At 45.1% G+C, this 288,358-nt stretch overlaps 3 protein-coding genes across 5 annotated transcripts; all 3 read right to left on the reverse strand.

The window, feature by feature from the left end:
- Nucleotides 1-725: 725 nt before the first annotated feature.
- LOC136632276 (sialic acid-binding Ig-like lectin 14) lies at nt 726-34,333 on the reverse strand. Of its 3 annotated transcripts, XM_066607051.1 has the most exons (12): nt 34,325-34,333; nt 33,518-33,602; nt 26,774-26,879; nt 15,289-15,654; nt 11,939-12,205; nt 10,253-10,288; nt 8,690-8,938; nt 7,383-7,418; nt 6,209-6,262; nt 5,574-5,696; nt 3,916-3,971; nt 726-1,889 (listed from the first exon to the last, which is right to left on the reverse strand). In XM_066607051.1, exons 2-12 carry the CDS (start codon nt 33,596-33,598, stop codon nt 1,875-1,877), a joined length of 1,389 nt encoding a protein of 462 aa, XP_066463148.1. In that variant the 5' UTR covers nt 33,599-33,602; nt 34,325-34,333; the 3' UTR covers nt 726-1,874. The 3 variants fall into 3 exon arrangements, with proteins under 3 accessions (XP_066463148.1, XP_066463149.1, XP_066463150.1); XM_066607052.1 differs by lacking the exon at nt 3,916-3,971; XM_066607053.1 differs by lacking the exons at nt 33,518-33,602; nt 34,325-34,333 and adding an exon at nt 32,839-32,887.
- A 10,325-nt stretch (nt 34,334-44,658) lies between these two features.
- Nucleotides 44,659-166,831, reverse strand: LOC136632278 (sialic acid-binding Ig-like lectin 13). The gene is made up of 11 exons (XM_066607054.1): nt 166,752-166,831; nt 142,063-142,250; nt 82,111-82,274; nt 79,074-79,451; nt 75,921-76,184; nt 65,803-65,838; nt 63,435-63,701; nt 58,607-58,645; nt 54,404-54,491; nt 53,159-53,282; nt 44,659-45,119 (listed from the first exon to the last, which is right to left on the reverse strand). Exons 2-11 carry the CDS (start codon nt 142,068-142,070, stop codon nt 44,967-44,969), a joined length of 1,521 nt encoding a protein of 506 aa, XP_066463151.1. The 5' UTR covers nt 142,071-142,250; nt 166,752-166,831; the 3' UTR covers nt 44,659-44,966.
- An 18,766-nt stretch (nt 166,832-185,597) lies between these two features.
- LOC136633614 (myeloid cell surface antigen CD33-like) lies at nt 185,598-237,224 on the reverse strand. Its single transcript, XM_066609372.1, has 7 exons — nt 237,185-237,224; nt 235,270-235,650; nt 214,870-215,133; nt 209,160-209,195; nt 205,652-205,724; nt 196,212-196,326; nt 185,598-186,773 (listed from the first exon to the last, which is right to left on the reverse strand). The coding sequence occupies exons 1-7, from the start codon at nt 237,222-237,224 to the stop codon at nt 186,621-186,623; spliced, it is 1,062 nt and encodes a 353-aa protein (XP_066465469.1). The 3' UTR covers nt 185,598-186,620.
- Between the last annotated feature and the right edge of the window lie 51,134 nt (nt 237,225-288,358).

A 288,358-nucleotide genomic window follows, 5' to 3' on the forward strand; every position in this document is an offset into this window, starting at 1 on the left:
AGCGGGAGCAGTTTTATTATTTTACTATGGTTGACAATGCGGCTACTATTGCAGGGGACATTATGACTACAACAGGGGACTACTATTACATTGGACAATATGGCAATAAGGAATATTTTGGCTACTACTATAGAGGGCATTGTATACCACTATTTTTCCCTTAGTATGAGAGGGCAATATTATATGTGGGCTGGTGAGGTTTATGTACCAGTGCTGCTTTTTAATCCTAATCCCAGTCCGGGCTTGGCCTGCATACAGTAGGCAGCTGAGCATCAAGGAACATGCTCAGCTTCCAGCTGTAAATTGGGCCCCAGATGCGAAGCCACACTGCAAAGCTAGGATATAGGCTACCGAGTATATATACGCAAAGAAAAAAAGTGTATATGTGAAGTAATGCTTTTTTTTGGGGGGGGGGGGAGGGGGGAGAATGCCAATTTGCTTTTCACTTCAGGCAACAGAAAGGCTGGGGGCACCCCTGCTCCCATCCAACTTTTTGGGAGTGCAGGAGTGTGTGTGCACATCCTTCTGTATAGAGTCAATCTGGCCATGTGCATGCTGACTTTGTCAGGGGACACCCCAGGAATGGGGACCAGGTCAGTATGGTGCTTAGAATTGGTGAAGGAGAAGCTATAGAAGGTGCCAAGGTTGAGGTTGAACTCAGGTCCTGCAGTCTGAGTCGTCCAAGAAGAAACGAGTAATATAAATGACACATATACACACAAGAATGAACCAGTGTTAATTTTATTACTTGCAAAGGTGTAAATATTACAAAAATAACTTATGTGCTATATATTAGGATTACTGGCAACATCAGAAAATAGGTTTGTCAGAACACCAACACCGTTCACATCAGTCCCTGTCCCCATGAGCTGACACTCTAATTCCCCTGTCATACACTAGGGCAAATTCAATAGTTTAATTTTAGGACTACAAACAAAAAAAGCTAATCCCTCCCCAACCCCCAGTATTTTTTTATGCTAGGACAGGCAATTGTAGCACTGATAGGGTTATGCGCCGAGTTTGTAGTATTTTCTGATCCCAGCGGTTGCGACCAGTGCAGCGCAAGCGTCCTCCCACCACTGATCTCGTAGGTACAATAGCCCAGAAGATCATTATGCTGGATACATCCGGCATTGGTTGTCAGGGGGATAACCTATTAGTGTGGGAGAAGTACCTCGTAAAATGTGGGACTGTAGTGTCCTGTGATACCACAACCACAGTGAGGAGGAGATTGACTATAGCAGCCTTCAGTTACATGTGCTACCACTTTGTGCATACTATATCGGAAGTAGGTCTATACACCATATATATTTATGGCTAAAACATCTCTTTAAAGAGTTTGCCATCTCCAAAAATGGCTGCCCTAGCAATCAGCTGCAGGTCAAATGGTAAATACCAGGGTAATTTACTGTAGTTTTATATCTGACCATTCAATCAAATGGATGGGTCGGGTCAGCTAGAGAGGCATTGCCCTTCCCACCCTTCACTCTCGCTCATTCATTAGGTCACGTATTGCAGCTCAGTCCCATTTATTCAATTCTCAAGTGATTGCTTTTCAAAGACCTCTTAGATGTTGGCGATATTCCACCTGTTTGAAACAAATGCTCTCCGACCGGTGGTGAAAAGCGGTACTGCAACCGAAAAAAGTCATTTTAATTTACAAATTTAATTTTCAACACTTTTGAAGATATTTTTCTAGAAATAAAAGACAACAAATTCTAATCTAGCAGTTATCAGCAGAGAACCCAGTTCTCCTTTAAGTGGTGGTCTCAGCGGTGGTACATAGAGCATCAGATGTCCCAGAACTCATATCATTGTCCTGCAGGACTATCACACTTCACTATTGTAAAGCGTTCATGTTGTGGACAGTTCATCTATTCAGTGAGATTCTGCAAAGAAAAATGATAATGAAGAAGTATAATGAGTTCCCTGTTCACACGGATGTTGTAATAACAAGAAGCTACAGTGTAAAGATATAATGCTGTATGATCTGGTTATGTGTCGGTATTGTAGTGGTCTGCAGGCTGTGGTTGTCCAGTAGTGTGACTCTACAACTCTCAGCGTACTATAGGCTGTCAGGGTATGCTGGTAATCTCAGTGTAGATGTAGTTGGCTCTGCCTACTGCTTACAAACCAGTCACTAATAGGAAGCAGAGGCGAATGTATCAAGCTATTTGTTAATATAAAAAAGTAGCACATTTTGCCACACATCATATTTGAGCTAAAATTTGCAACTTTTCAGGCCGCTCAGCAGTCCTGCAAAGTAGCAAGAAAAGTGTGTGAGGTTAGATGGGGAATTGACTAGTGCCATATGAACTGCTTAATTATTCCTAAAGACAGAGCACGTCCCAAATTTTAGTGCAAATGCAAGTGTCACAAAATTTGGCATATATTTAATTTTTTGTCTTTCAGAGGTGTCATATTCATTAAAAGGGATGTGTCTAACTAAATTTGGTTCACTTTACTCCAATAAACTTTGGCTTAAGGGGGTTTTCCGTGGAAAATACTATTGATGACCTATCCTGAGGATAGGTCATCATCATCCATAGTTGATCGGCTAGGGTCCATTGCTTAGGATCCCGACCGATCAGCTGAGCGACTTCATGCTGTTAGCGCTGGATCCAAATCTCCTGATTCAATCCCCCAACCCCCACCTCCCAACAACATGCCCCTCCCTATGACTCCCCACACTTTCCACTATACCTACCGTGTACATCGTTTGCCCCTGTACCACTCTATCACCCCCTTCTTGTTTGTTTCCTAATTACTAAATACCACATGTCATTTTCGTACTGTTTGTGTTCCCGTGCCTCATCTCTTTCCGATGTACCTCCTGTATCACCCCCACCCCGTCTGTCTCCAAATAATTGTATACCACATGTAATTATCGCGTTTAGTGTTCCCCTGTGTTTTGAAAGCGCTGCAGAATAAGTTGGCGCTATACAAATAAAGGTAGTATTTCCCAAGGAAAACTCTTATAAAACGCCAATCTTAAAGGGGTTTTCCCACAGTAAACTATTATAGGTCATCAATAGTTGATCACTAGGGATCTGCTGCTCTGAATCTGCTGATTAAAGTGACAGAGGGATTTGGCTGAGCAGCACTGTCACCTCAGTCTATACCAGACACAGCTTCATATAGTGGCTGTGCCTGCTATTGCAGCTCAGTCCCATCACGTGAACGGGACTGAGCTGCTGTTAGGCCACATGACCAATGGACATGTCACATGTTTAAGAGGAAGTGGCACTCACCCAAACACCATGACCTCTTCAATCAGCTGGGGTCCTGAGTGGTGGACCCCTGCCAATCACCTACTGATGACCCATCCTGAGTGTAGGTCATCAATAGTAAAAGTTCTGGACAACTCCTTTAATAAATCTCCCCTTATGATTTTATTTTTCCATTGGCTACATTATATGATGTACGTAACCAAAAGAGATCATAGTAAAACTCAAAATACCCCTACCCACCCCTATTGAGGATTTTGCTAATTTTAACATTTTTTTCTGTGTTTAGGTCAAAAATGTTAGGTTGATTGATGTCATAATATATTTAATAATTGATAAAACTGAGCTGTTCTGTTACGTAGTTCTAAGTCTTCTCCTTCCCTCTATACAAACCCACCACTAGGAGGAGCGTTCTGTTTCTTCTCTAGTTCTCTAGTTCCACTAGTGGCAGCTGTATGCAAACGCTATGACTGTGTGATGGGAAGCAGTGTATGGCTAGACCCTTATCACCCAACACTTGTACTAAGTATAACGGTCAAATATTAAAATAAAAATATGCAAATTCGATGTTAGTGATGTGAATTCATGGTGATTGTGTCTGGTACATGCTGTAGAAAACCAGCAGATTAGTTCCAGCAGAACATACAGTGTCTAGTATGTGTATATAAGTAAATATATCATTTCCTACCTTGTACACAGAGGCTGTCCCCTGAGCACTGAGCTCTTCGCCATTGTTTATGATTGCTAAAAACATACAGTATTGGAAGCATGAACTTTATTTAGAGGTGGATTTGACATCACAATCTTCCTGCAGTAATGTATCAGGTTCCTATTCTGTCCCGCTGCTCCTTCCTTCTACTACTATTTTCCCAACAGCTCCCACTTATCTCCATCCCCTCATCATCCTCTCACATGCAGTAACATCACCATATAAAAGAGCAGGTCACTGACCGCCACAAGGCCAACACACTCCTATCCTAAATACCCACTGCTGCTGTCATTATCCTGTTCTTTCCATTACCGAACTTTTAGCCTATGACCTGTCATATGTCTCCATTACCCTAACGAGGATACTTTCCTTGCCAATTGGCTTTAATAATATCATCACTACTGGACAAGTCACTGCCCCCTACAATATCATCACATTCTTCTCTTGCTGCAGTAATCATTTCCATTTTCAGATTGTTCTGTACTCTTTCATTCCCGCTGCGTGTCCTCTACACATCCAGGGGTATCATTGTGCTTCACATCTAAAATCCTGAAAATGGCATCAGAACAGCACAGCTGGATGGAATCTATCTCACCATTGCTGACAGTTGCTGAAATGGAGATTGATAGGTCTCCATTTTGGCGGGTTCATGTTAGTTTCTGGCATGGTCAACCAAACTATTATTGAATACTGAAAACAATATAAACCTGTTGAAACAGATACCTATTGGTCTGCATACCTACAGCTGTCAGTGATGGCTGAGATAGATTACAACCCTGTTCTGATCCCATTTTAGGCATTTTGGACGTAAGAGAGGATGGGACTCCTGAGCATAAGTAGAAAATGCAGTGTAAATGAAGACAACCTCTCAATTTAATAAACTTTCCTCTGTCATGGATGACCCTCTCCTCCACCACATCCTTATGAGTGGATAGATCACTTCATCCAGATAAAACACTGTCATCACACCCATTAAATAAAAGGCTGTAGAGCATCCCACCCACTAGAAGGCAGGGACACACAGACACATAGTAGAAATTCAGTGGCAATTTCTGTGGCATAAACTGTGCCAAAATCTGCACCATTGGTGTAGATTTTAACAAAAATTTACAGCAGTCTTCTCCCTTTCAATTGAAAGGATGAAATCTGCTGCGGATGCCCAGCAAAATCCAAGGGTGTGTATTTGGACACAGATTTTGGTGTAGATCTGCACCAAAACACACTACATGTGTAGGTACTAGAGATGAGCGAACGTGCTCGGCCCCGCCCCTTTTTCGCCCGAGTACCGCGATTTTCGAGTACTTCCGTACTCGGGCGAAAAAACTCGGGGGGCGCCGTGGCGGCGCGGGGGGTTGCGGCGGGGAGTGGGGGGGAGAGGGAGAGAGAGAGGGCTCCCCCCTGTTCCCCGCTGCTCCCCCCCGCACCGCCGCGCCTCTCCCCGCCCCCCGGCGCCCCCCGAATCTTTACGCGCGAGTACTGAAGTACTCGAAAATGGCGGTACTCGGGTGCGTAAGTACTCATTACGAGTACGTTCGCTCATCTCTAGTAGGTACCCTTTAACTGAATTTGCTATTTAGTACTATACAGGAAAAGGTGATTGGTTGTGATATAATAGGCACACATGTCTCAGGTTCTACCTTCTTGTCTTTTCTTCATGTTTCTTCTAACACAGCATAAAAGAGCCAAGGCAATCAATGAGAGGATCAAGATGTTCCCAGCTATGAAGGCGCCAAGAATTATGAAGTCAATTTCCCTGGGACCTAAGAAAATAAATAATCTGGATTTGCATCTGTCTCACAATATGCAGCAAGTAAGTGTGAACATACCAATAAGAAGCCCCCGTGGTATCTGTGAGGGCCACTGAGAGAGAGGAACTCCATTCCAGGCTGTTCCCATTAGCTCCAGGCTTAGGATCAATTACTCCAGCTCAGTCCCAGGCTGTTATACGTTCCCTTCTTCTGTCCATCCCATATACTTTACATTATAGCTTTCATCATTTTAATTATGCTCTATGTACAGTACATTAGCACTATCCGAAAACTCCAAATACACCCAACACACTTGGACATTAGTCAGTTTATAGGATATAAATGCCCATTACACAGCAATGACTAATAATTAGTAAGCAAAGAATACACTGGCTAATTATCCCGCAGTATTGCGGTATTGGACACGGCAGATGACAACAAGGGGCAGGACTGCAGCTACGTAAGTCATCCACGTTTTAGGGACACGATATATTAAAATAAGGAAATAGTGAGCAATTATTTACCACACTGCGGGGAAGACACCGTCGCAATTTCTGGAGCCGGTGTTGGAGATGTTTCTGTAATGCAAATACATGAATGTACAATGTTATGTGCATGATAAAAGACATTGTTACTTAAAGGGGTTCTTTCTTTGCACAATCCCATTTTGTTAGGAGCGTCCACCAACTATAAGATGATCTCAGGGTGTGTCACTGCTGGAACGTCCTGTGATTAGTTGTAATTTCTAAGGAAGAAATTTCTAAGGGTTTAATTTCCTTACAGCTCCCCTGCAGGCCATAAGAAGTATCACACAGTTTTCATTGTAATCAATGAGCTATGTAATACATGAATAGATGAGCCCTATTCTCATTTGTACAAGGAAACTCTAGGAGCAATGGGATGAAACTGAAAGGGAGGAGACACAAATTAGATATTAGAAAAAAACTTTCTGACAGTGAGGGTGATCAATGAGTGGAACAGGTTACCACGGGAGGTGGTGAGTTCTCTTTCAATGGAAGTGTTCAAACAAAGGCTGGACAAATATCTGTCTGGGGTGATTTAGTGAGCCTACATTAAGCAAGGGGTTGGACCCGATGACCCTGGAGGTCCCTTCCAACTCTACCAGTCTAGGATTCTAAGTGCAGGATGAACATCTCCTCAAAGTACTGAGTACCATAAACCAATTCCTAGCACTGTGTTTGATGTCTGGAGCAGCATTGTAGGTACTCAGGAGCATTTTATTCCACAGTTGGTGGAGTCCGAGCTCACATACGACCACTGATGTTATTTACAGTATAAGGGCTCCCACCCACTGGCGTTTTTTTACCTGCGTTTTGCGTTTTGCATTTTTCCTGCACAGGCATAGAGATAACATGTGTTCCTGTCCACTGGCGTTTTTTTTGCGTTGCGTTTGCGTTTTTAACATAGGAACTGTCAGTTGCATATGTGTCCTTATTTTTCTCCTAATGCACCCATGAATGTCAATGGAAATTAACGGAAAAGCCGCGAAAACGTTGCAAAAAACGCGTGGAAAAATCGCGGGAAACGCGGCGAAAACGCTGCATTTTTTTCCCGCGGAAAACGCAAACGCCAGTGGGTGGGCGCCCTAACAGCTGAAACTTTTTGGAAATTTTGTTTTGTGTAAGCCATGTTCTATAAACCCCCCCAAAACCCAAATATAATCAAAACCCATCTTACCAAAGGAGAGCTTGGTGACTGGAACTTCATTCTTGGCTGCAATAACAGCAATAAAATAATGAGACGAAATCCCAACATGATTTTAAACAAGCAGTATTCCCCTATCAGGCTTATTAACAGCAACCATAAAAAAACTAGTGTGTGAGAGAATTGTGGTGCTAATACACTACTCCAGAAAGCAGTGGCATCAGTGAGGTCTGAAGAAAGGTGGATCAAGGAGACATGTGGGTAGATACTGCTACCTAGGTACAACCAGTTACCTAGTGGGCCACCGGTGATGTCTTCTGCTCCACCAGGACAGTCAGTGGTCCATCACATCACCAGGGTTGTCTAACAGGATCTTCAAGAATGGAGATTAAACTGCTGATTCACAAAATGTTAATACCTACTCATGAGGGATGAAATATACCCCTTGGGCGCCTAGCATACTGTATTATAGCACTGAGTTACCAAAATGAGTGTTAAGTTATTGGATTACCCGAGTAAAGGATACTGTAGCATTCAGTCTCCATGAATTGGCATTGTAGCAATAAGTCAACTGGGAATGGTGTTTGTACAAAAGATTTTTTGGTTGGGTCAACAGCAGGAAGCCAAAGGAAATCGTGAAACACACGCTGTGGTATTTTGTTTGCATTACTGTATGGACAGCAGACTTTCCATGTACTCCCCAACCCAAGCCTAACAACTGCAGACCCAACCACTGCAACCCTTTCTGATTAGAGATGAGCGAGAATGCTCGGATAATGCAGTTACTCGAGCGAGCATCACTCTTCTCGAGTAACTGCATTCTCGTCCGAGCAGGCTCGAGGGGGCGGCGGGGGTGGGGGGTAGTGGGTGAGAGCGGGGGGAGAGTGAGAAAGATATCTCTCTTTCTCTCCCCCCCCCCCCCACCGCCCCCCTGAACCTGCTTGGACGAGAATGCAGTTACTCGAGAAGAGTGATGCTCGCTCGAGTAACTGCATTATCCGAGCGTGCTCGCTCATCTCTTATTCTGATCTCTCAATTTGAGGTGTTGGGTCAACCTTTCTGGTAGAGATGTGTGTGACAGATAATAAAGTGAAGGGGTGAGGCTGTTTCTGAATCTTCATTGGGAACTGTAGTACCAATGGGCGGACCGACAACTATCTGACTATTTCAGCATACAGCATCTAGATGAAATATGTGCACATATGCTGTATGATATATGTGACAGTTTTGAAGCAGCTTAGTTCTTATAGGTGCAGTATTTAAATAGTTACTGAGTCCCTACCATCGCTCTGTGACATAAAATTCCCATGAATGTTGTTACACTATCACCCACCACTTACGTTGCAAAAGGATATCAACAAAGTCACTGGTGTCCCCATGTTGATTCCATGCAGAGCAGCTGTATGTATTAATATCTCTAGATGTTATGTCCATGAGATACAGCTCCAGCCCCTGTCCAGTCACACTGCTGACCACGGTATTTTCTCCCTTCGTCCAAGTCACGTAAGCTGCTGGGTTACTGATAACTGAGCAGTTGAGGATGACAGAATCCCCTTCATTCAGCACCATGGTGTGGTTTGCTATCATTCCTGGTAAAACATAGAAAAATAGGAATGGAACTAATATCTGTACTGTTTATAGAAAGGAAATATACATGGCATATGCTAGGTGTATAATGTGTCAAAAAAAGCAAAAAAGTCCATGCATCCAGGAAACGTCACCCCTGTGCAGGTCCCTGAGCTATAATTTCCTGTAACACTAATTGATATAGTAGGGGTTACAGTGAAGTGGTAATTGGTTTATTTAATTATTAAACTAGGACATTTTCCATATTACACTACACCTCAGTAATCCCACACACCGAGTATCGGGCGTTTTGTTAGAAATCTGAATGCGGCCGCAGTATATATGTATCTATTTTACTTTTTATGTGGACAGACAGAACTGCTTCCAGGACTTTTGTTAGGATAGGTAATGACTGATTAGTGGGGATCTGATCACTGCAACCGCCTCTATTCACTAGAATAATGGGACCACGGTCGTAACTTGACGCTCCTGGGCTTCAATATAACATCTGTAACTGGGCTTCCATCACCATGTGTCATTTATCATACTAGTGCCTTCTTATTTTGTTTGGGCTCTCGGTACCATTGGGGCATCGGGGCCCAGGTAATCTTTACATTACTTTCAATTGCAGAATTAATACTAATGGGCTTTGTTTATAAGGTTCCTTTCTGACGACATGATTGTCATGAACGAACTGGGAACGTCATCAACAGCTCATTCGCTCTTGTGCAGCCTGTTGACTTGTTCAACGAGAACCATTGAGTATCATTCAGTGTTTCACATGAAGAATGTGAAAGACTGAACAATTGGCATTTAAACATAACGACAAGTTAACGAGCCAACAATGGCTTTTATGCCTGCAGTAAATAGACAACAAGCTAGAAGTGACCATTCTTATTTGTCATTCAGTCGTTGGCTTATGTTTAGACTAAACAATTACTGTTCACTTTTGGTCTTTTGATTGTTTTTTTGATAATCATTCCACTAACAGCAGCTGATGGTGGTCTCTGCCTTCAGACTTCCATGATCAGTTTTTTCAGCAGAAAGACCATTAGCCAAAGAATGTTTTCAGAGTGTGGCTTTATACATATGCAATCACAGGAGGAGTATTCAAACTTCACATAGATGTTGCTCTGGTTGTATTATAGCCCCTCACATTTTTGCAACGCAGCAGAAGCCCCCATTAGGCCATCATGGCAATCACTACAGGATTATAGGGATTAAAAAGTATACTTTAGCCCCATGAGATAATGGAGCAAAAACACTGCAATAACATGCATGACAAGTGAGTGCACTCGGTAAGAAGACCATGCACAAAGGAGTAAACAAATTATTACCTGAGGGGCCAATAAAAATATTTATGGATGGTGGATCTGAAAATAATGCAGGAACTTAATACCAATATAAAGGATGCAAGGCAAAATACAAAGATATAACGCACATACTGTAATCCCTGGCTGGAACAATGGGAACAAAACTACCCAATCAAAGTGATGAGCGACCTGTAAAGCCCCATTTACATGCAACAATTACTGCTCAAAATTTGTTCAAACATTAGCATATGAGAGATAATCGTTGCAATGAAACGATGCCATTGTTTAGTTTTCGGCTGAACAATGATTTTAAGCTGAGCTTAAAATCCATCGTTCAGCTGGAGAGTAGATAACAGGGACCGCATGCTGTGTTCTCCACAGCTGTAAGAGATTACATTGTATTCTGCCGACAGCTTATTTACACGCAAATGAAGATTATAAAGTGCTAATAGACATTAGTGTCCATTAGCACTTTATGCAAAATGATCGCTAAAACTGTCAATCTTTCAATCGTTTGAAAGACTATCTCTATGTGTAAATGGGCCTTAAAAAGTCACAATAAGGAGTGAAAATAAAATAATGTGGATTAGTGCGAAAACAGAAAAGAAGGAGAAAACGAAAATGCAAAAAATGTAAAGCCTTGAAAAGTGTCTATTGGAGGTTAAAGATTCATCATGCTACTATTGTTCAGATCCCCATGTCCAGATTTTCATGGTGGTATTTGCGATTTTTAAACAACCCACAATTAGGGCTTTATGACCTCTGCTGTGAAAAACTCTGACAAGACTGATACCCTGAATTACCAACTCATCAAGTTGTGCTGCAGTTCTGTAAATGATAGACAACTAAGCACCCCCAACGAAAAAAATATATAACTAAGAAACAGCTAAATAGGATATATAAAGCCAATGTCCACCGGGTAGCACTGTACCAAAACTCTGTGCGTGGGTGCATATGCGAAATGGGATAAACATGTTCCATCCCATTAAATGTGATTGTTCTCAGCAAGAGAAACCACATAATCTTGTAGATCTGATAACTTTTAATGGCTAACAAAAATACATGATGTTATAGTGAGCTTCTGAATCTACGCAGGGTTCTTCTTCAGACTAAAATGGAATGGATCCAATTAAGACATTGGTGCAATATTTAGGGTTGTAAAAACTCTTTATAGGGACCCTGTAGTAGAACAGCCTTGCCAGTGCGTTACCACTGACTACACCGTTTTACTACAACACACGGCTGATGAAGGGTTTCCACAACCCTAAACGTTCTACCAGATGCCCCACACATCTGAAGATTTACCTTTAGATGACCCGCATGTATTAGACTTTATGTCATTGCAATGAAAAATGGCTGACTGCCCAGGAAAGGTACTGATCTTGGGATTTGAAGAGACAAGGAACAGAGCCAAGTTTGTCCAGAACATTTCAAGCTCTCTAAAAATGAGATCGGTAAATTCTGATTCATGTGCCGTCAGAACAGCTGGGAGCAAAAAAAGGTATCAAAAGTATGATGATCAGCAAGATAGCGGATAGTTTTCTCAGATTGAATTCTCAAGAACATTGGATGATCCCCACTATAACCCTGGTCTCCAAAGCGTGATTCTATAGCCGGTGGGAATCTATACCTTCCAGCAACAACCAAAGAAGCTGTAGTTCTCCAAACGTTGGAGGTCACAGGTTGACCTAACCTGAACCTAATACTTACACTGTACATCCAGGACAATTGTCTTCTGGGTCGAGGACCGCACAGCTGGGTAGTTTGCTTCGCAGGTTATAGATGTCTTGTGATCACTCAGTAACGGGGTAAATGTTACAGTTGATGATTTTCCCCAAATTCCGGCCAAGTTGTCCTTCCACCATGTGATTGTGGGATGTATTCCATCACAATTCCTGGGAGGAAAACACGTCAGTGTCACCTCTTCACCAACTCTCAGATGCCCCAGATTTGAAATTTCAGGTTTCTGTGTGAGATCTGTGAGATACAAAACCCAAAAATATTCATAATGGAGTCCTATTTCTGCATATGATACGGGATGTCAGATGAGGAACAACTCCTGCCAGCATAACATACCCTGTAAATCATTACACAGGACTGTGGCATAGCAGGAGCTAAGATCAGAACTGTTGCACTGCAGTCCCGCAATACTCAGACAATCATCAGGGCGGCTTCAAACGACTGTATTTGCGCATGTTTTTGTGTGCGCAAAATTTGCGAGCACATTACGCGGAGAATAGAATCAATGGTTTTTAATAGGTTCATTCACACTTTTGCGCATGCATTTCACGTGTTCAAAAAAAACTGCGACATGCTCTATTTTTGTGTGCATTTGCTCGCCTAAAGCAACATAGGAGTCTATGGGGGTGTGCACCCGATTGTTGAGAAATTGCGTAATGAACATCGCAATTTTACATGGAAATTGATAACACCGGGGACTAATTAGGCTGTGCGGCCTTTTCAATCACACCTGTACCGATGTGAACAGTTCTTAGCAGTGCAGAACATACAGTAAAATTAGCTAAAACGCGTGCAATAGCGTGAGTTCTTCCACTGTGAAGGTTGCACAATCGTGAGCGTTTTTGCGCATATGGTCTTCTAAAGCTGCTTTCAGGGTAATATTGTAATATACTGGAGGATATACTGTATATGTCACAACAAAACAATTTCCTAAATTAGTGTATTGTAACACATGTGTAATGCAGATGAGTATAAGGCTGATTTCACACGGGAGTAAGTGTAATTACGAACACATTTGCACTGCATATTTGCATGATGAGTGCATGTGCGCATTTTACTGTATTTTTAGCATATGCATGCCCTGCATATTTGTGCGAGCAAAAACACACATTTCCATTGATTTCAATGGCCATTTAAGTACAATATATGTTATTTACGCACAAAAACAGAACATTGTGTGCATTTTTTTGCGGAAACGAAATGCGCACACAAAATATGTTCATTTGAATGAACAGATTGAAATCAATGGGTTATATTCACTGCGTATAGCGCACACAAATATTACACGCGTAATACGCAGCGCAAATGCGTTTATGTGAATAAGCCCTTACAGATGTCTTGTCATCGTACGTATTTCACCACTAATTCATCAGTATTCGCCTCTGTATATTTTACTTTCTACTGGGAATATACTGATCCGTATTTGTCTAATAGAAAAGGATATAAATCTGGAAGCAAATGTTAAAATATAGCTAATGTTACGTTTTTTAAAACAGTTGTGAAAAATACCACCATGTAAATAGTCGTTTTGATTTACATGAGCTCCGTATTACGGTCCGCAAAATAAGGACCAAATACAAAGGTGAAATACGCTGGTCTGAAAGCGGCCTGTATGTTTAGCATTGGAGATCTGTTCTTTATGTGTTAATAGAACATATCCAGCTGTCTAAACAATAATTTTGCGCAGTGAGGTTCAGGTGTTATGTACATGGAGGAGTGCGATTTCAGTAAGTCATAAACTAACCAACTTCATCGAAAGTGTATGTGTGTTTTGCATCAGTTCTTTTTGCATTTTTAACATGAGTGTCATCCGAGCGCAATCCATTTAAGTCACAACCCACAGAAAACACCCAGAAAAGGTCCCATAGGTGCGTGATAACAGATGGAGCGGACATGCCTGCTATGCAAGTGCAGTCTATTCTTTTCACACATCCATTGACTTTTGGAGCTTTTTCACATGAGTGTATTTACGGAAGTTTGTGTGTGCAGAAAGATCCTGCGTGCAAAATGTGAAAAATAGAACCCATTGATTTCAATGGGTTCATTCTCATTTCTTTTCTTTGCGTGTGTGGTTCTCGCAGGCGCAAAAAGTAGGACATGGTCTATGTTGTGGGCACTTACACACCGAAGAAGCCCATAGAGGTCTATGCGAGGTGCACAAATATGCAGATACGTATGTGCGCATAGGCGTAAAAACTGGCACCTCGTATGGCTCAGTGTGAACTTGTGGTGCACGTGCAAAATATCTTTGTTCACTGCACAAAAACGTTGCACAGGAGCGAGTGTATTTTGCAATACACGTGTCAGGCCGCCCTTATGGACCACTTTGTGAGTGAAAAAATACCAAATACGGGTGCAGATTTTGACAGTAGAATTCACTTATTGCATTGCAGGGAATGAATTCCAGTGAGAAATTTTGTGCCATTTCTGCAGCAAGAAGAGAATGCTGCAGATTCCAAAATCTGCTGTAAGTGAATGACTTTGTTAAAACCCCATTCACTTATACTGTGCTGTTCATTGCTGTGGGACTTCAGCATGAAACCCATAGCTGAAATTTTGCATCACACCCTGCATGTGGAAACTCACTTCTATTTCCCTAGAAATGTCTGAATATATCAACAGCTAACAGTTGTCGGTGTGTCTGATACAATATGTATCAAATAGTGCCAATAAAAGCAATGCACCTCAGGGGACTTACATACGGACTGGTAAAAAGTTGCACTCAAGTTTCTTAGGCACAACTCATATCAGACAGCACATGGATAATCATGGGACATGCTGCAATTTTTTTACTTGGAGTAAGTTAAAAAAAAAACATGTGAATACACCCAGTCAAAGTTTTTTGGACTGCTTTTTCAGTCCAAAATTCTGATGAAAAAAAAGACCGTATACATGTATCCTCATCCTGAGAAAAAAAAAGAAGTCTTCTGTATGACAAATATGATACATTATGGCAAAAAATAAAAGTTATGACTTTTAACACTTTCCAGTCCAATTTGTATCCTGGTTTTCCTAGGGGGCTTACTCTTTTTCTGCCGTTATACGACAGCGCTATCTGCTGGCTAAAGCCAGTACTGCATTAGGTGACATGTTGGATAGGCTCAGAGAGAAAGGAGGTTGGCAATATATAGTAAGAGAACCCCAATGGACATCCTCCAACATCGGAGCTGTACAGCCTTAAATCATAATGTCTTCAGACATCAGACAGTGGATTGGAAAGTGAAAGAAATGAAAATGCAGAGATGAAGAAAAGAGAGAAATAAAAATAACTTATTATATACTAAATAAGCTGGTGTCACCAGGGGTCAGGCTGCACTCACCTGTCACAAGAAGGGTCACTTTGTGTGCTAAGAAATTATACTTAATATTACTTTCTTTACTCCCTTCAAATCTGAAGAAGTATGACCCCGTGTCCTGTTTCCTGGCGTCGGTGACTTTCAGGCTGCAGTCCCCATTATCTGGATTCCCCGTCACATGGAAATTCTCTTTGACTATCGGCACCGATGTATTGCTGGAGGCTATGTTGGTCTCAAAATCACTCTTCCAGTATCCAGTGGAATTGGTGAAGGTTGTCTTGTAGTCCGCAGTGAAAGCACAAGGAATTATTACACAGAGACCCTCCTGTACGGTGATACTTGGCTGCACCTGGATGGAAAAACCTGCGGGTACGCTCTGACACCAGACATCTGCAGGGAGAAGGAGACTAAGTTGGAATAAAGCGGCACAGTAACCATTGCTGGCGCTTACTAGCATATTATTGTGCAGTATATGTCATACAATTTCTGTCCGCTTGGGCGCGTCTTTTCTCCCACCAAAAGTTACAATGAAGGCCGTACTGTCTCTGCTATATGTACCTGTTACATGGACATCCATGGTGACTGCTTGAAAAAGAAGAGGATGGCTTAGGCCCCCTGTCTATGGCCAAGGCAGAATATCACTAGCGATATTCCGCCGCGGGGGAGAAGGGGGGAAAGCTGACAGGATAGGCTCACCGCGGAGAATCGTGGCAATCACAGCATGCTGTGATTTAAATCCTGCGAGCGGAGAATCGCTATGATTCTCTGCTCATGGACGCTGGTGCTGCACTTTCCATAGTGACGCTATGGAAAGCTGTGCAGAGCGTGATCCCCGCGGATCATGGCCCGTGGACAGGCAGCCTTAGCTCTAACTCCTGAAACACATTGCAGAATACTGCTTGATTTTAAATTACCCATTTTATTTATCTATATTTTATTTTTATCTTATTTTATATTTGTTGTCATTAGTTTATTAATTGATTGTGTTTTATAGGTTTAGCCCCCAATATACGTGTTGTAGGCATTTCGCCACAGAACTGGTTGTTTCCTGCTACTTTGAACAAACATGGCCAGGCTCACATGAACGGGTCAGATTCCGTATATGGGAGGCCCGCTGTGGATTCTGGCTGTATCACGCTGTGTACCTCTGATAACTGTGCTGTCGTTGACCACAGCAGCTCGCTGGCGGTCATGTGTAGTACAATTTTTTTTTTGTTTGTTTGTATGTCCCATGCTGGGTACCCGCAGCCTTTATACAATGTTAATTGCGTGTGGGCTGCGGGTTCAACGCCTCCATTGAATAGAGGCCGTCCGTGCGAATTTCACAGCAAAATAGAGCATGCTGCGATTTTTCTTCCACTCGCAGAATACACAATTCGTATCCGCAAGTGTGAAGGAAAAATCGAAAGTGCATGGCGTTCGGTGTTCGCGTTTTATTATGCTGTTTAAAAATGTATACTTTAACATATAAATGGAGTATTATACGAAAACCGTACACAAGCGTAGACAAATGCATGTTCTACGATGTCTGTGTTTCGTATGTTTGCACGTCATCTTGTATTCTCTGCAGTACATTGTAGCGTAGTCGGCTACGTTTTTGTGCATAAACAGTATAGATTTGTTTCCAGTTATTTCCAATGGCTTCCTGTGGGCTGACATATTGTGCAGCACGCAATACTGCGCAAGACGCGTCTCCCCGTAAAAACAGATACGTCATTTGGCAGAGGCGATCAAGTAGCAGACAAAAGAAAACAACAAGTTTAAACCTCCCTTTTGGCACATCCTGAGGCCGTGGACAGCGGGGACGCTACATATACTCTCACAGAGGGCAGTTTGTTTGTGTCGTATACAAACCCACACTTCTGAGTGACCTTTTGCATGAGCGTTCTGAGACATACACTGGCGTAATTAAAAAACGAAAACTCACCGACTTCCCTGTAATTTTGTTGCCAATAGCAACCAATCACAGCTCAGCTTTTATTTCTTATACTGCTGAGGTCACATGAAAGCTGTGCTGTGATTGGTTACTATTTTTTTATACTGCTGAGGTAAAATGAAAGCTGTGCTGTGATTGGTTGCTATTTCTTATACTGCTGAGGTAAAATGAAAGCTGTGCTGTGATTGGTTACTATTTTTTTATACTGCTGAGGTAAAATGAAAGCTGCACTGTGATTGGTTGCTATTTCTTATACTGCTGAGGTAAAATGAAAGCTGTGCTGTGATTGGTTACTATTTTTTATACTGCTGAGGTAACATGAAGGTGCGCTGTGATTGGTTGCTATTTCTTATACTACTGAGGTAAAATGAAAGCTGCGCTGTGATTGGTTGCTATTTCTTATACTACTGAGGTAAAATGAAAGCTACGCTGTGATTGGTTGCTATTTCTTATACTGCTGAGGTAAAATGAAAGCTGCGCTGTGATTGGTTGCTATTTCTTATACTACTGAGGTAAAATGAAAGCTGCGCTGTGATTGGTTGCTGTGGACAACACAGGTTTTCCTTTGGACAAGTTTCATAACAGTGCGGTGCAGGGGTCATTTTTGTGGCCCATCCTGTATATTCCAGGACTGCTAGTCATAAAATCGCAGTCCGGCGCAGGGTATATCACCTAGTATTTCACATCAGTGGGGAAGGCAGCGTCGGGGCAGCAACAGACAAGGGGCATCAGCCAACCACCTACAAACTACTCCCTTCTTTTTATGTGAAAACGTATACAAATATATATGTTTTTTACAGGATACATTTTTATAAAACATACTCCAAATGGGGTACACGGCTCCATTCACTTCTATTATGAGGTGGACGGCTCTTTGGTGGCCATTTTTATAAGGTTTCCATTACATTAGCAATACATAATAACGTAGCTGACTGCTCTATTCTATACTACAAATAAAGCGGAAATAACCGGGAACCTTGTATAACGGACACCCAAGAGGCTTCACAATAGAAGTGAATGTCCCCATTTGTTCCCGTTCAGGTAATCCGTCACAGCGCTGTCCTCAGCAGCTGTCTCAGGTCACCCGAGCGCAGTCACAGTGCGAGTACAATAACGCCGTGGGCACGCTCCCTTAGGGCTCCCACACACTTGCGATTGCATTTTTTGTTAACACGCTTGTCAATGGGACTTTCTATTGTAAAAAAACGCAACGCACGCAACTGCGTTTTTGGTGCATTGCGTTGCGTTTTTAATAGAGATGAGCGAGCACCAAAATGCTCGGGTGCTCGTTACTCGGGACGAAAATTATCGCGATGCTCGAGGGTTCGTTTCGAGTAACGAACCCCGTTGAAGTCAATGGGCGACCCGAGCATTTTTGTATATCGCCGATGCTCGCTAAGGTTTCCATTTGTGAAAATCTGGGCAATTCAAGAAAGTGATGGGAACGACACAGCAACGGATAGGGCAGGCGAGGGGCTACATGTTGGGCTGCATCTCAAGGTCCCAGGTCCCACTATTAAGCCACAATAGCGGCAAGAGTTGGCCCCCCCCTCCCAACAATTTTTACTTCTGAAAAGCCCTCATTAGCAATGCATACCTTAGCTAAGCACCCCACTACCTCCAACAAAGCACAATCACTGCCTGCATGACACTCTGCTGCCACTTCTCCTGGGTTACATGCTGCCCAACCCCCCGCCCACCCCCGCACGACCCAGTGTCCACAGCGCACACCAAATTGTCCCTACGCAGCCTTCAGCTGCCCTCATGCCACACACTGGCCTCATGCCACACCACCCTCATGTCTATTTATAAGTGTGTCTGCCATGAGGAGGAACCGCAGGCACACACTGCAGAGGGTTGGCACGGCTAGGCAGCGACCCTCTTTAAAAGGGGCAGGGCGATAGCCCACAATGCTGTACAGAAGCAATGAGAAATATAATCCTGTGCCACCGCCATCAGGAGCTGCACACGTGGGCATAGCAATGGGGAACCTATGTGCCACACACTATTCATTCTGTCAAGGTGTCTGCATGCCCCAGTCAGACCGCGTTTTTTTATAAATAGTCACAGGCAGGTACAATTGGGAATCCCCAACTCCGCAATGGGAATTCCGTGTGCACCCACAGCATGGGTGGCTCCCTGGAACCCACCGGCTGTACATAAATGTATCCCATTGCAGTGCCCTGGACAGCAGAGCTAACGTCAGATAAAATGCAGGTGGGCTTCGGCCCACACTGCATGCCCCAACCTGACCGGGCTTTTTAATTCATAGACACAGCAGGTACAACTCCCTATTGTGAAGTCCCTGTGGACCGGCAGCATGGGTGGGTGCCAGGAAGCCACCAGCGGCACATAAATATATCCCATAGCATTGCCCATCACAGCTGAGGTAATGTCATGTTTAATGCAGGTGGGCTTCGGCCCACACTGCATGCCCCAGTCAGACTGGGGTTCTTTAGAAGTGGACACATGTAGTTACAACTCCGTGTGGACCGACAGCATGGGTGGCTCCCTGGAACCCACCGGCGGTACATAAATATATCCCATTGCATTGCCCATCACAGCTGAGGTAATGTCATGTTTAATGCAGGTGGGCTTCGGCCCACAGTGCATGCCCCAGTCAGACTGGGGTTCTTTAAAAGTGGACACATGTAGTTCCAACTCCGTGTGGACCGACAGCATGGGTGGGTGCCAGGAAGCCACCGGCGGTACATAAATAAATCCCATTGCAGTGCCCAGCACAGCTGATGTAAAGTCAGCTGTAATGCAGGTGGGCAAAAAATTAATTGGATTACACTGTAGGCGGGGGCCCCAAAAAATTGGTGTACCAACAGTACTAATGTACCTCAGAAAAATTGCCCATGCCCAACCAAAAGGGCAGGTGAAACCCATTAATCGCTTTGGTTAATGTGGCTTAATTGGTAACCAGGCCTGGAGGCAGCCCAGTTAAAATAAAAATTGGTTCAGGTGCAAGTTTCAACGCTTTAATGAGCATTGAAATGTATAAAGATTGTTTAAAAAAATTATATGACTGAGCCTTGTGGGCCTAAGAAAAATTGCCCGTTCGGCGTGATTATGTGAGGTTTCAGGAGGAGGAGCAGGAGGAGGAGGAATATTATACACAGATTGATGAAGCAAAAATGTCCCCGTTTTTGATGGTGATAGAGAACGATGCTTCCATCCGCGGGTGCAGCCTACGTATTGCTTAGGTATCGCTGCTGTCCGCTGGTGGAGAAGAGAAGTCTGGGGAAATCCAGGCTTTGTTCATCTTGATGAGTGTAAGCCTGTCGGCACTGTCGGTTGATAGGCGGGTACGCTTATCCGTGATGATTCCCCCAGCCGCACTAAACACCCTCTCTGACAAGACGCTAGCCGCAGGACAAGCAAGCAGCTCCAGGGCATACAGCGCGAGTTCAGGCCACGTGTCCAGCTTCGACACCCAGTAGTTGTAGGGGGCAGAGGCGTCACGGAGGACGGTCGTGCAATCGGCTACGTACTCCCTCACCATCCTTTTACAGTGCTCCCGCCGACTCAGCCTTGACTGGGGAACGGTGACACAGTCTTGCTGGGGAGCCATAAAGCTGTCAAAGGCCTTAGAGAGTGTTCCCCTGCCTGTGCTGTACATGCTGCCTGATCTCTGCACCTCCCCTGCTACCTGGCCCTCGGAACTGCGCCTTCTGCCACTGGCGCTGTCGGATGGGAATTTTACCATCAACTTGTCCGCCAGGGTCCTGTGGTATAGCATCACTCTCGAACCCCTTTCCTCTTCAGGAATCAGAGTGGAAAAGTTCTCCTTATACCGTGGGTCGAGCAATGTGTACACCCAGTAATCCGTAGTGGCCAGAATGCTTGTAACGCAAGGGTCACGAGAAAGGCATCCTAACATGAAGTCCGCCATGTGTGCCAGAGTACCTGTACGCAACACATGGCTGTCCTCACTAGGAAGATCACTTTCAGGATCCTCCTCCTCCTCTTCCTCAGGCCATACACGCTGAAAGGATGACAGGCAAGCAGCATGGGTACCCTCAGCAGTGGGCCAAGCTGTCTCTTCCCCCTCCTCCTCATCCTCCTCATGCTCCTCCTCCTCCTCCTCAACACGCTGAGATATAGACAGGAGGGTGCTCTGACTATGCAGCGACATAGTGTCTTCCCCCGGCTCTGTTTCCGAGCGCAAAGCGTCTGCCTTTATGCTTTGCAGGGAACTTCTCAAGAGGCATAGCAGAGGAATGGTCACGTTAATGATTGCAGCATCGCCACTCACCATCTGGGTAGACTCCTCAAAGTTTTCAAGGACCTGGCAGATGTCTGCCAACCAGGCCCACTCTTCTGTAAAGAATTGAGGAGGCTGACTCCCACTGCGCCGCCCATGTTGGAGTTGGTATTCCACTATAGCTCTACGCTGCTCATAGAGCCTGGCCAACATGTGGAGCGTAGAGTTCCACCGTGTGGGCACGTCGCACAGCAGTCGGTGCACTGGCAGATGAAACCGATGTTGCAGGATGCGCAGGGTGGCAGCGTCCGTGTGGGACTTGCGGAAATGTGCGCAGAGCCGGCGCACCTTTCCGAGCAGGTCTGACAAGTGTGGGTAGCTTTTCTGAAAGCGCTGAACCACCAAAGACATGGGCCAGGCATGGCACGTGCGTGAGGCTGCCGAGCTGCAGAGCCGCCACCATGTTACGCCCGTTGTCACACACGACTATGCCCGGTTGGAGGCTGAGCAGCGCAAGCCAGCGGTCGGTCTGCTCTGTCAGACCCTGCAGCAGTTCGTGGGCCGTGTGCCTCTTATCTCCTAAGCTGAGTAGTTTCAGCACGGCCTGCTGACCCTTGCCCACCGCTGTGCTGCCACGCCGCGCGACACCGACTGCTGCAGACGTGCTGCTGACACATCTTGATTGCGAGACAGAGGTTGCGGAGGAGGAGGGTGGTTTAGTGGAGGAAGCATACACCGCCGCAGATACCACCACCGAGCTGGGGCCCGCAATTCTGGGGGTGGGTAGGACGTGAGCGGTCCCAGGCTCTGACTCTGTCCCAGGCTCCACTAAATTCACCCAATGTGCCGTCAGGGAGATATAGTGGCCCTGCCCGCCTGTGCTTGTCCACGTGTCCATTGTTAAGTGGACCTTGGCAGTAACCGCGTTGGTGAGGGCGCGTACAATGTTGCGGGAGACGTGGTCGTGTAGGGCTGGGACGGCACATCGGGAAAAGTAGTGGCGACTGGGAACCGAGTAGCGCGGGGCCGCGGCCCCATCATACTTTTGAAAGCCTCCGTTTCCACAACCCTATACGGCAGCATCTCCAGGCTGATAAATTTGGCTATGTGCACGTTTAACGCTTGAGCGTGCGGGTGCGTGGCGGAGTACTTGCGCTTGCGCTCCAACACTTGCGCTAGTGACGGCTGGATGGTGCGCTGAGAGACATTGGTGGATGGGGCCGAGGACAGCGGAGGTGAGGGTGTGGGTGCAGGCCAGGAGACGGTAGTGCCTGTGTCCTGAGAGGGGGGTTGGATCTCAGTGGCAGGTTGGGGCACAGGGGGAGAGGCAGCGGTGCAAACCGGAGGCGGTGAACGGCCTTCGTCCCACCCAGTGGGGTGCTTGGCCATCATATGTCTGCGCATGCTGGTGGTGGTGAGGCTGGTGGTGGTGGCTCCCCGGCTGATCTTGGCGCGACACAGGTTGCACACCACTGTTCGTCGGTCGTCTGCACTCTCAGTGAAAAACTGCCAGACCTTTGAGCACCTCGGCCTCTGCAGGGTGGCATGGCGTGAGGGGGCGCTTTGGGAAACAGTTGGTGGATTATTCGGTCTGGCCCTGCCTCTACCCCTGGACACCGCACTGCCTCTTCCAACCTGCCCTGCTGCTGCCCTTGCCTCCCCCTCTGAAGACCTGTCCTCAGTAGGCGTAGCAAACCAGGTGGGGTCAGTCACCTCATCGTCCTGCTGCTCTTCCTCCGAATCCTCTGTGCGCTCCTCCCTCGGACTTACTGCCCTTACTACTACCTCACTGATAGACAACTGTGTCTCATCGTCATCGTCCTCCTCACCCACTGAAAGGTCTTGAGACAGTTGCCGGAAGTCCCCAGCCTCATCCCCCGGACCCCGGGAACTTTCCAAAGGTTGGGCATCGCTCACGACAAACTCCTCCAGTGGGAGAGGATTCGGAACCATTGCTGCTCATTCTGGGCAGGGGCCCGAGAACAGTTCCTGGGAGTCTGCCTGCTCCTCAGAATGTGTCATTGTAATGGAGTGAGGAGGCTGGGAGGAAGGAGGAGCAGCAGCCAGAGGATTCAGAGTTGCAGCAGTGGACGACGCAGAACTCTGGGTGGTCGATAGATTGCTGGATGCACTTTCTGCCATCCACGACAGGACCTGCTCACACTGCTCATTTTCTAATAAAGGTCTACCGCGTGGACCCATTAATTGTGAGATGAATGTGGGGACGCCAGAAGCGTGCCTCTCTCCTAATCCCGCAGCAGTCGGCTGCGATACACCTGGATCAGGAGCTCGGCCTGTGCCCACACCCTGACTTGGGCCTCCGCGTCCTCGCTCGCGTCCACGTCCTCTAGGCCTACCCCTACCCCTCAGCATGGTGTATTAGCAGTAGTGCAGAAACAGAATGCTGTAATTAAATGTGCCGCTTATTGGCCTGTGGTTGGAGGCTGACTTCGCTTACGGAACGCACAGCAGAGCCAGGAAATAATTTTGCACAAGCCTGCTGTAACACTTAGCTGGCTGCGTATGAATTAGGACATCTACCCCCAGCAGAGACCCAGTACAGTGAGGACGGTCACAGGCAGCCCAAATAGATGTTTTTTCCCAAATGTTTTTGGAAAAGCCCACTGCCTATATTCTATAAATATGTCTTCTGTCCCTGCCTCACCACTACTGGCCCTGGAGTATGTAAAATAACTGCAAACTGTTGCTCTGTGGACTGGAATACAGCGGTAATGTAACAGCCAACACAGAGCCAGGAAATAATTTTGCGCAAGCCTGCTGTAACACTTAGCTGGCTGCGTATGAATTAGGACAACTACCCCCAGCAGAGACCCAGTACACAGAGGACGGTCACAGGCAGCCCAAATAGATGTTTTTTCCCAAATGTTTTTGGAAAGGCCCACTGCCTATATTCTATAAATATGTCTTCTGTCCCTGCCTCACCACTACTGGCCCTGGAGTATGTAAAATAACTGCAAACTGTTGCACTGTGGACTGGAATACAGCGGTGATGTAACAGCCAACACAGAGCCAGGAAATAATTTTGCGCAAGCCTGCTGTAACACTTAGCTGGCTGCGTATGAATTAGGACAACTACCCCCAGCAGAGACCCAGTACACAGAGGACGGTCACAGGCAGCCCAAATAGATGTTTTTTCCCAAATGTTTTTGGAAAGGCCTACTGCCTATATTCTATAAATATGTCTTCTGTCCCTGCCTCACCACCACTACTGGCCCTGGACTATGTATAATTACTGCAGGGCGCAATGCTCTGCACGGCCGATATACAAAAAAAAAAAAAATGTGCAACACTGCAAAAAGCAGCCTCCACACTACTGTACACGGTTAGATGTGGCCCTAAGAAGGACCGTTGGGGTTCTTGAAGCCTAAAATACTCCTAACGCTCTCCCTATAGCAACTCCAGCAAGACAGCACTTTCCCTGATCTCTGTCACCATGCATCTGTGGCGAGCCGCGGGAGGGGCCGATTTTTATACTCGGGTGACACCTGATCTCCCCAGCCACTCACTGCAGGGGGGTGGTATAGGGCTTGAACGTCGCAGGGGGAAGTTGTAATGCCTTCCCTGTCTTTCTATTGGCCAAAAAAGCGCGCTAACGTCTCAGAGATGAAAGTGAAAGTAACTCGAACATTGCGTGGTGCTCGTTTCGAATAACGAGCATCTCGAACACGCTAATACTCGAACGAGCATCAAGCTCGGACGAGTACGTTCGCTCATCTCTAGTTTTTAACATTAGAAAGTCCCATTGACAATCACATTAACAAAAAACGCAATCGCAAGTGTGTGGGAGCCCTTATAGATATTTCTATGCTGAGCCAGAAGGGTTTGAACTTAGTGGCCCAGAGCCTGAGGCTGCACTACTGAGACATTGTAGCGTCCCTTCTGATTTCTGCCCGCTGCACCATTATCATGGCGACCTTGTCAATTTAAATCACTATTCACATCAATCTTCCTTCTATAATCAGTCATGGTTGGCCTTAGCTACATGCAACCTACCGTATGTGGTCGCACAGGGCGCCAGACGCCGGCTTGTGGGGTTGTATTTATGTACTGAGGTTGGGTCTGGTGTTGTATATATGTACTGAGGTTGGTTCGGGTGCTGTATATTTGTACTGAGGTTGGTTCTGGGGTTGTATATATGTACTGAGGTTGGTTCGGGTGCTGTATATTTGTACTGAGGTTGGTTCTGGGGTTGTATATATGTACTGAGGTTGGTTCGGGTGCTGTATATATGTACTGAGGTTGGTTCTGGGGTTGTATTTATGTAATGAGGTTGGTTCTGGGGTTGTATATATGTACTGAGGTTGGTTTGGGTGCTGTATTTATGTAATGAGGTTGGTTCTGGGGTTGTATATATGTACTGAGGTTCGTTGTGGTGCTGTATATATGTAATGAGGTTGGTTCTGGGGTTGTATATATGTACTGAGGTTGGTTCGGGTGCTGTATATATGTACTGAGGTTGGGTCTGGTGTTGTATATATGTACTGAGGTTGGGTCTGGTGTTGTATATATGTACTGAGGTTGGTTCGGGTGCTGTATATATGTACTGAGGTTGGGTCTGGTGTTGTATATATGTACTGAGGTTGGGTCTGGTGTTGTATATATGTACTGAGGTTGGTTCGGGTGCTGTATATTTGTACTGAGGTTGGTTCTGGGGTTGTATATATGTACTGAGGTTGGTTCGGGTGCTGTATATATGTACTGAGGTTGGTTCTGGGGTTGTATTTATGTAATGAGGTTGGTTCTGGGGTTGTATATATGTACTGAGGTTGGTTTGGGTGCTGTATTTATGTAATGAGGTTGGTTCTGGGGTTGTATATATGTACTGAGGTTGGTTGTGGTGCTGTATATATGTAATGAGGTTGGTTCTGGGGTTGTATATATGTACTGAGGTTGGTTCGGGTGCTGTATATATGTACTGAGGTTGGTTTGGGTGCTGTATATATGTACTGAGGTTGGTTCGGGTGCTGTATATATGTACTGAGGTTGGTTTGGGTGCTGTATTTATGTACTGAGGTTGGTTCGGGTGCTGTATATATGTACTGAGGTTGGCTCGGGTGCTGTATATATGTACTGAGGTTGGCTCGGGTGCTGTATATATGTACTGAGGTTGGTTCGGGTGCTGTATATATGTACTGAGGTTGGTTTGGGTGCTGTTTATAAGTACTAAAGTTGGTTTATTGTGAATATATGTACTAAGGTAGGTTCATGCTGTATATATATATATGCTTTCTGCATGATCAGGATATAGACAGACTGCCTATCAATCTTTCTATATTCTAATGTCTAATACCCAAAAACAGCCAACCAAGTTTTGTACATAAGCAGTGTATTCTTCTACTTACACATCCAGAGCTGAGAAAGAACGACAATTGCAAAATACACCTTGTTCCTGTCAAAGCTTTCCAGCCTCATCTTGACACCGATGATTGCAGTTCTCCTATTTAGGATCTGATAATCAACAAAGATAACATCCAAATATCATTTAGTACCATTTTTGAATTACAGATAAGCATCATTGATTGTAGGCATTAAACGGCTTACGTTTTACTAAGTTCAGCATTATCTGTACATTTGCCTACACAGTGACACCAGAGTGACTAGATGTCACATAGCAATAAATAAGATTTTTGTAAAGTTCTGTTCTCAAAAGTTTAACCCCTTAACGACCAGCCCATAGTGTTTTTACGTCCTCCCGAAGTGGACTCTATTCTCTGAGGACGTAAAAACATGCTTCCTGCAGAGAATAGTGCCCCTCGGGCTGTGGACGTGACAGCTCCATGCTGTCGGTGTCCGCAGGTAGCTGACAGCATGGAGCTGTCATCCCGGGCTGTTCGGAGCCCCCCCCCCGGCATTGCGATCGGCGCTATGCAATGGATAGCGCCGATCGCAAAAAAAGTAAATAAAAGTACATAAAAGTTAAAGATTCAGCTGCTCTGATGGATCGGATCCATCGGAGCAGCTGAAATTACTCACCCAGGTCCTGCACGCTGCTCCCCGCTCTCCTGCCGCTCCGGGGCCCGAAGCCGGTCTTCTGCGCATGCGCGCCAGGCGGCATTACGTCAGCCGCATGCGCAGAAGGCCCGGCGGCGCGGGAGATTTAAAATCTCCTGGCTCCCGGCTCCTGTAGGTAGCCGGGAGGCAGGAGATGTCAGCGGGGACTGCGGTGAGCGGTCCCCGGTACCGCGATCGCCGTTATCCAATGGTTAGCGGCGATCGCGAAAAAGTTAAAAAAAAGTTTTAAAAAAGTCAGTTTCACCTCCCCTCATGGATCGGATCCATGAGGGGAGGTGAAAATACTCACCCCCAGTCCTCAGCGGTGTCCCGATGTCCCGGGACCCGAATCCCCGTCTGCGCATGCGCGCCCGATGATTGACATCGGGCGCGTGCACAGACGGGCTCGAGCCCCGGGGAATTTAAAATCCCTCTGCTTCTGGCTGCCATGTGTAGCTAGGAGCAGAGAGATTATACCGGGGACATGATCACTGTCATCCAATGGATGACAGTGATCATGTAAAGTGAAAAAAAAGTGTAAAAAAGTAAAAAAAAAAAAAAAGTAAAAAAAAGTTTTTAAAAGTTTAAAAAGCGTACGTTTCATCTCCCCTCATGGATCATATCCGTGAGGGAGGATGAAAGTACGTACCTAAGGCCCCCAGATTTATCCGCGGACCTTACCACAGCTTCTGCACACGCGCCCGTCGCCAAAATGGCGGGCGCATGCGCAAAAGCTGTGGATTGCCAGGATAATTTAAATTCTCCCTGCTCCTGGCTACAAAACGTAGCCAAGAGCATGGAGATTTAATGGGGGTCCGCGGTGAGCGGTTCCTGGTCACGTGTTCGCCATTATCCAATAATGGCGATCACGTAAAAGTAAAAAAAAAAAAGTGAAGTTTCATCTCCCCTCACTGATGCGATCGGTGAGAGGAGATGAATCTTTTTACCGGAGGCCTGCGTATTTGAATCCCGACGCGATCTTCCTCCGTGGACCTTCCAGGATTCTGCACATGCGATTGCCGGCAAAAAGCCGGACACATGCGCAGGAGTCAGGGAGCCCAGGAAACTTAAAATCTCCTTGCTCCCAGCGACCAACGGTCACAGAGAGCCTGGAGCAGTGACCAGGGGCCTCGTTGAGCGGTCCCCGGTCACGTGATAAAAAGGTAGCGATCTACCATAGGCCGGTCTCACATGACCGGATAGGAATGACGGATTCCGCATGCGTCTGATCCGCGGTAATACGCAGATCAATCGCATTGGATTACACAATTCCGCTCACATTAGCGGGTCAGAATTGCGTAATCCACTCGCAGAAAAGAGAACGCAGCAGGTTCTATTTTACTGCGGAATCGGCAACATAGAGCCCATTGTGCTCCATGGTCGCGGATATACCCGCAGTCCATACGCAACTACATTGTATACGGGCTGCGGGTACCCGCGTCATCGCTAAGCGATGGTGCGGGAAATACAAACAAAGGTGTACTGTGCATGACCGCCTGTGTGAGTAGGCAGTTATGCGCAGTACATTACGCGGCCGTACGCAGGGTCACAGCTGGGCTCACAGATGGGATCCGCTGCGGGCCTCTGCAAGCGGATTCCGCCTACGGCTGTGTGAGCCCGGCGTTATTCAGACCGCTACCAGTAATACGTAATTTACAAGAAGCCCCGGGAACGCTCGCCTTCCTGCAGTTCCAGGAGCACCTTGTTGAGCGTCTTCTGTGCGAGACCGCCGCACCTCATCAAGCTTACGAAGACTCACAGAGCGCCACTTTTTACACCCCATACCCGCTACTGAGGTCACTAAATACCCCCAAAAAGCATGAGAGGAGGGGGGATACCCGGTTTTATTGCCCCATGGGCCCATTCCAACCAGCCTCCGTAATTACCCCTGTCTTCGGAAATACTACACAGTTCACATTTTTACTTTTATCTAAGATTTGCGAACGCCAAAAAGGGCGTGGAGGGGGAGGGGGGGAATTTTTAGGGAGTCAATCTTTATTCTGTACAAATAAGCAATGGGGCCTGGAATTTATTCAGTTGTGCCCTAAAATCCAACAGGTGTTCCGTCCTTTATAGGCCTTGCCATGCGTTCTGTAAGTAGATTAGGGCCACAATGGGTATGTTTCTGAACTCGGGACAAACGGGGGTATCCATTTTGGGGTGAACGTCTTCATTCCTATGTGCACTGTACAAAAAAACTGTTTTTAAATTGAAAAAATTGCCAAAAAAATTGAAAATCGTAACTTTTTCCTTCTGCTTTGCTTAGATTCATTCAAATACTGTGGGGTCAAAATACGCAGTACACCCCTAGATGAATTCGTTAAGGGGTCTAGTTTTCAAAATGGGGTCATTTGAGGGGGTTCTTTATAGTTTTGGCCGCTCAGTGGCTCGATAAGTGGGCAATGGGGCCTGAAATTTATTCAGTGGTACCCTGAAATCCAACGGGTATTCCTTTCATTGTAGGCCTAGCCATGGGTCCTGTAAGTCTATTAGGGCCACAATGGGTATGTTTCTGAACACGGGACAAACAGGGGTATCCATTTTGGGGTGAAAGCCTTCATTTATATGTGTGCTGTACAAAAAAAACTGTTTTTAAATTGACACAATAGCCCAAAAAATGAAAATCCTATTTTTTTCCTTTTGCTTTGCTTGAATTTATTCAAAAACTGTGGGGTCAAAATATGCAGTACATCCCTAGATAAATTCGTTAAGGGGTCTACTTTTCAAAATGGGGTCATTTGTGGGGGTTCTATATGGTTTTGGGCGCTCAAGAACTCTACAAGTGGGCAATGGGGCCTAAAAGGACTTCAAGCAAAATCTATGTTCTGAAAGCCACCGATTGCTCCTTTTATTTTGGGCCCCGTTGTGCATGCGGACATAAGATTAGGGCCACAATGGGTATATTTCTGAAAACAGCACAAACAGGGGTATCCATTTTGGGGTGTAAGTCTTCCTTCATATGTGTGCTGTACAAAAAAAGCTGTTTTTAAAATGACAAAATTGCCAAAAAAACAAAAATCCAAATTTTTTCCTTTTGCTTTGCTTGAATTTATTCAAAAACTGTGGGGTCAAAATGCGCAGTACACCCCTAGATAAATTCGTTAAGGAGTCTAGTTTTCAAAATGGGGTCATTTGTGGGGGTTCTCTATGGTTTTGGGCGCTCAAGAACTCTACAAGTGGGCAATGGGGCCTAAAAGGACTTCAAGCAAAATTTGTGTTCCGAAAGCCACCGGTCGCTCCTTTCATTTTGGGCTCCGTTGTGTATCCAGACATAAGATTAGGGCCACAATGGGTATGTCTCTGAACACGGGACAAACAGGGGTATCCATTTTTGGGTGCAAGTCTTCCTTCATATGTGTGCTGTACAAAAAAAGCTGTTTTTAAAATGACAGAATTGCCGAAAAAACGAAAATCACAATTTTTTCCTTTTGCTTGGTTTGAATTCATTCAAAAACTGTGGGGTCAAAATATGCAGTACACCCCTAGATAAATTCCTTAAGGGGTCTAGTTTTCAAAATGGGGTCATTTGTGGGGGTTTTCTATGGTTTTGGGCGCTCAAGAACTCTACATGTGTGCTATGGGGCCTAAAAGGACTTCAAGCAAAATTTCTGTTTTGAAAGACACTGACTACTCCTTTCATTTTGGGCCCCGTTGTGGACTCAGATATAACAATAGGGCCACAATGGGTATATTTCTGAACACGGGAGAAATAGGGGTATCCATTTTGGGGTGTAAATCCTGATTTTCATGTAAACTATAGGAAAAAAATATGTCTTTAAAATGACAGATTTGCAAAAATATGAAATTTTACTTTTTCTCCTCTAAATTGAATTAATTCCTGAAAAAAAACTGTGGGGTCAAAATACTCATGACACCCCTCAGTGAATACATTAAGGGGTGTAGTTTTTAAAATGAGGTCATTTGGGGGGGTATCTATTATTCTGACACTCATGAGCCTTTCCAATCTCGGCTTGGTATAGGAAAACAAAGTGTTCCTCAAAATGCTAAAAAGTAATGTTAAATTTGTACGTCTCCTAAATAGTTAAAAAAAAACGAAAGTTTTTCCAATGTGCGCCCAAAATAAAGTAAACGGGTGGAAATATAAATCTTAGCAAAAATTTCTATATTATGTTTGCACATATTTAAGATATTGCAGTTGGAAATGTGAAAAAATGACGATTTTTTCAAAATTTTCCCAATTTTGGCGCTTTTAATAAATAAACACAATTTCTATCGGTCTATTTTTTCCGCCTAAATGAAGCACAACATGTGGCGAAAAAACAATGTCAGAATCGCTTGGATATGCAAAACCTTTCTGGTGTTTTTCCATGTTAAAGTGACACATGTCAGATTTGCAAAATTTGGCCTGGTCATTAAGGCGCAAACAGGCTTGGTCACTAAGGGGTTAAAATCCAAGCCAGCTTGGTGATCAGTGAAAGAAAGCTTCAACCAGCCATAGATTTCCCCATACAGCACCTACTACAGGTAAGGTGCAGAATTACATGTCAATTATTTATTGTTTCACACATGGCAACAATCAAAAACTGCGGTAGAGGATAGATAGCAATACTATAATGGACACTAGTAATACAGAAAGCTTTAACATCGCCATTCCAATAGGCTGTGAATATCTCTGGCACACAGACTAAGAACACTTATATGGTGCCTAATAAGTTACATTTCTCAAAACAGATAATTGAATTTTTTTTTATATTTTGGAAATTTTGGAATTTGAGCATTTCAGCCTCCATGAACTTCCTTCAGCTTTGAAAAATTCCAGTGATGCTTATGCATGTATTATGTATGGCCAGAGCTTGAAACAGAAAGCCAGGTATGTAATAATGAATCAGAACATCCAAATTTCACCAGTTTTACTCAAAACATATTGAAGGTGCAAATTTTTTAAAATATTCTGTATATTTCAGAGTGAAGAGTCGTAGCCTGACTTTCCTTTACCAGGAGCTATTATGCCCACTAGTTCTGTATTACAAATACTCAGGCCATAGCAGAGTAGCTTGGTAATGCCCATTTGGCACCCAGAATGCAGGGAACATACCTCTTAGCCCTTTAGCTATGCAACAGCTAACTGTAACACACTTATGAGACTATAACCCAGCATACTGTACAATAGTGGACCCCAATATGTGGCACCCAGCTGTAGTAAAATTACAGCTTTCAGCATGTTGATATAGTCACATGTTGGTAGTTGTAGTTGTACAGCAGCAAGTGTCCTACAAGTGACCACTCCTGTGTAGCATAAGAAGTGCATGTTCTATCAGTAATGAAACTTTGCATTAAGATGTTATAACAGATATTAGAAATTCTTAGATGACAAAAAACGGTCACTGAAGTCTAAACATATGAAAATAACAACTTCTATCCATAGAGAGAGAATACGGAAGAAGAACTAACTTACCCGCAGTCAGTTCCAGTTTGTGGAAAGTTCAAAAGCCAAAAATAAGAACATGAACACTGCGGTAAACACGTACAGGAGAGTGACAACTGCCATCTAGTGGTGAGTCATAAAATGACGTGGTGCCTATAAATGTAGCTACTATTTAGTCAACCCACCAAAGTGAGATTTTCCCTTCATTTGATTGTGATGAATTTCAGTTAGGTATTTGCACAGTCATTGGGATAAATTGGATGTAATTTGCTGTATTATCTACTAAACACAAAGAATCTATGTAAGAAAAAGTTAAAGGGGTCTTCCCATGACTTAAAACTGCTATACAACCACTCTGCACTTCCTGGTTGCTATTGACCAGGACATGTGACTATTGCAGCCAATTCTTGACCCAATCCCTAGCAGTGACCTTCTATAGTCAGTGATTGGCAGTGAGTGGTCAGCAGCAACCAGGAAGTACAGAGTGGCTGTGAAGCAGTTTGAAGTCATGGAAAGACTCCTTTAAAGAAAAAGTTCAACACTGTGTCCTTTTTTGTCCAATCTTCTGATCAATTTCTTATATAGTTGTATTTTTATATAGATTGGAGCTTGGGTTTTCTGATACATGGGGGCTTATTAAAATAATGGAAATGCCTAGATGTCTCAAATGTAACTATGGCAGCTTTGGCAGGGGATAACGTGTTCTCACTCTTGTTTTCAGAACAGACCAGAATGGCTTGATGATGGTCCCGTGACTGCTGGCCGGGGAAGATGCTGAACCTATCTTCATGTTCCTGAAACCAAACCTGGACATAGTGAACTGCATGGATAGGGGCATTATACTGGTAAACATAATCTCTTTCAGGAAACAATGTCTGCATCTTTAATAGGATTTGATTGGCCGAAATGTCAGTATTCATTGGCAGTCACTCTCCCAATTAGATGAAACAGAAAGGGAGGTGACACAGATTACATATTAGAAAACACTTTCTAAGGGTGCATTCACACGAGCGCATAAACGGCGCGTTTTTGCGCCCAATCGTATAAACGTGACCATCTGAGGCATTAGTTTCCAATGTATTAGTTCGCACGGGCGATTTTACGGCGCGTAAAAACGGCAACCCGGAAAAAAACAGAAACATATGCGACCGAAATACGCGCCAACGCATATTCGATGGCCGAAAAGATAGTTTGCAAAGTAGGAACAAACGATAATACGCTTTCTAGCTCTGGTCGTGATCGCCGAAAAACGTTCTTTCCGGCGATTAAACGCTGCGCACGAGCGAACGTAAATACGCCTACGCTCGTGTGACCGCGCCCTAACAGTGAGGCTTCTTTCCCATGAGCGTATATCAGCCGGCTGCTTTCACGGCCGGCGGATATACGCTATGATGGGAGAGAGAAAATTGGTGAACAGGTGCACAAACGTTTGACTTGTGCGCCTGCATGGGTCCCGGCAGATATGCGACGAGACTACCATGCCATTGCCCCTTTTCCCTCCCTATCGCAGGCTCACCTCTCTTCTCCTCCCTGTTCGTTCTTTGCAATGGGGCGGAGCTAAGTGCCGGCCCATCTCGCTTCCCCCCATTGATGGCTATGGACAAGGGGCAGAGAGAGGGCGGGAGCTTAGCTCAGCCCACATGTCCTGCCTCTTGTCTGTACATCATGAGCCAAAAAGACGAATGGCTAGGATGTGCAGAGATACAAATGAATACACAACCTGGATCCTTCCCACAAAACTTTATGCTCCTCCGGCTCTACAACATGCTGCTTGCTTTTTCGACAGCTGACAGTCTCCCTTAAAAGCCCATTTTTATGTCAGTAATCACTCTCCATGACATGGGCCACCTAGCTGACATTTGTGTATGCAAATGTCACCCACGTGGCAGATCTGATGAAGGCTCGCGAAACATGTTTTAAGGAACCATTTTATCTGAGCTGATCGATCCATACTGTTATGAGGAAGTTGTAATGTATTGATTGATGCTTAATGCGTACAAACACACAACCGCAGTCTGTTTCACGGTAAAAAATGTTTACAACTTAAAAAAAATAAAAAAGATACAAGACTGAACAACAAGGTAACTGGGACGCCAGGAAACACTACATAGTAGCCCAGCTAATGGACCAGCAGAAGAATACTATACGGGCCCCAACTGCACCTGACTGCATAGAAGCAACAGATCCTGAGTTTTCTGCAGATGCTGGAGAGAAGAGATGGCACCGTCCATGAGTCGGAGTGACTTAAATCTCGCGGTTTGGTAGCAGGCCTCTCCCCACTGTAGGAGGGAGGAAATGTCTTCGGTGAAACCTCCGGTTACAGACAGCAGTGCTGCAACCTGTATAGCAATGCGCCGGAGTGCCTCAAAGAAATACACCTCCTCCTGAGCAGGGGGAAAGTCTTGCAATGCGTAAAGAAAAGAATATCAGTGACACAGCCCATTTTTAAAAGCTATACTTAATAAAGAACAATTATAGTAATCAGTGTGCGAAAGGGCATGCGACAAGTATGAAACAGTGCTTTCCGCTCCCTGACCTTTGAGGCCCAGAAGGTATTGGTTATTGGGCCAGGAAAGTCACTGAACGGGAAGTGCGGCTACCTACTCACTGCAACCCCTGTTCCTGTACCCCAGTTATACAACATTAACACTGGACAGGCTGTAGGGCAATCGATGCCCAACAACTCATCCCCCTGATGCTCGATATAGTGGTATTACATAGGAAGCATTTTCCCCCGCCCACCTCCATTCTCTTTAGGCCACTTTCACACGTCCGGAAAAAAAATGTAGGAGATTTGTGCGTTGCGAGAAACAAATATCACACTAGTATAAACCCATTCTTTTAAATGGGCTTAAATAGATAAGTGATTTTTTTCCTCGCATAGCAGAGTGGGTAAAGATTGCAGCAAGTTTTAACTGTGGGCGTTTCCTCAGAATGCCTAGCCCATTGTTCTAAAAGGGTCTGGAAAACACATCGCATGACGTTGGATGTGCACGCAAGCCCAATGCAAGCTGTTACGCGTATCCTGGACTGCAACAAAACTCTGTGAAGATTCGGTACCGGAGCATTCAGGACAGACATGTAGGCTTTCTATACAGGTAGCTAGATGCAGGAAAAGAAAGACACAAGAGGTAGCGATGAGAGTAGGGCACCCTGAACCCCCCTGACATAACCCACCTCACAGCGGAGCACCTGTCCTGAAAGGGACAACCCCACTACTTCATCGGGGAAAGGTCCAGGGTTAGAGAGGAACCAGAATACAGTAACCAGGGACAAACAGGAACTGACAGTAAATAAACGACTACTGCAAAACACAGAATACAGACAGGCACACATACTTGACAATGAATACTGGAAAAAAAAGAAAAAAAACAAAAAAAAGAACCTGCAACTCCCAGCCAGGAAGAGCTAGGTTATATAGGGGGCAGACAGAAATTGATTGGCTGACAGAGCTGTCAATCAGGAGCCACTACCTCAGCTAACAGCTGCAGGACTAATGAACTAGTAAGCACAGGAGATATTAACCCTAGCTAATCAGAATAGGACCCACAGTAGCAAAGGTGTGCTGGCAGAAACTTGATAGTGTGCTGGCTCAATGTGACACAGGATGTTTTCTTTAAATTATTTTTAACAATTTTTTTTAAAGAGGGAAACAAGAACTTGTGATGGTTGGATCGCTCCTCCAGTATGATGTACTACTGATCTGACTTGCAATCTATCAGGCCACGCCACAGGCATGGTTTGTTATGGAGGCTGCAGGACTCAAGGAGAGTCGTGCAATCTGCACTCGTTGCCCGAGTGTGAATAAGCTGCTGTAAACAATTACGAGACACAGGGCAGGGGTCTACCACCACGACATCAGGCTCCTCCACCATTGGTGAAGCATCCGGCTTAGGGGTAAAAAAGTGTGTTAACCCCAAAATTCAGGACAGGGAAAACATTAGCAATGTCATAAGAGAGAAATGTTCTCCCTAAGTACAGAAAACAGAGCGTGGACAGCGCCCACATCTTATTCCGCGCAGCTGCACTGTCTGTATAGCAATGGATAGATATTTGTCAAGACAAATGGGAAAACTGCAATCCGACACTAAAAACCATTCCACCCCCCCACCCCCACCCCCACCATTAACCCCTTCCCACTCCATGACGTAGCGGTACATCATGGAGCTGCGGGGTATGTATGAAGAGAGGTTGCGTGGCTGCGTTTTTTGTTAGCGTGATTGTCAATGGGACTTTCTAATGTTAAAAACGCAACGCAACTTGCGTTTTTGGTGCATTGCATTGCTTTTTTAACATTAGAAGTCCCATTGACAATTGCGCTAACAAAAACCGCAGCGTTACAAAAACGCAGTGTGTGGGAGCCCTTAAATATGAACACAAAATTGCATTCCAAGATCCTGATATCTCGATTGGTACCTGTGATACCCTCTTCGATCCATAAAGAACAAGTAGGCTTCATTCCAGGACGCGAAGCTAGAGATAATACTTTAATATCACTCTCGCTGATTTTGCGGGTTCACATCTCTGGGGATCCTCTATGTATTTTGTTGATAGATGCAGAGAAAGCTTTTGATAGAGTTCACTAGGGGTTCCTAGAGGCGACCCTGCAAAAGATAGGTATGGGTCCCCGATTTCGAAACTGGATTATAGCCCTATACAACCATTCAACAGCAGAGGTTCGACTTAATGGATCGCTATCATCACCATTAGGAATTAAAAATGGTACCAGACAGGGATGACCTCTGTTCCCCTATATATATATATATTCTAAAAATGGAGGCTCTGGCGAACGCACTTAGAAAAATCCTAATATACAGGGAATCCAAATCGTATAGCATGAACATAAATTAGCTCTACTTGCCGATGATCTACTAATGTACGTAACAAACTCTAGAATTGCTCTTCCAACCATCCTAAAAGAATTTTTAAAATTTGGAAAAGTCAACAACTTCAATGTCAATATTCACAAATCAGAAATTCTCAATATAACCCACCCAACCAAAGAAGCATCTCAATTAAAATGCATAATACCACTTCGCTGAAATTAAGACACCATTAAATAGCTGGAGATATACTTTTCGGCTGATCCGACCCAGCTATTCAAGTGAAACTATAAACCTACGCTTGCGTCACTAGAGACAGATTTACAGAAATGGTGACCCCATACGCTTTCCAGGTCTGGCAAGATTAACGTACTAAAAATGGACTTTTTCTCTAAATTCCTGTACACATGCTAAACTCTCCCCATCAAATTACCCAGATACTACTTGTCCCAAATCCGTAGAGTCACAATTTGTCTGGGGTATCACCAGACCACGGCTCAGTTTCAGAACACTTATACAAAAAAAGAGACGAGAGGGGCGGTCCTGCAAAACTTCGCCTTATACCACGGTGCTGCCATATGTATTTTGGGCCTCAATCATAATCGCTGTTCCAAATTATGGGAAGAGATGGAGCAAGACTCCATTCAAAGCACAGGGTATCTTTTGGCTACCTTGCTGAGCATTTCGACAAATACCCAATTTAACACCACTCTTGAGCAATCTGTTAGATACATGGAATAGACTAGCGATGCGCTTAAAGGGGTTGTCCGGCCATAAACATTAGGTCTCATTACTTCTGTTTGCCCAATACAATGCACTTTGTAATATACATTGTGCATTGTAAATTAGGCAAACAGAAGTTATTCACTTACCTTTTGGGGTGCCCCCCCCGTGTTGCTCCTCGGTTGCCATTGGTTCTGACAAGTCTCTTGTCCTCTTCTTGTCGGGCCAGCTCCAGGTGTTCTCTGCACGAGGACGCGCTTCTTCTACTCCGCGCATGTGCAGTAGATCTTCTTCTGCCGGCTGCTTCAGGAAGCTCTGGTCTGCCTGCAGGGGACGCGCGGCCGCGGGATCTTCAGCTGACAGGTAAGGGGAGTGGAGGAGGGGGAGTGGAGTGCCGGTCTCTCACGGGGGAGGGGTGCTGCGAGCTGTCAGTAGTCAGGGGTGGGGGTGGGGAGGTGTAGGGGTGACAGACCTGTCAGTCTGTAGTCCCGGGATGGTGGTGAGGGGAAGGTGGGGGAGCTGCTGGTCGGAGCTGTCAGCCAGGGGGGGGGGGGGGGGGGGGTTAGGAGGAGGATGCTGGTCGGAGCTGTCAGCAGGTGGCTTGCGGGGGGCGGGGGCTGCTGGTCGGAGCTGTCAGCTAGTGGCTTGGGGGGGGGGGCACTGGAGGGGGACACTGTGGGGTGCATGTGTGTGGGGGCAGTGTGGAGGGGGCGCTGTGTGTGGGCACTGTGAGGGCGGGGGCATGTGTGTGTCATGCTTGGTGCTACTTTCACTTTCAATAGCAGAGGATCGCGATTCTCTGCTATTGAAAGTGCTGCTAGAGATCACGATCTGCTCCTACAGCTCTGACAGGTGTAGCAGGAGATTCCTTCATCTCCTCATCATGTCCCCTTATTACTGGACACTCTGACACTGTTGTCAGTGCTGAGGGGACATGCCGGGGAGATGAAGGAATCTCCTGCTAACAGCTGTCACAGCTCTAGCAGGAGATCTCACTGCTCTCCCTGCCCTCTCATTGCTCTGAATGGGGTCGGACGGCTGCCGGCTCCATTCAAAGCAGTGAAGCGTGCGTCTGCATTATGACGCCGGTCCTCCAGTCATGTGACCGGTGTCATCAGGAGCGCGCACTGAGGAGAGAGAGGCAGCAGTGCATCATGGGAACTACCCAGCAGCGCCATCTTTGGAAAATTCTTCAGGCAAACTTTATAAAGGGAAGAAAAGGAATAAAAAGGTGAGCAGAATATCGATTTTTATGGGAAAGGCTGTTGTGTGTGATGCTTCTACTCCACAGGGCATTAATGGGGAAAAAAAAATCAGTTTGGGCGGCGGACAACCCCTTTAAGTCTGGTATCCCGATCCGGCCCACTCACACCCCTCCCGGGCAACCAAAACTTTCACTGCAGCAGTCACATGTCACGGTCAGCAGCAACCAATAAGTAGAAAGTGGCTGTGAAGCAGTTTGAAGTCATGGGAATAGCACTCTAAAGAAAAACGTTCAACACCATGTCCTTTTTTGTCCAATCTTCTGATCAATTTCTTATATAGTTGTATTTTTACATAGATTGGAGCTTGGGTTTTCTGATACATGGGGGCTTATTAAAATAATGGAAATGCCTAGATGCCTCAAATGTAACTTGTAGAACCAACTTTGGCAGGGGATAACATCTTCTCACTCTTGTTTTCAGAACAGACCAGAATGGCTGGATGATGTTCAGGTCCTGTGACTGCTGGCGGGGAAGATGCTGAACCTATCTTCATGTTCCTGAAACCAAACCAGGACATAGTGAACTGCATGGATAGGGGCATTATACTGGTAAACATCATCTCTTTCAGGAAACAATGTCTGCATCTTTAATAGGATTTGATTGGCCAAAAAGTCAGTATTCATTGGCAGTTACTCTCCCAATTAGATGAAACAGAAAGGGAGGTGACACAGATTACATATTAGAAAACACTTTCTAACAGTGAGGCTTCTTTCCCATGAGCGTATATCCGCCGGCTATTTTCATGGCTGGCGGTTATACGCTATGTTGGGAGAGATAAAATTGGTGAACAGGCGCACAAGTCAAACGTTTGTGCGCCTGTTTAGACGGCATCGGTCCCGGCAGATATGCGCCAAGACTACCATGCCATTGCCCCTTTTCCCTTCCTCCCCATAACAGGCTCACCTCTTTTCTCCTTCCTGGTCGTTCTTTGCAATGGGAGGGTGATGGGATAGGGCGTAGCTAAGTGCCGGCCCATCCCACTTCCTCCCATTGATGGCTATGGACAATGGGCGGGAAGAGGGCGGGAGCTTAGCTCAGCCCACGTGTCCCGCCTCTTGTCAGTACATCACGAACCAAAAAGACGGATGGCTAGGATGTGCAGAGATACAAATGAATACAGAACCTGGATCCTTCCCACAAAACTTTGTGCTCCTCCAGTTCTACAACATGCTGCTTGCTTTTTGGACAGCTGACAGTCTCCCTTAAAAGCCCATTTTTATGTCAGTAATCACTCTACATGACATGTGCCATCTAGCGGACATTTGTGTATGCAAATGTGACCCACGTGGCAGATGTGATGAAGGCTCGTGAAACATGTTTTAAGGAACCATTTTTTCTGAGCTGATCGATCCATACTGTTATGAGGAAGTCCAAAGAATAGAGATAAAGGCAGCAGTAGCGGTGCAAATAAAGAGTTCCTTTTATTCCTTCCAACACAAACAGACGACGTTTCGGCTCAGTGAGCCTTGACAAAGGCTCACTGAGCCGAAACGTCGTCTGTTTGTGTTGGAAGGAATAAAAGGAACTCTTTATTTGAACCGCTACTGCTGCCTTCATCTCTATTCTTTGGACTGTTTGTACTTTGGGCTGCTTTGGATCCAGACCACATTGGGCGCTGCAGGATTTCTGTCCAGCCCTGGTTGGTCATAAGAAGTACTGCTGACAACTCAACATGTTATGAGGAAGTTGTAATGTATTGATTTATGCTTAATGAGTACAAACACACAAACGTAGTCTGTTTCACAGTAAAAAAGTTTTATAACTTAAAAAAAATAAAAAAAGGTACAAACCTGAACAACATGGTAACTGGGACACCAGGAAACACTACATAGTAGCCCATCTAATGGACCAGCAGAAGAATGCTATACTGGCCCCAACTGCACCTGACTGCATAGAAGCAACAGATCCTGAGTTTTCTGCAGATGCTGGAGAGAAGAGATGGCACCGTCCATGAGTCGGAGTGACTTAAATCTCGCGGTTTGGTAGCAGGCCTCTCCCCACTGCAGGCGGGAGGAAATGTCTTCGGTGAAACCTCCGGTTACAGACAGCAGTGCTGCAACCTGTATAGCAATGCGCCGGAGTGCCTCGAAGAAATACACCTCCTCCTGAGCAGGGGGAAAGTCTTGCAATGCTGTAAAGAAAAGAATGTCAGTGACACAGCCCATTTTTAAAAACTATGCTTAATAAAGAACAATTATAGTATTCAGTGTGCGAAAGGGCATGCGACAAGTATGAAACAGTGCTTTACGCTCCCTGACCTTTGAGGCCCAGAAGGTATGGGTTATTGGGCCTCCCACACACTTGTGTTTTTGTAACGCTGCATTTTTTCTTAACGCGATTGAGATTTAACATTAGAAAGTCCCATTGACAATCGCGTTAACAAAAAACTCAGCGTTACATAAACCCAAGTGTGTGGGAGCTCTTAAATATGAACACAAAATTGCATTCCTAGATCCTGGTAACTCGATTGGTACCTGTAATACCTTCTTCGATCCATAAAGAACAAGTAGGCTTCATTCCAGGATGCGAAGCTAGAGATAATACTTTAAAATCGCTATCGCTGATTTTGCAAGTTGACTTCTCTGGGGATCCTCTATGTCTTTTGTTGATAGATGCAGAGAAAGCTTTTGATAGAGTTCACTAGGGGTTCTTAGAGGCGACCCTGCAAAAGATAGGTATGGGTCCCCGATTTTGAAACTGGATTATAGCCCTATACAACCATTCAACAGCAGAGGTTCGAATTAATGGATTGCTATCATCACCATTAGAAATTAAAAATGGTACCAGACAAGGATGCCCTCTGTTCCCCTATATATATATATATATATATATATATATATATATATATATATATATATATATATATATATATATATATATATATATATTCTAACAATGGAGGCTCTGGTGAACGCACTTAGAAAAATCCTAAAATACAGGGAACCAAAATCGGATAGCATGAACATAAATTAGCTCTACTTGCCGATGATCTACTAATGTACGTAACAAACTCTAGAATTGCTCTTCCAATCATCCTAAAAGAATTTTTAAAATTTGGAAAAGTCAACAACTTCAATATCAATATTCACAAATCAGAAATTCTCAATATAACCCTCCCAACCAAAGAAGCATTTCAATTAAAATCCATAATACCCCTTCGCTGAAATTAAGACACCATAAAATAGCTGGAGATATACTTATCACAGTCCTAGTACACAATTCATACCTCCCTTATCTCAATTTGATGAATTATGCCAGTCATCCACTCCACTGATAAAGGAGATCTCTCAGGTATACCATATTTTGCTGCCGAGGAGACAGGGAAAGACCCATTGGTATTTAAGCAAGGTTAGGAAAAAGACATAGGTAAAACTTTCACAAAGCAACAATGGGCCAAAATCTTTATCCCGAAACACAAATCTTCTAGGCCGAGCAAGTTCCAAGAACTCAACTATAAACTTCAACCCAATGGTACAGAACTCCATCACGATTGGCCAAAATGTTTCCCCACTCCCTAAACATTTGCAGGAGATGCTCCTCAGGTGTAGGCTCCTTCTTACATATATGGTGGACCTGCCCCTTACTCCTGCCTATGTCGAACGACATAAATAACCTATATGTTGCAGCTTTTAACTCCTCCCTGACCTTCTCACCAGAAATGTCTCTCCATACATTGCTTCCAGGCTCTCTGGCAAGGACCAAAGCAAGTCCACTCAGATTCTTTCTCCTAGCCATGCATCAACTTATCCCTAAGGAAATCAACATCACCCCCACACGACTGCTATGGCTAGAAGCATTAGATAATATAATGCATATGGAAGAGCTTGGAGCTGATGACGACAACAAGCACACCAGTTTCTACAACACATGAGCAGCGTGAATAATGTTCCGTTCTTCACCCCGCTTGGACGTGTGGTTGGCATCTGGTGTTGTAACTCTAAAACCATGAAATCTACTCTATTCTCCACTTAATAAAATCATCATTAAAGGTAGAATAGGGCCTTTTGGCTGTAGGGCATACCCCTCCCCCCTCACTTCTCATTATCCCTTCCCCGTTACATAGTTGAGGTCTGAGTGTGCCTTGTGAGAGCACAGACGTAGTTTCCCTATGACTGTTTATATAGATTAAAACACAAGAATGAATCAGTTTGAGTTAGAAAAAGGGAATGGATCATTCTGCTGTAAAACAGATTTTGAATGTAAAACCATTTCCCATTGCATTCTACAGTTCTTTAATAAAATACCTATAAACCATAAAAAAACAAAAACAAGCCCTCACACCCCTGTCGATGGAAAAAAGATGGTGACACAAAATATATATTTTTCAAAAACATATATTTTATTTTTTTAAAGTAGTGCATGAAAATTAAATAAACTTGGTATCACCATAATCGTACTCACTCACAGAATAAAGTTATCATGACATTTTTGCCATAGTGTGTACACTGTAAAAATGGAAAAAATAACTTAAACATCCCCTTTAAGGGACACAGAGAGACCAATATTACTTTGTGAGCATAGAGGGGTATTATTACTTTTCTGAGGCACAAAGTAGGCAATAACACTTGCTTATGTCCCTCAAAGTAATAATTTCCTTCTGTGTCCACCACAAAGTATTATTGCAGTGTGAGGTCACTATTTCCTATGGTGATCAAGTAGGGGGAATTATTAATGTGAGCAAGCAGTATTAGTTTGTGGAGCACAAGATGGGGCACTTTTACTGTGGAAGGCACTGAGAGAGACATTTGGGGTAGCAGCAGGATGGAAAGAGTATGCAGTTGAGTCGCAATGTTAAGAAATCTTCATGGCAGTCTGGGCTGGATGGAGAAGAAAAGAGAAAGTGGATGACACCAGTCAGTGAAGATGTCGACTGGTATTTATTATGTGACTTTTGAGTTATATATTATGCCATGTGATATATATATATATATATATATATATATATATATATATATATCATCATTGCCATATAAGGGCGCCCACCCACTGGCCTTTTTTGTTTTCCCTGCGAAATTCGCAGCATTTTTTTTCTCCTGGGGTCTATGGGACTTGTAATGTTAAAATCGCGATCGCGCAAAATCGCAATTTACCGCGATTCGCCCTAAAACAGCAATGATCAGTTATATTTTTGAATGTATATTTTCTCTCCCTCAGGGTCTCCTATAGGCAAGTGTCCTACACGCAAATACATTTAATAAGCCGGTTGTATGGATCATCAAACAGTGGAAAATACTGGCTTTTTAGCTTATCATTGTATATCAATCCTGTACAAACAGCATAAATAATTGCATAGAATGATTACACTTAAGATGATGGGACTACACATTATCATCATCCTTAGTTCAGTCTATTTTCCTTTTACTTCTGCGTATTCTGTCTCTGGTTGAGATGAAGGCCCTTTGGAGGATTTAGCAGAGAAAAGGATTGTGGAATAATGCAGGTTGTCTTCATCCTTTGTGACCCCACTTGAATCCAATTGCATATTGTTGTCTGTGGCTTCCTGTGCAACAAATGAACAACTTAGGTATAAAATATTGAATCATTGTTTTTCTCTTACATGAATACGTCCTAATAGAGAACCTAGCAGTTGCAAGAAAAAGTAAGCAAACCCTTTGGAATTACCTAGATTTCTGCATTGAACACTAATAAAAAATATAGTCTGTTTGTTATTCAATTCACAATTATAGACAATTTCACAGGGGCAGTATAATCTAAAAGCCCTTCACAGAGTAGACATATAACTAAAACGTAATACTTTATTGATTAGCGTTAAAAGTAGTGGGCTACAACAACTTCCTGCGGACTAACAGTCACAAAAGTTCGCAGCTAGAGAGCAGTTACTTATCTAGCTGGCACTCTCAGGTTCACACTGTGAGTTCCTGGTTGCCAATTAAATCTGCATCCATGAGCAAGCTGGATTATTTTTCATAGATGTATATTGGATTCAATCAGGTATTCAATTCAGATAGATGTTTATTCGGTTCTATTCGGTTCAGCACGTTTCCCTACCAATATGGTAGTTTCTCAGGAACCGTTACTTCTTTATCTTATCACTCAAGTTAGCATGTGTAAATCAGATAGCTTACTCAATAAGCAGCCCTACATAGGGAGTTACACACATCCCATATATGCCTATATAGACAATTGGGAAAAGGAGCCACTCCTAGTGATACCACAGACCACGCATGGTTAGCAAGTAAAGTTCAAGGCTCACTTTATGAATAATCACCATAAGAGTTCAATTGTATATAGGTCTGTAGTAGCTCCAGTTACTATCTCTTGCCACCCCCAATATCTGCAGATTATTGGTTTGCAGCATATAATGTTGTTTTGGAACTGGCGTCGGTGCTCAAGTTGTTCTCTCTAGGATCTCTCCCTAGACCTAATATCCTGCCTGCCTAGTAATTGCTCATAGAAAGAAAAAATAAATGATTAATCAAAGATGAAAAATGGCCCATAGCCCAGATGGTAGGCTAGAGGCATTAATGAGCATAAGGTATCTGCCCAACTTATATATGGTGGATAGTGCCACCCAAAGGAGTGGACATGGCTCCCATATCCAATGCATGAGGAGGGAGCCGAGAGTCTCAGGCCAATCACTTTCATCCACCGTCCAAACTCTCTCTGTGATTCAGATCATGTATATATTATTTATCTCTATTTAGAATCAATAAATATTTACCTCTCCTTCCTGTAGGTTAAATAAAGACCTATACATATTGTCCCGATCATCTGTTCCTAATTAGGGATAACATTCCAAATACCGCCCCTCGTCTCTCATTGGAGGTTTTGAGGAGGCTCGTCCAATGACATGGAGTCATATGGGGCCATAGCATAGCGACCGCTGGCCCTGTCTCCACGCTGGTCTCCGGGGGTGTGTATTGGTGTCTGGTGATTCGGGGGTCACATGGGGCCGTTACTTAGCAACAGCTGGCCCACTTCCCACGCTGGACTCCTCGGGCATATGATGGTGACTTCATCGAATCACATGATCCGGAGTGTCGGGGATCAAGTCATTAACGCATATCGCGCCAAGCAGCACCCCGCAACCAGCTCGGTCACTGATATAAAAGAGGATGATTTGACCAGCGTTGATCGTGTCAAGGTAATTGCCTGGTAGCCCACTGATGTAATAGCGGATTGATGAACTAATCATTTGCTCAACATCAGTTGCAGTTAGGGTCTCAATATTCCCACTATTTATACTTGTAGATTAAAGGATCTATTTAGGTAGCTTGGAGGTAAAGTTAAATTCGATGCCACCCCCCCCCCCCCCCCACAGGGGCTGTCTGACATTTTATCATAAGAAACTTGATTTTACTTCTTATTATGAGGTAATAATAGTCAAATTACCGAGTTAGATATACATGACTACAAGTACTTAAAACACATAATATTCAATGGGTACACTTTAGAGAAGCCATTACTGAGGAAGTTTCTTATTAACCCATGATGCGTCTATGCAAAGCTTTTGAATACACACGCAGTTTATCTCTTAGGTGTTATTAGATATTAGGATATTTGTTTGATCAAGTGAAGGACACAAATGAGAGGTTTTCATTGAGTCCAACTGGAGTAATGGAGTTCAGCCTAAAAATCCGTGATGATTCTTTTGCAGGATTCTTCTCTCAATGTTCCCGTCTCTCATATTGGTTCTTGTTGTCTTAATCCCTTGGAACCTCACAAGTTCCATATTGTCATCATTGGCCCACATGTGATTGGCAAGAGGTGTATCTTCCTTCCCCTGGATATTCCCAATATGGGCTAGTATGCGGCGCCGAAATTGTTGTGTCGTCTTACCCGCATAATTTAGTGGGCGAGGGCAGGTCACAAGATATATCACATTTGATGTTAGGCAATTAATAAAATCTCTGTTCTTATATTAAATACCAGTAGCTGCTCCAACAAAGGTATTACTCTTATTGATGTGTTTACAAGCCGCACGTTTGGCACAGGGATAGGTGCCAACTGGGCGTGTCGTATTTAACCAAGTACTTGGTATCATAGACAGTTCAAGATGACTTTTGACCAGTCTATCACGAATGTTCCTCCCACATCTGTAGGTGATGGCGGGGGTATCTGGTACCAGACTGGCCAAATCAGCATCTTTCTTCAGGATGTCCGAATATCGAGAGAGCACCCCACAGACTTGATGCATCCTGATATCATAAGTACCAACAATACGTAGTTGGGATTAATGTTGTCTAATCCGGGGTGTTAGAAGATTGCATCTCTCCTGTTGAGTGGTGAATCACGGTGCCTGTTCCACAATGTCCGCTGGATACTTCCTAGCTAGGAAGCGATTAGTTAATTTTGTGCATTCCTCTTTGTATGTGGAAGCATCCGTGCAGTTTCGCCTCACCCTAAGAAATTGCCCTTTCGGGATACCTTTCCTGAGGGCATAAGGATGGAAACTATCCCATCTCAGGAGGCTGTTGGTAGCAGTTAATTTTCTAAAGAGTGTCGATGAGAGAGTGCAATTTGGATTTTTTGAAATGAGAATATCCAGGAATGCTACTGACTTCCCACTAATTTCATATGTGAACTTAAGGTTCAGATCGTTGATGTTTAAATGATTAATGAATTGTTCAAACAGGGATTTACTGCCGGTCCAAAGGAGAAAGATATCGTCAATAAAACAAAGCCAAAGTAAAGCATGATCTGACCAATGGATGTTTTCGGAGGCAAAGATGTGTTGTTCCTCCCGCGAGCCCAGGTGTAGGTTGGCAAACATTGGGGCACATTGAGTCCCCATCGCCGTACCCCTGAGCTTGTGGAAGTACTTGAATTCAAATAAAAAATGATTGTATGTTAGGATGAACCAAAGGAGGCGACTCATCCCCTTTAAGGGACACAAAGGGACCAATGTTACTTTGTGAGTATAGAGGGATATTATTACTTTTCTGAGGCACAAAGTGGGCATTAACACTTGCTTATGTCCCTCATAGTAATAATTTCCCTCTGCGTCCGCCACAAAGTATTATTACAGTGTGAGGGCATTATTTCCTATGGTGATCAACTAGGAGGAATTATTAATGTGTGCAAGCAGTATTAGTTTGTGGAGTACAAGATGGGGCACTTTTACTGTGGAAGGCACTGGAAGGGACATTTGGGGTAGCAGCAGGATGGAAAGAGTATGCAGTTGAGTCGCAATCTTAAAGGGGTTGTCTCGCGGGGGCAAGTGGGGTTATACACTTCTGTATGGCCATATTAATGCACTTTGTAATATACATCGTGCATTAAAAATGAGCCATACAGAAGTTATACACTTACCTGCTCCGTTGCTGGCGTCCTCGTCTCCATGGTGCCGTCTAACGCTGTCTTCTCCTTCCATTTAGACGTGCTTGCGCTGTGCGGTCTTCTGCTGTTTCAATGGAGCCGCTCCGGTGTGCTCGCGCCGCCGAGGTCTTCTGCGCATGCGCAGACCAGCTCTCCGGCGAGAGCACGCCGGAGCGGCTCCATTGAACACAGCAGAAGACCGCACAGCGCAAGCGCGTCTAAATGGAAGGAGAAGACAGCGTTAAACGGCGCCATGGAGACGAGGACGCCAGCAACGGAGCAGGTAAGTGTATAACTTCTGTATGGCTCATATTTAATGCACGATGTATATTACAAAGTGCATTAATATGGCCATACAGAAGTGTATAACCCCACTTGCTCCCGCGAGACAACCCCTTTAAGAAATTTTAATGGCAGTCTGGGCTGGATGGAGAAGAAAACAGAAAAGGAAGACAGCATTCAATGAAGATGTCAACTGGTATTTATTATGTGACTTTTGAGTTATGAATGATGCCATGTGATATATATATCATCATTGACATGTAAAACAACAATGATCAGTTATATTTTTGAATGTATATTTTCTCTCCCTCAGGGTCTACTATAGGCAAATGTCCTACACGCAAATAGATTTAATAAGCTGGTAGTATGGATCATCAAACAGTGGACATTTTTAGGAATTGCAATTGGGGGGGGGGTCTAAAATGTATAGAAGTTTAGAAAGTGTCATCATTTTATAGATTGCAATTTCTCAGCCAGGATAAATACTGAGACTTATATGAATTTACTTCTTGTTGCAAAGAAATGAATAGGGGGTTAACATTTTTTTCTAATATAAGTTTTAAGGGGTGGTAAGAACAATACCCTAATAAGGAACAGTATCTTTCTGCCAGTCAAAAGGTAACTCCTTCTGCAAGGCCTCTCGTGACTGGGTGTAATATTAATTCCTAGGATTTGAGATTTAGTGATATTTAATGGGAGACTTTGCTAGAATTTTGAATATTCTGCCAGACGTCTCGTAAGGACTGAAGGGGTTTGGTTAGAATAATATCGTCGGCAAACAAATCTAATTTATGATGACGTAGTCCAGCACTGATTCCTTGCACATTTGTGTTGATGCAGACCGATTCTGCCAAAGGTTCAATAGCCAGGGTAAAGAGAAGCGGGGATAATGGGAAACCCTGTCTGACGCCATTAGTGATATTGAAGGGCCTTCAAAATCCCGTCAACTAGAACTCTAGCTGCTGGATTGGTATAAAGCTCTTTAATTTTCTTGATTGCATTTCTTCCCAAACAAAACTATTTTAGGGCCGTAAAAGCAAAGTCCCAGTGGACCCTATCTAAAGCCTTTACGGCATCAAATGCTAATAATACTGTAGGGCTATGGGATTGTTCTGCATTGTGAATTAAATTTATAACTCTGTGTGCTGTCTGAAGCTTGTCTGCCTTTCGTAAATCATACTTGGTGAGAATGTATTTTAGCCTCCGTGTTTAATAAGGAAATTGACTGGAAATTACCAGGGGAACTAGGATCTTTGCTTGGCTTTGGAAGAGTTACTATGGTAGCCTGTGAAGTGGCTCAGAGGGTCCTCCAGAATAGCCACACATTCATAGTCCTGTTACACTTTGATATGTGCTTCCAGGAGACATAGAAAGTGCCATACGTCAGAGAAACCTTGTTTCCCTCTTCTTCCTAAGCTTAAAGCTTGGCAACAGCTGGCTATTTATTGGCTGTATGTCATGCCCTCACTGATTGGACAAGGGGTGTTGTGAGAGCTCAGAGCAGGAAACTACACAGTGACTTTCTATGCTGAGGGGGAGGAGTAGAGGAGAAAGTATGGCAACAAGACAGGAAGTGAAGGAGGAATTAGAGCGGAGTCTGCTTAGGAGGTCTTCAGAGGAGGACATGTGCAAAAATGTTAAAATATTCACCGGCAAACCTGTCGGGTCCTGGGGCTTTCAGGGGTTTTAAAGTTTTTATTACTGTTTCCAATTCCAATAAGGAAAAATGGGCTTTCGATATTTCATTGTCTTCTTTAGAGAAGGTTGGGAGGGGGATCTGGTGGGAAAAATCCTCCATGTTTTCTATTGTGGGGTGCAAAACACCGGAATCGTTTTTTAAATTACAAAGTTTATCATAAGCCCTGAAGGTTTCTGCTATTTGCTCAGGGTGGGTTATTTTAAAACCTTGCCCCCCAGGGCCCCACTCGAAGGGAATCTTACTTTTGGCCTCTCTCCTTTTAACCCATCTAGCTAAAAATTTAGATGGTTTACTCACAGCTGAGTACGTTTGCCTTGGTCTTGGTAATTCTCTGTCGTAGTCACTGAAAAGAGACTGACACAGTTTTTCTTTGAGTCGGAAAAGCTGCTTGTGGGCTACATTTGTGGGCCTCCTTTTCAGATCAATTTCCACCGTTTAAATTTTATTAATAAGGTTGACCACTTCTATTGTCTTCCCCTTCTTATATCTAGCCCCAAGTTTAATAAAAACACCCCTCATGTAGGCCTTATGTGCCAACCAAACCCACATAAGGTTTGACCCCTGAACGATATTCCAACTAAAATAATTTTTCAACTCTTCCAGTATAATTTCCTTGTATTGTGGCATTTTTAGAAAAAAGATGTTAATTCTCCATGTTTTAGGGGGGTGATTGGAAAGTTCCCAGGGAGAATAAGGTGATGTAGGGAGCGTGGTAAGACCACGTTGTTGTACCTAACTTGGAGGCTGACACAGCCGGTAGTAAGGATCTATTGACCAGGCACAAATCTATTCTGGAGAAAGATCCATGGTGAGCCAAAAAGAAAAAAAACTGGCATTATTAGGCATTTTTGCAACAGAAAGCGTTGTATAGTGCCTCATTTTGTAGCCATTGTCCTAGACAGGAACTATATCTACTGCTAATGCCTGTATTGTCCAAATCCCTATCAGGAGTTATATTGAAATCACCGACAAAATCATGCCACCTTTAGAAAGCCTTACCCATCACTTTATTTAAAAAATGAATTTGCGTAGAATTTGGGGCATAAATATTTGCTATTGTCACAGAGACAGAATTAATGGTGCAAGCTAAAATAATATAGCGGCCTTTTGGTTCTCGACAAAAACTTCATTGAATCCCTTATAGCTATGATCACCCCAGCCCTTTTTTTGTCCACACTAGCTGTAAAAATAGTGGGAAATTTTGTGTGAACCATAGAGGGGGGTGCAGAGGCCTTAAAGTGCGACACCTGTAAACAAACTATTTCTGCTCCAAATCTTTATGCTTCTCTCTATGTGGCTCTTCTTCTGAAAGGCGAATTCAAGCCTTGTGCTTTAAAGGAGGAAATATTTACTGACATTAGGGGTTTATATATAAAACACTGAAACATGGAGCAGGTTTGTTGACAATAATGAGAGCATAGCACAGTAATATACAACTGAACAGACAACAAGTAACAAATAGTCAGGGAAACCGCCCCACCACCATCCAAGAACCCGAGGCCGAGGACTGGGCACTCCAATGGCAGGCCAGCAAGCCCTTGCATTTTTGCAATTCTCAATGTTTAAGTTTAGTAATGAAGATATTATCATCCCAGTTCACGTCCACAGGTTATCTTAAAGGAGACATCCTGTTATTTCAACAACTTGGCCGAGCAATTTAAGGAGTTGGCCACTTTGGTTATTTGTACAGTAATGAATCATAACGCTAATTAAGTACCAAATACTAATACATCTTTTTCCTGCTTCTGTGCGGTTCTGAATCCCCCCCCCCCCCCCCCCCCTCTCACTCAGACAGCCTTCTGTCTTGCCCTACAATGCTCTCGCTCATAAGATGGAGTCACATGTGACCAGAAACGTCACTCAGCCGGCTCAACCACACCTGCACTAGTTTACGTAACTCCCATTCTCTTTTATGGCAGTTATGGGCACACTGTAGAACAACCAGCCACCTGTAACCACAACACACAGGTTGTTGTTCAGTGAGATAGGAATAACCCTTTAAAGCAACCATCTGGGCCTGGAACAAGCAAAGATGGCCACACCACTTCTCTGACCACCTGATGCACATTGCGTATCAGTATGCACTGGTAGTATAAGACACTACATGCTGCTCTGACTGGCCAGCACTGCTCATTTTTCATTTAATTCAAATTATAACTATAATGCAAAATAAAGCTCAAAAAAGAACCTACAGTGTAGGGTTAGGGGACAGGTAGGTGGATGTCACAGTTACACATGTTATAGGTATAGTATAGAAATCTACTGTAGATTCTCATTACCTCATGTACCTCAAGTTTTTCTTTGGGCTTCTTGATGTTCATATATATGTCTTCTTTTGGTCGTTCCGTGCTGGCAGATGGTTCTTCTGCTGTCAGGTAAATTACCTCTTTGGTCATTTTTTTCCTGTAAATAAGTGATCAAAAAATGATATATATATATATATATATATATATATATATATATATATATATATATATAAAGGTGAAAGCCCTCACTGACTGACTCACTGACTCGCTACTAATTCTCTAACTTCCTGGTGTCGTACAAACATGAAATTTGGCACGAGCATTCTTTAGGTCCTAAATAGGAAACGTAAAGGTGTCACAACTTGATTATTTAATGCTACGTGCAAAAGTATTGGCACCCCTACGTAATGTACCTAATCTAATTCTCTAACTTCCCGGTGCCGTACAAACATGAAATTTGGCACAAGCATTCTTACTAGCGTGAAATTTGGCACGAGCATTCTTTAGGTCCTAAATTAGAAAAGTAAAGGGGTCATAACTCAATTATTTAATGCTAATTGCAAAAGTAGGTGCACCCCTATGTAATGTAACTTCCCAGTGTCATACAAGCGTGAAATTTGGCACGAGCATTCTTTTGGTACTAAATTGGATAAGTAATGTCCTAAATAGGAAAAGTAAAGGGGTCGCAACTCGATTATTCAATGCTAATTGCAAAAGTAAGTGCACCCCTATGTAATGTAACTTCCTGGTGTTGTACAAGCGTGAAATTTGGCACGAGCATTCTTTAGATCCAAAGGGAGGAGAGTGGAAGGGGTGGCACATTCTTCAGAGGGACATGCAGCCTGAGAAGAATCTAACGCTCCTCTATGTGTATACATATTTTATTCCTTGGTTTCTCTAAAGTAACCATGACTTCATAAAATTTTCCGTATGAACAACACGTAAACACCTGTATCCAATTAACTCAGGTGAAGCTGGGTATATCATCTTGTACTGTATATGTTCCAGTCATTTAAGAAAAAAATATAAATTGTTTCACATATTTGGACCACTAGGAGTACCATATTAAAATTGACGTGTTTAGAGTACATCATGTGGTCAATACGGCTATTGCAAGTTACTAAAATTTTGATTGTTTAAAATGTGCTCTGTACGCTTCATTTACACTGCATAGTGGTGTTCATGATACCTATATATGTCATGTTGCTATAGTTTTGTATAATGGAACTATAGGCAGTGTGTGGATTCGGAGGACTATTACAGCCAATCAATTCTTACCTTGTAATTAGTTTGTACAACAGAAAGATTAAAATAGGGGTACTCATTCCACATATGAATGCAATTGCTATATCCCGGTATGTTGTATCTATAGAAAAATACAATTATCAAAGGTTTATTCTGGTTCAGTTTATTCTGCTACTTAACACTATGTGAGAGAGTTACTAAGATCAAGACATAGGTGATATACCCCAGTACACCCATAATAGTGGGCACAGTTACACCCACTAAAGAGGTCACAAAGTGCCAATCGTTAGCTGAAAAGAAAGTGCTCCTTTATTCTGTGGAATCTGCGGACTATCACACGATCATGATCCTCCTCAGCCATTTAGCAGATAAAAAAAAACATGTGATAGTCTGTGACTGATTTTTCTAAGGAGTTGTGGAGCATACCGGATGTGATTTGAGATATTCTAACTGGCTTAGAGGGATCAGTGGAGAAACGGAAGAGAAAGGGTGAAACCGGAAAGAGACAAATAGGAAGCAGAAGAGAAGAAGAAAGAGGAGGAGAGAAATAAAGGAGAATAGAGGGGGAGAGAGAAGGAGAATGTTGAGGAGAAGAAGGGAAGAGGATTGAAGAAAGCAAGAGAAAAAAAATAACGAGAATGAAGAGGAAGATGGGGAAGAGAGTGAAAGAGAATAAAGAGAAAGAGGGGAGGAGTTTTATTGTCTCCAATGAGTACAAAAGCAGCAAGGACATACTGTAAGTTACGGCAATATAAAATGTGCGTATCACAATAAGAAATAAGAGACAAGTGGGGCAAAAGTCACAGTAATGAAAATGAAGACCCATATCAAGATATGCCGTAGCAAAAATAAGCATCAGTCCACAGACAAGTGTAGGTAAATCGTTAGTTTCACTTCTGCTTTGGGATTTCCAGTCGGAGGTTCCATCGCAGATTCGTCTCAAAATACTGTGAAAAAAAAACGCTGCATGCAGTGCTTTCTCTTGCGTCCAAAAGCCGGGCAGCTGAGCGTAAACCAAATGGACTCCATTATAGTCAATGGGGTCCGTTCAGTGCTTTTTGGTTCCGTCCTGAGACGGAGCCGTTCAGCCATGGGGATTCCTCTTTCTTGCTTTCTGAATGGAACAGGAAAGTGGGACCCCGGTTGCAGGTGTGATAATACCCTTATAACATGAAAATGAAGGAAGGGGATAAAGAGAAAAAAATAGTAGGAGAGGGGAGAAGTGGGGCTATGGCCCAGTCAATGTGACATATAAAAACCTCAATATAATAAATCAATGGGAGAGGAGCAGTAAAGCATACACAGGTCAAGGTTCCTAGGATTTGCTAAAAATTAGTAAAGTATCCTTGTAGACCTCATACAAACTATCTAAAAGAAAAACAGTTTTTGTTACCCATAACAACCAATCACAGTTGTGCTCATAGTGCTCTTGCAAAATAAAATTTGCTCTGTGATTGGTTGTTTTGGCTCATACAGACAGTTTTTTTTCTTTTAGATAGTTTTCAAAACTCTGCCCTCAAATGTCTAAAGAAGAAATAAAGCATTACACAGTTATCACTGACATCATTATGTGGTCCATGGAATGAATAGACATGCAGGGTCCAACGGAGAGAAAGATAGTCTTTGCAGCAGCTCTCTGGCTAATGGATGAGGGTCCTAAATGACCCTGCCCTCTCTACCTCCTATAACTACTATGGAGACTATGGGGAAAAATGGAGACTATGGAATGCATTTCAAGCGCTGGTCCTAACCCCTTAACCCCAAAATAGGACATGGCCTATTATGAGCTTGAGGGCGCAACGATTTTTGGGGAATTTTCAGTTCCACTTTTCAAGAGCCATAACTTTTTTATTTTTTTCATCTACACGGCCGTATAAGGGCTTATTTTTTGCGTGGCGAACTGTATGAACACTTATACAGCATAAATGACACAATACAGTTTTGTTTGGGATGGTACCGTACTATTATAATGATACCAAAAACATTCTTTTTTAAAATTATAATTATTTTTGCACCGTCGCATTCAAAGTCACATAATTATTATTATTTTTTCCATGGACGGAGCTCTGTGGGGGCTAGTTTTTTGTGTGACGAGCTGTAGTTTTTATTTGAACCATTTTGGGGTACATATGGTCTTTTCGATCATTTTTATTGTTTTTTTGGGAGGTAAAATTAATAAAATAAGTTTTTTGCTGTGCAGGATAATTAGTGTGTTCTAATTATAGTAAGGTCATTACAGACATGATGATATCACATATGTGGGGTTTTTCTTACATTTTTTATTTTTTTCATACAAATAGGGGAAAATGAGCAAAAATGTCTTTTTTTAAATTATGTTTTTAAATGTTTTTTTTTACACTATTTCTTTTTTTTTTTTACACTGTTTATGTACCTGAAGGGGACCTGAATCATAGCAGCTATGATCGTTATGATAAGGCATTGCAGGACTTCTGTTCTGCAATGTCTTATTGCTTGTAATAGCGATCATAGGCAAAGCAGGTCGCTTGTATCATGTATCATGTTGCCATGGCAACCCATTAACCCTCTGCAATTACATCGCGGGGGTCCAATGACATCACAGATGTCTACATGGATTGCAGCATGTAAGGGGTTAACAGTGGGGGTCGCTATCTCTTCGCAGCGGGAGGCCAGCTATTAGTTACAGTAAGCTCCCGCTACCAGATTATGATGCTCCCGCGTCATACACATGATGTAAGGTTACGTCATGTTGTGTTTAGTACCCCACTGCCATGATGTAATTTTACGTCATGTGGTGTTAAGGGATTAATATTATTTCCGCCAGCGCGCAATGCACCTAATAAATGAAAAGGTGCACGCTTATTCATATATTAAGCACATCTCGGCTGCTCTGTGCATTAACAAAAATGTACACTAGGTCTGATCTGGGGCATATTTCCAGTATAATTTATGCCAGTTTCAAGCATAAATTATGCATAAATGTGATACTCTGTGGTGGTCACGTCCCCTCTTGATAAATTACGACCCCTTTTTGGGAATTTGTGGACAAAGGCACAGACTGCCAAAAATTGCGCAAAAGCAAGACTTCGGGCTTTTACCCACAAGCCTTTTTTTAACGCTGCGATATCGCTGCATTTATTTACTCTAGATGTCAATGGGACTCTCTAATGTTATTGCATCACGCAAAAATTGCAAGTTTGCGCTTCTGCGATTTTTGTGCAATGTGATTTTAACATCAGAAAGTCCCATTGACATTTGCAGTAAAAAAACACAGCAATATTGCAGCGTTAAAAAAACGCAGGTGGGTAAAAGCTAGAGATGAGCGAACGTACTCGGTAAAGCACTACTCGTCCGAGTAATGTGCTTTATCCGAGTACCTCCCCGCTCGTCCTGAAAGATTCTGGGAGCGCCGCGGAGCGGGGAGCGGCGGGGGAGAGCGGGGAGGAACGGTCGCTCATCTCTAGTAAAAGCCCTTACACAAAATTTTGCAACTTTTTAATGCAAGAAAAATGTCCCTTATGGGCTTTGGGGCATGTCCACTAGGTGGGCAACATAATGGTAGAAGTGGAGCAGTCGGGTAAATAATTAGGGAGATATTCTGGGACTGGATGAACACTCTCCACACGGAGCATCTCCACAGCCACACCTGTTAATATAACGAAAGATTTTGGGTTTCGAGCATCTGTCTCTTTGGAAGACCCAGCATGACTGTGCATTACATGGCGGCTAGAGATGAGCGAGCGTACTTGGAAAAGCACTACTCGCTCGAGTAATTTGCTTTATCCGAGTATCGCTGTGCTCGTCCCTGAAGATTCGGGTGCCGCTGCGGCTGACAGGTGAGTCGCAGCGGGGAGCAGGGGAGAGCGGGCGGGAGAGAGGGAGAGAAAGATCTCCCCTCCGTTCCTCCCCGCTCTCCCCTGCAGCTCCCCGCTCCGTGCCGGCACCCCAATCTTCAGGGACGAGCACAGCGATACTCGGATAAAGCAAATTACTCGAGCGAGTAGTGCTTTTCCGAGTACGCTCGCTCATCTCTAATGGCGGCCCATTGTCCACTGGGCAAATTACTAAATATGTTTGTGCCATTTTGGAAAATATTTGAGTCAACCTTTATAAAATGCTGTCCATGGACTGGGCAGGACAGCATAATGACACTAGTAGGATGGACCATGTTGGGTTGCAGTGCCAAATAGCAAATTCAGCTGTATTGCAAAAAACTCATAACTCATATAAAATATGCATTAACATGTGTAAATATACCTTCGGATGAATCGGTCATTTCTGGATTTGTAGATTGGCCTGTAAGAGAATAATGTTTTTGAAAGAACATTCCCATGTTTGCAGTAATTTTCTCATGATGACATATATGTTATTAATTGGTGCACAATTCTACATGGATCTACATGAAAAAAATCCTACAAATAAATAAAGATCTTGTGAAGGCAGTCCCTTTTCTTATGCTCTATTATGGCATATTGTATGTATGTCGCGAGGGTGGGGTAAAGGGTTTCCCACTTGTGTCCCCTCTATAAGCCAAAATGAAGAGATGCTCTCTATGATCAGCTCCCATTCCTGCAGTAATACTTCACTCCCTCTGCAGCAGCTGTAGGTGAAGCAAGTCAAGTTATTACAGTGCGGCGATGACAGATGGAGGTAGCATTTTTTTTTTCAGTTAAAAAAAAACTTTTCTGAACAGCAACCAGATGAAAAATATTTTCCCTCCATATGAACATTGCATAATAACACTTAGCGTTACTTCTCTTAAAGTGACAGTAACCGATTTCTTGTTATAATCCCAAAATGACATTTGTAGCACCTGGTATTTCACAATGGTATTTACATCTTGTGATCTCAATCTGCTGTCAGCGAGGCACAGGATTCTTAGGCCTTCTCTCATTATGCTAGACATTGGTTACACTATCTTTATACTGACCATTTACACTCCAATGTCATTGACATCATTAGCACCAAGGTTACTAGCACAAATCATTACGTTGTGCTGCCTCACACATAGTGCCAACCTGTCACCCCCAGACAGGCACCAAGGCTGTTTTGATGACCTTCTCATGTGCTACTCCCCCACTGTCAATGGTCACTGCCACATTTCTGTGCCCTCTCTGTTACACACTATATCTGCTGATGAACAATACACATTGTTGCTTGCTCTGCCACTGCTGCTCACAGACTGCACAAGACTCTCTAAGTCGCAGGATGGCTGCTGGCCCTTCTCCACGGTGTCACATGAGGTTGCACTGCCAACTAGAGCCCTGTTCTGAAAGTTTCTAGCATATCTCAATTGAGTTCTATTAGCAATAACCTTTGATTGTATTGGAGCTCTATCTTGTGACCATTGTTAATAGTGCAATCTGCAAGATTGTTGCACAGTCCTGGATGCCACAGAGTCAGTGAATGGGACTTTACTCCGGGGCTCAGTACATGGTGGCAGAACTGCTGTAATCTGAAAGAGGGAAGCAGAACATGGCTTTTCCCTCTTACAAAGATAAAGTTCCGGGCTGGTCACAGTGGTTCAAAACCAAAAGTGGTTATCTCTGTTGAGACTGAGTATAATAACATTATTCATTATTAGAGATGAGCGAACGTACTCAGTAAAGGCGATTTCGCAATCGAGCACCGCGATTTTCGAGTACTTCACTACTCGGGTGAAAAGTACTCGGGTGCGCCGGGGGTGAGCGGGTGGTTGCAGAGAGGAGTGGGGGGGAGAGGGAGAGAGAGGGCTCCCCCCTGTTCCCCGCTGCTACCCCCCGCTCCGCCGCGCCCCCCGCCGCCCCCCCGGCGCACCCGAGTACTTTTCACCCGAGTAGTGAAGTACTCGAAACTCGCGGTGCTCAATTGCGAAATCGCCCTTACCGAGTACGTTCGCTCATCTCTATTCATTATGTCTATATTGTACTGTGCAAATAAAAGTGACATATGCTCCCATAACAGAGACAATAGCGCCCCCATAATAGGGACAGCCACAATACTTCTATAACATTGGAAATCCCAGCATCCACCATAATATTTACAGCCACAGTTACAGTGACAATGCCCCATAATAATAATTACAGTGTCCTAAAAAAAGTAAGGTGATCAAGGCTCTTGACAGAGTTGAAACCGGTCCTTGTTTTTCTGTGAATATGCACAATTTTTTAACAATAAAGCAGCAAGTTTCTCACACCAGTGCCTCCCCTTCTATGGAACTTACTTGTGAAAGAAAGCCAAAGTGACTGCAAGGCTGTACAAGCACTTGGAGACGCACCTGCTGCATGGAACCAGGAGCTAGAAGCCGTCTAAGGTGGGATAAAAATCTTTTTTTCTAAAAAAAGTAACAGCAACAGTGTCCCAATAACAGTCATAGTACCCTTACCAAAGTGGGAATCACAGTGCACTCATAACACTGACAGCCACAGTGTCCATATATTAGTAGCACAGTTCCTCAATATCAGTCATATAATCACAGTATTTACATGAGAGATACTTCTCTTAAGAAAGCTACGGCTTAAAGGGAACCTGTCACCAGCAACTCACCCCTACTGGCCAGTAAGAGATAAAACACTGATCACTTCTAATGCCTTCTATTTTCCTAATTTGCCTATATGCCTCAAAAATTAGGTTACAAAGTTATTCCGTGCCATATGCAAATCAACAGAGACGAGTCATCGCTGAGGAGAGTCACACTGATTCAAGTCTTGATGAGCTAGACGGTATTAGTGTATCTTGACGCCACCAGGAAGTCCTGGTGGAGTCAAGAGTGACAGCTAGGTGACGCCCCCCAGTACCTGATAGACTGTAGAGATTGCTCCCCTGCAGGTCCTGCCAGCCCACTTTCAACCACATTTTCGACCTCTAGTTCTGGCTGACGGGCCTGAATAAAGGTCCTCGCTGCTACCGTCACTCTCCCAGGCTCCCCAGATGTGAATTTGCCAATCCCAGTGCACAACCGGCATTCTGCACATCTATGTACAGCGGACATTGCTTGCCCTCCTGTAGCACAGTGATAGAAGGCTGCCGAGAGACTCAGCAGTACGGACATTTCATCCGCAGCTGAATGCTGCTGGCCCACGCACACCTCTCAGAGCTGCTGCATGGTGGAGGAGATGGTGATCGGCGGTGTCCTTGATGGGGTAGCACATGGTGAGCGGCGGTAGCCTGCATTGGGGGAGAACATCTTCAGCCGCGGTCGCCTGCATTCGGATACGACATGGTGAACGGTGCTGGGGTGCCTCAAGCACTGCCGTAGAAGGCACAGTGCAGAGACGATGATCCATTGCAGCGCTGTTGACTGCCGCTGGAGAGAGCCCTTACAGCGCAGGGGGACAGTCACTCAGATCCTCAGGAAGGCAACAGAATCGGGGGGAGTCAGTGGCAGGCAGCAGGGGCTCACAACAATGTATCCTAGGACCTTCCAGGACCTTGTATTCTTGCACCAATCGGGAGCTAGGGGTGTGACAGGGGCGTTCCTTCTGTCAAACCCCTAGCTTTCGGTGGCGTCAAAATACACTAATACCAAGCTAGACATTCTCCCTTTCTCATTTTTTGCATACTTCTTACACAGGAAATCCTCTCTATCAAAAGAAAGGGGTTGCAATTGACTCTTCTTTAGAGGTGTAATGGTGGTGACAGGTTCTCTTTAAGACGTTTTCAAAGGGTAGAAGTTCAAGTGGTGGTCACTGAAAGTTATTACAGTCAAGTTAAAATTTGCTACATCTGTAAGTTTGTGCATAATCACAGTTATTATTTTATTTAGTATAATTTTAGTTCTATTGTGAAATTATCATACAATAACTATTACCAATAGGTGATCAATTTTACATTTAAACATAATGGTATATTGTACTGATCAGTCATTTTCTCCCTAAGGCCTTAGTCAGACGGGCGATTTTTCGCGCGATTTGCGGATCGCATGACGGATGTGCATCCGCAAATCGCGTGACCGGTGCGCGCAAGTCGCCCGCAAATCGCCCGAAAATCTGCTCCTAGCCGCGTTTCATTAGAAACGGGCCGGAGCTGTCCAGCGCATTGCATTCAATGGAGACGGCAATACAGCCGTCTCCATTGAAAGCAATGCGCTGCGGGCGAGCCCGGGATGAATTGTCGGTAAGGGCTTAAATATATAAGCCCTTCCCTGCAATTCATCCTAAAATGTGTTAAAATTAAAAAAAATTGTATACTCACCTTCTGCCGGCAGCCGGAGCTCCGTGCGGCCGTCCTGCAGTGGGTGTGAAGGGGGTGTGAGTCAGACCTGCCCCCTGATTGGCTCAGCACTGAGCCAATCAGAGGCATGCCTCACTCACACCCATTCATGAATTCATGAATGGATGTGAGTCAGACCTGCCCCTGATTGGCTCAGCGCTGAGAGGCAGCAGTCACTCACCCATTCATGAATTCATGAATGGGTGTGTGAGTGAAGCCTGCCTCTGATTGGTCAGGGCTGTGACCAATCAGAGGCAGACCATTCAGCAGGCGGGGATTTTAAAGCCCCGTCGGCTGAATAGTGCCAAGAAGCAGTTCAGGAGAACTGACAGCGGCCGCGGCTGGACTCCGGCTGCAGCGGAAAGGTGAGTATACAATTTTTTTTTATTTTAACACATTTTAGGATGAATTGCAGGGAAGGTTTTATATATTTAACCCCTTCCCGACAATTCACCCCGCGCACGCCGGCAGCCCATTGCTTTCAATGGAGCGGCTGTATTGCCGCTCCATTGAATTCAATGGGCAAACATCGTTCTTCTCTGTCACAGCTGTTACAGCTGTGGCAGAGAAGAATGATTTGTCTTCTATATGTTCTCAATGGGGTCGGCGCTGCTGCCGCCGGCCCCATTGAGCGCATATAGAGAAGAGAACAGGAATCGCAGATCGCACATAGGTGCGATCTGCGATTTTTTGTTCTATAATTTATCGGACAAGCGCATAAAAAGCGCTCATGTGTCCGATACCATTGCAAAGCAATGGTTTTATAAAATCGCCGGACGCATGCGCATACGCAAATCGCGGCTAAAAACGCCCGTCTGACTAAGGCCTTACCGTGCACCTCAGGGGACTATTCAGTGGTGATATGGCAGCTGTTATATACAATAATCATACTTACGTTGTACAGTTACGTTGATACTTGTGAAATTCATCACATATTCATTCAATGCTGAGCAGGTATAGGTACTAGTATGGCTTATTGTCACGTTTCCTAATCTGAGTTCTAGCTCTGTTCCATTCCCATGCTGGAGAACATCATTCTTCCCATCCATCCAGGTTACATTAAGTGTTAGGTTACTTTGTAATAAACATATCAATGTCACTGATGAGCCTTCATCCACTTTTATGGAAGCTGCTTTATCTATGTTTTTTTCTGAAACACAACCTAAACAAGAAATAGGGAGGATTTACTGGCAAGTAAATACTATCAGACCCATGTGGCTGCTACGGAAGCACATGGAGAGCGAGGAACAAGTGCAGGTTGTAGGCCGTACAACTTTAGTAAACATCAAGCGTTGTCTTTATTCCTCTGTGCAACGTTTCGATCTGGGATCAGATCTTTGTCAAGCTTGACAAAGATCTGATCCCAGATCAAAACATTGCACAGAGGAATAAAGACAACGCTTGATTAATCATTGCATCTTTATTGCTGCCACGGCTTACTTTCTACTGGATGATACTTTTGGAGTCTACTGATCCAGACTTCTGCTGTGGCTGGCAGTCCTTTCCTGTGGGTCCCACCTTACTGGTTGTGTGGAGAAGTGCTGCTCCCAAACTACTTTGCATTTAGTAAACATCAAGGTGGAGAATTAACCAAGGATTATAGAAAGGTAATTGGGTGAACAAGACCCAAATCTTCCTATCTCAGTCGTTTAAGGGTGTGGTGCTGTTAACCAACACCAGGAGGTCACCATGATAAGCCCTTGGTATGCTGACCCCCTCCACTCTATGGATGCTCTTTGTGCAGTTATGATAAGGGTATTAATAATCTACAGTATCAGCCTCTAATTGAAAACCTTCTGTAATTTCACCCAAACACTGCAAATGCTTCAGGAGGTAAAAGAGTTTCTTATTTGTTCCTGCAAATAAAGAATATGGAACAATAGGGCACAGCAAGACCTTGGGTTATCACCATCTCTCTTTAACCAGAGTTTATAAGAAGTTTAGTTTTTAGCATGCTTCCCCTCCTCCCCTCGACACGGCGCTGTTGTACCTTCGTGGGCTGGGGCTCACTAGCGGGACCCCTCTTCCCTGCGCTTATCCCATCCAGCCATTAAAAAGATGATTAAAAATAAATATTTTGTGTATATATTTAAATACATAAATAAAGAAATTGCAAGAAAAACATACACAGATAGCTGTTTCAGGGTTTTTTCCCCTCATCAGTATGCAGCAGCTTTCTGGCTTCGTTACTGAGAGGCCGATGACATAGGTTGGGAAGGGTATCGTTTATCCTCAAGGAGACGCCTAAAAGGTGTGTGAGGAGACTTATCAGATCTGGTGGCACCAGAACTCAGACTGAAATTTTGTGTTGTCGCCCCTGTAAGAGATACTAAGACCTAATTGCAAAGTTGCGAGTAGCATATGAGGAGCAGAAATCCACTTTTCGTGTCTCTCCAAGTCCTGTGGGACCACCTCTATGACTGAACGGCTCTATACATGTAGAAGTTAGAGAGATGTGGAAAGCAGATTTCTGCTTCTCACATGCCACTCTTTAATGTTGTAATTGGGTTTTTCTCTTTCTTACAACACAAAACTGAAATCCATGGTCCGGGGCTCCCAGAGCCAGTGCACCATGCCATCATGTAGCGCATTCATGCCTTCCTATTCAAGTACACTACTGTTATTTAAGTATCGGACACCAGTATTAAGATATAGCACTGGATCTGATTTTTTGACTACACCCTTTATATTACTTGCAACAAAGCAAATGTCGGCCAATGCAATGAGGTGCGGAGCGCTTTATTTTTAAAAAAGTGAGTACATAATGAAAAATTATCTTCAAGAACATTCAAAGTTCCTTGAGGCCTGATCCCTGTAATTTGGTTACATCAATCCTTTATTTATGTCACCTGACCTGCTTTCTAGTTAAAGCCCCTAAAAGGAAATATGTCCTACTTTGTGCGAAACCCCACGCAAACTATACACTTATAAGGGAGAGCACGCATGGGACTCTGAAAATAGTCAGATTTTCAGCTGGCACATGAACTTTACATGTGGGCACCTGGGAACCAGGAAGCGGGTAAGTATGAAAAATACAGCCCCGGCTCCGTGTCACCTGCCCTGAGAGCACCATAAGTTCAGCGGCAGCAGAGCTGAGCGCTAAGGCCGTGTTTTGGTCCAACATAAGGTGTTAGTTATGGTTTTCATTAGGACATAATAAGTAAACCTCCAACATTATTATATAGTATAATGAATTATCACAACATACAAGGCAGACAGTAACATGGCAACTATAGCTCTTCATGAAATAAGTATGGCCTTACCATTGATCACCCAAGTGATTGTTATTGCAGGAGGACCTGTAACACAGAATATAGATGATAGTCATTATTATCAAATTGGCATAACAGCGCAGGGACACATTCTGTGCTCTTACTTCAAAGCAAAAATAGGTAGATTTGTCATCTGTCAGAGCCCGGGAGACCTAGTCTCCTACTTCAGCATGCAGATGTTATAGAGAAGGTTCCCATTCTGGTGGACCCAAACCATCCTTGTGGTACAGATAAAGCAAATGTTAACTTGACATTTACTGCATTACGATACCCTAACTACAATGTACTGCAATACTCTAAATCAAGTTATCATGTTGAGTGAGATCAACAGCCAAAGTGATGAACTAAACACTGTGCCAGCTTCAGTATGAAAATAATTGTCTCTGATGAGATTACCCCTTTAATGGAGTCTGGGAAATACAAATAGTAACCCTTATAGAAATTCACTTTGATAGGTGCTGTTGTGTAATGCCTCTTTAATACCCCAGAGAAAATTAAGCAACACATTTACTAATGTTTTTATGCCAATTTCTGGCATAGAAAAGTTGCAAATTTTTGTGTTAGCCCCACTTGCACAAAAGTTTGACAATTTTTTTTCTTCCTGTGCCAGTCCCGCTTTATTTCCGAAAAATGGTTGGGGCTGGTAGGGAAGGGGCACGGCCAGAAACATACATCTGGTTTGGAACCATGCGTACATTTCTGAGAAGGTGCCTGGAGGTGCAGGGAATGTGCTGAATACATGAAGAGGCGTATCGTCTGTGATGCCGGGCTTATAAAATTTCTCGCTAAGTCTCCCCAGGATTTTACTCCTTTGATAGATTAGGGTTCCTAGCTTATGATGCGAATCATCTCAACAGGTGATTTGTCCAAAACAGTCAAATCCCATTTTAGGGTCAAATGCCATTTAAAGTTTCATACTGTGCCATAATAATCCACAGGCATACATACTACAAAAGATGGCCATGCAGCTTCTATGGGGTCACTGGAGAGAGTGACCACAGTTTTAATGGATGGTGAGAACCCCCTACACAGACCGAATCAGAAAAATGAACTTATAGATCATGGAAAGGATTGGGGAGGGAGAGGGACAGCAGGCATTAAAATGGAATGTGTCATCAGAAAACAAACTAAGTCAAGTTTTTAACCCCTTAATGACACGGTCCCTTTTTTTCCCCATTTTCGTTCCCCCCCCCCTTAATAAAATCGTAACTCTTTTATTTATCCATCAACGTTGCTGTATGAGGGCTTGTTTTTTGTGGCATGGGTTGTATTTTTCAATGGTGCTATTTAATGTACCATATAATGTACTGAAAAACTTTTAAAAAATTCTAAGTGGAGTAAAAAAAAAAAAAACGACATTCCGCCATCTTTCAGTGCGTCTTGTTTCTACGGCGCAGAAAAAGTGCAACAAAAACGACATGATAACTTTATTCTATGGTTCAGTACGATTGATACAATACCAAACTTGTAAAGGTTTTTTTTTACTGTACTACTCTTTTTCAAAGACATTTATTTTTTTTTTCAATTATTTTCTGCTGCCATCTTCTGCGTGCAATAACTTTTTTATTTTTCCGTCGACATAGTTAAGCGAGGGCTAATTTTTTGCGGGATGTCCTGTATTTTCTGTAAGTTTCAATTCAGAATACATATGACTTTTTGATCGCTATTTATTGCGTTTTTTCTGGGAGACAGGGTAACTGAAAAAGTGCATTTCTGGTGTTCTTAATTTTTTTCAGACAACGATCATCGTGCGGTGTAAATACTGTGCTACATTGGTAGACTGGACTTTTACGGACGCGGTGATACCATATATGTATTTTTCTTTTATGATTTAGATTTTTTTATTATAGATATGGCAAAAGGGGGTGATTTAAACTTTTATTACTTTTTTTTTTTACAATTAATAAAACTTGTGATGCTTTGATCAATTCTGTAGTATCTGTCTACTCGTCTGTGCAAATGCACGGGGGTAAACGGGGTGGGGTGAGAGATCTCTCTCACTCCCCGCCCACCCCCCGCTCTCCCCCGCCGTTCGCCCCCGCATTTGCTCGGACGAGTAGGCAGATACTTGAGAAGAGCGATGCTCGCTCGAGTATCTGCCTTAACCGAGCATGCTCACTCATCTCTAATTACAACATATCGCATTGTAACAGGCAATCTATCAAGCCATGCCTCTCAGAAGGCCCTCAGCTGCCATGAAACCTGCATGCCCCCGTCCCGTACAGGAACCTGGAACATCAGCCAGGAGATTTAAATGCCGCTGTCAGAATTGATGGCGTCATTTAAAGGGTTAACAGCTCCAATGAACTGTGCAGCTTAATGGAGCTGTTGTGGGCACGTGTCAGCTGTAAGAAACAGCTGACACCCACGTTGTATGGAGGGAGATCACCCTGCAATCTCCCTCTATACACACCCTTAACATGCAGGACGTAACCTTATGTCCTGTGTCGTTAAGGGGTTGAAGAATTTTGGTGATTTTTTTTTTAAATTTTTGATGTCATAATTTATATTTAAAAGAAATCTTAAAATCCTGCAGTTTTCACAGTGACCACTAAGCCAAATAATAGTCGGACACATCCTATTCTGTAGAGAGAACTTTTCAATGGTCATATCATTATCACCGCATGCAGGATTACAGTGAAAGATAACCCCTATATAGATAACACAGAATTCACCTTTTACACTAGTTGATACTCGCAGCTCACCTCCTGCCCATCCCTGCTCAATGATCTCTACACATGTCACAGTGCAATGCCAACATTAGCACACAGCATATCTTTAAATGATGATAACTACAACTCAGGCAAGATGGCCGACTCCAAAGTCATGTACAGACAACAGAATAAAAAAATCTACAATTAGAAAATTAAAATGGGCTAGAAAAATGGAATTTGTTCAATATCTGGTTTAAATTAGCAAAATAAATATGGGTGATATCTTCCTAGTCCAGTTGGTGAGCGGTATGGTAGTTCTAACACCAGAAGGAATCTAACTCTGGTATTTTGCTATGAAGCCCTCTTACTTTTTTACATCTCTGCCTAAAACTGTAACCTCTCACAGTTCTGTAAGAAAACGGAATTTCACTTGTAAAAGTACATCAGCTGGTAAGCAGTCGCCATTAGGCCCAATGTCCATGGGTGGAATTGAATTGTGGGACATTCGTGTAGACAATACACAGTTCCAGCTGCCCATAGAGAAACATGAGCATCCACAGCTGAATTAAAGCATATGGATTTATTTTGCTGATCTTTTGGTCCAGAAATCAAATCGCACAATGCTCAATTTCAGTGCTGATCCCGCACGGATGGCTTCCATTGAAGTTACTGGAAGCTGTCGGATCCATGGCCTGTCCGCAATTGACACTGATGATGGGCCGTGGATACCACGGGAAAGCAGATTTAAAAAAAAAAATCCACTGCACACATCGGCAGTGGAGAAAATAGAAGACCCAGACAGGCCCACAGAAGACCTGGAACGGGTAGGCAGTGTCCTCGGCTGTGGGCAGGGTCATATTCTGCTGCAGGCTCCCGCATGCACAATCCAATCCGCCCGTGGACATGAGGCCTTACTTGATGTGTAAAGTCTCATGTACACCGACATAGTATGGCTTCACATCGTATGCAGCCATCATAGTCCTGCCACACAGGTATATGAGGCTTCTACTGTACATCTGTAGCCGGTGACTGCATACATATAAATCAGATAAAAAAACAAAGTCTATTGGATTCTTAACCCTTTCCAATCCACTGTCTGACCTCTGAAGACATTATGATTTAAGGCTGTACAGCTCCGATGGTGGAAGACGTCCATCGGGGTTCTCTTACTGTATACTGCCAGCTAGAGATGAGCGAGCACCAAAATGCTCGGGTGCTCGTTACTCGAGACGAACTTTTCGCGATGCTCGAGGGTTCGTTTCGAGTAACGAACCCCATTGAAGTCAATGGGCGACCCGAGCATTTTTGTATATCGCCGATGCTCGCTAAGGTTTTCATTTGTGAAAATCTGGGCAATTCAAGAAAGATGGGAACGACACAGCAACGGATAGGGCAGGCGAGGGGCTACATGTTGGGCTGCATCTCAAGTTCACAGGTCCCACTATTAAGCCACAATAGCGGCAAGAGTGGGCCCCCCCCCAACAACTTTTACTTCTGAAAAGCCCTCATTAGCAATGGATACCTTAGCTAAGCACCACACTACCTCCAACAAAGCACAATCACTGCCTGCATGACACTCCGCTGCCACTTCTCCTGGGTTACATGCTGCCCCCCCCCCCCACGACCCAGTGTCCACAGCGCACACCAAACTGTCCCTGCCCAGCCTTCAGCTGCCCTCATGCCACGCCACACTCATGCCTATTTATAAGTGCGTCTGCCAGAGGAACCGCAGGCACACACTGCAGAGGGTTGGCACGGTTAGGCAGCAACCCTCTTTAAAAGGGGCGGGGCGATAGTCCACAATGCTGTACAGAAGCAATGAGAAATCCAATCCTGTGCCACCTCCATCTGGAGCTGCACACGTGGGCATAGCAATGGGGAACCTATGTGCCACACACTATTCATTCTGTCAAGGTGTCTGCATGCCCCAGTCAGACCGCGGTTTTTTATAAATAGTCACAGGCAGGTACAACTCCGCAATGGGAATTCCGTGTGCACCCACAGCATGGGTGGCTCCCTAGAACCCACCCGCTGTACATAAATGTATCCCATTGCAGTGCCCTGGACAGCAGAGCTAACGTCAGATGAAATGCAGGTGGGCTTCGGCCCACACTGCATGCCCCAGTCAGACTGGGGTTCTTTAGAAGTGGACACAGATGCATTTACAACTCCCTGTGGACCCACAGCATGGGTGGCTCCCTGGAACCCACCGGCGGTACATAAAAATATCCCATTGCATTGCCCATCACAGCTGAGGTAGTAATGTCATGTTTAATGCAGGTGGGCTTCGGCCCACACTGCATGCCCCAGTCAGACTGTGGTTCTTTAGAAGTGGACACAGATGCATTTACAACTCCCTGTGGACCCACAGCATGGGTGGGTGCCAGGAAGCCACCGGCTGTACATAACAATATCCCATTGCATTGCCCATCACAGCTGAGGTAGTAATGTCATGTTTAATGCAGGTGGGCTTCGGCCCACACTGCATGCCCCAGTCAGACTGGGGTTCTTTAGAAGTGGAAACAGATGCATTTACAACTCCCTGTGGACCCACAGCATGGGTGGCTCCCTGGAACCCACCGGCGGTACATAAAAATATCCCATTGCATTGCCCATCACAGCTGAGGTCATAAATAATGTCATGTTTAATGCAGGTGGGCTTCGGCCCACACTGCATGCCCCAGTCAGACTGGGGTTCTTTAGAAGTGGACACATGTAGTTACAACTCCCTGTGGACCCACAGCATGGGTGGGTGCCAGGACGCCACCGGCGGTACATAAATATATCCCATTGCAGTGCCCATCACAGCTGATGTTACGTCAGCTGTAATGCAGGTGGGCAAAAAATTAATTGGATTACACTGTAGGCGAGGGCCCACAAAAATTGGTTTTACCAACAGTACTAATGTACCTGAGAAAAATTGCCCATGCCCAACCGAGAGGGCAGGTGAAACCCATTAATCGTTTTGGTTAATGTGGCTTAATTGGTAACTAGGCCTGGAGGCAGCCCAGTTAAAATAAAAATTGGTTGAGGTGAAAGTTTCAACGCTTTAATGAGCATTGAAACGTATAAAAATTGTTTAGAAAAATTATATGACTGAGCCTTGTGGGCCTAAGAAAAATTGTACGTTCGGCGTGATTACGTCAGGTTTCAGGAGGAGGAGCAGGAGGAGGAGGATGAATATTATACACAGATTGATGAAGCGAAAATGTCCCCGTTTTGGATGGTGATAGAGAACGATGCTTCCATCCGCAGGTGCAGCCTACGTATTTCTTAGGTATCGCTGTTGTCCGCTGGTGGAGAAGAGAAGTCTGGGGAAATCCAGGCTTTGTTCATCTTGATGAGTGTAAGCCTGTCGGCACTGTCGGTTGACAGGTGGGTACACTTATCCGTGATGATTCCCCCAGCCACACTAAACACACTCTCTGACAAGACGCTAGCCGCAGGACAAGCAAGCACCTCCAGGGCATACAGCGCGAGTTCAGGCCACGTGTCCAGCCTCAACACCCAGTAGTTGTAGGGGGCAGAGGCGTCACGGAGGACGGTCGTGCAATCGGCTACGTACTCCCTCACCATCCTTTTACAGTGCTCCCGCCAACTCAGCCTTGACTGGGGACCGGTGACACAGTCTTGCTGGGGAGCCATAAAGCTGTCAAAGGCCTTAGAGAGTGTTCCCCTGCCTGCGCTGTACATGCTGCCTGATCGCTGCGCCTCCCCTGCTACCTGGGCCGCGGAAATGCGCCTTCGGCCACTAGCGCTGTCGGATGGGAAGTTTACCATCAGTTTGTCCACCAGCGCCCTGTGGCATAGAATCATTCTCGAACCCCTTTCCTCTTCGGGAATGAGAGTGGAAAGGTTCTCCTTATACCGTTAGTCGAGCAGTGTGTACACCCAGTAATCCGTAGTGGCCAGAATGCGTGTAACGGAAGGGTCACAAGAAAGGCATCCTAACATGAAGTCAGCCATGTGTGCCAGGGTATCTGTACGCAACACATGGCTGTCCTCACTAGGAAGATCACTTTCAGGATCCTCCTCCTCCTCCTCCTCCTCAGGCCATACACGCTGAAAGGATGACAGGCAGGCTGCATCTGTACCCTCAGCAGTGGGCCAAGCTGTCTCTTTCCCCTCCTCCTCATGCTCCTCCCACTCCTCCTCCTCCTCTGGCCATACACGCTGAAAGGATGACAGGCAAGCAGCATCTGTCCCCTCAGCAGTGGGCCAAGCTGTCTCTTCCCCTTCCTCCTCATGCTCCTCCCCCTCCTCCTCAACGCACTGAGATATAGACATGAGGTTGCTCTGACTATCCAGCGACATACTGTCTTCCCCCGCCTCCGTTTCTGATTCCAAAGCATCTGTCTTTATGCTTTGCAGGGAACTTCTCAAGAGGCATAGCAGAGGAATGGTGCCGCTAATGATTGCAGCATCCCCGCTCACCATCTGGGTAGACTCCTCAAAGTTTCCAAGGACCTGGCAGATGGCTGCCAACCAGGCCCACTCTTCTGTAAATAATTGAGGAGGCTGACTCCCACTGCGCCGCGCATGTTGGAGTTGGTATTCCACTATAGCTCTACGCTGCACATAGAGTCTGGCCAACATGTGGAGCGTAGAGTTCCACTGTGTGGGCACGTCGCACAGCAGTTGGTGCACTGGCAGATTAAACCGATGTTGCAGTGTCCGCAGGGTGGCAGCATGCGTGTGGGGTTTGCGGAAATGTGCGCAGAGCTGGCGCACCTTTCCGAGCAGGTATGACAAGTGGGGGTAGCTTTTCAGAAAGCGCTGAACCACCAAATTAAAGACATGGGCCAGGCATGGCACGTGCATGAGACTGCCGAGCTGCAGAGCCGCCACCAGGTTACGGCCGTTGTCACACACGACCATGCCCGGTTGGAGGCTCAGCGGCGCAAGCCAGCGGTCGGTCTGCTCTGTCAGACCCTGCAGCAGTTCGTGGGCCGTGTGGCTCTTCTCTCCTAAGCTGAGTAGTTTCAGCATGGCCTGCTGACGCTTGCCCACCGCTGTGCTGCCACGCCGCGTGACACCGACTGCTGGCGACGTGCTGCTGCTGACACATCTTGATTGCGAGACAGAGGTTGCGTAGGAGGAGGAGGAGGGTGGTTTAGTGGAGGAAGCATACACCCCCGCAGATACCACCACCGAGCTGGGGCACGCAATTCGGGGGGTGGGTAGGACGTGAGCGGTCCCAGGCTCTGACTCTGTCCCAGCCTCCACTAAATTCACCCAATGTGCCGTCAGGGAGATATAGTGGCCCTGCCCGCCTGTGCTTGTCCTTGTGTCTGTTGTTAAGTGGACCTTGGCAGTAACCGCGTTGGTGAGGGCGCGTACAATGTTTCGGGAGACGTGGTCGTGCAGGCCTGGGACGGCACATCGGGAAAAGTAGTGGCGACTGGGAACCGAATAGCGCGGGGCCGCTGCCGCCATCATGCTTTTGAAAGCCTCCGTTTCCACAAGCCTATACGGCAGCATCTCTAGGCTGATGAATTTTGCAATGTGCACGTTTAACGCTTGAGCGTGCGCGTGCGTGGCGTCGTACTTGCGCTTGCGCTCAAACTGTGGCGCTAGCGACGTCTGGACGCTACGCTGAGAGACATTGCTGGATGGGGCCGAGGACAGCGGAGGTGAGGGTGTGGGTGCAGGCCAGGAGATGGTACTGCCTGTGTCCTCAGAGGGGGGTTGGATCTCAGTGGCAGGTTGGGGCACACGGGGAGAGGCAGTGGTGCAAACCGGAGGCGGTGAACGGGCATCGTCCCACCTTGTGGGGTGCTTGGCCATCATATGCCTGCGCATGCTGGTGGTGGTGCCTCCCCAGCTGATCTTGGCGCGACAAAGGTTGCACACCACTGTTCGTCGGTCGTCAGGCGTCTCTGTGAAAAACTGCCACACCGTAGAGCACCTTGACCTCTGCAGGGTGGCATGGCGCGAGGGGGCGCTTTGGGAACCAGCTGGTGGATTTTTCGGTCTGGCCCTGCCTCTACCCCTGGCCAACGCACTGGCTCGGCCTGTGCCCACACCCTGACTTCGGCCTCCGCGTCCTCACCCGCGTCCTATAGGCCTACCCCTACCCCTCAGCATGGTGTATTAGCAGTAGTGCAGAAACAGAACGCTGTAATTAAATGTGCCGCTTATTGGCCTGTGGTTGGAGGCTGACTTCGTTTACGGAACCCCAGGAAATAATTTGGCGCACGCCTGCTGTAACACTTAGCTGGCTGCGTATTTATTTGGAGAACTATTACCCCCAGCACACACGGACCCACAACACTGAGCACAGTGACAGGCAGGCCAAATATATTTTTTGCCCAATATTTTTTTGAAAAGGACCACTGCGTATATTCAATCAATAATTTATGTCTTCTGTCCCTGCCTACACACTTCTGTCCCTGGAGTATTACTGCAGGGCGCAATGCTTTGCACGGCCGATATACCAAAAAAAAAAAAAAGTGCAACACTGCTAAAAGCAGCCTCCACAGTACTGCACACGGTTAGATGTGGTCCTAAGAAGGACCGTTGGGGTTCTTGAAGCCTACAATAACTCCTAACACTCTCCCTGCCTAACCACCACTTCTGTCCCTGGACTATTACTGCAGGGCGCAATGCTCTGCACGGCCGATATACCAAAAAAAAAAAAATGTGCAACACTGCTAAAAGCAGCCTCCACACTACTGCACACGGTTAGATGTGGCCCTAAGAAGGACCGTTGGGGTTCTTGAAGCCTACACTAACTCCTAACTCTCTCCCTATAGCAGCTCCAGCACCAGCAGCACTGTCCCTCAGCTATGTCACAACGCATCTGAGGCGAGCCGCGGGAGGGGCCGATTTTTATACTCGGGTGACACCTGATCTCGCCAGCCACTCACTGCAGGGGGGTGGTATAGGGCTTGAACGTCGCAGGGGGAAGTTGTAATGCCTTCCCTGTCTTTCAATTGGCCAGAAAAGCGCGCTAACGTCTCAGAGATGAAAGTGAAAGTAACCCGAACATCGCGTGGTACTCGTTACGAGTAACGAGCATCTCGAACACGCTAATACTCGAACGAGTATCAAGCTCGGACGAGTACGTTCGCTCATCTCTACTGCCAGCCTCTCTGCTGTCGGAGTCTATCCAATGTGTCATTTCATGCAGTACTGGCTTTAGCCAGTATACAGCGCTCTTGTATAATGGCAGAAAAAGAGTAAGCCCCCTAGGAAAACCAGGATACAAATTGGATTGGAAAGGGTTAATATATTTAAGCATTGCTTATAGGCAAGAACAGCTCCATGCATTAATTGTACCCACGTTTAATGGCATAATCCCAGTTATCATTATACACACGGGACTAATAGGTTATTTAGAACATTCTGGTCCATTATTGTATGAGAGTCTAAGCCCTCTGTAGGATCCTCTGTTCCTCTCTGGGGTCTCCCCAACCATGAAGAAGGATATTTGTAAAACTAACATGAACTTACTGTAGACATGAAGAAGAATAGTTCTCTGAGTGGTCTTCCCCCTGGCGTTTGTCATCTCACATGTGATGCTCTCCTGGACATCATTTAGAGATGGGGTAAATGTTACAGTAGATGAATTCTCCCAGACGCCAGCCACATTACTCTTCTTCCATTGGATTACTAAGGATGTTGCAGAGCAGTTTCCTGGAGGAGTGCAGGTCAGGGTCTTATTTATACCAGCAATGACTGTCCCAGGATCTGAGATGACTGGTTCTTCTGTGAGATCTACAGAAGGAACAAGCGGTGAGATATAAGAATGTGTGAAAACGTATGTAACTCTGAGGGTGGCTTCAGACGGCCGTATGCACAACTACGCTAGCTTCTATAGAGCGTAATTGCTCATGAGCTTTTTTTTCCCTCTGGCTGTTCAGACTCTGCGCCACAGTGCTGGAGTTTGTAAAAAAAAACATGGGAAAATAGGTCCTGCCCTATCTCTCCCGCACGTAGTATTAACTAATACTACGCCTGAGAAAAGAACTAGTGAAAACAAAAGCATTAAAATTAATGGTTTTGTTTTGTCCCATTATGCGACCGTGATTTTCATGGCTGCATGACGGAACTAAAACACGTTCATCTGTTTAAGCCCTTATGTCTACTATAATGCATGCAGAGGGATAATTGTGAATCAACAGTTACATTCTGTATACTTTTACATTTCTGGTCACATGGATATAAATCATTAAAATTATAATGTCATATTGATGTTACTGGGTACAACTAATGTGGAGAAAGATTTGGAACTAAACTGTAGCAACTAGCGCCAGGCAGCTGCTGCCAAGCCAAGCAATCTCATGCCATGCCCATGGGCTAGAGACACATAATAAGAATATTTTGTGAACATACAAATGCCTCAAGAAATACTTTTGTCCTGTTATAGTTTATGGCCCCCTTCACAGTGTATTTGTGTACATAAAATTTGCATGTGCAAAAAGCAAAGAATAGACCCCATTGATGAGTTCGCTCACATGCACGTATTTTTCCTGTGCATTTGAGTTGCGCAAAAAACACACAGCATATTGTATTTCTCTACACATTTGCGCACCCAAAGTCCCCATAGAACTCAAGTAGAATGCGTAAATGCACGCAAAATGTGCTAGGTGATGCGCGAAAAACTGCTTAAGGGCTTATTTACACGAGTATATTAGTCAGCGTTTTAATGGCCGGCCGATATACGCTTCCATCTGAGCAGTGCCCCCCTTCTCTCCCCCTCACCGGCTATCTGTTTCTCTCCTCCACTCCGGCATTTGCAATAGGAGGGGGTGGGATGGGGGTGGAGTTAAGATCAGCTCTGTCCCACCCATTCGCATTACTGGCTGTGGACAAGGGGCGGGAAGGGGGCAGGAGCTTAGCTCCACCCTGTCGCACTCACTCCCATTGAAAACAGCCAGAGGGGAGGAGAGAGGCAGAGAGCCGGTGAGGGGGATGGAAGAGGGGGGGGGGGGGACTGCTCAGATGGAAGTGTATGCCGATATATGCTTGTGTAAATAAGCCCTAAGGGTACGTTCAGATGTGTGTATTTTCCTGTTTACATAAGCGAGAAGAAAACTGCGCGCCTATTAAAACCATGGAGTTCCTAAGAAGTGTTCATATGCCCGTGTTTTTACTGCATGCGAATGCGCACAGCAACGAAGAAAGGACATGCGTGGCAGTTTGCTCCGTACTGCGCTGCTCTTAACATTGGCTCCTATGGGACACGCTGCACGCGAATCCGCTCGAGTGAACGACCCAATAGACAGCAATGTAATTTATTTATTTTTTTATGCTAAAGCTAAATGCTTTTGTGTCTTTCCCTTTGCATGAAGCACTCCATGTTGTGTTCCGGATGTGTTTGGTTGTAAACACAAATAAACGATGTGCATCCATGAACTTTGTGCAGCCTGTTAAAAGTGTCTGGCTCCAAACTGTGCATTGTGTGTGCGGGTGTTCAATAGCATTTTTGCTTTATTAACTGTAGGTTTTATTTAAAATTTTTGGGCTTTTACATTTAGTTTAAACTTTGTCCACAAAGACATTGTATGATTTCTCTGTTATCTCTTTTTTTCATACCATTCTCATATGAAAATTTATGTTATTGTATTTTTTGGGCTCACACGCAAACATGCGCTCAAGGACATGCCTCCGTCTCTAGCTTGCTATCCTTCTGGTTTGCATTCATGACTAGGTCCCTACTTGATGTACGCACACATTTTTAGGCTCTTTCAGCCTCCTCCCCCTGCAGAGATGGACGCCGTATATGTAAAGATAGGGGCAAAGGTGACGTTAAAAGCAGAAGTCTTAAAAAAAATGTGCATGTGATCACAATTACCAATAGTCTCTGTAGTGATAAAAGACTTTCAATAAACCCTAGATGAGAAAAAAAGAGAAAAATTAACGGGGTGACAAACAGCAACCCCAAATCAAAAAAAAAATTAACGTTATACTCCTTTCTCTTTCCTATTCAAAGGAAGAGACATAGTAATCAAAAGTTCGCTGGGGCGCCAAAGAAATCGTGTGGCTCACAACTATCAATGCCTAAAATACTGGCGCCGTGTATATTTGCTGGGATGCTGATACAACTCAACGTATGGAGCGCATCTATGTGCGCTCCACGCAGCCAAATTGACAATTTCGAACACGCATATCACAAGCACGGACCTTCGTTCACGCGCATTTTTGCGTGCACGTTCCAACGCGCGCATGTACGCGCGGATTAGCGCATACGCATACGCTCGTCTGAACGCACCCTAATTGTGTAGGAAAAAAAATCACTTCTGGAACTCTTTGGACTAATTAGCCATTTCAATCGGTACTTCTTCGTTTACTGCACGCAAATGACCATGCCTTGTAGGCAAAAAGTGCAGCAAGATACGCAGATGCACGCAAAAAAAACATTGTTTATTCCTCAAATACGCAGTGCTCAGGCGTGCAAAATACCTATATGCTTGTGTGAAGGCGGTCTAATGAAAAAGCTGCAGCTCTCAATAAATCTGCATTTTCTTATCAGTAATTGATTTTTACTGACAAACGTAAGAATTTCCCAAACATTAAATTTCATTTCATTTGCTCCAACCAATCACCACACTGTAGTACATATGAATGATGTCTGATAATACTGTAGGAACCCTGAGAACTTACCAGGCACAGTAATAGTGGGTGTTACGTAACGATTGATATAATTAAGTCTCACTCCACTGCCCTTGTTTTCTTCAAATCTAAAGCAATATGTCCCGGCATCTCCTTTCCTGGCATCGGTTATTGTCAGGCTGCAGTCTCCAGAATCTGGGTTTCCTGTCAGATTGAAGTTTGTTCTTGTCCCAGGAATGGATTTATCATTACTAGCTACGATAGTACTTGGATTGTTGTTTAGGAGCAGCCTCCAGTATCCAAAGGAATTACTGAAGGTATTTCTATAATCAGCAGTAAAGTTACATGGAATCGTGACACAGAGACCCTCCTGTACACGGACACTAGGAGGCACGTTAATAGAATAGTCAGCCAACTGACATGTGATACCTGCAGAAGGAGAAAATATGTCATTATTCCATATCAGGTATTTTACATTTATCCAATAATCCACAAAAATAGAGGGTTTTTTTTAATCCTTGCTTCTCTTATAACTCAGTAAAACTCAAGCTAATGTAGCTAAGTATAGTGTGTGCTATATTTTGCTACAAGTTGCCTTTTGTCTAAGGATGAACACCCACTTGCGTTTTTCTTGCACGTTTTTTCACGCGATATCGCTGCGTTTTTGTACTGGACTGTCGGCAGCATGTGAACGAGATTTTTGTAAATCTCGTCCACTTTGCTTAGTCTCAGTTTTAAAAATGCAGCAGAATTTTCGTGTGGAGGGTCTGCATTGAAATTCCGTGGCAATTCTGCCCCATGTGAGTACAACCTGAGGGTGGGCACCAACTTGCGTTTTTCTTGCACGTTTTTTCATGCGATGTCGCTGCGTTTTTTTCACGCAATTGTCACTGGGGCTTTCTAATGTTAAAAACACATTGCAAGTTGGTGCTTTGCGATTTTTGTGCGATGCGTTTTTAACATTACAAAGTCCCATTGACAATCGCGTGAAAAAAACGTGCAAGAAAAACGCAAGTTGGTGCCTACCCTTAGGCTGTACTCACATGGGGCAGAATTGCCACGGAATTTCAATGCAGACCCTCCACATGAAAATTCTGCTGCATTTTTAAAACTGAGACTAAGTAGCAAAGTGGACGGGATTTACAAAAATCTCGTTCACATGCTGCCGACAGTCCAATACAGACGAGCCGCGCTAAAACTGACATGTGGCACAGAATTAAAATGCCATGTGAATTGTATCGCTGTTTCTGCTGTCTTCTCTCTATGGCCACCTGCAGACAGCCGGGTCGGATCATGCTGCGAATTCTCACAGTGTGATGCGGACCCGTGCCCCTGCACAGCCCTGCGGCTCACCCGCTCCTGGCGTCTCCTCTCTATGCTGTGTGCCAGCTGCCGCCCAGCTAGCGAATGTGCAGAGAGGAGTCGGCCCGTCACCAGTGACATTTCTGCGAGACCTGTGTTTTCACGCGAACAAATCATGGCCATCTGCCTAGGATTGTGTTATCTAATGCAATCCTATGGCAGAAGGCATGGGCGGAAATTCTGCGGGAAATCCCGCTGCAGTATTTCCGCCCGTGTTCAGGGGGCCTGTAGGGAGAGATTTCTGCAGTGGAACACAGGCTGAAAACCACTACAAAATCAGCGCCAAATGGCACAGGTTTTAAAGCAGTCATTCTGCTGTGGAAATCTCAAGGAATTTCCGTGCGGTCCGGCTTTGGCCATTCCGCGAGATTTCCATCCATGTAAACCCAGCCTTATAGTCTGCCAGTGCCAGCCCACCCTGATTACATCCTCAACAATCATTCTGCCGGATGCCTTAACCACGGATGCCTGCACATGACCGGGTCAGATTCCGCATGCAGGAGCCTGCAGCGGAATCCGGCTGTGATCGCGGCCGACATCCGAATCTGTCTTCTTTCATTTGCATCTGTATTGCAGATCATTTGGAGATTTTTTTCTAAATGTTTGACGCAAGTTAACGACGAGCTATCCGCAAGTTGCAGATAGGCCACAAGTCGAACGGCTTCCATTGACTTTTGTGCAGATACCGCACAAAAATAGAGCATGCTGTGATTTTTTTCCTCCACTCGTGAAAATCGCAATTCGTTTCTGCAAGGGTGCAGGAAGAAGTGATTTTCCATAGCATGCTATGAATAATACTTGCTGTGAAACCGCGGTGCAGACGCCGACCGTGGATTCTGCAATGCAAATCCATTCATGTCCAGGGTATTTTCAGACTATTCAAACTCTGCACTATTGCGTGCGAGTTTGAAAACAAAAGTGGGAAGAGAGGTCCTGCCCTATTTTTCTCGCGTGTAGTATTAATGCCCACGAATCCCAGGACTAAAACACACCCATATGTCTCAGCCCCCTAAATATCATAAAAACACAGCAAAGCAAAAAGGACTAAGCAGGATACGGAGACGTGTTATGCAGACATTAATGTGGACAGCGAAATGTAATGAGGTATCTACATGCACTGCTGCAATTTGTTTTAGGGGTCAAAAGATGAGGACACATTAAGGGCGGTCTCACACGGACGTGTTTGCGCGCACAAAACCTGTGTGCGCAATGCGCAGAGAATAGAACCCATTGATTTCAATGGGTTCATTTTCATCGTTGCTCTATCTTTGTGCACATTTGGGCATCAAAGGCCCCGGTGCCCAGAGGAACCCATGTGGGGTGCTCACCCGGCACACGTGCCATTGTGTATTATGCTGCACATTTTCGCAGGGAAAAGTACACACCAGGGACTAATTAAGCCGCAGAGCCTCTTTAATCAAAGTGTAGGTGTATCCCGCGCCAATGTGAACAATTCCAGTCTGTGCCAAAAGTGCAGTAAAATGTGCAGATACTTGGGGCTATCGCGTGTGTTTTGCACATTCGCCCGTGTGAGTCTGTCCTAACAGGAACATATTGTTGACTATTAACCCTGGCCCCTAGTGTAGAATACAGAGGCCCTGCCCTAGACTGCCAAGTTAGTAACATTGACCCCCTTGACTTCCTTGGACCACTGCAGAAGTTTTAATTACTATGGAATATTATTTTCCTATTTTATATCAGCAAGATACCCATATGTTGTACTTACCTTCCCAGAAGAGAGGCAGGATAATCACAAGACCGACCCACATGCTGCTGTGCTTTATGTGTCTCATCTTGATTCTGAGATGAACCTTAGGGTAAGACCATGTATGGATTAAAGATTCTTTGTAACAAATTAGTTCTTGCTTTATGTCTGTCCTGTTGGGAGTCCTATAAGAGTAACACAGGAGTAACATATATGGCAGAACATCTTACATCACTATTATGATGACTACATCATATTCTACTATGACTGATATAAAACTGCTGTAACTATACGGCTTCTGCAGGCTTTTTCTTTGCACTGAGATTGTTTCTCTGCTTGTACAGATTTGTTACACATTATTCAGCACATCCAGAAGAATAATTTTGTGTCGCTCAGCGGTACTTATAATGTTGTGGTTACCTTATTCCATTACTTAGTGGGAACAGAGACAGACGGGGCAACAGATCTGTTCACACTAAGCAATCGAATAAAGTAACCACAACATTATAAGTCCCGGTGAGCACCGCAAACTCATTCCTCTAGATGTGCTGTAAACTCTGCTCTGAACGCTGTTTGCTGATCTTCCCCAGAACCTACACACCCCAGAATAGTGAGACGGCTGAGATATTGCAGCGTGCCGCCATTACTTCTGTGTGGTGATTTGTTACATGTTATTTCTGCAACCACTAGAGGAGCGAACTGTACAGAGTTATTACAGGGCCATTACAATCTGCACCAGCTGGATAAATCTGTCTTCACTTTGCTCCCCAATTTGCCAATTTCCTGCGAAAATACATCTAACAAATGAGTGTATACGGGGATCAATGTGGCAAAAAGGGCTTCTCTATTACAACAGAGCCTCGTGTGGTACAGAGTCTTAAGGCAGCAGAGATGAAGTCCTAAGCTCTCACTCACGACCCGAAGGTTGCGGATTCAATCCCCGTGTGGTTCGGGTAGCTGGCTCAAGGTTGACTCAGCCTTTCATCTTTCCGAGGTTGGTAAAATGAGTACCCAGCTTGCTGGTTGGTAAAAGATGACTGGGGAAGGCAATAGCAAACCACCCATCAACCTAGGAGTCAGTTATTGCTCGGTGCTTGCTCCAGGGAACTTTACCGTTACCATTATAATATAGTATTCACACGCAGAGAAGAGTACCCATTGATTTCTCAAGCATGCAAAAAAATAGAACATGCTCCAAAGGGCCCATAGTCTTTAGGGATTGCTCAAATGCGCACACAATATACAATGGTATGTGCAAAATATAGCATTAAACTGCAGGGAAAAGAACACATCTCAACCTCATTAGCCTTTTAAATCAGGGAGGGTGCCCCTTGCCCATGTGAACATGCCCTGCGTATGCAAAAAAGTACAGTAAAATGTGCAAATTTTCACACCCTGTGGGAAGGAACCTTCATTGTCAAAAAGAACCAAGTCCCTAGCATGAGTTGTCGGTAAGTTTCTCTGTGTGATTGTAATGTTGATACAATCACACAGAATGAAAAGATAATTTATTGTGGAAAACTGAACCCTTGAAGGGAGGCTCTAGTACCCTGTTGTACTGCCTCGAGCTTGGATACAAGATGTACAGGCCACCATAGAGGCTCTAGTACCCTGTTATACCGCCTCTAGTTTGTATACAAGATGTGATATGGGTCGGCATGAAGGCTCTAGTACCCTGCTGTACTGCCTCTAGCTTGAATACAAGATGTATGGGCCGCCATGGAGGCTCTAGTACTCTGTTGTACCGCTTCTAGCTAGGATGCAAGATGTGATACAGGCGGGTATGGATGCTTTAGTACCTTGTTGTATTGATTCTAGCTTGCATGCAATATGTGATACAGATGGGTATGGAGGCTCTAGTGTAGTACCCCAGAGTTAGGTACTACAGTGTGCATGACTTGAATGTTTTGTGCTCATAATCTGCTTTTCCATTCACCACTGTGCCCTAATTACTAACAGGTCCCCATTCTCATTCTTTCTTCTGTCACCTAGAAACAGCTGGGGGAGTGGTTAGTCAGGTAGTAAAAAGTGAGAGAGAGCCTGTGATTAGAGGATCAGCCACCTGCACAAGTTAGGTGAGAGGAAACAGATAAAAAGTGAGAGGGGTTGGAGTTGAGGCAGTCTGAGCCTAAGAGGGAGAGAGAAGGAGGAAGCTTAAGGAAGAAGCAAGAGGCCAGTGTGGTGGGAAGGTGGAAAAAGTGTGAGTACTAAAGCCAGTTTATGTTGAACGTACAGAAAATCAGCAGGAGATAGATGTTAAGTAAGGAACAAGATAGAAAGAAGAATTGATAATCGAAAAATAGTGAAAGTGAGAGAGAATGAAGAATATTAGAGAGAAAATCTGGAATATAAATCAATGTGGACAAAGGTATTTTTCAACCATTATCTCCAAATGTATGAAGAAGTAATCCTGGTATTTAACTATCATCATCTAGGGGACTTGTTAAGTGCCAACTTATTAAGGTAATTTTATTTATTAATTATTATGAGCAAGCTGGGTACTCATTTTACCGGCTTCAGAAGAATAGAATGCTGATTCAACCTTCAGGTCATGAGCGAGAGCTTAGGACTGCATACTGCTGCCTTAACACTCTGCACCACAAGTAGAGTGTGCAAGAGTAATGCAAACTGTATAACTGCCACTAAGTGAAGATCTCTCTCTGCAAATAAAATGTTATTTTGTTTTACTGCTTAATCCTGTCTCCTGGAGTCCCATCACTGAACCATCTACACTGAGGTACCACACTACTCTCCAGGAAGATAGGACAATTTCCCTTTATATTTTATTTTTACACTTTACTTATTATTTTGTCTGGCACAGTTTTCAGCCTGTATATGGACTGGTGTCACAAACTTGATAATCTTACCATCATACACTGCCTGAATTCACGAGTAACACCAAACGCCAAACTAGAGCACCATTCACACTGCAGCGTTTTTTCCTGCAGGCTCGGATTAAGAAGCGGTGCCACCGATGCTGCCCTTGCTGTCATCCGAACCCCTCCTCGGTCCTGCCAGCCTGTGGGGCGCTACACTAGAACCCTGTTGTACAGCCTCTAGATTGATACAGGCGGGCATGGAGGCTTATAGGTTTTATATAGTATCCTGCAGCATATCGGTCTACTTTTGCTGTAACTGAGTCTCTAGATCGTGCAAACACATAGGCAGTCAAAGTTGGTCTCATACATGTACTATTGATAATAAATCTAGTGACCGGACAGGCCATAGAAGTGTAGCAGTCTTGTGGAGACATTTCTTTGATACCCTTGTTGTGTGCAGCCGAGCATTATCCTGCTAGAACATGCCTCTTGGAAGCCCTGCCATGAGAGGCAACCTATGTGGCTGCAGGATGTCCTGAACATATTGCTAAACTGTCATTGTCCCTCGTACCACTACTGGGGGTGACTGACTGTCATATGCAGTGGCCCTCAGACCATCAGTGGGGTGGGGGGGGGGGGGAGTGCTGCTCTATAGCCAGGTCAAAGGTGGAACCATTTTTAGGGCCTCTAATGGTGTCGTCAAATTGTTCCAGACTCAGTTTTGATAACAGTCACAGTTGCAGATATCAAGTATGTATTCAAGCCTTACAATTAACATTGTCCCAAAGTTAAGCCTTTGTTGTGTTACACTATTAACAAGTCAGCTTAGTCCCTAAAAAGTCACCATTGGTGTGCACAGTGTTCAACTTTTAATGAGTCTGACATCACTACCAACACAATGCTGGAGAAACTCTTGATATCCTCCAGTGCGCTCTGATTCATTGTATCTAAAGCACAGTACCAAATCCTCTCTCTTGCAGATGATCGCTCCTCAATTTGCTGCCCTACTGCGCGCTTTAGGCACTCTCTGTTGTATATTTCACAGATCCAGACCCTCTCCAGTCATGTAACTTGGGGTACCTGCATCCCCTCAGCAGCTCCCGATTCGCAGCCTGACTTTCTACAACAGCTCTGTAGACTATTACACTCAGCTATCTCTTTTGCCACAAAGCAGTCCTGCTCTCTTGAAAGCCTCTGCCCCTGCCAGAGCAATAGCACTGCCCACAACAGGCTGCTCTCTGAAAGCTGCACACCACCATCACCACTGACGCAGCTTAAAAATCAAGTTTTTTACATACTATGTAATGCCCAATCAAACATAGACTGAGGAGCATGCTCATTTTAAATTGTCACACATTTTGTTACAAAATTTGTTGCATCTCATAGCTGGGCCATTTCTATGGCAAAAGTTTAACGCTTTAGGAGAAATCCCTTACAGTATGTGACACCAAGACATTAACAGCAGATCCTTTAAGTCCTATAAGTTGTGAGGTGCAGCCTCCATAGATTGGTGTCGATTTTTTCAGCACATCCCACGGATGCTTGATTGGATTGAGGGGGCTCCCCCTGTCACCCATTGGACCCCTGCAATGTGATCACAGTGTCCCATTGGGTCTCTATGGCACCCTGGAGACTTGAATATAGCCTCTGGGACTTCCATCTACATTGGCCTATGAAGCTCAGCCTCTGGCTGAACTTCATACGCTTTTTAATGCAATACTATACTGAAGTATAGTAGTGTATTAGAATAACGATAACATATGCTTATATTGAAGTCTCCTAGTGGGACAAATATAACAAGTTTTTAAAAAGTATGAAAAATAGTAAAAAAAACCTAAAAATAGAAAATTCAAAAACCCACATATTCCCCTTTACTATGTAAAAAAAATAAAACAAGTCTGATATGCAGTATCGCTGCGTTTGTGATGACCCAGAGAAAAAAAAGACACCCATCCTCAGTGCAAACCATGAAAAAAAATGACAAATAAATGACAAAAAGCTCACCTTACAAAAAACGGAATAGAAAGTGATCAACGCGTTGCATGGACATCAACAAATGGTGCTACTAAAAAGTACAACTCATTCCGTGAAAAACAAATTAACAGCACCATTGACAAAAAAAATGAAAAATGTTAAGGGCCTTTGTATACAGCAATAAACAAAAAAGTAACAAAAAACAAACTAGATAAATTGGTATTTATTGACATAATCGTACTGACTCAGAATGCATTTAACATATTATTTGCACTGGACGGTGAATGCCGTTAAAAATGAAGAAGAAGAAAAAGCATACCAGAATTGCATACATTTTTTAATCTAGCATCTATAAAAAAAATTGAATGAAAAACACTATATGTTATATATATACATATATATATATATATATATATATATATATATATATATATATATATATAAAAATATTATATGTTCCCAAAAATTGGGTAATGAAGACTAGAGCTCATCCTGCAAAACACAAGCCTTTATAGAGCGCAGTCGGTGGACAAATAAAATTGTCATGGCTCTTGGAATGCGACAACACACGAGTAAATCTTAAAAACAAAAAAGTGGGGTTTTTTGTGTACAAAAATAGAAAAACACAATAGAAAAAACTGTATAATCTTGGTATTGCTGGAATTGTGCTCACCCAGATAATAATGTTTTCACATTATTTATTTTGCATTTTGAATGCTGTAAAAATGAAATTTAAAAAGCGGCCCATGAGAGAGGCACGAGCAGCAGATAGATGCAATATTCACATACTCAGGTCCAGAGGATGCTCCTGTACTCAGAGCCACATAAAAGACAATGTTTCAGCTGATGGCTTAAAAAAGGCGGGCTGCACCAGCTGAAACGTTGTCTTTTATGTGGATCTGAGTAAAGAAGCATCCTCTGGACGTGAGGATGTGAATATTGCACCTATCTGCTGCCCATGCCTCTTTCAAGGACTGTTCTGATTTACTGATCCATGGCCGGGATCCTACATTGAGCGTGCAGTTTTTATATGCTTCCCACAGGAAGTGGTGTATTTGTGTGCTGCTGTCTACATTGTATACTATTTGAACTTTTAAAAGCAAATAGCAGAATTTCTCCCCCCTTTCCTAAAAAAAAATAATAAATGTTATACAATACATTATATGTACCTAAAAGTGATGCCATTAAAAAATACAGCTTGTCTTATAAAACAATATATGGCTACGCAAAAAGGCTTTGCCACTAAGGGGTTAAGTAATTTGTGCTTCAGTAGCTCCTCTATGGGATGGGACCAGATAGAATAGTCTGCACTCCCCTGGACATCATAGAGCATTGGTTACCCATGATGCTGTCACCGGCTCACTACGGTACTTCACTTCCTCGGACAATTGGTCATGTATGGGCCGTGTACCTAAGGGCAATTTGATTACTTCTGATCTAATTAACCACCCATCTCCTTCAGGGCTCCTTCACAGGGGCGCAGCGATTTTTGGCCGGCTGTGTCACGGCCACAGCGCTACCGAACACTGCATGAACAAGAGGAAGCCATGACCAAGTCGGAGACAGTGGAGATCTCCCCTGCATAGTGTCAGAAATACGGGCTATACACATTGTATGCAGTTCTAGGATGCCTTTGTATGGCACTGTATTAGGCCGGCTGCACATGGGCATATTTGCATTGCGCACTTCAGAGTAGGCGTCCGCCTCCGGATCCCACAGCAAATACCGCCCTCATCATGCTATTGCAAAACGCTTTTTCGTGCACACGAGCGGCAATCAATTGCGGAGTCTGGCTTTGCTGTGTGCAGACGGCCTTACAGAGGTAGGCCTCATTCACACAGCCGTGTTTTTAGCGCAAAATAGGCGCGTGAAAAGATTGCGTCTAATAAAACTAATAGTTTCCTATAGAAAGGTTCACATGAAGGAATTTTAGACATGCAAAATACTCGCACCTAACAAAGAAAGGACATGCAATCTCAAAGCTCTCTTCTAAGGTCTGTGCTGCGTGAAAAGATAGGACCTGACCTATCTTTGGTGTGTGATATGCAGGAGTTTCCATAGACTCCTATGGGAGCTGGATAACACGTAACACGCGTGAATGGGCAATTTCACAGCTAATTAAGCTTGAGACTTAATTGCTGGAAATCACCCATTCATGCGATTTTTGCATGAGCGAGATGCAAAAGAGCCCTAAGAATGTATTTCCTTTCCCAGCTGTATATAGAAACACCCTGTGTTCACACCTGGCAATACTCATTAGGTAATGTAAGTAAGATATATGCAACATAAGGGTGCTATTACATGAGTGCTAGCGGCTACCCTTAGTGCTCGCATTTACCTGACCATTGCTGGGCTACACCAGTGTAGCCTGGAAATTAATGATATCACACACCATATCTATATAAAACATTCTGCAGTCTCTATATAAAGGTAAGTAATAGTCTGCACACACCTGGTAATGTATAAAACAATGGGAATATAACGCATGGCCCCTCTGACGGACCCCCCTGTACTGTTACCTCCCACTGAAGTAATTCTTACCATGCTTCCTCTTTCCTCCTTTTCTGCTTCCTAGAAAGCTCTTACTTGCACTCATGACTTAATATGGAAACTTTCACACCAGACAGAATATTCCACAACAGCGCTGCTAATCTGCCGTCCCTCAATTCCAGAGCAAAATTTGCACAACTTACTGAGTATTTTGATGCAGAATTGCCACACCAAAATCTGCACATTAGCAGTGTGTATTTTGGGGCTGAATATTCTGCTGGAGGACGTATTCTGCAACGCGGTTGTGTAATATTCCGTCCTGTATGAAAGATCCCTGATATCTCTCCGTCTTGTAATTTCCTCCGGTTGCTCTTCCTTCACTTCCTCTTTTTTACATGTAATCTTCTCTGCGTTTGTTTTATGAAGCATAAGAGATGATATTTGCATAGGGACATTCCTTGTAATCTGCTTGTACAAATATAGCTAATGTTAACCCATTATGATAACTGCTATATACAACAATACCGTAAATGGAGTAATCATGATGTGTCAGTCATGCTGACGATTGCTATATCTGTAGATTTTAACACATGTAATAAGATGAAAGCAAAACCCTCATGCTTCACCGCTGCTCTTCCAAAAATCAATTTGTACCACCAACTTGTCAAATAATCAAGAAGAATAAATGTAGCTGAGCTAAATCTCTTATTTAACGGGTATTTCTTTGCAATGTAATACATTATATTATTATAATATGTTTTTAACCCCTTTATGACCAAGCCTGTTTGCTCCCTAATGACCAAGCCAAATTTTGGAAATCTGACATGTGTCACTTTAACACAGAATAACTAATTTTTTCACATTTTCAACTGCAGTATTGTAAATATGTGCAAACATACTGTACAAAGTTTAGATAAGGTATATGTTTCCATTTGTTTGCTCTACTTTGGAGGCACACATTAGGAAATACAAATTTAACATTAATTATCAACATTTTGAGGAACACTTTGTTTTCCTGCACCAAGCCAAGATTGCAAAGGCTCATGGGTGTCAGAATAATAGATACCTCCACAAATGCTACATTTTAAAAACTACACCCCTTAATATATTCATGAGGAGGGTCAGGGTATTTTGAGCCCACAGTTTTTTTTCAGGAATAATGCAATTCAGGGGAGAAAAAATAAAATTTCATATTTTTGCAAACATGTAATTTTTAAAGGCATAATTTTTTCTATAGCGCACATATAAATGAAGACTTTCACTCCAAAATGGATACCCCTGTTTGTTCTTTGTTCAGAAACACACCTATTGTGGCCCTCATCTTATGTGTCTATGCACAACGGGGCCCAAACCGAAAGAAGCAGCCGGTGGCTTTCAGAACAGAAAATTTGCTTGAAGGCGTTTTAGGCCCCTTAGCACACTTGTAGAGCCCCTGAGCGGCCAAAATGATAGAGAATAGAGATGAGCGAGCACCAAAATGCTCGGGTGCTCGTTACTCGGGACGAACTTTTCGTGATGCTTGAGGGTTCGTTTCGAGTAACGAACCCCATTGAAGTCAATGGGCGACCCGAGCATTTTTGTATATCGCCGATGCTCGCTAAGGTTTTCATTTGTGAAAATCGGGGCAATTCAAGAAAGTGATGGGAACGACACAGAAACGGATAGGGCAGGCGAGGGGCTACATGTTGGGCTGCATCTCAAGTTCCCAGGTCCCACTATTAAGCCACAATAGCGGCAAGAGTGAGACCCCCCCCCCCCCCCCCACTGTCAGCGTAAAGATCGTTCTCCTCTGCCATAGCTGTAACAGCTGTGGCAGAGAAGAACGATGTTTGCCCATTGAATTCAATGGAGCCAGCAATACAGCAGGTTCCACGGAAAGCAATGGGCTGCCGGCGATCGCGGGATGAATTGTCGGGAAGGGCTTAAATATATAAGCCCTTCCCTGCAATTCATCCAGAAATGTGTTACAATAAAAATATATACCGGCGTATAAGGCGACGGGCGTATAAGATGACCCCCCAACAGTCACCTTATACGCCGGGAATACAGCGGAGCAAAGAATAAAAATCATAACTCACTTCACCGGGTGTTCTGCGGTGCTCCTGCAGGCTGTCGCTCCCTCCTGGTCCCCGGCAGAGCATTGCTTTCTGGACGCAGTGGTTGAAATCCCCGCCTCCAGAAACACACGTGCCTTCAGCCAATCACAGCCATTCAATGACATCATTGTCATTGGCTGTGATTGGCTGAAGGCACGTGTGTTTCTGGAGGCGGGGATTTAAAGCCCTTCGTAGAGAAAGCAATGCTCTGCCGGGGACCAGGAGGGAGCGACAGCCTGCAGGAGCACCGCAGAATGCCCGGTGAAGTGAGTAATGATTTTTATTCTTTGCTCCGCTGTATTCCCGGCGTATAAGGTGACAGTTGGGGGGTCGTCTTATACGCCCCGTCGCCTTATACGCCGGTATATATTTTTATTGTAACACATTTCTGGATGAATTGCAGGGAAGGGCTTATATATTTAAGCCCTTCCCGGCAATTCATCCCACGATCGCCGGCAGCCCATTGCTTTCAGTGGAACCTGCTGTATTGCTGGCTCCATTGAATTCAATAGGCAAACATCGTTCTTCTCTGCCACAGCTGTTACAGCTGTGGCAGAGAAGAATGATTTGTCTTCTATATGTTCTCAGTGGGGTTGGCGCTGCTGCCGCCGGCCCCATTGAGTGCATATAGAGAAGAGAACAGAAATCGCAGATCGCACATAGGTGCGATCTGCGATTTCTATGGCCTAAGAAGGACCGTTGGGGTTCTTGAAGCCTAAAATCACTCCTAACACTCTCCCTATAGCAGCTCCACCAAGATACCACTTTCCCTGAGCTATGTCAGAACGCATCTGTGGCGAGCCGCGGGAGGGGCAGATTTTAATACTCGGGTGACACCTAATCTCGCCAGCCACTCACTGCAGGGGGGTGGTATAGGGTTTGAACGTCACAGAGGGACGTTGTAATGCCTTCCCTGTCTTTCTATTGGCCAGAAAAGCGCGCAAATTTCTCAGGGAAGAAAATGAAAGTAACCCGAACATCGCGTGGTACTCGTCACGAATAACGAGCATCTCGAACACCCTAATACTCGAACGAGTATCAAGCTCGGACGAGTACGTTCGCTCATCTCTAATAGAGAACCCCCACTAATGACCCAATTTTGAAAACTAGACCCGTAGCAAATTCATCTAGGGGTGTACTGCATACTTTGACCCAACAGTTTTTGAATACATTTAATCAAAGAGGAAGAAAAAAGTTACGATTTTCATTTTTTTGGCTATTCTGTCATTTTAAAAACAGTTTTTTTTGTACAGCACCCATATGAATAAAGACTTATACCCCCAAATGAATACCTCTGTTTGTCCCATGTTCAGAAACATACTGTGGCCCTAATCTTATGTCCGTATGCACAGCAGGGCCCAAACTAAAAGGAGCATTAAACCTCACTTTTTTTTACTTTTCCGTGATCACCGTGGCCCTTGGTCACTGCTCCAGGCTCTCGGCTTCCTTTAGTAGCCAGGGGCAAGGAAATTTTAAATTTCCCAGACCCTCGCCAGCTTCTGCGTTCATGTCTGCGATTTTGCTGACAGGTTCAAGTTGGGGAAAGGTCTACGGATAAAGATCCCATTGGATAACAGCAATCACATGACCAGGGACCGTGTACCACATACCGTAACCCCCCATGAAATCTCCAGGCTCTCGGCTACGTTTGGTAGCCAGGTGCAGGGAAATGTTAAATTACCCCGACGTTTACGTCTAGCGCGCATGCGTAGAAGACAATGTGATGTCTTGGAAGGACCAAGTCGTTGCGGGACATCGCAGAGGATGGGTGTGAGTTTTTTCAGCTCCTCTCATGGATACGATCCATGAGGGGAGCTGAAACTTTTACTTTATTTTACTTTTCCCTGATCGCCGGTATCCATTGGATAGCGGCAATCACAGGTCTGGGGACTGTTGACCTGGTGACATCTCTAGCCTCTCAGCTACCTTCAGTAGCTCAGAACCAGGAGATTTCAAATCTCTCATGATGACCCGGTCTTCTGCGCATGCGCCGACATTTCTTTTTGCATACACAGAAGATGGCGACAGATCCTTTTTGGAACAGATCAACACGGGACATCACGAAGGAGAGAGGTGTGTAGTTTCAGCTACCCTGATGGATCGTATGGTGGGGGACTGAAACTCTAACCTTTTTTCACTTTTTGTTTACTTTCATGCAATCGGCGTTATCCATTGGATAACACTGATCGTATGACCGGGGTTCAGATGTCCCGACCCTCCGTGACAACTCCAGGTTGTCGGCTACCTCTGGTAGCTGATAGCAGGGGCTGTCACGTCCACAGCCCATGTGGCTTTAATCCCCAGAGCAAGCGTGTTATGGATTAAAGTCCACTAAAGCAGGATGTAAAAACACTATGGGGTGGTCACTAAGGGGTTAAATGACACTAATAAACTCAGCTCTGCTACATGTTGTGGGAGTTCCACCACCCTAAGGACAGAGCTGCTAGAGGACAATAATATAGGAAAAATCTCAGTAGAGAATGGTTCTATGATCTGGAACAGCTTTATAACGCTCCACCTGAAAGGCCTTGTTAAAAAAAAAGTAGGAAGTTATCAGTAGAGGTTCTGTACACAGTGAACTGCAAGGCATGACAGAGAAGAAGATACACCCTGTGCTGGGACATATGTTCTGGTATGCTGATGTCAGTAAGGCCATGCTTAAAGGGGTTTTATCATGACTATAAAAACTTCTCCAGCTGCTGGGTCCATCATAAAATAAAAAAATAGATCATACTCCCCTCTCCTCAGACCTCCAAAGAGGAGCTGAGTGGTTTACATTGTGCTGGCTTCTGGTTAGACACCTGGGCAGAAGCCCGTGACCGCTATGGCCAATCATAGGCTGCAGCGTTACTATCAGCACTCCTGGCATCAATACTTATATCCTGGGCATCATGATGCGAGGAGTTTGGGGTTGTATGTCCTTTGACATCTGGCCTGCATGTGCCCTACTTGGGAGGCTCCTCGAAACATGAACTACCACATGGTCGATCAGATAACCCTGGTCCCCCTGCGGCTTGAGGTTCACATTTCCATCCCCACCTGCCTAGCCCAACCACCCTTCAACTATACAAGTTCTTGGTGGTGGAAAAAGGTGAAAGGCTTTGAAGATTTGTGCCAGCATTTTTGTATTTAAATAGGTTTTGTCTTTTAGTGCTAAGACTGCAAGTCCCACCTCTTTAACTAATGACCTGAACGATGTTAGTCCAGGTGATTAGACCAGTTGGACCAGGTCTTAAGGATATAATACAGTAAATAAATTGCATTACAAGCATATGAATAAAGGCCCCTTAAGATTATTGCTAAATTGGCCGAATGAGTGAGCAAATTGACGATATTTTTGCATAAATTACATGTAAAGATGATGGCTTTTAATCATCTCTATTTCACTCTTTGCTAAATTATTATTTGTTTGCTCAGGTGGGCATGTGGTTATGCGAGGGATTATCTGTCCAGCAGATTCCATTGTCTTCTCCCAGCATGAGTCTCATTGTGTATGCAAGACAAACAAACACTTTCCCCCTTGAGTGGCGGGTTTCTTGCCACCCTATCGTGCCCACCAGGGCAGGTTTTTTAAATGGTCTAATCATTTAATTTCAACTAATTTTGCAGTCGCGTTCCAAGAGCCATAACTTTTTCATTTTTCCATTGACCAGGCCATATGAGGGCTTGTTTTTTGTGGGACAAGTTGTACTTTTTGATGACATCATTTTTGGGTATATATAATGTATTGCATAACTTTTATAAAAACATTTGTAGGGAGATTGGGGGAAAAAAAAGAAATTCTGCCATTTGTTTTTTTGGATTTCGTTTTCACGGCGTTCAGTGTGCAGAATAAATAATGTGATAATATTATTCTCTGAGTCAGCACGATTCTGGTGATACCAAGTTTATACAGTTTTTATGTTTCGCTATTTTTGTACATTTTAAGCATTTTTTTTTTAAAGGTTTGCTTTTGTGTCGCCACATTCCAAGAGCCGCATTAATTTTATTTTTCCATTGCCAGAGCTCTAGAAGGCCTTGTTTTTTGCAAGATGAACTCTAGTCTTCATTTATCTATTTTTTTGGAACATGTAAAATTTTGATCGCTTTTTATTCCATTTTTTCTAGTGGCAAGATTAACAAAATCTGTAATTCTGGCATGTTTTTTATTTTTATTTTTTCCTGCATTCTCTGAGCAGTATAAATAATATATTAAAGTAATTCTACAGGCCGGTACGATTATGACAATACCAAATTATAATGGTTATTTTTCTTTTTCATGACTTTTTCACACTTTAAAAAAAAAGTAATAAAAGTTTAAATCACCCTCCTTTTGCCATATCTATAATAAAAAAATCAAAATCCTAAAAGAAAAATACAAATTTGGTATTGCCACGTCCATAAATGTCCAATCTATCAAAGTAGTCCATTATTTACCCCGCACAGTGAACGTGGTCCAAAAAATAAAAATAAAGAACACTACACATGCACTTTTTCAGTCACCCTGTTTCCCAGAAAAATGCAATAAAAAGCGAACAAAAAGTTGTATGTATTCAGGATTGGTACCAACGTAAACTTAAGCCCTCACTTAGCTACGTTGACAGAAAAATAAAAAAGTTATTGCGCGCAGAAAATGCAGCAGAAAATAATTTTAAAAAATTAAATGTCTTTGAAAAAAATACAAGTACTACAGCAAAAAAAAAAACCTATACAAGTTTTGTATAATAGTAATTGCACTGACCCATAGAATAAAGTTATCAGGTCATTTTTGTTGCAGTTTGTGCGCCGTAGAAACAAGACGCACTGAAAGATGGCGGAATGTCTTTTTTTTTTCATTTTACTCCACTTAGAATTTTGTAAAAGTTTTTCAGTACATTATATGGTACTTTAAATAGCACCATTGAAAAATACAACTCGTCCCGCAAAAAACAAGTCCTCATACAGCGATGTCAATGGATAAATAAAAGAGTTATGATTTTTTAAACGGGGGGAGGAAAAAAAGAAATGAGGAAAAAAGAAAAAAAAGGAGCCATGTCATTAAGGGGTTAAATAATGTACCAACTTCCTTCTCTGGGTCATTACGACACACGGATACTACATGTGTGATTTTATTTAAATTTTTTACAAAGTAAAGAGAGACAAGTGTTTATTTTTATTTTTTTTATAATTTTTTTACTTTTGTTTTTTTTTTTTTAATTTTTTTTAATTTTTGTCCCTTTAGGGGACTTCCACAGGGACCCACCTGATCACTTTCCGGGGGTCCGATTGGTGACAGCTAGAGATGAGCGAATTTACTCGTTTCGTGTATTTACTCGATCGAGCACCGCGATTTTCGAGTACTTCAGTACTCGGGTGAAAAGATTCGGGGGGCGGGGGGAGGTGTGGCGGCGCGGGGGGTAGCAGCTGGGAACAGGCGGGAGCCCTCTCTCTCTCCCTCTCCCCCCCACTCCCCACTGCAACCCCCCACTCACCCACGGCGCCCCCCGAATCTTTTCGCCCGAGTACGGAAGTACTCAAAAATCGCCGTGCTCGGGCGAAAAAGGGGCGTGGCCGAGTAGGCTCGCTCATCTCTAGTGACAGCTCTTTACATGCTGTAGTGACAGCCCTTTACATGCTGCAGTCACATAGACTGCAGCATGTAAAATGTTAACACAGCAAAGATCAGAGGTTTTCTCTGATCTCTGTTTTAAGAGCTGGTGCCTGGCTGTCCTCTGACAGACAAGCAACAGCTCTCCCTGCCACAGAGACCGTCGACTTGCTTCTGACAAGCCGATGGTCTCTATGGCAACCTATAAACAAAGCAGGAGACTTAGAAGCAGAAGATTGCCGGCATATCGGCAATATCTTCTGCTTCTGTTGTTCAAAGCCCTTGCTTTGTTCTCTGTGGGACTGTGCAGGCAGAGCACAATGACACAGCTTTTGGCATTGTGCTCTGCAGCTCCCATAGTGACACATAGCCCAGAAATCTTCCGGGCTATATCACTATCGGCAGTGGAGCTCGTCCCGGAAAATTTCCGGGCGTGCCACTCAAGGGGTTAAAAGATAGTTTGAGGATGGATTGTATGCGGGCTAAAAAACAATGGCAAGTGACAAGTGAACAAATACTCCACGACTGCCCATGGGTACATGTAACGATTATCGCTCACTTTCGGCTGTGTGAACGAATTTTGAGTGATAATCGTTGCATCTAATCGGGCTTTAAGGTTGCTTTCAAACAGCTGAGAAAATCGTGCGAGATTTGTGCTTTGTGAGACTCACAAATCTAGCAGGTGAATTTTCACAGGATGCACAGAGAATCCTGAAGCCTGGATTCCACATGCAGCAGTGAAAAAATTGTGTCCAACAGCCAAAATATCTTTTGGATGCTGGATACAATTTTTTCACTGTTCCCTCAGAACGCTTTGCTGATTGTTTTTAATGTATCCGGAAAAAAACATTGTGCGGCGTGTGAGGTGCGCGCGAGTGCAATACGAGGTTTCCCATTGAAAACAATGGGAAACACTTGCCGATTCTCTGGCTACTTCCCTAAAGTGATGGGAGGCTTTTGGGTGCATCCTCGGGGACATCGCACATTCCTGAGCGCGATATTGGTACTAGTTTTACCCCCGAAGGACTTTACTCTGCTAAGTTGCAACACAGCGATGAGCAGAACGAAATATTATCTGAGCATTACAACACAGAAGTAGTGGAAGTCAAAGTAGAAAACTCTTGGGGCTACAAAAACTTTTAACTCCTCTCATGTTAAACATGTTGCATCATCCATATGAACGAGTGCCCAGAGACAGCATGGAGACTCCAGGAATTTACTTGTTACTGTCTATGTTGTAGGAATGTTTTTCATGTTACAGATTTTGAAAAATAACATTCAAAATATTTTGAAAACTCACAACAGTGAAGAACAACAGGGAGCAAAACTCATGTCCCCTGGAGGCTTCGCCCCACCAGTGGTGTTAATAAAGAGCAAGCAACCACTGTGGGACTAATGGGCTCACGGCTTATTGGTGACCAGCAGAGCTTTATTCATCATTTTCTCCCTGAAGATGAACCCAAATTAGTTCCTATTACTACGAGAAGAAGCTGCTCCAGTTGAAGGTAATTGCTGTGTAAATGTTGTACTATGTAAAAAAAAACTTAACATATATATGGAGCTTCTGTTAAATCATTGTTATAACGTTTAATCTATATTATAACTATAGGGGGTAAAGAATAAGCCTTCACTCCGGAGTTCTGTTGCTCGAGGGGGACTCAAAGGCTCCTCTATCACAGAGGAAGACACCAGTATTGTACATGATACATGGGGTATGTGGTGGGGTTATACAAATCTTAGACAAATAAAAAGTATATGCCTCTACCAACCCGCATGATACTCACCGACTCCCTTTACCTCTCTCTCTGCTCTTTAGTCTGAGTCTGAAGCACCTTATCATTCTCACAAACTTCTCCTTTCTGTTAGTTCCCTATTCTGTATACAGAAAACTGTATGGCCACGCAGCCAGATGAGTAATATCAAATTACCAATTATCAAAAAAAAAACAAATATGGTTTCTCATAGGTAAGGTGACCAGATTTTCCCATAATCAAAGCGGGACAAAGGGGTGTGGTCAAAGGGTGGGGCTCATCATGACATATGATTTTACCTCTGTTGTTATAAAATGTACAGGGCCGTTTAAAAAAAAAGCAGGGAGCAAATTACACAGCAGTCCTGCATCCAAAAAACAGTTAAAATCTGCACCATTGCTGTGGATTTTGACTGGAAATTAACCGTGTATCCGCAACTGATTTAGTACTATGCGGAGCTCCCCTCACCTCCTTTGAAGGCTTCCCGCTGCCAGCGGTCCCCGGCTTCTGGTTCCCAGTGGCCAATAGTGGCTCCACCTGACGAGCACCGGACCAGTGTCGCTGCACCTGACCAGGCCGCTGAGAACCAGAAGCCGAGCACTGACTGCGGGAAGCCTTCGGAGGAGGTGAGGGGGAGTACTGCATAGTATGAAATCTGCTGCAGGTGCATAGTGGTAATCACTTTAATGGTGACCAGATGTCCCGAAAGCAGGACAAATGCCTTTCCCGCTGGGGTCCCAGTGGAAAGTGGGACACAGGGTCCCAAAGCGGGACTGTTCTGCCTTAATCGGGATATCCGGTCACCTTATCATGGGATGCTTGTATCAATATATTTGTTGGTGGCAGGATCTAAAATATTGCAGGGTGTCATATATGAATAGTGTTGCTTATCGTGATCAGTCTGCTGATGAAATCGGATTGGGTCAGCCAGATCCCATTTTTGGCAAAATTGCAGAAAATGGACTTTCTAATGATGCAAGCTACAGAGGTTAGCATGTAACCAATCAGCAGTCAGGCACCTTGATGATGTCACTAAATGTGTCCTCTATCTTGCATATAGGCAGCACTTTCATTGGACACCTTCATCACATCACCCAGCCATATATAGTATAGCACAGTGTTACAGGTCCCATTTAACAGATCAACACAAGACAGAGAAGATGCAAGAGGCCCAGAGATAGGAGTTCCCTCCAGCATATCAAAATACATGTTTGTCTTCTGCACTGTCTTGTATGTGGAATGAGTCAGATTTATGTGTATTAATGTGTGCAGGCATGAATGGGTTAATGTCTGGTAATGTCTAGTGTTGTCTGGAAAATGTATTGTTTTGTTTTGTGTGTAGTAAAAAGTGAAATCATATATCTATGTTAGGATCAGTAAGAAAGAGAGAGGAGCTAGGGAGACATAGAGGAGACCGAAATGTGGGCGTCTGTTCCCGCCTGGGCCTAACCTTCCCTATGGCCATCATCCCTAAAGAGTAAATGAGCCTGGACCTGAGAAAATATGTAAGAACTGCATGTGTCTGGAGAGGGAGAGAAAGAAACCACCAGAGTGCAGAAAAAGCGTGAGTGACTGGCAGTAGATAGAGTTATCTGGACAGAGAGAACCAATAGATAACAGGGACTGTGGTTGAACGATACCCCGAGAGTTATCACTGAACCAGTATTAGTCAGATCATATGTTTTTCTGCTAAAGACTGTTTATTGTTATTTGCCTGAAAGAAAGTAAACCAGCAGAACCGAATGTTCCCAGTTCTTGTTCAGAAAAAGACACTGTGTGTGGACTACTTTATTCCCAAGGATTACATCGGAGAGATCCACTGCAGAGGATTGAACATTTGTGTCACATGTGACAAACAGGACTTCAGGTAACCCGGTTACCATTTCGTTATCTCACCCAGCAGTAACGGGGTCAGGTCCCTAGCTACCCACAGAAGAGGAGATGATAGAGCCCAGTGACATGGTATTTCTCTACACCGCTTTCTCCTTAGCTGAGGGCTGGCTCTTCGGACGCTGCAGCTGCGCAGCTTTTGGCGACACAAACAGGATGAATACTTCCGCACCTTGTTTAACAGGAAGGATTAACACCTCTGCCATCAACAGACATGGACGAGATTTGAAACCCAAGACTGAGGAAACCGTAAGCTGAATTTGCTTCCAGCACCAAACCCTCTGAGCCTTCCAAAATTCAAGGACAATATCCCTCAAACCCTCTGAGCCTTAAAAAAGGAAAAGGACAAGGTTGTGAGTCCGCTGAGCCTAAATAAATTGATAAGACAAGGCATTTCTGGCTGGAAGATGGAGAGACTAAAACTACCGCCTGAGAGAAGTAGAAGAAGGGTAAGAAACCTTCCTTACAACCTAAATCTTACGTGCCCTGGATGCGCTATAGATTGGAGAAAGACCATGTTGTACTATTGGATAAGGTTGAACTGTCTGATTTACATGTTTTGGCAAAGGTTAATGATAACATGAATTTTCAAGATGGCGTCCAGCCTTCTTCATCATCTGTCATTGAGAAGACCGCCAAAATCTCCTACCACAAAGTTCCCGCCGTTGTTGCAGAAAAAGTAGGGGGGAAACCCACACTGCAGAGCAGCTTCAGGAGAGCACTGGAAACTACCCAGAGGAGGAACTAGAACTTTTATGAGTGAACGACCAAAAAGTTCTACGGAGACCAGTGAGAACACCCCTAGGAGAGACATGGCTACTAAAGTGGTGAGAGGAGCACCTGCTGAATACCCACCAGCAAGGCTACAATTTTATTAGGGAGACAAGCAAGAGGTTCTGGACTCGCTACCGCTGATTTCTCCGGTATCCCTCAAGCCAGAAGAGAGGATCAAGGAACCATGGAATCCTGATAGTAGCATGGGACCGAAGGAGGTACATGCGCCGGCTGTTGCTGCACCCCTTGCCACAACTACTACAATTCTTCCTGCGGTTAGAGACCCCCTTGCAAGAAGACTAGTATAGAGGAACACCTCAGCACATTTTTTTCCCTTCGTGGAAGAGAGATTGGACAATTAAGCAATACTGCACCTATACGGAGTTTGTAGAGTCCTTCTACCCTCCATGGATCCTGGTACATCAAGACAACCATGCTGTTAAGCAGGCTTTGACGGAGCACCTGCAGCCTTCCATTGTGGAATATGGTGATGGGAACTTTTCTTCTGTTTTTGAAGATAATAGAGACCATTGCCCCATGGATTTGTCTAAATTGCAGAGACAGTCAATCGACTGTTCTGAGCCGGCCCCAGAACGAGAGGACAGCACCTCCTAGGAGTTTGAAGTGAGTACTTTCACTCGCGCCAGCTCTTCCCTTTGTTCGTCCTTGGGTATCCGCTCTAGGGGGAAGCAGCGTCACACTTACAGGCTTCACTACTGGGTAAGAATCCGATGAGCCTGTGGTTCTGCTAGTCGGAAGAGTGACGTGGTGTTGAGAAACTTTGTGAACTCATTTTTTTTGTTGCAAGGACTGTTCTTGGGACTTTCTTTTGCCCCATTTGTTGCCTAGACAGCAAAGTTTTGTACTAAATATGATTTCATGCTTTATTTTTTGCCTAATATCTTGGCCTTAACGTCATTTATAAAGTTGAGTAATGTTAAATATGCAAATGTTCTGGAGAGTGTGCGAGGAGTAATTCCAAAGGTCATCGTTTACATACAATAAATGCTATCCTTGAATGTTGTGCTTTGAGTGATTTTGTTAGGAGCTCTAGAAGCTACAGCCCACTTAAAGGGGTTGTCTCGCGGCAAACATCAAAATTTTACATTACGCCATTCTCCCTGTCACCCCCCTGGCATAAAATAGCAATTTAAAGCGGTTTTTAAGCCGCTTGCTACTCACCGATCCGACGAAATATGAACTTTAAAAGATCTTCTCCCCAAGATGGCCGCCGATCCTTTCCCAGGGATGCACTGCTGTTTTCTCCCATGGTGCACCACGGGTCTTCTCCCATGGTGCACCATGGGCTCTGTGCGTTCCTTTGCCGATTCCAGCCTCCTGATTGGCTGGAATCGGCACACATGACGGGGCCGAGCTACGAGATGACACGTAGAAGGGGCGGAGCCAGAACGCCGCTCGTGCCGGACCGAAGAGAAGCCAGAAGACCCTTCTGCGCAAGCACGTCCAAAAACGCCAGAAGACAACAGAATTAGATGGATCCATGGAGACGGGGACGCTAGCAACGGAGCAGGTAATTGAATAACTTCTGTATGGCTCATATTTAATGCACGATGTATATTACAAAGTGCATTAATATGGCCATACAGAAGTGCTGAACCCCACTTGCTTTCGCGAGACAACCCCTTTAATTCAATTACTCCAGTGTTGGCCAGCTGTCTTATCTGTTTCAGGAGATGCGGCATCATTATCATTCATAGTTAGCGACGTTGGCGGTATTGACTTAAAGGGGTTGTCCCGCAATAGCAAGTGGGGGTATACACTTCTGTATGGCCATATTAATGCACTTTGTAATATACATCGTGCATTAAATATGAGCCATACAGAAGTTATTCACTTACCTGCTCCGTTGCTAGCGTCCCCGTCGCCATGGTGCCGTCTAGTTTCAGCGTCTAATCTCCCGATTAGACGCACTTGCGCAGTCCGGTCTTCTCCCTTCTGAATGGTGCCGCTCGTGCTGGAAAGCTGCTCCTCGTAGCTCCGCCCCGTCACGTGTGCCGATTCCAGCCAATCAGGAGGCTGGAATCAACAATGGAACGCACAGAGCCCACGGTGCACCATGGGAGAAGACCTGCGGTCCACCGTGGGTGAAGATCCCGGCGGCCATCTTCGCAAGGTAAGTAAGAAGTCACCGGAGCACGGGAATTTGGGTAAGTACTATCCGTTTTTTTTTTTTAAACCCCTGCATCGGGTTTGTCTCGCGCCGAACGGGGGGGCTATTGAAAAAAAAAAAAACCCCGTTTCGGCGCGGGACAACCCCTTTAAGCTACCACTCATCATGAGTAGACGAAAGTTAAGTTCATGCCACTGATTCTCAGTTCAAAATCTACCAGTCAACCTTTTCTATCTGCATGTCAGCTTACAGCGCTGTATTCATAGAATCACAGAATCATAGAATGGTAGAGTTGGAAGGTACCTCCAGGGTCATCTGGTCCAACTTCCTGCTCAGTGTAGCATTTTGAATTTCAGGCTTTGGGGAGAAGAATTATGATGGGCCCCATAGCAATGCTAGTGAATACTGGGTTCCGACCAGCCTAGCAGCACTTGTTCTTGTGACTGACCAGTCCATTTTCCTACACGCTGTCATATAATACAGCTGCACACCAGAAGTCAGATACCAGGTAGTCTGAGAACACCGGGATGGGTTAACTGAGTAGTAATCGAAAGGGGGGATTTGTGCAACAGTTTTGCCTTAAACTCCCTTAGCCTGTGATAGATAGTTTTCCAATGATGATGGCATTATACACTAAGGGAAATTTGGATTACAGATTTATGCTCCATTTAAAGATGCTGGGGGGTCTGCTTTTTTAAGTAGGTGGGAACTGTAGTGGCCTAGAGTTAGGGGTCCCCTCCAGCACCTCAAAATACATGTTTTATGAAGAGCTCCATCCTTGCCTAGCAAGATCTATCAGCATCCTGCCTCTGCTGGACTTGAACCAGGCTCCCAAAGCCCTGCATCTTACTCCCCAGCTGTGGGGGAACATTTAGAGACCTTTAAGGTTCAAACAGACCTGGACATCCGCCACGGCCCGCAAGGCCTGAATATCCCCAGGCTCAAGCACCCGAAAAGAGCCCCGCCTAAGCCTTCCTCATCAGGTGGTCCAGAGCTAGGACAAAGTCGGAGGCTCCTGGAGTGGTGAAGCTGCAGCCGGATCCTACCTCCTCATGGCCGGGTGAGTGACACTGTATGATGGCTTCTGCCCTGTGAGCCCTCTGCTACCACAGGCCCCCTGTTCAGCTCACTGCACCCTCCTGGACAACCCTGTACGCCGGGAAGCTAAGACAATCATTCCCTGCTGGGCAGCCACTATCTAGTGTGAGCCCCCTGTGAAGCGGGACCGGCGCTCCTTAAATCATTGCATTCCCAGGATGATCAGACACTCACCCCCTGTCAGGCGGTCCACCATCTTGAACCGGGGGACAGCGGACAGTATCCCTCCTGTTGTACTCCTACGGATGCAGGAGAGAAAGAGAGAAAGAGGGCACGGAAAGTGAAAGGCTGTAGCAGAGGAGAGGAACTAGGCAAGGAGGACAGTCCTCAATGAAGTGCCCTTGGGTATACAACACCGATAGCCCAGAGGGGTGCAGCTGCCTGGCCCCCTTCCCTCTGTCCCCCTTACCTGCCCGATTAAGCTGCTGCTCCATTAGTGAGGGAAGAAATAGAAACCTGGTCTTCAGTCAGCTGGACTTTGTCGTTCTCTGTTGCCACCCAGTGTCAAACTAAGGGAACAGCATCTTGCAATACACTCTTGCTAGACTGAAGTGGCCTACAAGAATAGACCCCCTTCATCTGCAACATACTCGACCAAGTACAGGAGAGGACATAAATAAATCAGCGCAGGACTGTCTGCTAAAAAGGCGGTGGGACCCCTCCTGCCTTCCTCCTCAGAAACATAATCCAATAACCACCACAGACATATCAGACCCCCCGCTCATCACTCAGCAAAGCAACAAGTAGAAATCTTGTGAATAATAAAGGAACACATGCTGTAACTGGCCTGAGCACCCCCACACCCCGTGGGATAAGCTCATACATGGCCTTCGGGATGACCACCGTCCTCACTTGTGCTGTGCCCGGACCCCATCCTAGACAGCTGACCGGAGCATTTCAGTCATCACTCCCCAAGCTATTCCCTCTAGGTTATGGCTTCAAAATGACAAAAACAAACAGCAAACAGAAAAAATCGCTTACAAGGCAGATTAGTCCGCAAGTTAGCAAGCTAGTGAACCAGTGAAAAACACCCAAAGTACAGATCTCTCTACCGCAAACTCAACACTCTTTAACCACATCAAAAAAATGTTTCGGGACAAGTTGCTATCAGCAGTTCATGATATTTCTAGGCAAATCGATGACCTAGGCCAGCGTACAAATATCCTTGAACAAAAAATGGATGGAATAATCTACGCATTGGACCAAGAGCGAGCCAGATGGGATGGACAATCAACAAGTGTTTAAGCTCTTGACCTGAAATGCGAAGACCTCAAAAACAGGAGCAGAAGGGCAAACTTAAGGATTTGAGGCCTTCACAAGAGCATCACTAACTTAAAAGAAGTGGCCACCAACCTCTTCTCTGCACTTCTTCCGCAGACTGACAAGGAAACCTTCCGTATGGACAGAATCCCTCAAGCCCTTACTAAGCCTGTCAACCCTGACCTCCCAAGAGACATTATCTTGAAGCTCCACTATTCTGAGATGAGGGACCAAATCCTATCCGCTGCTCGTGACTCACCCTTGCTTCCAGGCGTTCCACCTTTGATCCAGCTGTACGCTGACATTGCTCTCTCCACCTTTGCAAAAAGGAAGATCCTACCAAGGTACCCCATTTTTACCCAGGATACGAAGGCTCAAGGATTTCCTGCTGAAAAACCCCATATCTCTTGTAAAGCTAACAGATCAGCTTATGACATTTCACAACAAACAACAATGGCAACTCACAACCACTTTGAATTTGGCTGGCCCATAAGGCTTACATGAGGGGTCAGATCTCCCAAATTGCTTCCTATAAAAAGAGAGGAAAAAAACAAACTCAACTTGCGCTGGAGAGACATCTCACTCTGCTAGAACTAGCCAACCAGCAAAGACCTAGTGTATCACTAATAAAAGACATTAAAGATACAAAATTAAAACTTAACCTCCTGTACACTTCCTTGGCAGGAAAAGCCCTCCACTGGACGCAAGCTACCATTTCAGAATTGCCAATAAACCTGACAAAATTTTAGCAGCAAGACTAAGGGCAAAAGAGAGAATTAACACAGTTCATTTCTTCAGATCTAAAAATGGCTTTTCCACCTCGAACCCAGATAAAATTGCCCGAACAATTAATATTGTCTTGGTGGTGCAGTCTGGCTTGGACGGGGATGAAACTAGGACAGGGCTTTTCCTTAGCCTTGACTTACGAAAGGCTTTTGACTCAGTCTCCTGGCTTTATTTATTCTTTATTCGTTTGGAAATGGGATTTGGAACAAGTTTTAGAACATTGATTTAGGCTGTCTATGCCTTCCCTTCTGCATCAGTTCGTACCCAAGGCTTTGAGTCCGACACAATAGTAATTGAAAGGGGGACTAGACAGGGCTGCTCCCTATTGCCTTTTCTTTTTGCACTGGCAATTGAGCCCTTGTCATCTATGCTCAGAGCAAATGTGAATGTGAGGGGTATCGACATTGGGGGACAGGAACATAAATGTGCTCTTAATGCAGATGATGTGTTGTTATTTGTTTCTTCTCCACTCACTTCCCTCCCTAACATATATCAAATTCTGGATAACTTTGGAATGATATCAGGCCTCAGAGTCAATGATACTAAATTGTTGGCTCTGAATTTAAATTTACCCCCCCCCCCCCCCATCCCCAATGCTTAAACTCCTGAAACCTAATTTTAATTTTCAATGGGTCACAAAGAGCCTTCCTTATTTAGCTATATATCTTACAAACTCTTTTGAGACCCTATATCAAGCCAACTAGCCCCCCTTAATTAAGAATTTAGAGCAAGGGGCATCATACAACTTATCCTGGCTTTAGAGCAAGGGGCATCATACAACTTATCCTGGCTAGGTAGAATCCATTCTATTAAAATGTCATGGCTTCCAAAAATTCTATATCTCTTCCGTGCTTTGCCCATTCTTATCCAGGCTGTAGATTTGAAAAGCTTATAGTCCAAACTTTTGGCTTTCATTTGGTCTAACAAATCTAGACGTATTTAGCAGTCTACCCTATATGAGCCTCGGAGCGTGGGAAGCTTGGGGGTTCCAATATCATAAAATATTATCATGCAGCTCAATTAGCTCAATTAGTCTCCATCTTCTCCCGTCATGATAAACCACTTTGGGTATTAATTAAGGCACAGGCAGTCTTTCATCCATCACCCGAAGAAATCTTTTGGCACAGGATGAAACATAAAAAAGCAATCATGAATCCCACCCTTTCTTCCTCCCTGGCTCTCTGGGATAGACTCTCTAAAAGATTTAAAACAAATTATAAATTGTCCCACCTTGCTTCATGTGCTGCCGCTCTGTTCTTGTCGGCAGGTATACTCACACGCCTTCACATTGCCATCCGGCTATTTTGGCTTTAGTTAAACACATACATTCCATTATAGTCCATATATGTATTTATTTATGTACCGCTAAATGAATTTTTGTAATATATGCATAGATATGGTAAGTAAGCTGCTTCAGTCCTTCAAGGTAACTTTTATTATATTTTCCATTATATTTGGTATGACTGACTATATTGAATTGTCCTACTGTGAATAGTTAGTATGCAAATAGACATGTGTCGGATCGTGCAGGAGGAGACTGACCATGGCAATTAATACAAAACGTCAATGCAGGGGTTAACACATTTGTTTTTAATTAATCAATTATGCACTACGCTTCTTAAAGGTTGTTGTAAGGTTTGTTATCTAAAGGTGAGCAAGGTTCTATGTGAACCGAAACGCGTACTTTTTTGTTTGTTATGAGCACAAGTTTATATAAATAAAGCAGGGATTATCTCATGAAAGCCGGACTCCTGTATATGGAATTTATGTGTTTCTCTAAAAGATATAAACTGATATCTAGGCACCTCCACATATCCAGAGTCCTGGATAAACCATTCCCCCTCTCTCCATTCCCTTGTCTCCTGGCCGACAAACCCATGGGGTTCAATAATCAACAGCATAAACTCTCGTAGTACATCTGTATGGCTGCTAGAATATACATTGGCTCTCACCAACTCTTCTAGTTAGCCCAATTGTCGCCAGGGTTTCAAGAATGATGCTGTATGAAAAACTGTCGGCCATGAGAGAAGACAACATGGAGCTATTCCTAAAAACTTGGCAACCATGGTGCATTTCCTTGGCTATACCTGGGCTGCCCAGAGTACTCACTATAGAATAGAAAACAAGCAAAAGAAATGTGTAGAATGTGACATACGTTGAAACCGTAGTCCCAACCCTAGTTCCCCCTTCTGGCTTTCATAGTTTTATTAGTTCTAGTCTTCATCTCACATTCCCCTCAAAAGAACAGGAAGAAGAATAAAAAACGTAACAGAAACACTTTAGATTTCCTATAAACTGACCTTGTATGAAAGTTAATTGTTTTGTTTTCACAGTTGAATTGTTTTATTGCACACCCTGTGAGGGGGATTTTCTAGCTGAACAGCTTGTAATAATTTGCATATGTTTTCTCAATGAAACCAGTTAAAAAATATATATGTTTTATGTTTGCCTTGTGCACAGTCTTGTATGTGGAATGAGTCAAATTACTGTGTATTAATATGTGCAGGCATGAAAGGGTTAATGTCTGGTAATGTCTGGTGTTGTCTGGTAAATGTATCGTTTTTTGTCTTGTGTGTGGTATAAAAGTGAAGTCACATGTCTATTTTAAGCCCAATTCACAGACGTGACAGTCACGTCTGTGAATTGGGCTTATATTTCCTAGTTGACTCTATACTGCCCCCTCTGTGAAGTCACATGTCTATTTTAGGATCAGTAAGAGAGAGAGAGAGAGCCTCAGCAAGGAAGAGAGAGAGGAGGTAGGGAGACATGGAGGAGGCCGAAAGGTGGTCCACTGTTCAAGCCTGGGCCTAGCCTTCCACAGAAACTCCCTATGGCCGCGATCCCTAAAGAGTGAATAACCCCGGACCTGAGAAGACACGTAAGAACTGCATGTGTCCAGAGAGGGAGAGAAAAAACTGCCAGAATGCAGGAAAAGTGTGAGTGACTGGCAGTAGAAAGAGTTACCAGGAGAGTAAAAACCGACAGATAACTGGGACTGTTGTTGACCAATACCCTGAGAGTTATTATTGATCTAGCACTAGTCAAATCGTATGTTTTTCTGCTAAAGACAGTTTATTGTTATTTGCCTGCAGGAAGGTTAAGTAAATGGCAGAACCGAGCGTTTCGGTTTTTTGTTCAGAAAAAGACACTGTGTGTGGGCTACTTTATTTTCTAGGATTACGTCAGAGATCCACCGCAGAGAACAGAAAGTTAGCGTTACATGTGACAAACAGGACTTCAGGTAACCCTGGTTACCATTTCGTCATCTCCCCCAGCAGTAACGGGGTTGTGTCCTGAGCTACCCACAGGGGAGGAGACGGTAGAGCCCCATGACATGGTATTTCTCTACCCCGCTGTCTCCTCGGCTGAGGGCCTGCTCTTTGGACACTGGGCAAGATACTAGAGGGAACAATAAACCTGCAAGAAGTTCATATGGCTATGAAAAAGTGCTATCTAGTGTGTGGGAGATACTCTGCAGAACATATATTTCTGCTACAGTGAAACACTATACAGCAACAGACAGAGAAACTGGCTGTATTCCAGGGAAGCTGCAGCACTTTTATATGTCTATAGAAAATGTGCTCTGTACTGTGGGAGGGATACTCTGCAGAGTCCATATTTCTACTAGTTTTAAGGGGGAAGCATTTTATGATCATGAGTTTGTGCAGTAATGAGCTCTGGTCAGTTTTTATAGGTAGATACAACCTGTTATACAAGTGGGACCTCTGTTATTTGTTCTGCTATTGGTGTTTCTACATTTTTCGTAATGTGTAATAGGAAAGATATGATTAGCTGTGGGGGTCATGGGGAAGAGGCGTCAAGACGTTTGCAGCAGTCCGATGCTATAAGAGTCATGAACGACCCCTGTTTAAAGAGAACGATGAGCGATGAGCTCATAGCTGATCTGTTATGCTGCATAAACGATGAGCGATGGGCTCATCGCTCAGCTTAAACAGCGGCCGTTTAGTAATGAATGGCTGCTGTGTTATATCAATAGAGAGGGCCGGGGAGCAAGAGGAGAGTAATCTCCTGCACTGCCCGGCCCTCCCGCTGGCAGGTCCATAAGGAGCACGGGAGTGAGGAAACACAAGGACGAGTGTTGAGCATCGTTTGCCCGACATTCGTCCTGTGTAAATGGACCTTTAGAACTCTAAATATGTAAAATTGGGGTACAGTGAGGAAGGGGGAGAAAGGGGGAAAAAAAGGGGGAGTGATGAGTTAAGAGTAGAGAAGTGGTCCCTGGTTGCCACAAGCATTATTCTGCTATTCCTGTGCATTTGGAATCTATGTTTGTTTTCATCCAGCACTGAGAGGGTTAACCAGTCCTCTGGCTATCAGCTCAGCTGTAGGATTAATGGGCAATCACTTTCCTATTTAAGCTGAGCTGGTCCACTTCCTAGTTGCCTCAGTATTGGTGTTTCCTCTAGTCACTCCTCTGCTAGGTCTTCTGTCTCTGGACTGTTTAGTCTATTTTGACCTTTGTTCGTTTGTTCTGTTTGTACCTTTGCCTTGTGCTTTGCATTTATCCTTTCTATCTGTGCTTATGTTAGTTTTGTGTAGTGTCTTCATTTCTGTGTTTCAGTACTCCGGCCCTGTTTTCTGTCAGGGCTAGTCAGTCCCTAGGTTCCAGCACAGGGCCGTCCCTATCAGCGTGATTACCCTGCTTATAGGCAGGGCCTATTCTATCTCCTTGCTTACCTTAGGGCCAGTTACCTTTCTGTAGTTCTCCTTCTGCTGGGGTCAGCTGCCAGTCACCTGATCTAGTATAAAAGCCAGGCTGGTTGGTTAGCCCAGTGGGTCCACATTCCATAATCCATAACAACCATCTTGTCTCCCACTTCATTTTGTAGCTAACTTGACACATGTATTCAGATATTTTGGTAAAATATCTAGATAATCAGAAGTTTACAAGGTCTGAAGAAGAAAGTTGCAATTGACCTTAGCTCACACAAGTGTGGGTTCAAGGAAAGTCAGCTGACTAAAGATACACTTTGTTTTAGAAATGTACTCTGCTTAGCAAATAGTAAAACGGATGATAAAGAGTTATTTGTTTGATCTTTTTTACACATAGTTACCTATGCAAGCCTTAACTGAGCTCAGGAATGCTTGTAGATTAACTAATTTATGATCCCAGAAACAGTTAGTAAATAGCGCAAGACTAGAGAAGAGTTTTGCCCAGGGACCAACATCACTGCACAGGCTAAGATTTAGTAACCAATAACAGAGAATTGTAGCAAGTTATTCTTGTGTATAAGTCAGGTGTCCTCCAGCCTAGTCTTCAATGTATATGTTACGGCACTCTGCCCCCCAGAGCGCCAGGTGGGGTGCCCTGATCTTCCCGCACCCCACTGTCCCTGCCTACTTGCCTCGGCCCTGGCTAACCCCAGGCGGACAACTGGGCGGCGGTCCCTGCGCTGGCTAGGGACCTGGCGACTACCTGGATGGAACTACTAACAGGGGACAGAGTGCCGACAGAAGAGGCAGGTGGAACAAACCAACAAAACTTACAAGCAGATTAAGTCTGGAGATGGAGCTCACAGGTAAACAGACAGGATACTGACGAGCAACTAGCACAGCCTGGAACAGACCTGACTAGAGGCTAGCAGAACCAATAACTGGCAATGAGCTCAGTTCACTGCCAGTCTTTTAACCACAAGGTTCCGCCCAGGGGCGGAGAGTGGGAGGAGGGAACTCCACCCACTGCTGTGTAAGAAGCACAGAGGAGTGCGGGCGGCACCCTACGGGCGGGCACGCCCACGCCGCCGCCCACTGGCCAACCCAAGCTGCTGGGATGACCTCGACACAGGGCTCCAGGCTGCTGGAGCCGACGCCGGAGCGACGCGCCGACCGCGGGACCCCATGCCGCACTGTATGGTAACAGTATTTGTCTGAAAGGACTATAAATACTTTGGCTTGTCAACAAATAAACAGAATCATTCATAATTTACACAAATGCTGTGTGACCTGTGATTCTTTGAGCAGCTCATATTTAACCCTGATTTGTAACACAAGAATATACCTGTAGAGCTCCATTGCACTGACTCCATTGCGCTTTCAGAAATAGCATCCTGCCCTCGCATCTATATATTGTTTGCTACAGCTAAAAGGAATTGCTTTATGGAAGGTAATTGAGACTACTTTCAAAGCTGATGAAGGGTGACAGTTATGGAACTATTATGAGAAATAGTTTTTTGGGAGTGGGGAGTCTGCCATTTATAAAGTGCATTTCCTGAAGAAATGCGATTTTGTTTTCCTCAGTAGCCAGACAACATGGAGATGTTTGTTTGGTGAGTTGAGACCTATTAGTTGAAGGAGGTGACTGTTGTCCTCTCCAGCTGGTAGGATGAAAACCGCAACCCTGTTACTAGTAGTGTGTAAGCTTGAAGATAAAGTGGAATATATTGCTGGTACGTCAGTGATAGGTGTCATGTACAGGTGAGGAGGAGGCTTAGAATGTGGAGTGACTGGTACCCAACTTTCCAAGACACCAGACAAGCAACCATCACCTATGGCCACAATTCTACAGCAATCCGCCTGGCCCTGCACTACACACTAATTTGTCTCATATCAGACACAAGAGAGAGAGAGGAAGGGTGATACCTATCGATCCCGCCTCTGTCTTCAATCACTCTAGCTTGAAGTCATTTGAATACAAGCTGATTTGTACCCAGCTTTCCCAGACTCCTGCACACATGCGAAGCGAAAGCTCAAATCAGCCACCTGACCCATTCCAACGCACTTCAGAGCCCTACAATGCCCACCCAGCTGCCATCACCAGTTTCTTATTGGTAAAGTGGAACCCGATTTATGAATTATGAATGCAAACTTTAGAGTATATGGTTCGTTGTTAAAGCAGAGAAGACTTGGACTGATAAATTGTAGACTTATTCTAGAAAAAGGTCTAGCAGTGCAATATATATAAAATGTACAAAGATATACAAGAAAAAAGGTTGTTGCATGGGAGAATAAGGAATTCAGTATGAATACAGATTTAAAATAAACAGGAGAAAGTAAAAGAAAGTTACCAGATTTGGATTTCAGGTCCAATATCTGTTGGCAGGGGTCCAGAAACTGTGCGACCATCAATATGCCGTAGCACACCCTGTGCATCGACAAATTGGACCTGGGGGGACCCGCATTTTAAAAGGTCCCTCAGTATATCTCCCCCCCCCCCCCTCCTCCCTCTGAGGTCATACAGAGAAGGGAGGGTTAGATTTGTAGGAACTCTGAAAAATCATAATTCTTTATTTACAGTCATATCTCGGCGGGAGGGCCTACGATCGTGAAGATATGCGCGCAATATTTCTTGTCATGATTTTAGCTGCACATGAATATCAAACATGTGGCAGAAATCATAACCAGGGATGGGGTTATGCAGTTGGAGAGGGTTCCTGAGCGCTTAACGCACGGCGAGTGGATGCGTTTTTCTGGCTGGGCCGTCCGATTCTGAAAATATGATCCATATCAGGGTGGGACCTTCATACGCCCAAATATCCTTTATCAGAAGACCCCCCCTTCTGATATGGTTTGGGGCTGCAGAGTGTCTGTGTGAATCAATCAAGGTGTCACTCCACACAAGCATGGGGTCAATTTAGCATCTCCTTGTCATTAGCCATTTTATGGCCAGTGGGACAAGGGGTTTCCTGTTCTCTTGTATACCAAAGGCTTATCAGATACAGAGGAGGAAGGAAAAATTAAAATATGGTAATTTATCCATCTTCTCAATATCTTAGTAAATTGCAAATACAAAATGGAAACACAAAAAGGATGTCAGCTCAACTTTCTAGTATCCTGAATGGCAGCTGATTGATACTGGGCAGCTGGGGAGACACTTTCTCAATATCTTTGTGACAATAAGTTATCGGAGATAATATGCCATAAGAGTGTGAGGGAATGTTGACATAAAATAAAAGAACATGATCAATTTGGAGCGCCTGAATTTTAAGCACCTGCTGTAGACAACAATAAACGCTGAGGCTGGGCTCACACGAGCGTAATTTCAATGCGTATTCACATTTAAAAATATTCACTGAGTCTCATACACAAGCAAAAAAGGAGGCATCATGCCCTATTTGGCAGGGTATTATGCATAATGGTGTCCATTGTTCTCTCTGGGCATGCAATTAAAACTTACATTGCATATGGAAGGCGTTTATATTCGCCGTTTGTAAAGTGAAAGAGTGGGAAATTAAACAAAAAAAAAAAAAAGGAAGACTGAGCACGACAGCATACATGAGATATGCCATCATGCAGAGTACAAAATTACTGCCATAAGACAAGACAGGCCGGCTCCACAGTGGTAAAATGCTGCATGACTCATGCAGTGTTTTTTGCATAAGGTCGAGTGAGCCCAACATAAAGCAAACATTGGAATTGTAAGATAAACTAGATATAAACCAATGGTACCCTGATATATAGGCATCACGAGGACAGCCAAAAAACAGCAGTCCTCCAGATTCTTTTGCTTCATCTGCCTGCATGAACACGATGCCCCACAGGATCCATGAAATAGGGGACTGAAAAGTGACATACGTATTTGCACAAAGGAAATCTGCCTCATTAGCAAAAAGACAGTGGAAGTAAACTTTAAAATTAAAGGGGAAAAAAAAGAAAACTATTTCTATATTGACCAACTAGCTGAATTAATTTGATACAGGTGTTAACGTGTTGCTTGCACGCAAAATTTCATGAAGTCCAGGTTACTTTAGAGCAATTTAGGAATAATGTGTATACACATAGAGGAGCGTTAGATTCTCCTCAGGCTGCATGTACTGATGTCCCTCTGCAGAATGTGCCACCCCTCCCAATCTCCTCATTGAGGACCTAAAAAATGCTTGTGCCAAATTTTACACTTGTACGACACCGGAAAATTACATTACATAGGGGTGCTAATACTTTTGCCCTTAGCAGTGAATTTTCGAGTTGTGACTCCTTTATTTTTCTTATTTAGGACCTAAAGAATGCTTCTGCCAAATTTCTTGTTTGTACGACATCGGAAAGTTAGAGAATTAGATTTGGTACATTACACAGGGGTACCAATACTTTTGCACTTAGCATTGAATAATCGAGCTGTGACCCCCTTTACTTTTCCTTTTTAGGACCTAAAGAATGTGCCTGCCAAATTTCATGTTTGTACGTCAATTAGGGACGAGTCAGACAGCCTGCAGAAGCGGTCCAGGTACAGACTGAACGGTGACACCATCTCTTTAGTCCCATAATCAATGCTAGGTGTGATGCTTTTGGAGTCTCATCTTTTAGGAGCAAGTGTATAGGGCAGACGTGACCCCAAATTCAGCAAGACAGATATGACAATTAGAGGGATAATGAGCTGTCGTATCTCTGGTAATCTAAAGGTCCATTTACACAGGACGAATGTCGGGCAAACGATGCCCGACACTTGTCACTGTTTTTCTTCGCTCCCGTGCTCCTGACATTCGTCCCGTGTAAAAGGAGCTTTATGCACGATGGGGAATGGAAGGGAGCGAAGTCAAATCCATGGTACCTTTTCCCAAAAGAGGATCTTCATTTCAAGAAAGAGGAGGGACTAGCTTGGTTGCATATTTTTTATGTCTTGGAGACTTGATATTCTGAGCTAAACTCCAGGGTTCCAACTTGGGTAGAGGTAGTAGATAATTAATGTCCTGTATGGGCAACCAAGATGGGATAGGTAATGGATTAATATCCAGGTCTTGCCATGTTTTTCCTCAGGGGAGCGTTCATAGAAATTGTTAATCCAAAAGGGAAAAGCCAGGAGTATTGAATTCTCTTGACTTGCAAGGCCTCCAGTAGAGGTTTCAATAAACAGTTCTTTACCAGTGTTGAAGGCACAATGTCCTGAAGTAACTGGAGCAAGGCATCGTCATAGCTCATAGTCCAGTGGAAAAAGGAACTGTTATCATACATACTTTGCCTCTAGCTGCAGATCTTCTTTTCATCCTAGAGCACTGTGTCACCTAATTAACAATTTTCATATTATTTACTTAGAAAAGAACAATTATCAGATGCGTTTTTGAATATATATTTTCTCTTCATATCCCTCAGGGCTTCCTATAGGCAAGTATTCTGCATGTAAGTACATTTACACTTTGGTGTGATGGTCTGGGGGGTCCTCAGTCAGTCACCCCTAGTAGTGATACGAGAGACAATGACAGCTCAGCAATATGTTCAGGACATCCTGCAGCCACATGTGTTGTCTCTCATAGCAGGGCTTTCAATAGGCACTTTTCAGCAGAATTATGCCCGGCCACACATGCAGCGAGCAGGAGTTGACAGGTGTAGCCTGAGTGGGTGCGCCAATTCTGACTATGTCATGGTGGTTGCTATTCTGCCTGAAATGGTGGCTCCTGCGGTAGGTGGGATTGCAATAGGAATTTCTAGCAAGAGTAATTAGTCATTAGTGTAAGTTCGATGTGACGCTAATGCATTTCAATGAATGTGTAGTGGTGCAATAATGAAGAGACAAGTCCAAAACAATGTCAGTAAACCCAAAGGCACACAATAAACTTTTACTTTGCAATTAGCCAACAATACAATGTGCAATAAGTTTTGTAGCCGAATAATAGACATGCAACATTTATTTAACTCTCTCTTTCTCCTGGATAATGGGATAGACTTCCGGGCTAGGTTAGGCAGGGTACATGACTTTGAGAATGTTTATACAAGCAATGAAAGGAACAGTGCAGATTCTCCTGTGAAGACTCTGACTCCTAACTGAGCAGGGAGGGTTAACTCACAGTTATGAAGGCTGGCTTCCGTCTGACTCCCGCAGGGTATGCCCTAGCTTAGGTCCCTCCCAGCAGGGGTAAAGTAGACACCGCTCTTGCACTGGGCGCTGTCGGATCCCAGTTCTCTCCCAGCTTCATTTGGGTACTGCTCTGACTTGCCACACTCCTTGCTAGCTCCCCACTGTTCTCTCCTGATGACTCAGTTCTCTTTCAGCCCGATTCCCGTGCTTTGTACTATCTGACTCTCCTTTTCCCGGGCTTTTCTCGACTCCACCGCCTGTTACATGATCCATTCCTTCCAATTACATAAATCAACTTCAAAGGAGGGAAAGGCGAATCAGAAAATTAACTGGCGGCAGCCAACCAGAGGGGGCACTGATGCAAGGCAGATACCCTTTTACCCGTATCTCAAGGAAAAACAGGGTTTTCCCTAAAAGGCTGGCTCCTATGTCTCCATGTTTAATAGAACATGTATGGGACCATCTGGGATGCCAACTTCGACAGCCTACGAGTTTGTGCAATCTACTGGCTCAGTTACAGCAAATGTGAACCTATATGGTGTAGGATGCCATACAGAACCTGTATGCCTCCATGCCTACCTGTATCACATCTTATATCCAAGCTAGAGGCAGTATAGCAGGGTGCTAGAGCCTCCATGCCCGCCTGTATCACATCTTGTATCCAAGCTAGAGGTGGTATGACAGAGTACTAGAGCCTCCATGCCCACCCGTATCACATCTTGTATCCAAGCTAGATGCAGTACAACAGGGTACTAGAGCCTCCATGCCCACCCGTATCACATCTTGTATCCAAGCTAGATGCAGTACAACAGGGTACTAGAGCCTCCATGCCTGCCTGTATCTCCTCCTATATCCAAGCTAGAGGTGGTACAACAGGGTACTAGAGCCTCCATGCCCATCTGTATCACATCTTGTATCCAAGCTAGCGGTGGCTCAATAGGGTACTAGACCCTCCATGCCCGCCGTATCACATCTGGCATCCAAGCTAGAGGTGGTACAGCAGGGTACTGGAGCCTCAATGCCCACCTGTATCACATCTTGTATCCAAGTTAGAGGTGGTACAACAGGGTCCTAGAGCCTCCATGCCTGCCTGTATTACATCTTGTATCCAAGCTAGAGGCGGCACAACAGGGTACTAGAGCTTTTGTGCCCACCCGTATTACATCTAATATCCAAGCTAGAGGTGGTACAACAGGGTTCTGGAGCCTCCATGCCTGCCTGTATCACATCTTATATCCAAGCTAAAGGCGGTACAACATCGTACTAGAGCCTCCCTTCAAGTGGTAAGTTTTCCTCAATAAACGATCCTTTTGCTCTGATATTGTAATCACTTACTTATATCAACATTACAATCCCACATTTTCCACTGTTTCTTTGAACTCTGAACTCTGCTAATATGAGTCATCAAAACAGTGGAAAACATTGGATGTTTAGCTTATTATTTGTAGGAGTGCAGTACCAAAAGTGGTCAGTAGAGGGCTATTGGGCAGATGATCTGATGAAATCTCCAGTACAGGAGTTTCTGTTTCTTATTAATCAGCCAAAACGGGGTGGATATGGCTGCAGAACAGAAATTCCTCTCTGTTGCTGATTTTAATGTCTATTATGGTCCTCTGGAGACAAAGTGTTGGTCTAGTCTGGAACTTCTGTTGCTACCTGGGAGAACCAGGAGACTAGTCTAATATGGGTGAACAAACCTTAGACTGGCACCCTAGATAGGTACAAGGTGATGGACTTTATGCTGTGTGTTTGAGGCATTAGGCATATATGGTACACAGGGTAAAACTCATGTAATTTAGTGGCCAGACAGCCACAATATAGGACGGGATTCTAAAGTTTGTTCCAAACTGTTGGCTTGGCAGTAGTTTACCATCCATATGGTGGCGGAAAGATGGCGATCAGAAGAGCTAACAACCCCCAAGTAGCTACACTTCATATATCAATCCTTTAGAAAGAGCATAAATAATTACACAGAACCATTTAAGATGATGGGATTCCACATTATCTTCATCCTTGGCTCAGTCTACTTCACTTTTACTTCTGCATATTCTGGTTCTGGATGACTTGAAGGCACTTTGGAGGATTTAGCAGTGAAAGCGACCGGGAAATAATGGAGGTTGTCTCCAGCCATTGTGGCCCCATGTGAATCCAGTTGTATATTGTTTGTGGCTTCCTGTGCAACAAGTAAAAACAATATCTATAAAATATCAGATAATTGATGTTCCACTTTTACATGAACACAATGATAGAAGGGGTCACAAAAACTTTATTTCACCTATTACAGAACCTTACATTTGCAAGGAGAAGAAATATGTAACCCCCCCCTGTATGTACCTGAAATGTTGAATTGATTGCTAATAAAATGTGGTGTCATTGTTATTTGAGTCACAATGATAGAGAAACGCAGTGTAACTAACAACATGCAAACATTTTTAACATTCATGTCTTTTGAGTACATTGAGCAAACACCCTCAGGAAGAAAAAGTGAACCTTTGAATTTAATAACCTGCAGATTCCCTTTTAGCAGCAATCATCTTCACCAAATGTTCCCTATAGCTGCAAATAAGAATCACACAATGCTGATGACCAATTGTGGTTCATTCCCCCCTGCAAATGTGTTTTTCAGTTCATCAGTATTTCTGGAGTGCCTCTTTGCGCAGCCCCTTCAGGTCATGTCGCAGAATCTCAATAACCCTGGTCTCCAAAAAAAACTATTTTTCTGTTACAAGAACAAAACACACTGTTTCTGAATCCAGATCTCATTTCAGAATTTCTGTATCAGCCTCAGTTTTCATGTGATAATGGGTTTTGTAAATGCTTGCATCGGCGTATGTAGCTATCATATGTATCTGGCAGCAAAGAGCATGTGACGTGTTCCTTTTACCCAGCCTGTCAGAAGTGTAACACATATCAAACCGCAAATGTGGGGAGCCCATGTGCGGTCCTGTTCACCCAACTGACACCCGAAATTTAGTTCGTAGCACTTTTTTACAAGAGGATTAAGTTTTCGTTTTTGCAATTTCAGCGTAAACTCTCCACAGGTATAACAAAAAGAATTTGGGCTATTTGCACAGGTACGAGGCATTTCTTCTAAATTGACACAAAACACAAACCTTCACAAATGTAGAACTACAAGCACTTCCAACAGCAATTGTTGACTGAACTCAATGCTGAGATCCAGGTGGCAGCTGACCGAACAGAACATGTTTGTACATGTTATAGCATGACTCAAGAGCAATGTTGCCAAACTTCCCTTATTTCCTGGTGGTGGCTTTCTAAACTAAGGGTTTTGTATTGTAATTCCTAGTAGATTTCTGCTGAATTCAATTAACCCACAGCAGAATACCAAAATGCAGTGTTTTTCAAGGATTTCTATAAAAAGGGTAGCGTGTTACAAGAAAACTGAGCCAGATAGGCAAAGACTGATTTGATTTTCAAATTCAGCACCCATGACTTAGCTAAGAACACCATTGACATTCTTTGTAACAAAAATGTTGTTTACCAGTGTTTAGGTCAGGACTTTGAATTCCAAATCACAAATTTTCTTCTCCCATTCTTTAGTCGATTTACTTGTGTGCTTTGGGTTATTGTTTTGTTGCATCTCTTCAGCTTGAGGTCCTGGACTGCTGATCTCACATTCTCCTATAAAATGTTTTGATACACTTTACATTTATTGTTCCTCCAATGACTGCAAAGCATCCAAGCTCTGAGGCAGAGAAGCAGTCCCAAACCTAGGTGCTCTCTCAATCAAGCTTCATAGTTAGGATGAGGTCTCGGTATTAAAGAGCAGTGTTATTTTACCTCCGAACGCAACATTTTACATTTGTGCTAAAAAGTTCCACTTTTGTCTCCTCTGGCCATAGAACATTTTTACAGAACGACTGTGAAACATCCAGGTGTTCTCATGCAAACCTGAGACAATGGCTTTTTAAGCAGCCAAGAAGACTAAATGTTGTATATGTGTATACTCCTTATTGTGTTGCATTGTTTGTGGTTGTTTCAGGTGTTAGCATTGTCAGCTGATGGCCTAAAACAGAACCCATACCACAGGGAAGGGTAAGGAGCCCAGTAGCGGTGTTACAAGTGAAGGTCCTGTGGGAGGGGCAATAGGGTTAAACAGAGACAAGGTGTTGTGGAGTGAAGAGCAGAGGAGAATCAAAGGTAAAGAGAAAGCTATGACCCGGGGCATGACATAGAGTAGAATCCCTACGAGTTTCCTGAAATGAGGGTCAAGCAGTTCAAAATCATAGCAGCAGATTGCAAGCTCACTGGAAGGAGCAGAAGAAGCCAGGACCCTGAAGAACTCACCACCATGCAGTTAAAGGGGTTGTCCCGTGCCGAAACGTTTTTTTTTTTTTCAATAGCCCCCCTGTTCGGCGCGAGACAAACCCGATGCAGGGGCTTAAAAAAAAAACCGCACAGTACTTACCCGAATCCCCGTGCTCCGGTGACTTCTTACTTACCTTGCGAAGATGGCCGCCGGGATCTTCACCCTCGGTGGACCGCAGGGCTTCTGTGCGGTCCATTGCCGATTCCAGCCTCCTGATTGGCTGGAATCGGCACACGTGACGGGGCGGAGCTACGACGGCAGCTCTCCAGCACGAGCAGCCCCATTCAACACGGAGAAGACCGGACTGCGCAAGCGCGTCTAATCGGGCGATTAGACGCTGAAAATTAGACGGCACCATGGAGACGAGGACGCTAGCAACGGAACAGGTAAGTGAATAACTTCTGTATGGCTCATAATTAATGCACAATGTACATTACAAAGTGCATTAATATGGCCATACAGAAGTGTATACCCCAACTTTGTTTCGCGGGACAACCCCTTTAAGTAGACCGGACACCAGCAACATAACTTGTTCTTGTATCTTTGTGAGCCACTACAGTTATTTGCGCCCAGTGCCAGCCTCCATATCTCACTTTCCAGACATGAGTTACAGTACTTTGTGTGCTGTGCATGCAGAAGGACCAGAGTGAACCTTGTGTATTACCCTGTGCATGTAACATGTGGACATGTGAACAGGTTTTTGCAGTTTGTAGAGTCTTCTATAGGTCTTTTGCTGTTCCCCTTGGGTTCTTTCTTGCCCCTATGTGGATCGGCTGTTGTGCTCTTGCAGTGATCTTAACAGGCTGCTCACTCCCAGGGAAAGTAGCAACCGTCCTGAATTTTCTTCATTTGTAGAGCAGCTTTGTCAGTAACTAAGCATTGGGTGCCTTTATTGAATGGAGAAAGCACCTGTGAAGCCCAAACTTCTGTCATTTTTAAATGAAACATCTTTTACCAATTAGCTCTTGCAGAAATCCTCAGCACAGAGGTTCAGTTACTTATTTTCCCTGTACTGTGGATAATCACTCAATGTGTTCAAGAAGCTCTTCATTATACGAGCATTTTTACACAGCTTTTCAATTTAGCCGCGTAAAAAAATTCAACCCTTTGAAGCATTGGTTTCCAATGTATTCATACAAACGGACAATATTTTGTCCAAAAATGTCCACTCAAAAAAAGTAGCACATAAGTGCGTGAGGTCATCAAAGGGAATTTCCCGCTGCCGAAAAACATAGGCTTTGCCTTATCTTTTAACTGAAAAATGCTGGTGCCTCCTTAGACTCCTATGGGAGCAGTCACAATAGGGTGGGGGACGGAACTTAGCAGCGCTCGCAGGTGCTGACAGGTACCTCTAGTAAGGCATTTAAAAGTGATTACTAGTAATTCAGCTGCCTGAGGGATTTCGTGGCTGTGTTGTATTTTTCCTGCAATACTTTGCAGCTGGCCGTGTGGATGGATGAAAAAATTGTGAATAATATCAACGACTTGGTTGCAGCTATTCTTTGTTCATGTGATTTTTGGCAGAGATGTGGGCAGTATTAGGCCGGCTGCACACGGCCGTGACGGGCTCCGCCGTGGAATTCCGCGGCGGAGACCGCCACGGCGCCCCCCAGAGACCCTATACTTACCTGCGGATCCGGCGTCTTCCATCCCACATGACGCTTCGGCGCGCATGCGCCGCAGCGTCATGTGATGCGCCCCACAGCGTCACATGACGCGCCGGCCGCCTCATATGACGCGGCTGTCGGTGGGCGGGGAAGCGGTTTCACGCTATCTTCCGCTGTGCTACAGCAGAAGATAGCGTGAAGGACGGGCTTCCTTTGACTGCAATGGAAGCCGTCCGCGCGTACACCCGCGGCAAATAGAGCATGCCGCGGGTGAGAACGGGCGATTTCACGGTGCAGAATTCCACAATGGAATTCCGCACCGTGAGCATTGAGCTATTTGGTTCAATAGAACCTAATAGCTGCGGGCAACGCGGCGGAAATCCGTCCGTGGGAAGGAGCCCTTAAGATGCAAGGCCTGTATGAAAGAGGCCCAAAACACATGGACAGTGCAAGTATTTGTGTGTGCGTTTATTTATTTGTGTTTGTCTATAATGGTGTGTTAAACAACAATCAGACCACATTTATACATTTTATTAGTAATCAATGAAGAAATCCAAAGGATTCACTTTTTCTTGCAACTGTATTTATCTTAGGGCGTATTCACACAGGTGTATATCGGCCGGGTTTTCACGCCTCGACCGATATACGCTGCTTCTCTAAAACATTGGCTTATAATGCATCAGTGCACAGGGGAGTATTTCCACAGCATAAAAGATCCCGACCGAGCGTTTTCACGCCGGCGCCAGCAGCTGCATAGATTTCTATGGGAGCCTATTCTAGCTGCCGGAGAAGGGAGGTGGGAGGGAGTTTAGCAATACCTGATTGGCACAATGGCCGTAAAGTAGGCACAATTGCCATAGGGCAGGCGCCATCGCCGTAAACCCTCATAGAATGAACAAATAGCTCCTCCTTATCATAGTCTGGCTGACTGCATTCTATGATGGTTTACGGCGATGGCATCTGCTTTATGGCGATTCTGACTACTTTATGGCGATTGTGCCTATCAGGTATTGCCGTTTTTGGCTCTTTCAGTGAATGTCTTTGTTGTTTTTCTCTCACCACTGTGATTTTAATGTAGTTAATAGTGAGTTAGCCTAGGTACTGATGGATGCATGGTAACCTCATCGCAGCCAGTCAGTCTATGCGTTTTGGCCAAAATGCAGAACTAACACTTGCATTTATTAGTATGTATCAGTATTCTTTGTATGCAGTTTGCTAGAGATTTTGGGGGAGCCCAAGATGTCAGCCAGTGTGGCTCATTTTGGAGATACAGGGCGACCCACTGCTATGTCAGTGAGAGTTGATATCCTGTATGGCGGGGCACACCCATTTTCAGGTATCCTTCACATGTACAGGCTGTGTTTGTTTGCAGTCCCTCCTCCCGAATTGGCATTGGGTTAAGTGGGTGACTGATAATAGCCTGCACTGAACAAGTAGCTCCTCCTTATCATAGTCTGGCAGACTGCATTCTATGAGGGTTTACGGCGATGGTGCCTCCCCTATGGCGATTGTGCCTATCAGGTATTGCATTTTTTGACTCTTTCAGTGAATGTTATAGATAGAGTATACAAATCTACTGTAGATTATTATGACCCCATGTACCTCAGCTTTCTCTTTAGGCTTGTTCATGTTCATATGCCATATGATGTTCATGTCTTCTGCTTGTGGTTCTTCCGCTGCCACGTTTGTAGCCTTTTTGGTAATTTTTTTCCTGTAAATAAGTTGGATAAGCGATCAAAAAGATAAACTGTATGAGTTCCAGTGATTTAAAAAGAAAATGCTATTTGTTTCACATATTTGGATCACTAGGAGTACCATATTGAAATGGCCTTATTTGTGTGTTTAGAGCCCATCATGTGGTCACTACAGGTATTGCAAGTTAAAAGAATTTTGATTGTTTCAAATGTGCATTGTATGCTTTATTCACACTGCATACCCTGTTTCCCCGAAAATAAGACAGTGTCTTATATAAATTTTTGTTCTAAAAGGTTTAACTTTTTTACATATATAGCTGCCTGGACACTATTTAAATTGACTTTTTTAATTGACTGTTAGCAGGGCTTAATTTTGGAGTAGGGCTTATATTTCAAGCATCCTCAAAAAGCCTGAAAAAGCATTTTCCATCCTCAAAAATTCTGGAAAATCATGCTATGTCTTATTTTCAGGGTATGTCTTATTTTCAGGGAAACAGGGTAGTTGTGTACATGATGCCTATATACATCATATTGCTATAGTTTTGTATAATGGAACTATAGGCACTGTGTGGATTCCCAGGACTATTACAGTCAATCAATTCTTACCTTGTAATTAGAATGTACAGCAGAAGGATTAAAATGGTGGTACTCATTCCACATATGAATGCAATTGCTATATTCCGGAATAAAATTATATCTATAGAAAAAAATATTATTAAATATTTACTAATAGTATTCTGGTTTAGTTCATTGTGCCACTTAATACTATGTGACAGAGTTACTAAGATCAAGACATAGGTGATATACCCCAATACACCGATTATAGTGGGCACATTTACACCCACGAAACAGGTCACAAAGTGCCAATCGTTAGCTGAAAAGATAGCGCTTCCACATTCTGCAGAGTCACAGGATGTATCACCTAATCCTTTAAAGTCTTCTAACTGCTTAGAGGAAAAAGATTGAAGAAAGCAAGGAGAAACAAAGTTTTATTGTCTCCAATGAGCATAAGAGCAGAAAAGACATACTGTAAGTTACAGCAATATAAGATGCTGTATGCCACAATAAGAGACAAGTGGGGCAAGAGTAACAGTAATGAAAATGAAGAATCAATGTCAAGATATACCATAGCAAAAATAAGCATCAATCCACAGACAAGTGTAGGTAAATGGTTAGGCTAGTTTCACATCTGCTTTGGAATCTTCCGGTCGGAGGTTCCATCACAGATTCAGCTCAAAATACGTCTGAAAGCCAGGCACCTGAGCAGAAACCAAAAGGACCCCATTATAGTCAACGGGTCCGTTTGGTACTTTTCGGTTTCATCCTGAGACAGAGACATTCGGCCATCGGGATTCCCCTTTCCTGCTTCCAGAACAGAACAGGAAAGCAGAATTCTGAGCTCAGGTGTGAAGATACCCTTATACCATGAAAATGGAGGAAGGGGATATAGAGAAAAAATAGTAGGAGAGGGGAGAAGTGTAGCTATGGCCCAGAGGACTACAGAATTGCAGTTAATGTGACACATAAAAGCCTCAATACAATAAATGAATGGGGAGGAGCAGAGAAGCATAGACAGGTCAAGGTTTCCAGGTTTTTCTAAAAATTGGTAAAGTTTCCTGGTAGACCTCATACAAAACATTTGTCCACTTTATGGAACAATGGCTTTTTGTTTTCTTACCCTGACAATAAGTTGATCGTAGAGTCTCTGACGGCTGGAAAACCTTGAGCCCCATTTAAACGCAGTGATTATCACTCAAAATTTGTTCAAGCGATGGCATATGAGCGATAATAGTTGTGTGTAAGTGCTACCATCATATACTCTTCGGCTGCATGATGATTTCAAGGTGAGCTTAAAACCCATCATTCAGGAAAGTAGATATCACAGACTGTGCACTGTGTTCTCTGTGTTCTCCGCAGGCTGTCAGAGATTACATTGTATTCAGCTGACAGCCCATGCAAAAACAAAGGAGCTGATTGCAGAGCTCAAACCACCTGCTGTGTTCTTCAAACAGCTCCAGGAGGCTCATTTACATGCAAATGAAGCTGATAAAATGCAGGGTCCAATGGAGAGAAAGAGTCTTTGCAGCAGCTCTCTGGCTAATGGAGTAGGGTCTTTGATAGGAAAATACTGAATGTATGATTATTTAGGTTTTATTCAGCCATTTAATTACGATTTGGAATCTTGAATTGAAATATACTGAGTAGATGGCTTAACCAGTCACATGTGCAAATCAGAAGAGATGTTCCCTCTTTTGATGTGTAAATTCGATTTACTGGAACACAAGGGTGAAGTCAACATGATGAATATTTAAGATTAGATCTTGGTCTAGGAAGAGGTGTAAAGGCCCTTGTAGACGGGATGAGTTTTGGGCACCGTTTGCCCGACACTCGTCCCCGCACATAATCGCTCCCAAGCACCTGCATGGGAGCTAGTATCGTTAGCTCTCAGTGAGGAGGCAGCAGGGGATTTCTCTTCTCTCGCTCCCCTGCCCCTTTCCATTACCTTAACATAGCGGCTGTTCGGTACTGAACAGCCGCTATTTAAACTGAACGAGGAGCGATCAGCTCATCGTCCATCATTTATGCTGCAAAAACGATGGACGATCAGCTGATCGCTCCTTGTTCAGTGTAACTAGCGGCTGTTCAGTACTAAACGTTCGCTGTTTTATGCCAATGGAGAGGGACGGGGGAGTGAGAGGAGAGAAATCTCCTGCTGCCTCCCAGCTGCTGGCCGCTCTGTGAGCGAGCCAGAGATAGTAGCTCCCGTGCAAGGGCATGGACACACAGGGGCAAGTGTTGGGCATCATTTGCCCGACAATCGTCCCTTGTAAACCCAGCCTAATTAAGTTTGTACACAGACAAACAGGAGTCAATATTGATGACCATGTGCTGCTGTTTGATCTCCACTTCAAACAGGAATGTGCTGGTACCTTTTTTGTTAAGAAGGCTTTGGTATGCAGACATATGGTCACCTGTTCGAATGAGGACTTGGTCAGCTGTATTACAATGATATAAAAAGGTCATATCCTCCCAAGTCAGAAGGAAGGATGAGAAAGCTTGGAAGCTCTGAGTAGCATGGACGCTTCAGAGACAGAATGAGGAGGTCATCTGTTGAACCCCTAGAAGTAAGGTAACCTTTGATGATACTACTATGTGATCTGTAACCTTTTAGTTAATAATGTGTAGATAATGATGTAATGTAACTTCTATCCTTATACTTAGTTATGTGACGTCAGCCGCCTTTATTCTTTGTACATAGAGCTAAGAGTTTACAAACATAGGACAATTATTCACCACTAGGCTTGAATATCATTTAGTTTGCATAAATTCTTATTATTAAACCTTCCATAGTGTCTTACTCTCTTTAAAGCGTAATTTGAACTTAAGTCTTGCTCCTTGCAGCAATACAGTCTTAAATGCCCTCACCTTCTCTAAATTCCATAACTTAGATTTACCCATTATGATATTTGAAAATTTGGATCTTCTAAATCAGACAACCCTTTAGGCGGTGTTCACACATGGTGTTTTTGTGTGGTTTGCAAACGCAATGAAAAACCACATCAGAAAAACTCATGCGGGTTTTTACAATGCGTGTGTTTTTTTTTAATATAAATCATTCGTTTTGTGCATGTGGTTTCTAATTGCAGTTGAAAACTCACAACAATAAATGTGCAGCCTAATAATTTAGCATCTAGCGCTTCCAAGTCCACACTAGGGTTTGCTTAGTTGCCATAAAATGAAAATTGATTATCTTTCACGTGGAAAGGGCTTTGTTAAGAGTCTGTTTCCATGGGGTTTTGAACAGATTATAACCAGAGAGGTAGATTAAGTTATTGGCCCTAATCCAGAGACAGTGGAGAAAATCTATTAAGAGCCGTATTTCAAGCGCTGGTCTTAATATCATTTTCTCCAGCGCATGATGCACCTAATATATGAAGAGGTGCACGTTTATTCATATATTAAGCACATCTTAATGTACAAAAATGTACACTAGGTCCAATCTGGGGCATACTTTGGGTATAATTTATGCCAGTTTCGAGCGCAGTTATGTATAAATGTGATACTCTGGGGTGGCCACACCCCCTTTTGATAAATTACAACCCCTTTTTATGAATCTGTGGACAAAGGCACAGACTGCCAAAGGTTGCACAAAAGCAAGACTTGCATAACATTTTGCAACTTTTTAATGCAAGAAACCGGCATAAAATGTCCCTTATGGGCTTTGGGGCATGTCCACCAGGTGGGCAACATAATGGTAGAAATATAGAAGTCAGGGAAATAATTAGGGAGATATTCTGGGACTGGATGATCACTCTCCACACGGAGCATCTCCACAGCCACACCTGTTAATATAACAAAAGATTTTGGATTTCGAGAATCTGTCTTTTTGGAAGGCCCAGCATGACTGTGCATTACATGGCGGCCCATTGTCCACTGGGCAAATTACTGAATATTTTTGTGTCGTTTTGGCAAATATTTGAGTCAACCTTCATAAAATGCTGTCCATGGACTGGGCAGGACAGCATAATGACAATAGTAGGATGGACCATGATGGGTTGCAGTGCCAAATAGCAAATTCAGTTGTATTGCATAAAACTCACATGTAAAATATGCATTAACGTGTGTAAATATACCTATGGATGAATTGTTGGTCATTCCTGGATTTGTAGATCGGCCTGTAAGAGAATAATGTTTTTGAAACATTTTTGCAGTAATTTTCTCATGATGCCATATATGTTATTCATTTTCACTGAGGCAGAAGAATCTAGTACAAATCAAATAATCCTTCACTGAGGAAAGTCCTAAAACTTAACATTTCATATTTAATGACTAAACGTATGTAAGGCTACAGAACAAAGATGAATATACAGCTATATTAACACCACCAGTGTCTGGACTTTACGAACATAAACAGGAACATGACGCAGAAAAACAAAATTGATTTCTAATAAATCCAACCAGACAGAAATCACACTCTAAATGTGTCCTGCCTGTTAATAAACAACCCATACAGCAGAGAAATCACATGCGGCAGTTGGGTCGTGGTGATCCAGAGTTTCTCAAATGGGGTGAGATCTGCCAATAGAAGCTCTGGAGCTTTAAGATATCCTAATCCCTCACCTGGAAGTACTGCATCCAAGCACCTGGCTTCAGTCTGTGTCTCTCTCCTAAATCGCTCAAGGAGCGTATACCCCTCGGACCCATAATCTCACGGACCTGTGGAGAGGGGCTGTTTGGTGGAAAGGTTAGTTTTGTTTTAGACCTCGTGGCCGGGATCTGTAGGTTCCCCACTAGTGGCGTCAGGGGACCAGGAATCGTTACCACCTGTCTGCCCCTCACCAAGCGGGACCAAGCCTGAAGCAGGCTCAGAGAGAGGGGCGTGGCCCCCAAGCCCCCTCCAGTCCACCCTACCCGGGATCCAAAAAGTACCCCCCAAGTCAAACTGTTTCTGGCCTATCTCCAGCGTCACCCAAGCCCTCTCTGCAGCATGATGTATTATGTCTAGTATACAGCTACCTATCGCAGCCTTATGGTATAAGTCAAGATCTGGGAGCCCTGCTCCACCCATAGATTTAGGTCGTGTTAGAGTCTTATAACTTATTATGGGGAAGGAACCCTTCCAAATAAATCTCACCATGGATTTCTGTAGATGACTGAAAAATCATCTAGGTAGGTTGCAAGGGACTGTCTGAAAAATGTAAAGGATTCTTGGGAGGATATTCATCTTCAACGAGCTAATTCTTCCGAACCAGAAGAGGTGCATCTTAGACCAGCCTTCCAACTCCAACTCGAGGTTCGTCAGTAAAGGTTTATAGTTTAGTTTGAAACTCCAAGAGGGGTCAGCTGGAATTTGTATACCCAGATATTTTAGAGACCTCTCTCTCCATTGAAAAAGGGAAACTCCCTCATAGTCTATTGACTTCGAGAGGTGGCAGAGTAATATTAAGGATTTCTGAATTTTGCATGTTCATTTTAAAATTACTGAGTTTCTCGTATCTGGATAATCCCAATAATAACCCTGGCGGACTAATCCTAGGGTTTAAAACGTAAAGCAGGTCATCTGCAAACATGGGCAGCTTGTGATCCCTATTGCGTCCCCTCATGGCCTGTATATATGAGTTGCTTCGAAGGTCGTTAGCCAAGGGCTCCATCACCATGATTTATAGAATCAGAGACAGGGGGCAACCAGCCCAACCCCCTCAAAACCACCTCCAGAAAATTCCAATTCACCCTGTCAAAGGCCTTTTCTGTGTCTACGGCTAGCAGGCACAATGGGATATTGGACCTACGAGCCTAGTTGATCAGGGAAGATGCTTTTATCGTTTTGTCTGGGGCTTCCGTGCCCAGAACAAACCCAACTTGGTCCATATAAATGAGATGGAGAATGTAGGGATTCAATCTGTTAGCCAGAATCTTGGAGAATATTTTGAGGTCACTGTTGATGAGGGAGATGGGTCTGTAGCTACTGCAAGAAAGTGGGTCCTTCCTTGGTTTCAAGATCACTACAATGTTAGTCTGTAATGCTTGGGGAGGAAAGAGGCATCCTCAAGAGACTGCGTTGAACACCTCTAGCATGAGCTCTGCCACCTGTCCGCTGCACTTCCTGTAGAACCTCAGGGTGAACCCATCAGGTCTGGGACTTTTCCCTACTTTCAGATCCTTCATAACCTGACATAGTTCTGAGGGAGTGAGATCACCTTCAAGATCCCCCACCTTGTCATCCAGGACGGTTCTAGTGATATGTTGCTGTAGGTATTGTTTGATATTGTTTTATTGAGTAAGCACTCTCGACTCCTCCATGGCGTGGGATGCTATAAAGCTTAGCGTAATATGTCCTAAAAGCCTCTAGCATCTCTTCAGGGACATGAACAACTTTCCCAGTCGGAGAGTTTATGGAAAATATATTTGCCTGGGATATCTGAGGATGTAAGGCTCTAGCAAGCCACCTCCCACTTTTGTTGCCATATACATGTTAGTGAGGGAGACTAACTCCAATGGGAGGGGACCCGTGTCAACTGTTCCAGTGCAGGGATATCGGCGGGGGAGCCGCTGCAGACAGTGCAGGGGACAGCAGGAGAAGACGTGGCTGTGTTCAGACAGTTGAAACAAGGTGAGTATCTATTTTTTTTGTTTTTGAAACCACTTTTACTTGATTTTCAGGGAAGGGCTCATATTTAAAGCCCTTCCCTGAAATCAATTGCCGGCATCAGAATCCTCTACCGCAGCTCCCCCTGTTCCCCCCTGCTACCCCCCGCTCCACCCCGCCCCCAAATCTTTTCACCCAAGTAGGCAATTACTTGAAAAAAGCGATGCTTGATCGAGCAATTGCCCTGAACAAGCACGTTTGCTCATCTCTTATTGGTTTATTTTTGCAACTTTTTTACACTTTTAAAAATGTATTTTGCGTTTATAGTGGCATTCGAAGATCCCTACCTAACCCTTGTTTTTGTCAATGGTGCCGTGTGAGGGGTTTTATTTTTGCAGGATGAGTTGTAATTTTTAATGGTACCATTTGTTGGTGAGATAGGCAAAATTAGCTATTTTTGCTATGTTCTTTGTATTTTTTTTCATGACGTGCACTGAGCGGGATAAGGTAACGTATTTTGCAATGTATAGGATGCGTGGTTTTGACAAATATTTTGCTCAAAATTCGCACCACGTCCTATACACAGGATGCCAATATTCTAATGTAAGTTTTCATTGGAAAAGATCCAACGCAAACTTACATGAATGTCGGCTGCAAGGTACTGCCCACGGGTGTGTGGGAGCCTTTAGGGCTCCATCACACTACCAGAGCGGGAAGGCAGAGCAGTAATGCGCAAAGCAGCAGCGTGCAGAAGCAGGGCAGCGACACGGAAAAATATTCTATTCTTGTAATAGTTTTTTTAACATTTTATTTTTGACCCACGAGGAAACTTGATTATCACCATATTTGATCATTCTTCCAATACACTATTATACTTCAGTATAGTAGTGCATTAGAAAGCCTATGAAGCTGAGCCAGAGGCTGAGTCTCATAGCCCACCATAGCTGGCAGACGCAGAGATCATATTCAGTCCTCAGGGTGCCATAGGAACGCATCGAGACCCCATGATCACATCACAGGGATCCGATGGGTGAGAGAGCGTGCCACCTCCTGTTGTCAGCTTTTACATGCCTTGGTTGCACTGACTATGGTGTGAAAATGGTTAAAAAGTGGGGATCAAAGGTTTCTTTAGTCTCCGGTGTTAGAGCAAGTACCAGGCTGTCATCTGAGGGACGAGTACCTGTTCTCCACAGCATGGTAGACCTGCACCTTGCTTTCCATGCAGCCACTGTCAAAAGATGGCGCTGAAGAATAAAGCCCCTTTAAGAGCCACCGTCAAAAGACCGGAGCATCCAAAAAACAGGCAAAACCTATACCATAGTTGCGGATCTTGACTGCTCCCCCTCACCTCCTCCAAAGCCTTCCCGCTGTCTGCGCTCCCTGCCTTCAGGTTCTCAGCAGCCTGTAGTGTTCTCACCTGACCAGTGGTGCCGCACCTTCAGAGGAGGTAAAGGGAGCTCCGCATATTATGAAATGAGCTGCAGATTTTAACTATTTTTTTAGATTCGGAAATGCTGTGGAATTTACCGTAGAAATTTCCGGCACATGTAAACATACCCGCCCGGGAGCAGGAGCCAACAGACGGATCTCCGCCGGTCAGCCTATCTGACAGATAGGCTGACCGCAGAGGACCACGGAGAATCAGGGCAAATCGCAGCATGCTGCGATTTGCCTGCCGAAGAGGCCTGTGGACAGGGGGACAGCGCTCTCCATAGCAACACTATGGAGAGCTTTCACTGCGTTCCCCACGGCTGGATTATCCACGTGGGGAACGCAATGAAAACTCGCCCGTGGCCAGGCAGCCTTAGTCTGCTTGAGGTACCCTGCCACGCGCATAGTTACCTCAGTAGTAATAGTGTCCCCTATATTGTTCCCAGTAAATATAGTGTCCCTACATTGGCTCCAGTAGTAATAGTGACCCCCCAAAGTGGACTTGTCCCCTATATCAGCCCCAGTAGTAATAGTGCCACTGAATGATTGCCAGCCGGGGAGTCGTGGCACCCCAGCTGATAATCACCTTCATGGTGACTAGATGTCCTGAAAGTGAGGCAAAAGTTGGACAGACATCCGTAAAGTGGGACACAAGGCTGTCCCACTTAGGGACCCTTGTCAGCATTGCCTGGAGAGGCCTGTTAGGGCTTTGGAAAAAGGTTCCGTATGTCCCTCTGGGAAGGAGTTTGGTAGGGTCACCGTGACACGTGCTATCTTTACCCCACCATCTTCTCAGCTGTGGGCCTTGCACATGTACATGGCCTAGATGCACATAATGCATCTAAGAACACACAAATGCCTCAAAAAATATTTTGTCCTTTAATAGTTTAAAGCACCTTTCACATGGGTGTATTTGTGCACGTAAAATCTGGGCATTAATACATGGAGAATTTTTCCAGTGCATTTCAGTCGCGTAAGAAAACCGACAGTATACTCTATGTCTCTGTGCATTTGTGCACACAAAGTTTCCATAAAAGTCAATGGTGATGCGCAAAAATATGGTAGGAGCTGCACAAAACTGTCAGGAGGGAACTTGCGGTCGCTGGTAGTGGTGCGTGGCGGTGTCGTCCGGGGGTTGCCTAGGGTGGTTGGCGTCCGGGCCGTTGTTGGGTGTGGGGTCCGCGGCGCTGCTGGGTGGGGCCTCGGCGGCTGGGCTCGAAGTTCCCCTGTTAGGGGGCGTGGCCGGAGGAGGGCCGGACTTCATGAATTACTGGCTGGCGTGTCACCAGGTTCTGCCCCGACCTAGGCGGGGTTTCAGGTATTTAGCTCTACAGATACTGTTAGTCCCTGTGGTTGCTAATTGTTCTCCAGCTAACACCCGCTCAGGTGGCTTGTTCTAGTCTTCTGACCTGGTTTGCTCAGACCTATCTGTCTTCCTCTGGATTCCTTGATAGTTCTTTGGTGGTTATTTGTCTCTCTTATTCCGGACGTGGATTTTGTCATATTCTGTCTTCTGGTTAGTTGGTCTCTCCTGTCCCTGTCCCCGGGGTTCCTTCAATGCAGATAGGGACCACCGCCCAGTTGTCGCCCTGGGGTTTAGCCCAGGCGGGGAAGTAGGTAGGGACAGGGGAGACGGTTGGTTGTAGAGACTTCCAGTCATCCGTTCCTAACCTGCCCTGACAGAAACATTGCGGAACCGTGTAGGAAGAAGAACAGATGTGGAACTTTTTACACTAATTAGCCGTGTGCAAATGAAAATGCCTTACGGGCACAAAATGTGTTATAAGAAACACTGATACATACTAAAAAGAATTGCTCATTCCGCAAATACGCAGCGCTCAGGCACACATAAATATGCATACGCTCATGTGAAGTGGGTGGAATGGAAAAGTTGCAGTTCTCAACAGATCTGCATTTTCTTATAGTAATTGATTTTACTGAGAAACATAAGAATTTCCAGAAAATTTAATTTCATTTCCTCCAACCAATCACCACACTGTAGTACATATGAATGACATCTGATAGTTACTGTAGGATTCCTGAGAACTTACCGGTCACAGTAATAGTGGGTGTTACGTAATCGACTTTATAATCAATTTTCACGTTACTGGTCTTGCTTTCTTCAAATTTAAAGAAATATGTCCCGGCATCTTCTTTCCTGGCATTAGTTATTGTCAGGCTGCAATCTCCAGAATCTGGATTTCCTGTCAAAATGAAGTTTGGTTTTTTCCCAGGCCTGGACTTATCATTACTAGCTACTATAGTAGCTCCATCTAGCTTCCAGAAGCCAGAGGAATTCTTGAACGTATTGCTATAATTAGCAGTGAATTTACATGGAATCGTGACACAGTGACCCTCCTGTACACGGACTCTAGGAGGCACGTCAATAGAATAGGCAGGTAAGACCTGACATGTTATACCTGTAGAAGGAGAAAATATGTCATTATTCCATATCAGGTATTTTACATGAATCAAGTATAGTATTTTACTAAGTATAGTATGTGCTATATTTTATTAAAAAGTGCCTGTGTGTTATAGTCCAAAGTCAAGAGGGTCTGCCAGTGCCAGACCACCCTGACTACATCTTCAACAATTATTCTGCCAGATGCCTTTGAGAACTGTGCAGCAGCAGACACTGATCTGCGTAATCAGTGTTGGGCAGGAGAGGAAGCATCACATTCTGCTGTTAGATATATAGTATGTGCTGCAGAGAAGGACTGACATTCTACTGAGAAGGACAAAAGGGAACACAGCCGGCAGCAGAGAAGGAGCTGAAAGATTCTGGACTGAAGGACCCTTCATGATTATATGACCAGTTTGAGGTCCAGTAAGAATCAGGCAGCCTTAAAAAAAATTCTCTACACTGGCTACTGGTCTAGTGTGCACAAGTGTTTATAGCCATGATTAAAATGAATCAGGTGCCGGTAGCAGAACTCTTCCTGTATGGGAGCCGTATCCTCCGACTCATCCTGTGTGCAGCAGCACTGTGTGTATATAAACGTTGCATGTGCAACAAAGCTGTGTATGCCCACTTTGTGTATGAGTGTGCACAGAAGAGTTGTGTGTGTATGTGAACTTTGTGTGTAGAAGAGCTGTGTGTGTGTATATATTGTATATGCAGTAGAGCTATTTGTGTGTGTGTATAATGTGTGTATAATTTCATAAAGGGAGTGTTTGTGCGTGAAAAATCTTAGCGTGCAATGTGCAGAGAATAGAACCCATTAATTTCAATGGGTTCATTTTCATTTTTGCTTCTGCGTGCATGCTCTATCTCTATCGCATTTTGGCACTAAAGGCCCTAGAAGAGCCCAAGGGAGGTGCTTACCCGACACCACTGCGCAATTTCGTCAGTGTGACTCCGACCTAACAGGATCATACTGTTGACTATTAATACCGGCCCCTAGTGTAGAATGCAAGAAATGGAGGCCCTTTCCTAGACCACCACATTGACCCCTTGACTTCCTTGGACCACTGCAAAAGTTTTAATTGCTATGGAATATTATTTTCCTGTTTTATATCACCAAGACATCCGTATGTTGTACTTACCTTTCCAGAAGAGAGGAAGGATAATCATAAGACCGACCCACATGCTGCTGTGCTTTATGTGTCTCATCTTGATTCTGAGATGAACCCGTGGGTAAGATCATGTATGGATTGTAGATTCTTTGCAACAAATTAGTTGTTACTTTATGTCTGTCCTGTTGGGAGTCCTATAAGAGTAACACAGGAGTAATGTATATGGCAGAACATCTTACATCACTATTATGATGACTACATCGTATTCTACTACGACTGATATAAAACTACTGTAACTATACGGCTTCTGCTGGCTATTTCTTTGCGCTGAGATTGTTTCTCTGCTTATACAGATGTGTTACACACATTTTTCAGCACATCCAGAAGAATGAGTTTGCGGCACTCACCGGTACTTATAATGTTGTGGTAACTTTATTCCATTACTCAGTGGGAACAGAGACAGACGGGGCAACAGATCTGATCCCACTAAGCAATGGAATAAAGTAATTGCAACATTTTAGGTACCGCTGAGCGCTGATAAATTATTTTTCTAGATGTGCTGAAAACTCCAGAATAGTAAGACGGCTGAGATATTGCAGCGTGCCGCCATTACGTCTGTGGGGTGATTTGTTACACATTATTTCTGCAACCACTAGAGGAGCGAACTGTACAGAGTTATTACAGGGCCATTACAATCTGTACTAGCTGGATAAATCTGTCTTCAATTTGCTCCCCTATTTGCTAATTTCCTGCCAAAAAATATTTAATAAGGCTGCCTGTCCACGGGCGTTGCGGTATCCCGCGGCGGATCTCCGCCATGCGAGCCGCCGCCCGGGAGCAGATGCCGGCAGACGGATCTCCGCCAGTCAGCCTACCTGACAGATAGGCTGACCGCGGAGGACCACGGTAAATCGCAGCATGCTGCGATTTGCCGGCCGCTCGTGGGCAGGGGGGAAGCGGTCTCCATAGCAACGCTATGGAGAGCTTCTACTGCGTTCCCCACAGCCAGATTATCGCCTCAGGGAACGCAATGAAAACCCGCCCGTAGACTGACAGCCCAGATGTGTGCATACAGGGATCAATGCAGTGGAAGGGCATCTCTATTACAATATAGCATCACACAATATAGTATAGCATTCAGGGCTCCTTCACACTGGATCGCCTCTAGCTTGGATACAAGATGTGATAGGGGGGCATGGAGGCTCTAGTACCTTGTTGTACTGCCTCTAGCTTGAATACAAGATGTGATAAGGGGGCATGGAGGCTCTAGTACCCTGTTGTACCGGCTCTAGCTTGGATACAAGATGTGATACGGACAGGCATGGAGGCTCTAGTATCATGTTATACCGCCTCTAGCTCGGATACAAGATGTGATACTGGCGAGCATGGAAGCTCTAGTACCTTGTTGTACTGCCTCTAGCTTGAATACAAGATGTGATACCAGCAGGCATTGAGGTTCTAGTACCCTGTTTGGCTGCCTCTAGCATGTTACAAGATGTGATATGGGGGGGCATGGAGGCTCTTTTTCCCTATTGTACGCCTCTAGCTTGGATATAAGATGTGATACTGGCGTCCATGGAGGCTCTAGTACCCTATTAGATCGCCACTAACTAGTATACAAGATGTGATACCGGCAGGCATGGAGGCTTTAGTGTACTACCCCAGAGTTGGGTACTATAGCACCTATGTAGTCACTTCATAGTTAAATGTGTGTATGACGATGGTCTACCACCGGAGGTCTATTTACAATACAAAAAAGGAATTGTGCCACACTTGCTTTCTTTATACAAATAAATACTTGACAAGGGCCTTCTTCCAGAGTCCATGTCAGAAGGTAGCATAGTGCTCATTTAAAGCCGATAAAGACCCAGAGGACTGTGGGTCATATAGGCCCCTTTCACTATTAAATACTGATTATAAGATCCTCACTAAGATATTGGCCTCTTGCCTGAATCAAGTAATAAAGAAATCATACCTTCTGACCAAGCAGGTTTTATCCCGGAAATGTCAACCTCGAACAATATTAGAATGACACAGGTAGTTACGCCGGTCGGCTGGAGGTGGGGGTTGGACTAGGCCTTGGCTTCATTAGACGCTGCTAAGGCATTCAATTCTGTTGAGTGGCCATATTTGATAGAGGTACTTCGAAGATTCGGATTGGGAGAATCATTTATTAAGTAGATCTCTATTCTATATAGATCTTCGGTAGCCATGGTCATGGTGAATGGGCTAACCTCCACCTCCTTTGCACCACACAGGGGTACCCGACAGGGCTGCCCACTTTTCCCCCTCCTGTTTGCTATTGCAATAGAGCCATTGGCCCCAATAATTCGGCAACATGGGTCATACAAGGGCCTTGAGATCGGAGCTAGAGAGGATAGGATAGGTTTGTACACTGAAGATTTAATATTATATATGTCTGAACCTAGGCGCACTTTACCACTGGCTATCTCTCTAATAGATGGATTTGGGAGATTTTCAGGTTTACGCATTAACTGCCAGAAGTCTGCTTTTATGCCCCTGAGACTCGAGGGTTGGCAGATAGGAGAGGTATTTTGCAACCTACAGATCACTTCCCAATTTAAATATCTCGGGATTTATATCTCTAGAGATCACATGTTGTTTTGCTTTGAATATTGCCCCTCTATTAACGTCTCTGCAAATTTTTCAGTAAGACCAACTCATCAGTAATATCCTTTATTTGGGGGAAATCTAGAGCTAAACTTCATATGGAGACACTACAGCACCCCAAAGACATGGCAGGAACAGCGCTTCCAGATTTTAAGCTGTATTATTTGGCTTGACAACTTAGGTATGTTCGTCACTGATTGTCAAATGCTCCCCTCCCCAACTCTGAACACCACCTAATGGTTTTTCTGTTTGAAATCTCCCTCTGGATTGTTCTGGAGAAACCAGAACTGTTGGCCAAGCAGATGTTATCTATTCATAAACTGGCAGTTAGAGTGTGGCAGACATGTAAATCACTGACTAAATATGTAGGTACCCCTTTAGAAACCCCTCTGTGGGATAATAGAATGCTCCCACATCTTGTGAATCTACCAAATAAGCAGTTCTGGGTGAACTTGGGAATTACCACATTGGAACATCTGTATATTGACGGGGTACTAGCCTCCTTTGAACTGCTCCAGGAGCTGTACCAAGTCTCTAGGACTGGATTCTATAGATATTTGCAACTTTGCCATGCTCTTATGGCGCAATCCCCAGAACCAAGGCAACCTCTGTCTCTGTACTCTCTGATAGGCATAATGCGCACTAAAGGGCCCAGGGCATTGTACACCCATCTGCTGCATTCTAAAATTTCCAATGTCAGTGATGGATAGATGGAAGGGACCCATCCCCTCCCTTACTGGCGAGCAATGGGATGTCGCGAAGGCATTATACACCATGGTATCACCAGCCACAAACAATAAATTAACTCAATTATATATACTTCACCAGTGCTATCTAACACCAACTAGGCTTTATAAAATGAACAGGGTGTCTACCAACCAATGTCATCGATGCCGAGCAGGAGGGGCAAATTTTAATCATCTAATATGGAGCTGCCCAGATATCTATGCATATTGGGAGGAGGTTACAGAATTTCTAAGACAGCTAATAGGGATGCCAATTCCACTTGACCTGATCATATGCTTGTTAGGTGTTTTGGATGAGGAGCACTGGCAATTTCATGATCGGATATTTCTTACTAAGGTGTTGTTCCTGGCCTGCAAAATGATAGCTTTATGCTGGATGGATAGACATTCCCCAACACTCTCGATGTGACAGAATATTGTTAATTCCACCTTATTGTATGAGAACATAGTCTATGAAAATAGAAAATGCCCGGAGAAATTTCACAAGGTATGGAGGAGATGGTGTGGCTTGACGGACACGTCTTTCACAGAAGATTTGCTCCAAGGTTTATTGAACAGAACTGTATCTAGGGCTGGCCAGTAATGTGGGTGCTAACTGTCAAACTCTACTGACACTGACAGACACTGGAGTATTTGGTAGATTGTAGGGTGTAGTGTGTTTCTCATAAGGCCCATTTACACTGGATGATTATCGCTAAAAATTTGCTAATCAGCGATCGTTTTAGCGATAATCGGTGCGTGTAAATAGGCGTGGGGTACCCGCTTTTCGGGCACTTTTAGCTGATCGTTAAAGCTAAAGGCCCATTTACACGAGCAGATAATCACTCAAAGATTGCTCAAATGACAGTTTGAGCTACAGCTTTGAGCGATTATTTTGCATAAGAATTAATTGGTGCGCAAATGAAGCCTTCCCTGAGTGCAGGCTAATAGCTTGAGGCTATTATCTGCACTCAGATCCTTTGTTCTCCAAGAAGAAACAATGCTATCAGCACTCCCCCATGGAGAACTGCTGATAAAAGTGAGAGATGATATTTAGGTTAGCTTGATTTAACGATCAGCTAAAAGTGCCCGAAAATCAGGTGCCCCGCGCCCTTTTACACGCACCAATTATCGCTAAAACGATTACCGATTATACTGCTCGTGTAAATGGGCCTTTAATCAACATACAAACACTATACCATCACACACATTCCTTAAGTGCAAACAAGACTCTACTTAGCACACATTCTGCAGCACATTAGCTTAAACAATAATGTTGCATATAACTTTACGCAATAACAATGAGCACACAAAACATTTACATTAACTTTGGCTATGCAGAAGGGAAAATAACTTTAGAGTCTTTGTTGGGTCTTAAGGAAAAAATTAAAGTGCGTTAACCATGAAAACAAGAAGTCCATAAAATTTCTTGAATAATACCCTTATCTTGAAAGACATGGTATCTTATGTTTCTGACCCTGTAGAGAATCCTGTAGGGGTCGTGTTGCTGTCCCAGGATCTTATTCCCAGGTGACGAGCTTAATGAGGGACAGGCTCTCAAATGAGCACTTACTTCGTCATCGTCTGCTGTGTAGCCCTCTCCTTCTCGGACCAGCTCAGAACCGTCGTCCAACTTCTGCCGCAAGGCTGCTAAGTTCAATGGGTCAGAGCCCTGTAAGCGTCCCTTTGATTCCCTAGAAATTGCAGAAAAGTCAACTGGCTTCCACTAGGACCTTTTTGGTGGCTTCTCCTTTTGGTCATCTACGAAAATAAAGTTGAAATTAGAGTCCCCATATTCCCTCACACAAGAATGTAGTGATGGAAGCAGTGAGTTCTTAGCCTCTTGTTTGTCTTAGTGGATTAAAATCCACAGAGGGTACGGGAATTCCTTAAATCCTCAGAAGTACTGAATTTGTAAAGGGTTCAGACTAGAGATGAGCGAGCACCAAAATGCTCGGGTGCTCGTTGCTCGAGTCGAACTTTCCGCAATGCTCGAGAGTTCATTTTGAGTAACGAACCCCATTGAAGTCAATGGGCGACTCGAGCATTTTTGTATATGACCCATGTTCAGCTAAGGTTTTCATTTGTGAAAATCTGGAAAACCTACGAAAGTGATGGAAACGACACAGAAATGGATAGGGCAGGCCAGGGGCAACATGCAGGGCTGCATCACAGGTTCCCAGGTCTCACTATTAAGCCACAATAGTGGCAAGAGTGGGGCCCCGCCCTAACAATTTTTACTTCAGACAAACCCTCATTAGCAAGGCACACCTTAGCTAAGCACCACACTACCTCCAACCAAGCACAATCACTGCCTGCGGGACACACCGCTGCCTCTTCTCCTGGGTTACATGCTGCCCAACCCCCCCGCACGACCCTGCGTCCGCAGCGCACACAAAAGAGTCCCAGCGCAGCCTTCAGCTGATCTCATGCCACACGCTGGCTTCATAGCCACACCACCCTCATGTCTATTTATAAGTGCGCCTGCCATGAGGAGGAAGCGGAGGCACACACTGCAGAGGGTTGGCAGGGCCAGGTAGCTACCTTCTGTAAAAGGGGGTGCGACAGCCCACAATGCAGTTGAGAATCAATAAGAAATTGACGTTCGATCTTCATTCAAATCCTGTGCCACCTCCGTCAGGAGCTGCAAACGTGGGCATAAAGGGGACTCAGCTGCCAGCCCAGCACTTCTACACATCTCCACAATGCAGCAATACTCGGGGTGGGAAGTATGTGAGCGGGCCCTGGGTCAGCCTCTGTCCCAACAAACACCTTGTGTGGCCCAAGGTGCTGCGAGTGACAAAGCAAAGGGGACTCCATGTGTCCACACACTACTCATTCTGTTTGGATGTCGGATACCTCATCGACAACGCAAGGGGTAAACCATCTGCACTCTGCACCCTACCCAAGTCTGTCAGTGTTTTGGGGACAGACAGGTAAAACACCTCAATGGGAAATCAGTGTGCACCCACAGCATGGGTGGCTAGCAGGAACCCACAGACGGTACATAAAGAAATCCCATTGCAGTGCCCCGGACAGCTGAGGTTACGTGAGAGAAAATACATGTTGGCTTCGGCCCACACTGCATGCCCTAGTCAGTCAGTTTTTTTTTTTTAAGTGCCAGGCAGGTACAACTCCACTATAGGAAGTCTGTGTGCACCCACATAATGGGTGGCTCCCAGGAACACACAGATGGTACATAAAAAAACCCCAATGCAGCGCCCCGGATAGCTGTGGTAACGTGAGAGAAAATACATGTTGGCCTCGGCCCACAATTCATGCCCTAGTCAGTCTGGGTTTTTGGGGGGGCCAGATAGGTAGAACACCGCGATGGGAAGACTTAGTGCACCCATAGTATACACAGACCCCTGTAATATTCCTGTAGCAAAGGTATAAGCTGACCCCAGTAACAGTTATGTTGCAGAAGTCTAGGGAGACCCCAGTAACATTTCTGTAGTAACAGTATAGACAGACCCCAGTAACATTTCATTAGCAGAAGTATAGGCAGACCCCTGTAACATTTCTGTAGCAGAAGTATAGGCAGACCCCTGTAACATTTACGTGGCTGACGTATAGGCAAACCCCAGTAACATTTTAGTAGCAGAAGTATACGCAGACCCCCTTGTAACATTTATGTAGCAGCAGTATTGGCAGACCCCTGTAACATTTCTGTAGCAGCAGTATAGGCAGACTCCTGTAACATTTCAGTAGCAGCAGTATAGGTAGAGCCCAGTATTAGTAATATTTCAGTAGTAACAGTATAGGCAGACCCCAGTAACATTTCTGTAGTAACAGTATAGACAGAGCCGGGTAACATTTCTGTAGTAACAGTATAGGCAGACCCAAGTAACATTTATGTAGCAGCAGTATAGGCAGACCCCTGTAACATTTTAGTAGCAGCAGTATAGACAGAGCCCAGTATTAGTAATATTTTAGTAGTAACAGTATAGACAGACCCCAGTAACATTTCTGTAGTAACAGTATAGACAGAGCCGAGTAACATTTCTGTAGTAACAGTATAGGCAGACCCCAGTAACATTTATGTAGCAGCAGTATAGGCAGACTCCTGTAACATTTCTGTAGCAGCAGTATAAGCAGATCCCTGTAACATTTATGTAGCAGAAGCATAGGCAGACCCCTGTAACATATCTGTAGTAGAAGTAAAGGCAGACCCCAGTAACATTTCTGTAGCAGCAGTATAAGCAGACCCCTGAAACATTTATGTAGCAGAAGCATAGGCAGACCCCAGTACCATTTTTGTAGCAGAAGTATACGCAGACCCCTATAATATTTACGTGGCAGAAGTATAGGCAGACCCCTGTAACATTCAAGTGGCAGCAGTATAGGCAGACCCCTGTAACTTTCTTGTAGCAGAAGTATAGGCAGGCAGAGCCCAGTAAAATTTCTGTAGTAATATAATAGGCCAACCTCTGAAACATTGGGATACCATGAGCGTAGGCGAAGGCCAGAAAAATTAGTTGGATAAGAGTGTAGGCGTGGGCCCCAAAAACAAGTGTACCGAGAGTACAAGTGTACCTCTGAAAAATGTATCAACCGAGAGTGCAGGCGAAACCCATAAACATTTTTTTTAAAGATACAGCTCACTGTTGCTTAATTTGTAACAGAGCCTGTAGGCAGCCCTGTTAAAAAAATTGGTTCATGTTAAAGTCTCAATACTTTTGAAACTTTGAAAAATTGTAAAAACATTGGTAGATGTAGATGAGCCTTTTGGGCCGCAGAAAAATTGTCCATTCAGCGCGATGACATGTTGTTTCTGGAGGAGGAGTAGCAGGAGGAGGACTGATGTCAGAGACAGATTGACAAAGATAAATGCCCCGTTTTCCCGGTGAAAGAGAACAGTGCTTTTATCTGAGGTTGCAGCAAAAAGAATCTTTTGGTTCCACTGCTCTCCGCCGGTGGGGAAGAGAAGTCTGGGGAAATCCAGGCTTTGTTCATCTTTATGAGTGTAAGCATGTCGGCACTGGCAGTTGACAGGCGGGTACGCTTGTCCGTGATGATTCCCCCAGCTGCAAAAAACACCCTCTCTGACAAGACGCTAGCAGCAGGGCAAGCCAGCACCTCCAGGCCATAAAGCGCAAGTTCGTGCCACGTGTCCAGCTTTGACACCCAATAGTTGTATGGAGCAGAGGCATCACAGAGGATGGTGGTACGATCGGCTACGTACTCCACCATCTTTTTAAAGTGCTCCCTCCAACTCAGTATTGACTGGGGAGTGGTGACACAGTCTTGCTGGGGAGCCATAAAGCTGGCAAAGGCATTGGAGAGTGTTCCCCTGCCTGCACTGAACATGCTGCCTGATCTCCGAGCCTCCCCTGCTACTTGGCCCTTGGAACTGCGCCTTCTGCCGCTAGCGCTATCAATGGGAAGTTTACCATCAGTTTGTCCACAAGGGCCCTGTGGTATTGCATCACTCTCGAACCCCTTTCCTCTTCGGGTATGAGTGAAAAGGTTCTCCTTATACCGGGGGTCGAGAAGGGTATACACCCAGTAATCCGTAGTGGCCAGAATGCGTCTAATGCGAGGGTCACGAGAAAGGCAGCCTAACATGAAGTCAGCCATGTGTGCCAGAGTACGAGTATGCAACACATCGCTGTCCTCACTAGGAAGATCACTTTCAGGATCCTCCTATTCCTCCGCGTCCACAGGCCATACACACTGAACAGATGGGAGGCAAGCAGCATGGGTACCCTCTGCAGTGGGCCCAGCTGTCTCTTTCCCCTCCTCCTCCTGCTCCTCCCCCTCCTCCTCCTCCAAAACGCGCTGAGATACAGACATGAGGGTGCTCTGACTATCCAGCGGCATACTCTTTTCCCCCGTATCCTGTTCCGACCGCAAAGCGTCAGCCTTTATGCTTTGCAGCAAACTTCTCAGCAGGCATAGCAGAGGAATGGTAACGCTAATGATTGCAGCATTGCCGCTCACCATCTGGGTAGACTCCTTAAAGTTTCCGAGGACCAGGCAGATGTCTGCCATCCAGGCGCACTCCTTGGTAAAGAATTGGGGAGGAGGCTGACTACCACTACGCCGCCCATCTTTTAGTTGGTATTCCACTATTGCTCTACGCTGCTCATACAGCCTGGCCAACATGTAGAACGTAGAATTCCACCATGTGGGCACGTTGCACAGCAGCCGGTGCTCTGGCAGATTAAACCGATTTTGCAGGGTCCACAGGGTGGCAGTGTCCGTGGTGGACTTGCGGAAATGTGCGCATACATGGCGCACCTTGCAGAGGAGGTCAGACAAGTGCGGGTAGTTTTTCAGAAACCGCTGAACCACCAGATTGAAGATGTGGGCCAGGCATGGCACGTGTGTGAGGCTGCCGAGCTACCACCAGGTTACAGCCGTTGTCACACACGACCATGCCCGGTTGGAGGCTCAGCGGCGAAAGCCAGATGTCAGTCTGCTCTGTCAGACCCTGCAACAGCTCTGGGGCCGTGTGCCTCTTGTCATGTAGGCTGAGTAGTTTCAGCACGGCCTGCTGACGCTTGCCCACCGCTGTGCTGCCATGCCACACTGACGGCAGACACAGAGCAGTGTGAATAATTATGCAATTATTGGCGTACACTTTCACGCTGACAGCAGTTATGTAACGCTAACTCCCGGCAGAAACAAAGAATAAGGAAGGCTGCAAACAGGCCTAGCCGTACGATAGTGATTCACTACTACTCCCAGCAGCCAGGCAGTAAAATGTACATGGCCACAGGTAGCCCAACGAAGGAGCTTTTATTTAAATTTTTTTGAAAAACAATACAGCCTATATAGCGTGTATATGACTTTCCCTCTATCAGGGGCTGTCGCCGCACGCTGTGCGTGAAGTTGCCGGCACACACAGAGCAGTGTAAAAAATTATGCAATTATTGGCGTCCAGTTGCAGGCTGACAGCGGTTATGTAACGCAAACTGCAGTCAGAAAAAAATTATACGCAAGGCTGCAAAAAGGCCTAGCTGGGTAATAGTGAGGCACTACAACTCCCAGCAGCTAGGCAGTAAAATGCACACGGTCACAGGTAGCCCCAGGAAGGACCATTGGGGTTCTTGTAGACAGGATTCTACACTACCACTGTCCCTGCCTCACCAGTACTGCCCCTATACTCAGTATAATAGACTGCAGCCCGAGATGAAAAAAAAAAAATTGTGCAAAACTGCTCCCAGCAGCCACAACAGTAATGCACACGGTCAGATGTGGCCTTGAGAAGGACCGTTGGGGTTCTTGTACACAGGATCCTACACTACCCCTTTCCCTATAGCAGGAACAGCACTCTCCCTGATCTCTCCCAATGTGTGTCTGAGGTGAGCTGCGGGCGGGACCGCTTTAAATACTCGGTGGTCACTTGATCTCACCAGCCACTCACTGCAGGAGGGTGGTATAGGGCTGGAACGTCACAGGAGGAAGTTGTCATGCCTTCCCTGCATGTCTATTGGCCAGAAAATGGCGCTAAACCTGCAGGGAAGGAAATGGAATTGACTCGAGTACCGCGTGGTGCTTGTTTTGAGTAACGAGCATCTCGAACACCCTAATACTCGAACGAGCATCAAGCTCGGACGAGTATGCTCGCTCATCTCTAGTTCAGACCCTTTTTCCTGAGGCAGGAGAAATTTGAGTTGCATCACGCTCAGCCAGTATCATGGGAGAACTGACTCTGGTGGCCTGAACAAAAGGTGAGAACTTGCGGCTGGAAGTAGAGGCAAAAGGTACCTCACCATCCTGGGTAGCGTCAGGGTTTGCGGGGTCTTGAATTCTTTCCTCCCTTAGTGCAGAATCTGGAGAAATTGAAGGGCACAGTTCTAGCAGGTTCGGCTCGTCACCACAATAAAATCTCTGTGGGCACGGCGGGTAGCCTGCAGGTACAGCTCTGTAAGCATTGGCGGACATCCTGTGCACAGGGGAATTCTCACTGGACTTTGAAGAAACTTCCAGTGGCACACTCACCAGACTGCTCAACTCCTTCCATGGGCGGCACTCAACGCACTGCTGTTCCATAGTGGGGCTGTCCCTCCCTTAGCCTTACTTTTCCCTTAGCCATGGTGGGAACAAAGTGGCAGGAAAATTTTGCGGGCATAGGTAGTGCATAGAAAGAAGAAGGTCAGGCGCCATCTTGTATGACCAAACAGTCCATTCTCTTCTCATTTTCTTGAATAAAATACAATGAGGGTAACTCTACTTTATCTAGTACCACAATACAATCCTTCTTTGTACGACACCGCATCCAAGATACATATGAATATCATCACTCTTTCTCTGCATTTCTATAGCCGGCTAAACCTTGCCCTTAATGAGGGCTCAGAGTGTTTCTTTCTTGCCAGGAAAAATATTTGTCATGCCTTTGGCAGTCTCTGTTCAGTAAAATTGTCTGTACTGTATAAGGTATATGATATTGCTTTATTTCTGGCATTATTAGATGGACTTTCTGTTAGGGCTCCATCTAGTGTGCATTCATATACTGAGCCTCAGTGTATTTTGTCCTCTGAGGGATGCTGTACCTTTTACCCATGACCTCAGTGACATCATCAGCTCAGCCCACAGTAGCCATTTTCTGGCACATTCCCTCCATGTCTGGACTGCTCTAGAGACCCTCTGGAAACCTTTATTATCCAGGCTCACAGCGGCATCGTCGGTATGTGATAACTTCTACCTGATGTCCTACTCTTAGCATCCTGTGTATATATGTTTCCAGTTCCATGATTATACCACTTCTATAGTTTCTAGTCTTGTGTGTGTTATTCAGATAGCAGAGCATGTGTCCTAGGGTTATCATCTCTCATGGCTGTATCACATGCTGCCTGTCTTCTCACATGTATATAATGTATTCTATGTACTGCTATGTTAGTGTACATTGCTAAGTGCATCATTTTCTTTGTTCCACAGTTTTACCTCTACCTTGCAATAAAGTTGAAAGCGGACATTGCTCCATCGTCATTGTGTTGCAGGGAAGGTTATCTGCCTGTCTACTTATGCTCCACTCATAGGGAGGACAGAACAGTAAAACGACGGCCCCTTCGCAGGCTGGATAGAGAAACAGGGACTTCTCACAGGCTGGACACAGGGCACCAGCAGTCTAGACAGCAGGATACTAAACCACGTTTTGTGCTATACGCAGAGATACTGCTACAGGACGCCCACTACAGCGGTAAGCGCGTAAGCTCGTCCGGAGCGTCACCATGTCAACGTTAGAGACTGGACTGTATGAGACAAGGTCTCACATCTCAGCTAGCTCCAGAAGCTCAAAAGGGTCAGTGAGTAGCCCTACAGTCGCCATTGCTCATGCAAAAGCGGAAGCCGCCAAAATGCGAGTGCATTATGCTGAGCAAGAAAGGCAATTAAAAGTAGAGAAAGCACGCATGGAAGCAGCACTGGAAAAACTCTCAGTAGAGAAAGAAGCTGCAGCTGCTGTGGCCGAAGCAGAGGCTTTGGAAGAAGCAGCCATCTACGCAAGTGAGAGATTCAGCAACATGTCTAGGCGCAGTTCTGGTCACCAAGACAATCTCCAGCGTACTTCAGACTATGTTCAGCTACATGCCAAGTCGGGTGACGACTCGTGCTCAGATCCGGGAGAGGAGTCAAACCTCCAAAAAGAGCTCCGCCAGCAACCGGTAACACAGCAAGTGACCTCAGCACACCAAATGCCCAACATCAAATTAGATAGCAGTTTGATATTCAGTCGGCCCTCAGTACAACCTAAGCTTGAACCAACAAATGTTTGGAGTACCATGGTCGCCACAAATAAGAATGAACCTGTAGACTGTGACTATTATCATAGCAGCATGTCAAAGAATCGCTGTAACTCAATAGGACCTCCACAAAGCAACTTACCTTCAGATCTACCACGCAGAGATCAAAGTATGACAGACCTCGTCAAATTCTTTGCACGACGTGAGCTGATAACTAAAGGACTCACAAAGTTTAATGACAGACCTGAAGGCTATAGAGCATGGCGTTCGTCATTCAGAAATATGATCAAAGATCTCGACCTGTCTGTAAGTGAAGAAGTTGACCTCCTAGTCAAATGGTTAGACAACGAGTCAGCAGAACATGCAAAGCGAATTAGAGACATCAACATTAACTACCCAAGGAGAGGACTAAAAATAATATGGGAAAGAATGGAGGAGTGTTATGGCTCACCAGAAGTGGTAGAAAATGCACTCTTCAAAAGGATTGAGGATTTTCCTAAGATTCCCAATAAAGGATTTCAGAAGCTGAGAGAATTAAGTGACCTGCTGATGGAACTCGAAGTTGCTAAAGGTGAGGGAGACTTGCAAGGTCTCGCATTTTTAGACACAGCACGTGGTGTCAACCCCATTGTACAGAAATTACCTTACAGTCTACAAGAAAGGTGGATTACTCAAGGCTCCAAGTACAAACAACAGCACAACGTCTCATTCCCTCCATTCTCCTTTTTTGTGGATTTCATACGCCAACAATCAAAGACTAGGAACGACCCAAGTTTTGACTTCCCAACATTTGAAACCGCTTACACCAGAACTAACAAACCTGCTTCACTTCGTAACCCGAAAGCTACACCTGTTGCAGTACACAAAACCAGCATATCTGCTGTGCATCCCTCAACAAGAGACCCTTGCAAAGACTGCCCTCTACATAAGAAGCCTCACCCATTGCAGAAATGTAGAGGATTCAGGGAAAAACCTCTTAAGGACCGGAAAGCCTTTCTCAAGGAAAACCAAATTTGCTACAAGTGTGCCTCAACATCTCATAGGGCGAAGGACTGTACAGCAAACATCGAGTGTTCAGAATGTCATAGTAAGGAGCATACCACGGCCTTACATCCCGAGCCCGCCCCATGGACTCTCATGCCTTCAGACCAGGCTACAGAGCATGGCGGGGAGGAGAAAGTCACAGTACTTCCTGAAGTGTCACCCCAGTGTACCCAAGTCTGTGGAGAGGGCCTCAGAGGTAAATCCTGCTCTAAGATTTGTCTTGTTAAAGTTTATCCAATTGGACACAAAGAAATGGCTGTAAGGTTGTATACCATTCTTGACGATCAAAGCAACAGGTCCCTTGCCAGCTCTACTTTCTTCGACATCTTCAACATTGAAGGACATAGCTCTCCATATTCACTTAAGACTTGCACAGGTGTGACTGAAGAAGCCGGAAGAAGAGCTACTGGTTTTCAAATAGAATCCATGGATGGTGAAACATCCCTGCCTCTACCTAAACTGATAGAATGTAATCAAATTCCAAACAACAGAGAGGAGATTCCAACGCCTGAAGCAGCATTACCACATAAGCACTTGAAGACCATGGCCCATCTCATCCCTGCCTTAGATCCTAAGGCTCAAATAGTGCTTCTGCTTGGAAGGGACATCATAAGAGTCCACGAGGTCAGAAAACAGGTAAATGGCCCTCACAATTCTCCATTTGCACAGAAACTAGACCTAGGATGGGTCATTGTAGGTGACGTCTGCCTAGGAAATGTCCACAAACCATCCACGGTAAATTCCTATTGCACTAATACACTGGAAAATGGACGTCCATCCTTTTTCCAGCCTTGTCCTAACAGGTTCCTTATAAGAGACACACCTAGCAGTATTTCATACTCTGACTCTACGTAAATCGGGACCCATTTCTGTGACGAAGACAGAGACCACTTAGGATGCACAGTGTTCCAGAGGACAAAGGACGACCACAAAATCGCCCCCTCTATTGAAGACGAAGCCTTCTTGGACATAATGGAACAAGGCTTTTTCAAAGATGAAGCAAACAATTGGGTGGCACCACTTCCTTTCAAAACTCAGAGACGCCATCTCCCCGACAACAGAGATCAAGCACTGAAGCGCTTTTTCTCACTCAGACGCAACCTTCTAAGAAGGCCAGATATGAGTGAACATTTCTTCACATTCATGGGGAAGATATTTGGAAACGGTCATGCGGAAGTTGCTCCACCTCTAAGAGAAAAGGAGGAACACTGGTACCTGCCAATCTTTGGCGTCTACCACCCTAAGAAGCCAGGACAGATCCGGGTAGTATTTGACTCCAGTTCACAATATGAAGGAGTCTCCCTCAATGATGTTCTCATGACCGGACCAGACCTCAACAACACACTATTAGGAGTGCTCATTAGGTTCCGTAAAGGATTAATTTCCATTGTTGCCGACATACAGCAGATGTTTCATTGTTTTCTAGTGAAAGAAGAACATAGGAACTTCTTGAGATTCTTCTGGTTTAAAGACAACAACCAAACCAAAGACATAATGGAATACCGAATGAAAGTACATGTTTTTGGCAACAGCCCATCTCCTGCAGTCGCCATCTATGGACTCAAAAGGTCTGCCCGAGAAGGTGAAGAAGAATATGGACAAGATGTCAGGCAGTTTGTAGAAAGAGACTTTTATGTGGACGATGGCCTGAAATCACTTCCATCACCAGATGCAGCAATTGACCTACTCAAAAGAACCCAAAGTATGCTTGCTTGTTCGAACCTCAAACTCCATAAGATAGCTTCAAACAGCAAGGCTGTCATGAAAGCCTTTCCCACTCAAGATCACGCCAATGACCTGAAAGATCTAGACTTGGCAACGGCCACAATACCCTTGCAGCACAGCCTAGGACTCAACTGGGACCTCAACAACGACACCTTTACCTTTCAGGTGGATCAAAAGCCAAAACCATTCACACGACGCGGTGTCCTATCTACGATCAACAGCATCTACGACCCGCTTGGGTTTGCAGCTCCCGTGACCATTCAAGGTAAGATGCTGCTCAGAGACTTGACTGCAGATACATGCGATTGGGACTCCCCACTTTCCCCAGAGAAGGAGACATTGTGGGTAAAGTGGAGAGACTCCCTGGTAGCATTATCCGACCTACACGTTCCTAGGCCGTATGCACACGTGCCTATTGCAGAGGTCAAGTCTAAAGAGCTATGTGTATTTTGTGATGCCTCAGTGAAAGCAATTGCTGCAGTTGCCTACCTCAAAACGATTGACATTAAGGGCCAGACACATATTGGGTTTGTGATGGGAATGGCAAAACTGGCACCATCTCCTGAGCCTACCATACCGAGGCTGGAGCTTTGTGCTGCCGTTCTGGCGGTAGAACTAGCTGAACTCATTGTGACAGAAATAGATGTGACACTTGATGACACAGAATTTCATTCAGATAGCAAAGTAGTGCTGGGCTACATTTACAATGAGTCTAGGAGATTCTATGTGTATGTGCATAACAGAGTCCATAGGATTAGAAAGTCATCAAAACCTACTCAGCAGATCATGCTACCAGAGCTGTACCAGCACCACTCCTTAAAGACACCACATGGCTCACAGGGCCAACTTTCCTTTATAAACCAGTACTGGATACTCACAAGAAAAGCACCTATGGACTGCTAGACCCAGATTCCGATGCAGAGGTTCGCCCTCAAGTTTCCACGCTCATTACGACACTTTCTAGCAAACAGCTGGGATCTAAACGTTTTAACAGGTTCTCAACTTGGAAGTCACTAAACCGCGCTGTAAGTTGCTTAATTCATATAGCCAGAACCTTCAGAGCCACGCCAGCAAGATCAAGTCATTGCAGAGGTTGGCACCGCTGTCCAAAGGGCTATACAGTGGATGAACTTACACAGGCCAAGGACATTGTCATCCATTGTGTGCAACACGAGATTTACGCAAGAGAACTAGAATCACTCCAAAATCAAAAGAATGTGCCTAAAGATAGTTCCCTCAGGAAACTTGACCCATATATAGATGCTAATGGACTGTTGAGAGTTGGAGGACGTGTCTCAAATGCACAGCTTGATAGTAATGAGTGCCATCCTGTAATACTCCCTAACGATCATGTTGCGTCTCTACTTGTGCAGCATTACCATGAACAGACTAAACACCAGGGATGTTTGTTCACTGAGGGAGCTCTATGTACAGCTGGATTTTGGATAGTTGGAGCCAAAAGGCTTGTGAGTAATGTCATTTTCAGATGTGTTACATGCCGGAAACTCCGTGGTACGTTTCAGTCGCAGAAAATGGCTAGCCTCCCTGCTGACCGACTCAGCACTGAACCACCGTTCACAAATGTTGGGCTCGACGTGTTTGGCCCATGGTCCGTCACCATGCGGCGCACTAGAGGAGGCGAAGCAAACAGCAAACGCTGGGCTGTCCTATTCACTTGTATGAGCATCAGGGCAGTGCATGTAGAAGTTATTGAGTCTTTGGACACATCCAGCTTCATAAATGCATTAAGACGCTTCATTTCTATAAGAGGTCCAGTCAAGCAAATCCGTTCTGATAGAGGTACCAATTTCATTGGAGCGTCTAAAGAGTTGAATATTCCCTCAAACATTGACAGCGACCATGTAGGAAGATATCTTGCGAACCAAGGTTGCACATGGTCATTTAACCCTCCACATTCTTCTCACATGGGCGGCTCATGGGAGCGTATGATCGGCATAGCACGTAGGATCCTTGATTCGATATTCCTCCACGAGGGCACTTCAAGACTCACCCATGAGACCCTCACAACTCTTATGGCTGAAGTAGTAGCTATCATAAACGCGAGACCATTAATGCCAATATCCAGAGATCCAGATGACCCTCCTTTGCTTACCCCTTCTACTCTACTCACGCACAAGTTCGATGCAATTACAGCTCCTGCTGGTGAGTTTGATTCTAAAGACTTGTACAAGTGTCAATGGAGACGGGTACAAAGCTTGGCAAATGTGTTTTGGGAAAAGTGGAGGAAACAATACATCTCAACTTTACAGACTAGGAATAAGTGGCATTCCAGTAAACCCAACATGGAAGTTGGCAATGTTGTTCTTGTCAAGGACTCTCAGTCAAAAAGAAACGAATGGCCTATGGGACTCATAACCAAGGTTCTTCCTAGTGAAGACGGGAAAGTCAGAAAGGTGGAAGTCAAATTGTGCAAACAAAATGAGCCTAAACTCTTCTTCAGACCTGTTACCGAACTGATTTTATTACTCACAACGAAGAGGTCTTAATGTGGTAACCTTGGGTTACCAGACGGGGAGTGTCATGCCTTTGGCAGTCTCTGTTCAGTAAAATTGTCTGTACTGTATAAGGTATATGATATTGCTTTATTTCTGGCATTATTAGATGGACTTTCTGTTAGGGCTCCATCTAGTGTGCATTCATATACTGAGCCTCAGTGTATTTTGTCCTCTGAGGGATGCTGTACCTTTTACCCATGACCTCAGTGACATCATCAGCTCAGCCCACAGTAGCCATTTTCTGGCGCATTCCCTCCATGTCTGGACTGCTCTAGAGACCCTCTGCAAACCTTTATTATCCAGGCTCACAGCGGCATCGTCGGTATGTGATAACTTCTACCTGATGTCCTACTCTTAGCATCCTGTGTATATATGTTTCCAGTTCCATGATTATACCACTTCTATAGTTTCTAGTCTTGTGTGTGTTATTCAGATAGCAGAGCATGTGTCCTAGGGTTATCATCTCTCATGGCTGTATCACATGCTGCTTGTCTTCTCACATGTATATAATGTATTCTATGTACTGCTATGTTAGTGTACATTGCTAAGTGCATCATTTTCTTTGTTCTACAGTTTTACCTCTACCTTGCAATAAAGTTGAAAGCGGACATTGCTCCATCGTCATCGTGTTGCAGGGAAGGTTATCTGCCTGTCTACTTATGCTCCACTCATAGGGAGGACAGAACAATATTAGTACAAAAAAATTGACTTCGGTGTAGTATCGCTACTGTGTATATGCAGCACAGAGGCATTTTATTCTGTTTGTGATGCCAAAACTCATCCCTGCAACGTCCGCAGAGCAGGCCCACAGCTGACGGGATAGAGATAGTCACTTGCCATGGTGACTCTACCATCCCCTCCCTAGTTATGGGTAGCACGGCACTTGTCCACATCACAACATGGGGAGGTCACGGGAAATGAAATGGTAACCGGCAAAGTTACCTGTAAGTCCAAGGTTGTCACAGGTGACACCACCGTTCCTTTCTCCTGATGACACTCCTCAGTAGAATAAATAGAGTCCACACAGAATAAGTGCTTTTCTGGACACACCAGGAATGGTCGATGATGTCCGCTTTACTGAACGTAGTACATCCAATAAAAGCCTAGCAGCAGATTTAGTGTAGTAGCAGTGGAGGTTCACAGGGCATTCACACAGAGTCCACAGTCCCAGTTATTTGTGTCTTGTCTCTTCTCCTGCATCAATTCTCTCAACACCAGCTGGCTCACACTTACTCTCTGAACACTCGCATATGAGCATCTCTTCTTCCTCTTAATACCCGATATTTGTCTTGTGGGTGTTTGGAATTGTCAGCATAGGCCGCACATCCAACAATCTCTCGGCCTCTTCCATTTTCACTCCATACAGACCGATGGTGTCTTTGTGCAGACAGACTCCCCTCCACAGACAACTCATAGCCGAACTCCCCAACATATACCTATCAATCACAGATATTAAGCACGATCATGTGACTAACAAATGATACACACAAATTGATACAATTTCCAGACATATCCAGACAGTTAACCCTTGTGGTGCTGCATACATGCAATACACATAACGCTAAATTACGCTACAAGCAAAACAAGGACATTACAAAAGGCACAGGACAGACATAGATTATTCCAGCACATTCTAGAAACTTCCATTAACTTCAGACTACTACAACCGTACACTACCTGACTTCACGAGTAGCACCAAATGCCAAACTTGAATACTATTCACACTGCAGCATTTTTCCCATAGGCTCAGTTTCTGACAGGCTGAGTAGCAAAGCCACCGCCGCTGCCTTTGCTGTCATCTAAACCCTCCTCGGTCCTGCCGGGCACTATACTAGTACCCTGTTAGGTCACCTCTAGCTTGAATGCAAGATGTGATACAGGTGGGCATGGAGGTACTAGTACCCTGTTGGGCTGCCTCTAGCTTGGACACAAGATATGATACAGGTAGGCATGGAGACTCTATTACCCTGTTGTACCACCTCTAGCTTAGATACAAGATGTGATACGGGCAAGCATAGAGGCTTACAGGTTTTTATGCTATCCTTTGGCATATCACTCTACTTTTGCTATAACTGAGTCTCTAGATCGTGCAAACTCTTAAGCAGTCAATGTTGACACCCCAGATGGTTCCATACATGTTGTGTTAGCTTAATCTGGTGAGCAGACTGGCCATGGAAGTGGGATAATGTTGTGGAGGCACTCCTGATACCCTTGTTGTGTGCAGCCGAGCATTATCCTGCTGAAACATGCCTCTGGGAAGCCCTGCCATGAGAGGCAACCCATGTGGCTGCAAGATGTCCTGAACATATTGCTGAGCTGTCATTGTCCCTTGTGCCACTACTGGGGGGGGGACTGACTGCCCTATGCGATGGCCCCCCCAGACCATCACACCAGCAGTGGGGGCCATGTGCTGCCTCACACCAAAGACAGGATTGAGGCGCTCACCTACAGACACAAACACTGCCCTCGTCAGTGCCCAAACTAATCTTGGATTCATTGCTGACAACCCTGTTCCACTCTGTGTAACAGTCAAGTTTTGTTATTCATGACCCCACTGCAAATGGAAGTGATGATGGATGTCAAAGGCAATACACGTAATAGGCACAGTGAGACCAAATGTCCTTCAGCAAAGTGCCTGCAAATGGTTCCAACAGACATGGGGGCCTGTAACAGGGGTTCCACCTGTCTCTGGATGGCATATAATGAAACAGTTGGAGCTACGCATGCTTGTCGATCAATTAAACGGTTCTCTTTACTGTTGGTTTGTTGAGTGTATCCTTAGACTGATCACTTTTTGTGCATGCCCTCACAGATTCAGTGGTCCCAACCGGGAAACTGATCAATATGACCATCCAATTTCTCGCAATCCAGAACGTGTCAGGGCTCAAACCCAGTATCTCCTATGCTCCAGGTGGCAGCTCTCCCTGCTGAGCCATCCAGCCATCTGGACAGCTCCTCTGCTAAAGTTAGATGTGATTCTGTTCTCCTGGTCTGGTTTAATCGTTATTCGTATAGCGCCAACTTATTCTGCAGGGCTTCCTGTCTTCTGACCTGGCCCTGCCCTGCTTCTTATTAGGGAAAGTATAAAAGCCTGGCCTTGCACTGCACCAGTGCATGATTATTGAGCTTCCCGCCAATAGTCTAGCTCCTCTTCCTAACCAGATCCTCTATACCTGCAAACCGATAACACCTGTTACCATCTCCAGGCTTCCTTCTGACAACACTACTTGCTTGCTCCCTTGTACCGCAACGATTATCACCTGTTACTGACTCTTTGCTCTCCCCTGACTACACTCCCAGTCTATATAGGTTACAACACCAGAGGCTCCAACCCAGAACCAGACTGGTTACACTCTCTTAACTGCGCAAAATATTTTTATTGTGTCATAGAGGTATGTCTAGTGGTCAACTAGCTTAACACAAGTGGGAAAAGAGGTCATTACACACAAGTAGCCTCTGTGAGCCTTTTTATAGGTCAAAGGTGGATCCACATTTAGGGCTTCTAATGCTGTCATTCCATAGTTCCAGGCTCAATTCTGACAAGAGTCACAGTTGCAGATATCAAGTATGTATTCAAGCCTTACAATTAACACTGTTCTAAAGTTAAGCATTTGTTGTGTTACACTACTAACAAGTCGGCTTAGTCCCTAAAAATTCACCATTGGTGAGCACAATGTTCAGCTTTTAATGAGTCCGACCTCACTTACAACACAATGCTGGAGAAATTCTTGATGTCCTCTAGTGCTCTCTGATTCATTGTATCCAATGAATTCTCTCTCTTGCACACCGTTCCTCAATTTGCAGCCCTTCTGTGTGCTTTAGGCATTCACTGTTGCAATCGTTCACAGGACCAGACCCTCTCCAGTCATGTAACTAGGGGTACCTGCGTCCCTTCAGCAGCTCAAACTTCTCAGCCTGCCATTCTACAACAACTCTAGGGTATTGCACTTCACTATCTCTTCTGCCACAAAGCAGTCCTGCTCTCATGGAAGTCTCTGCCCACAACATGCTGCTCTCTGGAAGCTGCACACCACCACTGACGCAGCTAAAAAATCAAGTTTTTTTATATCCAATCACATAGGCTGGGGAGCATACTTATTTCAAATTGTTGCACATTTTGTTGCAAAAATTTGTTGCATCTCACAGCTTGGCCTTGTCTATGGCAAAAGTTTAACTCTTTAGGAGAAGTCCCTTACAGTAAGGTGACTAGATGTCCCGCTTTAGGTGGGATAGTCCCGCTTGCTGCTAGCGGGATAGCCATTTGTCCTGCTTTCGAGACCTTTTTTAAAATTTCCTTTTTATTAGCAAAATCACAAAGCAAATATAACATACATTATGGCATGCATACAATTACTCATACTTTGTTCTTTGACTTATAACAAATCTTCATCAATACAATATTATTTTGCAATAAACAGTTGGAGAAAAAGAATAAAAAGATCCTTTCTAACATGCTTGGTTTGCTATGTGTTTATTTTCCTCTTTTTCCTTCTTGCTATATTTACACAACCTAAAGTGCGGAGTGTAAGTTTATCCATAGGCCCCAAACTTTTTTAAATTTGTCAGGACATCCTCAATGGTGATGTACTACCTTTTTGTAGGGAATTATTGGGTTGACTAATCTTATGCAACATGAAATGGAAGGCGATCTTGCTGCCATCCACCTCATGGCTACAGTTTTTCTGGCCAGTAATAGTACCTCTAATAAATATTTAGTCATAATGGGTCCATGCTTCCTTATCCAACAATCCAAACAGTGCCACCCCAGGGTCCAGAGCCAGGAGGACTGGTAGAAGTGTGGACAGGAAGGCAAAGACTTAATTCTAAAAACCACCAACATGCGGGGCATTCCCAGACCAGATGCCAAAAATCGGCATCCGACTGGTAGCATCTATGACAGGCTGATGTATTGATTTTACGCATATTTTGTAGTCGGACTGGTGTAAAACATACAGTTGTATGAGCTTATTATTAATTGCCGGTGACACCTGTAGATGTTATTCCATTACTTCCTAACAGCCTTCTGATGTTAATGTGGGAATGCTTGTTTTCCACTTATCATAAATGGAGAGTGGGTCGTGGTCCATTCTGGCCGACAACAGATGTCTATAGAGTGCTGATATAAGTCCTCTAGGTCCCTGTGATTTAAGAATACCTATTGTTGGGTAGTTGAAGATTTTGGTGGAGTCTGGTGGAAATTGGGCATCCAAAGCGTGTCTCAACTAAAATACCTAAAGAGTTGAAGTCCAGGTGCTTGTAGACTCTTGCATAGTTGCATATAAGATAGCAGTGTATTATCTTTGTATATACTGTATCTCCTAGTGTGTGTATCTATAGTGTAACCCAATATTCAATATCCTGCATTAAAGGGGTTGTCCCGCGCCGAAACGTTTTTTTTTTTTTTTAACCCCCCCCCCCCCCCCGTTCGGCGCGAGACAACCCCGATGCAGGGGTTAAAAAAACAACCCGCACAGCGCTTACCTGAATCCCGGCGGTCCGGCGTCTTCATACTTACCTGCTGAAGATGGCCGCCGGGATCCTCTGTCTCCGTGGACCGCAGGGCTTCTGTGCGGTCCATTGCCGATTCCAGCCTCCTGATTGGCTGGAATCGGTACGTGACGGGGCGGAGCTACACGGAGGCGGCATTCTACACGAGCGGCCCCATAGAAGACTGCAGAAGACCCGGACTGCGCAAGCGCGGCTAATTTGGCCATCGGAGGGCGAAAATTAGTCGGCTCCATGGGAACGAGGACGCCAGCAACGGAGCAGGTAAGTATAAAACTTTTTATAACTTCTGTATGGCTCATAATTAATGCACAATGTACATTACAAAGTGCATTATTATGGCCATACAGAAGTGTATAGACCCACTTGCTGCCGCGGGACAACCCCTTTAACTTTAGTGAGGGCAGAGTAGGGTTTTATCCATAAACTGTTGAATGCACTTTGCTGAGTACCACACAGATAGGGCCACTTTATGTATGGGTATAAGTCTAGATGATTTAGTGAACACTGGATGTGCCAAAAACCCAATTAGATTCTGTCCCTCTACCCAGTCAGCTAGGTAATGATCTGTAATTGGCATCTCCTCTCCAGTGAATCAACAATGGAGATTTTGTAACTGCCCCACCTGATAGTACAATTTAAAGTCGGATAATGCCATTCCGGCTTGGTTCTTAGGTCGTTGTAGAGTAGTGAGTTTAACTTGAATCGAGATGGGCCCCAAACAAAACTGATAAGAGTTTAAAGTTTGGAAGAAGTTCTCTGGGACTTTTACCGACATATGTTGTAAAGAGTATAAACACTTGGGTTGAATTACCATCTTAATAAGATTTATACGGCCTGCCACGGATAGAGGCAGTCTTGACCAGGCCTTAAGTTTATATACATAGATTTACAGAGTTATTACAAATGATCTTCTCGATGTGAAACATTCTTAATTCACGTTTAATTTTCAAAAAATTGCTAATAATATTATGTCAGATCATTTGTATGTTTCTACTATTAATTCCAAGTAATCCACAATGCGCTTTCCCAACCAAAATAAATAAGAGCTGGAGAGTTTGCGGGTGGCAGGGAAATTGGATTGGAAAGGGTTAATGGGTATGTCTTAACAACCCTGTCTGTAACCATCTAAAAGGCCAGTTCCACATGGGCAATTGCAATTTTGACGCAAAAAAAAAAAAAAAATTGCAGCAAAATCGCGTCCTTGTTCCCATGATTTTTGAGAGTCAGCGATGCTTTTTTAAGAATAACCTTGCATCGCGTTACTGCCGACCTGCGATAAAAACCCAATTTTTTGTTATCGCAAAAGTCAATGGGACTTTCAAATGTTAAAATCACAAGTTTGTGTATTGCAATAAAGAGTAGGCTCCATATGGAAACATGTGAGACATTTAAAAAAAAATAAAAAAAATCGCACATCACAGAAAGATAGAGCATGCCGCAATTTTTTGTTCTCGCAACACTGCATCAGTGAAAACATTACTAATAAGAGAGAAACCATTGAGAATCATTGGTTTCATAAACGTGCTTTTTTTTTCTCACTCTCGCATTGTGCTCAAATCACGCAATTTTATCACCCGTGTGAGACCAACCGTAGGCTTTATTCACGTGGGCGTTTGATCATGGCGGTTTTGCCACAAAAAAACACCAGCTGAAAATTGCAGCCATCTGATGCATTAGATTCCAATTTGTTCAGATGGGTGATTTTGGGGGGGGGCGTAAAATCGGCCGGCAGGAAACAATAGCACACATTCTGGTTGTCCGATTTTATGCCGGCTGGAAAAGATAAGTGTGGACCTATCTTTTAGTCGGAATACGTAGACCGTTCTCATAGGCTCCCATGAGAAAAGGAATGCGGCAGGGAGTTTAGCAGCAGCTCTGCTAAACTCCCTCCCCCTCTCTGCCTCTAGTGCTCGCGTTTTCCTGAACATTGCTGGGCTGCACCTGTGTAGCCTGACAAATAATGCTATTACACATCATATCTATATACAACATTCTGTAGTCTCTATATAAAGGTAAGTAATAGTCTGCACTCACCTGGTAATGTATAGAATAATGGGAATATAACGCATGGCCCCTCTGACTGACCCCCCATGTACTGTTACCTACCACCATGCTTCCTCTTTACTCCTGGTCTGCTTCCTAGAAAGCTCTTACTTGCAATCATGACTTAGGCTGCCTGCAGACGGGCAGAAATTCCGCGGTGGGATTCCCCGCAGAATTTCCGCCCCTGGATACCTGCATAGGATTGCATTACAGCACGCAATCCTATGCAGACGGCCGCGGTTTGTCTGCGCGAAATTACGCTCAGCAAACAAACCGCAGCATGCCCTAATTCTGTGCGAGGCTCGCAGAGCCCCGCACAGAAATGTCACTCACCGGCCGCCGGCTCCGCTCTGCGCATACGCCGTCTGCCCTCAACTGACACATGAAAGAGCCGGAGCTGCGGGAGCGGGTGAGTCCGCGGTGCTCTCTGCAGGCGCTCGGGTCGGGTCCTGCTGCGAGAATTTTCGCAGCCATATCCGACCCGGCCATCTGCAGGCGGCCTTAATATGGGAACTTTCACACGGGACGGAATATTCCACAACAGCGCTGCTAATCTGCCGTCCCTGAATTCCACAGCAAAATCCGCATTGCTAAATATATATTTTGGTGCGGAATTGCTGGCAGGGTTCTGTTATTTTCAGTTCTACACCAAAATATGCACATTAGCAGTGTGTATTTTGAGGCTGTTTTGGGGCTGAATATTCGGCAGGAAGACGTATTCTGCAACGCGGTTGTGTAATATTCCATCCTGTATGAAAGATCCCTAATATCTCTCCGTCTTGTAATTTCCTCCGGTTGCTCTTCCTTCACTTCCTCCTTTTTACATGTAATCTTCTCTGCGTTTGTTTTCTAAAGCATAAGAGATGATATTTGCATAGGGACATTCCTTGTAATCTGCTTGTACAATATATCTAATGTTAATGCATTATGATGACTGCATCATGCTTCACCGCTACTCTTCCAAAAAATCACTTTGTACCACTCACTTGTCAAATGACCAAGGAAAATAAATGTAGCTGAGCTAAATTTATTTAACTGTTATTTCTTTGCACTGTAATACATGATATTATTATATGTTTTGCTAAATGACCCTGGTAATCTCAGCTCTGTTACATATTGTGGTAGTTCCGCCACTCTAAGGACAGGTCAGAGCTGCTAGAGGACAATAGTATAGGAAAAATGTCCATAGAGAAGGGTTCTTTGATCTGAAGCAGCCTCATTACGCTCCACCTGAAAGGCCTTGCTACAAAGAGTAGTAGTGGCTTCTTTGCTCCTTAGTTCCTTGTGCCACTGTTTCTGAAAAGAGGCTATGTACACGGTGAACCACAAGGCACGACAGGAGGAGACGCCCCCTGTGCTGGGACATGTTATGATATGCTGATGTGGACAAGGTCAATGGTTGTTTTTTTAGCACTTGGAAGTCCCACCTCTTTGAATAATGACTTGAACACTGTTAATCTAGGTGATTAGACCCGTTGGACCAGGTCTTGAGGTTATAATATAGTATATGGTAGCATTACAAACATCTGAATAAAGGCCCTTTTACGCGCAACTATTATTGCTAAAATGGCCGAAGGAATTGACAATATTTTTGCATAAATTACAAGTACAGATAATTTAATCTTCTCTCTTTCCATCATTAGCTGAAGTAAACTAAGTATTGTTTGCTCGGGTAGTCATGTGTTTATGCCAGGGATTATCTGAATTCCATTGTCTTTTCCCATCATGAATCTCATTGTGTATGCAAGGCAGACAAACACTTCACCTGCAAGTCCACAATCCACTCAAAAGACTGCACCAAGCAAATGGAACGAATTTTGAGAGTCTTGACAATGGTTTTTATGTGGGCTAAAAACCAGCAGCAAACGACAAACAAATAGTGCATGACTGCCCGTGTTTACATGCAAAAATTATCTCTCACTATCGGCCATTTGAATGACTTTTGAGCGCATTCACACGGATGAGAAAATCACGCAAGATTTGTGCTTTGAAAGACTCGCAAATCTTGCACGAATATGAACTCCATTCTTTTGAATCGCAGCATGTCCTATCTTTGAGTATTCCCTCGAAACGCCTCACCCATTGCTTTTAATGTGGCCGGAAAAAACATTGCACGGCGTGCAAGGGGCACATGAGTGCAATGGGAGGTTTCCCACTGAAAACAATAGGAAACACTTGCCGATTCTCAAACTGCTTCCATGAAGTGATGAGAGGTGATTTTGAAGCAATAATGCCTCGTATCCATGAGGACATTGTACGTTCCCAGAGCGTGATATTGGGCCAAGTCATGGCCCGAGATCACACTTGCGTGTAAAATTAGCCCAAGGATTTTGCTCTGCTGGGTTGCAACATTGCGATAAGCAGAACAAAGGATTACCTATGCATTAGAACATAGAATGAAAGTCAAAAGAGAAAATTCTTGGGGCTACTAAACCTTTTAACCCCTCTCATGTTAAACATTTTGTAGCATCCATATAAACGAGTGCCCGGAGCCAGCATGGAGACTCCAGGAATTTACTTGACAGACTTTGAAAAATAACATTGAACATATTTTGAAAACTCACAACAGTGAAGAACAACAGGGAGCAAAACTCATGTCCCCCGGGGGCTTCGCCCCACCAGTGGTGTTAATGAAGAGCAAGCAAACACTAACAGGCTCACAGCTTAGTGGTGACCAGCAGAGCTATATCCATCTTTTTCTCCCTGAAGATGAACTCAAATAGGATGCCTTCCTTCTGCTTCTTCCCGTAATAATAGAAACACACAATAAACAGAAGCCATTTTTGTTGGCCCCCGTAGACCCGCTGATTACTAGTCCAACCTTAGTCTGAAAATATCTACGGGGTGGGGAGTTCTGGGGGGTGGAGTCTCCTGTGGTCTTCAATTGCTTATCTTTTCTAACCATACCCTTCTTCTCCATAGATAAAGGCCCATTTAGACACAACGATTATCGCTCAAAAGATGTCTTTTCAGCGATAATCGTTGTGTCATTTACAGCACAAGGTGACTGCTCAAACGTTGAGCGATTACCTTGTGCTCCGAGCGGAGGATGCAGAAGATGAGTGGGGTCGCTTGCCTTCTGCATCCAGCTGTTCCCCACTTGGAGCACCCAGCTGTTATACAGCCAAGCGCTCTGAGCAGAGAATGCAGAAGACAAGTGGGGGTGGGCCTGCTTGTCTTCTACATCCAGCTGTTCTTTGCACAGAGCACTCGGCTGTTATACAGCAGAGCGCTCTGAGCGGGGTATGGAGAACACAGCTGGACCATTCTGTTCTTCATACCCAGCCTGTCATCAGTTAGCAGGATACAGCTGAAACAACAGTATCAGCTGTATCCCGCTGTGAATCCCTGATAAGGCTCATTGTTGTCTTTCAGCATGCTGAAAGACAACAATGAGCGACCGCTTAACAAAAACTGCACAATGTCAGTGCAGTTACACAAAACAATTATCGCTCAAAATATTCGAGCCTTTGAGCGATATAATTGCTGTGTCTAAATGGGCCTTAAGACTCACATCTCCAGCTGAAGGTAATTGCTGTGTAAATGTTTTGCTACACAATAAAATTTGATATACATATGAAGCTGTTGTTAAATCATTGTTACAACGTTTAATCTATATTGTAACTATGGGGGAGACAGAAGAAGACACTAGTAGACATCAGGTATGTGGTGGCGGTGGTGAGGCTATACAGATCTTAGAATATGAAAAAGTATATTCCAACCAGCATGATACTCACCGACTCCCTTTACTTCTCTCTCTGCACTTTAGCCTGAGTCTGAAGCACCTTATCATTTTCACAAACGTCTCCTTTCTGTTAGTTCCCTATTCTGTATACACAGCCACGTAGCTTTGCAACATCCCCAGAGGGGTTAAGCCAGACACTTGACCAACGTGGAGAGCTGGGAGGGTTAAAGGGGTTGTCCCGCGCCGAAACGGGTTTTTTCTTTTTTCAACAGCCCCCCCGTTCGGCGCGAGACAAACCCGATGCAGGGGTTAAAAAAGAACACTGGACAGTGCTTACCTGAATCCCTGCGCTCCGGTGACTTCTTACTTACCTGCTGAAGATGGCCGCCGGGATCTTCTCCCTCGGTGGACCGCAGGGCTTCTGTGCGGTCCATTGCCGATTCCAGCCTCCTGATTGGCTGGAATTGGCACGTGATGGGGCGGAGCTACCAGGAGCCGGTCTCCGGCATGAGCGGCCCCATTCAGAAAACAAGAAGACCGGACTGCGCAAGCGCGTCTAATCCGGCGATTAGACTCTGAAAATTAGACGGCTCCATGGAAACGAGGACGCTAGCAACGGAGCAGGTAAGTGAAAAACTTCTGATAACTTCTGTATGGCTCATAATTAATGCACAATGTACATTACAAAGTGCATTAATATGGCCATACAGAAGTGTATAGACCCACTTGCTTTCGCGGGACAACCCCTTTAAGTGTTGGCTTGTCACAGTGGCACTTACAAAGCTCTCTTCCCAGAGGGATGACACACAGCCTAGGTCAAAGCTAGATTTCAGGCCACCTTTGACACCGTTAGGATAGGAAATGCCAATAAACCGGATGATAAGGGTAGTAGTTATCACTCATGATGCCACCATTCCCACACATTAGTATGCTACATGGCAGAGAATACACACAGACACTTGTGTATCGTAACTTGGGTCCCCAGGAATGGTTAGGGCATGGTAGAACTTTACTTGAAATAACTTTCGCAAAACAATTATCCGCAGTAATGCAGGTACAATTCTTCAAAGTGCAAGTAGAACAGAGATCAGGGAGGATACACAGGATGACACCGGTCCTACAGTCTGTGTTATCTATCAGGTACCGCTCCTGGACTGGGAGCACTCCAGAGCAGGAAAGGGGTAGAGGTCACTCCAACAGAAACTTTGGCAGAAATTATTTACTCAAAGAATTAACACCCTGCACGCAGGTCCATGGGTGTGACTTAGTAGCGTACCTCTATGCGGTGATCTGGATTTTGGACGGCTGTATAGGAAAAACTTGTAGTTTGAATTTGTACCTGTACAGTGGATCTCTATATACAGAATTACTCAGGGATGCTCTCACTTACGGTCTTAGGTCTCACTCCACTCACATCCAAATTCCAATTGCTATGGGATATCTCTCCTTCTCCTCCATCTTCACCTATATGGAAGCTGAAGGTGCTTCCATGCAGCTCTGTGTTAGGTAGGTCATTGGAACTCTATGAAGGTGGACCTACACAGATTGAAGACCTCTTCCCGCTCTCAAGCACAGACACATTTATCACCTCACTTGTATCACATGACAAGACAGACTAATACAGTTACATGCAGGCAATGATTTTATTGGAGTTAACCTCTCAAGCGCCGCAGCTGTGCAACACACACACTGGATATAACAAGACAGGCTTTGCACAGTGCATCTACATTAGACAAACATACAGTATATGAGATTTATGGAGGGGACCAGGATGGTGTGCTGGGCCACTAGAACTTATCTGTTCAGATCTCAGATGAATAAAAGAAGCCCATATATAGTTTCTTACATGATTTTCTATCAATGTAGTCACCAGTGACAAGATCTAGAATGTGGCAGGATGTCATATATTAATAGTGTTGCTTATCGTGATTGGCCAGATGATGAAATCGGATTGGGTCAGCCTGATCCCATTTTTGGCAAAATCGATTTTTCAATGATGCCAGCTACTGAGGTTAGCATGCAGTCAATTAGCAGGCAGAGCACCTTGATATTGCCACCAAATGTGTCCTCCAACTTGCATATATGCAGAACTTTCATGGGACGCCTACATCACATCATCCAGCCATATATAGTATAGCACTCTGTTACATGTACCATTTTACAGTTCAGCACAGGACAGAGAAGTTGCAAGATACTAGAGGGAACATTGAACGTGCAAGAAGTTCATGTGCCAATAAAAAATTGCTCTGTAGTGTGGGGGAGATACTCTGCAGAGCATATATTTCAACTGCAGTTAAACACTATATAGCAACAGAGAGAAACAGCACTGTATTCCATCAAGTTCATATGTCTATAGAAAACGAGCTGTGTACTATGGGAGAAATACTCTGCCGAACATATATCTCTGCTGATGTCAAATATTACATACCAGCAAACAGACACACTGTGCTTTATTCCAGGGACCATAGAATCTCTGTTATTGCTGTTTGCTTAGCACCGTCAATTTTAAGATTCCATAGAGACTCAGTGTTTTTAATGCCTTACACAAATAACCTCTGGTAACACTGGAAGACAAAGCAAAGACCGGCATCTGTTGTTAACCCCCCTACAGTTTAGGACGAGCTCTGTTCGTTCTGCAGGAAAAGGACATTACAGTTTTGAATAAAAAGAGCTCGTTTTACTTTAATCTGTAGCAGTAGCTCCGGTTCTATCAGCAGTATTGACATGCTTTGGTGTCATCTTAAAGCTTTAAAATGATACCACAATCATAATGGTAACACAAACAGACCCGGAGCTACAACTGAATGAAATGGGAGCAGAGAGGGAGGAAAACCAGCAATCAGCAGAGATCTGTGATTCTCCTCTCTGTTCTCCTGTCCTATCAGATATCATATTAGTACCTCACAATCAATCAGAGAGCATATTTGCTCTCTGATTATCACCTATAGCATCTTTTCTTTTCTAGAAAAGGAGTGAACAGATGAAGACTTGCTCATCTAATCACTTCTCTACACAGTTTTTTTTTTATTACTTTCTATTCAGGTTTTACAGACATGGGAGAGTCAATAGTCCAATAATGAACCAATAAATAAGGACATAAGCAACTGTAGAACATGCAACAAATCTGATATCAACTAGACCTTACTTATGGTACGGGGAGCACCAGGCATACATGTTCATACATGTAAGGTCTAGTTGATCAGCTTCTATGAGGAGGTAAGTTCTAGACTGGACTGGGAGTCATTGGAACTTACAGGGCAGTGAACATACGGGGTTACAGTCTGTTCAGAGACGCTAAATGTCACTAGTCTAGCCCAGACAGAAGTGCAGAGCTGTCTTAAAAAGATTAAAATAGACAAATCACTGGGTCCTGATGGCATACGCCCCTAGATTTTAAGGGAATGAAGTAATGTGATACACAGTCCCTTGTTTCTTATATTTAAGGACTCTATAGACAGTTTAAAGAGGATCTGGATAAGTTATAGGCTTGAGCAAAAAATTGGCAAATGAGGTTTAACACTAGAGATGAGCTAGTATACTTGATAAAGGCAATTGCTCGAGCGAGCATTGCCTTTATCGAGTACCTGCCCGCTCGAGATGAAACGTTTGGGTGCCGGTGCGGGGGAGCGGTGAGTAGCGGCTGTCAGCAGCAGGGAGCGGGGGGGAGAGAGGGAGGGAGAGATCTCCCCTCCGTTCCGCTCCGTTGTCCCTCGCAGCTCCCTGCCCGCCGCCGGGACCCGAACGTTTCATCTCGAGTGGGCAGGTACTCGATAAAGGCAATGCTCGCTCGAGCAATTGCCTTTACCGAGTATACTCGCTCATCTCTATTTAACACTGATAAATGTAGGGTTCTACACATGGTCAGGGAAATACATGTCACCATCAATAAATGGTAATCCAATGGGTAACACTGACATGGATAAGGACTTAGGGATTTTAGTTAACTGTAAACTTAACTGGAGCAACCAGTGTCAGGCAGCTGCTGCTAAGGCAAATAGCATCATGGGGTGCATCAAAAGAGGTCTAGCGGCACATGACGAGAACATTGTTCTTCCTCTTTACAAGTCACTAGTCAGACCACACATGTAATATTGTGTAGTTTTGGGCACCGGTACTCAAGAAAGACATATCAGAGTTTGAGCGGGTACAAAGGCGGGCAACTAATGTAATAAATGGAATGAGCGGACTACAATACCCACACAGGTTATCAAAATTGGGATTATTTTGTCTAGAAGAAATAAGGTTTCTACACCAACACAGAAGGGGGTTCTTTACTGTAAAAGCAGTGAGACTGTAGAACTCTCTACTTGAGGACGTGGTGATGATAAAATCAATAAAAAGTTCAAGATGAGTCTGGATGCCTTTCTTGAGCGATACAATATTATCATAATTAATAATTACAAAAGGGTTGTTGATCTGGGGATTATTCCGATGGGAATAATGGGAAAAATTGGCTTCTACCTCATTGCTTTTTTTTTTTTACTTCCTCTGGATCAACATTTTTTTAATCTTTCTTTCCTTTATCCTACTTATTGGTTATCACCCCATGATCAGAGTTTCACATTCTATTAGATTTCTTCTATATTATACACTTATTGCTATAAAGTGAATGTGAAATGTTATATATCATTAATCACTTGAAAAATAATAATTATTTGAAACTGAATTAAATTCTAAGGAAAATAATCTGTGAAAAACACAAATCATTTATCAGAGGCATTATTGTAGCACAGGGCTCAAAACTTAAAAAGCAGAGACAAAAAGAAACAGGCGTTACTATAGAGGATGCAGTTGCACCTGGGCCCAGGAGCCGTAAGAGGCCCATAAGGCCTCTCCTCTCCATATAGGGAGCCTAGTACTATGAATAAAGCATTATAATTGGGGGCCCTGTTACAAGTCTTGCATTTGGGCCCAGGAGCTTCAAGTTAAGCCTCTGCTAAGGAGGCCCCAAGATAAACTTTTGCACCCGGGCCGATGAGCCATTAGGTATGCCCCTGATTCCAACTCTACCGTTCAAACAATATCCTGCAGCAAATTGCAATATTAGAACGCACTGGTAAACGATTGGCAGTCTGTAGAGTACAGAATGAACCCACCTACCTGAGAGAAAGGCTAAAAACTCTGCTGGATCTCAAGTACATTAAATTATATATATATTACACACTATGGATATGCAGCGTCCGAGGAGCTGAGGAGATGGTGGGGTAGATAAGGATTTCTGTCACGGTGGCTCGGCCATCTCCTCTCCTGGACCGATCCAAGTTACTGCTGGGGGAGGTTACAGGGAAAGGGTAAGTAGCCGTTACCTTACAATTCTTTGTCTCTCATGATGCCACCGTTCCTTCCTCTGTGGTAAACCTTGAAAGAGAAATAAAGTAGTCCACGCACAGGGATAACTTTCAGAGCAAACCGGGAACAGTCGGTATTGCCTGTTTACTGAAGTCCAACAAAGTTCCAACAAAAAAAAAAAAAACAGTAACAGTCCAGAAAAAGACAATTTACACTCTCAGAGGTGGTGTGACAGGCAGGACTCTTGGGGTAATACAGACAATCCACAGTCCTAGTTATCTTTGAGATCCTGCTCCCGGCAACACTCTCTTTTCCCCTCTTACTCTCTACCGCTCATCACTCACTTCTCTGGTGTTCTTCTCCTTTTCTCTTAGAGCAGATAGCGGCATTGGCACATCCTGGGTAGCGTAGGTCCAGGCTAAGCTGATGGATATCTTTCAGCTTCTTCCATTCTGGACCACACAGACCAGACAGTGTCTGTGTGGCTCACCCACGTACTTCTCACTTGCAAGCCTACTCCAGACTCTTTTTTGCAAGAAGACCCTTGCACTTCACCTTGTAAAACACACACACATATATATATATATATATATATATATATATATATCACGCAGTAACATGACATACGACATGATACATTTCTCAGACATAACCCAGATATTAACCCATTCATGGCTGCAGAGGTGCAATACACAACAAATGCATACTACATAGAAGACACTGACAATACCATTGCACAAGACAAACATTTAACATTACGGAGGGGCATCGTTAACTCTGGGCCACTACAGATGCATGATTTTTGCTAATGGGAATAAAGGTGGGAAACTGATTTCCTCCTTAATTAAGAAAGCCTGTGAAAAAACCTTCATAAAAGCAATTAAAAACAGGCTCTGGATTGGTAGCCACCTTTACTTCAGTTATAGCTAAAGCTTTTCAATTCTACTATTCAAGACCCAAAGCAGTATGGCAGTTACAAACTATCTCTACTAAACCTTGACATGAGGATTTGGGCCAAACTGATACCCTTCCGACTTAGTAAATATATACCTAAATTAGTAGCAGATGGACAAGCAGGTTTGTTACAGGTAGGAAGGGTCGAGATAGCCCAGCTTGCCTCTTATATGCTATACAATATGCTCAAAAGGGTAAAACTCTTTTGATCCTCTTGGGAATAGATGTGGAAAAGGCCTTTGATAGGGTGGATTGGTCATTTATGAAGGCTGTGCTGTACAAATTTAATTTACCTACACAATTCTCTAATGCTATATTTACTTTATATTCTCAAGTCTCAACCACACGCCAGACTTAGAATAAATGAAGATTTGTCATCGGCCTTTGATATCACACATAACACATGCCAAGGGTGCCCCTTCTCTCCTACACTCTTCATGTTGACATTAAAGACTTTGCGGCAGGCAATTAGACAGGACAGAAGGATAGGAGGATTAATCCTTGGCAAAAAATATATACAACTGCTGGCCTGTGCTCCTGATGTTCTTTTTCTTCAAATAGAAACCCAATTGAGGAATTTAGGAGATTAACTGGGTAATACTAGATATTTATGGCTTTATTGTAGTGACACTACTTAGCGCTGTTTAGCTGTGGGGACCGGTAATATAATAACTGGCCCTTGGGGTTTAATCTGAGTTATTTTGCCCAGATTATGCAGGTAGCCTAGCAACCAAATAGGTTGTGATTGGCTGCAAACAGGCTGGACAGGTGACAGAGGCGAAAAATAGCGGGACAAAACGAGTGCAAAGCAGAGAAGCCAGTGAGAAGCTGGAGAGAAGGAGAAGCAAGAGAGAGAGACAGGAGCAGAAAGAGAGAAAACAGAGAAACGGAGAAACAAGAGAAAAATCAAAGAAACCATGAGTAACAGAGAAGGAGAGTCAGCTGTAGCAGTGAGTAGAGGAGAGATAAGCCAGAGATTTGAGATGAAGAGAGGGAGATTAAGAGATGTAGATATGAAGAGAGATGGAGAAAATAAATTAAGTAGGCTCCCAGTATATAAATGTGTTAGACACAGGTGTCTACATTGTTACAAATTGTATATCATTTGTTACTAAGGGCTTCTTCACACAAGCGTATATTGGCCGCCGCTTTCATGTTTGGACAATATACACGACCATCTGATGCATTGGATTCCAATGCATCAGATCCCACAGTCGTATACCTGCGGGGTAAAAACGCCTGGCTGGCCAATATAGTCCTGGAACTATCTTTGTGCCCAGAATACGTCGGCTGCTGCATAGGCTCCTATGAGAGCCAATGACAGCGGCCGGAGAAGGAAGGTAGGAGGGAGTTTAGCAGCGTGACTGCTAAACTCCCTCCCCTTTTCTCCTCCCCTCCGGCTGTTTGCAATAGGAGGGGGCGAGACGAGGTGGAGCTAAGCTCCACCCCACCCACTGCTGGATGTGGACAAGGGGCAGGGAGGGAGCTTAGTTTTGTCCCCTTCCCACCCACTCCCATTGCAAACAGCCAGAGGAAAGGAGAGAGGAGGTGAGCTGGCGAGGGGATGGGAAGGGGACGCAACGGCATTGCAGCCTTGGCGAATATGCGCTGGGACCGTGACATCTGAATGGGCACACAAATGTTAGAGTTGTGCGCCCTTTAACGCGTTTTTATGGCGCAGGCAGGTGCACATAAAAATGCCTACGCTCGTGGGAAAGAGCGCTTACTGTCACTATCACTGCTGTGGCAGTTACCCCTAATAATTACCCCAGCATTAATAGTGACACTCAATAATTGCCATCAAGAATAGTGACCCCCAGTAATTGGCGCAGCAGTGATAGTGACCCCCAGTAATTATCACTGCTGTGACAATTATTGGGGGTCACTATCACTGCTGGGGCAATTACTGGGGGTCATCATCACTGCTGGGGCAATTACAAACCGCACTGGAAAGCGCACCCGAACCGAACAGTGACAGACAACCAGTGACCAGCCCCCCTCCCCCCACCCGAAAAGTCCTGGTGACAGCTACCCCCATGCAACAAGTATTAATGACAGCTCCCCACCCGCAAGTAATGGTGACAGCCCCCCATGCGACAAGTAATAATGACAGCTCCACCTCCCCCCACCTGTGTGAAAAGCAATAATGACAGCCCCCCTCCCCCACCCGTGCGACAAGTAATTGTGACAGCCCCCTCTCCCCCGACCTGTGCAACAAGTAATGGTGAGTCCCCCTACCCCCACCTGTGCGACAAGTAACGGTGACAGCCCCCCACCTCCACCCCTACTACAAAAAAAAGTGACAGTCCCCCCTCCCCTCACTCGTGCGACAAGTAATGGGGACAGTCTCCCCTCACCCGTGCGACAAGTAATGGGAACAGTCCCCCCCACCCATGCGACAAGTAATGGTGCCAGCACCCCTTATCCCCATCTGTCCAACAAGTAATGGCGACAGCCCCCCCCCATGTGACATGTAATGGTGACTGCACCCCCTCTCCCCACTTGTCCGGCAAGTAATGGTGACAGCCCCCCCTCTCCCTACTAGTCTGGCAAGTAATGGTGACAGTCCCCCCACCCGTGCGACAAGTAATGATGATAGCCACCCTCCCCTCACCCGTGCGACAAGTAATGGCGACAGCCTCCCCACTCATCTGGAAAGTAATGGTGACAGCCCCCCAACCCCCACCAGTACGACATGTAATGGTGACAGCTCCCCCACTCGTGCGACTTGTAATGGTGACAGTCTCCCCCCTGTGCGACATGTAATGGTGACAGCCCCCACCCGTGCAATAAGTAAGGGTGACTGCCCCCTGTCCCCCCACCCATGCGACAAATAATGGTGATAGCCCCTTCTTCCCCCACCCATGCGACAAGTGATGGTGACAGCCCCCCTCCCCCCATTCATCCGGCAAGTAATGGCGACAGCCACCCCTTTCCCCAACCGTGCGACATGTAATGGTGACAGGCCCCCCACCGACACTGCCCCCGCCCCTAGTAGTAATACTTAACCTCCAGAGACAGAAGAAAGAAATTTGACAGAAACAGAAACGATGGAATAGTAAGCATGGGGGGGGGGGGGGGGGCTGTAGGTAAGTATGTATCTTCTGTATGGCTCATATACCTGTGAAGGAGTGAGCAGTGATACTCTGCAGCGCCGCAGGCTCGGTTCTCCCTCATTGTCACCGCCGGCGCGCACACCAACATGGGACTTGGCTCCTGCATCACAAACTGTGGACCCGATCGGCGGCTGTGAGGTGCAGGGTGCTGTACAACCCCCCAGCTCCAAATAACTCCCCCCTCCTAATAAGCCAGAGGCCATTGTAAAGCCCCAGAGGTGTGCAGCCTCCTCTTCACCTAGGAGAGGGTGGGACTGCAGAGGGACAAGGAGCTAAAATATAACTCACTGATCCAGGAAGCAGAGAACAGGGAGAGAGAAGCTCCCGGGTCACCACATCCCTTACAAATCATATTACAGTATCCAGCACAGTAAAGAAAAATAAATAAAAAAGAAAAATACCAAATTGCCATTTCCTGTTACTCTTGCTGCCCCAAAGCAGGAATAAAAAAAATTAAAATGTTGTGTATATACCTCAAAAATGGTACCAATAAAGAAGCGGAACAAAAATACTCTTGTCTTAGAGTCTGGCAACACAAAAAAATGTAAAAGTAGTAAAACCTAATAAAACCTTTATAGATTCAGTGTTGGCATAATTCGTATGACCTGTAGCATAGAGATAACATATTATTTATAGCACATGGTGAACAAAACAAAACCAAAAACATTTTGAAATATCTTTTTTTTCCGTAACGCCTTTATTTATGCATCGACGTCGCTGCATTAGGGCTTGTTTTTTACAGGACGAGTTGTATTTTTTAATGGTGCTATTTAATGTACCATATAATTTACTGAAAAACTTTAAAAAGAGAGAAATTGAAAAAAATGACATTCTGCCATCTTTCAGTGCGTCTTGTTTCTACGGCACACAAACTGCAACAAAAATGACATGATAACTTTATTCAATGGGTCAGTACAATTACTATGATACTAAACTTGTATAGTTTTTTTTTTTGCTGTACTAGTATGTTTTTTTAAAGATATTTAATTTTTTTAAATTATTTTCTGTCTCCATCTTCTGCTCACAATAACTTTTTTATTTTTCTGCCGATATAGTTGTGTTAGGGCTCATTTTGTGCGGGACGTCCTGTCGTACCATTTTGGAATACATAGGACTTTTTGATTGCTTTTTATTAGATTTTTTTCTTGGCAACAGGGTGACCAAAAAAGCTCATTTCTGGCGTTTTAAATAGTTTTTTTCGCACAACATTCACTGTGCCTGGTAAATAATGCATTACTTTGATAGATCGGACTTTTACGGACGCAGCGATACCAAAAATGTATTTTTGTTTTATTATTTAGATTTTTTATTGTAAATACGGCAAAAGTTTTTTTTGTTTTTTTTAACTTGTATTACTTTCTTTAAAAATAACTGGACGTGCAATATCCAAAACAAAAGAAAAGGCACAGCAGTGCAACGAAAATACTAAACTACGGGAATACCTCTCCCTACAGACCCCTAACCTGGGAAGGGGCCCTGCCTACTCGGCGGGCCGATCACTCCGATAGGTGCGGACCCGCACGCGTGCCTTGGCCACTGACAATTCCCTATATGGGAGCCCTAATACAAAAAGAAAGGAACATAAAAAAACAAAAAAAGCAGGAATAAAGAACTTAGCTTAAGAAAAGGAGCTTCAACCAGGATGTGTTCCACAGCAGCTGTCCAGCGACAACTGAAGCATTGACCAGCATAGGAGTCAGTACTAGCACTGCTTAAACAGGAGCAGAGCTACTCAGCACCAGATGAGGACTGACATCACTCTTGCAACCACCACACCGCTCAGCTCCAGGAGAGGTAAGGACACAGCTAAACCCTGGTCTGGCCTGCAAGCAAGGCGAAGGCCTCAGAATGGCTGCAACAGTACCTCCCCTTCTAGAAGGGGCCCTAGGAACCTAAGGACCAGGACGACCAGGGTTTGATCTGTGAAAATTTTTCACCAGACGATCCGCATGAACATCCGCTGCAGGAAGCCATGACCTCTCTTCTGGGCCATAACCACGCCAATGTACAAGGTACTGCAAGGAATTCCTGACTCGACGGGAGTCCAAAATGCGACTTATTACAAACTGCTCCTCCCCATCCACTAGGACAGGATCCGGGGGTAGTGAGTCATTCCCAGAATCGATGAATCTTTTGAGCAGAGATTTATGGAAAACATTGTTAATCTTCATCACACTGGGAATTTCTAACCAGAAAGCAACCACGTTAATATTCTCAATTATTTTAAACGGACCGATAAATCGCGGGCCCAGTTTAGCGGACGGTTGTTTGAGTTTTATATTTCTGCTAGACAACCAAATCAAGTCTCCAACACAGAATCCCGCCCCCTTTAGAGCGGTGACTGTCTGCAACTCGCTTGCTCCGCCGAACTGATCGCAGTAAATTTTTCTGGACCTCCGTCCACCCGACCTTAATATCAGAACAAAACTCATTTGCTCCTGGTACCTCCGAAACCCTCTTGGAAAGGGGGCCAAAACATGCGTGAAATACGTAGTTAAAAGAACGGTGATGTCCCCGTGACCTCCAGTGATCTATTGTTTAGAGCAAACTCAGCTAGTGGTAAGAACTTCAACCAGTCCTCCTGGTTTTCTGAGACATAACAACGTAAATATTGCTCCAGGTTCTGATTACACCTCTCAGTTTGCCCATTGGTCTCAGGATGGTATGCCGAGGAAAACGAAAGCTGGACACCCGAACGAGAGAAGACTATTCACCAAAAGCTGGAAACAAATTGTATGCCACGATCGGAGACTATATTCTCTGGCAAACCATGTAGTCCAACGATGTGGCAAATGAACAAACTCGCCAACGTCTTCACATTAGGTAAACCGGGGAGTGCCACAAAATGGCACATTTTACTAAACCGATCCACTACCACCCACACAACTGTGTTGCTATCGGAAGGTGGTAAATCCGTAATGAAGTCCATGGGCAAATGAGTCCATGGTCTCATAGGAATAGCAGCGGCAATAACATACCTACTGGCCGACTGCGGGATGACTTGGTTCTGGCACACACCTCACATGACGAAACAAAACTGAAGTATCCCGTCGTAATGACGCCCAACAAAATGTTCTAGAGACTAGCCTATGGGTATTATTAATTCCCGGATGCCCGGCCAACACCAAACTGTGAATCTCGGCCAGCACCTGTAACCTTAGATGAACTGGAACAAAAAGCTTCCCAGCCGGAAGCTTTGACGGGGCCAAATTTTGTGCTCTACGGACTTGCTCCTCTAACTCTAATGACATTGCCGACACCACCACCCCTTCAGACAGAATAGGGGCAGGAGGTTCCTCAGAAACTACTGGAAGAAAACTTCTTGAAAGAGCATCAGCCTTTACATTCTTCCAGCCTGGACGATATGTAACTAAAAAATTGAAACAGGAAAAGAAAAGCGACCAGCATGCCTGTCTGGAGTTAAGTCTCTTGGCAGATTCCAGATATATGAGGTTTTTGTGATCCGTGAAAACCATTACTTTGTGTCGCACCCCCTCTAGAAAATGACGCCACTCCTCGAATGCCCATTTTATCGCCAGTAAATCCCTGTCCCCAATGTCATAATTTTGTTCCGAAGACGAAAATTTACAGGAGAAGAATGCACACGGGCGGAGATCTTGCAATGTCTCTGTTCCCTGAGATAGAACTGCTCCAACCCCCACCTCTGAAGCATCGACCTCAACAATAAAGGGCCTGGAAGTATCTGGCTGCACCAGAACCGGAGCAGTAGCAAAACACTTCCTCAGTCTCTGAAATGACTGCATTGCTTCCGCCGACCATTTAGTAGGAAAGCACCCCTTCTTAGTCATATCCGTGAGAGGTTTAACAATCACCAAAAAATTCCTAATGAATCTACGGTAATAGTTGGCGAATCCCAAGAACCTTTGTAGGGCTTTCACATTCTCTGGTAGGACCCAATCCTGCACTGCTTGAACCTTCTCAGGATCCATCTTGAAACCTTCTTGGATGATTATATGCCCCAAAAATGTGATCTCTTGTACAGCAAACACACACTTTCCTCTTTTGGTGAACAAACAATTCTCGCGCAAAACCTGGAGGACCTGGCGAACATGAAAAACATGTGACTCAAAATCCAGGGAAAAGATCAAAATATCATCCAAGTATACAAATCTGCCCACAAACTGATAGAGAACCTCATTGATCAAGGACTGAAATACTGCAGGGGCATTAGTGAGACCAAAAGGCATCACCAGACTCTCATAATGCCCCTCTGGGGTATTAAACACAGTCTTCCACTCGTCCCCCTCCTTAATCCGGATTAAATTATATGCCCCGTGCAAGTCTAGTTTAGAAAACCAATTGGAGCCATTCAACTGCGAAAACAGATCCGGGATAAGGGGGAGAGGGTATGGATTGCGTTTCGTGATTTTGTTCAATTCCCTAAAGTCAACACAGGGACGTAACCCGCCATCTTTTTTCTTTACAAAAAAGAAACCAGCTGCTAGTGGGGAATTAGATGGCCGTATATGATTCCTTCTCAAACTGTCCTGGATATAATCTTTGAGCGCCAGTCTCTCTGGGGCAGATATGTTGTACATGCGACTCTTGGGAAACTTGTAGTCAGGGAGAAGTTCAATTGCACAATCCCCCTTTCTGTGTGGTGGTAATTTGTCTGCCCCCTCCTGGGAAAACACATCAGAGAAGTCAGCGATAAATTCAAGCAACTCCTCTGCCTGAATAGAAGCTATATCAACAGAAATGCAACCAGACAGACAACTAGGGCTCCATTTCGCAATGTCCCCCTTTTCCCAGTCCACTACTGGGTTGTGTAAGTGTAGCCAAGGCAACTCCAGGACTACTTTAGTAGGGAGGGATTCCATGACATATAGTGTTATAATCTCCGTGTGGAACAGCCCAATCCTTAAATGGACATTAGGCACACAAAAACTCAGACTTTTCTGAGATAGTGGAGCAGCATCAATGGCGGACACAGGGATGGGAAAATCCAAAGCATTCATCTCTAAGCCTAAACGTTTAACAGTCTCCTGATGTATTAAATTAATACTAGCTTCACAATCCAGAAAGACTCGTATGGGACTGTCAACACTGCCATGACGAATTTCAGCGGGAAGTACCAGCCTGGAAGAGGATACCCAAGTAATCTGATGGCCTAGAGGAACCTTCCCTCTAACCTCCAGGCCATCTAGTTTTCCGACTGAGCATTCCGACGTGGGCAAAACTGAGCCATATGACCTGTACGATTACAAACAAAGCATCGGCCATTAAACTGTACCGTCCTTCTCCTCCTAACCCCGCCAGCTAGAGACCCCAGCTGCATGGGCTCCTCCATACCTGAAGGTAGGAGGCCGGGATCCATAGACAGCTCCTGATGCCTCTCCCTGATCCGTCTCCCAACTTTAATAGCCAGAGACATGGCCTCATCTAGACTGCGGGGTACTGGATATCCTACCAGTACATCCTTGATCTCATTGGACAGGCCACAATGGAACTGGCTCTTTAAAGCAGGGTCGTTCCACTGGATTTCTGCTGCCCAACATCGAAACTTAGCACAATAATCTTCGACAGTGGAGTCTCTCTGTCGCAAACGTCTGATATTTCCCTCAGCCACCGATATCTTATCTGGGTCATCATAGATAAGACCCCATGCAGCAAAAAAGTTATCCACTGAGGCCAAGGCCTTAGACGTCGGGGGCAATGAAAAAGCCCATGCCTGTGGCGCCCCCTGCAGTCTGGACATTACAATGCCCACCCTCTGGGCGTCGTCCCCCGAAGAGCTAGGACACAGTCTAAAATAGAGCTTACAGGCATTCCGAAAGGATCCGAATTTCTGCCTATTACCAGAAAAACGGTCAGGAAGCTCAATTTTGGGTTCCTTCCTGGGAACCTGCAGCACAAGTTGTCGTTGTTTTAGCTCTGCGACCTCAGCAGCCAGCGTGCCCAGCTGGTGCAACAAAACCTCAAGGGGATTCATAATAACCACACAGTATCTCCCTGAGTAATTAAGGGCTGGTCAATCTGTTGCATCCAACCGGACGTGCAATATCCAAAACAAACGAAAAGGCACAGCAGTGCAGCGAAAATACTAAACTACGGGAATACCTCTCCCTACAGACCCCTAACCCGGGAAGGGGCCCTGCCTACTCGGCGGGCCAATTGCTCCGATAGGTGCGGACCCGCACGCGTGCCTGAGCCACTGACAATTCCCTATATGGGAGCCCTAATACAAAAAGAAAGGAACAGAAAAACCAAACAAAGCAGGAATAAAGAACTTAGCTTAAGAAAAGGAGCTTCAAACAGGATGTGTTCCACAGCAGCTGTCCAGCGGCAACTGAAGCAGTGACCAGCATAGGGGTCAGTACTAGCACTGCTTAAATAGGAGCAGAACTACTCAGCACCAGATGGGGACTGACATCACTCTTGCAACCACCACACCCCTCAGCTCCAGGAGAGGTAAGGACACAGCTAAACCCTGGTCTGGCCTGCAAGCAAGGCGAAGGCCTCAGAACGGCTGCAACAAAAACTTTATTGTTCTTTTACTTTTTCTTTTAGTCCTCCTGGGGGACCACAACTAGCTATGCTTAGATCGCTTATGCAGTATGATGTAGTGCCATAGCATTACATCATACTGCATTCTGACAGGCAGCTTATCAAGCCACCCCACGAGGATGGCTTGATAAAAATTTTGCCATGACAGCTCTGGGGCTTTTCAGAAGGACCCCGGCTGCCCTGTCACCTGCACGGCTCTCCCTATCACATATATTGTATTTCAGCTGCACTTAAGTAGCGCTGGCGATTACAGCCACCTCATTTGTTCTTCGGCACCACGTGGGTACACATCGTGCACACGGATACAGTCACGCAGCCGTGCATGAGGAGCTGTGCACGACTATCACGTGATCAGAGATGTCAGCATGTTTTACTGTTGCTGAGAGGAACGACCTTCTGTATCTAGAAAATAATTGCTTACTCGTGCAGAGAGGAACGTTTCTGACATAAGCTGCCAGGTGCTGAGAGATGTTGGCGTGTTGTACATATATTTCCTGGATGCAGTAGCTACGTTCCTCTCGGCATGAGTTAAACATGGCCACATGTCTGAGCACGTGCAAAAAAAGAAAGCACATGCAGATCAATACCAGAGCCGGAAGAAAACTATACGTGACGTAGGAGAGCCCATAGACCGCTACTACAGAGCCTGTAGACCCCAACAAGAGACAGAAGTGACAGAGAGCCCATATACCGCTATAAGACAAACTATACAGCGCTACAAGAGAGGCCATAGAGCGCTACAACATAGCCCATACTGGTGCTGAGAGGAACGTAGCTGATGCATATAGGAATTCTATGCTTACTCCTGTTGAGAGGAACATATTTTTCTTAGATGCAGCAGCTTCCCTTCCTTTTGGCACGAGTAAAAAATGGCCACATCTCTGATGACGTCATTCTCGTGCACAGCACCTCGCGCACGGCTGCGTAACTGTATCCGCGAGCACGATGTCTATCCACGTGGTGCCAAAGAACCAATGAGGTGGCTGTAATCACCAGCGCTACTTAAGTGCGTCTGAAATACAATATATGCCTCCCTATCTCACAGATTTTACAGCAGCATTTAAAGCGTTAACAGTCCCAATCGGACCCATGTACGAACCGGGCTGTTGCCCACAGGTGTCAGCTGTAATAAACAGCTGACACCTGTGATGTATGGAAGGAGGTAGCAGCGCTATCTGCTTCCATACACGTCCTGCAACGATAGGATGTAAAAACATGATAGTGTGGTCACTAAAGGGTTAAAGAGTTAACAGTTCCGATGAGCGACGCAGCTTTTTAGAACTGTTGCAGGCGGGTGCAGGCTGTAAAAAACAGTCAGCACCTGACGTTCGGAGGTCCCATACTGCCTCCCGCGATAAGTTTGCAGTGCGGTTGCCATGGCAGCCAGGGCCCTTCTGAAAAGGCCCAGGGCTGCTTATGCAGAGAGCCTATCAAGCTGTGCCTGTGGATTGATAGAATGCCTGTCCATTCCCTGTATAGTATGATGTAATGCTATAGCATCATACTGCAGGACAGGCTTGTTCATATCTAGCGAAGTTCGTAACTTGAATGTTTGCAAGTAGGGGACTTATTGCCCGCAAAATACAAGGTCTCATATAGCTGAATTTTGAAAAAAATTCTAAAAAAAAAATTAAGACCACTGTACACTTGAACACAAAAGAAGAAGCAATTTAATGATGTCACTGCGCCAAATATATTTGCATGAGACATACATTCAAAATCCACAATTAAAAAAGTGACATTTTCAGAAAGGATTTTTTAAATTTAATGTGTTTATTAAGGGGTTAAATAAAAGTTGTGGTAGCATAAAGGCCAGCCCATCGTGTATATAGGCACAAGCCGCTGTCTATCCTCATGTATGCATGCGATCTGAGCCAATTTAAGAAATCCTGTCCCATGGCTGAAGAACAGGTACAAGTCCCGGAATCCTCCCTATGGGAAGAGAGAATCCCATCGCCTTAACTGCAAGTGCCCACCAGCACCCTGAGTGAGAGTAAGACCCTATGGGACCCATCCCACTGGTAAGTCTCCTATCCCTGCAGCTACCGGATGCCCTGACACCACACATACTTCCTATCATTTGAATTCTATATCCAGTTTTTAAGCCCTACTCCTCCTTTCCTGATTAGGAACTCCCTGAAAAATGAAAGATCCACCCCCTCAAGTGACCTGGTAGTGGGGAGTAGGGTTGCCACCTTTGTCACGAAAAAATACCGGCCATGGTAAAAAAGGGGTGTGGTTTATTGCGACATAGTATTTGACCTCCGGGCACCGGATGACCTCTAGTGATCGCAGCCTCGCTGGCTGCTGCATCACTTGACACAGTGGCCCCAGTAGAAAAAGTGACCCCCCCCTCCACAGTGGCCCCAGTAGAAATAGCGACCCCCACAGTAATATTAACCCCACAATAATATTAAGCCCCCCTCAGTAATAATAGTAACCCCCTCAGCAATATTAACCCCCGCCATCAATATTAACCCCCCCCTCAACAATAGTAGTAACCCCCTCAGTAGTAATAGTTCCCCCCAACCCATATACCGTAAGACGCACCCCATACTTCCCACCCAAAATTCTGAAAAAAATGTACACAAAAAAACCCTAACTACATTACACTACACCTAAAAAAACAATCACCAATACTCACTTACCGCCAGCGTTCTGGTGCGCTTGCGGGTCCTCGTCGCTCCTGCAGGCTGCCGCGATGTCTTCCATGCCGGCAGAGCATTTCTTTCTGGAAGCGGGGCTTGAATTCCCTGCCTCCAGCAAAGATAATGCTCTGACTGGCTAGCCAGCGCCGGCGTCAGACAATGAAAGCCGGCGCTGGGTTACAACGTCATTGAATGGCTGTGATTGGTTAACCCAGAGCCGACTTCTAATTGGCTGACACCGACGCGGGCTAGCCACTCAGAGCATTATCTTTGTTGATGGCAGGGAATTTAAGATCTGCTTCCAGAAAGAAATGCTCTGCCGGCACGGAGGACATCGCGGCAGCCTGCAGGAATGACGGGACCCAAAAGCGCAAAGGAAAGCAGGCGGTAGGTGAGTATTAGACCCCCCCAGTGTGATTACCAGTGGAGTGCTGCGGCACCCCAGTTGGAAATCACTGAGAATACCAGCCTAGGTGTCAGATGGGTGGTCAAAGCTGGTATTCAAAACTACCGGCCTGTAATATGCCCGGTAAAGAAAAATCACCGACGTGATGGGCAAAATAACGGCCAGGCCGGTGAATTACCATCCGTGTGGCAACCCTAGTGGGGAGAGTCCAGTGAAAAAAGGGACTGTTATCATACATAATTTGCCTCTAGCTGTAGATCTTCCTTTCATCCTAGAGCACTGTGTCACCTAATTAACAATTTTTATATCACTGACATATAAAAGAACAGTTAGCAGATGTGTTTTTGAATGTATATTTTCTCTCTATCAGCCTCACATTTGTTAGGCCCCCTATAGGCAAGTGTCCTGCATGTAAGTACATTTACACTCTGGTGTGATGGTCTGACACCACAGTCAGTCACCCCTAGTAGTGCTGATTTCAATGTCCATTCTGATCCACTGGAGACGAAGTGTTGGTCTAGTCTGGAACTCAGAACCAGGAGTCTGGTCTGACATGGGTGGACGGCCCTTAGACAGGCACCTTGGATAGGTACAAGGTTATGGACGTTATGCTGTGTGTTTGAGGCACTAGGCATATATGGTACACATGATAAAACCCATGTAATTTAGTGGCCAGACAACAAGGGACTTCCATGTGCTCATGTATGTTGTGATGAATAACAGTGTGAAGATTGTGTTAGGATTTCTGTTGATTGACCACAATATAGGACGGGTTTATTAAGTTTGTACCATACTGTTGGCTTGGCAGTAGTTTACCGGTGTGGGGCCATCCATATGGTGGAGGAAAGATAGCGATCAGAAGAGCTAACAACACCCAAGTAGCCACACATCATATATCAATCCTATAGAAACAGCATGAATAATTACACAGAACCATTTAAGATGAGGCGATTCCACATTATCTTCATCCTTGGCTCAGTCTACTTGACTTTTATTTCTGCATATTCTGCTTCTGGATGACTTGAAGGCACTTTGGAGGATTTAGCAGTGAAAGCGACCGTGGAATAATTGAGGTCATTCTTATCCATTGTGACCACACGTGAATCCAGTTGTCTAATGTTGTTTGTGGCTTCCTGTGCAACAAATGAAAAAACTAGCTATAAAATATCAGATAATTGTTGTTTCACTCTTACATGAACACAATGATAGAAAGGGTCACAAAAAATTATTGCCCCCATTACAGAACCTTACATTTGCAAGAAGAGATAAGCGACCCCCTCCGTATGTACCTGAAATTTTGAATTGATTGCTAATAAAATGTGGTTTCATCGTTATCTGGGTCACAATTATAGAGAAACGCAGTGTAACTAACAACATACTTACATTTTTAATGTTCATGTCTTTTGAGTACATTGAGTAAACACCCACAGGAAGAAAAAGGTGAACCTTTGAATTTAATAACCTGCAGATCCCCTTTTAGCAGTAATCATCTTCACCAAATGTTCCCTATAGCTGCAAATAAGATTCACACAATGCTGATGACCAATTGTGGTTCATTCCTCCCTGCAAATGTGTTTCAGTTCATCAGTATTTCTGGAGTGCCTCTTTGCACAGCCCCCTTCAGGTCAATTCGCAGAATCTCGATAATGTTATGGTCAGGACTTTGAATTCCAAAATTCAAATCTTCAAGCACTCTTCAGCTGATTTACTTGTGTGCATTTACTTGGTTAGGGCTCTTTCACACGAGCATATATCGGCTGCCATTTTCACGGTCATCCGATATACGCTGTGATCTGATGCATTGGATTTCAATGCATCAGATCACATGGCCATATTCCCATGATGTAAAAGCGCCCAGCCGGCCAATATGGCACCAAATGTTTTTACGCCAGGCCCAAAAGATAGTCCTGGAACTATCTTTCTGGCCGGACTATGGCCGCTGCCATAGACTCCTGTGGAAGCCAATGACAGCGGCCGGAAAAAGGAGGTGGGAGGGAGTTTAGCAGTGTGACTGCTAAACTCCCTCCCTCTCCTCTCCTCTCCTCCGGCTGATTGCAATGGGAGGGGGTGGAGCTAAGTGCCCCCTGTCCCGCCTCCTCCCATTGCTGGCAGGGGGGGGGTGGAAGCTTATCTCTGCCCCACCCCTTTCCCAGTGCAAACAGCCAGCAGGGAAGAGAGCAGACGTGAGCTGTCGAGGGGGAGGAAAGGGGAAGAGGCAAGAGCATGGCGGCCTCGGCGTATATGCGCCGAGGCCCATGCCATCTGAACGGGCGCACAAATGTCAGATTTGTGCATCCATTCATGAGTTTTTCGTCTCAGATCGTAGCGTATATCGCGAAAACGGCGGCCGATATATGCTCATGACAAAGAGGCCTTATTCAGTGAGATGGGAATAACCCTTTAATAAGTGACAGATTCCATATTTTAATCTCTAACGACTTTTTTTTTTTTTTTTTTTTTTTTAAACTCGTTTTATTGACAGGTTAACAACATATCAGGTACAATAACAGAACATTGTGCAGTACATAATCTTGAGTATGATGTATAAGCCGGTCGGGCCTGTGCTTTACAGTGTACATCATGTCTGGGGTTTCATTGGTCAGAAGTAATAGGGGGGTTGGCTAGAATTAAAAAGAACACAAAATGCCATGGGGTGGGTGGGTATGTGAGGGAGACTGGACGTGGCGAGGGGTCTATACGGGAAGATGTAGCCGTGCTGAGGCATATTTTAAAGAACATGTCTGCTATAGGAGTCGCCATAAGCAGGCATGTATACCTTTACACCAAATTATAATTATTAACCGGTTATGTTGCGGTACGGAGCCGGGGCCATCAAGGTGCTTTCTTCCCTTTTAAAAAAGGGGGGGGGGAGGAGGTATGTTATTGCACTCCGGGTGGCCGACCGAGCACGGGGCAGACTCTCCCGATTCCACCACGACCCCTCCGGGGACTTTACCGTCTTTGTAACGCTGATATGGCCGATGAAAGCGGCTGCGGAGGGAACAGGGTCAGTGAGGAGTCGCACCATTGACCCCACACCTTTTGGAATTTGTCCGGGCATTTGCGGGCTTTGTATACTATATTGTTGTAGGGTATGATCGAGTTTGTGGTTTTCTTCCACATTGTCACGGTCGGGCCTCTCTGGTCCATCCATCTCATTGCGATAACTTTCCTGGCTATAAACAGGACTTCCCGTAGGAATATTCTGTGGTAGTGTTGCCACTGCTCCTCATCAAGGATTCCGAAAAGGCAGGTTTCTGGGGTGGCGGGGACCGGGATATCGAGGACCGCGGAGAGCACATTTATAACTTCGTCCCAGTATGATCGGATCCGCGGGCAGTCCCAGATCATATGCCAGAAATCGGCGTATGTGCAGGTGCATCTAATGCAGTGCGTGGATGGAGTCCTGCCCATCTTATGTAGTCTCGCCGGGGTGAGGTAACATTGATGAACTATGTACAGTTGGGTCAATTTATTATTTGCTGAGGGGGAGACAGATAGAGGCGATTCCAATATCTCTTGGAAGGTCTCTTCCGTCAGCGTTGGAATCAAAGATTTCCACTTAGTCAGAGCGGGAGGGATTTCCCTAGCAGCCTTTGAAGTTGTTAGGTGGGCATATAGTGTCGAGATGAGTCCTCGGGGCCCCCGTGATTTTAATATTCCGATTAACGGGTAATGAGATATGGTACTACTCATTGGCGGGAACTGCGTCTGGAGCGCATGCCGGATCTGCAGGTATTTGTAGAAATGGGATCGGGGTATTTGGTATTGGGCCTGGAGTTGCTCGAAGGATATCAGGATATTAGAATTATAAAGGTCTCCTAGGTGAGCTATCCCATGCTGCTCCCATACCTCTAGGTCTGTTAATAGCCGCAGTTCCCCTAGCCCTGGGTTCCTCCACAGCGGCATGTCGGCGGCCACGCCAGAAAATCCGCTCGCCTCTCTAGCCTGGCGCCAAACTCGCATTGCCAGCCTATGGATGGGTAGTATTTTGCCCTTTACTGTGGCGGGTAGTTCCAGCAGCGGCCAGAGGCTGGAGGTGTTTAGAGCCTGGGCCAGGTGAGCCTCTGAATTGGGCAGTGGGCTGTCATTCAGCCAGCATTTTAAGTGTATCAGTTGACCAGCAAGGTAATATAGGAATAAATCAGGGAGTGCTGCCCCGGCCTCATCCTTGGGTCTCTGTAGCGTGGAGAGCTTAAGTTTTGGGCGGGAGCTTCCCCATATGAAAGAGATCATGAGGGAGTTCATAGTGCGAAAAAACTTCATCGGGACTGGTACCGAAATGTGTTGCAGTGTATAAAGGCACTTTGGTAGGACTATCATTTTTATCAGATTAATTCGACCTGCAACTGATAGGGGGAGTGATCCCCATATTTTGAATTTGGATCTATAAAGATCTATTAGCGGGTAAACGTTCAGGTCTAGGGTTCGGGAAATTATGTTGGTGATCTGGATACCCAGATATTTGAAGTCTTTAGATACTCGTAAGCCGCACAGTGAGTCCGTGTTTTGTAGGGGGTTTTGTGCCGAAACGAACATTAGAGCGGATTTTGACCAGTTGATCTGCAGACCTGAGAAGGTTCCAAATTTATTAATGATATCTATGGCGCGGGGCAGGGAAATTGTTGGGTCTGACATAAATAGCATGAGATCGTCGGCGTATAGTGCCACCCGGTCCTCCCGGTTTCCTATTTTAATCCCGTGATACAATGGGCACGTCCGTAGCATGATGGCCAGCGGTTCCATGGCCAGGGCGAAGAGAAGCGGGGAGAGAGGGCATCCCTGTCTAGTACCTCTGCACAGGGGGAAGTACGTAGAACAGGTGCCATTCACGGAGATTGCTGCCAGTGGTGTTTTGTAGATTAGGGAGATCCATTGAATGAAACGGTCTCCGAACCCGAATCTCTTCAGCACCTGGAGCAGGAAGGGCCACTCTATGGAGTCAAAGGCTTTAGCTGCGTCTAGTGAAGCCAAGGCCCAGTCCGTTTTGTCCACCGATCCGATTTGTGTTATTGCCTGGACTCTCCGCAGATTTTCTCTTGTAGATTTGCCCGGCAAGAATCCGGTTTGGTCTGGGTGTATTAGGTCTAGAATAACGCCATTGAGGCGTCGGACTAGCATTTTTGTCAGTAGTTTATAGTCCGAGTTAAGGAGGGAGATGGGTCTGTATGATCCGCAGTCTAGAGCGTCTTTTCCCGGTTTTAAAATCAGCACGATTGTGGCCTCGTAGAAGGAAGGGGGCAGAGTCTTGTTGTCGTAGGCAGCATTGTACGTATCAAGTAATGTGGGTAAGAGTGTCTCTTGGTATTTTGCAAATACCTCTATTGGTAGGCCGTCTGGACCCGGCGCTTTACCGTTGGACATTTCCTGAAGGGCTTCTGAGAGTTCAGTCAGTGTGAATGGGGCATCTATTAGGGCCTGTTGGTCCTGGGAGAGTGTAGGGAAATTGAGGTTAGATAGGAAGCTTGTTAGTTCTTGTTGTGTGGCATGGAATCCAGTGGCATACAGGTCCCTATAGAAGCGTTGGAATCTTGCTCCTATCGAGTTTTTTTCATGGAGAATTTCTCCTGTTTCCGATGCGATACGGAGTATCGACGGTGATGCCGAATTTTGATGCACCAGGGTGGCCAGTAGGCTGCTGGATTGGTTGCCCAGTTCATAGAATCGCTGTTTTACAAAGAAGGAGGCTCTACGAGCCTTCTCTTGTAGGTAGGTTAGATATTGCCTGCCCTGTCTTAGCCACTGCTCCCTACGTTCGTCCGTTGGGTCTGCGATGTAACTTGTCTCCAGGCGTTCATATTGTGACGCCATCTCGCGCTCTAGCTTAGAGGATTCCTTTTTGATATATGATATAGATGATTTTAAGGCGCCTCTTAAGAAGGCCTTTAATGTCTCCCACAACACTATCGGGTCGGTGTCCGGTCGATTAAGGTCTAGGAAGACGGAGAGTTGGTCGGGGATTCTGTCATTTGTTCCGAATAGGTTTAACCAGAATGGGTGTACGCGCCAGTTGTGCCTATGGGCATGTGCGTCAGGTGCGGAGATTTCTATAAGCATAGGGGAGTGATCTGATATGCCTCTAGGGAGGTAGTTAATGTGGGTTATTGCAGTGCATAATCTGGCGTTCCCGAGGCAATAATCTATCCGGGAGAGAGTATTCCTGCCAGCAGAGTGGCAGGAGTATTCACGGGTCGCCGGTCGCCTAACTCTCCAAACGTCTCGCCACCCAACCTCTTGCAAAAATTGCGCCAGGGGTGTCAGGTTGGTCTGGGCCGGGTGGGCGTGCGGGGCGCTGGACCTATCCAACTGGAGGTCCAGCACCAGGTTTAGATCGCCCATGCATATTACAGAGGCATTGGGGTATTGGGTGGCGAATTGGGCCGCCTGGTGCAGAATTGTTATGTTGGCCGGTGGGGGGAGGTATATCCCAATTAGTACGTATGGCAGGGACTCCATCCATGCCTGGATGAACAAGAATCTGCCCTCTGGGTCTCTAACTGTGCGTCCCGGTTCCCATCGCAATCGCTTGTGGACTAGTATGGATACTCCTCTGGCGTATGAGGAATAGGTTGAGTGGATAGCCCATTGGACCCATGGTTTCTGTAGCTGCCCTGTTTTCTCAGAGATCATATGTGTCTCCTGGAGGCATACTATATGTGGGTTATGGTTTCTGATGTAAGAGAAGATCATAGATCTTTTTCTAGGGGCTCCCATCCCTCTCACATTCCAGGAGAGAATATTTATATTGGCCATTTGGTTCGTGTGGTTCTATGTTTATGCGGATGGGGGCTCCCCAGTATATCAGGCTGAGCCCGCGCTCGGTCCGCCACCCGGTCCCCCCGAACAAAGGTCGAGGGATGTGTCCCCCGGCTCCGACCGAAACAAATTCCATATATTGTACTGCAAAAACTTATCAAAAACTTTACAATTGTGATTACATCAATAACAGGTTGCCAAGGTTTTACAAACATCATAACTTTTAACTTAACTTGAACGTGCGTGTGATAACGGGGAAGACTGTGCACCCAATAAACGATGGTAGATCTGGGCACAGTCAGGCAGATTAATTCTGCTTAGAGCTCTAGGCCCCCATTATCCCAGGTACATATACTTCTCTGCCCGACTGGAGTTTCTTGTACTTATTTTTACCGGTAATGATTTTTACTAAGTATGTAGCAGGTTATTTCTATAGTTTCTCTTTTTCAGTTAAATCCTGCTGCTGAGGAGTGGCATTCAGGGGGATGGGAGGATGGTGGTGGCGGGGAGGGGGGAGAGAGGAGACAGACAGGGAGCAGACGCCGGTGTATGCGTGTACGATCTTAGAGGTCATGGGGGGGCGTTAAATTGGTCGTGGTCCGGCGTCCCGGCCCCTCATCCACCCCCCCCCCCCCAGGCAAGCCCGCCAGGAGGTCGTCGACGTCCAGGTCCGAGGGGGGGTGGGGGGACAACGGCAGCCAAGAGGGTGAGAGGGGGGGGGGGCAAACAGGCAACGGGCACAGGTGCATACATTTACGATCTTGAAAAATATATGAGATATCAGACTGACCGCATCCGAGCACCCAAGTCCTTCATCCCCCCTCCCCCCTCCCGGGTGGACCCGTCAGGAGATCATTGACGTCTGGGCGATCTTGGCATGCGGTTGAGCCAGTCCTCAGCTTCCTCTGGAGTGGAGAAGAAAGTGGCTCGTTCATTATGCACCACGCGCAGGCGAGCTGGGTACATCATGGAGTACGGTATGGCGGCCTCTCTCAAACGGCGCTTGACAGCCACGAAGGACGCTCTGGTTTTCTGAAGAGCGGCCGAAAAATCTGGGAAGAGAGAAATGTTAGCGTTCTGATATTGGAGGTTCTGCACTCGCCTCGCTGCCTGGAGGGCAATGTCTCTGTCTTTGCTGCTGAGGAGTCTTGCCAGCATCGGTCTTGGGGGTGCTCCTGGAGGTAGGGGGCGGCCCGGGACCCTGTGGGCCCGCTCAATGGCAAAGGCCGCGGTGAATTTGGCCTCTGGCAAGAGTTCCTTCAGCCAGGTTTCCATGAATGAGCAGGGGTCTTGACCCTCGGCGCGTTCCGGTAGTCCTATTATTCGAAGATTGTTTCTGCGCAGCCTGTTTTCCAGATCGTCTGCTCGCTGGGACCAAGTGTTCACCGCTTTGTCGAGTTCTGTGAGTTTGTCTGGTATTGGAGCCATGGTGTCTTCGAGTTGCGATATACGTGTCTCGGCCTCTCCTACCCTGCTGCTGAGGTTGTGCATATCTTGTCGCAACAGTCCTACATCAATTTTAACCTCCTCGATTTTACCGGTTAGGGAGGTAGTGCTGGTTTGTATGGCCTCTAGGAGCTGTGCTGTGACCTGCCTGAGCGTTGGTTCCTTTTCGGTCTCTGGGGAGAGGGCGGAGCCTGAGGCCCCGCTCGCATCCTCGTCTGATCTGGGTGGTCGACGTGGGGTGTCTGCTGCCGGCTCGAGCGCGTAGGCTTTGAGACGCTCCGTTATCGGTGGAGAGGTGTTGTGGCTCATCCTGGAGGACTTGCGGTTGGCCCGCCTGCGGGAGGAGAGCGGTGGTGGTATGTTTGCGGCCTTCGTGCACTGGGAGATCAGTAGAGGATCTTCTTATGAGCGAGGGTTTGAGATGTATAAATACGCACCGTTGCGGTGGTGTGGAAAGTCTGGAATTCAGTAATTTCTGGGCTGGCCCGCTTGCAGGAGGAGAGCGGTGGTGGTACGTTTGCGGTCTTCGTGCACTGGGAGGTCAGTAGAGGATCTTCTTGTGAACGAGGGTTTGAGATGTATGAATACGCTCCGTTGCGGCAGGGCGGGAAGTTTAGGATTCAGAAATTTCTGAGCTGGCCCGCTTGTGGGAGGGGAGCGGTGGTGGTATGTCTGCGGTCTTTATGCACTGGTAGGTCAGTAGAGGGTCTTCTTGTGAGCGAGGGTTTGAGATGTATGAATACGCTCCGTTGTGGTAGGGTGGGAGGTTTGGGATTCAGAAATTTCTGAGCTGGCCCGCTTGCGGGAGAAAGACGGTGATGGTACGTTTGCGATCTTCGTGCACTGGGAGGTCAGTAGAGGATCTTCTTATGAACGAGGGTTTGAGATGTATGAATACGCTCCGTTGCGGCGGGGTGGGAAGTTTAGGATTCAGAAATTTCTGAGCTGCTTGCTTTGGCTAGTTGTCAGTGGAGTATATTCAATATTCGCTGTTTGCCACAGCCAGAATTACAGCTGAGGGTCGCGCTGGGTTGTGAACTTGGCGGCTCTGATGGTCAGGGTTCAGCTGGTGTGGCTGCGTTTTCGCGGGATGTCGGTATGCCGTCGGTCGTGCCCCAGCACCTCCTTGCAGGGAGAGATGGGTGCACCCTAGTTGTTTGCCCTCTTTAGGGGTAGGGTGGCTGTAGGGTCGTCAGCCAACGTTACGTACAGCCTGGTGGCAATTGCCCGCTCCAGGCTGGAGTGGTGTCCTAGCAGATGGAGTGCCGTCTTACCCCTTATGCTGGGGTAGTGTGGGTTGCAGACGGTGCCAGTTGTATGTTGATTCCCTGCTTCAGGGGTGCATACGTTGTGGGGTGACTGGCAATCACCCTGTGTGGTCTGGTGGAGTAATGCCCAGACGGATGGGGTCCACCCTGCTCCTTATGTTGAGGTGGTGCAGGCTACCAGTGGGCCCTATTCAGCTGTGGGGGGTGCTTGCTCGTTTTGTCTGTGGGGTACTTTTTGTGCCGGGGTACTGTTGTGGCTGGGGGGGGGGGGGTTCCCCTCGGTCCCTGTTGTGCAGAGAGGGCAATCTGGTGGCCGCTGTGTCGCCTCCCCTCTTCCCTACAGCACCCCACCGCCTCTCACCGCTGTACCGGGTACCCGCTGTGTCAGGGCGTCGGGTCCGGAGACCGGCGCCGGCCGGCCGGTGCCTGCCTCTCTCTGAGGCTCCTCCCCCTTTTCTGTGCCGCGAGGAGCCTCCGGATCTTCAGGGCTGCACAGTCGCGGCTTTCCTGTGGCTCTCGCCGCTCTGCTCGGTCTCCCGTTCCTGCGCTTTGCCGCTGTAGAGGGTTCCGGCGTCCCGCCTGGTCTTCTTATGTGGGGGAGCTGTGGAGCGCGCGCCGTCCGCCGTGACCGGAAGTGCCGGGGCCGGAGTCCAGGGAGCAGGCCCGCGGCCGGTATCTGTCGATTTCGCCGTTGGATGCCCGCTGAGTCTCTCCTATCCTCGCTGGGGGTGGTCACCTGCGTCCGGGTGAGTTCTTTTGTGGGTTATTCTCGTCGGGCAGTCAGGATGGGTGCAGGATGGTGGGGATTGCCACGGAGCTCAGGCTCTGTGCGACTTTACAGCATGGCTGCTAGTCACGCCCCCCCTCTAACGACTTTTATAGCAGAAATGTGGCCCCATTGTTGGTTCAGTAAAAACTGACAAATTATCTTGCAAAAAAATCTAAAGATTTGTTCAGCTTTCTTTTAGTTAACATTACATCTATTATAAAAAATAATGCTCCTAGATGAACCTACAGTGTAGGGTTAGATGACAGGTAGGTGGATGCCACGGTTGCACATGTTATACAAACAACACAGAAATCCTGGAGATTCCGACTTACCTCATCTTTTTCTTTAGGCTTGTTGACGTTCATATATATGTCTTGTATTGGTGGTTCCGTGCTGGCAGATGGTTCTTCAGATGTCATGTAGGTCACCTTTTTGGTCCATTTCTTCCTGTAAAGAGGTTGGATAAGTGATCAGAAAATGATATATTGTATATGCTCCAGTGATTTGAGAAGAGAATATAAATTGTTTCACATATTCGGACCACTAGGAGTATCGTATTGAAATGGATATATTTTAGGAATATGCTGTTGGTGTTACTATTTAGAATCTTATTTTGCTTCTCAGACATACATGAGCTAAAGTTTTCTTTTCCATCCTAGACAGAGAGCTAAAGTCCATATTTAAGCTGTGTAATAAAATAAAGATGTGTATGTATTAAGGTAAATTACACACAACAGGTTTGTTTTCCTGTCTCACAGCAGAAACTGACATCGCTCTGTCAAGAAGACTAGGAAATCGACAAGTTGGCAATTTTTGCTAAGATAATATAAAAGTTTTACTTTCTGGAACCAAGACAGAAGCCATTCAGATGGAACCTAAGTCTTGCTCCTTAAAGCAAAACAACATATTTGTGTGTTTAGAGCACTTTATGTGGTCAGTTTGGGTATTGCAAGTATATAGAATATTGATTTAAACATAAATTAGTTAATTCACACTGCATAGTTCATGATTAGAGATGAGCGAACGCGTTCGTCCGAGCTTGATATTCGTGCGAATATTAGGGTGTTCGGGATGTTCGTTATTCGTGACGAACACCATGCGGTGTTCTGGTTACTTTCACTTCCTTCCCTGAGACGTTAGCGCGGTTTTCTGGCCAATTGAAAGACAGGGAAGGCATTACAACTTCCCCCTGCAACGTTTAAGCCCTATACCACCCCCCTGCTGTGAGTGGCTGGCGAGATCAGGTGTTCGCCTAATATAAAAGTCGGCCCCTCCCGCGGCTCGCCTCAGATGCGGTGTGAGTTAGATGAGGGACAGTGCTGTTTATACCGGAGCTGCTGTAGGGAAAGAATTGGTAGTTAGTGTAGGCTTCAAGACCCCCCAAAGGTCCTTATTAGGGCCACTGATAGCTGTGTGTTGGCTGCTGTTAGCAGTGGGATTTTTTTTTTCTCAAAATCGCCTCTGCAGACCGTTGCACCTGGCATTAGGGACAGAAGTGCTGCATAGGCAGGGAGAGTGTTAGGAGTGAGTGTAGCCTTCAAGAACCTCAACGGTCCTTTCTAGGGCCATATTTATCCGTGTGCAGTACTGTCCAGGCTGCTGTTGGCTGTGCTGCATTTTTTTTGGGCTTCTCAAAATCGCCTCTGCAGAGCATTCCACCCTCCATTGATACTGCAGGGAAAGAATTGTATAGGCAGGGCCACAACACAGTTATTATTCATAGAATATACGCAGTGCTGCCTGTTGGTGGGAAAAAACTGAAAAGAAATCTATTTGTCCAGCCTGTGTCCGTCCTTACGCCTGTGGAGACGTGTGAGCTGCGTGAAAAACATTGCTAAATCATACGCAGCCAGCTACGCTTTACTGCTGGGTTCGCCATTTGCTTTCCTTAATTGGGAAAAAAAATACCTGCTCTCCAAGAGTTATAATAACTCTGCTACCCTCACGTTCTGTGACACATAAGCAGGGACACAGCACAGTTATTAAACTTCTCAGGTTCATTGAATATACGCAGTGCTGCCTGTTGGTGGGAAAAAACTGAAAAGAAATCTATTTGTCCAGCCTGTGTCCGTCCTTACGCCTGTGGAGACGTGTGAGCTGCGTGAAAAACATTGCTAAATCATACGCAGCCAGCTACGCTTTACTGCTGGGTTCGCCATTTGCTTTCCTTAATTGGGAAAAAAAATACCTGCTCTCCAAGAGTTATAATAACTCTGCTACCCTCACGTTCTGTGACACATAAGCAGGGACACAGCACAGTTATTAAACTTCTCAGGTTCATTGAATATACGCAGTGCTGCCTGTTGGTGGGAAAAAACTGAAAAGAAATCTATTTGTCCAGCCTGTGTCCGTCCTTACGCCTGTGGAGACGTGTGAGCTGCGTGAAAAACATTGCTAAATCATACGCACCCAGCTACGCTTTACTGCTGGCTTCGCCATTTGCTTTCCTTAATTGGGAAAAAAAATACCTGCTCTGCCACAGTTAATAACTCTGCTACCCTCACGTTCTGTGACACATAAGCAGGGACACAGCACAGTTATTAAACTTCTCAGGTTCATTGAATATACGCAGTGCTGCCTGTTGGTGGGAAAAAACTGAAAAGAAATCTATTTGTCCAGCCTGTGTCCGTCCTTACGCCTGTGGAGACGTGTGAGCTGCGTGAAAAACATTGCTAAATCATACGCACCCAGCTACGCTTTACTGCTGGCTTCGCCATTTGCTTTCCTTAATTGGGAAAAAAAATACCTGCTCTGCCACAGTTAATAACTCTGCTACCCTCACGTTCTGTGACACATAAGCAGGGACACAGCACAGTTATTAAACTTCTCAGGTTCATTGAATATACGCAGTGCTGCCTGTTGGTGGGAAAAAACTGAAAAGAAATCTATTTGTCCAGCCTGTGTCCGTCCTTACGCCTGTGGAGACGTGTGAGCTGCGTGAAAAACATTGCTAAATCATACGCAGCCAGCTACGCTTTACTGCTGGGTTCGCCATTTGCTTTCCTTAATTGGGAAAAAAAATACCTGCTCTCCAAGAGTTATAATAACTCTGCTACCCTCACGTTCTGTGACACATAAGCAGGGACACAGCACAGTTATTAAACTTCTCAGGTTCATTGAATATACGCAGTGCTGCCTGTTGGTGGGAAAAAACTGAAAAGAAATCTATTTGTCCAGCCTGTGTCCGTCCTTACGCCTGTGGAGACGTGTGAGCTGCGTGAAAAACATTGCTAAATCATACGCACCCAGCTACGCTTTACTGCTGGCTTCGCCATTTGCTTTCCTTAATTGGGAAAAAAAAATACCTGCTCTGCCACAGTTAATAACTCTGCTACCCTCACGTTCTGTGACACATAAGCAGGGACACAGCACAGTTATTAAACTTAGATAATTCATTCACTAGAGGCAGTGGGGCCTTTCGTTTTCCAAAAAGGGCAAAAATTATATTTGGCCTGCAGTCTTGCGCCAATTTATTTCCTGCCTGGGAAATCTAATCACTGGTAATACAGCATGCTGAGGGGTAGGGGTAAGCCTAGAGGACGTGGACGTGGACGTGGCCGAGGACGCGGAGGGCCAAGTGAGGGTGTGGGCACAGGCCAAGCTCCTGATCCAGGTGTGTCGCAGCTGTCTGCTGCGCGATTAGGAGAGAGGCACGTTTCTGGCGTCCCCACATTCATCGCCCAATTAATGGGTCCACGCGGGAGACGGTTATTAGAAAATGAGCAGTGTGAGCAGGTCCTGTCCTGGATGGCAGAAAGTGCTTCGAGCAACCTATCGTCTACCCGCAGTTCTGCGCCGTCCACTGCTGCCAATCCGAATCCTCTGTCTGCTGCTCCTCCTTCCTCCCAGCCTCCTCACTCCACTACAATGACACCTGCTCAGGAGCGGGAACACTCCCAGGAACTGTTCTCGGGCCCCTGCTTAGATTGGGCAGCAGCGGTTCCTCTCCCACCAGAGGAGTTTATCGTCACTGATGCCCAACCATTCGAAAGTTCCCGGGGTCCGGGGGAAGAGGCTGGGGACTTCCGCCAACTGTCTCAACGACTTTCTGTGGGTGAGGAGGACGATGACGATCAGACACAGTTGTCTTGCAGTGAGGTAGTAGTAAGGGCAGTAAGTCCCAGGGAGCAGCGCACAGAGGATTCGGAGGAAGAGCAGCAGGACGATGAGGTGACTGACCCCACCTGGTGTGCAACGCTTACTCAGGAGGACAGGTCTTCAGAGGGGGAGTCAAGGGCATCAGCAGGGCAGGTTGCAAGAGGCAGTGCAGTGGCCAGGGGTAGAGGCAGGGCCAGACCGAATAATCCACCAAGTGTTTCCCAAAGCGCCCCCTCGCGCCATGCCACCCTGCGGAGGCCGAGGTGCTCTAAGGTCTGGCAGTTTTTCACAGAGACGCCTGACGACCGACGAACAGTGGTGTGCAACCTTTGTCGCGCAAAGCTCAGCCGGGGAGCCAACACCAACAGCCTCACCACCACCACCATGCGCAGACATATGATGGCCAAGCACCCCGCAAGGTGGGACAAAGGCCGTTCACCGCCTCCGGTTTGCACCCCTGCCTCTCCCCCTGTGCCCCAACCTGCCACTGAGATGCAACCCCCCTCTCAGGACACAGGCACTACCGCCTCATGGCCTGCACCCACACCCTCATCTCCGCTGTCCTCGGCCCCATCCAGCAGTGTAGTTCAGCGCACCGTTCAGCCGTCGCTTGCGCAAGTGTTCGAGCGCAAGCGCAAGTACGCCGCCACGCACCCGCACGCTCAAACGTTAACCGTCCGCATCGCAAAATTCATCAGCCTTGAGATGCTGCCGTATAGGGTTGTGGAAACGGAGTCCTTCAAAAGTATCATGGAGGCGGCGGCCCCGCGCTACTCAGTTCCCAGTCGCCACTACTTTTCCCGATGTGCCGTCCCAGCCCTGCACGACCACGTCTCCCGCAACATTGTGCGCGCCCTCACCAACGCGGTTACTGCCACGGTCCACTTAACTACGGACACGTGGACAAGCACAGGCGGGCAGGGCCACTACATCTCCCTGACGGCACATTGGGTGAATTTAGTGGAGGCTGGGACAGAGTCAGAGCCTGGGACCGCTCACGTCCTACCCACCCCCAGAATTGCGGGCCCCAGCTCGGTGGTGGTATCTGCGGAGGTGTATGCTTCCTCCACTAAAGCACCCTCCTCCTCCTCCTCCTCCTCTGTCTCACAATCAAGATGTGTTAGCAGCAGCATGTCGCCAGCAGTCGGTGTCGCGCGGTGTGGCAGCACAGCGGTGGGCAAGCGTCAGCAGGCCGTGCTGAAACTACTCAGCTTAGGCGATAAGAGGCACACGGCCCACGAACTGCTGCAGGGTCTGACACAGCAGACCGACCGCTGGCTTGCGCCGCTGAGCCTCCAACCGGGCATGGTCGTGTGTGACAACGGCCGTAACCTGGTGGCGGCTCTGCAGCTCGGCAGCCTCACGCACGTGCCATGCCTGGCCCACGTCTTTAATTTGGTGGTTCAGCGGTTTCTGAAAAGCTACCCACGCTTGTCAGACCTGCTCGTAAAGGCGCGCCGGCTCTGCGCACATTTCCGCAAGTCCCACACGGACGCTGCCACCCTGCGCACCCTGCAACATCACTTTAAGCTGCCAGTGCACCGACTGCTGTGCGACGTGCCCACACGGTGGAACTCTACGCTCCACATGTTGGCCAGGCTCTATGAACAGCGTAGAGCTATAGTCGAATACCAACTCCAACATGGGCGGCGCAGTGGGAGTCAGCCTCCTCAATTCCTTTCAGAAGAGTGGGCCTGGTTGGCAGACATCTGCCATGTCCTTGGTAATTTTGAGGAGTCTACCCAGGTGGTGAGCGGCGATGCTACAATCATTAGCGTCACCATTCCTCTGCTATGCATCTTGAGAAATTCCCTGCAAACCATAAAGGCAGCTGCTTTGCGCTCGGAAACGGGGGCGGGGGAAGACAGTATGCCGCTGGATAGTCAGGGCACCCTCCTGTCTATTTCTCAGCGCGTACAGGAGGAGGAGGAGGAGCATGAGGAGGATGAGGAGGAGGGGGAAGAGACAGCTTGGCCCGCTGCTGACGGTACACCGGCTGATTGCCTGTCATCCTTTCAGCGTGTATGGCCTGAGGAGGAGGAGGAGGAGGAGGATCCTGAAAGTGATCTTCCTAGTGAAGACAGCCATGTGTTGCGTACAGGTACCCTGGCACACATGGCTGACTTCATGTTAGGATGCCTTTCTCGTGACCCTCGCGTTGCACGCATTCTGGCCACTACGGATTACTGGGTGTACACACTGCTCGATCCACGGTATAAGGAGAACCTGCCCACTCTGATTCCCGAAGAGGAAAGGGGTTCGAGAGTGTTGCTATACCACAGGACCCTTGCGGACAAGCTGATGGTAAAATTCCCAGCCGACAGCGCTAGTGGCAGAAGGCGCAGTTCCGAGGGCCATGTTGCAGGGGATGTGCGTAGATCGAGCAGCATGTACATCCCAGGCAGTGCAACAGTCTTTAAGGGCCTGGCCAGCTTTATGGCTCCCCACCAAGACTGTGTCACCGCTCCCCAGTCACGGCTGAGTCGGCGGGAGCACTGCAAAAGGATGGTGAGGGAGTACGTAGCGGATCGCACGACCATCCTTGGTGACGCCTCTGCCCCCTACAACTACTGGGTGTCGAAGCTGGACACGTGGCCTGAACTAGCCCTGTATGCCCTTGAGGTGCTTGCTTGTCCTGCGGCTAGCGTGTTGTCGGAGAGGGTGTTTAGTGCGGCTGGGGGAATCATCACCGATAAGCGTAGCCGCTTGTCAACCGACAGTGCCGACAGGCTAACACTCATCAAGATGAACAAAGGCTGGATTTCGCCAGACTTCTGTTCTCCACCAGCGGACAGCAGCGATACGTAAGCAATACGTAGGCTGCACCCGCGGATGGAAGCTACGTTCTCTCTCACCATCCAAAACGGGGACATTTGTGCTTCATCAATCTGTGTCTAATATTCCTCCTCCTCCTCCTCCTGCTCCTCCTCCTGAAACCTCACGTAATCACGCTGAACGGGCAATTTTTCTTAGGGCCACAAGGCTCACTCAAATAATTTTTCAGAACAATTTTTATAAGTTTCAATTAGCTTAAAAGCGTTGGAACTTTAACTTGAACCAATTTTTCGTTACACTGGGCTGCCTCCAGGCCTAGTTACCACTTAAGCCACATTAACCAAAGCGATTCACCTGCCATCTTGGTTGGGCATGGCCAATTTTTACTGAGGTACATTAGTACTGTTGGTACACCAATTTTTTGGGGCCCTCACCTACAGTGTAATCATAGTAATTTCTATGTTCTTCGCCTGCACTCATGGTACAGAAAGGTGTGTGGGGTTGGCCTACAGTTTAGCTACATAAATGTCACTTGTGCCTTGGCTATACTAAGGCTACTGAAATGGAACGAAGACTGCGCTCCCGCTATACTGCTGCTTCAGAATTGTTACTGGGGCCTGTCTTGAGTGCTACTATTGCTTACATGGAACGAAGACTGCGCTCCCGCTATACTGCTGCTTCAGAATTGTTACTGGGGCCTGTCTTGAGTGCTACTATTGCTTACATGGAACGAAGACTGCGCTCCCGCTATACTGCTGCTTCAGAATTGTTACTGGGGCCTGTCTTGAGTGCTACTATTGCTTACATGGAACGAAGACTGCGCTCCCGCTATACTGCTGCTTCAGAATTGTTACTGGGGCCTGTCTTGAGTGCTACTATTGCTTACATGGAACGAAGACTGCGCTCCCGCTATACTGCTGCTTCAGAATTGTTACTGGGGCCTGTCTTGAGTGCTACTATTGCTTACATGGAACGAAGACTGCGCTCCCGCTATACTGCTGCTTCAGAATTGTTACTGGGGCCTGTCTTGAGTGCTACTATTGCTTACATGGAACGAAGACTGCGCTCCCGCTATACTGCTGCTTCAGAATTGTTACTGGGGCCTGTCTTGAGTGCTACTATTGCTTACATGGAACGAAGACTGCGCTCCCGCTATACTGCTGCTTCAGAATTGTTACTGGGGCCTGTCTTGAGTGCTACTATTGCTTACATGGAACGGACACGTGGAGAGGACACGTAGTGCCTCAAAAACATCCCCCTCCTCCTCCAACAGGGAAAACATTGTTGGCAAATGCCTTTGCATTGGTTCGTCTGGCGGCAGTCCAAGAATTTCACCTTTACCGACACTACAAGAGAGCCCCCCCACCATCCCCCCGCCACGGCCCACTTAATCCTGGCCACATTCCGAAAACCAACAAAATACAACCGTGGTACTAGGTCCGCAGTCACCACCACATTACCACCAACGCGGTTACTGTTAAGGTGCATATAACCACGGACACGTGGAGAGGACACGTAGTGCCTCAAAAACATCCCCCTCCTCCTCCAACAGGGAAAACATTGTTGGCAAATGCCTTTGCATTGGTTCGTCTGGCGGCAGTCCAAGAATTTCACCTTTACCGACACTACAAGAGAGCCCCCCCACCATCCCCCCGCCACGGCCCACTTAATCCTGGCCACATTCCGAAAACCAACAAAATACAACCGTGGTACTAGGTCCGCAGTCACCACCACATTACCACCAACGCGGTTACTGTTAAGGTGCATATAACCACGGACACGTGGAGAGGACACGTAGTGCCTCAAAAACATCCCCCTCCTCCTCCAACAGGGAAAACATTGTTGGCAAATGCCTTTGCATTGGTTCGTCTGGCGGCAGTCCAAGAATTTCACCTTTACCGACACTACAAGAGAGCCCCCCCACCATCCCCCCGCCACGGCCCACTTAATCCTGGCCACATTCCGAAAACCAACAAAATACAACCGTGGTACTAGGTCCGCAGTCACCACCACATTACCACCAACGCGGTTACTGTTAAGGTGCATATAACCAGTCTGACTGGGGCATGCAGACACCTTGACAGAATGAATAGTGTGTGGCACATAGGTTCCCCATTGCTATGCCCACGTGTGCAGCTCCTGATGGCGGTGGCACAGGATTGTATTTCTCATTGCTTCTGTACAGCATTGTGGGCTATCGCCCCGCCCCTATTAAAGAGGGTCGCTACCTAGCCGTGCCAACCCTGTGCAGTGTGTGCCTGCGGTCCCTCGTCGTGGCAGACGCACTTCTAAATAGACATGAGGGTGGTGTGGCATGAGGGCAGCTGAAGGCTGCGCAGGGACAGTTTGGTGTGCGCTGTGGGGGGGAGGGGGTGCGGTTGGGCAGCATGTAACTCAGGAGAAGTGGCAGTGGAGTGTCATGCAGGCAGTGATTGTGCTTTGTTGGAGGTAGTGTGGTGCTTAGCAAAGGTATGCCATGCTAATGAGCGGTTTTCAGAAGTAAAAGTTGTTGGGAGGGGGGGCCCACTCTTGCCGCTATTGTGGCTTAATAGTGGGACCTGTGAACTTAGGATGCAGCCCAACATGTAGCCCCTCGCCTGCCCTATCCGTCACTGTGTCATTCCCATCACTTTCCTGAATTGCCCAGATTTTCACACATGAAAACCTTAGCGAGCATCGGCGAAATACAAAAATGTTCTGGTCGCCCATTGACTTCAATGGGGTTCGTTGTTCGAAACGAACCCTCGAGCATCACGGGAAGTTCGTTACGAATAACGAACACCCGAACATTTTGGTGTTCGCTCATCTCTATTCATGATGCCTGTATATGTCATGTTTCTACAGTTTCGTATTATAGAAGTGTACACTTCCAGGATTATTACAGCCAATCAACACTTACCTTGTAGTTAGTTTGTAAAGCAGAAGGATTAAAATTGTGATGCCTATTCCACATACGAATCCAATTGCTATATCTTGGTATGAAATTTTATTTGTGGAAGAAAAAATATTAAAGGTTTATTAAATTACTAATATTATTTTGGTTCAGTTCTATTAAAACATTTAATATGACCCTTCAGGACTGGATAAACAAAGATGGCTGCACTGTGCATAGTATGCATTGATAGTCTAAGAAACTACTTACAGGTCTGACTGGCCAGCACTGCTCATGTGGACAGCACTGGTCAATCAGAGCAGTTGTGTAGTGTCTAAAGGCCCATTTAGATGCAACGATCATCGCTTAAAATTCATTAAATGTTGAAAGTGAGCGATGGCTTTGCTTTAAAGACGATGGTTTAAACGTACCGATTATCGTTGGAAAACGAACGATAAACGATAATTGAACGATAGTTTGTTTGAATGACATGTGAGGTAAAAATCGTTAAATGACTGAGCGATTTTCATTAAAACCAAACGATTAGCGAACTACCAAACAATGCGTTTACACATAAAGATTATCACTAGAGATGAGCGAGCACCAAAATGCTCGGGTGCTCGTTACTCGAGTCAAACTTTCAGTGATGCTCGAGAGTTCGTTTCCGAACCCCATTGAAGTCAATGGGCGACTCGAGCATTTTTGTATATCGCCGATGCTCGCTAAGGTTTTCATTTGTGAAAACCTGGGAAATTCAAGAAAGTGATGGGAACGACACAGCAACGGATAGGGCAGGTGAGGGGCTACATGTTGGGCTGCATCTCAAGTTCCCAGGTCCGACTATTAAGCCACAATAGTGGCAAGAGTGAGACCCCCCCCCCCCGCACTGTCAGCATAAAGATCGTTCTCCTCTGCCACAGCTGTAACAGCTGTGGCAGAGAAGAACGATGTTAGCCCATTGAATTCAATGGAGCCGGCAATACAGCTGGCTCCATTGAAAGCAATGGGCTGCCGGTGATCGCGGGATGAATTGTCGGGAAGGGCTTAAATATATAAGCCCTTCCCTGCAATTCATCCAGAAATGTGTAAAAATTAAAAAAAAATATACTCACCTTGTCCCGGCAGAACGATGTTAGCCCATTGAATTCAATGGAGCCGGCAATACAGCTGGCTCCACTGAAAGCAATGGGCTGCCGGCGATCGCGGGATGAATTGTCAGGAAGGGGTTAAATATATAAGCCCTTCCCTGCAATTCATCCAGAAATGTGTAAAAATAAAAAATATATATATACTCACCTGGTCCCGGCAGACGGAGTTCAGCGCGGCCAGCGGCAGTCCTCCTGAACTTCTCTGAACAGCTGTGAGTAGTATTCAGCAGCCGGGGATTTAAAATCCCCGCCTGCTGAATGAGCTGCCTCTAATTGGTCACAGCCTGACCAATCAGAGGCAGATTCCACTCACACACCCATTCATGAATTTATGAATGGGTGTGTGACTGCTGCCTCTCATCTGATTGGTCCCGCTGAGCCAATCAGAGGCAGCAGTCACACACCCCTTCCCAACAATTCATCCCGCGATTGCCGGCAGCCCATTGCTTTTAATGTAGCCGGCTGTATTGTCGGCTTCATTGAATTCAATGGGCTAACATCACTCTGCCGGGACAAGGTGAGTATATATATATTTTATTTTTACACATTTCTGGATGAATTGCAGGGAAGGGCTTATTTATTTAATCCCTTCCCGACAATTCATCCCGCGCTCGCCAGCAGGCCATTGCTTTCAATGGAGCTGGCTGTATTGCCGGCTCCATTGAATTCAATGGTCAGTGCTCGTTTAATCGAGACGAGTACCGCGTGGTGCTCGTCTCGAGTAACGAGCATCTCGAGCACCCTAATACTCGAACGAGCATCAAGCTTGGACGAGTATGCTCGCTCATCTCTAATTATCACTCAATTGCTACACTTTCAGCGAATTTTGAGCAATGATCGTTGCGTCTAAATAGGTCTTAAGACTATTGATGCATACCAGTACTTTCATCTTTGTCCAGGTCCAGGAAGTCATTTTACCATGAGACAGAGCCAAAGAAATAAAGACATGGGTGGTATACCCCAATACAGCGATAATAGTGGATACAGTTACACCCGCTGAGCAGGATCACAAAGTGCCAATCAGGGTCAGAAAAGAGAGATCTTCCTCATTCTATGAAGTCACATGGTGTGTCACATGATCCTTCTCAACCATTCTGCAGATTAGAAAGGAATCACATGATATAGTCTGTGACTGCTTTTTCTTAGACGTTCAGTATACTGGAGGGTCTGTCACAGGAGAACTTCTAACTGGATTAGAGAGATTAGCGAGGTAAAAGGAGAGAAGCCAGACACAGAAAAGGGGAAAAGAAGAAGAAAGGAGAAGAGATAAACAAGGAGAAAGAGAAAAGGAAAAAATAGAGGAAATAGGGGAGGAGAATGAAAAGGAGGAGGAAAAAGAGAGAAGGATAATGAAGAGTTGTCACATCTGATCCATTCCTTACACAACAACCAACCTACTTACTTAACAAGTGGACGGACAGACTGGGAGATGTGCAGGACACAGGAGAAGGGTAGTGACCAGGGAGGGAACTCTATGGGATTCAGAGGATGCGGCTGCACCCAGGCCTTTCTTCTCCATATAGGGAGCCCAGTACAATGAATAAAGCATTATAGTTGGGGCCCTGTTACAGATTTTGCATTGGGGCCTTTAGATACGCATTGGGCAGCGCGTTTTGGGTATGGTTATGGAGGAAAGGGATGCCCTGAGCTGAACTTTTGCACTTGGGCCCTTAGGCCTTTAGTTACACCCCTGGTAGTGAGCCGATGATGTAGTCCTGGCAGAACTGGTGGAAATACTGCAGGAGGGGAATAAAGATCTCACCCTACTCTAAATACTGCCTGAAAATTGGGCTACAGCCCCAAAAAGGGCTACCCCACCTCTGGAACTTTGTTGGATTCCCTAGACTACAGACAGCTCAGACAGCCTATCATCACCACTTCAGATGAGGAGACATTTCTCCCACAGTGTCAGGAGCAAGATGCCACCGCACAAGAGCCGGCTGGTGCATAACGCAATCCACTGCTGATGCTGTGATGTCATGCCAAACCTTTGCCTGCATCCAGATAGAGTCGGCATGTGTTGCACCGTGACAAGAAGAGGGTAATAAATTGGGGAGAAGAAGGAAGATTGGAAACAGAATGAAAATGTAGAGGAAGGGAAAGAGAGAAGGAGGAGAAAGAAGAGAAAGCAAAGGAGGAGACAAAGGAGGACGTTGAAAAGGAGAGAATGAAATGAGGCAAATAAGAAAGAAGGTAAATGGAAAGAGAAGGAGAAAGTACTAAACGAGAAGACAGAGGAGGAAGGAATGAAGGAAAATTGAAGAAGGAAAAGAATGGGGGAAAAAATGAAGGAGGCAATTGGGAAGAAGGAAAGTAGGAGAAGTGATCATGTAAAATGGACAAAATGAAAAACACGGTAAGCAAAGTAATGAAGAATAAACTCTTACCACCACTCTTCTGTGCAGCTGTGGGCTCTGGATTATCTGGAAAGGTAGAGAAATCTCATTATACACATGAAATAATGTAATCTGTGCAGAATTTAAAAAAGTTGATAAAATAAAGTATTTGTCTCAGGTATTTTTTTCCAGAAACAGTGCTTCTTCTGTTCCTGTGCTTAACCTAACTGCCTTAAATAGGACTCAGTGGCATTAAAGGGGTTGTCCCGCGCCGAAACGGTTTTTTGTTTTTTTTCAATAGCCCCCCCGTTCGGCGCGAGACAAACCCGATGCAGGGGTTTAAAAAAAAAAAAAACGGATAGTACTTACCCGAATCCCCGCGCTCCGGTGACTTCTTACTTACCTTGTGAAGATGGCCGCCGGGATCTTCACCCTCGGTGGACCGCAGGTCTTCTCCCATGGTGCACCGTGGGCTCTGTGCGTTCCATTGCCGATTCCAGCCTCCTGATTGGCTGGAATCGGCACACGTGACGGGGCGGAGCTACGAGGAGCACCTCTCTGGCACGAGCGGCCCCATTCAGAAGGGAGAAGACCGGACTGCGCAAGCGCGTCTAATCGGGCGATTAGACACTGAAAATTAGACGGCACCATGGAGACGGGGACGCCAGCAACGGAGCAGGTAAGTGAATAACTTCTGTATGGCTCATAATTAATGCACGATGTATATTACAAAGTGCATTAATATGGCCATACAGAAGTGTATACCCCAACTTTGTTTCGCGGGACAACCCCTTTAACAGACGTAGCCTGTAGACAAGCACTGCTTATAGCTGAAAGCAACTCCTTTACTAAGAATTATATTCTGAATCTCTGCTTATCTAAGACCTTAAAGGGGTTGTGTCGTGGCGAAATGCAATTTTTTTTTCAACCTACCCCCGCATTCTGCCCCGTTAAAATGAATACCATTTGTAATTTTAAAAAAAAAATCGCTTACCTCCTTCCCAGTTTGCGCAGCATCTTCTTTTCTTCTTTTAAAGATGGCCGCCGGTCCTTTCCCAATGATGCACCACGGTTTTCTCCCATGGTGCACCGCGGGTCTTCTCCCATGGTGCACCATGGGCTCTGTGCGGTCCATTGCCGATTCCAGCCTCCTGATTGGCTGGAATCGGCACACGTGATGGGGCGGAGCTACGCGATGACGCGTAGAAGGGGGCGGAGCCAGAACGCAGCTCGTGCCCAGACCGACCAGAAGGGAGAAGACCCTTCTGCGCAAGCCTGTCTAATCGGGCGATTAGACGCTGAAATTAGATGGAGCCATGGAGACAGGGACGCCAGCAACGGAGTGGGTAAGTGAATAACTTCTGTATGGCTCATATTTAATGCACGATGTATATTACAAAGTGCATTAATATGGCCATACAGAAGTGTACAACCCCACTTGCTTTCGCATCACTTCATCTTATATTTCAGATTTTTGACTTCTTTTAAGATGCTTACTAGTAAATCACAAATAGTGCTTATATTTATGTCAGATTATAGGAGAATGCTGGTTTCCACAATATAAAATGATTGTAATAATGAACAGTTCCATAGTTTTCTAATATACGATGTGTATCAATTTCTTATAGTTTTAAAGGTCTGTACTCCATTCAAATCATAAATGATGCCAGGGCATGATGCTACATTGAAGGGATTGTACCAGAATTGCAAGTTATCCCTTGAAATAAAATACAACTGACGAATAAAGATGCTGTATTATGGAGGCAACCACTGTCCATATGACCTTAAAGGGCTATGCAGACAAATAAAGATGGAGCAGCATGCCAGGAATTCTTAAAAGGCAAATAGCACCATAAAGTGCCTTCTTTATTATGTCTCCATAAAAGCAAAAGCGACATTTCGGCCCTAAGTGAGCCTTTGTTAAGCATAAAATCACATGAGCTGTGCTACAATCTATGCGTTACCCCACACCAATCACAGTAGCCAACTTAGTACACACCCCTTATACCTCTCAATCAAGGAGAATTGGAGACATCTGGTCACGTGGATATAGCAGAACCATATATGGATATACAGCTATAGAGCGAATATCGGCACAGGTGTAAACCTCCATCACCTGTGTCTGACATGTGGTCATCCAGTGCACTCCGTCATCAGTAGGTGCTTCACAATGCCCAGTAACAGTGTCACCAGCGGGCGTCACATCACGTAGGTCCAGGATAAATCTGCGCATATGCAAAGTCATTGGTATCGCGAGACTGCCACACCGCACCTCCAAAATCTCTTGATCCATCGTCAGCAGTTTCCTAGTAGCACCCATCGAGCAAAGCTTGTGTGGTGTGGCAGTATAGAGACCTAGCGTGTCGTTAGCCATGGCAACCCACCAGCATTTGATCACCAATCCTGATACTTAGGAAGATTGCCTGCCTTTTCCTCTAATAAACATATCTATAGGATCCTACATCTACTTCAAGTATGGTAAATAATGAGTAAAATTTTAATCGGAAATTTAAATATTAAAGATAGACTGGGATTACCAATGAATCGCTCCACTCAGATATTGCATACTAAGAAAATGCAAATATCTCAATACCAACTGGAGGTATATTACAATAAACAGGGACTACACCCAATGTGTTGTGTAAAAATACACATATCACATCAGAGATGTACCAGTCCCAACAGATTGGACAAAGTAAGCATAAGCTTACCAATACATCCACCTCACTTATGAATTAAAAAACCAAAGGGCACACAAGACAGTGAACAATTGGGTGAATATACTGCTTATCGTACCTCCTTTATTGAGAACACACTGATTGTAATAAAAACATATTCGTAAAACCACCATCCAGCAATGTACATGAACATAACAAATACTTCAGTTGATAGGGGTAGGATTATAGTCAATGTTAAGACCAGCAGGTTGTAAAAAGTAAAGAGTAAAGATCCACTTTAATTCTAGCAGTTTAACTTGTTTTACGTATATGTGTAGTAGTAGTAGTAGCGATTAGTGAGGTGCTGAATAATACACAGAGCCAGATATTTTGCTTAAAGCTTAAATCCCATGAGCATATATCGGCCGCCGTTTTCATGGTCAGCCAATATACGCTACCATCTGTGGCGTTAACGCTCCTGAACAGGTGCACAGATCTAATGTTTGTGCATATATGTCGAGGGTACCATGCCATTGCCCCTTTCCCCTCCCTCCCCCTCGCAGGCTCACCTCTACTCTCCTCCCTGCTCGCACATTGCAATGGGAGGGGGCGAGATGGGGCAGAGCTAAACGCCGCCCTGCCTCCTCTCATTTATGGCTGCGGATAAGGGGCGGGTGGAGCCTAGCTCCACCCCCAGCCCTGCCCCTTGTCCATAGCCAGCAATGGGAGGAGGTGCGATAGGGTGACGCTTATCTCCGCCCCCTCCCATTGCAAACAGCGAGTGAGGAGGAGAGCAGAGGGAGGGAGTTTGGCAGTCACACTGCTAAATTCCCTCCCACCTCCAGCCGTTGTCATGGGCTCCCATAGGAGCCCATGCAGCAGCCAACATATTCAAGCCCAAAAGTTAGTTCCAGGACCATCTTTTGGGCCTGACGTTAAAAACACCCGGCGCTATATTGGTCAGCCGGGCACTTTTACATCACAGGAATACGGCCATGTGATCTGATGCATTGGAATCCAATGCATCAGATCACAGCGTATATTGGCCCGCCGATATACGCTTGCGGGAAAGAAGCCTAACTTGTAGTAAACACTGTGTTATTATTCAATTAGACTGGGAGATGAGGTAATTCTCTTTAACCCACACAGTGAACACCAAATGATATACAATTTGCAACAATCAAGATTCTTGTGTCTAACATGTTTATATACTGAAGCTTACTCTGAATTTCTTTTCTCCATCTCTCTTCATATTTACATATATTAAGCTCTTTATCTGCCTCTCTTCTTCTCAGCTCTCTCTCTTATCTTTCCTCTGCTCACTGTCACAGCTGTCTCTCCTTTACTCACTGTTCTTCTGATTCTTCTCCTGTTTCTTCCCACCCTTTTTATTTTCTTTTTTCTGATGTGGTCCTTCCTATTTCTTCTCTCTGCTTCCCCCAGAGTGTGGGATATTTACGAGAAAGGTGTAAGGGGGATTAGGTTGTTTTATAAACTCTGCATAAAATGTTGGGTAATTTGGAGACATGACAGGAGTGAGGCAATGTTAATTTATCTTTATTAGAATTTTATATCTTCTGTGGCTGCTTTGTTGTTATTGATGCAGTTAACAAAATACTTTTGAACCATTAGAGAATGATTTCATACTGAGTCATAGGGATCCAGGAGCATATCTGCCACAGAAGATGACTATACTGCTACAATGCGGCTGCTGCAGAGAGTAAACCTGATTTCAAAACGTGGTGAGAATCTTGACAGGGATTCCCTCTCTATAGACTCTTGTGTGTTTTTCTTTTCTAAAATAGGGATGGATATCAAAAGCAAGAAGAAACTTAATCTTCTTTAGGGCATGTTTTTGGAACTTTCCATATTTTTGTCATGCTTTCCCCTTTGGGTAGCTTAAGTGATGTGAGAAAAGATTATTTAATTTTTCAAAATCAAAGCGGTAGACCGCACCTGTGATGATGTCACCATTATGTAATCAGTTACCAGCTCTTAGCTCTACCCCCTGATCACATGACAGTAATGTCATCACAGGTCCTTTATCCTCCTTGTGCACTGAATGAGCAATTATGGGCGGACTACCTTCCCCACAAACCTATGCAGCCTCAGTTGCTATGAATACTCAGTCTGGAAGTTTCTACTTGGTTGTGAGACTGCTGCACACCTGTGTAGAGACTCCAATACATGACAGCTCACAAATTTACACATACATAGCTGGCGGTGTATATTGACCAACAACATTGAAGCACAGTCCTTCACTATCTTCATATCCTGGACATGATATCATGTCATCTCAAGTGCTAATGCTGCCAACACCAGTCCAGCCTTAATCTATTCGTGAACCGTTGTCCAGTGTTGAAACTAACCATTGCTGTCATACAAACATGCCCACAGAGGGTTTAATGCCACCATGAAGCGAATGCAGCTTACCTGACACAGCGACAAGCCACAATTTCACCTCAGCCACCATCTGAAGTTTGTAAATCTCGTGCAGTACATATGCGAAAGCTATGAGCGAATACGTCTCCTCAGCGAGCTGCTGAAGTTCGTTAATTACGTGCGGCTCATATGCAAAAGCAACGTAGCAGAGCTGTGTGGGTGTGATGTGCATGTAGCAGAGCTGTGTGTGTGTGATGTGCGTTTAGCAGAGCTGTGTGGGTGGGTGAAGTGCATGTAGCAGAACTGTGTGGCGCATTGAACCACCGAAACAATGATACTATAATTTCCTAATAATTACTAGTAGTTCCCTAAGGATGAAAACCTCAGAACCAATGCTGAGAGATAGAGGGAGGACAGGGTTGCATCAGAGAAACTTACGCCCACCATGTGGAAACGCACTTTTAATTGCATCATAATTTTGCTTATTGCTATGCACAAAGTCCTTATTTATGGTATATCCTAATAAGATATTTGTGAATAATTGCATAAGAAATAAACCCAAGAGGCAATCAATTGCTTCAAATTCAAATCAAAATAGGGTTGCCATTCTGCGAATCTGGCTCATTATAAAAGTGCCTAAGCCCTCTGTAGGATCCTCTGATCCCCTCTGGGGGTCTCATCAACCATGAAGAAGAATATTTGTTAAAATAATATGTACTTACGGCAGACATGAAGAAGAATAGTTCTTTGAGTTGTCTTCCCATTGGAGTTTGTCATCTGACAGGTGAGGTTTTGCTGGTGATCATATAGAGATGGGGTAAATGTAACAGTAGATGAATTCTTCCAGACGCCGGCCACATTACTCTTCCTCCATTGGACTACTAAGGATGTTGCAGAGCAGTTCCTTGGAGGAGTGCAGGTCAGTGTCTTACTTATACCAGCAATCACTGTCCCAGGATCTGAGATGACTGGTTCTTCTGTGAGATCTACAGGAGGAACAAGCAGTGAGATATAGAAATGTGTAAAGACATATATCACACTATGCCTGCTACAATGTATGCAGAGGAATAATAGTGACTCAACAGTTACATTCTACATAGTTTTACATTTCTGGTCACATGGATATACACCAATAAAAAAGAAATATGACTAAATCTATAATGTTGTCATCTTAATGTTGCTGGGTAAAAGAAACGTGGAGAAAGATTTGGAACTGAACTGAAGCAACTAGTGCCAGGCTATATATGAATGATATAAGAATGTGTAAAAAAAACTGCCCAAAATGCAAAAACTCCCCCAAAAAACAAATACCTATATCACTTCTGAATCATTTTATTCCTAACCTAGGATTAAACAATTGGGAAGAAAAGACAATTTCAACATTCTTACTTCATACTTTGCACTTTGTGTTGAAAAATTAGTATTTTTTTATATAAAGTTCTGCAAATTTGATAGTTTCTATAATGGAGTTCTCTTAATGACACCAACTTCAACTCCTCTATGTTGCACTTTATAATTACTATCAAACAGAAATCTAAAGGAATATACTTTTTGTATAATCAATAGAACTAAAATATCAACAACCTCCTACCAAAATAAATGAACAAATGAGAAATCAACCTCAATTCCAGTTCCACTTCAGATGAATGGTGCAGCACATTCAGACTGATACACAGTACTTTCCAATGCTCCAGCCACCCAGAAGCTCTGAGCAAGACTTTTAGGATGGTATCTCACCCCAACTCACCCCAATCTCACCCCAACCCCGCTTGCTCTGCTTACTGCTGGGGGAACTATATGGGACTGTAAGTTACTCCAACCACGATGGAGTGCCACCAATACTATCATCAGTAGGCTCAGTAATCTGAACATGATACTACCACTGAGTCAAGCTGTATTATTTATTGATATACATATCTATTATACAACATACAGAATCGTCATTGCCCTCTTAGGGCTCATTCACATGGGTGTAATCATGCATCATATTATGCATAACTCACAGCAGCAGGAGAATCAAAATCTATATGAGAAGCCTTCACAGGTAAGATTCTAAAATATATCTTTTAATAATTTTAGCTAAAAAATGAAGAAGGCCAAAAAGACAAACAAACACAAAAAGGAAGACCACTGCTAACAGTTGTCACTCTAAGGTCGCTCAGGACAATACAGTCTCAACGTGCACTAAAGCGCCTAGAAATCATATAGAACTAGGCCACTTGTGAGAGACAGATTGGTGTGTGCTGGTCAAAAATGCTCAGACCAGACTCCGAGCAAGGAGTGTGTTATGTTGCAATGACCTAACTGGGTTAAAGCCCAGAAACAATGAGTTCGGGGACAGAAACCACATAATGAGTACGTAATTCGTGGTTCTTATCAAAATTAATTCTCATATGTATGATGAAGAACAACTTCAGTGATTCGTGGTTCGTGGTACATAATTCTTTTAAGGTAAAAGAACAACTTCAGTGATTCGTGGTTCGACGTATTTCAGACGTTTTATAGGCTCATCAGGAACCTATGGTGAACCGGTCTGATGTAAAGACGGTGCTAACAAAAACTGCTTATAGGGGCAATATGTACAAGGTGCTATGCCACTGTACAAACGGTATATACCGTACCCGTATCAAGGAAAAGCACACCCTATAATGAGAGTGAGCTAACGCTAGCTGACCCTATGAGAGGGTAAATAACCCTAGGCTGAGTCCCTAATGAGGCATAACTGAGATAGATCCCTATCAAGAACAATTCTTAGCCTCAGCTAGTAACAACTGACGTGATGCTGATCAGTCTATTGAGGTGACCTGCTTTTAATAGCCATCAATACAGGAAAGGTAAATACTAGTCCTGAGCTAAAAAGCAGCAAAGGTAGTACTGATCTATCTAGTTAGAAACCAGCCTTAAATAGCTGTTAAGGCAGAGAGATGCCTAAATGCTAATGCAAAATTGCTCCAGAAAGGTCACATGTAGCTCCGAAAGACGCAGCTACATGTGACCGCAGTGACCCGGTCACATGATCAGGAAGAGTTACCATGGGGATGGCCTATATGACGCCACAAATAGTGAATATGCCCTATTGAACAACGATCATAACCACATATAATGAACTGTATAATGATCAGAAGATAGGAAACACCAGAAGATTGTACTAGCAGCAGGCCGGGAGCATAGTCCACAACCCGTTGGCCCAATATTGTCCCAGAATGTTAAGTCATATAATACAAAATGACTGGGTCATATGGAAAACTATCTGATAATGGTAAGTATAATTTGACAAGTGTCATAGAAATACATTGTGCATAAATCAAATCAATGCTGTAGTATACACCTGAAATACTTAACATCTGATAGAACGAATATGAGACTTTGATATTCAATAATCATGAAGAATTAAGTGACCATCAAGTTACATATCTAATGGTGGAAAAACACTGGGGATATTATTTACATAAAATAATGAAGATATGGGTAGACTTAATAACCATAGCATAGAATACCAACATGAAAATGGGGATCAAACAGAAGCAATCAACCTATGGGAGTATGAAAGAATATATATATATATATAACAATTAAAGGGGATCTTGTTAAGCCCACCTAGATAAACACAATCCACCCTATAAATCCATTGTGACTCCTTCTGAAGGAGTCTCTTATTGATGTCACTACCCCTCTCAGTGATTCTGATCGATTGAAGTCCCTGAAGCTTGATCCCGTTGGCATCATTTGCGTGAAAAAGATGAACATGGTTGGCCAAAGGAGTGCTTTCACCCCTCCTGATGTTTCCAACGTGAGCCAAAATCTGTCTACAAAACTCCTGTATCATATTGCCTACATAATTACGTGGGCATGGACATGAGGCCATGTAGACCAAGTTTTTAGATCTGCAGTTGATAAATTCAGGGATGTCATACGTTCTTTTAGTTTTGGCGCAGATGAATTTGGCTCCTTTATGAATAAAGGGGCAAGCTAAAAAGCTTCCACAAGGGAAGGTGCCAAAAGGACGATTAAAATCCATCCATGTTTGAGATGCCAAGGGTGGTGGTAGATGGCTCTTCACCACTCTGTCCCTTATGTTATGACCACGTCTAAAGGTTAAAAGGGGAACACTGGGAAGAATATCCCTCAGATCACTAAGTTCCTGGACTATATACCAATATTTTTTCAGAAGAAGTTGCATGTGCGGTACTCCCCAGTCATATGTGCTTATGATCCTGACTGTCTTATCTTCCTCTTTAGGACGTGTTACTAGTAAATTGGATCGTTTTTGACCAAAGGCATTCTTCATTTTGAAGTGCATCATATTATGCAGTGAATAAAACCTATTGATTTATATAGGTTTATTCACATGCTCACATTTATGTAGCATTATTTCTGTTGCATTTTTAAAAAAGGTACACTGATACACCAATGCAGGCAACATAGAGGAGGAATATCTGGGAGGAACTCAGGATGATACTGGTTCTACAATTCTTACTTGTACGGAACCATTCCTGGAAGGGGTATACTCAGGATGACACCAGTCTGACAGTCCAAGTTATCTGTCCGGAACTGTGCCTGGAAAAAGAGAAGGAGTAGATGCTCCACAGATATTACCTCTGTAGTATGATTCGGGGCTCAGGTTACTCACTTTCTCTCTTTCACTCCACTCTTCAATGTTCCCTGGCATAGAACATCTCAGGGAATCATGTCTCTTCTTCCATTCTCTTCACCACATGAGGGTTTAAGGTTCCCCCATGTGGCTCTCTTCTGAATATTCACTACTGACCTCTCAACACCAACTAATTGACTGTATCTTTCTACCACACCCAAATCACTCATATTTATAATCTCAGGCATACCACATGACAGGAAATGGATATATTCACAGGCATATCCCATAGAGATGAGCGAGCATACTCGCTAAGGGCAATTGCTCGAGCGAGCATTGCCCTTAGCGAGTACCTGCCCACTCGAGAGAAAAGGTTCGGGTGCCGGCGCGGGGGAGCGGTGAGTTGCGGCAGTCAGCAGGGGGGAGCGGGGGGGAGAGAGAGATCTCCCCTCCATTCCCCCCCGCTCTCTCCCTCCCTCCCTACCCGAACCTTTTCTCTCGAGCGGGCAGGTACTCGCTAAGAGCAATGCTCGCTCGAGCAATTGCCCTTAGCGAGTATGCTCGCTCATCACTAATATCCCAGCTTCATGCAGACATTAACTCTTTACTCACTGCAGCTGTGCAACACATATAACAAATGACTAGACAATTTCTGCACAGTGCATCTACACAAGACATTACATGTATGACAATTATGGGGGGGCCAGAAATATATGTTCTGGGCTACTACAGTCTGCCCTACTTAAAATAAGGTGACCCTTGTGCCTCTAAAACAGAGTGTATTTATCCGGAGACAGACTATGTCAGTGTTCTACTACCATTCACCTTTAGGCCTCTGAGCAGTAGCGGAGTGTGCAAGGCAAAACCTGTTAACACAACTCCTCCCCCTGATTACTGATATAAAGGTCTAGCTGATATACCCGGCTTCACCCAAGTTATTTTGATATAGGTGTTTACGTGTTGTTCGCACAGAAAATTTTATGAAGTCAAGGTTACTTTAGAGTAACCAAGGAATAAAATATGTATACATAGAGGAGCTTTAGATTCTCCTCAGGCTGCATGTTCCAATGTCCCTCTGCAGAATATGCCACATCTTCCACTCTATTTTATTTAGGACCAAAAGAATGCTGAAGCCAAATTTCACACTTATAGGACAGTGTTAAGTTAAATTAGATAGGTGTGAATTTACTTTTGCAATTAGCATTGCATAATCGAGTTGTGACCCCTTTGATGTTCCTATTTACGACCTAAAGAAGGCTTCTGTCAAATTTAATGTTTGTACGATACCGGGAAGTTAGAGAATTAGATTAGGTACAATACACAGGGTGCCAATACTTTTGCAATTAGGATTGAATAATCGAGTTATGACCCCTTTACTTTTTCCATTTAGGAACTAAATAATGGTTGCACTAAATTTCATGTTTGAACAGCATCTGGAAGTTAGAGAACTGTGCTAGTACTTTTGCACTTAGCATTAAATAAACATGTTGTGACCACATTACTTTTCCAATTTAGGACCTAAAGAATGATTGTGCCAAATTTCATGTTTGTACGACACTGGGAAGTTACATTACATAGAGGTGCCAATACTTCTGCACTTAGCATTGAATAATTGAGTTGTGACCACTATGCAGTGTAAATGAAGCGTACAGTACACATTTGAAATAATCAAAATTTTAGTAACTTGCAGTACTCTAAGCATATGTCAATTTCAATATGATACTCCTGATGGTCCAAATACGTGAAACAATTTATATATTTTTTAAATTAAATTACTGGAATGTATACAGTTCTAGCTGATATACCCTGCTTCACCTGAGTTAATTGGATTCAGGTGCTTACAGTATGTGTTGTTCGCATGGAAAATTTTATGAAGTCGTGGTTACTTTAGGGGAACCGAGGAATAAAGTATGTATACACATAGAAGAGTGTTAGATTCTTCTCAGGCTGCATGTACTGATGTCCCTCTGCAGAATGTGCCACTCCTTCCACTGTCCTCACTTAGAACCTAAAGAATGCTGCCGCCAAATTTCACGCTTGTACGACACCGGGAAGTTACATTTCATACAGGTGCACTAACTTTTGCAATTAGCATTGAATAATCGAGTTGTGGGATCTTTACTTTTCCTATTTAGGGCATTACTTTTCCTATTTAGGACCTAAAGAATGGTCATGCCAAATATTATGTTTGAACGACATCAGGAAGTTACATTACATAGGGGAGCCAGTACTCTTGCACCTAGCATTGAATAATTGAGTTGTGACCCCTTTACTTTTCCTATTTAGGACCTAAAGAATGCTCCTGCCAAATTTTTATGTTTATACGACATCGTCAAGTTAGAGAATAACATTAGATACATTACATAGGGGTGCCAATACTTTTGCAATTAGCATTGAATTTTCATCTTGTGACCACATTACTTTTCCTTTTTACGACCTAAAGGATGATTGTGCCAAATTTCATGTTTATACGACACTGGGAAGTTAGAGAATTAGATTTAGTATATGACACAGGGGTGCCAATACTTTTGCACTTAGCATTGAATATGTGAGTTGCAACCCCTTTACTTTTCCTATTTAGGTCCTAAAGAATGCTCCTGCCAAATTTCATGTTTGTAAGACATCGGGAAGTTAGAGAATTAGATTTGGTACATTACACTGGGATGTCAATACTTTTGCACTTAGCATTGAATAATCGAGTTCTGACCCCTTTACTTTTCCTATTTAGGACCTAAAGAATGGTCTTGCCAAATTTCATGTTTTTTTTTACAATACTAGGAAGTTAGAGAATTAGTGGCCAGTCATTTAGTCACAGAGTGCTTTCAGTTTATATATATAGAGTAGCAAAAATTCACGGCCTTACTCGAGTTAATTCGATACAAGTGTTTACGTGTTGTTTGCATGGAAAAAGGTTATGAAGTCAAGTTTACTTTAGAGTAACCAAGGAATAAAATATGTATACACATACAATAGCGTTGAATTCTTCCCAGGCCAAATGTACCGATGTCCCTCTGAAGAATGTGCCACCTCTCCCACTCTATCTTATTTAGGACCAAAAGAATGCTCAAGCCAAATTTCATTCGAGTTGCAACCCCTTTACCTTTCCTATTTTGGTCCTAAAGAATGTTCCAGCCAAATTTCATGTTTGTACAACATCGGGAAGTTAGAAAATTAGATTTGGTACATTATACAGGGGTGTTAATATTTGTACGGCATCCGGAAAGTAGAGAATTAGTGGTGAGTCAGTCAGTGAGTGAGGGTTTTCACCTTTATATATATATAGATTAACCCATTTTTGGTGTACCTATACTACCATAAAACGTAACTTTCTAAGTATAGCTTTTTTTCTTAATGATAGCGGGTATAAAATTATGACTTGCAAGTATATTTGAGAAATTTTCTATTAGGCTGAACAGAATTCAGGATACTCTAGTATAGCTATCGGGAAATTACATGACTCTTTTCCCCAAAGACAAAAGAAATGAGGAAAGTGGAATGAACATCACTTCCTTTAAAAGAGAGAATACCACTGTTGCTAAACTGCAGAAGAGAAAAAGGGTAACTGGCAGGAAAAAGAAGAGACAAGTGGAATGGCCATCACTCTCTCTGGAAAAGTTGACTGGACTCAGGAATAGCTGGTAGCTTATGTAAATACTCCCTGAGAAGGTGAAAGGGATGCCCTGCCTACTGGTACAGACTAGGATGGAGAACAGACCTCCAGCCACACACATAAATCTTTCACACCATTCACACAGGTGCACATTCAAGCAGGAGCAGTGATTATTAACGAGCTTTACTATAACACAGTAATAAGCATATGTAGATGACTTCCTCCTGCACATTTCCCTCAAACTGTAAATGTTGCATAATAATGCAACAATGTGAAAAACAATAATATCAGCAAACTATAAAAAGGGGACCTGATAAATAACTTTGCACTTCTTTGTATTAAAAGGGGCTTAAACAAGGGAAAAACAAATGTCTCTTACAGAAAGATTCCTTCTCGGATCCCATTAGAACTTAAAAATGTTCTTGATCCACTGCACACTGCTAGTCACTGGGATCTCCTCTTCTTCCTCTGACTTCGTAGTCCAGCCTGTGGAGATTGGGAGACTGCTCCATGAACTAATCCATAGGAGGCAATAGAAGCAGGACTGTCCAGGTCCCAAATGCGCCGGGTCACAGTCCTTGTGGGTATAGCAGCACTCGCGGGACAAGGTTCCTCCAGTAGGGCAGGTTTAGTAAAGGCAGGGAGCAGCTTCCTCCACAAATGGAGACATTCCTTTGAGTAAAACAAGATCCTCACCCCAGGGTCCTAAAAGTATCTGATGAACGGACGCAACCCTGGGTTTATAGGTGCCTGGGCCACTTTGTTTGCAGTGATAATAATGATCCAAGGCAAGATGGGGCCCTTTCCTTGATAGGGTAGCAGCAGCCTCCATTTAGCATAGTAACATAGTTCGTAAGGCTGAATGAAGACAATGTCCATCTAGTCCAGCCTGTCTAGCCTCCTGTTTTGTTGATCCAGAGGAAGGCAAAAAACCCCAAGAGCAGAAGCCAATAGCCCTTTTGGGGAAAAAATTCCTTCCCGACTCCCTAATGGCAATCAGACTGTTCCCTGGATCAACCCCTAATAGTTCCTACCTGCTTGTATACCCAGATTAACAAATAATCTAAGATTTATAGTTTATAATATCCTTCCTCTCCAGAAAGACATCGAGTCCCCTTTTAAACTCCTCTAAGGATTTTGCCATCACTACGTCCTCAGGCAGAGAGTTCCACAGTCTAGCTGCTCTAACAGTAAATAATCCCTTTCTATGTTGGTGATTAGAGATGAGCGAACGTACTCGTCCGAGCTTGATACTCGTTCGAGTATTAGCGTGTTCGAGATGCTCGTTACTCGTAACGAGTACCACGCGATGTTCGGGTTACTTTCACTTTCATCTCTGAGACGTTAGCGCGCTTTTCTGGCCAATTGAAAGACAGGGAAGGCATTACAACTTCCCCCTGCGACGTTCAAGCCCTATACCACCCCCCTGCAGTGAGTGGCTGGCGAGATCAGGTGTCACCCGAGTATAAAAATCGGCCCCTCCCGCGGCTCGCCACAGATGCGTTCTGACATAGAGGAGGGAAAGTGCTATCTTGGTGGAGCTGCTATAGGGAGAGTGTTAGGAGTATTTTAGGCTTCAAGAACCCCAACGGTCCTTCTTAGGGCCACATCTAACCATGTGCAGTACTGTGGAGGCTGCTTTTTGCAGTGTTGCACATTTTTTTTTTTTTGGTATATCGGCCGTGCAGAGCATTGCGCCCTGCAGTAATACTCCAGGGCCAGAAGCGCTTAGGCAGGGACAGAAGACATATTGATTGAATATAGGCAGTGGGCCTTTGCAAAAAAATTTGGGGAAAAAAATCTATTTGGGCTGCCTGTGAGTGTCCTCAGTGTTCTGGGTCTCTGCTGGGTGTAGTAGTTCTCCAAATTCATACGCAGCCAGCTAAGTGTTACAGCAGGCTTGCGCAAAATTATTTCCTGGCTCTGTCTGGGCTGTGAAATCACCGCTGTATTGCAGTCCACAGTGCAACACTCTGCAGTTCTTTGACATACTCCAGGGCTAGAAGTGCTTAGGCAGGGACAGAAGACATATTGATTGAATATAGGCAGTGGGCCTTTGCAAAAAAATTTGGGGAAAAAAATGTATTTGGGCTGCCTGTGACTGTCCTCAGTGTTCTGGGTCTGTGCTGGGTGTAGTAGTTCTCCAAATTCATACGCAGCCAGCTAAGTGTTACAGCAGGCTTGCGCAAAATTATTTCCTGGCGTTCCGTAAGCGAAGTCAGCCTCCAACCACAGGCCAATAAGCGGCACATTTAATTACAGCGTTCTGTTTCTGCACTACTGGTAATACACCATGCTGAGGGGTAGGGGTAGGCCTAGAGGGCGTGAACGCAGGCGAGGACGCGGAGGCCCAAGTCAGGGTGTGGGCACAGGCCGAGTCAGTGCGGTGGCCCGGGGTAGAGGCAGGGCCAGACCGAATAATCCACCAACTGTTTCCCAAAGCGCCCCCTCGCGCCATGCCACCCTGCAGAGGTCAAGGTGCTCTACGGTGTGGCAGCTTTTCACAGAGACGCCTGACGACCGACGAACAGTGGTGTGCAACCCTTGTCGCGCCAAGATCAGCTGGGGAGCCACCACCACCAGCATGCGCAGGCATATGATGGCCAAGCACCCCACAAGGTGGGACGAAGGCCGTTCACCGCCTCCGGTTTGCACCACTGCCTCTCCCCCTGTGCCCCAACCTGCCACTGAGATCCAACCCCCATCTGAGGACACAGGCACTACCGTCTCCTGGCCTGCACCCACACTCTCACCTCCGCTGTCCTCGGCCCCATCCAGCAATGTCTCTCAGCGCAGCGTCCAGACGTCGCTAGCGCCACTGTTTGAGCGCGAGCGCAAGTACGCCGCCGCGCACCCACACGCTCAAGCGTTAAACGTGCACATTGCCAAATTGATCAGCCTGGAGATGCTGCCGTATAGGCTTGTGGAAACGGAGGCTTTCAAAAGCATGATGGCGCCGGCGGCCCCGCGCTACTCGGTTCCCAGTCGCCACTACATTTCCCGATGTGCCGTCCCAGGCCTGCACGACCACGTCTCCCGCAACATTGTACGCGCCCTCACCAACGCGGTTACTGCCAAGGTCCACTTAACAACAGACACGTGGACAAGCACAGGCAGGCAGGGCCACTATATTTCCCTGACGGCACATTGGGTGAATTTAGTGGTGGTTGGGACAGAGTCAGAGCCTGGGACCGCTCACGTCCTACCCACCCCCCGAATTGCGTGCCCCAGCTCGGTGGTGGTATCTGCGGCGGTGTATGCTTCCTCCACTAAACCACCCTCCTCCTCCTCCTCCTACGCAACCTCTGTCTCGCAATCAAGATGTGTCAGCAGCAGCACGTCGCCAGCAGTCGGTGTCGCGCGGTGTGGCAGCACAGCGGTGGGCAAGCGTCAGCAGGCCGTGCTGAAACTACTCAGCTTAGGAGAGAAGAGGCACACGGCCCACGAACTGCTGCAGGGTCTGACAGAGCAGGCCGACCGCTGGCTTGCGCCGCTGAGCCTCCAACCGGGCATGGTCGTGTGTGACAACGGCCGTAACCTGGTGGTGGCTCTGCAGCTCAGCAGCCTCACGCACGTGCCATTGCTGGCCCATGTCTTTAATTTGGTGGTTCAGCGCTTTCTGAAAAGCTACCCACACTTGTCATACCTGCTCGGAAAGGTGCGCCGGGTCAGCGCACATATCCGCAACTCCAAGACGGACGCTGCCACCCTGCGGACCCTGCAACATCGGTTTCATCTGCCAGTGCACCGATTGCTGTGCGATGTGCCCACACAGTGGAACTCTACGCTCCACATGTTGGCCAGGCTCTATGAGCAGCGTAGAGCTATTGCGGTATACCAACTCCAACATGGGCGGCGTAGTGGAGTCAGCCTCCTCAATTATTTACAGAAGAGTGGGCCTGGTTGGCAGCCATCTGCCAGGTCCTTGGAAACTTTGAGGAGTCTACCCAGATGCTGAGCGGGGATGCTGCAATCATTAGCGTCACCATTCCTCTGCTATGCCTCTTGAGAAGTTCCCTGCAAAGCATAAAGGCAGACGCTTTGAACTCGGAAACGGAGGCGGGGGAAGACAGTATGTCGCTGGATAGTCAGAGCACCCTCATGTCTATATCTCAGCGCGTTGAGGAGGAGGAGGAGGGGGAGGAGCATGAGGAGGAGGGGGAAGAGACAGCTTGGCCCACTGCTGAGGGTACAGATGCTGCTTGCCTGTCATCCTTTCAGCGTGTATGGCCAGAGGAGGAGGAGGAGGAGGAGGGGGAGGAGCATGAGGAGGAGGGGGAAGAGACAGCTTGGCCCACTGCTGAGGGTACACATGCTGCTTGTCTGTCATCCTTTCAGCATGTATGGCCAGAGGAGGAGGAGGAGGAGGAGGAGGAGGAGGAGGAGGATCCTGAAAGTGATCTTCCGAGTGAAGACAGCCATGTGTTCCATACAAGTACCCTGGCACACATGGCTGACTTCATGTTAGGATGCCTTTCTCATGACCCTTGCGTTACACGCATTCTGGCCACTACGGATTACTGGGTGTACACACTGCTCGACCCACGGTATAAGGAGAGCCTTTCCACTCTCATTCCCGAAGAGGAAAGGGGTTCGAGAATGATGCTATACCACAGGGCGCTGGTGGACAAACTGATGGTTAACTTCACATCCGACAGCGCTAGTGGCCGAAGGCGCATTTCCGCGGCCCAGGTAGCAGGGGAGGCGCAGAGATCAGGCAGCATGTACAGCGCAGGCAGGAGACCATTATCCAAGGCCTTTGACAGCGTTCTGGCTCCCCAGCAAGACTGTGTCACCGGTCCCCAGTCAAGGCTGAGTTGGCGGGAGCACTGTAAAAGGATGGTGAGGGAGTACGTAGCCGATCACACGACCGTCCTCCGTGACGCCTCTGCCCCCTACAACTACTGGGTGTCGAAGCTGGACACGTGGCCTGAACTCGCGCTGTATGCCCTGGAGGTGCTTGCTTGTCCTGCGGCTAGCGTCTTGTCAGAGAGGGTGTTTAGTGTGGCTGGGGGAATCATCACGGATAAGCGTACCCACCTGTCAACCGACAGTGCCCGACAGGCTTACACTCATCAAGATGAACAAAGCCTGGATTTCCCCAGACTTCTCTTCTCCACCAGCGGACAGCAGCGATACCTAAACAATACGTAGGCTGCACCCGCGGATGGAAGCATCGTTCTCTATCACCATCAAAAACGGGGACCTTTTTGCTTCATCAATCTGTGTATAATATTCCTCCTCCTCCTCCTGCTCCTCCTCCTGAAACCTCACATAATCACACCGAACGGGCAATTTTTCTTAGGCCCACAAGGCTCAGTCATATAATTTTTCTAAACAATTTTTATACGTTTCAATGCTCATTAATGCGTTGAAACTTTCACCTCAACCAATTTTTATTTTTACTGGGTTGCCTCCAGGCCTAGTTACCAATTAAGCCACATTAACCAAAGCGATTAATGGATTTCACCTGCCCTCTTGGTTGGGCATGGGCAATTTTTCTGAGGTACATTAGTACTGTTGGTACACCAATTTTGGGGGGCCCTCGCCTACAGTGTAATCCAATTAATTTTTAGCCCACCTGCATTACACCTGACGTTACATCAGCTGTGTTGGGCACTGCAATGGGATATATTTATGTACCGCCGGTGGGTTCCAGGGAGCCACCCATGCTGTGGGTCCACAGGGAGTTGTAACTGCATGTGTCAACTTCTAATGAACCCCAGTCTGACTGGGGCATGCAGTGTGGGCCGAAGCCCACCTGCATTAAACATGACATTACCTCAGCTGTGATGGGCAATGCAATGGGATGTATTTATGTACCGCCGGTGGCTTCCTGGCACCCACCCATGCTGTGGGTCCACAGGGAGTTGTAACTGCATGTGTCCACTTCTAAAGAACCCCAGTCTGACTGGGGCATGCAGTGTGGGCCGAAGCCCACCTGCATTAAACATGACATTACCTCAGCTGTGATGGGCAATGCAATGGGATATATTTATGTACCGCCGGTGGCTTCCTGGCACCCACCCATGCTGTGGGTCCACAGGGAGTTGTAACTGCATGTGTCCACTTCTAAAGAACCCCAGTCTGACTGGGGCATGCAGTTTGGGCCGAAGCCCACCTGCATTAAACATGACATTACCTCAGCTGTGATGGGCAATGCAATGCAATATATTTATGTACCGCCGGTGGGTTCCAGGGAGCCACCCATGCTGTCGGTCCACAGGGACTTCACAATAGGGAGTTGTACCTGCCTGTGTCTATGAATTAAAAACCCCGGTCAGGTTGGGGCATGCAGTGTGCGCCGAAGCCCACCTGCATCTAATCTGACGTTAGCTCTGCTGTCCAGGGCACTGCAATGGGATACATTTATGTACAGCTGGTGGGTTCCAGGGAGCCACCCATGCTGTGGGTGCACACAGAATTCCCATTGCAGAGTTGTACCTGCCTGTGACTATTTATAAAAAACCGCGGTCTGACTGGGGCATGCAGACACCTTGACAGAATGAATAGTGTGTGGCACATAGGTTCCCCATTGCTATGCCCACATGTGCAGCTCCAGATGGAGGTGGCACAGGATTGGATTTCTCATTGCTTCTGTACAGCATTGTGGACTATTGCCCCACCCCTTTTAAAGAGGGTCGCTGCCTAGCCGTGCCAACCCTCTGCAGTGTGTGCCTGCGGTTCCTCTGGCAAACGCACTTATAAATAGACATGAGGGTGGCGTGGCATGAGGGCAGCTGAAGGCTGGGCAGGGACAGTTTGGTGTGCGCTGTGGACACTGGGTCGTGGGGGGGGGGGGATTGGGCAGCATGTTACCCAGGAAAAGTGGCAGCGGAGTGTCATGCAGGCAGTGATTGTGCTTTGTTGGAGGTAGTGTGGTGCTTAGCTAAGGTATGCATGGCTAATGAGGGCTTTTCAGAAGTAAAAGTTGTTGGGAGGGGGGGGGCACTCTTGCCGCTATTGTGGCTTAATAGTGGGACCTGGGAACTTGAGATGCAGCCCAACATGTAGCCCCTCGCCTGCCCTATCTGTTGCTGTGTCGTTCCCATCACTTTCTTGAATTGCCCAGATTTTCACAAACGAAAACCTTAGCGAGCATCCGCGATATACAAAAATGCTCGGGTCGCCCATTGACTTCAATAGGGTTCGTTATTCGAAACGAACCCTCAAGCATTGCGAAAAGTTCGTCTCGAGTAACGAGCACCTGAGCATTTTGGTGCTCGCTCATCTCTATTGGTGATGAAACCTGCTTTCCTCTCAACGTAGCGGATGCCCTCTTGTTACCGTTGCAGTCCTGGGTATAAACAGATCCTGGGAGAGATCCTTGTATTGTCCCCTCATGTACTTATACATGGTTATTTGGTCGCCTCTTAACCTTCTTTTTTCTAGAGTAAATAGTCCCAATTTGGATAGCCTCTATGGGTATGCCAGTCCTGTCATTCCATGTATTAGTTTAGTTGCCCTTCTTTGAACCCCCTCCAATACCGTAACATCTTTCCTGAGCACCGGTGACCAGAACTGTACGCAGTATTCCATGTTAGGCCTGACAAGTGCCTTATATAATGGAAGGATAATGTTCTCGTCCTTCGCCCCTATACCTCTTTTAATGCATCCCAAAACTTTATTTGCCTTTGCAGCAGCTGATTGGCATTGGTTACTCCAGTTTAGTCTATAGTCCACTAGTACCCCCAGGTCTTTTTCCATATCACTTTTCCCTAGCGGTACCCCATTAAGTGAATATTGGTAACATCCATTCTTGCTGCCCATGTGCATAACCTTACATTTATCAACATTGATAAATGTTAGCCCTGTTAGCAGACCTCCTGGGCCGGGTAGGCTGCTGGGGTCCGAGCTGGAGAGATCTCTTCTTTAGTGGGATCCCCTCCGTGGGATCTCCCGGCGAAGGGTTGACTGCCAGTTCTGGGAAAGTGTCTGTCTCGTCAACTCAAAAGAACCATGGCTGGGGTGGCAGATAGCCGGCGGCTACGCCCTGAATTATCCGGCTGGTGGCGGCAGCGGCAGATTGCATCCGGTCAGGTGCAGTGTCACAGGTGTTCTGTCTAGACAAGTCTTGAAGTCGCATTAAGGTTACTTAAGGCTGCACCCACATAGGCGAGCTTAGGATTGGCCCCAGACAGTCTGAGCAGGGGTAATCCTTCCCCCCTACTCTAGTGCAGCCAGGGTAGGGACTTTTTGGCGTGAGTTGCTTGGTGGCAAAATTTGGTGGCAACTCGAGAGAGAGTAGAGATTGCCATTGTGCGCCATTATGAGTGAGTTTGGCGGGTAAATTTTCTTCTGTAATTTTCATGACTCTGAAGTTCGCCAGAAATGTCCTTTTCTTTTTCTTTTGGGTATCTCTGCGGTATCGCAAGTAAATTGTCGCGGCACAGAGGATTCTATCCTGTTCATGATGCCAGAAAGAAGGAGGTGCTCTGGTGACACAGAGCGTCCACTCAGGACACGAGGCCCATGCGGAGGTGCTGGAAGGGTAAAGCGGTCACAGCAGCACTTACCAGTCTCTTTCTCAGAGCGTTACATGCACACTCGGCCCAAGTACTACTAGGCCTCCTCCGGACACCCCTAGGATAGAAATGGCCAATAAACATTTAACAGGATTTGTAGGTTGTCACAGGTGATGCCACCATTCCTTCCCCTACTGGTATAGGACATCGCCGATAATAAGTAGAGTCCACGCACTGTTAACTTTTTAGTACCTCAGTCCCTGGAATGGTCATGGCCTGGGAGAACTTTACTGTAATAACTAGAATACTTTACAAAAGGTACACTGACACACCAATGCAGGCAACACAGAGGAGGAATATCTGGGAGGAACTCAAGATTATTCTGCTCCTACAATCCTTAGGACTTGTATGGAACCACTCCTGGAAGGGTACACTCAGACATTAACTTGATACTCGCTGCAGCTGTGCAACAAACATAACAATTTCTGCACAGTGCATCTAATAATAATAATATATTTTTTTATATAGCACCAACATATTCTGCAGTGCTTACAAGACTGGGGAAATAAAAACAAGACCATAGTTACATGAAGTACTCAATTGTTGGAAATAGTAGGGGTGAGGGTCCTGCTTACATACTACAAATAATGGCGTGATACAGAAGGTATATGGGCTTGAGATGTGCACTGTAAGGCAAGATGGAGAGTCAGGGATCCTATACACACAGACAATGGTTAGGCTGTATAATGGCTGAATCGGTATGACTACAAGTGCCGGTTGATCACGGCTAGCAGGAATTGCAGTCAATAGGACAGGGAGCATATTATCAGGCAAAGTACAGAGGAGTTTGGTTTAGGTGATGTCATATGCCTTCCTGAAGAGGTGCATTTTTAAAGCATGACTGATGTTTAGTGTGTCAGTGATTGCCCGGATAGCTTTTGGTAGCGCTTTCCAGAGGACAGATGCTACTCTGGAGAAGTCTTGCCGGTGAGAATGAGAGGTTCGAATTAAAGGGACACTTAGTCTGATTTCATTAGCGGAGCGGAGGGCGCGGGCTGGGTGGTGAATTGAGATGAAGGAAGCAATGTAGGGTGGCGCAGTGCTGTGGAGAGCTTTGTGGATGAGGGTAGTGTGTTTAACTTGGATTTTGTATTTGACGGGAGCCAGTGCAGTGACTGGCACAGGGCAGAGATATCCAAGTAGTGGCTGGACAGGAAGATGAGCCTGGCTGTCGCATTCAGGATGGATTGGAGAGGGGAGAGTCTGGTGCAGGGAAGGCCTATCAACAGTGAGTTGCAATAATCAAGCCAAAAGTGAATGAGGGCAACAGTAAGCATTTTTAGCGTGTCCACAGTGAGAAAAGGGCAAATTCTTGTGATGTTCTTGAGGTGCAGCTGACATGTTCAGGTGAGAAATTGGATATAGGGGGTAAAAGAGGGATCGGAGTCGAATATGACCCCAAGGCAGCGGGCATGCTATCTGGGAGTTATGGTGGTGCCACACAGTGAGATGGAGATGTCAGTATGTGGTTGGTTAGTAGAGGGTGGAAATAGGAGAAGGTCAGTTTTTGAGTGGTTCAGTTTTAGCTAGAGAGAGAACATAGTGTTAGAGACAGCAGACAGGCAATCAGTGCCGTTCTAGAGGAATGTTGCTGTGATGTCATGGTAAGAGGTATATAACCAGGTATCGCCAGCATAGGGATTCATCCAATAAGCAGTAAACCAGCAGCATCCAGCTGGATCCAATATCCCAAGGAATGCATGTGGCAGTATGTACCTGCCCCCAGCGCAGCCGCGTCATCCATGTGCGTCCTGTCACCTCCACCGCATATCTAGTATACTTAAGGACGCCGGCTCACAAGAGCACAGGTCGCGCCGTCTGCCGTCGGCGTCATGACTTCAGACGCTGCCGTGGGCGTGACCTCGTCCTACGTCGGACTGTCATGTGACCAACATCACTCTCAGCTGTCCCAGCGCTTAGTGACGTATACTGTGCTTGCGTCTATCCTATCTCGATAGAGGACCTAAATTGTATCTGCGTGGGATCAGAGTAGCGCACTGAGGAGTTAACTGCTTTTCTAGCCGACCGACGGTTGCCATGACCACGGAGATACAATTTAGGTCCTCTATTGGATCCAGCTGGACTGATCGACGCCAGACCCAATGGGTTGCCAGGTATTATTCCTACAGGCTGTTAGTTGTTTTTATGTCACTGATTATTGGTGGTATGGGCTTGTGATGTATTATTTAAGGGCTGCACTGATATGTAGTATCTCATAGATTGGCTTGATAAAGACTGGGCTGTTCCCGGTCAAAACGTTGTTCTGTTTTATGCAAGATGGATTAAAGATGAAGTTTTAAACGTGAGAAGATTACTTATTTGATTGACACCCCTGAAGCTGCTGGTTTACTGCTTATTGGATGAATTTGTATTGGATGTTGGGTCCACATCTGAATTCAGCTTGGCATCCGAAGCCTGACGAACAGCTCTAGTGAGTATTTTTCTCCTATTGTGGAAGTGCCGCAACAACTGTTTTTTCTTTTGGCCAGCAAAGAGATGGTACTGAAAGCCAAATCTCCTAATGGTCTGTCCAATGGGGACTGTGTAGATGGAGAAGAGGAGGGGGCTGAGAACTGAGTCCTGGGGGACACTAACAGCAAGGTGAAGAGGAGGGGAGGTAAAACCAGTAAAGCAGGCACTGAAGGAGCGGTCGGATAGCTAAGAGAACCAGGAGAGAGCAGTGTCCTTTAGTCCAATGAAAGGAAGCATACTGAGGAGAAGATTGTGGTCAACAGTGTCAAATGCTGCAGAGAGATCAAGGAGGATCAGTAGGGAGTAATCGCGCCTTGATTTGGCCGACAGGAGATCGTTTGACACTTTAGTCAGGGCAGTTTCTATTGAGTGTAGGGGGCGGAAGCCAGACTTTAGGGTGTCAAGGAGAGAGTTTTATGAGAGATAACTTATAAGGTGGGAGTAAACCAGCCATTCTAGTAGTTTAGAGATGAAGGGGAGGTCGGAGATGGGTCGGTAGTTGGCAACATCGGTCAAGTCAAGAGTCAGTTTCTTTAGCAGTGGGGATATGATAGCATGTTTGAATGAGGAGGGGAAATGCTAGAGGTCAGAGAATGATTGAATAGAGTGGTAAGGTGGGAGATGACCGCCGGGCAGAGGGACTGGAGGAGGAGGTATGATGGAAGAGGGTCACTAGCGCAGGTGGTGGGGAGAGCAGAGAAAAGCAGTCTGGAGACTTCTTCCTCTGTTGTTTGGTATAAATACAGAGAGTGAACAGGAGCTAGATGAAGTACTGATGAGACTAGGGTCAGGACTAGTCTGGTATTGGGAGGTTATTTCCTGCCAGATGTCATCAATTTTCTTTTTGAAGTAAGCAGCCAGCTCTTTAGCACTGAGATCCATCACTGGGGGCTGCAATTTTAAGCTGAGAAGGGAGTGGAAAGGGTCAAAGAATTGTTTAGAGTTGTGAGATAGTAAGGAGACAAGAGAGGTGAAGTTGGCTTGTTTGGCATGGTGGAGGGTGAGGTTGTATGTTTTGAGCATGAATTTAAAGTAGAGAAAGTCTGCAGATGTTTGAGACATCCTCCACAGCCGTTCAGCACACCTAGAGCACTGCTGGATGAAGCGCGTTTGCCGCAGTCTGCATTGGATGGCTTGGGTTACATGGGGCACTGCTTCATCCAGGACATATTTGAGACAGTTTTGTAATGTGCGGCAGCCAGATTGGGGCAGTAGAGTAAATAGATAGGGGCCAGAGAAGACTGTAGAGACTCGGCAAAGCTTTGGGTGGGAATGGCCTGATAGTACCTGTATGTACGGGAGATAGGAGGAGCTGGGGAAAAACTAGAAAGCTTGACAGAGAAAGAGAGTAGGTTATGGTCCGAGAGTGGGAGAGGGGAGTTAGTGAAGCTGGGAGCAGAGCAGAGACGGAGGAAGGCCAGATCAAGAGTTTTGCCATCCCTATGAGTGGAAGAGGCTGTGATTTCTGAAAGACCAAGGGAGGAGATGAGCGATAGAAGCTGAGAGGCAGATGAGGAGATGGGGTTATTAGTGGGGATGTTAAAGTCTCCTAGGATGAGGGTTTGGATTTCTACACAAGACATTACATGTATGACATTTATAAAGCGGTCAGGAATATATGTTCTGGGCCACTACATACTATACTATCACATCATGGTCTGTACATGGCTTGGATGCACAGTGAGAAGATTCTGTGAACAAACAAAAGATTCAAGAAATATTTGTGTCATTTTATAGTTTTATGGAAAAACTGCAGTATTCAGTAAATATGCCTTTTCTCATCAATAACTGATTTTACTGAGAAATGTAGGAATTTCTAATAATGTAATTTCATTTAATTTGCTGCAACCATTTATAATAATGAAATACATATAGATCCACATTTTATTGTTACTGCAGGATCCCTGCCGTCACTTACACTTACCGGTTACAGTAATCATGGTGCGTGTGTTAACATTAGAAAAACCATAATTCCCTTTACTGGTCTTGCTTTCTTCAAATCTAAAGTAATAAATCCAGGTATCTTCTTTCCTGGCATCGGTTATTGTCAGGCTGCAGTCTCCAGAATCTGGGTTTCCTGTCAGATTGAAGTTTGTTCTTTTCCCAGGCCTGGATTTATCATTAGTAGCTACGCTATTACTTGGATTGGTGTTTGGGAGCGGCATCCAGTATCCAAAGGAATTCTTGAACGTATTGCTATAATTAGCAGTAAATTTACATGGAATCGTAACGCAGAGACCCTCCTGTACATGGACACTAAGAGGCACGTTAATGGAATAGCCAGCATGGACCTGACATGTGATACCTGTAGAAGGAGAAAATATGTAATTACTCCATATCGGGTATTTTACATTTATCCAATAATCCACAAAAATATTGACAGTTTTTTTTCTTAATCCTTATCTGTTTCTTTCATAACTATATATTACTAAAAAGTGCCTGTGTCTTATAGTCTAAACTGAAGAGGATCTGTCTGTGCCAGACCACCCTGACTATGTCCTCAACAATCATTCTGTCGGGTCCCTTTGAGAACTGTGCAGCAGCGGACACTGGTCTATGTAATCAGTGATGGGCAGGAAAGAAAGCATCACATTCAGCTGTTAGATATACTGTAGGAGTAAAAACCATTTACAAGGGACAATTATTGCGCAAAATTAATTCAAACAAACGAAAATGTGCAATTATCGTTACACCTAAATGTAAAGCCGCCGCTCACTATTCGTTTACTTTTCATTTGTCACTCACTTTCAACCAGCATAAAGATCTAGACTTCCCCCCCTCAGTGCTTCACATACAATGTGAAGTGCTGACCAAGACGTTAGCGAGAAATGAGCAATACTCAGTGGTGATATGCCTGTGTAAACTCTCTGCATGAGCGCCCACAACTAGTGGTGGCATCACCCGCTCGTGCGGGACGTTAATATGACAGTTGTCACATGTAAACGAGGCATTAGTCTGTTAGGGATACGGAAGACTTAGGTGGCGTCCCAGGAAAGCACACGCAAAATGCACGCAATATTGCAATGTTTTTGCGCAGTGAACGCCGCCACTTATGCGTGTATATCTGTGCATTTTATTGTACTTTTTGCTCCGACCAGGACCTTTCACATGGGCACAAGATACAGTTATGCCCTGAGTTAAAAGGCTATTTATCATAAATAGTTTTCGGTGTGTCCTTTTCCCTGTGAAATTGCGCAATCGCTATAGGGCCTTTGGCGTGCAAACTTGCACTAAAATAAAGCATGCTGCAGTTTTCTTTTACAAAAATGAGTGAAAATGAGAGTTAACCTATTGAAAATAATGGGTTCTATTCTCTGCGCATTGCGTGCTGACATACACTAGTCTGAAGGAGCCCTTACACCGGCTACCAGTCTAGTGTGAACAAGTGTTTATAGCCATGATTAAAATGAATAAGGTGCCGGTAGCAGAGCTGTTTGTGTATGTGAGCCGGATCCTTCTGAATTATCCTGTGTGCAGCAGAGCTGTGTGTAGCAGAGCTGTGTGTGAGTCTGCACAGCAGAGCTGCATCTGCATTGAGCTGCATGTGCAGAGTGAGGCTGCATTCACACCAACGTATATTGGCTCGGTTTTCACGCCGAGCCGATATACGTCGTCCTCATGTGCAGGGGGGGGGGGGGGGGAGGATGGAAGAGCCAGGAGCAGGAGCTGAGCTCCCGCCCCCTCTCTGCCTCCTCTCCGCCCCTCTGCACTATTTGCAATGGGGAGAGGCGGTATGGGGGTGGGGCTAATTCCCCGAACTTAGCCCTCCCCCCACCCCCCCACCTCGCCTCTTTTCATTGAAACAGCAGAGCACAAAAGGACAAAGCTTTAGGTCTCACGACATTGTTTCCCATCAAAGCGGTTACTGTTAACGTACATATTACCAGTCTGACTGGGGCATGCACTGTGGGCCGAAGCCCACCTGTATTGTATGTGACGTTAGCTCTGCTGAGCAGGGCTCTGCAATGGGATACATTTATGTACCGCCGTTGGGTTCCAGGGAGCCACCCATGCTGTGGGTCCACAGGGACTTCACATTAGGGATTTGTACCTGCCAGTGTCTAGGTATTAAAATTCCCGGTCAGATTGGGGCATGCAGTGAGGGCCGAAGCCCACCTGCATTTAATCTGACGTTACCTCAGCTGTGCTGGGCAATGCAATGGGATTTATTTATGTACCGCTGGTGGCTTCCTGGGACCCACCTATGCTGTCGGTCCACACGGAGTTGTAACTGCATGTGTCTACTTATAAAGAACCCCAGTCTGACTGGGGCATGCACTGTGGGCCGAAGCCCACCTGTATTGTATGTGACGTTAGCTTTGCTGAGCAGGGCACTGCAATGGGATTTGTTTTTGTACCGCCGGTGGGTTCCAGGGAGCCACCCATGCTTTGGGTCCACACAGACTTCACATTAGGGATTTGTACCTGCCAGTGTCTATGTATTAAAAACCCCGGTCAGACTGTGGCATGCAGTGTGGGCCGAAGCCCACCTGCATTTAATGGGAGTAAAAGTTGTTGGGAGGGGGGGGAGCACTCTTGCCGCTATTGTGGCTTAATAGTGGGACCTGGGAACTTAAGATGCAGCCCAACATGTAGCCCCTCGCCTGCCCTGTCCATTTCTGTGTCGTTCCCATCACTTTCTTGAATTTCCCAGATTTTCACAAATGAAAACCTTAGCGAGCATCGGCGATATATAAAAATGCTCGAGTCGCCCATTGACTTCAATGGGGTTCGTTACTTAAAGCGAACCCTCGAGCATCGTGGAAAGTTTAACTTGAGTAATGAGCACCCGAGCATTTTGGTGCTCGCTCATCTCTAGTTGAGGTAACATGAAAGCTGCGCTGTGATTGGTTGTTATCTAGAGATGAGCGAACGTACTCGTCCGAGCTTGATGCTCGTTCGAGTATTAGCGTGTCCGAGATGCTCGTTATTCGAAACGAGCACCACGCGATGTTCGAGTTACTTTCACTTTCATCTCTGAGACGTTAGTGCGCTTTTCTGGCCAATAGAAAGACCGGGAAGGCATTACAACTTCCCCCTGCGACGTTCAAGCCCTATACCACCCCCCCTGCAGTGAGTGGCTGGCGAGATGAGGTGTCACCCGGGTATATAAATCGGCCCCTCCCGCGGCTCGCCACAGATGCATTCTGACATTGTTCAGGGAAAGTGCTGTCTTGCTGGAGTTGCTATAGGGAGAGTGTTAGAAGTATTTTAGGCTTCAAGAACCCCAACGGTCCTTCTTAGGGCCACATCTAACCGTGTGCAGTAGTATGGAGGCTGCTTTTTGCAGCGTTGCACTTTTTTTTTTTTTTTGTATATCGGCCGTGCTGAGCATTGCGCCCTGCAGTAATTTTACATAGTCCAGGGCCAGTAGGGGTGACGCAGAGAAAGAAGACATATTTATAGAATATAGGCAGTGGGCCTTTCCAAAAACATTTGGGAAAAAAAATCTATTTGGGCTGCCTGTGACCGTCCTCAGTGTACTGGGTCTGTGCTGGGGGTAATTGTCCTAATTCATACGCAGCCAGCTAAGTGTTACAGCAGGCTTGCGCAAAATTATTTCCTGGCTCTGTGTTGGCTGTTACATTACCGCTGTATTGCAGTCCACAGTGCAACAGTTTGCAGTTATTTTACATACTCCAGGGCCAGTAGTGGTGACGCAGAGAGAGAAGACATATTTATAGAACATAGGCAGTGGGCCTTTCCAAAAACATTTGGGGAAAAAAATCTATTTGGGCTGCCTGTGACCGTCCTCAGTGTACTGGGTCTGTGCTGGGGGTAGTTGTCCTAATTCATACGCAGCCAGCTAAGTGTTACAGCAGGCTTGCGCAAAACTATTTCCTGGCTCTGCTGTGCGTTCCGTAAGCGAAGTCAGCCTCCAACCACAGGCCAATAAGTGGCACATTTAATTACAGCGTTCTGTTTCTGCACTACTGGTAATACAGCATGCTGAGGGGTAGGGGTAGGCCTAGAGGACGTGGACGCGGGCGAGGACGCGGAGGCCCAAGTCAGGGTGTGGGCACAGGCCGAGCCAGTGCGGTGGCCAGGGGTAGAGGCAGGGCCAGACCGAATAATCCACCAACTGTTTCCCAAAGCGCCCCCTCGCGCCATGCCACCCTGCAGAGGCCAAGGTGCTCTACGGTGTAGCAGTTTTTCACAGAGACGCCTGACGACCGACGAACAGTGGTGTGCAACCTTTGTCGCGCCAAGATCAGCTGGGGAGCCACCACCACCAGCATGCGCAGGCATATGATGGCCAAGCACCCCACAAGGTGGGACGAAGGCCGTTCACCGCCTCTGGTTTGCACCACTGCCTCTCCCCCTGTGTCCCAACCTGCCACTGAGATCCAACCCCCCTCACAGGACACAGGCACTACCGTCTCCTGGCCTGCACCCACACCCTCACCTCCGCTGTCCTCGGCCCCATCCAGCAATGTCTCTCAGCGCAGCGTCCAGACGTCGCTAGCGCCACTGTTTGAGAGCAAGCGCAAGTACGCCGCCACGCACCCGCACGCTCAAGCATTAAACGTGCACATTGCCAAATTGATCAGCCTGGAGATGCTGCCGTATAGGCTTGTGGAAACGGAGGCTTTCAAAAGCATGATGGCGCCGGCGGCCCCGCGCTACTCGGTTCCCAGTTGCCACTACTTTTCCCGATGTGCCGTCTCAGCCCTGCACGACCACGTCTCCCGCAACATTGTACGCGCCCTCACCAACGCGGTTACTGCCAAGGTCCACTTAACAACAGACACGTGGACAAGCACAGGCGGGCAGGGCCACTACATTTCCCTGACGGCACATTGGATGAATTTAGTGGAGGCTGGGACCGAGTCAGAGCCTGGGACCGCTCACATCCTACCCACCCCCAGAATTGCGGGCCCCAGCTCGGTGGTGGTATCTGCGGCGGTGTATGCTTCCTCCACTAAACCACCCCCCTCCTCCTCCTCCTCCTCCTCCAACGCAACCTCTGTCTCGCAATCAAGATGTGTCAGCAGCAGCACGTCGCCAGCAGTCGCTATCGCGCGGCGTGGCAGCACAGCGGTGGGCAAGCGTCAGCAGGCCGTGCTGAAACTACTCAGCTTAGGAGAGAAGAGGCACGCGGCCCACGAACTGCTGCAGGGTCTGACACAGCAGACCGACCGCTGGCTTTCGCCGCTGAGCCTCCAACCGGGCATGGTCGTGTGTGACAACGGCCGTAACCTGGTGGCGGCTCTGCAGCTCGGCAGCCTCACGCACGTGCCATGCCTGGCCCATGTCTTTAATTTGGTGGTTCAGCGCTTTCTGAAAAGCTACCCACACTTGTCATACCTGCTCGGAAAGGTGCGCCGGGTCAGCACACATTTCCGCAACTCCAAGACGGACGCTGCCACCCTGCGGACCCTGCAACATCGGTTTAATCTGCCAGTGCACCGACTGCTGTGCGACGTGCCCACACGGTGGAACTCTACGCTCCACATGTTGGCCAGACTCTATGAGCAGCGTAGAGCTATAGTGGAATACCAACTCCAACATGGGCGGCGTAGTGGGAGTCAGCCTCCTCAATTCTTTACAGAAGAGTGGGCCTTGTTGGCAGCCATCTGCCAGGTCCTTGGAAACTTTGAGGAGTCTACCCAGATGGTGAGCGGCGATGCTGCAATCATTAGCGTCACCATTCCTCTGCTATGCCTCTTGAGAAGTTCCCTGCAAAGCATAAAGGCAGATGCTTTGCACTCGGAAACGGAGCCGGGGGAAGACAGTATGTCGCTGGATAGTCAGAGCACCCTCATGTCTATATCTCAGCGCGTTGAGGAGGAGGAGGGGGAGGAGCATGAGGAGGAGGGGGAAGAGACAGCTTGGCCCACTGCTGAGGGTACCCATGCTGCTTGCCTGTCATCCTTTCAGCGTGTATGGCCTGAGGAGGAGGAGGAGGATCCTGAAAGTGATCTTCCTAGTGAGGACAGCCATGTGTTGTGTACAGGTACCCTGGCACACATGGCTGACTTCATGTTAGGATGCCTTTCTCGTGACCCTCGCGTTACACGCATTCTGGCCACTACGGATTACTGGGTGTACACACTGCTCGACCCACGGTATAAGGAGAACCTTTCCACTCTCATACCCGAAGAGGAAAGGGGTTCAAGAGTGATGCTATACCACAGGACCCTGGCGGAAAACTCCTGGTAACATTCCCATCCGACACACTAGTGGCAGAAGGTGCAGTTCCGAGGGCCAGGTAGCAGGGGAGGCGCAGAGATCAGGCAGCATGTACAGCGCAGGCAGGGGAACATTCTCCAAGGCCTTTGCCAGCTTTATGGCTCCCCAGCAAGACTGTGTCACCACTCCCCAGTCAAAGCTGAGTTGGCGGAAGCACTGTAAAAGGATAGTGAGGGAGTACGTAGCCGATCGCACGACCGTCCTCGGTGACGCCTCTGCCCCCTACAACTACTGGGTGTCGAAGCTGGACACGTGGCCTGAACTTGCGCTCTATGCCCTGGAGGTGCTTGCTTGTCCTGCGGCTAGCGTCTTGTCAGAGAGGGTGTTTAGTGCGGCTGGGGGAATCATCACAGATAAGCGTACACGCCTATCAACCGACAGTGCCGACAGGCTTACACTCATCAAGATGAACAAAGCCTGGATTTCCCCAGACTTCTCTTCTCCACCAGCGGACAGCAGCGATACTGAAGCAATACGTAGGCTGCACTCGCGGATGGAAGCATCGTTCTCTATCACCATCAAAAACGGGGACATTTTTGCTTCATCAATCTGTGTATAATATTCCTCCTCCTCCTCCTGCTCCTCCTCCTGAAACCTCACGTAATCACGCCGAACGGGCAATTTTTCTTAGGCCCACAAGGCTCAGTCATATAATTTTTTTAAACAATTTTTATACGTTTCAATGCTCATTATAGCGTTGAAACTTGCACCTGAACCAATTTTTATTTTAACTGGGCTGCCTCCAGGCCTAGTTACCAATTAAGCCACATTAACCAAAGCGATTAATGGGTTTCACCTGCCCTCTTGGTTGGGCATGGGCAATTTTTCTGAGGTACATTAGTACACCAATTTTTTGGGGCCCTCGCCTACAGTATAATCCAAATAATTTTTTGCCCACCTGCATTAAAGCTGACGTTACCTCAGCTGTGATGGGCACTGCAATGGGATTTATTTATGTACCGCCGGTGGCTTCCTGGCACCCACCCATGCTGTCGGTCCACACAGAGTTGTAACTACATGTGTCCTCTTCTAAAGAACCCCAGTCTGACTGGGGCATGCAGTGTGGGCCGAAGCCCACCTGCATTAAACATGACATTACCTCAGCTGTGATGGGCAATGCAATGGGATATATTTATGTACCGCCAGTGGGTTCCAGGGAGCCACCCATGCTGTCGGTCCACACGGAGTTGTAACTACATGTTTCCACTTGTAAAGAACCCCAGTCTGACTGGGGCATGCAGTGTGGGCCGAAGCCCACCTGCATTAAACATGACATTACCTCAGCTGTGATTGGCAATGCGATGGGATATATTTATGTACCGCCGGTGGGTTCCAGGGAGCCACCCATGCTGTCGGTCCACACGGAGTTGTAACTACATGTGTCCACTTCTAAAGAACCCCAGTCTGACTGGGGCATGCAGTGTGGGCCGAAGCCCACCTGCATTAAACATGACATTACCTCAGCTGTGATGGGCACTGCAATGGGATTTATTTATGTACCGCCGGTGGCTTCCTGGCACCCACCCATGCTGTCGGTCCACACGGAGTTGTAACTACAAGTGTCCACTTCTAAAGAACCCCAGTCTGACTGGGGCATGCAGTGTGGGCCGAAGCCCACCTGCATTAAACATGACATTACCTCAGCTGTGATGGGCACTGCAATGGGATTTATTTATGTACCGCCGGTGGCTTCCTGGCACCCACCCATGCTGTCGGTCCACACGGAGTTGTAACTACATGTGTCCACTTCTAAAGAACCCCAGTCTGACTGGGGCATGCAGTGTGGGCCGAAGCCCACCTGCATTAAACATGACATTGCCTCAGCTGTGATGGGCAATGCAATGGGATATATGTATGTACCGCCGGTGGGTTCCAGGGAGCCACCCATGCTGTCAGTCCACACGGAGTTGTAACTACATGTGTCCACTTGTAAAGAACCCCAGTCTGACTGGGGCATGCAGTGTGGGCCGAAGCCCACCTGCATTAAACATGACATTACCTCAGCTGTGATGGGCACTGCAATGGGATTTATTTATGTACCGCCGGTGGCTTCCTGGCACCCACCCATGCTGTCGATCCACACGGAGTTGTAACTACATGTGTCCACTTCTAAAGAACTCCAGTCTGACTGGGGCATGCAGTGTGGGCCGAAGCCCACCTGCATTAAACATGACATTACCTCAGCTGTGATGGGCAATGCAATGGGATATATTTATGTACCGCTGGTGGGTTCCAGAGTGCCACCCATGCTGTCGGTCCACACGGAGTTGTAACTACATGTGTCCACTTCTAAAGAACCCCAGTCTGACTGGGGCATGCAGTGTGGGCCGAAGCCCACCTGCATTAAACATGGCATTACCTCAGCTGTGATGGGCAATGCTATGGGATATATTTATGTGCCGCCGGTGGCTTCCTGGCACCCACCCATGCTGTCGGTCCACAGGGTCCACAGGGATTTCACAATAGGGAGTTGTACCTGCCTGTGTCTGTGAATTAAAAAGCTCGGTCAGGTTGGGGCATGCAGTGTGGGCCGAAGCCCACCTGCATTTAATCTGACGTTAGCTCTGCTGTCCAGGGCACTGCAATGGGATATATTTATGTACAGCCGGTGGGTTCCAGGGAGCCACCCATGCTGTAGGTGCACACGGAATTCCCATTGCCGAGTTGGGTGGCACAGGATTATATTTCTCATTGCTTCTGTACAGCATAGTGGGCTATCGCCCCGCCCCTTTTAAAGAGGGTCGCTGCCCAGCCGTGCCAACCCTCTGCAGTGTGTCTGCGGTTCCTCCTCATGGCAGACGCACTTATAAATAGACATGAGGGTGGTGTGGCATGAGGCCAGCGTGTGGCATGAGAGCAGCTGAAGGCTGCGCAGGGACAATTTGGTGAGCGCTGTGGACACTGGGTAGTGCGGGGGGGGGGGGGGGGGGGTTGGGCAGCATGTAACCCAGGAGAAGTGGCAGCGGAGTGTCATGCAGGCAGTGATTGTGCTTTGTTGGAGGTAGGAGGTAGTGTGGTGCTTAGCTAAGGTATGCATTGCTAATGAGGGCTTTTCAGAAGTAAAAATTGTTGGGGGGGGGGGGCACTCTTGTCGCTATTGTGGCTTAATAGTGGGACCTGGGAACTTGAGATGCAGCCCAACATGTAGCCCCTTGCCTGCCCTATCCGTTGCTGTGTCGTTCCCAGCACTTTCTTGAATTGCCCAGATTTTCACAAATGGAAACCTTAGCGAGCATCGGCAATATACAAAAATGCTCGGGTCGCCCATTGACTTCAATGGTGTTCGTTATTCGAAACGAACCCTCGAGCATCGCGAAATTTTCGTCCCGAGTAACGAGCACCCGAGCATTTTGGTGCTCGCTCATCTCTATTGTTATCTAGATATATAAAAACGAATGTATGTATGCCTGTCCGTCTTCGCAGCAACGCGCGACGGGTAATCTAGTCTATATATAAAAATGAATGTCTGTCTATCTGTTTGTCCTTTATGCATTACTACACCATTCATCCAATCACCATGAAACTTTGGGAAGTTGTTGAGTACACTCCTGGGAAGATTAAAGTACAACTATCCTATGATAAATGGCGCGCGTGCGAGCGTCGTCGACAGTAACGCCCCCCCACGTAGATTGTTCAATTTCCATCATTGCCACTAATTCGCTCACTTCCCGATGTCGTAGAAACATGAAATTTGGCACGAGCATTGATTATGTCATAAATAGGAATAGTTAATGGGTCCCAACTCGATTATTCAATTCTAAGCGCAAAATAATTAGCGTCCAAATTTTACGTACGGAATCTAATTCTCTCACTTTCCAACGTTATAGAAACTTGAAATTTGGCACGAGCATTGATTATGTCATAAGTAGGAAAAGCTAATGGGTCCAAACTTGATGATTTAATTCTAAGCGCAAAAGAATTAGCGTCCAAATTTGACGTATGGAATCTAATTCTCTTACTTCCCGATGTAATTTGGCACGAGCATTGATTATATCATAACTAGGAAAAATTAATGGGTCCCAACTTGCTTATTCAATTCTAAGCACCAAAGAATTAGCGTCCAAATTTTGCGTACGGAATCTAATTCTCTCACTTTCCAATATCATAAAAACTTGAAATTTGGCACGAGCATTGATTATGTCAAGAATAGGAAAAGCTAATAGGTCCCAACTCGATTATTCAATTCTAAGCACAAAAGAATTAGCGTCCACATTTTACATACGAAATCTAATTCTCTCACTTCCCAGTGTCATAGAAACTTGAAATTTGGCACGAGCATTGATTATGTCAAAAATAGGAAAAGCTTATGGGTCCCAACTCGAATATTCAATTCCAAATGCCAAAGAATTAGCGTCCAAATTTTATGTACGGAATCTAATTTTCTCACTTCCCAATGTCATAGAAACTTGAAATTTGGCACCAGCATTGATTATGTAATGAATAAAGATGAGCGAACACCAAAATGTTCGGGTTCGCGTTATTCGAAACGAACTTCCCGCGATGTTCGGGTGTTCGTTTCGAATAACGAACCCCATTGAAGTCAATGGGCGACCGGAACATTTTTGTATTTCGCCGATGCTCGCTAAGGTTTTCATGTGTGAAAATCTTGGCAATTCAAGAAAATGATGGGAACCACACAGCAAGTTCTCCTCTGCCACAGCTGTAACAGCTGTGGAAGAGAAGAACGATGTTAGCCCATTGAATTCAATGGAGCCGTCAATACAGCCGACTCCACTGAATGCAATGGGCTGCCGGCGATCACGGGATGAATTGTCGGAAAGGGGTTAAATATATAAGCCCTTTCCTGCAATTCATCCAGAAATGTGTAAAAATAAAAAATATATATATACTCACCTGGTGCCGACAGACGGAGTTCAGCGCGGCAGGCTGCAGTTCTCCTGAACTGCTCTAAACAGCTGTGAGTAGTATTCAGCAGCCAATCAGAGGCAGCCCTCACTCACCCATTCATGAATTCATGAATGGGTGTGAGTGAGGGCTGGCCTCTGATTGGTCAGGCTGTGACCATTCAGAGGCATCTTATTCAGCAGGCGGGGATTTTAAATCCCTGGCTGCTGAATACTACTCACAGCTGTTCAGAGCAGTTCAGGAGAACTGCAGCCTGCCGCGCGCTGAACTCCGTCTGTCGGCACCAGGTGAGTATATATATATTTTTTATTTTTACACATTTCTGGATGAATTGCAGGAAAGGGCTTATATATTTAACCCCTTTCCGACAATTCATCCCGCGATCGCCGGCAGCCCATTGCATTCAGTGGAGTCGGCTGTATTGCCGGTTCCATTGAATTCAATGGGCAAACATCGTTCTTCTCTGTCACAGCTGTTACAGCTGTGGCAGAGAAGAAGGATTTGTCTTCTATATGTTCTCAATGGGGTTGGCGCTGCTGCCGCCGGCCCCATTGAGCGCATATAGAAATGATTTCTCAGGGAAGAAAGTTAAAGTAACCCGAACATCCGAACATCGTGTGGTGTTCGTTACGAATAACGAACATCCCGAACACCCTAATATTCGCCCGAGCATCAAGCTCGGACGAGTACGTTCGCTCATCTCTAGTAATGAACAGGAAACGTTAATAGGTCCAAACTCGATTATCTAATTCTAAGCGCAAAAGAATTAGCATCCAAATTTTACGTAGGGAATCTAATTCTCTCACTTCCCAATGTCATAGAAACTTGAAATTTGGCACGAGCATTGAATATGTAAAAAATAGGAAAAGCTAATGGGTCCCAACCCGATTATTCAATTCTAAGCGCAAAAGAATTAGCTTGCAAATTTTACGTACAGAATCTGATTCTCTCACTTCCCGATGTAATTTGGCACGAGCATTGATTATGTCATAAATAGGAAACATTAATGGGTTCCAACTTGGGTATTCAATTCTAAGCGCAAAAGAATTAGCGTGCAAATGTTACATACAGAATCTAATTCTCTCACTTCCCAATGTCATAGAAACTTGAAATTTGGCATGAGTATTGATTATGTCATAAATAGGAAAAGTTAGTAGGTCCCATCTCGATTATTCAATTCTAAGTGCAAAAGAATTAACGTCCAAATTTTACGTACGGAATCTCATTCTCTTACTTTCCGATGTCATAAAAACTTGAAATTTGGCACGAGCATTGATTATGTCATAAATAGGAATAGTTAATGGGTCCCAACTCGATTATTCAATTCTAAGCACAAAAGAATTAGCGTCCAAACTTTACATACAGAATCTAATTCTCTCACTTCCTGATGTCATCTATATATATAAAAATGAATGTATGTCTGTCTGTCCTTTATGCATTACTACACCTTTCATCCAATCGCCATGATACTTTGGGAAGTTGTTGAGTACACTCCTGGGAATTACTGGCATAGTACATCTATCCTAAGATAGGTGGCGTGCGTGCGAGCATCTTCGACAGTTATGCTCCCAGACAAAGATCGTTTGATTTCCATCTCAAGCACAAAAGCAAAAGGCATTACGAGCAAGCGTGTTCAACTACAAAATGATGCATCCGCCGAATGTTTCGCAAGACAATTGCTGGATATTGCGAATGCTGAGGTAAAATGAAAGCTGTACTGTGATTGGTTGCTATTTCTTATACTGCTGAGGTAACATGAAAGCTGCTCTGTGATTGGTTGCTATATATTATACTGCTGAGGCAACATGAAAGCTGTGCTGTGATTGGTTGTTACTTCTTATACTACTGAGGCTACATGAAAGCTGTGCTGTGATTGGTTGTTATATATTATGCCACTGAGGTAAAATGAATGCTGCACTGTGATTGGCTACCATTTTTTATATGGCTGAGGCAGAATCAAAGTTGCGCTGTGATTGGTTGTTATTTCTCTTACTGCTTAGGTAACATGAAAGCTGCGCTGTGATTGGTTGTTATATATAATACTGCTGAGGTAACATGAAAGCTGCGCTGTGATTGGGTGTTATATATTATAAAGCTGAGGTAACATGTAAGCTGTGCTGCGAGTGGTTGTTATATATTATACTGCTGAGGTAAAATGAAAGCTGCGCTGCGGTTGGCTGTTATATATTATACCACTGAGGTAACATGAAAGCTGTGCTGTGATTGGTTGTTATATAGATATATAAAAATGAATGTATGTCTGTCTGTCTTCACAGCAACGCGCGACGGGTAAGCTAGTCTGATATAAAGGAAAGAGAACCCGTGCAGGACTCCCATCTCCAAAGGAACCCCAAGGTTATCAAGTCAAGAGAAGAGGAATTGGCCCACAGAAACTCCAGGCCTTCTGTTTCGGGGGCAGAGGCCGGAACCATACAGGGGCCTTCGATTGTGATTTTTACTATTGAGCCCCTCTCTTTTATGCATGGGGTAATATATGTATTTTTATGAGAAATCCTACCTTATAACACAGAAGCCCTGAATTAGACTAAAAGTGCTCATAAAAAAATAAACATCTGACAGCTTAGGGAAATTCATAGTTGTTGGCATGTTCTCCACCCCAATCATATTCATAGAGGCACAGGAGCCTGTAAAACATGGTGCTATTTGTTAGGGTACTTTTATATATATATATATATATATATATATATATATATATATATATATATATATATATATATATATATATATATATATATATATATATATGTGTGTGTGTGTGTGTGTGTGTGTGAAAGCCCAAACTGACTGACTGGCCACCAATTCTCTAACTTCCCGGTGTCCTACAAACATGAAATTTGGCACAAGCATTCCTTAGGTCTTAAATAGGAAAAGTAAAGGGGTCACAACTTGATTATTCAGTGCCAAGTGCAAAAGTATTGGCACCCCTATGTAAGGTAATTTCTCGGTGTCCCACAAGTGTGAAATTTGTCATGAGCATTCTTTAGGTCCTAAATAAGAAAAGTAGCAGGGTCACAACTCAATAATTCAATGCTAATTGCAAAAGTAAGTGCACATCTATGTAATGTTACTTCCCAGTGTTGTACAAGCATGAAATTTGACACTAGCCTTCTTTAGGTCCTAAATAGGATATGTCAAGGGGTCACAACTAGAGATGAGCGAGCACCAAAATGCTCGGGTGCTCGTTACTCGAGTCGAACTTTCAGTGATGCTCGAGAGTTCGTTTCGAGTAACGAACCCCATTGAAGTCAATGGGTGACTCGAGCATTTTTGTATATCGCCGATGCTCGCTAAGGTTTTCATTTGTGAAAATCTGCAAAACACAAGAAAATGATGGAAACGACACAGAAACGAATAGGGCAGGCGAGGAGCTACATTTTGGGCTGCATCTCAAGTTCCCAGGTCCCACTATTAAGCCACAATAGCAGCAAGAGTGAGACCCCCCCCCCCCCCCCACTGTCAGCGTAAAGATCGTTCTCCTCTGCCACAGCTGTAACAGCTGTGGAAGAGAAGAACGATGTTAGCCCATTGAATTCAATGGAGCCGGCAATACAGCAGGCTCTATTGAAAGCAATGGGTTGCCGGCGTACGCGGGATGAATTGTCGGGAAGGGCTTAAATATATAAGCCCTTCCCTACAATTCATCCAGAAATGTGTAAAAATAAAAAATATATATATACTTACCTGGTCCCGGCAGAACGATGTTAGCCCATTGAATTCAATGGAGCCGGCAATACAGCCGACTCCATTGAAAGCAATGGGCTGCCGGCGAGCGTGGGATGAATTGTCGGGAAGGGGTTAAATATATAAGCCCTTCCCTGCAATTCATCCAGAAATGTGTAAAAATAAAAAATATATATATACTTACCTGGTCCCGGCAGACGGAGTTCAGCGCGGCAGGCTGCAGTTCTCCTGAACTGCTCTAAACAGCTGTGAGTAGTATTCAGCAGCCGGGGATTTAAAATCCCCGCCTGCTGAATGAGATGCCTCTGATTGGTCACAGCCTGACCAATCAGAGGCATCCCTCACTCACACCCATTCATGAATTCATGAATGGGTGAGTGAGGGCTGCCTCTGATTGGCTCAGGGGCAGCTCTCAGCTGTCCCTGCGCTGAGCCAATCAGAGGCAGCCCTCACTCACCCATTCATGAATTCATGAATGGGTGTGAGTGAGGGATGCCTCTGATTGGTCAGGCTGTGACCAATCAGAGGCATCTCATTCAGCAGGCGGGGATTTTAAATCCCCGGCTGCTGAATACTACTCACAGCTGTTTAGAGCAGTTCAGGAGAACTGCAGCCTGCCGCGCTGAACTCCGTCTGCCGGGACCAGGTAAGTATATATATATTTTTTTACTTTTACACATTTCTGGATGAATTGCAGGGAAGGGCTTATATATTTAACCCCTTCCCGACAATTCATCCCGCGATCGCTGGCAGCCCATTGCTTTCAATGGAGTCGGCTGTATTGCCGGCTCCATTGAATTCAATGGTCAGTGCTCGTTTAATCGAGACGAGTACCGCGTGGTGCTCGTCTCGAGTAACGAGCATCTCGAGCACCCTAATACTCGAACGAGCATCAAGCTCGGACGAGTATGCTCGCTCATCTCTAGTCACAACTCAATTATTCAACGCTAATTACAAAAGTAAGCGCCCCCTGTGTAATCTAACTTCCTGATAACATACAAGCATGAAATTTGGCGTGAGCATTCTTTAGGTCCTAAGTGAGGAGAATGGGAGGGGTGGCATATTCTGCAGAGGAACATCAGTACATGCAGCTTGAGGACAATCTAATGCTCCTCAATGTGTATACATACTTTATTACTTGGTTCCTCTAAAGTAACTTTGACTTTATAAAATTTTCCATGCGAACAACATGTTAACACTAGAGATGAGCGAACGTACTCGGTAAGGGCGATTTCGCAATCGAGCACCGCGATTTTCAAGTACTTCACTACTCGGGTGAAAAGTACTCGGGTGCGCTGTGGGGCGAGGGGTTGCAGAGGGGAGTGGGGGGGTAGCAGCGGGGAACAGGGGGGAGCCCTCTCTCTCTCCCTCTCTCCCCCACTCCCCGCTGCAACCCCCTGCTCACCCACAGCGCACCCGAGTACTTTTCACCCGAGTAGTGAAGTACTCGAAAATTGCGGTGCTCGATTGCGAAATCGCCCTTACAGAGTACGTTCGCTCATCTCTAGTTAACACCTGTATCAAATTAAGTCAGTCGAAGCCTGGTATACCAGCTAGTAATATATATGTGTAATATACACTACCGTTCAAAAGTTTGGGGTCACCCAAACAATTTTGTGTTTTCCATGAAAAGTCACACTTATTCACCCCCATGCGTTGTGAAATGAATAGAAAATAGAGTCAAGACATTGACAAGGTTAGAAATAATGATTTGTATTTGAAATAACATTGTTTTTACATCAAACTTTGCTTTCGTCAAAGAATCCTCCTTTTGCAGCAATTACAGCATTGCACACCTTTGACATTCTAGCTGTTAATTTGTTGAGGTAAGCTTGAGAAATTGCACCCCACGCTTCTAGAAGCATCTCCCACAAGTTGGATTGGTTGGATGGGCTATTCTGGCGTACCATACGGTCAAGCTGCTCCCACAACAGCTCAATGGGGTTCAGATCTGGTGACTGCGCTGGCCACTCCATTACCGATAGAATACCAGCTGCCTGCTTCTGCTGTAAATAGTTCTTGCACAATTTGGAGGTGTGTTTAGGGTCATTGTCCTGTTGTAGGATGAAATTGGTTCCAATCAAGCGCTGTCCACTGGGTATGGCATGGCGTTGCAAAATGGAGTGATAGCCTTCCTTATTCAGAATCCCTTTTACCCTGTACAAATCTCCCACCTTACCAGCACCAAAGCAACCCCAGACCATCACATTACCTCCACCATGCTTAACAGATGGCGTCAGGCATTCTTCCAGCATCTTTTCATTTGTTCTGCGTCTCACAAACGTTCTTCTTTCTGATCCAAACACCTCAAACTTGGATTCATCCGTCCACAACACTTTTTTCCAGTCTTCCTCTGTCCAATGTCTGTGTTCTTTTGCCCATCTTAATCTTTTTCTTTTATTGGCCAGTCTCAGATATGGCTTTTTCTTTGCCACTCTGCCCTGAAGCCCAAAATCCCGCAGCCGCCTCTTCACTGTAGATGTTGACACTGGTGTTTTGCGGGTACTATTTAATGAAGATGCCAGTTGGGTACCTGTGAGGCGTCTGTTTCTCAAACTAGAGACTCTAATGTGCTTATCTTCTTGCTTAGTTGTGCAACGCGGCCTCCCACTTCTTTTTCTACTCTGGTTAGAGCCTGTTTGTGCAATCCTCTGAAGGGAGTAGTACACACCGTTGTAGGAAATCTTCAATTTCTTAGCAATTTCTCGCATGGAATAGCCTTCATTTCTAAGAACAAGAATAGACTGTCGAGTTTCAGATGAAAGTTCTCTTTTTCTGGCCATTTTGAGCGTTTAATTGACCCCACAAATGTGATGCTCCAGAAAATCAATCTGCTCACAGGAAGGTCAGTTTTGTAGCTTCTGTAACGAGCTAGACTGTTTTCAGATGTGTGAACATGATTGCACAAGGGTTTTCTAATCATCTATTAGCCTTCTGAGCCAATGAGCAAACACATTGTACCATTAGAACACTGGAGTGATAGTTGCTGGAAATGGGCCTCTATTCACCTTTGTAGATTTTGCACAAAAAACCAGGCATTTGCAGGTAGAATAGTCATTTACCACATTAGCAATGTATAGAGTGCATTTGTTTAAAGTTAGGACTAGTTTAAAGTTATCTTCATTGAAAAGTACAGTGCTTTTCCTTCAAAAATAAGGACATTTCAATGTGACCCCAAACTTTTGAACGGTAGTGTATATCTGCAATACAGCCATGTCCATATGGCCTTACTGTACAGGTTCATTGTTTGACCCACAGAAAAGTGGCTCTTCCAGGTAAGACTTTACAAGACAGGACTGGAGATCTCATCTCCTTCAGATGTGACAATGATATTCGATATCTTTATTAATATTGATATCATGTCTGTTTTATATTACCAAGATGTACTTACATTCCCAGAAGAGAGGGAGGATAATCACAAGACCGACCCACAGGCTGCTGTGCTTTATGTGCCTCATCCTGATCCTGAGATGAACCTTTGGGTAAGATCATGTATGGATTGTAGATTCTTTGGAACAAATTAGTTGTTACTTTATGTCTGTCCTGTTGGGGGTCCTATAAGAGTAACACAGGAGTAACATATATGGCAGAACATCTGACATCACTATTATGATGACTACAACATATTCTACTATGGCTGATATAAAACTGCTGTAACTATACGGCTTCTGCAGGCTTTTTCTTTGCACTGAGATTGTTTCTCTGCTTGTACAGATTTGTTACATTATTCATCACAGCCAGAAGAATAATTTTGCGGCGCTCACTGGTACTTATAATGTTGTGGTAACTTTATTCCATTACTTAGTGGGAACAGAGAAAGACGGGGCAACAAATCTGTTCCCACTAAGCAATGCAATAAAGTAACTGCAGCATTTTAACCCCTTAGTGACCAAGCCTGTTTGCACCTTAATGACCAGGCCAAATTTTGCAAATCTGACATGTGTCACTTTAACATGGAAAAACACCAGAAAGGTTTTGCATATCCAAGCGATTCTGACATTGTTTTTTCGCCACATGTTGTACTTCATTTAGGCGGAAAAAATAGACCGATAGAATTTGTGTTTTTTTTTATTAAAAGCGCCAAAATTGGGAAAATTTTGAAAAAAATCATTTTTTCACATTTCCAACTGCAATATCTTAAATATGTGCAAACATAATATAGAAATTTTATAGAAGATTTATATTTCCACCCGTTTACTTTATTTTGGGCGCACATTGGAAAAACGTTCGTTTTTTTTTAACCATTTAGGAGACGTACAAATTTAACATTACTTTTTAGCATTTTGAGAAACACTTTGTTTTCCTACACCAAGCCAAGATTGGAAAGGCTCATGAGTGTCAGAATAATAGATACCTCCACAAATGACCCCATTTTAAAAACTACACCCCTTAGTGTATTCACTGAGGGGTGTTATGAGTATTTTGACCCCACAGTTTTTTTTCAAGAATTAATTCAATTTAGAGGAGAAAAGGTAAAATTTCATATTTATGCAATTCGATCATTTTAAAGACATATTTTTTTCCTATAGTTTACATGAAAATGAGGATTTACACCCCAAAATGGATACCCCTGTTTCTCCCGTGTTCAGAAATATACCCATTGTGGCCCTAATATTATATCTGAGTCCACAACGGGGCCCAAAACGAAAGGAGTAGTCAGTGTCTTTCAGAAGAGAAATTTTGCTTGATGTCCTTTTAGACCCCATAGCACACATGTAGAGTTCTTGAGCGCCCAAAACCATAGAAAACCCCCACAAATGACCCCATTTTGAAAACTAGACCCCTTAAGGAATTTATCTAGGTGTGTACTGTATATTTTGACCCCACAGTTTTTAAATGAATTTAAGCCAAGCAAAAGGAAAAAATTAGGATTTTCGTTTTTTTGGCAATTCTGTCATTTTAAAAACAGCTTTTTTTGTACAGCACACATATGATTGAAGACTTGCACCCAAAAATGGATACCCCTGTTTGTCCCGTGTTCAGAGACATACCCATTATGGCCCTAATCTTATGTCTGGATGCACAACAGGGCCAAAAATGAAAGGAGTAGTCAGTGGCTTTCAGAACATAGATTTTGCTTGAAGTCCTTTTAGGCCCCATTGCCGACTTGTAGAGTTCTTGAGCGCCCAAAACCATAGAGAACCCCCACAAATGACCCCATTTTCAAAACTAGACTCCTTAACGAATTTATCTAGGGGTGTACTGTGTATTTTGACCCCACAGTTTTTGAATAAATTCAAGCAAAGCAAAAGGAAAAAAATTAGGATTTTCGTTTTTTTGGCAATTCTGTCATTTTAAAAACAGCTTTTTTTGTACAGCACACATATGAAGGAAGACTTGCACCCCAAAATGGATACCCCTATTTGTGCTGTTTTCAGAAATATACCCATTGTGGCCCTAATCTTATGTCCGCATGCACAACGGAGCCCAAAATGAAAGGAGTAATCGGTGGCTTTCAGAACATAGATTTTGCTTGAAGTCTTTTTAGGCCCCATTGCCCACTTGTAGAGTTCTTGAGCGCCCAAAACCATAGAGAACCCCCACAAATTACCCCATTTTGAAAACTAGACCCCTTAACGAATTTATCTAGGGGTGTACTGTGTATTATAACCCCACAATTTTTGAATAGATCTAAGCAAAGCAGTAAGAATAAATTACGATTTTCATTTTTTGGGCTATTGCGTCAATTTAAAAACAGAGTTTTTTTCTACAGCACACATATAAATGATGACTTTCACCCCAAAACGGATACCCCTGTTTGTCCCATGTTCAGAAACATACCCATTGTGGCCCTAATAGACTTACAAGACACATGGCTAGGCCTATAATGAAAGGAATACCCGTTGGATTTCAGGGTACAACTGAATAAATTCCAGGCCCCATTGCCCACTTATTGAGCCATTGAGTGGCCAAAACTATAAATAACCCCGACAAATGACCCCATTTTGAAAACTAGACCCCTTAACAAATTCATCTTGGGGTGTACTGCGCATTTTGACCCCACAGTATTTGAATGAATCTAAGCAAAGCAGAAGGAAAAAGTTACGATTTTCAATTTTTTTGGCAATTTTTTAAATTTAAAAACAGTTTTTTTGTACAGTGCACATAGGAATGAAGACATTCACCCCCAAATGGATACCCCCGTTTGTCCCGTGTTCAGAAACATACCCATTGTGACCCTAATTTACTTACAGGACCCATGGCAAGGCCTATAAAGGAGGGAACACCCGTTGGATTTCAGGGCACAACTGAATAAATACCAGGCCCCATTGTTCATTTGTACGGAATAAAAATTGACTCCCTAAAAATTCCCCCCCCCTCCCCACACACTCCGCGCCCTTTTTGGCGTTCGCAAATCTTAGATAAAAGTAATAATGTGAACTGAGTGGTATTTCCGAAGACAGGGGTAATTACGGAGGCTGGTTGGAATGGGCCCATGGGGCAATAAAACCGGTATCCCCCTCCTCTCATGCTTTTTGGGGGTCATTTCTTGACCTCAGTAGCGGGTATGGGGTGTAAAAAGTGGCGTTCCATGAGTCTCCGTAAGCTTGATGAGGTGCTGCGGTCTCACATAGAAGGCGCTTAACAAGCTGCTCCTGGAACTGCAGGAAGGCGAGCGAGCAACAGGCTAAGTCTTGGGGTTGTATCAATTCCTCTGAACACGATTTCCTTCTGCCATCTCATCCCAGGATCTCTACCTTCTACAGCCTGCCCAAGGTCCATAAAGGCCTGGACCCTTTAAAGGGCAGGCCCATAGTTTCTGGGGTAGAGAACCTTACACAAAATGCAGGGATTTACATTGACCGCATATTGCGTCCATTTGTCACGGCACTCCCATCATACGTCCGTGACACTACTGACGTGCTACGGTTGATTGATGGCATTCACGTTGAACCTGATACTTTATTGGCAAGTTTGGACGTAGAAGGATTGTATAGTTCTATCCCCCATGACATAGGGATTAAAGCGGTTGGACACTACTTGAAGCAGAGAGGAACTGCTTTCTTACATCATAACCAGTTTGTTCAAGACCTCCTGACTTTCGTGCTCACTAAACATTATTTTCTGTTCAAAGGCCATCTATTTCACCAGCTCAGGGGCACTGCGATGGGGAGTCCATGTGCCCCATCATACACAAATCTGTTCCTGGGCTGGTGGGAGACGCAGATGGTCTTCACAGATGAGCACGCCAAGTGGACAGATAACATCCCACTTTGGCTGAGGTTTATTGATGACATTCTGATCCTCTACACTGGAACCAAGGAATCATTCATGGAGTTTGTTGATATCTTGAATGATAACTCAATTAACCTCAAACTTACCATGGAGATCCAAGAGAATTCCATTTCTTTCTTGGATGTTCGAATCAGCAAAACAAATGATGGCTATCTACAATCCTTTCTCTTCAGGAAACCAACTGTATCTAACAGCCTGCTTGCCTGGGATAGTGCCCACCCCTATTCCCTTAAAAATGGGATACCTAAAGGGCAGTTTCTGCGCTTAAGGAGAAACTGTTCAGATTTAAAGGATTTTGAAAATAAAAGCACGGAATTAAATAATAGATTCTCAAGCAGAGGTTACCCCAGTAATTCTATAGAAAAAGCATACCAATTCTCCAAACAACAAAGTAGGCCAGCACTACTAGTCCCTAAAACTAAGAACCCCGATAGTCAATTACGTATCATATCTACTTTTGACAATGGAGTTCCATACATGCGCAACATCCTCTCCAAATATTGGGGCATTCTCCAAGAAGATCCGGACCTCAAAACTATATTACCTCCAAATCCGCTTCTAACTTTTAGAAGGGGTCGCAACATCAAGGACAGAGTAGTCAAAAGCCACCTGAGGACACCACAATCTGAAAACTGGCTGACTATATCAAGACCCATGGGTACTTTCCCGTGTTCTGACTGCCTAGCATGTCAAAATATTCTGAAAGGAGATACGATCAAAAGTGCCTACACTGGCAAGATGTACACTCTGAGAGAGTTTTTTTAATTGTCGCTCCTCTCATTTAGTGTATATGGTGACATGCCCCTGCAAGAAGAATTATATAGGGAAGATGAGGCAAGAATTTAGGCGATGGATTCTAGCCCACCTTGGGAATATCCGACGGGGCGACAAAACACCTGTAGCAAATCACATGAGAGATTATCACAGGGGTAACCCTGACCTACCTATGTTCCAGGGGGTAGAATCCATCAGGAATTATGGGAGGAGAGGCGACCTTGACAAGAGGCTCCTACAAAAGGAGTCACAATGGACTTACCGCATAGACTGCATACAACCAAAGGGCCTTAATGAAACCCTATCATTTGCATGTTTTGTATGAATTGGGACCAAGCAATGTCTTGCTTACATATTTCTCATGAGTTGAGCAGTAATCTATATTATTCTAGCCCTTTTTCACCATTATTAGTCCTTATACGGATGTTTATTAATGGGATATGAGGCGTTATCATCACGCCCTCCTCCCTCATGCTAACATATATAGCCTTATGAGAGAATGTGTAACATTCTATCAGTGGTTCATACAGGGAGATGACTTCAACTACTTCAAATCCCCTCAAAATCCCTGGACATTCACTCTAACCATAATCGTATTAAATTAGGCTATGGGATATGACTGTATGCCCAGTACCACAACTAGTATGTTAAAGAATCCACTCCTCTCCTGCCATCTGTATACTGTCGGATGCATATTAGGGTGGACATGTTCTTCTATTATTCTGATCAGCTAGTTGTAAGCACAGTGTCTGTTAGTTACAGGTCAGTGAGTTCCTCCACTTTACAACTTGTATGATTACATACTGTCAGCTCATCCCCGAAGATATACCTACCTGTGTATACCGTGGGGGGATATACCAGCACCAGGCTATTAGCCGGCCCCATTGAGCGCATATAGAGAAGAGAACAGGAATCGCAGATCGCAGATAGGTGCGATCTGCGATTTCTGTTCTATAATTTATCAGCTGAGCGCATAAAAAGTGCTCATGTGTCCGATACCATTGCAAAGCAATGGTTTTAAAAAATCGCCGGACGCATGCGCAATTCGGGCGAAAAAATGCCCGTCTGACTAAGGCCTTAGAGTGCACCTTAAAGGAATTTATCTATACCCCTGTGCACTAACCAGGCTGGGGTATCGTGTGAAGTTCCTTATTCTCTGAACACAATCACCGGGTTAACCCCTTCTATAGAGGGTGACTGGGACTTGTTAGGTGGTCGGTGTTCTGAAAACATCTGAACAAAATAGCTAGGTTGACCCTTTAAGTAAACGGCTTCAGCTATACCACGTAACTCTGTAGCAAATCGTTGATTGTTTGAACCATTCCTGGTCCACTCCTTTAAAGCTCTGGATTAAATTTTGAGTTTTAACCTTTTTTTTCCCGGAATACGGTTATTCCGTTCTATACAGTAATTCTGGGATCTCAAAGGAGTATTTTCTTTTAGTTTTGTGTGTGTCTTTGTTGAGACTTGTTTATCAAGTTCTGTTTTACAAATATTTAATAAAAGTTATGTTTTAGTTCCGAACCCTACAGTGACAAATTTGATTGACCATCTGGTGTTCGTCCTGCTTCAGTGATTTTAGAAGGGGACAGTAGGAGGAAAGGAGGACAGAAATATTGAAAGCACCCCCTTCTGGTTATTTCCTTTTCTTTTACAATTTATTATGTTTTGTTTTTGTTTAATTTGAAACTCACAGATTTATACAAAAATAATGGGAGGATTGAAAATGCCGAGTAAACTTTGGCAGGAAAGTGGTACAGGAGATCAATATGTTTGATATATCAATCTATCTTTTTAAGATGATTTTGTTTCTATATTATTTTATTAAGATTACTTCTTTCTCTTTTTTGAATTGTAATGGAAAATATACGAAAAATTTTAAAATAAAAAAGATGTTTGGGAAAAAAAAGATGTAAGCTAAGATTAGAAATTTAAGGGGTCTATTTTTGTTAAGCTGTGTTTTTTATATGGGGCCAGCTAGAGTTGCAAGAATTGGTGAGCCAGGCTTGTGTTTGATTTATAATGGTGGACTAATAGTGGGACCAAAGATTAGGGACTTCCAGACCTCTCTGCATCCTATTGAGGAATAGTATGGATGAAGCAGCTCTTGGTTTCTTTCCCTTCCAAATGCAATCCATCATCTGTTTTTGGAATTTTGCTATGATTGGGTAGGGAACTGAGATTACGAGAGTGTGGAAATAGTATAGAATTTTCAAAAGGATAAACATCTTATAAATTATTATTCTTCCCAGCCACAAAGATTCCTTTTTTGATAAATCGATAATCTCTATCCTGTAGGGAGGGTAAGTAACTGAAAAAAATTAGCGGGAATAAGATTGGACAGAGGATAGCAAATTTTGATGCCAAGATAAGGAATATTGCATTGCTGCCATTGGAAAGGAAATTACGTTTGTATAGAATGTGCTAATGCCTCACTAATAGAGATGAGCGAACGTACTCGTCCGAGCTTGATACTCGTTCGAGTATTAGCGTGTTCAAGATGCTCGTTATTCGAAACGAGCATCACGCGATGTTCGAGTTACTTTCACTTTCATCTCTGAGACGTTAGCGCGCTTTTCTGGCCAATAGAAAGACAGGGAAGGCATTACAACTTCCCCCTGCGACGTTCAAGCCCTATACCACCCCCCTGCAGTGAGTGGCTGGCGAGATCAGGTGTCACCCGAGTATAAAAATCAGCCCCTCCCGCGGCTCGCCACAGATGCATTCTGACATAGTTTAGGGAAAGTGCTGTCTTGCTGGAGTTGCTATAGGGAGAGTGTTAGGAGTTATTTTAGGCTTCAAGAACCCCAACGGTCCTTCTTAGGGCCACATCTAACCGTGTGCAGTAGTGTGGAGGCTGCTTTTAGCAGTGTTGCACAATTTTTTTTTTTTTGTATATCGGCCGTGCAGAGCATTGCGTCCTGCAGTAATTTTACATACTCCAGAGCCAGTAGTGGTGAGGCAGGGACAGAAGACATATACAGTCTATATAGGCAGTGGTCTTTTCCAAAAAAATTTGGGAAAAAAATTCTATTTGGGCTGCCTGTGACCGTCCTCAGTGTACTGCGTCTCTGGGGGTAGTTGTCCTAATTCATACGCAGCCAGCTAAGTGTTACAGCATGCTTGCGCAAAATTCTTTTTTGGCTCTGCGTTGCCCGTCACATCACCGCTGTCATCCTGTCCACAGTGAAACAGTCTGCAGTAATTTTACATAGTCCAGGGCCAGTAGTGGTGAGGCAGGGACAGAAGACATATACAGTCTATATAGGCAGTGGTCTTTTCCAAAAAAATTTTGGGAAAAAAATCTATTTGGGCTGCCTGTGACCATCCTGAGTGTACTGCGTCTCTGCTGGGGGTAGTTGTCCAAATTCATACGCAACCAGCTAAGTGTTACAGCAGGCTTGCGCAAAATTCTTTTCTGGCTCTGCGTTGACCGTCACATCACCGCTGTATTCCTGTCCACAGTAAAACAGTCTGCAGTAATTTTACATAGTCCAGGACCAGTAGTGGTGGTGAAGCAGGGACAGAAGACATATACAGTCTATATAGGCAGTGGTCTTTTCCAAAAAAAATGGGAAAAAAAAATCTATTTGGGCTGCCTGTGACCGTCCTCAGTGTACTGCGTCTCTGCTGGGGGTAGTTGTCCTAATTCAAACGCAGCCAGCTAAGTGTTACAGCAGGCTCGCGCAAAATTCTTTCCTAGCTCTGCGTTGACCGTCACATCACCGCTGTATTCCTGTCCACAGTGAAACAGTCTGCAGTAATTTTACATAGTCCAGGGCCAGTAGTGGTGGTGAGGCAGGGACAGAAGACATATACAGTCTATATAGGCAGTGGTCTTTTCCAAAAAAAATGGGGAAAAAAAATCTATTTGGGCTGCCTGTGACCGTCCTCAGTGTACTGCGTCTCTGCTGGGGGTAGTTGTCCTAATTCATACGCAGCCAGCTAAGTGTTACAGCAGGCTTGCGCAAAATTCTTTCCTGGCTCTGCTGTGCGTTCCGTAAGCGAAGTCAGCCTCCAACCACAGGCCAATAAGCGGCACATTTAATTACAGCGTTCTGTTTCTGCACTACTGGTAATAGACCATGCTGAGGGGTAGGGGTAGGCCTAGAGGACGTGGACGTGGACGCGGGCGAGGACGAGGACGCGGAGGCCCAAGTCAGGGTGTGGGCACAGGCCGAGCTCCTGATCCAGGTGTATCGCAGCCGACTGCTGCGGGATTAGGAGAGAGGCACGTTTCTGGCGTCCCTACATTCATCTCACAATTAATGGGTCCACGCGGTAGACCTTTATTAGAAAATGAGCAGTGTGAGCAGGTCCTGTCGTGGATGGCAGAAAGTGCATCCAGCTATCTATCGACCACCCAGAGTTCTGCGCCGTCCACTGCTGCAACTCTGAATCCTCTGGCTGCTGCTCCTCCTTCCTCCCAGCCTCCTCACTCCATTACAATGACACATTCTGAGGAGCAGGCAGACTCCCAGGAACTGTTCTCGGGCCCCTGCCCAGAATGGGCAGCAATGGTTCCGAATCCTCTCCCACTGGAGGAGTTTATCGTGACCGATGCCCCACCTTTGGAAAGTTCCCGGGGTCCGGGGGATGAGGCTGGGGACTTCCGGCAACTGTCTCAAGAGCTTTCAGTGGGTGAGGAGGCCGATGACGATGAGACACAGTTGTCTATCAGTGAGGTAGTAGTAAGGGCAGTAAGTCCGAGGGAGGAGCGCACAGAGGATTCGGAGGAAGAGCAGCTGGACGATGAGGTGACTGACCCCACCTGGTTTGCTACGCCTACTGAGGACAGGTCTTCAGAGGGGGAGGCAAGGGCAGCAGCAGGGCAGGTTGGAAGAGGCAGTGCGGTGGCCAAGGGTAGAGGCAGGGCCAGACCGAATAATCCACCAACTGTTTCCCAAAGCGCCCCCTCGCGCCATGCCACCCTGCAGAGGCCGAGGTGCTCAAAGGTCTGGCAGTTTTTCACTGAGAGTGCAGACGACCGACGAACAGTGGTGTGCAACCTGTGTCGCGCCAAGATCAGCCGGGGAGCCACCATCACCAGCCTCACCACCACCAGCATGCGCAGACATATGATGGCCAAGCACCCCACAAGGTGGGACGAAGGCCGTTCACCGCCTCCGGTTTGCACTGCTGCCTCTCCCCCTGTGCCCCAACATGCCACTGAGATCCAACCCCCCTCTCAGGACACAGGCACTACCGTCTCCCGGCCTGCACCCACACCCTCACCTCCGCTGTCCTCGGCCCCATCCAGCAATGTCTCTCAGCGCGGCGTCCAGCCGTCGCTAGCGCAAGTATTGGCGCGCAAGCGCAAGTACGCCGCCACGCACTCGCACGCTCAAGCGTTAAACGTGCACATAGCCAAATTTATCAGCCTGGAGATGCTGCCGTATAGGGTTGTGGAAAGGAGGCTTTCAAAGATATGATGGCGGCGGCGGCTCCGCGTTACTCAGTTCCCAGTCGCCACTACTTTTCCCGATGTGCCGTCCCAGCCCTGCACGACCACGTCTCCCGCAACATTGTACGCTCCCTCACCAACGCGGTTACTGCCAAGGTCCACTTAACAACAGACACGTGGACAAGCACAGGCGGGCAGGGCCACTATATCTCCCTGACGGCACATTGGGTGAATTTAGTGGAGGCTTGGACAGAGTCAGAGCCTGGGACCGCTCACGTCCTACCCACCCCTAGAATTGCGGGCCCCAGCTCGGTGGTGGTATCTGCGGCGGTGTATGCTTCCTCCACTAAACCACCCTCCTCCTCTTCCTCCGCAAGCTCTGTCTCGCAATCAAGATGTGTCAGCAGCAGCACGTCGGCAGCAGTCGGTGTCGCGCGTCGTGGCAGCACAGCGGTGGGCAAGCGTCAGCAGGTCGTGCTGAAACTACTCAGCTTAGGAGATAAGAGGCACATGGCCCATGAACTGCTGCAGGGTCTGACAGAGCAGACCGATCGCTGGCTTGCGCTGCTGAGCCTCCAACCGGGCATAGCCGTGTGTGACAACGGCCGTAACCTGGTGGTGGCTCTGCAGCTCGGCAGCCTCACGTACGTGCCATGCCTGGCCCACGTCTTTAATTTGGTGGTTCAGCGCTTTCTGAAAAGCTACCCACTCTTTTCAGACCTGCTCTGAAAGGTGAGCCGGCTCTACGCACATTTCCGCAAGTCCCACACGGACGCTGCCACCCTGCGCACCCTGCAACATCGATTTCATTTGCCAGTGCACCGACTGCTGTGCGACGTGCCCACATGTGGAACTCTACGCTCCACATGTTGGCCAGGCTCTATGAGCAGCGTAGAGCTATAGTGGAATACCAACTCCAACATGGGTGGCGCAGTGGGAGTCAGCCTCCTCAATTCTTTACAGAAGAGTGGGCCTGGTTGGCAGACATCTGCCAGGTCCTTGGAAACTTTGAGGAGTCTACCCAGATGGTGAGCGGCAATGCTGCAATCATTGGCGTCACCATTCCTCTGCTATGCCTCTTGAGAAGTTCCCTGCAAAGCATAAAGGCAGACGCTTTGCGCTCGGAAACAGAGGCGGGGGAAGACAGTATGTCGCTGGATAGTCAGAGCACCCTCCTGTCTATATCTCAGCGCGTTGAGGAAGAGCTGGAGGACCATGAGGAGGATGAGGAGGAGGGGGAAGAGACAGCTTGGCCCACTGCTGAGGGTACCCATGCTGCTTGCCTGTCATCCTTTCAGCGTGTATGGCCTGAGGAGGAGGAGGAGGAGGATCTTGAAAGTGATCTTCCTAGTGAGGACAGCCATGTGTTGCGTACAGGTACCCTGGCACACATGGCTGACTTCGTGTTAGGATGCCTTCCTCGTGACCCTCGCGTTACACGCATTCTGGCCACTACGGATTACTGGGTGTACACACTGCTCGACCCACTGTATAGGGAGAACCTTTGCACTCTCATACCCAAAGAGGAAAGGGGTTCGAGAGTGATGCTATACCACAGGACCCTGGCGGACAAGCTGATGGTAAAATTCCCATCCGACAGCGCTAGTGGCAGAAGGCACAGTTCCGAGGGCCAGGTAGCAGGGGAGGCGCGGAGATCAGGCAGCATGTACAGCACAGGCAGGGGAACACTCTCTAAGGCCTTTGACAGCTTTCTGGCTCCCCAGCAAGACTGTGTCACCGCTCCCCAGTCAAGACTGAGTCGGCGGGAGCACTGTAAAAGGATGGTGAGGGAGTACATAGCCGATCGCACGACCGTCCTCCGTGACGCCTCTGCCCCCTACAACTACTGGGTGTCGAAGCTGGACACGTGGCCTGAACTCGCGCTGTATGCCCTCGAGGTGCTTGCTTGTCCTGCGGCTAGCGTCTTGTCAGAGAGGGTGTTTAGTGCGGTTGGGGGAATCATCACAGATAAGCGTACCCGCCTGTCAACCGACAGTGCCGACAGGCTTACACTCATGAAGATGAACAAAGCCTGGATTTCCCCAGACTTCTCTTCTCCACCAGCGGACAGCAGCGATACCTAAAAATATGCAGGCTGCACCCGCGGATGGAAGCATTGTTCTCTATCACCATCAAAAACGTGGACCTTTTAGCTCTATCAATCTGTGTATAATATTCATCCTCCTCCTCCTGCTCCTCCTCCTGAAACCTCACGTAATCACGCCGAACGGGCAATTTTTCTTAGGCCCACAAGGCTCAGTCATATAATTTTTGTAACCAATTTTTATACGTTTCAATGCTCATTAAAGCGTTGAAACTTGCACCTGAACCAATTTTTATTTTAACTGGGCTGCCTCCAGGCCCAGTTACAAATTAAGCCACATTAACAAAAGCGATTAATGGGTTTCACCTGCCCTCTTGGTTGGGCATGGGCAATTTTTCTGACGTACATTAGTACTGTTGGTACACCAATTTTTTGGGGCCCTCGCCTACAGTGTAATCCAATTAATTTTTTGCACACCTGCATTAAAGCTGACGTTACATCAGCTGTGCTGGGCACTGCAATGGAATATATTTATGTACCGCCGTTGGGTTCCAGGGAGCCACCCATGCTGTCGGTCCACATGGAGTTGTAACTGCATGTGTCCACTTCTAAAGAACCCCAGTCTGACTGGGGCATGCAGTGTGGGCCGAAGCCCACCTGCATTAAACATGACATTACCTCAGCTGTGATGGGCACTGCAATGGGATATATTTATGTACCGCCGGTGGGTTCCAGGGAGCCACTCATGCTGTCGGTCCACACGGAGTTCTAACTGCATGTGTCCACTTCTAAAGAACCCCAGTCTGACTGGGGCATGCAGTGTGGGCCGAAGCTCACCTGCATTAAACATGACATTAGCTTTGCTGTCCAGGGCACTGCAATGGGATATATTTATGTACCGCCGGTGACTTCCTGGCACCCACCCATGCTGTCGGTCCACAGGGACTTCACAATAGGGAGTTGTACCTGCCTGTGTCTATGAATTAAAAACCCTGTTCAGGTTGGGGCATGCAGTGTGGGCCGAAGCCCACCTGCATTTAATCTGACGTTAGCTCTGCTGTCCAGGGCACTGCAATGGGATACATTTATGTACTGCCGGTGGGTTCCAGGGAGCCACCCATGCTGTGGGTGCACATGGAATTCCCATTGCGGAGTTGTACCTGCCTGTGACTATTTATAAAAAAACGCGGTCTGACTGGGGCATGCAGACACCTTGACAGAATGAATAGTGTGTGGCACATAGGTTCCCCATTGCTATGCCCACGTGTGCAGATCCTGATGGCGGTGGCACAGGATGGGATTTCTCATTGCTTCTGTACAGCATTGTGGGCTATCGCCCCGCCCCTTTTAAAGAGGGTCGCTGCCTAGCCGTGCCAACCCTCTGCAGTGTGTGCCTGCGGTTCCTCCTCATGGCAGACACACTTATAAATAGACATGAGGGTGGCGTGGCTTGAGGGCAGCTGAAGGCTGTGCAGGGACACTTTGGTGTGCGCTGTGGACACTGGGTCGTGCAGGGCTATTGAAGTTTGATGTCAACGATGCAATAAAAAATCTCAAATCTTATAAATCTTCAGGGACTGATGGCTTCACCAACAAATACTACCAAATTTTCACCCCTACGCTAGCCCCACATTTAACTGAAACCTTTAAAAAGGCAATGTCTTGCAGTTTTCTCCCAGAGGAAATGTTGCAAGCTATCAGTGTAACTTTCCATAAATTGGGGAAATCCCCATCTAATTTTAGACCAATATCACTCCTTAACTGTGACACAAAAATATATTCAAAAATATTAGCTCAGAGACTTCTTGGCGCCCTACCAAAAATAATTCACAACGACCAGTTGGTATTCACAAAGGGTCGGTAGGCCTCAGATGGCACAAGAAGAGTGTTGGACATCCTCACGTAGGCAGCTGCTTTTCAAACCTCTTCTCTGCTCTTTGCTCTGGATGCAGAGAAAGCGTTCGACAGACTACATTGGGGATTTGCATTTGCAACCATAGGTAAATTTGCCATTAAATGAAACATTTTAACAGCAATTAAAGCCATATATGGCTCTGCTTCTGCCAAAGTCCTTATAGATGGCCCACTTTCAAAAACATTACAGATCACCAGGGTTGCCCATTATTGTCTCTGCTATTTACTTTAATCATGGAACCATTTGTGGAGCTAATAAGAACAACTGATGAAATCAGAGGTATGTCTGCAGGATTGCGACACCGCAAGATTTGTCTGTTCGCAAATTACATTCTGTTGACTCTTTCAAACCTATTGACCTCATTAAGAGCGATACAAGACATTATCCTTCAATTTAGCATGGTCTCTTATTATAAACTAAGCACTAACAAATCCCAGACTCTTGCCCTTAATGTTAGTGAGTACAGATGAGCGAGCACCAAAATGCTCGGTAGCTCGTTACTCGGGACGAAATTTTCGCGATGCTCGAGGGTTCGTTTCAAATAACGAACCCCATTGAAGTCAATGGGCGACCCGAGCATTTTTGTATATCGCCGATGCTCGCTAAGGTTTCCATTTGTGAAAATCTGGGCAATTCAAGAAAGTGATGGGAACGACACAGCAACAGATAGGGCAGGCAAGGGGCTACATGTTGGGCTGCATCTCAAGTTCCCAGGTCCCACTATTAAGCCACAATAGCGGTATCTTAAGTTTGTACTGCTGCCGGATTTATTTTAAATGGTCTTTGGTTAGATCTGGCATATAGAGTAATATATACCAAAATCCCTTCAGGTATGTCAAGTGGCACCTCAAGGCAGCGGATGACAGCCTCAGATCTAGCTTAGTCACCCGCTACTAGAGTATTGCCAGATAATGACTTCTTGAATATTCCCTGCTTGTTCCCTATTGGAACCTTTACCTGGTTTCTATATCTATGAGCGGTACTTACTCCCCCTATTATACCTGGGAGACAAATTACCCCACACGATCCCTAACCAGGGCTGATCCCTTTCATATGTGTGTTACTTGTTCTTCTGTGTATCGTCTGTAAGTGTTATATGTGAGCCCATGTTCTTAGTATTTATTAATAAAAGTCATTAAATTTTAAATATCTATATCTGTGAAGGGTCTCTAAAAAATTATATAGATTTCTATACCACTGTGATTTCTTCCATTGAAGGAGAACTCACCACCTCCCGTGGTAACCTGTTCCACTCATTGATCACCCTGACTGTCTAATATCTAACCTATGTCTCCTCCCTTTTAGTTTCATCCCATTGCTTCTTGTCTTTCCTTGTGCAGATGAGAATAGAGCTGATCCCTCTGCACTGTGACAGCCCTTCAGATATTTGTAGACAGCTATTAAGTCTCCTCTCAGCCTTCTTTTTTGCAAGCTAAACATTCCCAAATCCTTTAACCGTTCTTCATAGGACATGATTTGCAGAACGCTCACCATCTTGGTAACTCTTCTCTGAACTTGCTCCAATTTGTCTATGTCTTTTTTTAAAGTGGGGTACCCTGAACTGGACATAATATTCCAAATGAAGTCTAACTAAGGAAGAGTAGAGGGGGATAATTACCTCACTTGATCCAGACTCTATGCTTCTCTTAATACATCCCAGAATTGTGTTTGTCTTTTGGGCTGCTGCATTACATTGTTGACGCATGTTCAGTCTATAATCTATTAGTACCCAAGTCTTTTTCACATGTCTCGTATTAAGGTGTCAGGTCCAATCAGAAAAATCCAACATGGATCTGACACCAACAATACCATTAAAACAAGCCTTATGGGCATGTTTGAATACATATTTTTTGTATACTACTTTCTCAAAGCAAACACACACACAAAAAAAGAAAAAAAAAATACACCTTTTTACTTCTATCCTTCAGTTTTGGTGTATTCTCCCACTCCTTCCTTTTGCTTTTTTTATGTTGCTTCCTCTACCAGCATAATGTTTTTTTGTCAAATACTGGAGTGGACCCCGTTGTGGTGAAACCTAATGCCCACAGTGAAAAAGGCAACATTTCACAATTCATTTTATACACATGACTGAAAGTCGAATGAAAATTATGCTCGTTAAATACCCCAGTATAAATCAATGGGGATTCAGTCCATTTTTTAACTTCCAAGACATCAACTTCAATAACTGACAGGTAAAGCCCATGGTTTGACGGACGCCATTGTCACAAGGCAGTCAATGTTCATTCACTTCTCCTATCAGTGGTTTTAGGACTTCTTCAGATGCACATGATTTTGTCCCATTTTGTTTGACAAGTGTGATTCTCGTTTGTTAATACAGAGTTTGAATAGTCGAAGAATACCTAAAAAATCATTGGTTCACGTGTAAATACGGTCCGTAGCACAATCGTATTTGCACATGTGTCCATTTGTTTAAGCCCATAATGTAATGGCTGATCATTGTGAAAACATTCTGTAGTCTCTATACAAAGGTAAGTAATAGTCTGCACTCACCTGGTAATGTATAGAACAATAAGAATATAACACATGGCCCCTCTGACGGACCCCCCTGTACTGTTACCTCCCATTGAGGTAATTCTCACCATGCTTCCTCTTTCCTCCTGTTCTGCTTCCTAGAAAGCTCTTACTTGCACTCACTGCTTAATATGGGAACTTTCACACCAGACGGAATATTCCACAACATTGATGTGTAATCTGCCGTACCTGAATTCTATAGCAAAGTCCGTACTGCTTAATGTAGATCTTGATGTGGAATTGTTGGCAAGATTCTGCTATTTCCAATTCTGCACCAAAATCTGCAAGTTAGCAGTTTGGATTTTGGGGCTGAATATTCTGCAGATGGACATACTCTGCAACACTGTTACGTAATATTCTGTCCTGTGTGAAAGATCCCTAATATCCCTCTGTCTTGTAATTTCTTCTGGCAGCTCTACTTTCACTTCATCTTTTTTACTTTCTCTTCTTGGCATTTGTTTTATGAAGCATAAGACCAGATTCTCACAGAGTATTTATACATACAATATGCCAAGAATAGAACCTATTGATTCTAATGGGTTGATTCACATTTCCGTACCTTGCTTTACTTTTCTGCACACTTGTGCACCAAAAGTCCTCATGGAAGTGAATGGGGGGTGCACAAATACACAAGCAGATGAGTAGTATGCTACGTAATTCTGCTTGAAAAAGCCATTTCAATTAGTGAGTCTTTATTTGCCGCCTGAAAAATAAACAAGCCCTGCGGGCGGAAAAAGTGCTATGAAATACGCCAATATGCACGCAAACAAGCCTCATTCAGTTAGGCATGTGCAAATAAGCATACGATTGTGGGCAGGAGCTCTAAGAGATGATATTTGCATAGTAACATTCCTCATATTCTGCTTGTAGAGATATAGCAAATGTTAATGTGTTATGATAACTGCAATAAACAACAACACTGTAAATGGAGTAATCATGATGTGTCAGTCATTTTGACGATTGCTACGTCTGTATATTTTAGTACATGTAGTCAGATGAAAGTAAGGCCCTCATGCTTCACCGCTACTCTTCCAAAGACCAATTTGTACTGCCCATGTGCCAAATAACAAAGAAGAATAAAAGTTTTTGAGCTAAATTTGCTATTTAACAGTTATTTCTTTGCACTGTAATACATGATATTATTATATGTTTTGATAAATGACACTAATAAACTCAGCTCTGTTACATGTTGTTGGAGTTCCGCCACTCTAAAGACAAGTCAGAGCTGCTAGAGGACAATAGTATAGGAAAAATGTCAGTAGAGAAGGGTACTCTGATCTGGAGCCGCCTCATTACGCTCCATAGGAAAGGTCTTGTTAAGAAGAGGTGGGAAGTCGTCGGTAGTGGCTTCTTTGCTCCTGGGTTCCTGGAGCCACTGTTTCTGAAGAGAGGATCTGTATAAGGGGCAACAGAGGAGGAGACGCCCCCTGGACTGGCACATATGTTATGGTATGCTGATGTGTACAAGGTCAATGGTTAGTAAGTGGCATGCTTAAAGGAGTTTTATCATGACTATAAAAACTTCTCCATCAGCTGGACCCATTATAAAGTAAAAGAATAGATCATATTCGCCTCTCAGATAATCCTGGTCCCCCTGCGGCTTGCTGTTAGTATTTCCACCCCCACTTGCCTGGCCTAAACCTCTTCTTCAAGTATACAGGCTCTAAGTGGTTGAAAAAGATGAAAGGCTTTGAAGACTTGAGCAAGCATTTTTGTACCAAAAGTCCCACCTCTTTGACTAATGACCTGAATGATCATAGGAATTTCCAGACTGTTAGTTCAGGTAATTAGATCCACAGTTGGACCAGGTCTTGAGGATATAATACAGTATATGGTGGCATTACAACCATCTGAGTAAGGACTTTATTTTGCTCTGCTGAGTTGCAGTATAGCGATGAGCAGAACAAAATATTATTGATGCATTACAACAGAGAAAGGAAGTCAAAGCAGAAAACTCTTTGGGCTACTAAACCTTTTACCTCCTCTCATGCAAGCCAGGGGTTATACATGCTGCAGCATCCATATACACGAGTGCCCTGAGACAGCATGAAGACTTCAAGAACTTAATTAGTACTTTTTATGTTCTAAGAATGTTTTTCATGTTACAGACTTTGAAAACTGTCAAGATGGGTGTTGTCTCCCAAAAAGTGTGTAGAGACACCTAGGGGATTAATGGGTCGTAAGGAGGGGTGGGGGGCATCGTGACTCCCCAAGGAGAGCACCCAGAAGGGGTGTGAGAAGTCACCTGAGAGGTGAGTGAGGAGACGTATGAGACTTTGAAAAATAACATTAAACATATTTGAAAAACCTCACAACAGTGAGCAAAATTCATATCCCCCGGGAGCTTCACTCCAGGAATGGTGATAATAAAGAGCCAGCAACCACTGCGGGCTCACGGCTTAGTGGTGACCAGAATTGCGGCAATTCACAGCATGCTCCGATTTGCTGCCCGAGAGCGGAGAATCACTATGATTCTCTGCTTGTGGACAGGGCGGCTGCGCTCTCCATAACAACGCTATGGAAAGTGTGCATTGCGTTCCCCGCGGTCCGAATTATCGCCAATGCAAAAACGCTCGTTTACAGGCAGCCTTAACTCCCTGAAGATGAAACTAAATACATTTTTATTATTGCGGGAAGAAGCAGAAGGAAGACATCTGAGGCCTTTTTAGTTGACCCTAAAGAGCCACTGACTACTAGTCCAACCCAAGTCTGGAGACTACAAGTTTTAGCCCTTTTTGTGGAGGAACTGTAAGTTATAACAACATCTTTTAAAACTGCCTGGAAATAGAGCTTGGTCAACAACTTCTGAAAATATCTATGGGGGATCCTGCGACTGCTTGATTATATTCTCTAACTATATCTAGGGCAGTTGCTTCTTCTCCAAAGATAAGACTCACAGCTCCAGCTGAAGGTAATTGCTGTGTAAATATTGTGCTGTGCTACGTAATAAAACGTGAGAAATGTATGGCAATGGTTGAATAACAGCTCCATAAGATGTGTAATCTAACTATAGGGGGTGGAGAATGAGTTCTAAAGTCCGATGGAAACTCAAAGGGTCCTCTGCCACAATAAAGGATACCAACATTTTACGTGTGTGTGTGTGAAGGAGGGGGGGGGGGGGGGTTATACAAATCTTAGACAAATAAAAAGTATAAGCCTCTACCAACCAGTATGATACTCACCGACGCCCTTCACTTCTCTGCGTGGTCTGTAATCTGATAAATCAGAAGCATCTTATCATTCTCACAAACTTCTCTTTTCTTTTATTTCCCTTTTCTATATACAGAAAACTGTATGGCCAATAACTAACTTATGTGTTGAGGTCTATGATGAGTAATGGCAGCCCAAATATAGTTTCTCACAGGATGCTTATAACATTGCATTTTCAGGGCACAAGATCTAGAATGTTGCAGGGTGTCATATATTAATAGTGTTGCTTATCATGATTGGTTAGGCGATGACATCGGATTGGGTCAGCCTGGCCCCGTTTTTTGCAAAATCGCAGGAAAAGCTGCTGTGAAACAGCACCTTTGTTTTAGTAACGCTCAAACCGAGGACTTGTGGTTGACAGATACAGTAGAGAGGAAACTATTGTTGGACTTGAAGGAATGAACCACCAAGTAAGTTGCTACACCTGAACATTTTCACCTCCGATTTTAAGACTTAATAACGACTCAGTATCTGTAATGTTTTATGCAATTAATCTTTGGTAACACCGGAAGACAAAGGACAGACCGCCGTTTGTTATTACCCCCCTACAGTTTAGGACGAGCGCTGTTCGTTCTGCTTGGAAAGGACAGTTTTGAGTGAACAGAGCTCGTTCTACATTAAACAGCTGTAACTCTGATTCTATCAATGGTATTGACATGCTTTTGGTTTCAGCTTAAAGAGTTTAAAGAATTTTAAATGTCACTAAAATCACTTTGATGGCACATACAAAACTATAGATACAGTTGGTTGATAAGGCGTTTAGAATACTAATTTACAGTTGTCACTTTTCAGTGTGCAAAGCAGAGAGAGGGGGGGGGGGGGACCAGGAAGCAACAGAGATCTGTGACTCTCCTGTCCTATGGGAGATGACATGGACCTTTCTACATATTAGCACTTGTCAAACAATCAGATAGCACATTTGCTCTCTGGTTGTCATATACAGTATCTTTTTTTCCCAGAACAGGAATAAAAAGTTGACTTGCTCACCTTATCAACTCTCTACACTGTTTAATCATGCAGATGCCACAGAACTTTTTTTTCCCTTGCACAAGGCTTTAACCCTTTCCAACCTAGTGTTGGACCACATCCGACATTGAGATTTCCCTGCATATGTCGGGCAAGGTCCGACACATTTTTCTAACACTATGCAGAAGAGAAGCCCATCAACAATGATCTGTTCTACATATGTATACTCTGTTTTCAGTGCTTTCCAACCCCAAATAAATAAAAGCTGGTAAGTGTGTGGGTGGCAGTGAAATTGGTAAGGAAAGGTTTGAATATTTAAAAAAATGGGAAAAAAGAAAACTGCTCATAATTTGCTACCACCACATCCATTGCACCCCATACTATAAAATATTCTTTTATTTACCCAGCACAGTAAATCCAATTAAACCCCCCCACTAAAATAGCAAATGACAAAATAGCCATTTTCTGTGAATCGTGTTTCCTCAAAGCAGAAATAAAAAATTAAATGTATGTAATAAAAACTTAGAGCTGTCGTAATTCTAATGACCTGTGGAATAGAGTTAACATAACATTCATACCACATGGTGAACAGTATAAAAATAAATAAAAAAAAATACATTGGTGAGATACATTTTTTTCCCTCAAGCTATTAAATACATTATATATACTCAAAATCAGTACTAATAAAAACTAGAACTGGTCCCACAGAATACAATGTGTCATACAGCTGCATTGACAAAACATAAAAAAGTTCTGACCACTGGAACACAAAAAAGGAACAATTTAATTATGTCACTACGCCAAATATATTTCCATGAAACATAAATCCACAATAAAAAAGTGACATTTTCAGAAGGGTTTTTCCAAATATAATGTGTCTGTTGGACAGCCATCTCACATATATAGGCACAAGTCGTTGTCTACTCTCATGCATGAATGTGATCAAAGCCACTTTAAGAAATCCTGTCCCATAGCTAAAGAACGAGTACAGGTCCCGCAATCTTCCCTATGGGAAGAGAGAATCCCATCACCTTAACTGCAAGTGCCCACCAGCAACCTGAGCGAGAATAGGACCCAAAGTCCCCTATCCCTGCAGCTGTGGGAGGCCCTGACACCACCCAGCGTTTCCTCCAATCAAATACTTCCTGACATTTGAATTCTATATCCAGTTTTAAGCCCTACTCCTCCTTTACTGCTTAGAAAATCCCTAAAAGGTACCAGATCCCCCCCCCCCCTCTAGTTACCTAGTTAATGGGGAAAGTCCAGGGAAAAAGGGACTGTATCGTACATACTTTTCCTCTAGCTCTAGGTCTTCCTGTCATCCTAGATCACTGTGTCGCCTAATTAACAATTTTTATATCATTGACATATAAAAGAACAATGATCAGATGTGATTTTGAATGTATAATTTCTCTCTATCAGCATCACATCACAGGGCCTCTAATAGGCAAGTGTCCTGTATGTAAGTACATTTACACTCTTTGTAAAAAGAAAAAAGAATCAAGCCCCTAGAAGGAGTTCTGATTGTGTTGCAAAACTCTGCGAAATAGTTACATCTGAGAAAGATATGCAAATGATTAGAGTTGTGATGTGATTAGATGAACAGTGTTGCCACCTGAGGCCCTAAAAGTGGTTCCACCCTTGGCCTATAAAAAGGTTCTCACAGGCTACTTGTGTGTAGTGACCTCTTTTTCCGCTTGTGTAGAGTTTGTTGACCACTAGATGCCTTTATAATGCAAAGAGATTTCCACCAATTAAGAGTTTACTGACGCATTATTGAAATGAGAGAAGCTGGATGGTCATATTGATGAATTGTCCACCACTCAGGTCACTCTGTCTAGACTGTTAGAAGGTGTTGGGACCAATAAATGCATGAGCGCACACACAAAGTGACCGGGCTCAGGATGCCCCTGACAGACCACTAGTAGAGAGAATCATCTGATCGTTCAACAAACACAAGTAGCTCCTACTGTTTTGCTAATCGCCATCCAGAAGCAGCTGGCACAAGACCCCATCATTATAGGCCCCTGTATCAGGAGGAACTGTTTTCAGGAGTTTGGCTAAAGGTCATTTAGTTTCATGGTACCCATTACATTTACTGCCCTTGAAACCCACCCACCTTTGCTCCTGTATGCAGTGGTGTCATGAATGACGAAATTGGACTGCTTTGGAATGCAATTGGGTTATTTTCAATGACAAATCCAGATTTAGTTTGATCACCGATGTTGGCCAATGTCTGGAGCCCTTGGGGTGAGCTCCTCAATCCTGCTTTTGCTGTCACATGGCACACTGCCCGCACTGCTGGTGTGATGGACATAGGGGCCACCACATACCACACTAGATCACCACTAGTAATGGTATGAGGTATAATGACAGCTGAGTGATATGTTCAGGACATCCTGCAGCCACATGTGTTGTCTCTCATGACCGGGCTTCCAAGAGGCATTTTCCAGCAAGGGGGTTACAGGAATGCCTCCACAATATTGCCACATCTCTGTGATCTGCCTGGTCGCCAGTTTTGTTGCCAATAGAACATGTATGGGACCATTTGGGTTGCCAACTTCAACAGCCTATAAGTTTGCACAATCCAGAGGGTCAGTTACAGGAAGTGTGGACCGATATACCACAGGATAGTATACAGGACCTGTATGTCTGCATTCCCACCCGTATCATATCTTGTATCCAAGCTAGAGGTGGTACAACAGAGTACTAGAGCCTCCCTTAAAGGGGTCAGTTCTCCACAATAAATTCTGATATTGTAATTACTCACTTATATCAACATTACAATAACACAAAAATGTTTAATTTGATTTTGACAACTCCTTCTAGGAGATGGATTTTTTTTTGCACTGAGTGTAATAGGGTAGTAATATGGGTTGTGAAACAGTGGAAAATACTGGATGTTTAGCTTATTATAGATCAATCCTGTAGAAACATTAATAATTACACAGAATCCAGTTAAGATGATGGGATTCCACATTATCGTCACCATTGGCTCAGTTTATTTCACTTTTACTTCTGCATATTCTGTTTCTGGATGAATTGAAGCCACTTTGGGGGATTCAGCAGTAAAAGTGACTGTGAAATAATGCAGGTCATCTTCATCCATTGTGACCCCACTTGAATCCAGTTGTATATTGTTGTTTGCGGCTTCCTGTGCAAAAAATGAATAAATTGGCTATAAAATATCAGATAATTGTTGTTTCACTGTTACATGAACACCATGATAGAAAGGGTTACAAAAACTTTATTGCACTTATTACATAACCTTACATTTGATGAAAAAATATGTAACCCCTCTGTATGTGTAGTGGCCCAGAGTTAGAGGGGCCCCACCAGAATGTTCCATGTCTGTCTCATGTCAATGCCTTGCCAGTGTCTTGTTTATAGAGTGCATCAAGATATGTGTATTGGATTTCTGTAGGCATGAAAGAGTTAATGTCCGGAAAATCTAACGCTATGTGTGTATCGTTTGTGGTCACATGATAGTGTTGTGTATATATGTTTGCAAAAATGCAAAGGGAGAGAGAGAAGTCTGGAGATGGCGAGTGAGCTACATGGACACCAGATAGATCGGTCTGTGTGTGGAGCATGAAGGAGGCTGAGCGACTGCCTTGTGCTCAGCCTGGCCCCGTTCAACCCAGGAATTCTCGGTACTTCTGCTGAGTGCTGAGAGAGAGAAGCCGCTTTATAGCGAGAAGAAGAAAAAGTGTGAGTGGTTGCCGGTGAAGAGAGAGAAAGTGAGTATCAGGAGTAATGGAACCTATAGGTAACTTGGACTGTGGATTGTACAAATACCCCATGAGCTCTAATGAATTGTCATACTTGTGAACTGGGATTTCTACAACTGTTCAGCAACTTTTCTGTAATTGTTAGTGACTTTATGCGAGCATTTAAGTAAATGGATAAGAACGACCATTCCCAGTTTTGTTCCAAAATATACTCTTCTGGTGTTGGACTACTTTATTCATTTACAAGATCTGGCACTGGAGAAGGAACGGCGGCATCACGAGTGACAACTGGACTTAAGCTAACCCTGTGATCTCCCCCAGCAGTAATGTGGTCAGGTCCTTAGTAGGAGGAGATGGTAGAGCTCTGTGACAAGGCCTTTCTCTACCTCACTGTCTCCTCGGCTGTGGGCTTGCTCCTTGGACGCTGCATATGTAACTGACATTTTGCATTGATTACTAATCAAATATGGTCTCATCATTATCTGAGCCACAATGATAGACAAACGCAGTGTAACTGTCACATTGTGCTCCTGGGACCTGTAATTCTATAGGTTTCCAGTAGCATTCTGTTGCAGCTGTGGTTGATTTGGCTGGCTGATGGTGTGGAGTACTAGCCCATCTTACTAGAGGATACTGGTCATTATTCATTCCTCATCCTTCCCTCTCAGAACTCTATTTGGAGGCTTGCATGTTGTCCTATTTGAGTCATTCTTCCACACATTCTCTGGAGATGGTCTGGACATCTGATTCCTCTGTTCGCATGGTTTGCAGGCTTCTTCTTAACATTCATCAAATAGGGGGTTGGTACCTTCATGGATCTCAGACCTAATAGTAAAAAAACTCCTCTCAAAGGGCAATCCCCTTTTATAGATATATTTTTTTTAATTATCGCAAACGAAATTAAAAACACCTCCTTGACCAGACATAGACAAGGTGATCTTTTCCCCAGATGAATTAAGATCACTAAAAAACCTTGAATCTAACACCAAATTGGTAATCAAGGCTTCTGATAAGGGGGACAACGTAGTTGTCATGTCTAGACAAAACTATGTGGGCATGTGTTCAGGACTCTTGAATGATCAATCCAAGATTCTGTCCTCAGATCCTACCTGCATTTTTCAAAAATCCATAAAAATGCTTTTAGACACAACCAAAGAGGATAAGTGTATTAACCAAGGGGAATTTGACTTTCTATTTCCTGTGCACCCTAAAATTTCAACGTTTTATTTACTACCCAAGATACACAAAGGACTTCGGCCCCTCAGGAGGAGACCGATAGTCTCGGGTGTCGTGAACCTGACACAAAAAAAATCGTAATTTATATCGATAAAGTATTATCCCCCTTTGTTCAGGTTTTACCCTCCTTCGTAAAACACACCTCTGACATTCTACGTCAAATCGAGGGAATGCAGGTTGAGTCAAATGTTTTCCTGGCTAGTCTAGATATCGAATCACTATATAGTTCTATTTCTCATGAGATTAGTCTAAGTGCAGTTAAATATTTTCTGCAACAAAGAGGTAGCATCTATACAAGACACAACCAATTCATTAACGATCTTCTGACACTTATGCTTACCTGTAATTATTTTTTGTTTGATGGCAAAATCTTCCACCAGCTCATGGGTTCGGCGATTGGGAGTTTGTTCCTGGGCTGCTGAGAGGCACAACTGGTATTCACTGAAGCAAACTCCAACTGGACCAATAACATTCTAACCTGGTCCCGTTATATCGATGATGTTTTTCTATTATGGACAGGAAGCAGATCCGAATTTAATGACTTCGTCTGCCATCTTAATGTCAACAACATTAATCTAAAAATCACGTCAGACATCCAAGAGCTATCTATTTCCTTTCTAGATATCCGTATCTCTAAAACTCCACAGGGCCATCTTAACACTACCCTCTTTAGGAAGACTACGACCACCAATAGTCTATTAGCATGGTCCAGTGCACACCCCCTCCCTTTACGTAGGGGGATACTGAATGAATTTCGTTTACGCAGGAATTGCTGTTCCCATACCGATTTTCTACAAGAAACTAAAAAGCTAAAGAAAAGATTTTCAAAGAGTTTACCCTGAGGCCTTAGTCACACGGGCGTTTTTTCACGCGATTTGCGCATCGCATGACGGATGCGCATGCGCAAATCGCGTGACCGGCGCCGAAAAATCGGCCCAAAAATCGCCCGAAAATCTGCTCCTAGCCGCGTTTCATTAGAAACGGGCCGGAGCTGTCCAGCGCATTGCATTCAATGGAGACGGCAATACAGCGGCTCCATTGAATGCAAGCGCTGCGGGCGAGTGTGGGATGAATTGTCGGGAAGGGGTTAAATATATAACCCCTTTCCTGCAATGCATCCTGAAAAGTGAAAAAATAAAAAAAATGTATGTACTTACCTGCTCCCGGCAGCTGGAGATCCCGGCGGCCGGCCTGCAGTGGGTGTGAAGGGGGTGTGACTCAGACTTGCCCCTGATTGGCTCAGCGCTGAATTCATGAATGGGTGTGACTGAGATCAGCCTCTGATTGGCTCAGGCTGAGCCAATCAGGGGCAAGCCTGAGTCACACCCCCTTCACACCCACTGCAGGCCGGCCGCAGGGATCTCATGCTCCCGGGAGCAGGTGAGTACATCCTTTTTTTTTATTTTTTCACTTTTTAGGATGCATTGCAGGAAAGGGGTTATATATTTAACCCCTTCCCGACAATTAACCCCGCGCACGCCGGCAGCCCATTGCTTTCAATGGAGCGGCTGTATTGCCACTCCATTGAATTCAATGGGCAAACATCGTTCTTCTCTGCCACAGCTGTTCCAGCTGTGGCAGAGAAGAATGATTTGTCTTCTATATGTTCTCATTGGGGTCGGCGCTGCTGCCGCCGGCCCCATTGAGCGCATATAGAGAAGAGAACAGGAATTGCAGATCGCAGATAGGTGCGATCTGCGATTTCTGTTCTTTAATTTATCGGACGAGCGCATAAAAAGCGCTCATGTGTCCGATACCATTGCAAAGCAATGGTTTTAAAAAATCGCCGGACGCATGCGCATGCGCAAATCGCGGCAATAAACGCCCGTGTGACTGAGCCCTGAGGAAGTGATCGAGCAAGCCTTCCAATTCTCAGTTACACAGAATAGAACTGAACTGCTTATACCTAGGCTTAAGGAGCAGGATAATCCTATGATGACGTGTACCTTTTATACGACAACTGTTAAAGAAATACTGGTACATCCTTAAAGAGGACGGTGACCTGAAGTATTTGATTCCTGACACCCCCCTGATAACCCTCAGGAGGGGCCGTAATCTGAAGGACCTGATTGTTAAAAGTCATCTATGTCCCAATCCCGACATTCGTATTTGGCTGGGATCTTAACACCCCAATGGGACTCTTCCATGCAGCGACTGCCTGGCCTGTCCTTTTATTCACTGAAAAAGATTGTTTTCAAAGTGCCCACACAAAGCAGGTTTATCAAATCCGCAAGTTCATTAATTGTAGATCCTCTAATTTAGTCTACATTGCATCCTGCCCGTGCCCTAAAAATTATATAGGAAAGACAACCCAGCAGTTCAGGAGACACATTGTCGCGCATATAGGCAATATCAGAAGGGAAGAACACAGGCCCTTAGCCGATCACATGCGTCTGGTCCACAAAGGTGATGAATTTAATCTAAAATTACAAGGCATTGAAACCATATGTTCCCAGGGAAGGGGAGGCGATATTGACAATCGTGTACTCCAGAAGGAGGCACAATGGATACATAGAATTGATTCAGTACACCCGAGGGGTCTTAATGAGATACCATCATTTACTAGTTTTTTATAACTAGATTATTCCATTGACCATTCGCCCTCTCTGTTCTTCTAATCCGCCTCCAATTCTCTCCCCCCCCCCCCCCTACTGGGGGGCTTTATATGTGAGTGTTCTCATTCTGGGTTGCTCTGTTCCCTATCTGGGAGACCGAATTTCATTCTTTCTAGGTATTTACCTTAATCAATATTGATGCTATATTTTTTATTTGGTATCTCTATTTATCCTTATTTAATTTATTTCTCATTTAGATGTATTGCCATTTATTTTTGAGAGACAAAATAAATAAATAAAATTTTTTGGCACATCATGATTTTTGTATGTTGTTACATCAATATCCATACAGAGCCATTTTGATGATTTAGAAATCTATAATGTAAGTAATCTTATAAAGGGTCTTCTATAGGTTGTATATACTGCGGCCCTATAGCGTCACTATGACAGCGCACCATCTATCCCTTATCTGCTCTTGCACCACTCTGCCAGCAGCAGCGGCGTTGTTTCGTCATCACATCCTGACGCTGGGTTGCTTTCTTTCCCCCCTGGAGTCCGGCAGCGGTACTACCTTACAGGGCTGCAGCGCAGGACATGCCTCCTTCTCTAAACATTGACATTGCCAGCTCAATGGTTTCCATGACACTGCATCACATGACGGTCACATGATCGTTGACCTTTGAAGGCGGTCCCGTAGTGACAGCGGGGCTCTGATGTGCACTCATGATCTGGTGCACTCTCTGCCCTTCCGACCCCCTGGGGCTGCTACACGACCAGGCCAGGTATCCTTTAACGCCCCTTTCCCCCCCCTTTAATTATAATAATTATACTTTCCGCACATTAGTAGGGGCGTTTCTAATCCACACGCCCACCTTCTGATTGGATAATGAGATACACACCCTTCTGTGGGCTGGACCAGGCAGGGACTATATAACAGGAGCATTGTGGCTGGACTCTCATTGCTCTCCAGTCTACCACTAAGGCTGGAGACTATATTTGTGTACTTCTTTGTTATTTTTCATGAGTGATGGGGGATTCTACCTAGCCCCGGTGGGATTGTTCACCAGTGCCTTTAGATAACTGAGCTAGAACTAGCCAATATTCCTTTCAGCCAGATAAGGACAGCCTAGTGTAGAGAGATTTAATTTATTATCTAGATTAGTTCTGCAACACTCTCATCCTTGAGTGTTTTAATCCACTGCAGCTACTCTATACTACCCTCCTTTTTATTTAGTTGCTTTGGAGGCTTAAAGGAGTCTTTTTTCATCTTTAGACAACTATTACTCCAAACACCCTTTCAGCTATTTGTAAAGCCATCTAAAGGTTCTACAAATATATTTTTATGGGTTCCTAATGAGTCGTTTTTGCGACGAAACGTATGAACCAAGAATCAAATCAAGAACCGAATCCGAATTGAACTTAGAAACTAAATCTGGACCTTTAGCGAACCGAGTTTTATTCCATTCTCATTGAATTGAAAATCGAATGTGAATCTGAACCAAAATTCGATTCGCCATTGAACCATTTCCGAATCTCTATCTGGAATTGGCTTCTCAGACTTGGAGTTAAACCACTCTGTTTAGATAGGTCATTTTCATGCTGACCCTATACTCTCGTCAATATACCCAGTCCTGAACTTATTTTTAAGGAAAAGGGGGCTATATACTAGACCTCCAATGCCCCTACTTGAGCACTGAACCACTCCACACCCAATAAGACTCCTACAATCCTTTTATATGATTGCTGAGCAATACCTTCCCATATGGCCGATATTACTAACTCGGCTCTGTGGTATTCATGATTTTTTACCTTTAGAGGGGTGAAGATACATACATATCGATCACCACCACTCTTACGGTGCCAGGCACAAGTTTTTACTGGCGCCGTAGTTACCATCTTCTAGGTAGTTGGGAGAGTACCTTACGCTATCGTGAAACCTTATTTGTAGGTGCTGAAGATATTACATAGCCTACTTTAAGTGCATATGTACGTGGCTTATGCAATTACCCTCTGCATCAGCCCTATCGCATACATATTTGTTTGTTTGTTTGTCCACTGTTACTGGTCCAAAAAAACATATTTTTTAAACTTCACTAAATAAAAGTTACATTTTAAAGGGGTCCTTCTCAGTGACACTGTTTTGAAATATCTGTGCAATGGCTCCTCTGAAACTCAGAAAACTATTAGCATAGAGCAACCTGTCATTGTAAGAAATAAAAAGTGCTAAGACATTAAAAGATGACCTCTGTGCAAAACACAAAAGTATGTTTATGTAAAGAGACACTTATTAGATGATTTTACGAGATTGCCTTTCAGATATTAGTTGCGCTATCATGAACACATTTCATACTGACACACACAAGTCCTGTAATATTGTTTGACTTTACACATGTAAGCTAAAACTTGTCTGCTCCTTTTCCTAGCCAGGCGTTGTAAGAAAGTATTGGGATGCTGCTGCAGTTTTGCTAGCAAACCACAAAACCCTGGGAGGAGACGACTATAAGGGCGCCCACCCACTGGCGTTTGCGATTTGCGTGCGTGAAAAAAAAAGCGTTTTCGCTGCGTTTTTCCCACGTTTTTCGCGGTGTTTTTTCCCGCGTTTTCGCGGCGTTTTCGCGGCTTTTCCATTAATTTCCATTGACTTTCATGGGTGCATTAGGAGAAAAATAAGGACACATATGCAACTGACAGTTCCTATGTTAAAAAACGCAACGCAACGCAAAACGCCAGTGGACAGGAGTACATTCAATTCTAATTGCTCTGCAGAAAAAACCCAAAACGCAAAGAAAAAAAAATCGCCAGTGGGTGGGCGCCCTTAGACTTGTTTACAACATAACTTTTCAGTTATTAGCACATTTGTAATGGATATGCATTTGCAGCATCCTTTCTTGTGTATTTGAGCAGGATCCTCTAACTCTGGAAAAAGCTACTTTTTAAAACAATTGCTACATTACAACGAAACTCATTTATCACTCAAACCCAATAATATTGTTTGGTTTTATGTATGTTGGCAAAAACGATGTGATGAGAAGAGATTTCTTCTTCAATAAACCGAAAAGAAGGACTCCTGCAGACATTTATAAATGATGAGTTATTTCCTCCGGACAAGATAAATTTGACTATAGTTGATGATCTCATGGAGGCGCTAGTGAAGATTGTGAAATAGAGAAAGTATTTCCCAAGTATGTACATCACCGAAATCTAAGCATTTTCTATCTGGTGCAGAACATATTTTGTCAAAGTAAAAAAAGCAGAATGATACATTTAAACACCAAGTACATGGTCCTTTTCAATAACTCCTGCGATAAATTGCAAATGGTTATGCTAGCAAGACAAATGTACCTTGGGAAAACGTGCTTCTTCTTAGCAGTTTTTGAGGATGCCACTCGAGAGCTTTACAAGTATTTGTTAGTGCAGCATCCGAGGAGCGGGTCCACAGCCGAGAAGATGCTGGGGTAGATAAGAGATTTCTATCATGGTAGCTCTACCATCCTCCCCTGGGGGCAGCTCGGAACCCTCAAAGTTACTGATGGGGAGGTCAAAAGGAAAGGGTAACTAGCGGTTACTTTACAGTCCGTTGTCACTCGTGACACCACTCTTCCTTCCTCTGTGGTAAACCTTGAGATGCAAATAAAGTAGTCCACGCACAGGGGTAACTTTCTGAGCAAACCGGTAACAGTCGGTAATGCCAGTTTACTGAAGTCTAGCAAAGTTTCAACCACACCAGTAACAGTCCAGAAGAAGAACACTTTGCACTTTCAGAAGGTGGTGTGACAGGGAGGACTCTCGGGGTAACCCAATCAATCCACAGCAAAACTCTCTTTCTTACTCTCTACCGGTCATCGCACTCTCCTCTGGGTTCCTCTTCCTTTTCTCTCAGTGTGGATAGCAGCACTGGCACATCCTAGGTAGTGTAGGCTCAGGCTAAGCTGATGGACATCTTTCAACTTCTTGCATTATGGAACACACAGACCAGACAGTGTCTGTGTGACTCCCTTGCAGACCTCACTCCAGAATCTCTTTTGCAAGAGGACCCTAGCACTCAAACTTGGACACACATATATAAAACATAGTCATGTGACAAATAACAAGATACACTTCTCAGACATAACCCAGACGTTAACTCATTCAGTGCTGCAGAGGTGCAATGCACATCAAATACATACACATAGAAGACGCTGACTATACGATTGCACAGGACAAACACATTCAGCATTATGAAAGGGCCCCATTAACTCTTGGCCACTACATTAGTAGATTTCAGAGGAAATACACTGGAAAAACTCTGCTTAAGAACTAGTTTTTTTCCATCAGCTTTACTTGCTGTGTATATTCACAAGAAAAATAACTCTAAAAAGTGAGTATATCATCACGTATTCTATTTTAAGCTCTGCACATGGTGCTGACAAGATGTCTGAGAGGTCACACCATGACTGGGGCTTCTAAAGAAAGCTGGTGAAAGCAACACCTCCAGCCAGGAAGTTTATTTTGTGCAATGTGAGCACTTATTTAATCACAGCCATAGGGAAAATTGCTTTAAATATCTTAAAAGGGCGAATACCTCTAAAAGAGCATCAAAAAATATACTAGAGAAGAGGCATTGCGCTATAAGAAACTTGGGTGAAGAAACCCTGGCCAAAAAAAAAAAGAAGCGGATAGTGAATCAGGCGAGTGGTTTTATAGGATCACTCTTAGGCTTTGCGATCCATATAATAATGAGTCTGCTTGCTGATCAATAATGGAACATACAGGGAAAATGTAGTTGGTCCCAAAATACGAACTTAGCAAGTTAAGATATGCCGCTACAACCACTCCTAACATACGTCAGTCTGCTATTCAGCGTCTTGATGATGAAATTAGTGAGATCTTATAAGGCATCGACCTACATGATGTGAAAATAAAAATATACACTGAAGGGTTGCAGAGATACTTGGTTCATGCTATAGAGGACGAAAAGAGCTGACCATTTTAAACCTTGTTACTCCAATTGCTTCTGGTCATCAAGAAATATCAAATATTGGCCCGTTTCAAGCAAAATGTAGAGCTTTTACTAAACAGACTGTCGCAGAACAGAAATATTGGAATCATAAAAACGAGTTTATTTATGAGGGTTCTGTCATTCCCAGATTTAACATGCTGGACTTGGTACATCGTACAACACAAAACCACAGTACAAGCAAAAAGATATTGCCTGCCGGCTGGGACATGTTTCTCAACAAGGTGAAAATACCCTCTACTGTTGTAGGTAACACAACTACCAAAGATATTCTTCACACCCTAAAAATGGACTTGAACAGTGAATCTAAACCCAATACCATACACTGGAGGTACATGCGACCAGAAATGTCACTCGTCCAGCTCAACCTCACTTGCGCTAGTTTCCGTAACTCCCACTCCCTTTTATGGCAGTTGCGGACACACTGTACAACAACCAGCCACCTGATTCTGTATTTTAGTCTCTAATGACTTATATAGCAGAAATGTGGCTCTCTAGTAGTTTCAGCGAAAACTGGTGAATTATCTGCAAAAATTGTTCTGTTTTCTTTTAGTTAAGATGATATATTTTATAAAAAATAATGCTCATAGATGAACCTACAGTGTAGGGTTAGGCGACAGATAGGTGATCAGTCATAAGTGATCAGAAAATGATATACTGTATATGTTCCAATCATTTAAGAAGAATAAATAAACAATTTTTAACATATTTTGATTACTAGGAGTACCATATTGAAATGAACATTTTTGTCTGTTTAGAGGACATCATGGGGTCAGTTTGGGTATTACAAGTAACTAGAATATTGGTTGGTTGAGATGTAAATTAGGCTTATTTCACCCTGCATAGTTGTGTGCAGGATGTTTATATAGTTTGATATGATGGAACTGTAGGCACTGTGTGGATTCCTAGGACTATTACAGCCAATCAACTCTTACCTTGTAATAAGCTTGTATAGCAGAAGGTTTACAATTGTCATGCCCATTCCATATATGAATGCAATTGCTATATCCCAGTATGTAATTCTATCTATAGAAGAAAAACATTAAAGGTTTATTCATTTACTAATACTTATTTAGTTCGGTTTTATTGAGATACCTAAAGCAACCATTAAGGCCTGTACAAACAAAGATTAGGTAGACTACCTGATGCATTGGTAGTCTAAGACACTACAAGCTGCTCTGACTGGCCAGCACTGCTAATATGGACATAGTAACATTGTATTTTAGGCTAAATGAAGACAATGTCCATCTAGTTCAGCCTTTTTCAACCCCTTCCTTGTTGGTCCTGTCTGTGACGGCTGTTTCTGAGAAGTTCTGCATATTGGATGGTATATCTCAGGAGAACTTCTAACTCAACTAGAGGGATCACTGAAATAAAAGATGATAGAAGACAGAAACAGAGAAGGGGAAATGGAAAGGGGAAAAAAGACGAAAGAAGAAGAGAGAAACAAGGAGAAAGAGACTAAGACGAAAATAGTGGAATTAAGGGGGAGAATGAAAAGGAGGAGGGGAAAGAGAAGGATAATGAAGAGATTTCATATTGTATCCATCCGTTACAGAGCAAAGAACAAGTGGATGGACAGACTGGGAGATATGCAGAACACAATAGTGACCAGATGAAGCAATCCTGGCAGAACTAGTGGAAATACTGCAG

Source organism: Eleutherodactylus coqui, chromosome 6 (genome assembly GCF_035609145.1).
Source record: "Eleutherodactylus coqui strain aEleCoq1 chromosome 6, aEleCoq1.hap1, whole genome shotgun sequence".
NCBI lineage: Eukaryota > Metazoa > Chordata > Amphibia > Anura > Eleutherodactylidae > Eleutherodactylus > Eleutherodactylus coqui.

What these genes read in the sequence shown, in the direction of transcription:
- LOC136632278 (XM_066607054.1), bottom strand. An exon ending in ACCCACTATTACTGTGCCTG is followed by an intron (nt 76,185 to 79,073) that starts GTAAGTTCTCAG and finishes TTCCTTCTGTAG; the next exon opens with ATCTCACAGAAGAACCAGTC. An exon ending in AATCACTTGGGTGATCAATG is followed by an intron (nt 63,702 to 65,802) that starts GTAAGGCCATAC and finishes TTTCTTGTTTAG; the next exon opens with GTTGTGTTTCAGAAAAAAAC.
- LOC136632276 (XM_066607051.1), bottom strand. Translation starts at nt 33,598, where the DNA reads ATGAAGATAGGTTCAGCATCTTCCCCGGCCAGCAGTCACGGGACCATC. An exon ending in AATTGTCCTGGATGTACAGT is followed by an intron (nt 10,289 to 11,938) that starts GTAAGTATTAGG and finishes CATTATTTTCAG; the next exon opens with ATCCACCATCCATAAATATT. An exon ending in TATTTTTATTGGCCCCTCAG is followed by an intron (nt 8,939 to 10,252) that starts GTAATAATTTGT and finishes ATGTTTTACCAG; the next exon opens with GAATGATAGCAAACCACACC.
- LOC136633614 (XM_066609372.1), bottom strand. Translation starts at nt 237,224, where the DNA reads ATGTACGTTAACAGTAACCGCTTTGATGGGAAACAATGTC. An exon ending in CACCATGATTACTGTAACCG is followed by an intron (nt 215,134 to 235,269) that starts GTAAGTGTAAGT and finishes TTCCTCCTGTAG; the next exon opens with ATCTCACAGAAGAACCAGTC. An exon ending in AGCTGCACAGAAGAGTGGTG is followed by an intron (nt 205,725 to 209,159) that starts GTAAGAGTTTAT and finishes TTTCATACCAAG; the next exon opens with ATATAGCAATTGGATTCGTA.